Below are 267,199 nucleotides of genomic sequence, written 5' to 3'. Positions count from 1 at the left end.
CCGCCATGAGCTGTCAACATGAATCCCTTAGCCAGACTCTAGCAATAAGTCAGCTAACGAGCTTCAATGAGGCATGCCAAGTATTTCCGGTACACTCACTCACACACACACACGCAGTAAGAGAGCGAGAGAGGGTTAGAGAATGAGTGAGATGGAAAGATCAAATAGCTTGGCATTGAAGTTGGTGCTGCATTTTCGTGTCCCAAAATTTTTGCTATGTGTTGGCATGAAATTTACATTAGAATTTCCTTCTCTGCTTCTCTCCTGCTACAATTTCCATTCACAAACAAACAGGGCAGAAGAAGATGCCAGCAGCAGCTCTAAGGACATTTTGCATAATTTTGCGCAATTTTCAGAGCTGTAATTTCAACAACATTTCGCAGTCAAATTAAATTGCCTGCCAAACGATTCTGTTAATGTCTGCATTGCTATTTGCATTTGACGTTTGTTAGTTAATTTAATGTTTGTTTTTACTGCGAGATGCGAGATTCTCGTATATATATATATTTCAGTCTAACCCCTCCTCTGTATCAACTGCCTTTGCTAATTGGCATCGGGTTTCTCCGGTTAAGCCCACTCAATTAGTCCAAGTTTTCGGGCCAAAGAAGTTTCTGACGCTTGCGGCTTTTCCAGGGAAACCAAAACGCTTTTCCCCCCGGCCACAATCACTCGAACACACAATAGCACTGAAAGAAATTTTATAACTGAATTTGTTGATTTATCTTACAAATATATAAAATAAAATAAACTTGATAACTGGAAACGAAATTCTAACATAAATTCTGAAGGAGAGTTTAAATTAATGAAAGGTGTCTGAAAGTATGCAACAAAAATTATAAAAATATTCCTTCCTTTAATAATGTTATTCAAATCCAACATATTTCTGCATTATCTCAAATCTCAATTTGAATTACTAACTTTTCCCAGTGCACCCACATTCTGGCGTCTCTCTGTATCGTTGTGAAGCATTTGACATTTGCAATTTTGCGTCACGCTTGGCGGACAGGCAAAAAGGTTTCTGTGGCTTTTGTGGCTGTCACTTGGCGACCGATTCGATGGCATTTGGACACTGGACTTTGGCATTCATATTGAACAGCTTTCGGCTTTGATTGAACTTAAATGAAGCTTGATGCGGTTAATGGGGTTGAAATGCCATCGGGATGTATGCTGATATCAATTATGTAAAGTGCAGAGTCGAAGAAGTGAAGAAGTTAGAAATGGAAGGAGAGCTTCTTCTTGTAACTCCTCTTGAACCCCCCATCCTAATCTCCATATAAATCTTAAATTTCTTAGCAATAATACTTCATTTAAATTGCTCGGCACACACGCATCTCATTTGGTGTAGCAATTTTATGCCCTACAGTCGTCACATAAATCAAATGACAAACTCAATGATAATCACTTTGGCACAACGGCGCATTCAATTAACAAATGTTGCCTGGCAACAATAACAATAACCAGGCAAAATTTAATTAAATATTCCTTAAACAGCAAACAGCAGCAGCAGCAGCAGCAGCAGCGTGACGAGGAGTGAAGGGGCAGATATGCAGATTGAATTAAGTTTTATTCTTCACGCCCTTTTTCAGGGTGTCAAAGGGGGGCGCAATGGCAACGGGTGGGTTTTGGGTACTGTTTAGCACAAAATCGCAAACGTGTGTGTGTGTAAGCCCTCACACAACCATATACATATACACATAGGGATCGCACACATACGCAGACAGACCGACACTTTTGCGGGAGCCACGAAAAATTTAATTTTCTCACATTACTTGTGCATACTTGGAAAAGCCGGAGGCGAAAAACCGAAACCAAAAACCGAACAGAGAGCACCGACAAACCGAAACGAGCACCTACCCCCAAAACCCCATGCCCCTTGCCTGTTCATACCCACTTTCCAGCTCCCTTTTACCAACACCAGTAACACTTTAACGTATGCGTGATATTGAAACAATGTGAAAATTGCGCATACGCACAGTTGTGTTACTTCGCACGCATTGTTCTCGGGCTGGGCAATCCAAGTCCTTAAACCCGTAACCCTGGTTGGACTCCCCCTCCCAAAAAAAAAATACTTTATTTGATAAGCAAGTCATTTGCATATGGCAAGTTGACATCCTCGCTGCGGGGGAGGTCCTGGGACAAAGGATGCCAAGCTGTCAGGAGGGCGTGAAATTAGAAACTTTGGCTGAATTCAGCGTCGTGTCAAATATGCTACCTCATTGCGAAGCAAAAATAAAATGAATGAAATATTTGTACCTTTAAAACAAGGAAATTTCTAATTAAAAAGGTAACAAAAATATATTAAAGGGAACTTTTTCAGGATAAAAGAGGTGTTTTATTTTTAAGGTTTAATAACTTTAATATGACCAACTCTTTAACAGTATTTTTAGAGCACATTTATCAATATTTTATCGATTACGGCAGCTTTACATTCATCGCAAATTCCATTAATCTAGTTCTCTGCCAAAAACTATTGAAACGCAAACGCACGTTTTACGACCGTTCGATAAAACAAAGGCTCAATAAACTGATATCCTAAAAAAAACAATCCAAGCTTGACAAAACACTCGAGAAAAAACACATTCATATTTTTCCAAACAATTTCTCGAAAGATTCACTGTCAACACAGGGTCTAAACCCAACAAGGACGTACATCATCGGCCATTATATAGTTCCCAGTTAGCCAGGCCAAGCAGGCAGCTTAACCAGATATTTCCCAGCCTCCACTCCAATCCTGTACTCTCCATTTTTCACCCCCTTCACCTGAATCTCCAGCACTGGCGGTCGAGAATTTCTGGTAGAGGCGACAATATTTTTGCACAATTTCCATTTTATTATTGCACATAACCCAAAATGCCATTTATTTTTACAAGTGCTTGTTGAAGTTTTCTCCATTTCTCTACACTTGCCGGCAGTTATAGCAAGTGGGAAAGAGAAACAAAACGAGAGAGAGAGCAAGAGAGACGGGGCAAGGGCAAAGGGTAACAACAACAATTGCGATGCCAAACACAGAAATTTATGGTCATTTGGGGAATTTTACGCTTTTTCAGCTTTGGAGCGCCGCATTAAATGCTTACATGTTGATTTAACATCCTGAAGCATGCACAGTTCCCTGGGTTCTTGGGGAAGGCCCACCCCATATTTTCCGGCTCTTCCGCCTTTTCCGCTTTTCTGGGCAACTTAAAATGCTACTTTGCATGCACTCATCCTGGCCTCATTCCTCCATCTCCTTCTCCACCTCCACCATCCGCCATCTACATCCTTTAGCCTTCCGATTCCTTCTGCTTTGTTTTAGCGCGCTCAGACTTCGTTTTCGGCGCTGCAAATCTTTGTTTATTTGCAGCTAAAATGCAAGGATTTATTGTAATTTTATACACAAGAAGAGCCATGGTTCAAGCCAGCCCTCCGGCCAAGCTCAACAAATTGTTGGAAATTATGGCTCAAAAGCCAAGCGCTTTCATAAACATATGGTGGCTACGACCAGATTTGTTTAAACTTTTGCCCGTAAAGTAGGCAACTTATACGAAACAAGGAACCCAGAGACGAGGTTTTAAAGTTCCTCCGCTTGACTTCATTTATAAATGCTTAAATAAAGTGATATTTCAGGGTTCTTAATTAAAAAACTAAAGTTCGCTGAGAACAACTATAATTTGTAAGCCTCTCATTGTTTGGCAATCTTTAATTAACTTTTCATCTTATAATTATAAGATTTTGAATAAATAACCTAATATTAACTCCTTCCACTAACCATATTACATCCTTTAAGCCATTAAACGTAGTCGCATCATTGAACCATTTTCTATACGCTTTCCATTAAGGATTCTCTACAAAAACACTCTCAGCCGAAGGCTCCACTAAGTCCTTTGTTCTGCTATACGTTTGTTTCCCATTCCCGGCAATCCATCTTCATTGGAGGGCCACAAATCAAAGTTCTCACAGAAATGGTTTACACTGTATGGCTAACACGGCATGTTAGGGCAAAAAGAGTGGTATTGAGAATGGGCTAAGGATTGGGTAGAGGGAAATAGGGGGGCAGCGGAGATTTCAAGAGGAAATTGCGCTTTTACCACTCGCACTTTTACTTGGCTGCGTATTTGAATGTTGATTTTTTGAAAGGAATTTCTGCTCTCAAAAGAAATGCCAATGCAGCAGGCAAGTGCGAGTGTAAGTGGATGCACAGGAAAAATTAAGAGATCGTAAAAGTTTCAAAGCTTTTACGGTAACAAATAATGTAAAATAATAAATAATAAAGAGTAATCCTTTACAGTTTAACAAAAGGCTAGCATTTACACTAAAGATACAGATATTTAGTATTTTGTCATATAGCAATGTTGGTATTAATTAAATGCAGTAAATATAAAAAACTACTAATCATTTCAAGTATTTTTTGGTATTTGGTCACATTTTTATGTTTGGCCTACCAAGTCCCGCGGCTGCTACACGTTCGGTCCTGTAAGTTGAGACCAAACATAACCTCTTCTGCTGCTAGCTCAGTATCTTGACATCTTCGCCGATGACGGCTCCTTTCGGTACTCGAATTGCTGTCCATAAGTGCCTCGTCCTTACTGTGCAATGACTCTTGAAAAACGAGGTAATCCTCTGATCAACTCAGTTCTTAAGAATCGCTGCACATCGTTTTCGCTCGTTTTGTCAACTTTTCCCTGCAGCTTTCCTCGTCGCGCCTCTGAGATGGCCACTGACTTGGGACTTACCCAGGTCTGGCAACCCTGGTCCTGTCCAATTACCCAAAAACACATTCTTAGGCTTGTTGTGGCCAAGCATGTGGCGATCCTAGCGGCTCAATGGCACTGATAGTAGTTGTCTACTGGCAGGTAGCGATCGCCCTTCATGTCTTAAATGGTGTCCAAAAATGATTCCTGCTCTACGGTTCCTATTCGGCCACAAGGAAAACAGGTTGTTGAAGAATGGCGGCTGCCACTTCGCAACACTCGAAGTTTGGCCAGTTACTTACCATCTTATACAGGCGCCACGTTTCAGAACCCGTGTTGGGGCTGCTCTCGTCTATGTGGAGTGGTTTATTCTAAAGCAGACGTAGATTGGTCTAGCAGCTTTTCCCATGGTCACAGGACTTATATATCGGTTCTTGAGTAGGGTTTGCTAGTAGTCCTCGCCGGGGGGAACTACAGATCCATTTAAGCAGCAAGCCAGGAAAGCCTGTACAGCCATCGCCAAGGGACAGGCTCCGTTTTGGTCAACCGGAAACGAATTTCAAGAGTGTTTTCCGATAGACTTATCGAATATTACGTTTAGAAAAGAGTGTGGATCAAGTGGAATTCGTATATTTCAATTTCCGTATTATTACGCAGACGATTGTTAACAAGGGTCCTAGAATTTAGAATCTTAATAATTAAATTCTGTTAAGTTAATAATTCGTTGAATTAAAATTGTCAATATTATTTTAAGGTGTATATATATTTCATTTAAAGAAATAATTACATTTTACAATTAATTATAATCAGATATCGATATGAATTACGTTCTTGCATAACACGTTTTTTGACAAAAGTAAGGTACAATAAAAATACAAGAATAGCCAATATTATTATGTTCTGCTTCGTTATAAAATTTTCCATTAAATTTCGATTCCGATTTTAATGGGCAGATTAACAAAAGAGCATTGTTTTATTCCGATATATTGAAAACATTTTGTATATTTTTGTAAGTCTGTGGCTTTTGACTGAAATCATTGTCAACTATTCCTTCACTATTTATTATTTCTGTATATAAAACAAAATATTTACTTGATTTTGTACATTTATACCGGTATCAAAAGTTCATTTTCTGGTTAATAAGTTAAATTTGCATTAGGGACTAAAAAACAATTATTAAAAAATTTGGGACCAAACTGGAGAAAAATAAATTAACATAAATCATATTCCATAAGCCTTTACACTATTGGTAATTTCTAGGACTTTTTTATACTTATTCGGAATTTTCCAAGGTAGCATAAATTTCTCAGAGTGCACGCGCTGCTAGAGCCAAAGTGAGCGTGCATTGAGAACCGCATCTCTTCTCTGTGTGTGTGGGCCAAAGTTTGTTGTGTGTTTAGTTGCGCGTACTGCAGCCATTTTTTGTGGTTAAAAAGCGAACACACCCCGGAGAGAGAGACAAATACAAATGGAAAGCTGTATTGGGAGTGGGAGGAGGTGGTGGGTGGAAAATAGGAAAATGTTAAAATGGGGTTATGCGAAGGCAGGCGCGGGCCCATATGCATTTCGAGAGCCCGACGGCGGTCAAAGTAAAAAGCATCAGGCTTTCGCCTTGCTTTTGTATTTCATTTTGAATATTCACATGGTTGTGTGTGTGCGAGTTTTTGATATGTCAAAGTAAAACTTTGCCTCGCTCCTTCGGGCGCTAGACTGTAATCTCTGTCCGCTGTTTGCCATTTTCCATTTTCACGGCGCTCGCGTCCGTTTTTGGTTGCTCCAAGCCATATTGTTGTTGTGCGCCCAAAAAGTCATCCACCCAACTCGCCGCGCCCGTCGCCCACCTCCGCATGAATACATAAATATTTGCATACATTACTCGTATATTTGTCCCAAAAGTGCGCTCGTTTTTTTTATTTCCATTTTTTGGTTAACAAAAAATTAAAAGCGGGCAAAGGGGATCAGGAGCCGAGGTTGGCGGGAGGGCCAATCTCGTATATTTTTGATGAGTCCCATGTGGACGAGTAAGTCCGTGCGATATGCTTTGTTTTTTGTTTTTGTTAACCCCACTATTTAGTTTGGATTTTCGTTAACCCGTTTGTGAGGTAATTAAATCGACGTAGACTTACTTTTTTAATGTATTTTTAAGATATCTTTTAAATATTAAGACACATCAAACAAATAATGGTAAGAGCTGTGGTTAAGCTGTCTTGGAAAATTAAATTTCAAAGATAATCCCAGAAGTTTTTGGAAACGCTTTTAAGCTGAACTCATCTTCACACGAGATCTCCATTAATAATCCACAAAATTTCCACCTGCGAAAGTGAAGCTAAAAACTATCAAGATAATTTGCTAAATTGTGTGGCTGCCACAGGCACCTGAAAAACCCGAAAAGCCTGAAAAACTCATGCACGAACGAAACGAACTTCTAGTATTTTAGCAGAGCACTCGGTTATGGGAAAACTTTAAGCAAATTATGACGTTTATTAAAAAGCTTTAAAGCGGCTGCCAGAAACTCAAAGCTGTTCAAGGCACGTTTTAGCTAAAATTTTTTGAGACCATAGAAATGTGAAACTTTAATGGCAAACGCAGGCAGATAGACAAAAGTTTTTGGCCGGGCTAGAGAGGAACTTAAAGTAATTTGCACAGTAATTGGGTATTAACCTGGCACAGAAGGACGTTGAATAAATGGACGTAGTTTAAGGCACGTTCTGCAGCTCGGTTCGTTTAAGTGCCGACCACTCACATTGCTCATACGCCATGTGAGACGACGAGCTGCGGTCAGTTTGATGGATTTCCTTGCCCTTTGGGGGTTTTTCCAGGTTTCGCAGCCAGCCAGCCGCCAGTGAGACCCTTTTTATTCAAAACTTGGTTATCCATTTTCAGTTCAGTTTCAATTCCACCTCTGGCGGCAGTTTTTGCACCATTCTGGGGCCTTTATTTGATATTAAATATTAACAAAATGGCCTCAATGTACAGCACAATGTGCGGCATGGGCGCACTGTTAGGAGGGTTTTTGGATTTGGGAATGTGGGTATGAGAAGTGAGAAATACTCTGCACTATACTACAAATTTCGGTTACCAGTTTCATTCTGAACGTTCTCCCTGTTAATATTTCGTAAAAACAGACTTTATAAATGATGTTAACTATAGACCTTTATCCTTTTTTATTTTCCCCTACCTACGCCCCTGCCTTCGTGTATGTCTGTAAACTTTGCGCTTTATCCTTAAACACATACCCACGTTTGCTGCATGTGTTTCGTTTATAAATTTATATAGATGTTGGCTGCTGTTTGCTCGGCAAATTTTGCTATCCATTTTTCCCCTACCTTTGGTACTCACCACTCCCCCTCTTTAAGCTACCCGTTGATGTTGTTTATTTGCCCAACTGACGCATTGCTGTTGTTGGTCGAGTTGCTGTTGCAATTGCAGCACGCGATGTTGTGAATCTTCTGGCGGCTACTTTGCATGTGTGGTGGCAATTTCCAGGCACCTGTAAAAGGTTTCTCTCCCACTTTCCGCCGCGAGTTGTTTAACTTGATTTCGTTCGTGCGGGAGTGATAAAGGCTGAGGAAAACACATCTATGAATGTACCTAACGTCAGCGTAAATGGGCTTTCAAATACTGAATAATCTTTAAATTTAAAACCAAATTGCGTTGTTAGGTTTTAATGGAATTTTTAACTATACAAGAACTTGAAGAATTATATAAGAAAATTATTTTCAAATATTAATAATATTGACGTATAAATGCTTTCTGAGAATAGTTTCCAGTTTTAACAAAATTTTGGAATAAAATAAAAATTACTAAATTCTAACTTTGTCAGTTTTGGAAAAAAGGTTAATATTTGTATATACATTTTTTTCTGAAAGGTTTTTGATTGTTCTCTTGTTACGATTTGAAAACTCGAAGAAACAGCCATGAATTTTCTTTTAAAATCCAATTGATATATAATTGATTTAAATTATCATTTATTATATTTGTAAAAGTTAATAAGATATAATTGGTATTATTTTTGTACAGACTTATTTTTAGAACTGACCCATGGTAATTCGAAACAAAACTAAAAACATAATTGCAAAACTGTATGAACTCATTCTGCTTTGTTGTTAATTTTGTACTTCGGCTTTGTTCCGTGCATTTTTCCACTACATACATGGCAATCCTTTGACATGCCGTGGTAACTCTGGCATTTTGAACTCCACCAAAATTCCATCGCTAATATTCATACATACATACATATATATAGTCATATGTACATATATAGTCGGCTGTATTAAGCAGCTGTTGGCCCAGCACTGATAATCACTTTTTGCTTCGCTTTTTGTTTCGCCTCCCAACTCACTCATTCGCTGCCCCTCTCTCTTTCTGGCCCACGTTCGCCCTCCCTTTCGCACACATGGAAATTAAGTTAATGTTTGCTTATGAATAAGCAAATAAGCGTCTGCAGTTGGCTGGTTTTCCATGGCACGGGGCGAAATGGAGGAGCAGCCTGTCCGTGATGGACTCGCTGACGTTTACATTTTTGAAATGGCCAACACGTGTTCCTCCAGCCACTTTGCCGGGTCCACCCACTCAGCAGGCCATCCACCATCCAGCCACCACCCACTTTTCTCCTCCTATCCTTGAGGCCTTCCCCTTCCCCACGCTCATTTCAATTTGCTTGCATTTCAATGCAAAACTTTTTCCATTTTGGCCCAGGCTTTCATTTCTCCGAGTTCTCGCTCACGTTTCATACGATTGTGTGCAAAATACTTTGTGTTTTGCTTTCTCCTTTCCCCAATGAGTGTGTGTGTGTGTGTGTATAAGAGCGTATGTGTGTGTATCTGTGTGCCGGCATAATTAGCATTCTCCGTGCATTAATATTAATTAGTTAGTTATGCTGTGGCGCCTGGATCCGGATCAGTACCGGTTCCGTGGCTGGTCAAACGATGTTGGCTATATGTACATACGTGCATACATATGTACATACATATATTCGTATACATACATAAATGTATATGTATGTTTATAAGGGTAGAGCTCTATCTGAACAATTCTATAAAATGGGCGTGTTTAACTTCCATAGTTTTTTCCATTTACTAAAGTTAAAGAATAGTTTGCAATGATTTTCAGTCGAAAAAAAAGCTAAAGGCTTATTAATTAATACAAAGAGCTTTCAATATATCGGTTTAAAATAATTCTCTTTTATTAATCTGCCCATTAAAATCGAATGAGAGCTTTAATCAAAAAATTTATAATGATGCAGAACATGATATTATTGGCTATTCTTGTATTTTTATTGTACCTTACTTTTGTCAAAAAACGTGTTATGCAAGAACGTAATTCATTTGACATGAATCTGTGTATAATTTAAATATATAATAAATAATGTAAATAAAATATACCTTGTAAAAAAATATTTACAATTTTAATTCAACGAATAATTAACTTATCAGAATTAAATTATTAAGATTGTAAGTTCGGGGCCCTTGTTAATTATCGTCTGCGTAAGAATACGGAAATTGAAATATACGAATTCCACTTGATCAACACTCTTTTGTAAACGTAATATTCGATAAGTCTATCGGAATACACTCTTGAAATTCATTTCCATTTGACGTTTCACATACTGAACTTTTCTAAGTCTAAGCACAGGGCCAGCTTGGTCCGATCGATCAGAGGAGTTCAAAGTTAACTAAGCCGTTGAGCTACCCTTTTGGGAACCAAAACTGAGCCTGTACATTTTCCTTTGGCGATGGCTGTAGAGGCTTTCCTGGCTTGCTGGTTAGAAGAACCTGTAGTTCCCCCCGACGTCGACTACTCGCAAACCCTGCTCAAGAACTGAGCTATACGTCTTCTGACCACGTGGAAAAGCTGCTGGACCAATCTACGTCTGCTTTAGAATAAACCACTCTCAGTTCAGTTCTTTATCCTCCATCTTTCCATAGACGAGAGCAGCCCCATTTACACGGGTTCTGTAACTTTGGGCAAACTTCGAAAGTTGCGACGTGGCGAGTAAATACTAAAAGAGAACCTTTAAGAAAAGCTAAATTAAAAATATCTACATTTAAATGCAAAACGGCATTAAAAATGTTTTTTTCGATTATTGTGTGCACCCATGTAAGGTTTGAAAATAGTTAAAAGATTTTTTGGGATGATTAGCATTTGATAAGATTGGCAGGAGCTTATTAATTACATATAAAATAATGAATATAACGTATTATTACCAGGAAGCAAGCTTCACAGGGTAAAAATGTGACCAAGTATACAAAAAATACTATAAATTATTCGCAGTTTTTGTATATTTACTGCATATAATTGCCTTTTTTAATTAATACCAACATTTTTATTTGACAAAATACTAAATGTGAATTTCAATGAATTTAGTAAAATGTGTTTGTCAATCTTATTAAGGCTAAATTAGGTATTGCACACGTGTAAGGTTATAAAGAAATTTGAGATGATCAATAGTCAATAAAACTTTACCGGAACCTAATAAATTTATATATAAAATAATGATTATAACGGATTAATTTAATATTCTTTTTTTAATCTGGTTATTCACAGTTGAAGCGAGATTAAAGTAAAGTTGAAGTGACCAAGTATAGTAGTGCACTTTTTAATCTTTTGTTTAGAATGAATACAAAAATTTGTATATGTTTAAATACTAAACGACAACATCTCAATGAATTTCTAAATTCAAAATTAAAATGATATTTCTGAATCCAATTAAAGCTGTGAGGTACATAATCTTGCATTTTCATGACTCGTAACAAAAAGCCTAGTAAATTTAGTGTCCATGTGCATATCCTGTAGTCTAAAGATACCAAACAGTGCAGTCGGCAAAGTGCAGAAGGTCATTAGGCTCCCCTTTTCGGCCCGAAAAGTCTGGCAAGGCGAAACTTTGACTGGCCAGAAGACAAAACTTAAAGCAACCAAAGCCGCTTAGGCATGTCCATAGCTTCCGGTGCCTGGAAAAGTTCGGAGCTCTCGGTTCTTGTGCCCGAAAATCCTGTTGATGCCCGGGATACAATGGCAAACAAATAGAAATGTGAATGTAAATTTTATGGTTTCGCAAATAAAATCATTTGCTGCGACAATTTTCACAAATGAGAGGAAGGGAAAGCATTTAAATAAATAACAAGAAAAAGTATAAATAATAATGGCAAAGTGGCAAGCAAACAAAAAGGACGGAAGCGACAGGACAGAACAGGACAGGACAGTTGAGCAAACAGGACACACAAATAAATGGACAAACAAACCGAGCCAACAAGGTGCCATGCCAAATGGTCTCCGGCTCACGCTGCGTATGAGTGATATGCCTAGGGGGCGTAATGCTTTAGGCTTCGGCCTGGTTTTTGGGTTCGGTTTCGGTCCCGGATTCGTATTCAGCGCTGGGCATTGCTTTTAATTTATGCCATTGTCGGATGAATTGAATCCAGGCCAATCAAGTGCAATTTATATAGACATTTGCCCATGAAACGGCTTCACAGTTACAGTTTGCAGTTGTCGATTTATTATTTACCCGCATATAGTATGGATGGTTATAAGGATGAATGTTGGCAATCAGCGAGGGTTGCTTATAAAATGTATACAATTTATTGTTATGCTTTACCTTATACCTTTAACCCATAACTAATTGAGAAGCTCTCTTTTATAAATCACTTTTTGAGATAAACTTTTTCAAGTTAATTTCCATAATAAGAATGTTGCTTAATTGCTTTCTGTTCACATGTCAATTTGCCATGTTATTAAGTGGAAAACCAAAAAAAATACCCCATCGAGGGAGTAAGTATACTTCTTTCTTTCTTTCCTCCAACTCTTCGGTCTCAGATGTCCTTCCATCTGTCTGATTTTAATGCATTCCGACATGAAGCTGCCAAACAAATATGCAAATTCTGGCAAACATCTGCAATGCCTTTGAATGTTTTTGGAGCTCCTGCTGCCATAGCTGCTATGGATGCTGTCGATGAACATTCAATGGCAATGGCAGTGGCATATTGTACCGACAGACAGGCTAATGGCAACTTTGTCCGTTTTTGGCCCTGGCTTCTTCTAAAAGGTATTGAAACACTGAAAAAATATTCAAAATCCTGTTAGTTCTTTGTATGTATTTTATAATACTTAAAAATATTAAATTCTTTTTAACTGATTATGAAGATATTTAGAAGTATAAACATTTCGGTCTGTGATAAACTAGTTTTAGAGTAGTTTGAACATACCCTAAGTGTTATGGCCGTCATAACTTACATAAAAGATAAAAACTAAAGGTATGTTGATCTTATTTCTTCCGGTGTAGCCAGCACATATGCGAAGGCAAAAATCGAAGCACCAGACAGCAGCTAGAGCAACAATATCTAATCAAGTTGCCATGTTTGAATGGGCAGCGTGGCAGGAACGCTCCTCAGTTTTCCGAAGCTCGTTGTGTTTGCATTGACATTTGGTCGTCGTAGGCCATTGGCACGTTGCCTTTGCATTCAAATTAACAGTTATTTCTGGCACCCTTGTGCTCTCTTTTTCCCCCTCTTCCCCACCTGCCGTTTTCTCACTCACAAAGGAAAAAAAGAGGTACACCAGGTGATTTCTCCTTTGCTGCTGCTTTTGGCTCGAGCTAATCTCGGCACATTGCAATTTGGCGAGGAATGTTCAATGCTGATTGCACTTGCCCGGGATTTGTTGGGTAGAAAAAGGTAAAAAGAGAAGATAATGCCTTAAACAAGCATTAAATCGAAATTCTTGGCCAAACATCGATCCGGCAGCCACAAAAACAATATTCAAATAAATTTTCAAATTCCCTCTTCAAATATTCTTGCCATAAAAGCAGAGAATTTCATTTTTGTTATGGATTCAAGCTAAACAGAAAGAAAATGATGTCGATCAACTTTTTTTAATCAATAAATCAAGGCAAAGAAATTTTAATACTTCTTTGAAGTTTGCCCAAAAATGATTACCTTTTCTCTTAGGTAGAAGTATATATATTTTTGATCAAAGATATTAGGAAACATATTTTGTAGAACTTTTTTTCTGTGCAAGAAAAATCTCTTTCACCCACACAAGTAAAATAATACTCTAAGAAATCAGAGATAAGCTCAGGCTAACATAGATATCGAGTACTAAAATCAAACACAAACACTGAGGCTATGAGATGAAGGAATGATTTCAACAAAATTTTAATTAACAAACCAATTAGTTTTGTGTTATTTGCAAAAAAAAAAGTATATAGAAGAAAGGCGAACTCAACTCGTTGCCAAAGTTATAAAAACAAGACAGCAAAGGAAAACAATGGCAAACAAACAGCATTGACCCAAATCAACTTGAAAGAGGAGCATGTAACAAGCAAATACGTAACGAAGGCGTAGATACAGATACAGATTCAGATACGGATAGGGATATATATGGAAGGACTTTAGAGGTTGGTAGCCCTGGAAGATGGGGGAAGTTCAAGCTTAACCGCAGGCCACAAGCTTTGGATCCGTTTTCCACATTGCAGCAGTCTATACGGCAATTTAGATAAACTTGTTCTTGCCGTTTTTGTTGGCCATGTTGGTGCTATTTTTGTTGTTATTGCCATCCTGGCATTGACCAGGCCAAGAGCACCAGATGCTCACCGCAAAAAGGCAAAAGTCAAGCCCCGAATGCAGGTCCTTGTGAGTTCATAAAACGACAATCTACTCGCATGGCAAAATAAAATAAAAAAGAAAAAAAAACGCTGGGCAAATTTGAGCAGTAATCGACAGAGGCGGAAGGGGAGGAAGGATAGGTTTTGGCCAAAGGGGAGCTGAATTGCAGGTTAGACCACAGGACTTTGATTAGACCTTTGACCTGTGCTCGGGCTTTTGCTTCTGCTCCTGGCAAAAAACTGAAAGTGAAAAGGTTACCTCGTTGATTTTTCTCAGCAAACAAGCTATTGGGCCAAAAATGATTTCGGTTTAAAAACTAAATCGATTTTGCTGTCGTCTCTGATGTTGCTGAAACTGATTCAAATTAAAATGGGTTTCAAACTAACTAACTACCATTCCTTTTTTGTTAAATCAGTTGCTAAAGTTCCGCTTTTAAGCTGTTGTTTGCTAAAATTGTGATTTTTCGCGCGTTTTGCTTTTTAATTTTCGGCGTAAAGTGCCCGTTCTCGGTATTTACAAAAAATCCCTAAATTATTTAGTATTTAATATGTATATATATATATATATATGTAGTATTTAGTGTGGCAACTCCGCATTAATTTGTTTGGGCTTATTTACATACTTTAAAAGATTCTTAAAATTTACAAAAAAAATTATTGACGAACACCCAATATACAATATAAGCTAGGAGCCACTGTATATACATATCAACGTTTCCCCTATAACTAAGTATTCAAGAAACACATTTAATTAATAAAAAATGTCTTCCTTATCTGTTCCAAGTAACTAACATATTTGTGGAAATTACATCAAGGCCGAATGAAATTATGAAAAGCTGGCGAAACGGCCTCATCATCAGCTAATGAGTCTTACAGCGCAGCTTCATGGCCCAACGTTCGGCCTGAAATCACGATCCTGTTCCTTATTTAACCAACCTCAGACCGCCGCAGATTGCACGTGAAATTCGCAAATTATGCAATTAACCCATTTCCAGCGAGATGGCCACATAAAAGGCAACTGCAAAGGCAGCTTCCAAGGCAAATGAAGTGTGCTCGCGCGCGCGTGTGTGTGTGTGGCAGGAGTATTGCGCCCCGTTTTAACTTTAAATAGCCGCAGGCAGGCAAATCTTTTTCATAAATTCACACGGCCACCTTTTTTTGGCCAAGGCCCAGGAAAAGTCCCACGGCAGAAACAATGGAGGCGTTACAAGGTGGATGAAGATTGAGGCCGAGGAGAGGGAATCTCGGTTAAATTCAAACTGACGCTGCAATTAAGCATAATGTCCTTGCAGGGATAACGTTAAGTGGCGCGTGAAATTACATTAATCATTGAAGGGATTTTTACATGCAACGACCAAGGAGCCAACCGCAAAGGCTGTTGCACCTGAAGGTCCTCTTACGCCCATGCCTCCTTTTTCTTTTCTTTTTTTCTTTCTCCTTTCTGTTTGAGTGGGTGGGGGGATTGGGTGGCTGTGAGTCCTGGCCAAACAGAAGCTTATTTTGTGGGCATTTCTCTGGGCCCTTTTTTTCTGTGTTTGTTTTTGGCAAGCAGCGAAAGGAATGAGTTGGCAGCGGAAAAAAGGTAATTTTTAAGGACTACAAAGGTCGGAGGTGGTGTGTAAAGCTGACCAAAACGAATGTGTTCCGAATGTTACTTAAACTAATGAAATTACACATTTTTCTTGGCAACCAAGAGAAGAAAAAGGAGAGAAGTATTGGCAATTAGTCAATTGATTTGGTTTCAGTTTAAATAATATTAGTGCTGCTATAAAAAGTACTTAGAAACTTGGTTATTAAATTAAAACTCATATAAAATTTGTGGAAATTAAATTCCCTAAAAATTGCAGACAGCTTTAAATGTAACAAAAAACTTTCTAGCTCTGAGTTTCAGCAGACTTTTCCCCTTCTATTTCTGAATCCTTTGCTTTACATGCGGATATAGAGTTATTGATGTTTGCAATTTGGATTTCGTGCATTCAGAAACACATTTCCACAGTTGAGATTCCATTTGTAAACATTTTGGCAATCATTCATTCTTCAATTTCACAAATTGGCCCTCAAATGTGGGCAGAATATGGCAATTCCCTGGCATTTCCCATAGACGTATTGCACACACTAACTCCTCTCGCGGCATAATCAAATTTTCCAGGCAAGCAACAATTTCATTTTTGGGGCCACACCATCTCACGCCCTTCTATTTCATCGCGTTGGCTTTACTTCATATTTTTTGCGAGCCTTTTTCAGGCCACGAATCCGGGTAATAGAAAGCGGCTGGGGGGAAAGTGGCGAACTCCCCCTTTTTTTTTCACCCCAAACTCAGTTAGGAACGAAGCCCTTGAACTATGCAAATTTTCTGAAATGAAACTGCAGCGGAGGGGGTTAAAAAGAAAGGGGGGATCCGAACACAACGCATGATGCAAACTTTAATTGCCGCGAATTCTGCTGCGGGAATGGATTTTTTGGCGGCTGTAACTTGATAATTGATTGCTCAAAGTAAGCGAAGACTCGAGGGGCGGTCTAACCTCCCATCTCGCCCCCTGAAAAAAAGTCGAAAGGATTCCTAAAAGGAAGGGTCTTTGATCAAAGCAGCTCGTTCTGCCCGTCAAGCAGAATTCCATTTTGCACTTCGCCCCCAAAAGGAAAGGCAAACACATTTCAATTAGCGCTTCCCTTTCCCAATGAAACTGCAACCCCAAAAAACAAATGCAGAGGGCTTATATCCTTTTTTGGCCATCGGATTTGCTGGCATTTGCAGATTTAAAGCTGCGGAATGCAACATTTTTTGGATATTTCACAGGGGGATCAAGCCTGATATGTCGCATATCGCAAAATCTAAAAAAATGTTAAATAAATATTTATGTTTCAACTGAGCTATTTCATCCGAATTATTGTTGATGGCTCTGGCAGTCAACGTGTAAAAGTTTGTAAAATAAACTTTAAGCAAAGAGGTGAATAAATGGGAACCATTTTCATTTTTCAGTTTACAAATTATAAATTAAATCCTTTAATTCGGGAATTAGTTTAGATTGGTTAAAAAAAAAATTTGGAGAATGTTAGTAAGCTGAAACAATATATAAAAACTTTAATTTAGAATTATTAAAGTTTTCGTTAAGATATATATTTCTAAGTATAGAAAATAATTAAAGGCAATTGTATGGTATCCTTTTTATGGTGGAATTCGTGCAAGCACAAAAAGTAATTTTTTGAACTTCTCCCTGAAGTAAAATGAAATGCAATGCCGTCTACCACACTTTGATGTTCCATCCATAAACTGGATGGGCTTTTAAATGCAGTCAGCCTGTACTATTTTTAGCCCATTTCTGAGCCTTTGGAAGGCCTCTGGCATATATGTACTTATGCCCTTATAGGTACATATGTACTATATATATATATATGAACTTCATTTGTAGTTGCTGGTGACTTTGGCTTAGGAAAGAAAACATTTGCGTCTCGGCTTGATGATGACGTTGATGTCGTTGCTGTTGTTGTTGACAAAGCATAAAGTGCAGCATGTTATAGAAAGGACCACCTGGTCCTCACACACACACTAACAAACATAAAAAAGCATGGGCCAGGTGGAGAGAGTTTTTATTATGTCACACAAGTGCTTCCTATGACACACAACTTCCTGGTTAAGGTGCAGCACAAAAACACAGAGGAGAGTGCAGTAAAAGCAAAGCTGAAACAAGGACAGCTCCTTGTTTGTTTGCCAGGGTGAAAGTGCACATGGAGAAAAAGTATTGGTGTTCTAAATGTATGATTTATATATTTAAGAATACCTTTATCTTCGATCAGACTAAACCTGTGGCTAGACAGAGAATACATTTTTTAAGCTTAAATAAAAATTTAAATACTTTTGACATAATTTTTAAAATAATAATCCTTTAATCAATAGATATATACTCTTTTTCATCCAATCCTTTAAAGTTCTAGAAGTTTCTTTCAGTGCAGCTTGCTTGCCTGAGCAAATGCCAAGAAATAAAAGAGTCTATTATGAGTGTTACGCCTTCTGGGGCGGCAAAGTTTTTGGCTCCCTTCGCCTTTCGGGGGAACTACGAGCTGATATGAATTTTTCGGCTGATTCCTTGGTAAAGTTCTACCAAAAACTTTAAATTTCTTGCCAGCGAGTTATCAATTGCTGGGCACACACGCGAGCTCTTCAGGCTGACTCGAGTCGTTCCGCATGGCGTATACTTAATGCCCGACTCGAGCGACTACAAGAAGCTTTTCCACACTCACTTAACCCTTTCCCTTTCCCTTGGCCCCTCACCGTAATCCCCTCCAATCAGCGACCACACGAAATTCGAAACATTCTCAACTGCTACTTACATAATTGCCAACTCCCCGAAATCCTTTCGTCCTTCTTCTTCGACCTAAACTGTTGCCAAATTCCCGCCGAACTTCATCAAAATTCCAATTAGCGCTTACACTCAATTACAAGGCGCAAGGCAGCTGCCACGCCCACTCGAAAAAGAGGGCGGTAGCGCGAAGGAAGAGCAAATAGAAAATACAAAATACAAATACAAAACACAGAACCACAAAACACAGAACGCGAGTACATTAAAAACTTTTCCACGAAAATTGCCAAAGATTTTCGGGTGGAAAGAGTTTTGGCAAATAGAAATAGGAAATGGAAAGTTTTCATGGTTTGAGGGGGGGAGTTTTCGAGGTGGAAAAGCAAATGGGGAAAACCCTTTTGTTGCGCCTGGTTAAAGGCGTTTGGCAAAATTTTAAAGTCAAGCCAAATATAGCAAATGTCATTAAGTTTTTTGTGGGGTGGAAGGGGAAGGGAAGGAGTAGCTGCGAGTAAATATTGACGGCGAGCGAAAGGATGTGGCAAAGGACTTTTCAAGAGGAAAGCCAAAGCCGCCGCAGGATATTGAAATTCATGTGTAATTATGAGCACAAACCCAGCCACTCGCACAAGGACCCTTCCTTATCCTTTTGTAATTGCTGAGCCAGCCGCACAATGTGAAACAATTCTAGCAGCAAATGTGACTTACACACAACCCGCCCACAAAGCCTTTGCTTCATATATATATATATATACATACTCTATATAGATTCATCAGCCAATGGGGAAATTAAGCGAAACGGCAGCGCAGGCTGTAAGACATTCCCGCAACCTCTTCATGTGATTTCATCAACGTAATACGATAAATTTCATAATGAAACGATGCGTAATTGCCCCAAGCCTGGGTACATATATGTGGGCTTGGGTGTATGTAAGTTTCTTCATCTTTAACAAGCAATTTTGGGGCATTCGGAGATGTTTTGGGAAAGTTTAATTGGTTTTGAAGTTCGGGGTGAAAATATTAAATTAAAACAAAATATTGGGGAATTATTTATGTAAGCCTTAAACATGTTCATAAGACGGTATGGGTTATATATAAAAATATCTTACAAATATTGAGCTTTTACATGCTTTTAAACCGAAAATCAAAAAAAGTGACTTTGGTAAAAAATTCTTAGGCAAAAAGTGGAAGCTGGGTAAGAGTTGGTTAGAAATTTTTAAGTTTAACTAAAAATTTATAGAATTTAATATTTTATCATTCCTATCTTTATTTTTTATACAATATAATTCAATACTATTTTAAGGAAACATTCAACTTTATAAGGATTAATCTCTATTTTAAGCTCTTAGTTCAAAATCATCGCAAAAAACAGTCACTTGAAAACACATCTGTTCTCACCCATTTAAAAAGAATGGCGGTCCGATCTGAATGTATAAAGATTTATCATATTTTACTACATTTACCTTCCATAAAATCAATTCAATTTCGCATCATACCAGTTTTTTGACAGATTTTTTCCAATTCCTTGCACAAACTGGCAAAAAATGCAAATAAACCGATGAAAAATATATGAAACACCTTAAGCACATTGCATACATTTGCATGCCCGAAATGCGGAATGTATTTATAATATTTTTAAAAACTCGCCAGGTGAAAAAATGGCCGACGGGGCTTTTTTTGTTGGCGAAACAAAGCAGATATTTTTTGTGTGTTTGATTTTGCTTTTCCGAGTGTTACATTTTTTATGCGTACGCGTGAAATTTGTTTTCATTTCATTTACAATAAAAATATTATGTTGTGCCCATTTTGTTGGTGTTGCTCTGTAATTGTTTTATGTCAGCGCGGATGGAGAGACAAATTCAAATGCAATAAATTTTTATTAATTTCTTTGTGTTTCAAGTGTGTGTTTGGGTATGTGTTTGGGTGTGCGTGTGTGTGGTGAGTTTGTTTGCTCTGTGATTTTGAGCAATTTGTTAAAGCAAATATTGAAATAAATTTTGTATCCGTGTCAGCTTTGTGCAGCTCGCTCAATGTTTATTTGCTCTTGCGATTATGCAGCCTTTGATTTGATTTATTTATATGCACGAATGGCTTTGATTTATGGAAAATTTCTGTCACTCATATTTTCCCCTGGCGTGGATTATATGGCAAATAACGTTGTTAGTTCTCCCCTTATGGGTCTTTCAATTATCATAAGTTTTCATTTGTTTCAAAGAAACAATACAAATTTTATTTATAAATTCTTTATGATCCTCTTATCTAGATCTAAGTTGAGGCTATGCTTTTTGGCAGAATCTTATATATCATATTAATAAGGTTGCTTCTTTGGTTGGGGGATTTTCGCGAGCTTTACAAAAACACTCACAACTTTGCCATACAGTAATTTCCTGTCAAACTTTGTGCATTGTAATTGAGTGTAAAAGCAAAAGTTTGCCTACTGAGGGAGAGGGCAAGAGGGAGAAATGTAGGAAAACCATCCTGTCTTGGCTCTTGTATCTTAACTATGTTGCCAAAGCCAAAAGCCGCAATTGAGGAAGCTACTCAAAAAAAATATAAACAAAAATAAGGGAAAACTTCCATAAACTGTAGCCAACGCCACAATGGTTGCGGAAAATAAGGAGGGTGGGGTGGGAGGGAGGTAGACGTACACATATGCTGCGGCTTGAATTTATGAAGCTTTTGTTTTCTTGTTTACTTGCAGCCAGCACAAAAATAAACCAAATTATGGTTAGAGTTTTAACTTGTTTATTACGCGAAGGGAGCCCCCAACCACCTACGCCCTTTTCTTTTCTCTTTCACCGCCACTTGAAATAAGTTTTTTAATTTAATTTTCATGAAAATTCATGAATATTTCTTTCGCACGTATCAGAAATCTTTTATTAGTCCCAAAAGTTTTCTTTCGGCAACCAAGTCTGAGTTAAGCTCTTCAGTCAACACATCTGCGTAGAGTCTGTGGAAAATTTGCAATTAAAATGCAGGAAAAGATGTGAAAACTCCAAGTTTCCCAATGAGGCTGGATGTCTTAAGACCTTAATTGTCGGGTTGGTTTCCCTGCTACTTAAATACGAAATATTTATTGAGTAATTAATGACTGGAAATACGTAAAATTTGCTGAAATGATTGATGAGATTTGGAGATTAATTAGTAATTTATTTCTGGCATTTACGCAGTTCACGAAGTTTACGTAAGTAGACGTATTAAATATGTAGGCAGGAAATGCTTTAACTTACAGCTACGAAGGTTTCTAGTTATTTCTGATTTCAGTTTTTGTTTTTAGCAAAGCAAGAACAACTTGTTAGCATATTAAAGGTTTGCCTTTAAGCTAAGCCTTAAATTGCCACCAAATCTCCCCCAAAGCTAAAGTCAAACTGTACCCAACTGAAACCATTATCCTTTTGGCAGGCTATTTGGCTCGCAGGCCGATGGATGGCAAGCCAAATCAACATTAACATTGCTCATACGCCCCATTGTTCCGTCCGCAAATTAAACGCCTCGCTCTAATCGTCTGCGGCTGCCTTAGCTGTCTGCTTTCGCAGAGCGACAGAGAGAGCCGTATAAATATTAATAACCTTTCGGATGGCAAACTCGAGCCACTGCCTCCCCTGAGAGCTTGTCAAACACATCAAAGATGGCTGAAGGGTTTTGGTTTGGAATACGTTGGCTGCGGGGAGGGAATGTTAGCGCTGTACAATTGCTACAAATTGCATTCGCCTGGCTTTGCTTTGTCCGCGGAAAGTGGGATACATGTGGAGTGGGTCGCATTCTATGCCAAAACATCAGCCTAAACAACATTACAACATGCATCATCAACATAATCAGCAACAAGCGCGCCTACAACAACAACAACAACAGCAGCAGCGACAGAATGACGATGATGAGGGCGGTTGTTTGAGGCGGAGAAGGGCAGGGGATAAAACGGAGCTAAGCATCGCTACATGTCGTGTCATTCAACCGATATCGCTTGATCTGCGGGGCTATGGGAATGCAGAGGGGCGGGGTTACCTAGTTCGTGGATAAATTTTGACATGTGCGTGCCGTGCTCGACTTCATCATCTGCCTTAGTTCTTTGAGCTTCCTCTATTCAAGCACTGAAAGAAATTAGACTTAGTTTTAAAAAATATTCGTGGAAATTATATTTATTAAAATACGGCCTAAAAGCATGCTTCATTATAATTATAGACCAAAACATCTCGGTGAAAGGATATATCAAATGTTGATAGCATACTTTTAGGCATCATTCTCTAGTACCCTTTCTATCAGTAAGCACGTAATAAATACTTAAAAGAAAATAAATAACAACAATACTTTCTCATTTCATTCTTTTTTTTTCTCGGTGAAAGTTTACCACTCCCCCACTTGACTGTATTCTTTGTGTGTGTTTATCTGCGTATTAAATTGCAAGCTCGTGCCTTTCCTTGTATTTGTTCTTCGCATCCATTGTTGTTGTTTTTTGCTGTCTCCCTCTCAGCTTTCCACTTTCTATCTCCTCTTCTCCATTTCTCCACGTGGCTTCTCCCGGCTGCCTTTGTCATTTTCCTGCCGTTATTTTTATCTGCACGTGAGTCTTGCGAGTCCATTTCAGTTTACTTAGTTCTCGTTCTTCTCTCTTCTCCTCTGCCTTAAATTGTCTGCTATAAGTTTTATTATCTCAGCATGTCCCGATGTACAGAATGGAGGAGAGATAACACAAATAACCGTAAAAATAGTCTATCTATGCCAGGGCGATTGATGGCCACGTATAAAGTTGATTTATAAATGATATCAACTTGAAAACAGCGTCCATGTGCGTGAGAATTAGGTACAGTCCATCTTTATAAATCATTCTTATCGACGGCAATTAATCGGGCTTTAGCATTAAGATAAAAATGGAGGATTTATAGGTAAGAAAAGTTACAGATATGTATTGGATCTATCCAAAAATGTAGCTATCCAAGATTTAATAGAAGTTTAAATATAGTAGAGAGATGGTACTGATATGATAAGTCTTCGCAAACTGCCCAAAAGTATGCAGTAATTATGAATGATAATCAATTCACTTGAATTAAAAGTGTTTTTGCTTGGACTACATATAAATTACACGGAACTTTCAATACCATTATAATACCATTACCATTATTTAAGCAAAACACTTTTTATAAATACTTAAGTCTCACATTGAATTCTGGGAAACCTTTTTCCGGCTAAAGAGAATACTTCACTTTCTCAAAAAGACAACTCAATTGCGCCGCCTGGCAACATCTTCACCCAAGTGATCTGAGCCCAGTGTTTTGCTGGCTGAGTTCGTGTGTCAGGAATAGGGCCAACATCAGGATGTGGCCAGGACACACAGACACACACGCACGTACATACATCTAGAAGGAGCAAATGTCGCCTGCGACTGACTTGATTGTCTTCTGCCATTCGGACTTGAGGCCTAGAAATTTGTTGCTCCTCGAGTTGCCATTTTACTGGGGGAGTCGAGTTGAGCTCGACTCAACGTTCATGCCATGCATGACAATTTTCTGGGGGTTTTCCAGGGGGTTTCCCTCCCACATATACACACTCACACATAGATATGAACACACACCGACTTACTCGCTCGCACGTAAATTTCATGCAATTTGTTATGTTTTATGTGAGGGGCTGTGATGTTACGCCTGGGAATCTCAAAATGACAGACTTCAATTTATACAATTTATTTTATTAAGTCAAACGTTTGTCTGTCTCTGTCTCTGTCCCACATTTATCCGTCTCTCTTACTCCTTTTCCCCCGTCAGCTGGCCGTGTGTGCGTTTTATTAACAAATTGATGAAACAATTTCCGCAGCGTTTAATATACGAAGCCAATTTTATCTCTCTTTTTGTGCTTTATCCATCAACTTTTTGGATTTCCGTTCTGGAAAATCCACAACAAAAAAGTTGATGGGTAGGGAAAACATTTCGATTGTAAAATGAATGGACTTTAAGATTAAGAGATGATATTTAATATTATGGTTTTTGCAATTTAAAAATATGTTTCAGAAATAAATCATTTAAAGTTATAATAAAGAAATTAAATACATTTTGTAAAGTATTTTTTGTTCTACAATAATTATCATTTATTAAAAGTATTTAAGTGCTTTATTTATCCATCGAAAACTCTACTCATTCTCAGAAACCTATCTTTAATATTCATTTGAGTAAACAAAATTCCCCTGAAATAGTATACCCATCATCAGAGATAATTACAGAGCATACCAATAGGCATTACATGGCGCACATTTATAGGCACGTTAAATTTTCATTTTTAGTGCATACACATAAAAATCTACGAAATTGGCAAATTTCAATTGCTCCTGGCCGAAGGGGGTGGAGGGCCAAGACCGGTATGAAGGACCAAGAACCGAAACCATGGCCATGATGGCCACCTAAGCGCCCATATAAATCTCAATTTATGTTGGCTATTTAGAAATTTTGGGCACGCAGCAGCCATTCCGACTTAGGGCTCTACGGATAGCCGAGCCGGACTGTATGGCATTTCTATGCTTTAGGCCTCAAAATTATTGAATCTAATTAACTTAAATGAAATGAATGAAGAGGAGCCAGCGGAGCTAGTGGAGCCGGGACTCGTTTAATTTATGGACGTGTATATAAATTCATTTGAAGCTCTTTAATTGCTGCCAAATGGGAAAACGTTTTCATGCCTGACTAACTTCGGTATATACGAGTGTATATGGCTAGAGGTCTTCTGTATGTGTGTATGTAAGCCATTTTGGGTTGAAGGTCAACAGATTGATTGGAGGGATTAGGCTACGGCTACGATTTTGGCTCGAAGCAAGATGCGGTTTTTGCCTTTGCTTATTGAAAAATGTTCGTTACATTCTGGAAAAGCGGAGAAAACTCGGCAAGGGCAGGGCTTTTTTTTTTTTGCTTCTGAGGAGGGGAGGGCAGACAACGTGGCCAAAAGTTGCCTGAAATTGATGGGATAACAAAATTGTACTGATACCTTGTAATTAATCATGGCAAATGGGTCTGGCACGAACCAGAAAGGGGGGAGAGGAGAATGTTTTTAATATTTATAATGCGATTTAGGGCAGATTAGGGAATTGTGTGTTGGGCTGAAGGCAGGGAGTTAGCCAACAAAGGAGGGATTTGCACCCTTTACTCTAAGATTTCTGTAGATAGCGAGGAAAAGCGGCTTATAGCTTGTTTCCAAGGCTGTAAATATTTCAAGGGGAAAAGTTGAGAGATTGTTATTAAAAATCGATATGGAATTACCAGTTGATAAATGATTTTAAAGCTCTGAAGTTCAGTTAGAATAAATCTTCTTCTGATTCACCGAAATCCTTGTTTTAAACGTACTCCCCAGGGCACTTTTTTCTACCTTGAATTTCATTTTATTTCGAATTACATCCTGCATTAGCAACCAATTCTGATGAACTTGTCAAGAGGAAACTTCAAGTTCCGTCCTCACCTTTCACCCTCGTCCCAAGCTGAGCTGTAAAGTTTCCTGCTTTTGACTCTTCCCCGAAAAGATTGACGTTTGAGTTTCCTCTGCTCTTGACATATTCGATACAATGAATAAATTCGTGAAAACTCGCCCCAGGTACTGGTTTTTTGTGTGCTCATGCTGAAGAGAGGAAAACTTTTCCACAACCTTTTCCTTATTTAAATCAGCGCTGAAAAGTCCCACTGAACCCTTCATTTGCCCAGGAAGTAGAGTAAATAACCTTGGGGCAGTCTGTTGGCCTAGACCATGGCTATTTAACTAATGAAGGAAAACCCCAAGTCTGAATCTCAGATTTCTTTCGCAGTTGTCACCCACCAAAAAGCGTACAAAAAATCATGAAATGTCAAAAATTGTTGCCCCCGCCCCAAGGAGAAAAACAGGAGAAATTTCGCAAGAATCAGCATAAAAAGTGTAAAAGGTCGCCGCACAAATATGGCCCTCGGGTCTGGCCAAATAAAATCTATAAAAAAAAAAGGGAGAGGAACTTTTACGCATCGCAGCACAAAGTGACCCTGGCAAGGAAGTCCTTGCGCAAAAGGACACCCAAATAAAGCAGAGCGGAAGAGAAATCATGGAAAGAGGATCTGAAGAGCAGAGTAAGCCGATACACAGGCTTTGCCTGTAGAGATATTTTCAACCGAAAACTGCCCGAAAACTGAAATGCGAACGAGAAAACTTTTTAATGGATTTTCATGTTGATAAAATTATCACAAAACAGAGGAAAAGCAGGCTGGGGGGAGGTCTACTCAATGACCAGGGGGAGTTTAATACTCTACATTTACGAAACTATTGCCGATCATTTAATGATAAATAATGTTAAAAATTTATTGTGAAAATATTTGTTATTTAATGTAATGAAATCCAGAAGTAAAAGAAGATAAATTCATCATAAATTTTATATTATATTTAAGATTCTTTAAAATATTACAATGAAACCAAAAAATAGACTTCCGCATAATCTCTTCGATTTAGTTTGTTAGTTTATTTATTTCCAAGCTAAGCAACATTCTTTATACCCCTTTAGAGTAGAGTACATCGACATGAAGCTCTTGAAAAGTATTTTTGGCTATATTTTATTTTTGTTATCGCCCGAGTTCGAGTTTTGTTCTGGCTGTTATTTGGTTCTGACAGATTTGCCCCGGCTTGGGATGCGAATTCACCTCAAAGAGTTCCCTTCTACCTCCAGCAGGCCCCTAGACCCCCCCTAAAAATTCCCCTGCCAGCAGCCAACCCATCATTGGGCATTCAATCAGTCTGTCAGCGAGTCAGTGAATCATTCACAGGATGGTGGTGTGTTGGGTGGGAAATAACTGTGCTCTCTCTCTGTCTCTCTCTCTCTCCATTTGGGTGTGAAATTTGAGTAGGCAATTTTAATAATTTAAGTAAATGATCCATCACCGTTACAGTTAATCTATCAACGACAGTCGGAGCATCCGCAGGGGAGCCAAGAGTTTTTGCTTTTGCCTCAGCTTTCCTTTTTAACAAATTGTCTTGTTCAAAAGTTTTTTTCTTCAACCCACAAAAGAATGCAAAAATGAAAAAAAAAAGTAAGAAGAACATCGAATGAGATAAAAAGTGACGGGAAAAATGTTGAGAAATGCTTTTTGCTCTGATAAGAGAGAATTTGCTGGCTATTAGTATTTAAAGCATCAGGTCATTTATATTCATTTGACTGCAAAAATGTACTGGAATGGGTGGGAGGCATTGAGGAGCAAGTGTTGATGGATAATCTTAATATCCTTGGAGTGGACAAGCCAACAAAAAGGACCAAAGAACAGATAAATGCCTCAAAGGAAGATGTCTTGAAGTTTGCTGGTATAATGGACATCGTTTCTGGGCAATAAAAGTGGCTTATAAATGCTTGATTTAAATTGGATTGAAAAGTTAAAGTTGACAAACTGTTAGTTGGCAATTTAACATATTTAATCTATAGAAAAGCTCCTTAGAAGGTTGTTTTCCATAGTATTTCTCCTTTTAAGTAGTGATTAGATATACAAAAATATAAAAGAAATACACAAAGACTAAAATATTAAGATATATATACTACAATCTCAGCTAGAATACTAATACTTTCTGTAAACATCTCGTACTCTTCGAAAGGTCAAACGGTTATTATTCAAATTGGTTTCCAAGTAACTTTTGACCCTGATAAACTTCATGTATCCGTATTAATTTAATATGTCAATAGATTTCCCAACGCATTTCATCCCATCAAACCTGGGCAGTTATTTCCCTGAGAAGACCCACTTCAATTTTTGATGGCCAGCCGTAAGTTTGCGAACCATTTTTGAGTGCTGCTGTTTGGCAGTTCCTTTTCCTTTTCCAATTTTATGCAAATTTCTTCTTGTTGCCGTATTTTACGAGTTTTTCGGGTTCCTCGTTGTCGTCAAGTGGTAAATCACTTATTTGAATAAGTCAATTCCATTTCATTCCAGTCGTCCCTTTTTTCCAGGATCCGAGGGACCCACATTAAACATCAATCTTTATGAGAGGCGGTGGGAGTTTCGGAAAGCAGCCTCAGCTGCAAAATAGTGAAAGCCGCTTTAGGGAGGAAAATTCTATTAAAATATTTATGCAAATGCAACAAAAAAAATCTACAAGTGAAAAGCTCTCGATCTGCTTCCCGCACTCTTTCCCCTATTTTCCCATCCACTTTCCCGCTACTGCTGCGTATCTGCGTGAAAAATGTTGAACAAACGATTTTCATAATCGATTTTCATGTCTGCCACGGCAAGGCCTCAATGGCGGTTGACAAGGGAGCAGGGGGCGTGGCTGGGTGGAACGCTTGTCAACCTTTATCAAAAAAGGGACATACAAGAGTCCCGGGTTGGCGGCGGGAAAGCCCCCAACGCCAAGCCAATACGAACAACACACCCCCAAAAATCCAAGGAAAAGCAGAGACAAATGCGATGTGCGTCTGTTGACAATATATCAACATGTGGCCAAGGACAGGGACAATCAGGCAAGGAAAGCAACGGGGATATGCAAAAGACCAGCGACTTTCCAGCATTTTCCCAGCTTTCCTTTAAGCTGCACCCGGAACCTATATCGGAGGCAAACAGAAAAGGAGATTGAGTCCACTAGTATTTCCTACTTCGCAGGTCGCCCGAGCGCATCTAATCGATTCGCTTGAAGGATGAAAAGCGGTGAGGAAAAGCTAAACTCTAAACTACACGGAGGAAAAATAGAAGTTAAAAATCAAAAAATGCGTGAAACAAAGAGGTTTCTTTCAGAGCTTCTACTAACTATTGCAAATTCCAAGTAACTTTATAAACATTCACCTCCGTTTTTCTTCTTAGTGTAGCCTTACTACTAGATATTGTTTTCTACTCGTTGTTGCTTTTTCCTGCCCAACTTCAACTTCTCAATGGGCTTGTAACCCATTGAGTGGGTGTATCGCATGTGACAATAGTTGTGTGAACTTTACAGGACGAAGATTAAGGACCAAAGACCGAAGGATCCAAGAAGCATTGGTAGCACCATGGCAGGGATGAAGTCAAGTGAAGAGGAGGATGACGAAGAGGAGGAGAAGGAGGATGACTGTGAGCCGACTTAAGGCTTAACAAGTGAGTGAGTGCCACCAGTTGGACTTTGCCGTCTGGCACTTGGCGAGTGTTTAAATCATGGTCCTCAGTCGGCTTCCTTCTTGAACTGCAACTGCTGACGGGGCCAAAGGCCTCGGCTGAGTGATGGTTTGTTTTTGTTAGCAAAAGACCGTAAAAACTTTAAAAAGATCTTTCATCACCGTTTTCATCAGCCATCTGGGAATATGCGGTGCATGGTAAATGGACCTCGAGTTGTTTATTGGATGCTCTGCGGTGGTTTCGTTCTCAGCAATTAAATGATAAATATACATCAGAGTTAATTTATTGCGGGATAACCAACTGGCATACTTAAGAATGTGCTGTGTTAAAGGTTAAAATTTAAGAATATTTTTTGGTGAAATTCTAAGTTAGTTCATGGCAAGGTTATAAGGTTAAAAATTCAGGAGAGAAAAGGATACTTGGATACTTATAAATTTTTGTTTTTAAGCTAATAATATTTATATCAAAACTTTGTTTTTTAAAGGTTTTAAACACTGTAAAGTTAAGAAAGCGTAAAAGAATAAAGAACTTAGAGGCTCTTTAAAATCCTGTAGAAAATATATTTTAAGTTTGTAATTTAAACTTCTTAGAATCTTAGATTTCCCATTCAAATTAATATTTAAACTGTTTGTTCTTAACTTTTACCTTTAAATATCTTAAAAGAAAGCGTTTCAAGTTTCATTTTCCACATTTTACAAGCACTTCCTATCTCCTGGAACTTTTCCTGGCCGCCGTTAATTACCAAAAGCTGAATTTGAAGCTACAATTTTGCCGTTTATCTTTGACAGGCAACCTGCCACAGGAGAGTCAGGGAGGGGGACAGATGGTTTGGATAAATGAGGCGTCACAGTAGGAGGCATTTCTATAGAATGTGTATTACATAATGAAACGCTGATAAATTAAACAGATTTGTTAGACGCCATCTCGCCAGTCGGCTGTCGCCTTTGCCTTCGGCGATTTCCATCAGCCAGCCATACCCAGACCACCTAATCCTTCTTGATTTCAGCTTAAGGAACCCACAGGACAGGATGGGTATCCTTGTTAAGCTCGAGACCACATGCCGCGCGCGGGTGATGGCGATATTGGCTGGCGGTTTCAGTGGTTCCGGATGGGTGGTTCCGTGGGTTTGCCTGCAGCTAAGCTGATTGCGTTTCGTCAAAATTCTGATGTACGTTCGCGTGTATCGATTTGCACAAAAGCGACCCTTTGAAGCAATATATCCCTTGGCTGGGCTGGGGGGGCTGCCTCCCTCGTCCCTGCGGTTCCATCCAAACCCCCCCTAACATGCCTTAATCTAAACGAAAGCGTATGATATTTCATTTAATTAAATCCTTTTTGATGTTCCTGTGAGTGAGAGAGGCTTTTGCAAAAGGCTTTTCTCATATTAATTAAGTGCCGGATTCAATTAGAATCTCGGTTAGGGATATCCTTGAAGTGGTTGTCCCTTCGCTTGACTATAATTATGCCAAGCAGTCAACGAACCAAAAGCGGAAGTAGAAAAGTTTCCCCTTTGTGGCCAACTGTACCCAATAGGTTTACAGTATTCCGCTCACATTTGCCATTCATAATTTAACTAAGAAACGAAGGCAAGACAGAAAGTTAAGCAAATAAAAAACAATCAGAGACAATGCAGAATGATAAAAAATAAAATATAACAGAAAAATGTTGGTCACGTAACCTCGTTGTTTGCCAACTCCCACGAAAAACCCCAACAAGTTCGCTTCTCTGATTAAAAAGTTGAGCACAAGAATATTTTTGCATTATAGGCGAAAAGATCCTCGGCAAGGACCTGCACTCGCCTTTGGGGTAATTTATAAGCCAAGCCACACAAACACTCGACGCGAGAACTCAGCTCTCGACACGATTCTCTCCTCCCCCCTTCTCAACCCAGCCGTTCGCAGTTCTCAATTCTCCAAGTTCTCTCCACCACTGTTTCTCACAGAGTTCTCCTCAAAATTTTACGCGCCTTGACTGCTAAAGTGGGCGCCGAAGGGGGCGTGGCAGGACCTACTCTCTTGTTTTTTTGTTTTTTGGTCTTTGTCACAGTCAGGGACAACGTCGTCTGGGTCTTTTGCATGTGGGAGGGGGGAGGGCGATGTCAGTCCACCATGGAAGAATGCTAGAAATAAAGACCGTAAGGGGGTGGCATTGTTAACAGGCAGACTTGAATTACAAATTCAGCACAATGTCCTTTTGTCATTTATGCATTTCGCTGTATAAATTAAGCACAATGAATAGAAACGGCCGCAGGAGCTTTCAGTTTTTCCCCCCCAGTTTTTCTTCCTTTATATAAAAATAGAGGTAAACGGTGGTTGGAGATTAATAAGCCTAGTCCTGCGGTTTTGCATGCCCACATGGTAGTAACTTAAAATCTCTGGCTGAGATTTGCAAAAAGCACAACACATGCTATCTTAATGCTGGGATCAGGAGCACGACTTTAGGAGGTCCCACGAACCTAAAATGGGAGATGAAAGTTTAAGGGGGAAACCCATTGTTGGCTAATATGGGAGTTCATCAACAAGATTCACATCAACAGATTACATTTTGAATGTGGGTAAGTTTGTGCTTTATGTTAATGTTAGTTTTTTAGTTTAAATTTGAATTAAAAGAGATTATTCTGAAGGAACATGGCAATGGTACAAATATTGCGTTTTTAAGAGGGAGAAAGTGTCCTTAATCGCAATAAATAATACTTAAAGGACATCAAAAATTGATTAAGTAATTACATAACTACTAACTTGGGTAAAACGGATGAACTAACTTATTCTTTTTACCTCTTTTTCAGGCGGCAGTGGCAGCGGTGGAGGAGGTGGCGGCGGAGGAGGCGGCGGCGGAGGTGGTGGCAGTGGCAGTTCCTCGGACGTGTCCAGAGATCACTGCAACAAGACGGTGGACATTTTCGAGGACATCAGCTCCCCGGAGGTCAGCAATCAGAACGTGGGTCGTCCGCTGACCTGTTGGTACCGCTTCCGAACTCTGAAAGGAGCGCCCCGCGACTTTGTGCTGCGTCTGCGTTTCAAGAAGTTCAAAGTGGGTCAGCTGATGAATGCGACACATTGCGAGGGCGGCTATTTGCAGGTGGGTGTGGCCGTCACTGGGCCGAGTCTTGATTTATCTCCGCAGAATGTCGGCGGGAGCTAATTTATATCGCCAGGCTAAGCGATGACATATGCGACATACTAAATCGAGTTCTTGTGCTCGCACACCCATTGTTGCAGATTGTTGATGGCAATGCCAAGACGGATGTCTCGAATCGCCGGGAGCCGGGAATGTTTTGTGGAGAGGCGGAACAGCCGCAGACATTCATCAGCGAGACCAGCTATGTGAAGGTCCTCTTCCACACGGACAACTTTACGGATCAGGTGAGCCCCAGCACAGGCAGGACACTTTCTTTCTTTCGTCATCTCAGGCGGAGAGATCTCTCGGTGGGACTTTTCATTTTTGTGCCAGCCAGCCAGGAGAGAATTCCAATTACTGCCGGGGCAACAAAGACAGGCATCCTTGAAGTCCTGCCGTCTGTTGTCTTCTGTCGCCAGCGTCTTGCCACTTACACTAATAAACAAAGGTCCCCTTGTCCTGGTTCCATGCATATTTCTAGGGCTTTAGATATATATCTGCACGCGGAAAAATTAGATTTGAGTTCTGAGTGAGTTTTGGAAAATTTGAATTTAGAAAGGAGAAAGGAAACGTTTGAATAAATTACTAAAAAGGGATTCTAAAACTGAAAAGTTCATTTAAATCACCTAAAATAAGGTTAATAATATTCTTTAATAAAAAAAGCAATAAATTTGTATATTTTTAATAGACTTTATTTCCCTCAGTGTACGTATATAAATGTCTGTATATTTATATTTATCACATAATTTAAGGAAAATATTACAGCACACCAGTCTTGGCAGCCTGTCTTCGCCCTTTTCACTCCTGACAACCTCCCCCTCTGCTCCCTGCAAGCACGCTCCTCTATGAGCCGCCTTTCCGCATTTCCCATTTCCCAGTGCGACCCGTCCCATTTGCTCCCTGTTGGCTTGGCTGCTTCCATGTCCTGACCCGTGTTGCTCTATCTGCTCGGTTGCATCTATGCAACTCACTTTCGCACTTAGCGAGAGTTATACACACAGATACTCCTCCTGTGTGTGTTTGTGTGTGTGTGTGTCGGTGCTTTATTTTTTCTATTTTCCCTTATATTTATTTTTCCCCTTTTCTGTATTTTTGCATGCATTATTCAGGAGTGGGTCGAGCGTCTATGGCGTGGGTGGACTGCACTGTTGTCTGGCCTCCGTCTGTCGGCGTGTCCTGCGTCCTGTCTCCTGCATCCTTTTTGGCTGGCTGGCGCCGTCAGTCTCCTCCTGCTGATATATATATATATATATATACAGCAGATTATATATATAGACGCATATCTATGTGAATTTTCAGTTCACAACTTGAATTCTATTTAGCTTTGCCCCCGTTCGCTTTTCGTTGCTATTTTCCTCTGATTTTCCTGACTATTTTTCTTATTTTTTGTATTTTTGTTTTCCTTTTTTGTCAACTGCTTGGCTGCTGCGTTTTTGATGCGGTATTTGCATTTATAAAATGAAAGATAAGTTCTTTATGTCACATAAAGAATTTCAATATTTATAATGGAGATTTTTTGTCGTGAGGGCGGAAGGAAGACTCTTGAAATATGCATGCCCTGCAAATGGTAACAGATGGAGGGAAATTATCCCCAAAAGAAATAAGACAATAAAGCGTGTTATTAGACGGGCAAGTGGCAGAAAGAGTAATAACTTTTTTCTTGGTTAGCATTTCAGAGGGAAAATGTGTCAGGGAAATAGTTAGCTTACATCTAAGGGGGATAGGAGCTGTCACAATAAGTAAGCAAAGGGAACTTTAAGGCTAAAGGTCACTGAATACATTTTCCATTCTATTGTTTCTCCCTCCCAAGAATAATTGACCAAATTTTCTATGAACTCCAACTATCTTCGCCCAGAAGCATGGCTGTGTTTGCACTTGCCAATCGCCAAACCAATTTCAAACCTGACACATTCCATCGTAATGCTATAACCTTCAAAATCACATCCCATCGAATATCCATAACTCTATTCAAGCCTTCCTGTTCCATTCAATCCCAAAGTCAAATAGTTGCCCCCTCTTTTCGCAGTGCGTAGTCAATGCAGGCGATTGGCTTTATGGCCCGGCTTACAACAAGTTGCAGGGATGTGCAAACACAAACAACCGACTAAAGCCATGAATGAGTGCTCCAAGCTCCGAGCTCGGAGCTCCAGAGCTCCAGAGCTCCGGACTCCGTGACAGACAAACTGGGAGGGGTGGCAAAATGCGGGGTCTCCTCTGGCAGGACAGGACACCCTCCAGAGTGTGTCTTATGCACACCTTAATGGAGTCATAAATATTTATGAAAACTCTCCAAGCTCGCTGGAAGTTGCAAGTTGAAAGTTGGCGGATGCTGCGCTTTGTGTTTTTTCTTTCATATTTTCCTTCTTTTTGTTTTTCCGTTAAGCAGACGGGAACTTTTTGCCACTTATTCGGCGCGAGTGCGTCGGATTGGCGGGGGGATAGAGGGCGAGGGGCCAAAGGGGACTTTATTCAGTAATAAATAAAAATAAGCGACAGCTCTGGCAATGTAATAACACGATTTAATGAGGGACAAGACAGGATCGCCCAGCGGCGGCGGCAGAGGAAACGAAATAATTTCGCATTCGCATTAACATAAATTCCATGCGAAATAAATCAAAAATAATTTCACAAAAACGGGACGCCAAAGAGCAGGCGGCAACAAATCAGTTTGAAATTTTAATTTATTCGAGCGCAAATTTGTCAGGACATTAACGGTAGGACGACCGTGGAGGACATCATCGGCATAATCTCCGCCGCCATCATAATTATCGCCATCATCAAGCGAATCGGGATCAGCGGAGCTCCGCTTTTGGAAATATTCAATGCATTCTGAAACTGCACAGAGAGAAAATAAGACAAGAATAAATAAAATATTTTCATCTTAAATGTTGTAGAATAAAAAAGAAAGAAAAATCCAAAAAGTTTGCAGAACTTTCTTAAAGAATCCCAAAACTCGAAAGTTTCAGTCACAGAATGAACTTTTGTAATAAAATCCTAAGCATTTTTCTCTCAGTGTAAACTCCTCTATATGCGTATCGGTAGCTAGTAGGTATATATATATATACGTTCAGACAGAGGACTGCAGCTTTTGGGAGATATTTTTGGGGTGGCACGAGCGGATGGGTATCCACGTGAGCAGCATCTGGATAAATCGAAACGAGCCTGCGTCTGCCATTGTTCACATCGTTAAGTGGCGCTAACGTCATTGACGCCGGTAACGCATTTAATATTGACATGTGCATTACGCCCCTCCCCCCGCAGAATTTCCACCACACCCAGCCAAAATCCTTTTCCACTCCCCTGGCGCTATCCTCCTGAAAGATCCCCAATGGAAAATGGCCAACGAGGTTTATGTGGCCTTCAAGGCCGGTGGAGCGAGCGATTTGGTAACGGAATGGGTTTTGGGGGAACAAGGTGTATTGATAACCGTGACGTTGACTTTGTGGCAGGTGGAAATGGGGCGGGGCGTAAGGAAATCGCTTTTGCGGCTTGTCTGTCGATAATTTCGACTTCGATATCCGTAATTGAAATGAATGTATTTTTTGGGGGAGGAAGGGGAAAGGGGCGGCAGGCGCAGCATGAATTCGATTGGCAACTGAATCGAATCAAAGCTCACAAATTGGCAATAATCATTGCTTTTGTTTAGCTTATCAAATTGGTAAACGTTGCGGAACAAATCGTGTTTGCTAGTTTGAATAACTAGTGCTAAATGTGCTTTATTGAGCTAAATAGCCACTTATTAAAAATGTACGCCAATTTGTGAATACATTTTGGAAAATTGCTTGAATTGTACTAGTTTCAGTTTATATTTCTATTTAAAATGCATCAAATTCAACTTTAAATAGGCTTACTATCTTTAAAGTTGTTAAATTTGTTAAAGTTTTATTAATGAGAATATCTTCTTTCGATCTGTTTATCTTAAAGAAAGCTCTTACTTAAGCAATTCAAATTAAATAGTAAATATTTAACATATTACAGCTTCTTTAAAAACTTTTAGCAGCCGCGTTAAAGACAAGGCGTACATAATAAAGGAACTGCCTTCAATTATTTTTAACCATTATTATTCTGAAATATATTTTTCTCGGGCTTCTTGGTTCGTTACCCTTTTGTAACCCCTGGATTTTTTCTCCATTCTGCCTTCGTTTCTTTTGGCCATATCCAGCTGTGTGTGTGTGGGCGGTTGTGGTATGCCTGTGCTGTAGGGGGCGTGGCAGCTGCCTACGTCACTGCAGCACGTCATTAGCGCTGATGAGGCAACGGCAACCGTTGCAAGGGAACAACAGGCAAACAGGATGGCAGAGGCTCAGGGAAAACTCGGAGGGGACTTGTCGGTGGGCGTTGGTGGCAGGGCAAATGACATTGCACATTTCCATGTGGCAGGCCATGGAATGAAAACCGGGCGGAAAAGTGGGCGTGGGCGTGGTCGAGGGTGAAACACGCAATTGTCTGACGTCGGGCCAAGCTGGAGGGAAATTGACAAAATTCATCAGTGACAATGGGAGATGGGAGGAGAAGCTGCAGCAGGGCTGCTCCCCCCTCGCACACACAGACACACACTGCGTATACGTGATTTTCTGCCATTGTCCACTCATCCCGCACTTTTCTCTTATATCTACCAATTGCAGACCTACTTCACATTCGATTCACGCGCGGAACAGCAAACGGAAGTCTATCTGCGATATGGCCAACATCCGGAATTATATCCAAATCGTCGCGGCGAAGTTGTCCAAGGGTGAGTAAATGGCTTACCAAGTATCGGGGTAATCGAATGGGTTTCCAAAAGAGGCTCCCTTTTGGGGACTTCATTCTTTTTTTATATGCCCAACGTTAATTCAATTTTATTACCGAAAAATATTGAACTAGGAGAAGGGTGGTGGTTGCTGGGCGCAGATATTTTTGACAGGCCACTTCAGACGAGGTCCTTGTCTTCGAACCGAAGCTGGCACATTTCATAATCATACACGAGTCAGAAAACAGCAGAGAAAATCCGGCAACAGAAGGTCGCATTAAATTGAATTACTTGTGCTTTCTGCACTGCGGCAAACATCAAATTCGCGAGCGGGAAATCGAGGGGGATTTACGCCTGAAGGATGGCTGAAAAAGTCGGCAATTGAAACCGAAGAGAAGAATTCATTTCGTTGGGCATAGCCTCCTACCTACCACCACCCCTGAAACCCTGACAAAAGTAAAACTTTGCAGACATTAAATTTTATTTGATTCTCTTTTTTGGAGTTCTTTGATTTTTTGTTTTACTTTCTCTCTGCCAGTCTAACTTTTATCTTAATAAAATAAGTTGCAAGTTTTAAGCAAAGATTTGGCTGCAAGTAACGAGGCGGGGAGGACTATGCTAGATTTACTCAGATGATATTTGTGCATATGCATGCAGATGGTTGGAAACGAGAAAAGTCTGCGAATACAAACTTTCCAAGTAGGCATTTTCTCAAATAACTTGCCATTGCAGATGATACTTGAAAGGCCAGGCAAAACGAAGGCAATCCAACGCAGAAGCTGTTATTAATTTCTTTTTAAATTGTTGGATAAAAATGGTTTGAGCAGAAATCTTGAAATAAATAAAAATAGTTATTTGCAGACATGAACTTACTATAAAATGTGGCCATGTTGAAAAAGGAGGCAACAAGAAGTATGAATAATTTGAGAGCATGTAAAGCTATCAGTTTTCTGCACGAACTAAATCATCAAAATTGTAAGTTGGGGCAAGGAAAAGCTCATTGAAAATAATTTGAATGGAACTGAAGCAAAAAATCACTCAAAAATAAGCATTGAGAAATAAAATAAAATCATTTAATTGTTGGCCACAGCAAAATTACAGAACTTCATCATTCAAGGACTCTTACTGACTTAACTGGCAATGAGTGCTGGCTCTTTAAGAACCCATCAAAGGCGACCATGGGGGGGCAATCCTCCTTTGGGGCTAGAGGATTCCCCCTTCTTATCACCCACATGGCCAATATGATTTTTATGCTAATTTTGCGGTCACGCGCGCCTCGGCACCAAAGCCAAAACCCAAAAGCAATTGAGGAGCCAAACCAAAGCAAATTGCCAAAGACAAAGAGTAGAGAGATAGGGCCAAAAGGACGAGATTCAGCGAGAAAAGGGAATAAAAATGGTAATCATATTTACGCTAGCCTCGCCCTTCAATGATTTTCCGTTTGTTTTACTTAAACAAATTGAAAATTATACGCAGCCAAAATTTTACACAATCTTTTGTTGTAATTTAACAACAATTTTACAAGCTCGCAAAACAGAAACAAAAAAATGAACGCACATTTGTTGGAGGGAAAATGGTGAGCGGGGGGTGGAACAGGAATTTCCAAATCAGTGAACACAATTTTCTGGCTTCCTTGACGCAGTCGAAGGACTGGGCAAACGAACCCGAAAACTTCCATGGATCATTTAGGACGCCTTCTGGTGAAAGCATTTATTTGTCGGAGGGGAAGCTGAGTGATATAACCAATTTGAAACAAATTAAATTAAATATTGTCATGCCTCTAATTCAATGATTTTCTATATATATTATATATATGTATCTTTCAGATCTTATTGTGAGAGGGAGTATCGGGATTGCCGCCTGCAGACCTGCTACGTCCAATCGCCTGCATATCCTGGCCTATATCCTCGGGCCCTGAACTGCCGCTATAAGTTGCACACCCGCCAGCCGTACATTAAATTGTATCTGCAGAACGAACAGTTTGCCGTGGATGGTCAGAGGTGAGTTGGCTTCAATAACACATTTAATAATAATGGTTTTTTATGGCTCATAATTTGATTAACGATTATGTGTTTATGTTAATTTAATACAAGCAAAAACTATGAAAATTGGATTAGCATTAGAGAGAAAATTGCAACATCAGCGTTCTTCGCAAAAATTGGCACCAATTTGCTGGAAAACGTTGGCGACATGTCCTCAGCTTGCAATCTGTATCCCCCCGTATCTGTATGCGTCACTCTACCAACCAGAATCCGAATCCGAATCTGTATCTGTATCTGTGACTCTGGCCCGACGTCTCTGCTTCTGTCACTGTGTTTGTGCCTGGGAAAATTGGCTAAAGGATTACGCTTTGAGTGAGGTTGCCCTCGATTGTGGCGGAAAAACACGAAGGGGGCGAGAAAATGCTCGCAGTCATGGCTGTCTTCTATTATTAATGCCAAAATGATGAAATTGTCTGAGGAGAGAAGCGAATTTACCCACCTTTGAAGTCATCTTTTTCTCTGATTTCTTTAATATTCAAATTTTGAAGGTTTTTTAGCTTTTTGGAGATTTGCTTAGAACCGTTATATACAGAGGGAAAGACTTCAATGATTTTTCCAAGCTTCTCTCCATATTCTCCACCTTTTACCAAACTGAAACAGTTTTTCTTCTACTTTCTACTAGCAAGAATCACCCTTTGAAACCTTTCTTTTTTGTTAATTCCTTTAAGTTTCCGTTTAAAGAAACTTTTAACATCAAACAATATGTTTCGGTTCAGAAAGTCTCCCTTGGCCATTTAGGCAAACTCATTTGCCGGCCCACCTGGCCAACCTTTTTTGGGCTTAAATCAGAACTTTAATATTTCATTACCAAGCACCCATCTCCAGCCAAGTGGGCATAATTCCCCTTGGAATCGGGCAGCTCTACTTTGTCGCGACAAATACAATTTACATTTGCTTAACCGAAATGACCTTTCACAAAATATTTGCTTTATCATGAACTCGGGGTAATGAGAGGATGGGGTCAAAGCGCCTTACTGCTCCTTGGTCGACCTCCTGCCGTTGGGGATTTTATGGCTGGGTGGGAAAAACCTTCAGCTTTTAACACTTTGCACATTCCCAGCACAAATGGCCTGGCCGGCAGAAGTGGCCGAGTATCTTTAAGCTTGTTTGATGTGCAAATTCTGGAGTCAGCATATTTCCCCTGGACCTCATCCCTTTCCAGCTGCGATTCCTCAGCCCAGCACGTGCACATCAGGCAAAAGCAAGTTGGAATTAGATAAGCAACATTCAATTTATTTTTATAGATTCAATTTGAATATTTACCTTTTGAAAAGTCCGATGGCAGGGACACGAGAAGCTAAAAACGACAGACGCATGTCAAAGTTGCCAACTTTGAGTTGGGTTCTCGCAATGAGGGAAGGAGTAAAAACTCGAGCTTCAATCCCTCTAAAGTGTGTATTAATTTGCAAGTCTAAGTTACTTTCGGTCTGCAGGAAAGGATTAGACAAACAGACCTTTGCCAAGGAGCTAATCATGGTGGTGGAGAGCTTACCTTCTAAATACCTTTCCAGGGACTGGGAAGGCTGTTTACTTGGAAACGAAATCGAAATATTATCCCAAAATAGAAATTTCTTCAATAAACTTTTAATCATAAAAGAGATTTTTTTGGACGGTAAACAAGCAGAAAATATCTAGTTACAATTTCAATAATCAAATATTGGAGTTTTTGCCAATAAGACAACTCTCGCAACCTAAACAATCAACATAATCCGTCTAAGCCTTGTATAAATCTGCCATAAATCCAGTTCATAAAACCCGACCTGTTCGCCAGATCCATTCATGGGTTCGGAAGCGAACGAAGTTGATGCCAAGTCAGCAGAAAGTTCCTCTCGTGTTGCCGCTATTTTATAAATCACTTCAGTTTATTGCACAGCTCCTTTGGCTGTCAAAAAATACAACCCACAACAGCATTCCTAATTTCTTTTGGCTATACGAGTACGAGTACTCTCGGTATACCAAAAATATTTCTGCCATCACAGCAGAAAAATTCAGTCGGCAAAACTTCGACGGCCGGATGCCAAACAAATGCAAAAGTCATCGAGTAAAAAAGTTTTTTAATATGCCAAAATTATTACCAGTCAGTTGATGTTTTTTTTTTGTGCCTCGCTTTTCTTTTCTTTATTTTTATTCTCTTTTTTTTTTGATATGTGTGCTGTTTGTGGGTGGTGGAAAAAAGTTTTACCACCCAGACTAAACAGTCATTTGCCCTGTCCCCATCTTTGTAATCAACTTTCTGGCCAACAACGCATTTATTATCAATAAGTTGGATTAGCTCTTCGCAGACTCGAAGGAGAAAAACTTGCTGACAAAGTGATTAAATTGACTGAAACGAACCGACTAGCTAATAGAAATCTATCTATCTGCTGAGTATAGATGGATATAGATACAAAAGTTGGTCAAAAGTTTCTTTCCCAAAAAAACTTTCAGCGATTGGTCAAAAAAAAATCTAAAGGAAAAGGAAAGTCCAGGGAATGTCGAGAAAGCAAAAAGGCTCAATGGAACTGTCAATTAAATTGCTATTTTTGTTTCACTGGCCGAATCACATTCAACTGCCTGGCTTTTGGCTTTGACTCACTGACTCGGTCTCTATTTGATTAAAGTTCAGTTGGTAATTGCCAAAGTTAGCTTTCAATTAGAAAGTTCACTCGCATAGGTGAGAGAGGCATTTCATTTGCCTTTTGAACAGCCCACCAATCAGTCTGCTCCACCAGGGGCAAGTGAAATTGTGAATCCCCGTCAACGTGGCCATCATCAATGGGCACGGGCACAAAGGTCACTTTGTCTGACTCCCCTCCTGGTGGTTCAGGAGTGCCAGGAGTCAGGGTTATATGGAATCCGACCAGACGGCCAGCAAACCAGCAAAAAATTAAAAGCATCCTCGACCGTCTGACGCAAGAAATTAGAAAAGGCTTCAAAACAGACGCTTTGGATTTTCCGTTGCCTTTTTTCCATCTTTTTTTCTGTGAGAACTTTCTTCTTCTTTTTTTTTGCCCAGTTTCCTCGGGCTGGCAAAGTGCAAATGAATGTCATGACCATGGGCGGCGGGGCACTTAAGTTATGAAGCTCACAAATCATTTATTCAAGTCCATTCTAAAAGCATTTGTAGAAAAGAGAGAAGTCACCAGACTAATCCCTCAAAGTTCGTTAAGAAATATTTACATTTTAAGTTATAAACAAAGTTTTATAAATTACAAAAGAATTCAATTCAATTTTAGTTCAGACAATTAGGTAAGTGATTTATGTTTTGTCAAGTAACTGAAAAGGAATAGGTTTATCTTATTGATTATTTTTAAACCAGCTTTGAAGTTCTTTGACTTAATTAGTTCATCTTCTTTCCCAATCTCATCTTGAGACAACTTCAAATACTCAATCTGAAGACTTTTTGATTCAAAGTAATTTGATTTTTTATATTAAATAATGATTTTAAATACAACCTTATCCTTTGTTTAAAAGCCAACTCTGTGTTTGCATTTTCACATGAAAATCAGTTAACGCCAAAGGTTTTTTATCCCTCCTTTTGACCACGCCCCTGTTTCACCAGCATTTTTTCACGGATTTCCGCCAGGCACTAAAAGCATCAGCACTCAGTCAGTTATTCAATTGCCAGCCTTACTCTTTATTCCGTTTTGCCTTTTTTGCCTTTTATTTTCTTGGTTATTTGTGGAACGTGAGTTTTTTAATTGTTCAGTTTTTCACAATTTTTTATTGAATTGTCGGGGGGCGTTGGATAAATTAAATTTACCCTTTCAACGCTTTCATAAATGTAACAAAGAAGCCAGCAATCAAAGTGAGTGTTCTCCATTGCAGATGCGAGAATGTGATGACCTGCCCGATCAGGCCAATTGGATCTGGTAATGAGCACTGTCCTTATGACTGGCTAGCCGTCTACGATGGCCGCGATGAGCACTCCCCGCTGATTGGAAAGTTCTGCGGTCTGGGCAAGTTCCCATTCAGTATAATTGGTGAGTAACCGGACGAGAGGAGAGGAGCTCCAGCCATCTAAACAATTTGCATATCCGCCAGGTACATCACAATACATGTATGTGGAGTTTGTGACGTCGCCGGCGGGTCCGTTGCTCAATACGGGCTTCCATTTCAACGTTGGCAACTGGCCAGGACATGTGGAGACGGCCGGGATCAAGCACGGCGTCTGCGACTGGCTACTGAGCTCTGACTCTTTAAAGGACAGCAGCGCCAGCGAGGGCATCTTCCTCAGCATCGCCCACTGGTATCCGCCGAATACGTCCTGCAGTTACCACATCAAAGGACATGTCGGCGAAATTGTGCGCCTTTATTTCCCCAGGTAGGCATTAGGAATTCCATGCATTTCATTGAGCATTCCTCACGAATGTGTGTCATATTATCCATACTTGCCTATTTTTTTGTAAAGGAAGATTGATTTAAGAGTCCTTCAGCTGGAACTTGGTGGAAATTGCAGACGCCTATTGAGATGAGGAATGGGAATGTTTGCCAACATAGATTATGTCTATGAATGAAAATCGGTTGAAATAATTAAAGAAGCCTTTGAGGCTACCAAAAAAAATATTTATAAATATTAAAATCTACAAATCAACCAATTTTTAAGTAAAAAATTCTTAGATTTTAGGTCTCTAGATAATAGTCATAACAAAAATTTGCCGACAAAGTTTTACTTTTAATCAAAAATCAAATAAGTTTCAAGTTCCTTTTTAAATTATCATGTCTGGGAAAACATTTGGAAACTCTTAGCTCGTCTGAAGATCGGGGTCACCACTTGCCATTTTGCATTTGCAAGTTTTTCCATTAAAATTTCCATTTTTGAACCAGTTATCCCGACAAGGACTATCCAAGTTGATCCCACTCCACAGTCCGAAATCCTTTTGGCCAGCCTTTGCCTCTACAAGTGCAAAGTTTTGCGGCTATGTGGGCGGTTTTCCACTAGCTCCATCGGACTTCATACCATCTTTTTCCTGGGACAATCCCGGGGCTTTCCCTCATTGCGTTCCTATGCTGTAAGCGTATTTTAATGAAATTTTCCGCAAAGATTTATGTGACATTTTAATTTAACGTGTCGACTTGGAGTTGTTCTTTGTGCTCATACTCTCCCGTACATAAATCCAAATGTATATATATTTTTACTTTGTCGCCGTTTGTCGGCGTTGTTTGCTTCTGGAATTTTGCTGGGGAAGTGTCTGAACTTTTTGGCCAAGTGTCGCATTGATTGTGCATTTCATTTTGAGTATTTTCCACTGCATTTCCCACCATGCGCGCTGCGAAATATTTTATTGTGCTGCGGTTTTTGGCTTTGCCTGGCGCACCGAATGGTAAAGACTATGGCGAAGTTTTCCAGCTATCTCTCTGACACTTTTAGGGCACATCAATGGCAGTGGGGGAAAACAGGATAAGGATGGAAGTTCGTAAACTGAAAGTGTGAAATGAGAGGTCATATGGAAATCAGCATTTAAGGATTTAAGGTGGTCTGGTTATAGGGCCATTCTTCAATTCAGTTCCGTGTTGAAGTATTTTTGTTAAGAAATTAGTGTGTTCTCCTAGAAACTCTGACATATACTTTATCACGAAAGACTTCCTTTAAATATCGTAAAAATTTACTTGGGACTTACCATACTATCTATATTTTTTTACCGCATTCTCGTGTAACTTCTTCTACCAATCACACAATTTTATGCCCTACTCCTCTGTAATCTGAAGTCCTAGCATTTACACAAGTTCGCTTCGAGTAATCCAGCTGCAATTGCAATGATTCTGGAGCACCTCCTCCGCTTGAGGAACCCAAACAACCGCTTGATGTTGCAGCTCTGTAATTTATGCAGAAATTGTTACCGAACATTGCCAAGTTTTTGCTGGGAAAACGGCTAAAGAAAACTATGTGTACAGGGCAAACATCACAACAGCACATGGGCGAAGATGGAAAGATCGGGCGGAGGTTGGGGGTTTAAAATATCAAGCAAGTTTTTGCCAAAAGATAAATATTTATGTCCACCTACAGAGCCAAAGAGGAGTTCCAAGGGAGCTCCTAGTAACCATCGTAAACCCATTGTTGCTGGCTAACGCAGGGCACTGGGAGAAGTGGGTGGAAAAGTGGTTCGGTTAGGGTTGGAGGCTGCTGGAAAAGTTGTGCGCACGTTTACACCGATTGCCATTAAGAGTTCAGAAGTGGGCAACATGATTGCGTGATTACAGTGCACAAAATGCAACCGAATAGGGTAAGCAATCGAAAGAGAGAGCTTGATGCTAGGCGAAAGAGAGGTCTATACGCTCAGCGAAAGAGCTGGCCAAAGCTACGTGAGTTTTGTGCTTTTTTCGTCTCATTTTTTTGGGGGAAAAGTTCAAAGTAGACGAAAAATGCAATGGAAAACTGCGTTCGGCACACACCCGCAACATTTTTCCTGCTTTTCTCTGGCCAAGTTTTTCTCCTTGTGGTTGTTGTTATTGGCAATGTTGTTGTGGTTGTTTCGGCTTGTTGTTGCCGTTTGTTGTTTCTGCCAACTTCACTCAAGTTGCAGCCGACAACGCAGCAACAACAAAGGTAATAGGAAAGAAGGGTAACTATGAAGATCGAACTATAATATGCCCTTATAATATACGAGTATGGGATATGGAATACATATATAATACGTTAAGATAAAAGATTATAATTAGTTATATTAATAAAATGAAGAAGAATCTTAAAGATTTTGTTCAGCTTTTTCTGTGATTATAATGGAATCCAGAGGAAGTGTCCTTTGAGTGAAGTCAGAATCAAGAACGTCAAGGAAAAAGGACTCTACATCAACGAACTAATAAGTCTGTGATGAACTTTAGTTAATATTTCAGTTTCCGTACACCTTTCCCTTACTAAGGACACTCAACCCACTACTACCAATCAATAATAAGTACATACCCTTACTATGTTGCAACCTTGAAGCAAATTATAATATCCCCCTGTAAGGGTATAGCCATTAGAAAGGTTTTCTCCCAGTTCGCTTCGTAACTGTCAGTTTACATTTACCTCGGGCACCTTCCTCTATTTGGCCCTCTTCAAAAGCATTCCACCCAACTAAGTGTGTGGGTGCTGTTGTCCTGCTGCCTGTCGCAGGAGTCTCGAGTCTCCATGCCCAAGTCCCGAGTCCCTAGTCCCGAGTCCTGAGTCCTGAGTCCCGAGTCTAGACGCTGTCGACATTGTTTCCAACAAAGTTGCTCATTTAAGTAACATGTCATGGCTTTGCTTTTGCTTTCGGCTTCTGGTGGCTTCCTCGTTTTTTGTTTGCTCGGTCTTTGTCTACTAGGTACTACCACCTATCTACTGCGATTTTTTCCAAGTGAGCTGACCAGATGTTGAACTACACTCCTTGAGTATATTGCACTTAAGTTTCCTACTCAGTGGTGCGGGGATGGATAAGCAATGCATTTGCTTGTGCAGAGCACACACTTTTCCCAATAATGTTGTGAATGGTGGGTTGGTCGGTCGAAGGGGAGTTGCCCGTGTACTGGTTTTACTAGCTACTAACAACTCATCAGCGTCTGCTTTAGTGTGCCATTATCCGATAGATTGTGTTACTATTGTGTATTAATGTCGACTATCATTTGCGACTTCCTATTACATTACGTTGTAGTTTGGCGACTGCCTTAAGCAGGGATGCAGCTGTTCTTTGCTACGAAAGACATTTTTAATGATGCCCCTCCTTGTTTCTATTACCTCTATTGATTTCACTTATTTAAACTACTGTATTCAAGTTCCTCTGATTGTGGTATCTTTTATTACACACAACTGCCTAATAAAATCCACCACTCCACTATAGTTCTGACCCACACTTCGGCGATTTTCCTACAAAGCGAAAATAAAATCAATTGTAGCCTATCTGCTACATTTTTTACCAAACTATCACTGGGCCATTGGTTCCCAAAAAAAAAGAAAAAGAAAACGTAACAAAAATCCGCTTGAAATGCACAAGACATGTCGCATACTTGGGCTATTTATAAGCCTTATGGCCACATAAACTGACGCTCTGGGCTTTTGGCCACGGCACCAATCGACTCCCATATGCACATAACCAGGCTAACCAGTTGACAACAATCCCCCTCGACCCTTGCTCCACCGCCGCCACCCCCAAAATAAACCCGCCCACTGAGTCAGCATAACGGGGAAACTCGGACTGGGAGTTCCAAACTCGGGGTTACACTCGAAGAAAATGTGTTACGAAAAGTTACCCAAGTGATATTTTGGAATAAACTTACAAGCTTACTTTTTAGGTTTATCACAAACTTTGTTATCCATCACTTTACGATTTTCTCCCAGTGTATAAACTGGAATTGGGCTAGGCTGAAAACGGATTACGAGGACATGCCGCAGGGTGTCGGGGCTTACTTTTCGACGACGCGTACGTGAATAACGGTATGGGCACGTCGAAAAGCGCCCAGAAGGGGGAGGGGAATATATCCCCTACATAGTTGGGTAAAAAAAATAGTAACTCTGCTCCATTATGAATAGTAAGGGGCAAGACTCACGGGCATAAAAAACAAGAGCGAAACCAAATGAAATTTGTGCCACACTGCTGCCTGCCAGCGACGTAGATTAGGGGGCGTGGCAGACGCTACACGTTCGCCCCGCACCTTCTCTCCCTTTCAAACTGCTGATGATGGTGATTTTTCTCGACTTCCCTCTGCCCCGCAGCCTTGGTTCTACTTTTTTTCGCCCAACTTTGTGTGAGTTAATAAAATGTTGTATTATGTCATATTTTCGGATAGAGCCAAATGTAATTGCATAGAATGTATTCACCGCACTCTGAATGGTAGTTATATAAAAGGATATACGCAAACCCTAAACAGGACCCGAGTTATATAACTATTTTGCGGATTTTGTGGGATGAGTAACTGAGAACCATGATTGCCAGTTTTGGGGTCTCCGAAAGTGGTGTGTGCGGGGATTTTGGCTTTTCAGCATTGATTAATTTTTGTATCAGTACAGTTATTAAGCTAATATAGTAGTAAATATTTTTATTGATCAGCAGATTTAGCTGACAATAAAGCCATGATGTGTCTATCTATAAAGTTCTTGATCCACAATCTTTGACCTAATAAATAAATAATGCTTGCTACGCCCTTTATTTCCGCTGACCCAAGTTGAATTTCCCCCAAAAAGACTGCAGTCACATCAGCCAGCGTAACGTAATGCAGGAAAACTGCAGAAAATTGGCCTTCCACATCAACTCCTTTCAAATATCCTTGGCGCTCGCCCGTCGTTTTCGCCAGCGTGCCACAAATAGTTTTGGAATGCAATTTGATGGAGGCAGAAATGCAACTCACATCGCGACCCCAAAACCTAACGAGGCTACGTGTGTGCGATAGAGAGGGTTTCTCCGAGTTAAAGAGAAAGTGCGAGAGAGAGAGAGGGAGAGTGCCAGATTTACCTGTTGGCTGGCGGAATTTATATTAAATTGTAGGACGTAAGCACACGACCAAAATTGCGGCCTGGCAAAGAGCCAGCAGCCGAGTGAGGTGTTTACCAAACACGAGTTATGATTATGGTTGACACTGTAGAACAAAAAGATATATCGGCTTCCATTTTCTTTACAGATTTAGAAAGGGAATTACTAAGGCAATGCAAAAAGTTTACATTTAAATTCTTTATAAAAAGCTTCCAATTGTAATGAAAATTCTACTTTTACTTTCTACTTTCAGTTTCCGCATTAACCGTATCGAATCGCCGATTTTAAAGTACGAAGGAGACTGCGGGGAATCCCTGACGATCTACGATTCGGATCATGCCGATCCTGCTCGGATCATAAAGACCTTCTGCGACACCTTCTCCCGACCCATGGAGAAAGTGGACTTTGTCAGTACCAGTCCCTCGCTGTACGTTCAGTTCGACTCCAAGACAGGCAGCTACAGCGGCAGCTCACTGTACTACTGGGCACATTACGATTTCTTCAACAACACCAGGTTTGGGGATCCAGTACCGAACACCCTTTGCGATGAGGTGATGTATGCCTGGAAACATCCAGGAGGCCGTCTTCGATCGCCCTTGAACTCACTGATTTTCAAGCGAACCGGTGGAAGTGACGTCCGCTGTCAGTATAAATTTGTGACGGATCGAAGGCTGTACGCCAGAGCCATAATCGAAGTGAATTCGGTGTCCTTCAAGGAACTTCCCTATAACAGCAATGCCTGCACTCGGTGTCACGAGGAGCGGGTTGATAAGTTGGTGATTTGGGAGGAACGGGACAAATACCAGAATAACCTGGCCTGCTTTTGCGATAATATCCCTCGGGCGGTGAGAGTTATATCGTCAGCGGATCAGATGAACCTCGAGATGATTGTGCAGGGCCAGCATGCCATTACATCATATTTCAAGAACCCGAATCCCCTGTTCGAGGCAACCTATGAGTTTGCCCATGGTCCTTTGTGTGGACCCATTACCCTTGGACCCTCGCCGGATGGTGAGCTGGTATTCCCCTATAAGAAGGCTTTGGCTATGGTATCGGGACCCATGGCACCGCCAGAGCATCATTATCGTCGGGAGAAGTGCATTTGGGAACTAAAGGTGGCCGCCCAGCGGGATTTGTGGCTTAACTTGGAGAAAGCTCGCTTTGCGGATCGCAGCTGTGAAAGTGCCAAGATCGAAGTGTACTTGGCAGGACGTCTGGAGCCCAGATTTGTGGTCTGCCCGGAGAATATATCCTTGGCCAGAGATTTGCCTATACTGACCACAGCGGAGCTGGGAGCCACGGGTGCCGATCAGGAGCCTCTTCCCGTGCTCATCCAATATACGGGTGATGGCCAACCGGGACGTAATATCTTCCGGCTAGTTTGGACGGAACTCTTCCACCTGCCCCGCAATCCTGATGGCAGTTTGGCTGCCTCACTTCTCCAGGATGGCGGCTGTGATTTTCGATGTCCCGGGGACACTGAAGTCTGCATTCCCAAGCATTTAATCTGCAATGGCATAGCTAATTGTCCAAATGTGACGCATACTTCGACGTTGTCGCAACTCACCCGACATATCGAATGGAATCTGGAGCAACTGGGATTACTCCATCATGCTGGCGAATACCAGCAGTTGGTGCTGCACGATGAATCCCCGGAGATCTGCCTGAGACGCGATCTCAGCGAGCTGCCATATGGAAAGTTGGCTCTGATAACCCTGGGACTGTGTCTCATGTTCGGCCTGCTTTTCGCGATCTTAAGACGAATGTGCAGGAGTTCAGCGAAGCAGCAAGGAAGGCATCATTTGCAGGAGGATTACTAAGGAACACTAAGATTTTATAGTGATTTCTTTTTAAGCATTTTTAATATTTTTTAAAGTTATTTATAGCTTCAGTTTTGTTACGAAAACCATTTTTGGAGGATATATCCTTTGTAAATCTAAGAGAAAATATTAAAACATTTTACATTAGTAGGTTTATGGAAATATTGTTTAAAACTTCTACTCAACACAAAATATATTAAAACAATATTTTAGTTATTAATTATTATTAAAAATTCTTCAAAAATGTCATATAAGTTTGGATATTTCAAAATACTTTTTGGGTTTTCTCCAGTATATTTATTTTAATCTTTACAAATTGCAAACTGAATAGGATCCCCCCTTCTAACTATGTAAGTAGCTCTGCCCAGTCGAGTCTATAACTTTCGCTCTACGTGACATCTAATGAATATTAATTGAAAATAATTGTACGATAAAAAACTATAAAAGCCCTCGAACATATAAATGTTTAAAAAACACACTCACACCACAAAGAAAAGGAATTCAACTGCCCTGAATAAATTAATTAAAACATGAAAAAATTGTCACGTGATAATTGTTGAAATGAAAAAAGAAGATACGAAAAAGCGGAATACTTTAAAAGGCATAAAGAAACTAGATTTTAATTAAGGTAGACAGGTAAAATGACAAAACCAAAATGAAGCCAAAAACGAAAACAAAAATATTTAATTCAAAGTAATAAGAGTATTAAAATAAACAATTGTTGGTGGTTTTATTAGTTATTATATCGGTAAAACACAATATGAATACAGTGTACTATTGTTGGCAAATTGTCAACCGAAACCAGGCGTATATACATACATATATATACATACATGCTTATGTATATAATGTACGATATACAGTATATAGGGTATATTTTTTGCACATAGATTTACCTAGTCCATAATTGAATGAAGAACTTCCCCCATGAATTCCACAAATTGTGGCAGGAATTTTAGAAAGAGGAATATGAAACCCAAAAACCGATATTCCCCTGAGAGAAATTGTAAATTAAAACCTAAGAATGGTTCTAGTATTTAAGTCTATATAGAATTGGATTCGTAAGAACTAGAGCGGCATTGTGGGTTCAGAGAAAACCAAGCCCTGTTCCACTTGCACCCATACAAAAATTGTTGACAGTAAACTCCTCACTGAAACCTAGAAACTCCTTCGAATTCTGCACCTCAAAGGTACAGTTGACCCCGCAACCACAATAAGTATGTAAAAACCCCAAAAAGAAGATTTAAACAGGAAGGTAATACCCCGAAAGAAATGAATAAGAAAAACTTGGAAATTAGGACACATATTTTAGTGTACGTCAGAATTAAATGTAAAATAAAAGTACGAAAACGAATAAAATGAGAAATTGAAAAGCCGTTGAGTTTGATTTGCAGGGCTCTGAGCAAGTTGACAGTCCTGAAGAACAGCAAAAATGCAACTCTGGGTGAAGTTGTTTCTCTTTAAGAAGGAGACAAGGGGGAAGCAAGTGGGAGAAGCAAATGTCATCGAAAGGGAAAGATGAAGAGGCCTGTGGGAACGCGAAGAAAAAACCACCTTGTCGCCGACTTAAACGTCAGCTGACCCAAACCCAAAAGTCCCGCACCTCTCAAATCCTGTCAATGAAAATCGTCGTGTCGAGCTGAGCAGAACGTCTGGAACAGGGCAACGCGAGTGAAATTGTGTTAATCTCTAGTCCCAAAACCCAGTCGAAAGTTCTTCACTGCCTTTCTAAACGCTTCTTCGCTTGATTTGGATACCAGGTTTAAGATTCTCTATACGGAATGGAGAGATTCGGAGTGCCGCGTGGCAAGCGTCCCCGAGTGCAGGTTTCTTTGGACGATAAGGAACGAGCCATAGCCCGTATCCGTGGTGGTGAAACCAAGGCCGGAATATCGCGTGAATTGGGTGTTCCGGAGTCCACGGTACGCGGCTGGGTGAAACGAGCCGAGCAGAGAATAGCCCGCGAGGCAAATGTTCAGCCAGGTGAGTAGGGGATTTGGTGCTCCTGATACGTAAGCTAAACATACATCATCACCGAACAGGTACGGCCAACTTTCCCACCATTTTGACCATGACCTTGGCCAAACCGCAAGTCACCATCACCACGAAATCATCGGATTCGTCTGTCAATTCTAAATCATCATCCTCATCGCCTCCGCTGGCCGTAAAGCTGCCCCAAAAGCGCAATATTAATGGTCATGCTGTGCCTTGCCCACAGGATCCTATGCAGAATTCAGCACCTGTACCGGTTCCCACAAACGTGCCCATTCCTGTGCCTATTCCCATGCCCTTCCCAGTACCATCAATGGTTTCCACTGAAAGTCAGCAACAGATTATTGCTTGGCTGAATATTTTCAATGCCGGAATCCTGAACTTCACGCTGATTGCCACTGCTGCCGTGCTCCAGGCTCGCTCCCGTGGTTTGGCGGATCGCATACCGTTGTGGCAAATTATCACGGATTTCGTTGACGAAGCCGGGCGTAATGTGGCAGCCAATGGGGGTCAGTACGTGGAGCAGCCTGCACAGCAGTCGAATAGAGTGCGCACAAGCCCCAGACCGCGAAGGGTTCAAACGGCATTGCCGGTTCATCCTTATCGCGGTCATAAGAAGGCTCCACCTGTCCACATAACCGCTGAAGATGATGAGGATTGCATCGCAGACGCTGATATGGTACAATGATGACACCAGGGACAGGGAAATAATGTGATTTTACCTTTTGCAAAAAGGAAAACTAGATGGGGGTTATTAAATACATAATTAAAGATAAGAAGAAGTTTTTTGGAAGAGTACTGAGTGATACTAAACGGGTATAGTATTGGGAAACGGATTCATTTAGCATCCTGTACATAAACGTATGCCTTAAGGTAGGGAATTAAGACGGATATAACTCTGAACTCTGAATGTGTATTAACTTTAGTTTCAAAATTGAACAAACTTTAAACAGAAATCATTTTAAATTCTATATATTTTCTATTTGAGTAAAGAGGTCATATATAAGCATTCTTATACACAATCAGATTAATGGCTGTGTCAAAGGATTTTGCTTTCTAAATCCCTCAAGCGGTTTCGAACTCCAACCAAAGTCAACACCCACTGGAGCCGCATTACGGAGCGGTGGTTGACCAACCGAAAAGTTCACCTCAATAGCCTTATCGATATGCAAATAAAATGAAATGCCAGTCCCTGTCAATGGGATTATGTTGTTTAAAGCAAATAATTGCATTTTAATTAGCAGCGAAATAAGTGCGATAATTGGCCTCGAGCCGGAGAGAGTCTGGAATCGGAATCCAGCCTGGCCAGGGAACCTAGGGTGTGGGTGAACATCTGGGCCTGGATGTGGCAGCGTAGTGAATGAATCAGATGCGGCTGGCTTTATTAACCATATTATTATTTCATTTCGATGCGTGTCATGCAAATTTCTGCATTTCAGCCGCTTTTGCCTTTGTTGGTGCTGTCGGGTTCGCCTGCCTTTTGGCCGCGTCACGTAATTAAGCGGTTTTATTTGCGGCTTTGCCGCACATTAATTGGTCATGTTAAATGTAAAATTTCATTTTCGCAAAAAACACGAAACGTTTCCATAAATGAAATATATTTAATTTTTTCCTGTTCGTGTCGCCATATTTCAGCATTTATGAAAATGATTTTGTAGTGGATTATAGATGAACTCGACTGTGGCCTGTTAGTTGTGTTTTGTCAGTTTGGCTGTCCGGTCATGCGGCTTGTATTTCTGCATTTGAATCTCTCTTTTTTTTTATTATTTTTGCCATTATTGTGTATTTCATCCTTAAGCGGACCAATTAGTGTGTTATGACAAAGGATGCTTGTCCAGTTAGACAGGGAATTTATGCCATTTTTTTATTCAGCACTTTGCTCTGATTGCTCTTTATTGGATGCGTTGCAGCAGCTCGTTTTACGTCTTTTAATTATCGGAAAATGTTTAATAATGGTTTTAGGCATATATTTATATGTTATTCAATATACAACAAGGGTTAAAAATGTAAATTATTTGATTTGTGATTAGAGCTTTTGTCACCATTTATTAATAATTTTACTGCTTTAAGTTATTTAAATGAAAACAACAGAGTTTTCAAAATATTTGCACAATATTTAACCTTAAACTAATATCTTTTTTGACTAAAATTCAATCAAAAGCAAGTTGCATGTTTTCTAATTGCAATCCAATCATAGGGCGGCAGGCATTTCCATTCCCATTTCCATTTACCTTTCACCCAGCTCCATTAACTCGGACAACAACTTGGCAATACCAAATACCACCCACAAACATAACCGCAAGAAACGGGCCAAGCTAAGCCAGTGGAAATGGCCAAGAACAGGCCTCGCGATTATCCACACAGTTCATCGACGAGGGCGAGAGAGTGGCTTAAACATAAACTTTTTCCATTTTCCTGCCTGGCCATAAAAAATATGGATAAGGGACAGCCGAGACGACTTTCGCCTTGGCCTCGATGTTAGGCGAAGATTTGGGAGCTCGCCGCCTGTGCCTTTTCCGGATTTCTTTTGCGATTTTCCCAATCATTTTCGGCATTTTAATGCATGGCAGGGCGGAAAAGCCTACAAGGCAAAGTCGAAGGCTCTGTGGCCTCGTGGCTCCTGAAAACGTGTATCAAAGTTGATTATCGTGGAATATTTTTCAGCATGGATTGAGCCGGAGATTTGTGCTTGTGGCCTGACCTGATTTGCGGCCCCAAAATCCTAAGCCCTGGGATTTGCGCCTAGATTGGCCCGCTCCGGCACCTGCTGCTGTTTGTGTTTGTTATAAGTTTGATGATGAACTTGTTGAGAAAAAGTTTGGGCACTTTTCGGCTGCCAAAAAATGCAACTTTAATGGCCACGAAAACAATAAACGCCTAATGGAACACGGTTAAAGATGCGACTCCTGGCAAGGTGCTAGAAATTGAGTGTGTTGGAATGGAAGCGGAAACGGAAATCATATGGCACACGGCACACAGCTGCAGATGCCATAAAGGTGCTTGGCTTTTATGTCCAGCGTGGGAAAGCGTGGAAAAGTGTGGAGAAGCGAGGTGTGGAACTTTCGCCTCCGCCGCACACACACACACACACACAAAGAGAGACCCAAAATAAACGCATTAGGTTCTCGGAATTGGAATTGCGGTTGCAGCTGCCGGCAGAAGTCGAATGCCCAACAAGTCATAAATCAAACACGTTTAATTAAACTTTACGCACCGGGGTTTCCCCCTCCAACCCGCGTATCCTTCGAGCCTTTTGCCTTTCCTCCGACCCTCTTCTCTCCACAAAGATGTAGAAACTTTTCGACTCCGCCACTAAGTAAAAATGCAATTAGAATTGCCAGACCAAAAGGACTCGAATGGAAAGCACCGATCTGTGGAAATGGCCACGCCCCCACCCACGCCTACCTCTGAGTTCTGGTCACGTGGCGGTACGTGCATAACGGTTACTTGCACTGGCGGAATTGTAAACTAGCCCCAAGTACCCTTAAAGTTGAAGTGCATTCGAAGGTGCTGCTATCACCTAAATGGCTGCAATCGCAACCAGCTGCTGTTCGGTTTGTTTAGGGCCACAAAAAAATCACACAAAATTTGGCAATTCATTTTTAGTACCATTCGAAATTTGTGGGTTTGAATTTAAGGATTCTTAAATAGGTTTCCTTGAGTCACCAAATGGATACCTGTTCTCTTGGCCAAGTTAGTTGCATTGCCGCTTTTTAGTCTTTAATTTTTCTTCGCAGTGTTCATTTTATTTTCCAGATTTTTAGATTGACCTTATGGCGCCAGGGGCTCTGTTTTAACTACAAAAACTTCTCCAAACTTGCTGTTCTACTAAGTCTTAGTATACATTTTTAAGAGCAAGAACTTCCAAAGGTATTAGACAGAAATGTAATCCCATTCCAAGCAATTTTCTTTCAACACAATAAAGGTTGGCATTTAATTTTTCGAAATCGGCTTATATAATGAGCGCTCCCTTAACTTCCTCCAGTTCTGTGCTTTCATTTCATTTGGTATTTCCCAAAAGAAAGCCACAACTTGTTAGGAGCCGCACAAATGCACTGGCAGAAACTGTGAATTATGTGGTAAAATGTTTTCTCGCCACCTTCGCCTTGCAGTTATCACTCGGCACTCAGACCGCACCACCCACGAAATGGAACCACCCAGAGCCCAAACCGACCAAACCACCCACCGCCTGTCATTGCGAAGGAAATCACGCAATAAACTAGCGGCGAAAACAAAACTTTAACTACTTTTTCCGCTGGCCGCAGAAACTCAGTGGGAAAACTTTTTTGAAACAATACAATTTATATTTATGCGCAGAGGCGACGGCGATGACAAAGAGGGTTTGGGTTGGAAAATGCTCGGAAAAGTGGGTGACTGACCCAGAAAATGGGCGGCAAAAGAAAACGCTGGCCAGCATTTTGGCAAAGAGCAAGGATTCAGCGACGGCAGGAGAGTTTATTTTTAAGTGTTGAAAATAACTTGACCCACATTTGTGTGGTTCCCCTTCTGGACTTCTCTCTACCCCGTCTGCCTTTTTCCCCGGTGTTGATAACTGTTTTTCCGACCCGCCCGGACAAATCCCCCGCAAACTCCTCGAAAAACTTGTCCATGTCCATTCAGAGGGCTCAATGTTGAACGAAGCTTAGTCCGAAACTATTGCCAAAACTTTATAACAAATTAATTGCATTTTAAGGGCATGCAAAAACCAGGGATGCACGAAATATTCAAATTTTCATTCGGCTCACTGGACTGTGATGGAGTTTCCCAGATACAAATGGGGCTCCCGTCTGACCTCGACTAATTTTCGCTTTAGAGAGACTCAAATGACATCGTTAAAATGTAATTACAGTCAAACTTCCATGGGTTTAGCCAAAAATATAAAATGTTCTCTGAATAAAAATAGAAATTTTAAAAACAAATACTAAATATTTATGAATTATGAATATGTATTTATCCTTTCACTCTTTTTCTTTAATATTAACGAACCATTTGAAAATCTAGAAAATAAACTTAGACAAGTTTTAGTGTAAAACGGGGTATATTCGAAAAGTAACTTATCGAGCTTAGTTGCCACATTCTGGTCCATTTTCATAATTTTCATTGCTGTTTATTACTGTCAAAGGGTTAATTAAAACGACCCAACGGAGAAGGAAAACTGGATTGTTTGCCAAATAAACTTACCCAGTTTGCTAATTAGTTACGAAAAGAAATCGTGTTTGCTCTCGTTTTGTGGTTTCGGCCATGTCGCAATCACAGTCCCAAAGCCAAAGCACTGTTTGCAATCGATACACAAAACCTTGGCCAATTAACCCCATCCCGGGCCGTCTTGAACTAGTTTGGACCCAAAAACAATACAATCGGAGGATGAAGAAGTGGCAGAAGAATGATGAAGTAGGGAGCTCATAATGACCCGAAATCCTTTCAGCCCAAATGGAAATTCCCCAGTCGTGCGTATAATTGGAATTAATACAAAAAGCAGCTGAGGAATATCGAACCACAAGAGGGCGGCATCGAGCATTGAGAGTGGGTTAAGCAATCGGATAGTTTTGTGCCCCGCAGGCCAGATTTAATGGCCAAATCCTGCTCGGGGACCTGACTTCCTGAGAGCTTGATTAAATTTGATTTGTTAGCCGACAAAGAGGTTTCGCTACATGGGCTTAACTGCACTGGAAGAAAACATGTATAATATTTAAAATATACATATTTTGAAATTTTCAAGACTTTCTCTCTGGGTCAGCTATAATACAAATCAGTTTCTAACTAAAAATTAAGACAAAAATATTGCAATATAAGTTAAATGTTATTTTCAACAAACCTTAAACACAACAATTTGGTTTTCTAAATATTAAGTAAATATCTAAATCTGACCATTGCTGTCTCCTTTTTCTCTCAGTGCACACATGTGGTACATTCGTTGGGTGTTGATGGAACTTATTGAAATTATCTGGGCTGCGTAATTTGTTCGTGCCGTAGGGCGGCAAATATATTATGATTTTTGGCGATGTGAAGGAATCTAAGCATGCACATATTTATTTATGTACATATAATCGATGAGTCACCTTTGCTTACATTATTATTATAATTTCCTTCGAAGTCTGTCGCGCTTCTTCTTCCTCCTGCTTCATGTGAAACGCCAGCGGGCTTTTGTTGTTATCCCTCAACAGTTGAAAACACATTTGATTAATGGATTTTAATATTTAATAACTGTTATGGAATGTGGCGAGTAATTAAACACACTTAAGCTATATTTGTATAAATTTCCGTGCGTGATAACAAAACATTTCCGTTTACCGCCGAATTTTTTATTTATCATAAAGCGATCGAGTTTAATCGAATAGTATAGTATAGTCATCCTGCTCACACGATAAGGAGGTTAGTTTTGTTATTCCTGAGGTGGGTTTGGTGGATTGCACTTTTAAATTATTTCCAGAGGTTTAGGAACTATTGGACAATAAACTGTAAATAAACCCATTTTATTAAAAATAATAAATATCTGTTTAATGTGTAAAATATAAATACAATATATTTATAAAGAAGGAAAGTTATTTTAGCTATATATATTTTAAAAAAACATATTCTTAATATAAATATTGTGTTATATAAATATATTGTATTGTTAATACATATTTTTCTAGCTTGAAAGCGGTTTAGGATACCTTTAAATGTGCTTCATCAACCTTTTTCTTCATATCAAATTGTACTAGGACCAAAACTTGAACCAGAACATAGAAAAAATAAACCAAACTAGTTTGTTTATTGAAAACAAATAAACCGCAGACTTTATAAGTCAAACGATGGCAACGCAGATAATCGGAGAATAGCTCCAGCTGTAAAAAGTGATTAAAATTTTAGACATATTTTATTTAAAATATATACTACCTCCAATTGAAACTCTCTTTTGATCAGCTCCATATGGCTAAATCTCCGCAAGATGTTACCTAATTTGAGGCCACTCCTGCGAGTCACATTGTCCACAATATTCATTAGAAGACTTGCACTCCAATAATGTGTAATAATCACACATTGTCCCACAACTCTCGTGTATAACGAGGTTTCTATGGTTCGATTGCCAAATTGAACACCATGATATACCAGATTCACATTAGTTACAAACAATTTTAGCAATAGAAAAGCGATCGGAAAATCGAAGGTTTCAAAAACTTCGCGGAGGAGTAGCTGATTTTCCGCAAAATGGTGGAAAAGTATCCGAAGTTTATTCAGCGACTTTTTGGATTTGCTTTCAGTTAAAACCAACGAGTTGCGCTCTTCGTGATTTAGCAAGGAGCATAAATCCTTGAGAGCTATCAACGTTCGCTCACTCTGCAACTGGAGAACTAAAAAGATCACACATACTCCAGCCGTCATGACAATCACATATATATACTGACTGATATGGGACACAATCATTGTTCCTTTGATAATACCATAACCCGTATCGATTTCCATCAAAATTAAAGTTCCAAACAGAAGACTGAGATTGGTAACAACAAAAACCTGAGCAAGTACTATTTGAAATCTCTTTCGTAATTTCATATACTCTGTGGAATGACCCTTAACCTTTTTGCACTTCTGACAGTGATTTAAAAGTTGTTCTCCCAACCTTAGTAGCTTTCTTCTTTTAAACCACATCATATAGCCCCCGGAGGAAATAGCCATTATTCGGGTAATGTTGGTTAAATTAAAGGCCCACTGGAGAACCGAATTGCTTCTCATATAACTTTCTTCGTACATGTACTGGGGAAATGCGAAAGGCATGAGGATCAGGAGAACTCCGTGCAGACAAGCCGTATAGATGAGGTACCACCGTTGTGAGTGTCCAACAAGAAACTTTCCCTCTTCCAGGGGAGCCGGGACCAGGCCGCAGCCAACTCCATATATGTAGAAGAATTTCAGCAGCATGACGAGAAGACCACTGTTACCTGCAAAGGACGACTGTCAACTGAACGGCAATCGATGGAAGCTCCGTTATCCTGCCGAAAATCAGATGACCTGCCAACTCATCACCCTTCCATCAAAACCGCAAAGGACTTTCACCTAATTACTCTTTTTTCGAGTTCAGAACTTGGGCAGTTACCGGGCTGCCTTTACTACAACATGTTGCATTCGAAACTGTGTCGGGTGATGAGTTTAGTCTACTACCATTCAGTGTTTTTTGCCCTAATGGGGACCACTTTAAGGATACGCTCTTATAGAAAATCCATAAGATTGGAGAAGGCTTCAAGGTCTTACCTTATATATAACTTCTGTGTTGGAATCTTTCTGTTTTGGAATATATACTATATGGTTCCTCAGGCCTTGGTGGATGGCTATATAAAATACAACATAGTTCTACAGTGGAACTTCTTTGTGATGATTATTCTTAGAATACTGGCTGTTTTGGGCTGTTATGTTACCATATGGCTAAAGCGAAAGGAAATTATTCAGCTCTACAAAAACTCTCTGGCTTATTGGAAGATATTCCGGAAAATAATACAAGTTTTAGTAAATAAAGAAGATCTCGAGGAGTTACAAATAACTCTGGCCAGGATGATGTATCGACAAATAATAGTGCTCTATGTGGGTTTTATGTTCTCCTCAACAATACAATACAGACTGCTCAGTGTTATTAACAAACAAAGTTTACTGGCTTTAAGTGCACGACTCACCCACTTCCTGCACTTCATAGCAGTGAAAATTGGTTTCTACGGGATGCTCTTGTTGCTTAATCATCAGTTCTTGGTTATCCAACTGGCCTTAAACAATCTTCACCAGAAGAAGTCCGGAAAGAAATGGAAGACCTTGCGATCTATAGCCTCCATGCACTTGGAAACCCTTCAGCTGGCCAGGAGGATCTTTAGTTTATATGACATCATCAATACTACGGTGTTCATCAACATGTTCATGTCCACAATAAATATTCTTTATCACGCTGTCCAGTTCAGCAATAATACCATTAAATCAGATAGATGGGACATTTTATTTGGCAATGGATTGATTGTTTCTAACATCTGGGGAACCCTGATGCTGATGAATATGCTGGATAGGGTAGTGACCTCGTGCAACAACATTGGCCAAACACTCAGGCAGTTCAGTGATCTGCCAAATGTTAGCAAGAAACTCCAAAGAGAGGTTAGTCAAGGATTTAAAGCAAGATTAAAATATACCTAATATTTATCTTTCAGTTGGAAGTTTTTACTATACAGCTGAATCGCAATCATTTGGTCTACAAAATCTGTGGAATTGTGAAACTAGACAAGCCCGCTGGTCTCAGATATATAGCATCCATTCTGAGCAACGTCATTATCCTAATGCAATTTGATTTGAGGAAGCAACCACAGCCTAACATTCATCATCGGTATCAAGCTTAATTAAGCAGGAACCAAACAGAAGTATAAAAATATTGTTAATGTAAGATTTCTTTATATAGCTTTGGAATTTCAATTTTACCTATGCTTTCTAAATGTGATGTAGAATTGAGTTTAAAAATAAAGGTACTTTTACATAAAACTTGAGGTATGTAATGTAAGTTTTAGAAGTAGTTAACTTTATCTTACATTATGAGCTCCTGAAAGAAAGCTCCAGGACTTAACGTTATAGCAGCGGTCTACAAAGTATAATTTCGAATTGAAAGCTTTTCTGGTCCATGAGCTGTGTTTTCTAGCGGATAACTTTTATATTTCTATAATTATATTATAACTCCAAAACTTTTACTACTTTTATGGTATTTAAAACTTACATTTACATTGTACTTTACATTTTTATCATATCAGACCACTAAGGGTATTCGACTATTTAAATATTATATTTATAATTGTTGATATACTGCATTATAATTTTCTTAAAATAATGAAAAAATTTATGAAAATTTACATGCACCTTATTTCTCAACCATATATTTTATAAGCAATCTGACACAGAACCAAGACACTGGTTATTATGTTCCTGGACATTGCGTGAACGGATGAGTTGCTCAGATCAAATAATCCCACGATGTGGAGACGTCTTACCCGTTTTGGATTCAGTTGAAGTTTTCGGTTCAGATAATAAATGGAAAACTCCAACTAAAGTGAAGATTTATTTGATGTTTTAGTTATTAGGATATATATTAAGTATTTACCTGTCTTGAAAGAATCATTCCATGGCTATTTTCATATGTGCTTGCCAAAAAATTGACATCCGAAAATTTTACCACACGTTGCAAAAGATCCCACCATTTCCAGCGGTTTATCTCAAAGATGGAAAACTGCATTATAATCTCGATGTGATGAGTAAGAAATAGGAAAACACAAAATATTCCCTTCCACACATTGAAAGTCTGGTCGAATTCAATGAAAATCCATAGACGAAACAAGGTGGCTATGTTGAAGATGTAAGTGGTCAGCAGGTTGAAGAGTAACTGCCATTGGAAGATGTCCAAAATTTGCTTTAGGACCTGATCCAAATGGAGGCAGCGTTTCCAAAGTTTTCGCCACCCTGGCAGGATTTGCTTCAAGCCCATCTCTCGAGGAATACCATATCTTGGGGGCAAAGCTTCCAGGTCCTGAATCATTTCCTGAACTCTCTGAGAAAAGTTCACCAGCAGCCAATTCCCAGCAATCTGAATCATGTACACCGTTAAATCCACATAGCTCATTAAAAGAATCATGATCAAGGCATAAACAATGGAAGCCAAGTGATACGGAAGCATAGATCTCTTGAATTTAGAGTCTTGCTCACAACGAACAACCGAGTCTCGGGTGATGAGCTGCTGTGTGAGGAGCACAAATCTGGAGCTGGTCAGCAAAAGCTTGCACAGACACATTCTCCGGCAATCGTTTCCAAGTGCAAAGCGGTATTTTCGCAACATTCCCATCAGATCATTACCCAGCTCCTGCAATCTACGTCTCTGTATCCAAACACTGAACATTAGGAGCAGCATGGTGAGGAGTTTGGTCAGTGCCACCACATTATAGACTACTCCGAACATGCCCACGTTTGGGCACTTGTAGATGTTGCCCGTTAGCATTGTCAGGGCAAATGGCAGGAATCAAAATATACGCCACATTAAGGATGACGCAGTAGATCACCGTGGGAACATGGTAGAGGATAAAACGATGATTCCGGGAGTCATATTGTAGATTGCATAGTCCTATCAAGCGACTCACTTCGAAATAAATCCGCAGAAGGTATAGTTGAGCCATTTTGCTGGACCTTTAAACTGGAACTAAAACCTACAATGAGTGTATTTGACCAAGGGTCAAACTAAGGGGGCTCCTGGGACTTAGAGGAGTGAAAATTATGGTAGGTCATGCAACCAAAAACCTTTAGTTAAATATACTTAGTTGAAGGACATTACAAAACTAAATAAAGATTGTCGTTTTTAAAGAATGAAATGCTATTTAAAAGCCAAAGTATACAAAAGTAATATATTTCAATATCACCATGCAATATTGAAACAAATTTGTATTTTTGATAAACTATTAAAGAAAATATTAATAAGTTGTATATATATATTAATCAAAACTGAATTACTAATACGCATTAATGTTACAATGACGTGATAGACAATCTAAAATAAAACCAGAATAATAAATGCAATTAAAAGATTGTTTAAAGTTCAAAATCAAAATGGTAATTACTAAACGCTATAATTATCTGTAGCACCGAACAAATCAAAGCGCTTTTGAATTTGTTATCTAAAAATTATTCATTTATTTCGCTATCTTTCGTTTTGCAATTTCAAGTGGTTTTCTAGATGTTGGCTGGTGTGTTTGGTTTGTTCTTATCAAAATACCGCTTGGTTGCTTGGGGATCTATGCTTATCTTTATAGGTAGTCGGTAGTTCGTTAAAATGTAAGCTTATGCAATAACTACCGCAACGAAATGATGATGCTGAAGCGTATCTTATCGAACCGAATCGTTCTCCTATGCGTTAACTAGAAACTAATTATAAATTCAAGCATATTATATAAAATCACACAACAATCTCTAATGCAGTTTTGCACTCGCTCTGACTTCGTTGTAAATGGATACACACTATATGGAATATACACTCAGATAAGTTTGTATACATCTAGGTTACGGTGGGTCGATTTTTAGAAATTTAAAATTTTAAGTGATGGTAGGTAATCAATAATATCTTTCATTGGATGGATTGGTTTGAATTAGATACTTAAATTCTGCGTTTTGGAAAATCTATTAATTTAAAAACGGCAACCAATGTTTTCATTATTTGCATCTTCATTCTTTCAAAATTCTTTTTCACTTTTAAAGTACTTTTAAAAAATCAACCCACTTTAATCTAGGTATATGTATGGTTAAATGTTAGGATGAGTAACATTCCGTGTTTCATTTAGCACAATTGACATCTACAGTTAGTAATTAACCCGTTCATCTACGCCACAATGTGGCTGTTTTTGTTAAGATCGGTGAGCAGCTCGGCGTCAAGATCTTCGGCCTCCAGAAGATCGTTACAGGCATCACCGTTAAGTGAATGTGGAATGCTTGTTGATAGCACCATCCCTCGACCTCCACCGCTCCCCGTGCCAATTGAAATATCATCGGGCGGGGAATTCCGACGTCTCTCACGTTCCCTGACAATATGTGGCGCTTCATTGAACTCGTCCAACTCATCCATGCCTGCAAAGCAAATGAAAAATTTTGAAATATCAAATTTCCATAATAAATCAATCTTTCTGACCTGCATATTTGGTGCCCGCTAAGAGCAGATATTGGCCAGCTCTATGTGGCCACAGTAGACCCGTCATCACGCAATAGGCCATGCAGTCTGCTGAGTTGGTGATGCCCTGCAGCAACTTGTAGCGCCACATGGGGCTGACCTGCAGCGCCACAATGGCCACGATGGGCAGGTAAATAAACCACACCAAGCTGGAGGCGCCTAGATGAAGCAGAAAGTCAAGTTTCTTCGTGGAGTGCTCATACTTCATTGTGTTGCGCAGTTCGTAAAGGAACCACATCATAAAGGAGGTGCTGTAAGTAAACCATATTAGAGTGAAGCAGATTCTAAATAATATTAAAAGACCTACCGTAGTATTAGGACTATCCAGCCAGGCCAGGTCTGGTATTCGTCAATGTCGGACACCACATCGACTTCCGTCTATAATCAAGTGAAATATTGATTTAGTTTGAAACTCTAAAACATTTGTGTACTACTAACCCTATCCCAGATATAAAGGAACACATGAAATGCGCAATATGGCACCCAGATGGACATTAAGATGATCCACCCCATTCTGCTGATTTGCTGCCTGGTGACTGCCCATCCCTTGGCTAAGAGCAGCAGGATCAACATAAAGGTGGTACGGCTTAAAATGTCCAACACATCGCCCGCCGCCTGCAATCTTGGCTCGCCAACTCCATTGGCCGCGTAGTGAATCAGATGAGCGGTGATAAGAGCCAGACTAACAAATTCGCTTAGCAGACTCAGGGTAAACAATTTGGTCACTGGATGCTTCTGCCGCCGCACGGCATAAATTTGCATGGGTAGCAGAACGATATAGACGAGCAGGAATACTAGGTACATCTCCAGAAGGTTCTGCTGATCGTATGAGTACTGGTAAGTTAGTGGATGTGCGGCCGAGTTGTTTGGATGCAGGTTGACCAGGTGGATATCGTAGTGCAGGGTGTTGAAAAGATTGCTGCTCAATTTACTCAGCTTGGGCAGACTCTCGTGGGCGTGCCACTGGCAGGTGGTCTGGTTTTGATAGCAGGCCACCAAGGAGAGGTACCAAAATCTGTTTGGAGGAGAGTTTCAAATTATTAGTTATTATTTAACTTATATTCTTCAATCTATAAATAGTGGTCTTTACGATTACCTCATAAACCTTACGACTTACATAGGTCTAAACAAATAATTTTAAAACATTAAAACAGTAAAATTTTCTTACAACTTGTAATTATTTAAAGTCACGCGCGAGAGGATTTGTGTTTCTTTTGTTTCTTATTTAAGTACCTATCAAGAGGCAAGTGTTATCTGAGTTGTTGAGAAATAAATAAATTCAGTTAAGAGGAAACTCGTTAAAAGTAAACATAGATAACTTCAATATTGGGTCTTAATTTATCTGGTTTCCTGTGACAGTACGAAAATGAAAAGCAGAAAGGCTTCATAAATATGAAGTTATCAAATTTCAGCATAAAACAAAGGAAAAGTTTATTAAAGTATTCGAGATACAGGCGGTGAAATATGATTTAAACTTTTCTTTAGACAAATGAGTAAAGTATTAGCAATATACTTTTAAGACCTTTAATATCACTAGACTCACCTTGGCTCTGCTTCCAGTTCGATTACATAGGTGAACTGAGATCCCGGAACGACGTTCTCGGGTGCATCCTCATCACTGCACAGCTGATTAGCAGGACACGGAACGTGTCGCAAGAAGTCCCTTTTGGCACGGGGATTGCACTTAGAATCGTAGGCGATCCTTTGAAGGCGGGAGAACATCCCGGTGCAGGCGGCTTCCCGACTTCTCTGGCTGCGGTTGCCGTAGAACTCGAGGAAAGTGTTTCGGTCCAGGACGACGAGCGTCAATGGAACCGCATATTTATCTGGAGACGTGACATTTCCATATATGTATCCATAGCCATTTCGTCGTGTGGGATCCGCCTTATTGAAGCCGAATTTCACCAGGAACTGGAAGAAGTCCTCTGTCTGGAACTGTCCGCTGATGTGGGTGGCATTGCTCGTGGGCAGGGAAATCGTGATTACGATGCAGATCAATCCCAGAATGGCCATGCTGTGATTCCAAAACCACCTTTCACTTCTTATCAGTTGTCGTTGTTTGGATGCAGCTTCTACCTCAGCTCCGGAAATCCTGGACACCTGCTCCTCTATTTCGGTTGCCTCGTTGGCACGACCGACTTGCCAAGGTGGCGCCCCTTTGTGCATAGCTTGCAAGTTGGCTGGCAGCAAGGTCTATTTTTATTTTTGTTTTGCGGAAATTTCCACAATTTGCATCTCCAGGTATCGATTCACGATAGACAACGATAGGCTTAGTCTTTTAGTGTGACCGCTGAAAAATAATCAAGAGATACCGTCTGAATGTGGAAAATATACTTTTATTTTTAAAATCATTTAATAATGCATATGCATTAAAATAGTGCAGCTAAACCGATTTTCACAAATTCCAAGTTATGAAAATTTAAAAAATTGAACCTCTTTTGTTTATTTATTTTTTAAATTGGTTTGCAATAATTTTTTTTATTAAAACAATTTCTATGCTATTTATTTTCAGGACACCATCGCCTTATGTTTTATCTGTGCAAATATAAAAGTAGTAATCAAATATATGGGATTATACTGCTTTAAATATTGAATAAATCATAAGAATGCGTTCTGTTAATATCCGGCTAAAATAAATTTTAAAAAATACCAGAGCGCATTACCCTGTTATTGTCATATGAAAAAAATTCCTAACTACACACTTTATAAAGCAGCGGGCTAAAAGCCAAGACATCTACCCAACAAATGCACTAAAAGCTAAGATGCAAACCTACTATTTTAGTTGATGGCTGTTGGGAAATTTAAAAGTCAAGGAAATTTTTGAAACTTAATAACATTTATAAAACCTCTGGACATGCATAAAAATTAAAAATATAAAACTTTAAAAATATTTGGTGTGTCTTGAATAACAGCTAATGATAACAAAAGCATAAGTAATCTGAAATGGGAAAATGTATCTTTATAAAGGGAAGAACAAAGTCCTTAATAAATAAAAAACTAATTTGGGGCATTTTTTTAATTTTTGACATTTTTGGGAAAATCCACATTTAAGATAAACCCAGTTTTAAATTTTTATGAAATGATGAAGGGTGGATAAGAGAAAAATTCAGAATATTTATTTACCCAAGGCAAGGTAATTTATCAATTCCCAAGTGAAGTTTTCAACAAAGACGACCATATTTGGGATTAACGAACAATGAAACTCTTTAGCATTTGCCCAAATGGGCGTCTTATCTATTTTATTATTACAATTTTAAGCTCTCCCACTCCTGCTCTTTGCTCATGCCAATGTCAATTTTGAACAATAAATTTCAATAATTCCCAAATTTATGCGGTAAAGAGTGTTGCTACCCTTTCAGCCCACCGAAAAAAACTTCAAAGTGCAAAGTTGGGTAATACGTATTATGTATGTAGCTCCCAAATTCCGCACCCTAAACTGGATGAGCTTCCCTTTCGCTTCATCATTCAAAATGCAGCCGGCGGTGGAGAGGAAATTCTCGTGTGGATTGTGGTTTGCCACGCCCCTCTTCCTTCCAAAGGTGCAAAAAGCAAAAAGAAATCCACACACTTTGACAATTCCTTTGAGATTTGATTGCGGAAGGGAGAGCGGTTGAGAGTGTGCGAAAGGGAGAGTGTGGTTTTGCATAAAAAATATGAAGCCATTGAAATGTAGATTTTTCCATTGTGATGTTGGCAGATGAAAACTTTGATTCTTAGAGCAGATCAACCGAAGCTTACAGCAAGTAATATATATCCTCCCTTTTTCCTTCGATGACCCACTTTCTCGACCATTTTATCACTCATTTATTGATGACGCCGCAAAAACGATGGAATTGCAGAAGGAACAGAATAAATTCATGAGCTTTCTTAACTACACATAGTTTTTGGCATTTGTTGACAGTTACAGTTCACTCAGTTGTGCAAAAGTCAAGACAAATACAATAAATGGGATTTCCAGGGGGTTCTATCTATATATATACAGTAAGGATTCCCTAGCTTGACCATCAAAAATGTATATTTAAATAATACTTACTGCTTTTTTAAGGAAAGTAATTTCCTTGCGCCTAGTATATACTTTTTCTAATATGAAAACCAAGACAATACCATCATCCCATTCATATGTTCAATATATAGACAATTACCTATCCCTTCTCAAACAAGCTTCACTGTACATATTTTCAAACAAACAATGGCTGGAGCAAAATAACTTACTACAAATTATTCGGGCAAATATTAAGCACACATAACATGTGAACACGACGGAAAGTTCATTTCAATGTCTGCCGACGACCCCAATAATAAAATCCGACAAGGTTGGCAAAAATACAAAAGGAGCGCAATTTGTCGTCCCTGTCTGACAGGATCCCACCCTCTCTCTCTGGCACTTTCTAAACCCGTCTCGTTCTCTTCGATTGAAGAAGCAAACAGTTCATTGAAATGCCACCGACGAAACATGGACAATAAAGGTTCAATGATGATGAGGTGGAAAAATTGGGGAGTTTTGGTATGATTTTCGCCAACTTGCAGAAAGTACATTTTATTTTTGATTAGGCCGGCGCGACTGTTTATGTTTGGCCAATAAAAAGATGTTCGGAGCAGTTGGTGTGATTAGGCAGATACAAGTGTCCAAATTTCTTCAACAGAACGGTCAGGGAATTTAGGTGTAGTTGGGATTGATGAGGTGGATAATACTTCCAGTTTTTCGAAATTATTTTCGTACTCTTCTTTTTTTTTTGATATAACAATAAATAAATTTATTTATTAATCGTAAATCTTAATGGCTATAAACGTTGAGAACAACAATGAACAAATAACACAAATACATAGCAGGAAGGAATTAACAAATTTGTATAACTAGATAACGAGAGATCAATGCTAAATATTAATACTATTAATACTAATGCTAGATTACTGCTTTCGGACTCGAGAAATTTGGGGTCCTCTTGTCTATAGATCGGCTGGATGCCTTCGCTTTAGACGTCTTCTGGTAGTTGCATTAGCCAGCGAAGGAGCTAAGTGGTTGGTGTGGGCTGTGAGACGATCGTTGTACCGACTCGAGTGCCTGTTTATCTGTTCCCTAATAGAGGGAATGTGGAGGTCATCTTCTAGGGTTTTGTTTCTAACGTACCAAGGCGAATTCGCAATCATGGGCAACGCCCGGTTTTGAACCCTTTGTAGTCCGAAGCCAAGCCCCAAAGTTGGATGCAGTACATCATTCGGGATTTTATAGGATGGAATTAAGAATTTTCATTTTAATATGATTATGAAAAGAGTTCAAGAGTTAACCTCGCATGATGATATGAAAATTTTCACACCTATCTAGAAGGCTTTGCTTTTCAATTCTGCCAAGTTATTTGTGCTGAGAGCTAATTTCATGAGGTTTGTTTAATTTTAATTTTTTATTTTTAATGCCAAACGCAATTTGTAGATATGTCTTCGACCCGCGATAAACTGTACATGTGCACCGAGTGCTTTCAAAGATATCCCTGGAAGGATCTTTCGGAGAAGGAACATCGCTGTTTTCGCTGTCGTCTGGAAACGAAAATGTGCGCCATTTGTGATAGGAAATTCGAGCCTCGTCAGAAATCGCATGTCTACTGCAAACGCTGCGATTTCTACATGCTCACTCATGCAGCAGTTCAGCCTATTCCTGTCCAGGATCCTAATGTAGAGCCAGAGAGGGAAGAACCCTCTTTCATAGAACGCTGGAATGAGATCAAGGCGGCTGGGATTGTGGACGAGTTTTTTGGTGACTGAGATAATCGGGATATCTGCTGTGCCACTCAATTTTCATTGATGAGCTAGGTGCTCAAACTAAATCTGTTTTCAAATAGAGCATCAACATCTTCCCAACAAAAATAAATTTAAGACTTAAATAATGGAATTTCAAACCATTCCTTTAATATATAATTTTGCTTGGTCACCTTTTAATAAACTTAATGCGGCAACTTGGTAATTCCAAGCTTCTTAAATATGTATTAATATACACATATGTTGAGCAATAAAATACAGAATGAAATAAAATATATTTTATTGTAAGCGAATAAAGGATGTTCTTTAGTTAAGTTAATGCCCTTTTTGTGCTTAATTAGTTGCAAAACATGCGCCGCACGAATCGTGCCGTAAAGTAGTAGATAATTTCCGTGAAACTGAGGGCACTGCAGCCCAAGAAAAATCCGACAAGGCCGCCAATGTATACTATAAGTAAAGAGGAAAGTGAAATGCGAGAGGCCTAAGTGAGTAGTCGGAAAAACTGTGCAAGAGAAGACGGAAAACTCACCCAAAACATCGGCGAAGGAGAAGAGGACGTCCCGCCGGAGTTGCATCTTGGGATGTTCCAAAATACCCCATTGGAGATTAGCGCCCAGAAACCAGACACGCGAGCGCTAAAGAAAAGCCGGGAAATATAGAAAATGAGGAAAATATATACAGATAAGCAGATAAGAGAAGAAATGCGAACAACAACATAATCATCATCATCATCAACATCGTGAGCGTACTGGTAACAAGGCAAGTAAGCAAAAATTATTATTAAATGTAAAAACTTTCGCCGCACACAGCGCGAAAAAAAGTTAAACAAAACTTTTGGTTTGCCGCCCCTTTTTCGTACACCTCATCCCTAAAAATAATTGCATATTTCAAGGCGCCCAGTTCCTGCAACTTCTGCGCTTATTATTTTTTATAGCCCCGGACTACAATTTTGATGTTTGTTTAAGGCAAATGCCCCCAAATGTTTCGTTTTCTCCCTCCCTTAGCCCCTCTTGCCTCGGCGGATTTTCCTCAGTTTTCCGGGCATTTTTCCACTTGAAATGCGCGACGCAGCGGCGTCTGCAGTTGCCACTTAACGAGCACTAGATGGCGCTTCTGTTCGCCATAAACATTTTTACAGTTAAAGTTTACTTTATATTTTTTAATAGGGGATTTGCCATTTTTTCATTTATTTTTATTATTATGTGCGATGTACTTACGTAGGATTGCACAAAGAAGTTGGAGTCATCACAGTTGGCCAAACAATTGCAATTGATTTTGTATTTGTCCGATTTCAATGAAATTATCTCGCCTGTTTGAGATCGAATGGGATGGAATTTATTACAAAAAAAGTTAATACGAGGCATTACATGATATTTAAAGGGATTTTAGTATAAATTCTACAGAAAATGTATTTTTAAAAATGACGAGGATGATGGGCATTTCAGTCGATATTTGCATATATTATGAACTTTCCCTCACAACACAAGTTAGGAACCTTCAAAAATTTGTTAATATTGTCCCCTCATAATCTCCTCAAGCTTCTTCGTTCAAAATATTTATCCAGCTTATCAATGTCAACCTGTCCCGATAATCTTCTTTCCCTCGGCAAATTACTTCCACCTTTTCAATTACTCAACAGGTTGTCTATTCCAACCTTGACTTTCGACCATCCCCCGGAAAATTAAATTATGGTCACGTTCTGGGAAATTTCTGTCCATTTTTTCCAGCGACCGAAAAATTTTTAAATCGAATTTCCGGGGCAGGTTAAATATTTGCATGTTCCCGGGGAAGTGGAAATTACTCACGTTTAATTTTGACCAGGCAACCGATGCCCTCCAGCCCGCAAACAGGCAACCTTCGACCATTTCGTACTGGAAAACATAAAAGAAAGAGACGGATGGAGTGCATTGAAGCGAGACAGATAATCGTGCAAAAGTTGCCACTTAAACTACGAGTATTTAAACATTTTACGACCGAATTTGCGCCATAAAACTGGGCAGCTTTGATGCATCCCCATTCACATTCCCATACCCAAAGCGTCCGGCGCATAAAAGTTAACTTTAATGGAGGCCAATTAAGTGCAACTCTGTGTCCCAAAAATATGATTATACCCACAGAGGTTCCGGTAGAAGTGCGGAACGCATCCGCAGACCTGCAGAGCGAAAAACATTCTGCACTCGGAGAGGCAGAGGCCGAAACTATAGATGGGCACCGTCATCATTTCCTCGGCCTCGTAGTTGAAGCGACAGCTCCTTTGTTTGGTGCTGAAACTGCCGGAAAAGTTAAAAATACATTTTAATTTAATTAGTTGTTAAACTAAATAAAAACTAAACTAAAGTTGGTTTTTCATCTATAACACTGTTTTTACAGACTTGAAAGACTTGAATGGTAAAGACAGCCTTAGTACTAAATACACCTTTACAGATTAATAAATTTTAATCCTTCGACTCACGCTCTGGCCTCCTCATTAGTATAGATCTCCAGGGCAATCAGTTCCACTGTGGTATAGTCACTCTCCGGGAAGGTATACCTCTGCTTCGAGATGCTCGGCACATCCCCAGCACCATGAAAATAAACATCGTAGGCCGTCGAAAGGTTGATAATCTGCGCGTAGATCTCGCCATCCAGCGGATGAACTGTGACCCTGTCCCCGTGGTCCAACAGGCTCCAATCTCCGGAACGCCAATAGCTGCCAAGTGGCCAAGGAAAAGCCATCAAATCAGAACGATTTCCTGGCCAACAATTACTCACTCGAAGGAGTTGTAGCGAGCCACCAGCGAGTTGACTGAATGGCAAATCCCAAACTCCGTATGCGTCTCGTATATGAACATTTTGACGGCGGCGCCGCTGCTGATTTCCGGCTCGAAGGCCCATTTCAATTCGTAGAGGAGGTCCAAGTACTTGCTACTCGGAATCCCATACGATTTGTTCAGCGGCAGTGTCTCCAAGTTGTCGTAAGTGAGACTGGCAAGTTTCACAATAAAATCACGGAAATCCTCTTGATCCTCCTCGGACAAGAATTGGTCGGGATGGGCACTGTCAGTGTGTGGCAATAAAAAAGTACACTTTAATTTGATTTTTAAATAAGTTAAATAAAGTTTTTTAAGTAATACATTCTCTTTTTTATATTATTTTTAGCCTTTCAACTTCTTGAATAATTTCCTTAATTTTCTTTATATACATTTATCTATTTATTGCAAAAATTATCAAAATTTCATAGTGACTTAAAACCAATTTAAAGGTGTTAAACATCATAATTTAACCCCGAAAAATATAATAATATTATTCATGAAACACCTCTTTTACTTACAGTATATAGTCCTCCACTTTCAACTCATCGATCCGCTTATGCGGACACACTGTCAGTGATGGAAAGCTCGTGTTCCAGACCAGCTTATTCCGATCCATGGATATAACCATTGGCGAGGTCTGAAAGCGATGCCAGGTTCGCTTGCTCAACGAGATGATGCTGAATAAAGCCACGCAGATGAATGCAAACCAGAGCATGCTAAAAAATATGTGCGAAAAAATCTGAATGAAAATTCCCCAAAAATGTGGCGGAGTCGGAAAATGATATATAGATATATGGAATCGGGGGAATAATTCGCACTGCTGTTGAGTGTGCATTCTGCCGGAGGCCATAAAAATCTATTGCGTGTAAATTTTTTCTGTAAGCATTATGCGAAATATTCGCGACGAAAGAATTATGGCCAAGTCGAAGGAGGAGTCAATGAACGCATCAACGCTTTTGCAACCCTTTGGCTGGCTTTTCCTTCATTTTCTTTCGCCACCAGCAAACTGGCAAGAGTACAGACAGAGGACGCCAAAAATCCTTTGCAGAATTTGCCATTTCAGGCGAATGTCTTCTACAATGACATTTTGATGCCAGCAATGGCTCATAAAGCTTTCAACGCTTTCCCACACACACACACACACCAGCACTCGGCTACTTGGCTTTTAATTTTCCCCAAACATTTTCCAACTCTTTCTTATTTTTGTGTGAAGCTTTCTGCTCATGCGTTTTGGTCTTTTTATTTTATTTTTTGGAATTTTCTTCTCCGACATTTGAGTGTTGTACTTTGTCTAACACCACAGAATTCCTTTTGGACATCGCATATGACAGACTCATTGTCATTTCCATTGCCACAGCCATACCCATTTTCACATTTCCCACTGCCATTTTCCATCTCGTGCCAGTCTGGGCCTGCAATTTATGTATTTGCTTTGTTTCATCATCTCGCCACTCATATGCATAAAATTTGTGCGTGAATGAGGCTCAGTGATGCATGTTTGATGCCAAACATTTCTCGTTTGTAAATCGTGCTCAAGGGTTGGCTTTTTGTTTTCCCTTTTTGGGGATTGGTGGTTTCTTGAATTCCCACATAGTTCCTAGCTGAGGAATGCACTGGAAATGTGTGTGTGATATGGGATTAATAATGTAAAAATGCGGAAATCGAAATTCTTTAAATATTTAATATACAAAATCCTAGGGGAATGAGTTAGTTAAAGTTAAATATCTTATTGATTTCATTCAAAACTGAAGTATGATTATGACTTTTAATTACAATTTCTGAACGCTTTTCCACACTGCTTATGAAATGCAGAGTCGCCTCCAAAGGAATGGGCTTAACCAGTGACAGAGTTCAGGGCACTCGAAAGCCCGATGCCCTGCCATAGATTTCAGATTTCCCCCTCCTGGAAAACATCGTCCTAATCCTGTGCGTCCTGCGCCGCAGCGTGTTTTGCATTTGCATTTGCAGTTTTCGGTTGTGGATTATGCAATCGTGCACCTGTCGCTGCCACCCGAAAAAGGTTGGGTTGGGGGAAATGGTGGGGCAAAAGCCCTCATAGTTACCATATCAACGCTTGTGAAATTGAGGTTATCACATGTCAGCGACACAGACTCTTCCTCTCCGGTTTATGCATTTTCACTCCCTGCTTGTTTTGTATGCGAATGGGGTTCCCTTTCTAACCATTTTTTTTGTGGAAAATGCTTTAGTTTTTGAGGGCGAGGCAGGAAGAGCTTAAGTCGGGTTTTGTGATGGAGTTGTGCATAATCCAGAAATTTGTGCGTCACAAGCTGATTTTTTGCCATGGCAAAGCATATTTTGCCCTTCCAGTTTTCGGATCGCAGGGCGAAATAAATCTAAATTGTGCCAAGTGGAATTGGTCAAAGAAATAAATTTCCCCAGAAAAATGTTTGAAATAAACCCAACAAATCATTTCCATGAAAGCCTTCGGGGGAAGTGTATTAATTAAACCTAAGCTTTGCGTGACCCCCTTTCCTTCCTTTCATCTGGAATTCACCTTTGCTCCTTCCGGGCTTTACTTTCGGGCAACACCTGTCAGTTGGACTGTTTGCTTCTGGTGGAAAACTAACAATAATTGTAATTGAGCTTCATGATTTTGGGGGAGATTTCATAAGGTGCACTCTCAGAAAAAATAGTTAGCAGATGGCTAATGATTTAAGTCTAAATTATCTAAAAATTAGAGAACAGAAACAATGAGAAAGAGATTTCGATTCCTAACTTGCAATTTTAGTTTCTCTTTTTTGTATATAATTTTTGATATACAAATAAATATATTACGAAATAAATATATTACGATATCCTGGCTTAATTTTCCTGGCAGTGCCCGCTTGGCCCTGTCCTTGGCCTGGCTGTTATCCACTAATTAACCCTCAGTCGGCAGTCCTGACAGATTTCCTACCAACCACCGCATCCGCTTCCTTAACTTGTGCCCCTTTGGTGGAGTGTTGCCAATTTAAGCCTTGCCATGGCCAACGCGGAAAAGGGAAAGGTAGCAAAAGCGTCGGAGAATTTCCTCCTTTTTCCTCTCGGAATGTGTGTGTGTGTGTGTGTAATCCTGTTTGTCATGTCATGTCAGTTTTAAGGATTTATTGCACCGCACAAAAATACAAATTCCAGCAACAAAAATATTACTTCAGCCCACAAGATCTACCTTCCCCCATCGACCACACAAAACGGAAGATATGTAGAAAAATGTATTTCGCTTGGAGAAACTTTAAGTGCGGGAGTGGAGGAAGGGGCGGTCTCAGCAAGGACTCTTCCCCTTTGGAGCTGCTCCCTTATGGATCCCAATCGGAATCTCTGCACGTGTCCGCGGTCGCTGGATAGTCCTTTTAAAGTCCCCGACTTATAGTTTTGTATCGTTTTAGCTGGCACTTTATGGTTGCCGAGGGGCAACTATGGTAATCCTGTCTAAAAGTTTAACTTGCGGTTTTTGGTTGTAATGAGGTTTAGCTATAACTTCCCTTGTAATTTAATTGAGTGGAAATGTTAACTGGGCTTACACTGCCGCCTTTAAGGAGATCGAGCTTAAAAGGTATATCATATATCTCAGCTGCTGCTGATTTTCTTGCTTTTTTAAGACATTTCTTAATATTTTTACTATTATAAGAAAAGCAGTTTAAAGTTGGTATAACCCATAATCAACTCTTTAGCAAACATCCGAATTGGAAACGAGTAAACTCATCTTGATTGGTAGTTCTTTGCAAAGGTTGACGTGCGATCTTTTTCCAATTTTCATTTGGCCAGAACAAAACTTGTCTGCTGAGCTCTTAGTTACCATTGTCTGCCCTTCAAAAGCTGATATTTTCCCCATTTCAGTGTTTTCCACTTTGCATCCAAATCCATTGCCCAAATGCAGGCTTTGGAAGTGCCATTCAAATCACAACTCACCGTTCGACGAAATTCAGGCCTAGCTTGGCCAAATAAATGAATCCGTGTATGGAGGAGCCTTGCAGGAACTCGATTATGAAAGCCTGCACTTTGGCCAGGCAGGCACCGTGGCTGTCCCTCGGCTTTTCCCGATCTAGGTCCTGCTTCTCCTCCTCCTCATCGTCATCCTTTTGTGGTGGTTGCCATAGTGGCGGACGACGAAAGGAGCGAATGCTCCTGTTGGGTCCTTGCTGATTAATGGCCACGTTCCCATCATTAGCTTTCGCAATTGTTTTGCTGGCCGTGCTGCCATTTGGATTATGCTGATGTCTTTGCGCGGTGCCGGGAAAAATCAGTAGTCCAGGACCAGGACCTGGTCCCGACCTTCTGGACTTATCCTGCGGCGATTGCAGTGAAGCTGTCGACGAAGTCAACAGCGAGTCCTCGTTTTCATCCCAGCTGCTTCTCCGCGACGTCGATGTTGTAGTCCTTGCCGCTGCTGACGGCGCGCTGTCGTCAATTTTCGGTTGCATATCCTTGGGCGATGTTGCAAGACGAGATTTATGGTTGCAGTTTTAGGAAGTAAGTGGGCAAAGTCTGCGAAGAGGAGAAATTATGCATATATATTTATTTAAGAATACAAATTTAAAGATTTTTTAATACGCTCTTAAGAAGTCGCCAGCTTTACTAGGTAAGTTTTCCATTCTTGGCTTATAAAAGCCTGTAGTAAATCGCCTCCACTTGCCCACATGGTACCCCCAAAGTCCCACGTCAGGGACAACAACACCATAATCGGCTGACGACTGCACTTGCGGAATAAAACACAGCATTACAGCATTGAACATGTGGTGCCAAACACCCCCGTGCACTGATTACAGGACAAACTTCATAATTTGTCCGGCCCACGAGCATTGTAACATGGTTAAGCTCTGATTTTTTATCACCGCTGCCGGTTCATTAAAATATAAATACGTCGCTTTAAATATGTTTTTGCGGTGGCGGTAGGGCAGGACATGGCCAACAAGGACCATAATAAATCATCATCGGAGGTTTTAATGCGCTGTAAATTATGCCTGATGGTGGACGCAGCTCGGCGGGAGTAAATCCATTGGATGACACGAAATGCAATCAATGCGCGAGAGTGTCGCCGAGTTGAATGGGGATCGGATATATCCCTCGGCTGCATCCTCATCCTCATCATCGTCATCGTCATCATGGAGTTGTGGCTGGGCATTAACTTAGTTAAGGATTTTCATTCATGAGTGGCTGACGTTGAAGAGATTGCTATTAAATGGTAATTGGATGGTCCAGATATTAAGGAGATTTTCGCCACGATCAGAGCGGCTTTTGTTTCGATTATATTCGAACATTTTATATTTTAAGGTATTAAAGGAAACCCTTTTCGGTTAATGCTGCTTCTTGTGTAAAATATTTTATGTATTTCATCAGATATTCACGCTGGGACTTGACACCACAAGGTATATATGAATAGAATTCTTACTCGAATGAAAAAGGTTAAAATCTTATAAGGGGGAAACTATTGAAAACTTTCCTTGAATAGCATAAACCTTTTTGATTCCAGACCATATGTATGTATGTAAGCTGATCAGTAAAGAGTCACAGAATCGAACTGTCTACCAATAAGGTCCCCCTGGAGGTAATCAGCAAGATGAGCTGGAACATCAAAGGCTCCACCAGAGTGTCCAACTGCGTCCTTAAAACTGGATTAAAATTTCATTTAAATTTGCATTTAAATGAGCGTCGAACACTCAAAGTAAATGACCCCATTCAGGCCCAGTCCTTTCGGCACGCAACTGGAATCCACTCCACAAGTTCTGCCGGGGACAAAGGTCCAGACGCGAACTTGTGTTTTCCAGACCCAGACATGGGCGGAGTGCCCCTCTTTCAGCCCCATGCACATGGGCAACATTAAAAGGGATTCCTTTTTTGCATTTTTTAACATTTTATTGCGAGTGCGACTTCTACCAGCAGTTGATTACCTTTAGCAGTTGATATCGTTGGGTTTGGCAGAGGGTCGGCTTATTTATATGCACTGCAGCTTAAGCAGGCAGGTCTGCTACTGCCACTCTTAATGGATATTGTTTAAAAATGTAATATTTTGCAATTAAATAAAGGCGTTTGCCTGACCCTTGGCATCACCCGTGGCGACCTCGATTCGAGTCGATTGCCAAACATTGTTCATGGCTTTATTTCTCCTCTTTTTAAGAATGTTCATGTTCGTTGTACTTGCTGCCTTTTTCATGTTAATTAATATTGCAGAAACGCTTAAAGGACATTTTAATTGGCCTTCACTTTGTGGGCCATCCGAATTGTTATTGAGCAAAGAAGTGAATGACGGGATTGGCGGGGGGGAGGAAATTAAATCTGCAGGCTATGAAAATGCATTTAACTGGAGTTGAGATTCCAGTGCCCTATAGATTGTGAAGGAAATTGAAGGGTAAAGTAAAGAAGGGATCGTAAAATATGAGGAAATATCTCACTTTCTGAGGGTTTTAGAGTATAAAATCTGAAGGCGCCTTCTTTAACAGGTATATTTTATAAATATTCATTCAATCCCTAATGCAAGTAGTAACCGCACGTATTTCCTCGCAACCAATTCCGGTCAATTTATTCAGAAACAAATCGATTCCTTTTAGCCATGTCTTAACACAAGCTGGCTGAACCAACATTTGCCTCGAAACTATTGCTGTTCACTCGTTGAAATAACAAATTTTCCAATTTATTTCTTGATTTATTTTCACGCCAATTCCTTGGCTTCTGTGTCCGCCCTCAGCGACATGGCTTGACATTTGTTTATTTATTTGGCTTCATGTTTTGTCTTGTGCCATTCCTCTTCATTGTTTTCCGCAGCTTCTTCGCATTTCCCCCTTTTGCGTGAAATCACGAATGAATGAATGACTGCCCCGGCAAACGCCATGAATATTCATGGGCCATGCCACCAGACCCAACACGAATAACAACGGGAACAGGACCAAACCAAGCCGAGGCTACAACAGCGTTAGGGACGGGAACAAAAACAGGTCCAGGAGCAGGAGCAAGGACTACAACATATAGCTAACTCAGCTTGCATTTCCGCTGAATGCGGCAACAATTCGCAGTGCCATTTCGCTGTCCACGACCAGCAGTTTCTCAAAATACCCTTACCAATCGGCAGGACTTTTAAAGGATATGAACTCGATTGGGTATCATTGATTTGCAGAATTTGTTTATGATGATAATGGTGCTAAAGCCCTCATTGTTTATTTACTCTTAAAGACCTTGACAATATCCTTTGAGAAGCATCAGATAAAGATTTTTAACATCTTTGAATTGAGGCATTGAAAGCTAAACCCTTTCTTTAAAAACTCCATAAACTATGTTCTTAAGTTGAGTTCTAATATTAACTAAACTTTTTGATATCTTTTCACAAGTTGAGAAAATTTTAAGTTTCTCAAAATTTCACCAAGCATTTCGAGCTCATAAACTCTTGTAGAGCCTCTACAATTCGTTGTGATTTCTGAATTAATATCCTTACTCCTTTGTAGACGCTGCTATTTGGCTGCAATGTGTTTGTGTGCTCGCAGATGTTTCTTGGCAAGATGCTGCAAATTGTTTGGGTTTAGTTGTTGCTCTAGCTGCAGCCAGTGTTATTGTTATTTGCACTATTCGTGCAACAGTGGCTTCGAGTGGCTCGGTGGTGCTCGGTTGGTGGTTGATGGCTCTTGGCTGTTCGCTGTTGGTTGGTGGTGTCATGAGCAGCCAACATTTTGCGGCTGCATGTGCAACAGTTTCTTGCCCGCCCGCAAAAGTAGGCAAGGCTTTTTGCTTCCGCATCGAACAGCAGGAAATTTAATTAAATGCACTTTCTCACTGCCATTGCGAAAATGTTGTGGAGATTTTTTCGGACGTACCGCAGATTTACCTTTACCGTCACTGTTCACTGTTCCCTGGTCACTGCTCTCAGTTAACTGGTCACTGTTGGCCAACGAAGCGTTTTGGGTTAAATGCAATCAGTCGACCGCCTGCACTTGACTTTTGTTAAGGGCTCACACAGAGAGAAATCAGAATGTGTATTTAGTTTGACTAAATGGAATTGGAACTAGGATTAATAGCTGGACAGAACTTTCAGCTTGATCTACTTCATACATATGATAAAATTATGATTAATTAATATTATGAGGTGAAGCAAGGTAAGCAAGGTGGCAAAATCACTGTAACTTTACAAATATATAAAGAAAACTCCAAATTATATAATGTACTAATTAATAAATCATTTTTCCCTGTGCACTTCTCATGAGAAACTTGGCAGCTGCTAGGCGATTTAGGATTTGGTCACTCGTTCTCGGTTTGGTTACCCTTTGGACAATTTGGCATTTGTGGCTCAAAACACGTAACTCTGGTTCCGATTTCGATTCGGTTCTGCCGGCGATTGCTGATTGTGTTGTTCTCGCTCAGATTGTATTGATTTTCCCGGCACGCTAATTACTGGCACTGAGTGGAAGGAGGAGAAAAATCAGAAAAGCCACTAGTGGGTGGCAGTTCGTTGGGTAATTGTGGTCGGATAACATTTCAAGATGGAAATCAAAATGATTTTTTGGGAATATTTAAGCTAAACTACTCTGTTTTGTTGTTAAAACAAAAATATATTTTATTCTCAAAATAAAATGTATCTTATGATAATACTTCTTTCTAGTCAACTTAGAGAAACATTTGATGAACAAAACTTCTTCTGTCACTTTTAAGCACCCAAATAAATACAAATTTTATGTTATTTATGGCACTCCCATGAATCACCACCCAAGTTCTCGATTCGCCCAGCAATAATCCAATCAATTTGATAACGCTAAATTAATCATATCCCTGCAGTCGATGGAAGCTGCTCCCCCATATATAATTTTCAAACGAAAAGCACAGCCATCCACTCTATTCAGCGATGTTTCAACATTTGGTCTCGATAATGGGGCAAACACACAAAGTTGGACCATTGGGGTGGGGTGATCCCGCCCCTTTCGCCCTTCGTGGTTCTTTGATTTTGCATTTAAGTTGCCTTGCCATGGGATGAATCAAACGCAAAGCTTCTCCCTGCACTGCAGCTGTATAAATTTTACATTTGTTTCCTTTCAATTTAACAATGTGTACTTTTGGTATTGTTTTGCTTTTTAGCGTGCAAAAAGAAGTTCGAGTGGTTCGGGGATTTCCCTCGTTTGGCCGTTTCTCTTTTCGTTCGGTTTTTTCGCCTGATTTCGCAATATTTATGATTAGCAATTTATTATTCATCATTTTCGAGTGTGCAAACAGAGTCAAGAGGGGGAGTAGGACGGTGAGTGGGGCAGAGCAGAGCCATGATGGGCTGTAATAACTCTTGTGAAAAATATCGAAGGTTGGAGGCAGGCTTTGCCCCACCATTAACTTGCACTTAATTTGATTAACAAAAGCCGATGTTTACATGCCCCGAATGCGATGGAAATCTATCATAGCTCAACTCAATGAAAACTCGAAGGATTTCCCTGGGAGGTTTATATCAGTGGGCGAGCTGTGTCTGGGCATTATATCAGCGGGCTTAGGTTGCTTGATTTGTGTGCCTTTTGCTTGGGAATCTGCAGAAAAGGAACACTGAATTGATTTATATAAGAAGTTTTATGAATTAGATTTTCCCTTTTTTTAAGAAAAGTTAATATAATACATTAAACTTAAAAAAAAAAGTAAAAACTACGATATTTTGTGGAAATGATTGTTACTTTTTTGGCTTCTTCTAGTTCTTTACTTTCTCTCCTGAAAACCTTAGACCAAAAAACCGCCAAACTGTCAAATGCAAATATCTCCCAAGTAAGGAAATGAGTAATATTAAAAACGGACTAAAAGAATCTCGAAGAACGACAACTAAATGTCTCGAATGGGAGTGGAACAAATCGCAGCATATGTTGGCATTAGCTTCGAATTACGCACAAGTGCAACAGCGGGACAGCAGGATATGAGGACATTTAGACACCAGGACACCCAGGAAGGGAAAAGAAGTCCAGCCAGGGGCGGACTCTGGTAAGCAGAGGCAACATTTTATTGATGTTAATTTAATGCAGAAGAAATAAAAAAGGCAGTGGCGGCGGCGGCGGCGGCGGCCATGCAACGGAAATAAGAAATGAAACGGAGGCAACGGCGAAATAAAAGATTTGCATATAAACAGTTACTCACACACTTTCAAATGCAGAGAAGAAAAATGTGGGTTACTTATGAAAGATGTCAAGACTATTATGGATTTGGATTTCTGTTTAGGAAACTTTTTGTAAATATTCGTTGTTCTTATTATTAAATGTTATTTTCATGCTAGAAAGTATTTGAAAATCTTTAACTTATCACTATTCCTTACTAAACTAAATAATTGTAAATTTTATATAATATTTCATTTCGTATCAACATTTTTTCCCAGTGCACACATATTTATATATAAAGATATTTGCATAACAGACGTAGACCGGATCGGAGCCCAAAAACTGTCATTGCCAAGGTTTTTACATCCGCTTGCCGCAATCATCGTCCGTTGATGTTGCCGTTGCCGTTGCCGTTGCTGTTGTTGTTGTTGCTGCAGCCAAGGGGCGGACTCTTGAGCGTTAAAACGGAGAAATACTGAGGGGGCTGAGGGCTGGAACAATTCAATAATATTTATAGCGTCGTCTCATTCTCGAAATGTCCGCGGCAACATATGCAAGTGGGTATTGCTCTATTTTCAAGTGGGATTCCATTATAATATTGTTGTAAGTAGCGGAAAGAAAAGGGCCTGCAATATGGAGAGTGGAGTGGAGAAAAGGGATATATATATATAGAGACGGATATATATATGCAAATCGGAGGGCTCGGCCGCGTTGACACTTTGTGCCTCGAAATTTATTGGCATGTGCGAACAGACAGGGCCCGGAGTGTAAGGATACTTTCGCAGACACCACCCACCTCCCACTTAGCCACTTGATCCGAAATCGAAATCCACACATGGCCAAACATTTAAATGTAATTGCAAATATTTAAATTCAATGGCACCCGTGCCAAAATATTGGAGCTTTCAATTTATTACCATCTCCATCGCCCGATTGGCCCGAAACAAATGGGGGAAATGGCCGATTGATGGGCTCTCATGAGCGCTGTTTGGAATCCATTTAATAGCTCCTAAAAGGCGCTAATTATTTTACCACATAAATCAGGACAAATTTATTGGCAAGCGTTGGTAGGGAAAACCCAATCATTTCGAGTTGGCATTGCGAAAAATAAATTAAATCATTTACGGTCGTCTTCTATTAATATGTGTTAACGATATCTTTTACGAGTTAGATGAAAAATGTTTGCATGTTATCGCCCTTCTATTGAAAGACTTGGAAATGATATCGTTTTCTTTAATTGATCAATCGAATATAAATGTATAAATAATTAAGAAGTTATTGATTTCAAATACACGACCATTTTGTACTTTATTTGTTGTTTTATTTATAGTTTTATGTGGAAATCATACGAAATGGACTAATAGAGGATGGAAAGTTATGTAAACCCCTGCTTTAGTTTATTTCAAGGTATACATTACTTTGGCTTCACTATCTTTTTAATTATTGAAGTTTGAGATCATTTCTGTGGTGTTTATGCTGATTGAATTGCCTTAATCATTCACAAAAATCACGTTGAGTTAAGTTATTGAAGTTAAAGACTATGTAGATAAAGAAGAGAAATAAGTTATCGATGCTTACCATTTTTACATAGTAGGTTGTCAAAAAAGTCTTGCGGCATTTTCGCTAGTTGGCGCTGAAAGCGCTTAGTTCTTGTTTTATTCGTCGCATAAGATCATACTACCTTTTTGGAAAGCTCATTTCATGCGCTAACACGTATTTGTTTGATTGTCGTTCGTGAGTTATAGCGTCGCAATCATGGAGCAAAATAAAGAGAAATACGGCATATTTTACAGTACCACTACGATTAACGATGGTATCAACAACGATGGTATCAACGTTTTCGTTCTGGTGTTGAGGTGGTCGAAGATGCGCCACCCACCGAGTTTTTTGCCAATAGGGAAGCGAGCTTCTATGAGAGGGGCATTATGAAGTTGGCATCTCGTTGGGAATGCGTGATCGAACAAAACGGCGCATATCTGACTTGAATCGCATTATTGTAACCAATTTTATACCGCAAGACTTTTTTGACAACCTAATATTATTAACATTTCACTCAGAACTTTCATATAAACTGATTTCAGCAGTAAGCAATATCAGCTTATAATCGCAGGATCTTATCGATTCCAGCTAAAGAAAGTCCGAGATCCTGTCTGGCCGACAAACAAATAAAAATGGTCCTGCAATATTAATATTTATGCACAAATATTGAGGGGAGGTGGCCAGAGAGAGAGAGGGAGAGTAAAGGGCGTACAAGTTTGCTTTATCTAAGTGAAATGCTAAAAGATTGATGACTTCGGCTCTGGGGTTTCCCAGAGTGTGTGTCTGTGTGTGTGTGTTCATGCCACGCTTATAAGAATTTATGGCAATCGAGGCCAAGGGAAACGCTGCGTATACGCAATATTTATATTTATGTATTATGAATCAATGCGAAAGGGCCAGCCAAGGCAATAAGAACAGGAGTAGCAACGAAAAAAAAAATGAAACGAGTATAAAAGATGCGCACTAAAACAAAAGGATAACAATAACTTTTCGCAGCATGCGTGACGTGGTAAGCAGGGTAAAAGTAAGGAAAAATAAGGGAAAATCCAAGTTTCTGGCTGGGGAAAGTAAATGGTTTTGCAGCCTTGCACAGAAAGGTCCATTGGGGCGGATTATGAGTGAGATTCTCGTGACTCGCCCTCGCCAAAAAAAGAGCCAACGGAAAAGTAAGGAACAGCGCATAGAGCGAAGTCATAAAAATTGCATGAAAATGGGGCCAGGAAATTCGGCCTCCTCTTCCACTGACTCATATGTGTGCGGGGATTATCCGGCGGATGGGATATGCCGGGGTCCCTTATCCCTTATCCCTGGTCCTTGTCTTGTTTATTTGTTTGGCTTTTTCGCCAAAAATTATACTATTACAATCAAGTTTACGATTGCAATTCGCTGCCTCCGTTGAGTGCCAATGAATGCGATGATGGCGAAGTACGAACACGATCATTGCCATTGTGTTTATTCCTGATGATGATGATGATTGGTTGGGAATAAACATAAATTCAGCTCGGGAATGATTGCCTTCGGGGACGGAGATCTGACCGTTCCAGACGCCTCCTTTCCTTGGAGAGGAAATTGAAAGAGGAAGTCCTAGTTTCCCATAGATGGTTAGTTCTTTTACCCTTCTTTACAGGAAATAGGTTAACAGTTTTCGGATGAATATCCTTTTGAAAATTTAACCGAAAAAATAAAGATTTCTAAGTCATAGGCCGTGGAAAGTTCAGTAGATATATCAGTTTTATTGAGACACCTACTTTTTCTGAAAAGTAACGAAGGATAAGTCTGGTTGTTTTGCCTTCCAATTTAACGTGTTTGCCGTGCCTCCTTTTCCTCGATCTCATCCCTCGTCGGATTCTAATGTGCAAGTTGACTTTGTGCATTCGCGCGTTGCCTGCCACGCATTTACCCCCCTCGGCTGATGGCCCTTAACCCTCTGAGGCCCCCTTAACCGTTTGAGGGATGCGGCAACTACATGCAGCAACCAACCGCAGCAACAACAAGGACAACGGAGACGACAGGATATGGCAAGTGGGCAACTTTGGAGCAGGCGAGTTTAAATTGCCAGAGCTAAAAGGGTTGCCAACAACAACGCCGGGGAAAACGTAACTTTTTTCTGGTTTTCCCCAACGATTTTATATTTTTCTCTCTTTTTTTTCTGAAAACATCGACAAGCGGCTCTTTTGACTGCCATTACCTCCATTTGCCACCCATCGCAACTTGTTTTTTGTGGCACAAAACTTTGCACTTTGACATGCAGCCACGTGTGCCATGATGCTAGGAGTTAAAGGTGTCCCTATATGTGTGTGAGGGTGTGTTGGTATGTGTGAATGGATGTCTGAGTGTGGGTGACAGTGCGATTGTGTGCGTGTGAGGCAGTGAATTGAATGAGCTTTCAATGCTGCCTGACGCCAATTGGCTGACAAACGTGTCTAATAGTTCCCAATTGCAATCAATGATTTGTGATTGAAAAGGGAAAGTTGATTGATTCCATTTTTTGGAAGCATTTGATCTAAGAACCTCAAGGATACCATTTCTGGCTAAAGGCAAGATTGTTGGTGAGCAACTTTCTTATGTTTATATATTAATTACAGGTCAATAATATCCCTTAAGTCTTACATTATATAGAGTATGACATATCCCTTTTAGATCTCCTCATCTCTCCACACATATGATTTAACCTCTGCTTAACGCGTTTAGTTGTTGACTCATTGTCTTAATTTTCTCTGCGGAGTAATCAGCACGCAAAATACAGTCATTATAATCAACGACCTCTTGGTACAGTAAACACACCCGTATAACGAACCCAAGCGCACACGTGCGCACACTTGAAAAAATATATTTCTACTCGCATGAATATTTTAAAGCTCTCCGCTCGCATCACATTCAAATTATGATAATGATGACGAGAGGCGAGAGTGTATATTTTTTGCCCATGAGCAAGGGTGAGGGGCTTGCCAGAGTGGGTGTATGGAGCGCTAACGAGCGCAGGTACACTCAGGAGCTCAGGGACAGGTCTCCAGATCCCCGTTCGACTACCCCGCTCTCTGTCTTTCCAAACCCATTTCCACCCTATCACATTTACCCCAACCCCTCAGAAACGCTTTCGTTAATGCATTTCATTAATTTTTATACAATTCGAATGGGCATTGTATGGAAGAGGGTGTGTGCGTGGGTTTAATGAGCACTTTTGTCCGGAGGTTTTTCAATGCAGAAGATCGTTAGAAGTCACTTAATGCGGCAAGCCTCACGAAAAGTGAAGAATGCACTTCTGGCCAGGGGCCTGATAACTTTTTTAAGTCGAGGAAGAAATCAGTATGATGGTTTTCTCATTTTTCTTAAAATGTTAAAATTCGATTTAAGACGATTAAGGATTAGAAAAGAAATACGAAGAAGAAGTCAGAGCTGGTACAGACTTATTAAGCTTTCAAGATTTATATGTTCTATATTCTAGGGCAGGGGGGAGGCCTTGACACAAGGTCCATATTTCTGATTTCTCTTAAAATAATCATTCAACACTAATAAAGTATCTATACCAGTCTTTTTTTCCGAAGCAAGTGAAAATGGCTGAAAATGCGGAATCTTTGGGCCCGGTACAGGTGATAAGTTGGGACTCGGATTCTTTGACTACAACCATGGCCACAACCACCACTGATAGCAGCTCGTCTTCGGGTGGCATGGGTTTAGGGATCATACTTCTGATCGTGTTCATGGTGCTTCTGTGCTGCCTGTGCATTATCTGCTTGCCGCTTCTCTGCTTGTGCGGCTGCTGCGGATTGGCTTGCTCTGCGTGCTTCGCCTGTGGCGACGGATGTTGCGGCGAGGACGGCGAAGGTGGCTGCTGCGGTGATGATTGTTGCGGCGAAGATTGCTGTGGCGGGGAAGACGGCGGAGGCTGCGGGGACTGCGGGGGCGGTGACGATGATTAATCGATCCAAATTAATTCCCATAGATAGTACATGTACATCGTAGATCTTTTATCCAACTAACAATAAATTGTGAGTGCTTATGTAAGAAGATAAAAATCGGAGTTTGCTGTTATATAGTTTATCTCATGAGTGGGAAGGGTGAGAACATATATTTTTTGAATGGAAGAAACGATATTTGGTTTGCAAAATATCACTAAATATATTGAAGATTACAGAAAGCCAGGAATGGCAGCGCTCCTAAGGTAACTTTCACCATGGATGCTCTCTGAGCCCCAGCAAATTTAGAACTTTATCACTCTGTGATCATAAATCCTTTGACTTCAGTAGGCTGTGAGTGACCTCTTACAATTTCGAAAAAAACATCTTAAAGTGATGAATTTTATTTTCTAACAACGGACCAATCCAAATCCTTTAGCTGCTATGCAAAGAGCCGTTGGACGACATGAATTGAAACCTGCAGTAAGCTATGAAACTTTGGTTGAATGTGATTTTTCTCATCTACCATACTTTTCGTTTTAAAGGTCTCAATTTGCTATCTGAATCATCAAAACTTACAATTATGGATGAGCCGGGGCCGATAACGGACATAGACTTCGACGATGGTGAGGACTTATTGGATAACAGAACAAGTTTGCCTTTGACAACGACTGCTGAACCACCGGAGGTTAGCATGGGCCTGTGGGGACTGCTATTTATATTAGTCGTGATTGTAATCATAGTTGCATTATGTATAACATGCCTCGGTTTGCTTGTCCTCTTCGGTTGTATGAAGGAATTTCTATGTTTTCGCTGTCGAAGAGGCAGGGAAAGAGCGGCCTGACTAAGGCTGAAGATTCCCCCAGGTCCGCAACGTAACCCAAATTTGTGCTAATAAAGCATATATATTTTATATAAATCTCATATCTAAGTAATATATGTAGTATGTAATGAATAACTCATTTAATCAGCATTTTTGATTGGATTCAAAAATCTTTAAATTGACTTTGGAACTGCCACATGCCCTCTGAAGTAAATGCGAAATGGAATCTTAATCTTGTTTGATGGATTCATCGTGATTTTTTAGCTTCTGTGTCATTGTTCAGTCTCAGTCTGTCGAATCGGGGCTCATCAAGAGGCCCTTGACTTAACTAGTTGAACGGGAAATCGCAACGGGGAAATCCCAAATCGGTTAATTAATAAACATCTAATTTGTGACAGTAAAGGTAGTTTTATTTCCATAACAGTACAGATTTAAGGCAACATGTTAGAGACTCAGCAAATTTCTGGACAACGTCCAGCTTCTCTTTGCAAGGGTCTTTGGGCAGCAAATGGATTTCATTCTGATACTGAGAATCTTGGGCCGGAGTGCCAGTGTGACAAATGTAAACCGATTAGCCACAGCTGGGGACGATTATCAGAAGGCACAAAGAAAATACCCAGGGCCACACAGAAAATGCCCCTGGCCAGGAATTTGCACAGTTTCCTCTGTGGACTGAGTGCATAAATTCCGGGCATCTCCTGCAGCTGCAGGAAAGACACAAAACACTCGTCCAAGTCCAAGTCGTAAATGCACTCAGCACTTTGTCAGCTCTCAGACAGGAAATGCAGTTGCCATCTTTCTTTTATCCCTGAAAATCCCCGCTCACCTCCTTCGTCCACACCCATAACCATATCCATGGAGAAGTCGTGCTCCAACTGTCTACATTTTTCACTTGCCATCCATAAAAAGTATCAGTTTTAGTTTCAGTTTTAGTTCTCACATGGCACCGAGTCTCGTATGTCTTTTCTGCCTGTCTTTTGGGTCTGTTGTTTTGCTGTCTCAATTTCGCCAACGCTTCCATATTCAGTTCCATAATTTTTACCCAAGTTTATCATCCTTTTTGCGAGGCATGACAAAGTTTTCATTGCCGTCGACACGGGGGCTGGAAAAAAGTTTCCTCCAGCTGTGAAGTGCATTAAACAAAGCTCTCAAACATGATCTGAGTGATGTGGAGGGGAACGTGTTATGGAAAATTGCATTTATCAGAGGGAGGCTACTATGAGGGCACACGAATAATAGCTTCGATGTAGTTACTTCTCAAAAGGCGTTTGTATATCTTAAAGTTATCTACATACTTGCAGCTTTTCTTATTATTTTGTTCTTATTAGATCTACGCTACTACATCTTGTCAAACATTAAAAACAGCGAATATATATACTAAAATATATTTGATTAGGTTTACATTAACTTTTATGAATCTTAAAGTGTGTTCTTATAGACATTTCATTGACCTATACAGAAAATGAACCAACAATCAATCAGAATGAATCAATCAATCCCTACATTTGCTATCCGTTTTTCATTAAAAAGTATTCTGTATATTCTGTTTTACCCACAAAAATAGTTCGTTTGCAAAACTCAAGGTCATAATTGGTTATAATTATATGATAAATATTTTATTTTAGCGTACACACCTATTTATACGTTTTATAGCTCTTCTTATCACTAACTGGCATATCTTTCAGACCATCAAGTCGTTCACCTGGGCTCATTGCTTGCTAATCTCTGAATTTTCCCAGCCACTTGACGAACTCCCTCAGCTTCTCCAATCTCCGGGGTCCGCCACGCGTTAGGATTCTTCTCCACCTGCGTTCCACAGCAATACGATCCTCTCTGTCAATGGACTCCAGGTGCTTCTTCAGCTTTTTGTATATCAACTTTTGGAGTTGGGCAGTTCGGGTCTGAACAGTTCGCTTAAAGCGATCGAATCCATTGCGATGCAGACAGAGGGCTATCAACTGGGTCTCAAGACTGTTGGCCCTCATCGGATCCCCGGTGGTATCAGAATCGAGATATTCTTCAACTACGCCATAAAATGCACTTAGCTTCTGCTCTGTGTGATTTGCATTGACGGCTGTAAAGGCATCGAAACGATCTAAGTAGCCGAGGAGTATGGAGTTTTGGGAGTCCAAGACGATGAGATCTTCCACCACATAGTCCACCAGCTCAATTGCCTGTAGAACTAGCTGGCTGCTAATAGTTTTCAAGGCCTGCTCGGACTGCAGAAACAATCGATGGCGGCTTTGATCTCCATAGGCTTCGATCAAAGAGGGAGTAATCTGAAATATTATTAAAATTAATATTTATAAGTTAAAAATTTTCATTAAAATTTTCTACCAGATCTACATAGCGATGTAGCCCTGGTATTTATTTGTTTAATGCATAATGATACCTCTTTTATTGTGAACCCCATTAATGGCTTATGGGTAATACCTCGACTTATCAATTATAATGATTAAGACATTTTATGAATTTATTATGTGCACTCACCAATGCCAAGAGCAAGAAACCTAGGCAATTCTGACAGCTCATGGTGCTGTTGCTCGTTCGAAAGCCGTTCGTCTACTGCCAACACTCTACTCCATTTAAAGAACTCGGAAGCAATGCGTATGGTACTCGTAGATAGCCTTATCTCTTTCGAATTTCCATGTCGAATCGTCGTTTGACCAGTTGATATAAATTACGATTATATATACAAAGATGACAAGTGACGCGATTGAGTTGGTGACGTTTCTTCTAGGTGAAGAACCCGCAGATAAGTTATAGGTTTATTGGGTTTAAATTTATGAATGGACGCCGCCAGGGGGTAGACAGTAGTTATCTATTCTTAACAATGATTGTGATTCAGAAACGTGTCTGAAAAAGTTTAAGACCCTATTTTTTTATCTCTCACGGAGAGCAAATAACCCATCAAGAGCTGTGAGATATGTGCCCAAATCTAAATCGCTTAGCAACTGAAGATGTGCCAGTGAATGCGGCAGAAAAAAAGCCAAAAGCTCGACGGCAAAACTATTCATTGCGTATACGCAGCGTAGTCCGTAATAATAGTGAAATAAAAGTCCACTTAGTCAGCAGTCAGCAGTGGGATTGTTGGAGGGGGAGGCGGTAAGGGGGGAATGGGGCAGGAAGCGGATGGGATATGAGGAGGTCATTCATTGTGCTAGGGTTAGACCCTCAGGACAATCGCCAGTATCTATGTGTGCCGTTGTGATAAATGTCTGAACTGGGTCAGTGGCGTACGATGATGAAACTCGGCGGGCCACAAAAAAAAGGCAAATAAAACGGCGATTGCTCGTATCAGAGTTTCAAATGAAATCCTTTGTCCCTCATCCCTTTGGCCCACTATAAATGCCTCGCATTTGGAGTTTTCGAGTGGCCCCAACAAATCCCCAATGCGCACCGCAGCTACGAACTGCAATTTCAACTTTGATAAGCGAAGTTTAGTGGCAAAAAGACTAAAAAAAAATGAAAATTCATCATCACCCCGGCCATATGACAATGTTATTAGCGGAGTTTTTGCGATTTTCAGGGATTTGCCTAGTTTTTTATTCGACGTTTTTTCCTGCGGTTAGCGTTGCGATGGTAACTTTTGAGTGCCGCATCCAAATCCTGATGGATGTGAAAGCGTTGAACCAGGCTAAAGCTTAATTGGGTATCTGCATGCAAAGGGAGAAATCCCAGCAAAATGTTGAAAATTTCGTGGCCAAAAAATCAAGGCAACATCATCAAGCCAAAAGACTGCTAAACAATTACGCCCTTCGAGAGCTGAGAAATCCCTGCCCCGGTTTTTTTCTATATATTGCGAAACAATAACCGAGAAGTTTGCCTCAGCAGTGGAACCTCCCCCTTTGAGAACACAAGTGCTATAAATTGCCTCAACAACGCCTGCTGTTCCCCCAACCAGCCATTTCCCCCTTATCACCCGCCCCGTTGCATGCAAATTTCAATAACTTGTATTCGGTAACCCTTTCGAGCAACTGACACTGAATATCAAATATGAGTTGGAGCCAAAAATTATTTGCATACTTTCGGGGATGCTTTCCGCCACACCAAAAAACACGCAAAGCGAAACAAAAAAAAGGACTGCAAAAGAGTAGATTGTTTTTGGAGCGAGTTTTCGGAGTTCCAAATACCCTTGTTGTACGTAATTTTTAAAAATTTTAAATTAAAATTGTTTTTTTTTCTGTCAACTGGCAATTTCGCAGAATTTTGTTTCTGCCGTGGGGGTAACTAACTTCCATTTTAATAACTAAATAGGGTCAGGTTTATATTATTACTGAACTTCCAAACTTATTTAAACCACTAAAAATAGAAAATAATTGAAACATCGAGAGTAGCCTGAATCACATACTCTAAAACTTCATTTTTAAGTATTTAATTTTGTTTTATTAAATAAAAAGGGATTCTTTTCCTATATTTCTATAAAATGTGAGCTAAGGAAACTAAACGATAATATAAACAGAATATATTTATTAATAACTTTAGTTAAACAACACTTATTTCTACTTAATTCCAACATTTAAATGTATCATTAAATAAATAGAAAATATGTAGACGTAATTTATAAGAACGCTAGCTAGCTCTTAATATTTTTTAAAAAATAATTTAAAGTATATCCAAAACATGCCTTTTCATAGAGTATTCCAACCAGAAGAGGAAGCAGAACCCACAGGAACTACAAGCAGACTCGCACATGTGGCGCGCTTTTCGTTTTAGAGGGGGTTGAAAAATCTAACCAGAGGCAAAAAAAAGGAATACAGAAATACAAAAAAGAGGAATCGCTACAAGCCTTTGTAAGGGGGTGTAAACAGCAAAAGCAAACCCCTTTTTTTACAACGAAACGAGTTATTTATTGCATTTGCAAATTTTACACAACATTTTGCAGTTACCTCAGTGCCGTAAATTCCTCAGCTCCTTCCATTTTTCTCCCCAGAAGGTGAAGCCGAAGTTTATCGCGGTAAAAATTGATTCAGTTTATATATATATTCGAGTATATGTACATTTGCATGTGTATCGGGGTGGCAGACTCCACCTCTGGCTTTGTGTAATGCGAAGCTGCAAGTTCAATGAAGCCAAAAGGTGTTGGCTTCCCCATCCTTCAAGCTGCAAAATTGATGTGCAAATATTTTCATAAATTTGTATGCCAAAGTTTCAGGTGTCATGTTTGAAAATATCTCGGGGAAAACCCGAATTTTCCATAAAAAAGAGAAAAATGTTTCACAAGCTCCACACTCGCATTTCGTGAGTTCTGGAAATTTGATTTTTGCGGTGGCAATGAAAATTTGATTTTGTAAATTTTTTCCTGTTGCTGGTTGAGAAATTGCTGCGATAATTTTTGATAGAGCTGTAAATTTTTAGTGGGATCTGCGGGAAGATTTTTAAATTGCAAAAGTAATTTATGGAGTCGTATAAATATTTTTGAGTTATTTCTGATATTTGGATAAGTGGTAAAGGAATTGGTGTGGTAAGTGTTATATGATATCAAATCTGAAATGATAAATAATCTTTCTTTAAAATATTTCAATATTATTTTGGGTTTCCCTTTCTTTTTCCTTTGCAACTCTTACTTTCTGGACCCCTTTGAGAAGCAGTTTCCCCGAAAACCATAACTAATTCGCATGTCCTTCCGGTTGCCACTTATCTCTGCTGCTGGTGCTGCTGCTGTTGGGTGAAATATGGGGGATGTCAGGCCAAATAAAGGCGGCCAATAAAAAGTGTGGCCAAGATAAGCAAAGTGGCGCAGACAAAGCCCGCAAAACAAAAACCAGGAAAAAAGGCAACAGAAACCAGGTTGGAAAACTGAACAAAAGCTGGCTATGATTTAAGTTTCTCTTTTTCTTTTTTTTTTTTGTTTCTTTTCGCTGGCCAAATTGATCAAGATATATAGGTGTATTTTGCGGGTAACCTGGTTAAGTGCACAGTCCAACTGTCAAGATAAGTTCCTTGTTTTAGGTTTCTGCTGCTACACTTTAAGCCCCTTAATATGTGTGTCCAAGTTTTGTTTAACTTTATTCGGATTTCTTTGACCATGGCGGTTAGAATCTCCCCTTTTCCCTCTTCAGTTTTCCCTAAGATGAATGCGTTTGCTTATCTGGTGGTCACTTTAGCTCTGTCTCGGTTTCAATGTTGGGGATTCCCCTTTCCAGGAGCTGCTCTTCCCGGCTTTCGTTGCCTGTCAAACGGTGTTTTAGTGCCGGTTACGGGATACTCCTTGTCCGTACGATTATCTCCTGGAGAGACCTCGCCGACCCGAGTTATCCCCGTGTTGAAAGCGATATGTCTGCACGATGGGCTGTCCCTTGGCCTCAAGAATGGGATATCTTACGGCCTGACAGCATCTTAACTAATATAATGCCCAATTTTCTGTGGTTTATGGCTTACAACTGTCAATGCCTCGTCCGACCATCCATCTAAGCATTTCCTTCTTGAGCTTTTTACGGGATTTCTCTAGCCATTGAAAGGTCGTTATTTAAATTGATATAAATGATATGTCCTTGGGTCTTCCCTTTACTCTTTTTTGCTCAAGACCTTTGTTTGGTCAGTACTTTGACGTTCTGCGGGGCCGTAAGTGAATTTCAAATCGACATCAACGCTAAGTGACTTTGATTTATCATAGTGCATGAGTAAACGTATTTACACACACGTTTCTGTCTCGACCATTATTTGAGCAATTCTCCTTGTCCCCGAGTGCAAACAAAGTGTCCTTCTGTGGACACAGCTGTTGGACCCGCATTCTCAAAATGCACGCAAACAATTAGCTGAAGTGGGAGACCTGATTTTGGCCACACAATCTTTTCAATCACATTAAAGCCACCGTCGTCTTGGAAATATTTTATTGGGCAGTTTGCGCATCTTTTAACAAATTGCAGGACATTAAGTTTTTATGTGCGTTGTTTAAGTGTGTTTATCTGGCATCTTTGGCTATATCTCTGGATCCCCGGTTAATGGCAATGGTCTATATAACGAAATTTCATTTGGCTCGGGCAATTAAAATGCCACTGAAATCGTTATTCAGATGGCTAGCTGCATTTAATGGAACCCACTCAGCCTTCGATTTCCTGCACTTTATGACTTATGCGCAAGTTTTTCCGAAACACTTTCCAAGCTAATTAAACGAGAAAGATAAAGGGGGAGGGAAGCATATAATGTTGCCTTTTCCTCTTGCGTTCAGAAGAATAATGTCGAAATATTAATTACTTGCCATTATTCACACGCCTACACCCATGAGGAGGCTCCCGAGACGCAGACTCAGGTGTTTCCTTGATTCCCTGGAATTTCCACAGGGTGGTTCAGTGGGCGGTGGTGGGTGCTTGGTGGCTGCTGGTTGGTTATATTTCATGCCACAACAAATGCCCCACAATCATTCAAACACAGACACGGGGGATTTGTCGCCGTCTAAGCCGCGCGTTGAGTTGAACAACTCAATGAGTGGCAGGGACCCAGTTTAAATGAAAGTGAGCTCCAGGCATGTTAATTATTTAGAAAGCATTCAGATTTATTTGCTTAATTCTTATGTCTTTTTGTTCTCTTCTCTTTTGTTGTTGTTGTTTGCGCTTTTGTTGTTCTACATTTTTTATTTGTTCTTAAAAGTGAGTTGACAATTGTTTTTTTCACTACGGTTTTCATTGTTCTATTGTAGTTTTTGTACTTTAAATGTAAATGGAAGTAATTTATAAAATCAGGAAACTTTACGATTCTATTTAGTTAGTATTTATATTATATTTCATGTTAATTTACAGCATGGTTGCAAAATCTATATTTCTTACTTGAGTTTACTCATTTCATACTTTGCGACCTCTAAAGTGGACATTTCAGAACCTATTTATTATTATTATATATTTAAATTATATCAAGAAAATTATAAATTCCTATGTTTTTATCCTTTATGTCAACAAGTATCTCAACTTTAAAGCTGTTTGGATTAACATCTGTTGCGATAAGCATTGAACTGCTCCCGCGTCATCTGGCAACGCCGAACCAAGACAATCGATAGTTTTAATGTTAAATCTCTTTTAAGTTAATCGGTAACCACTCGCCTAAGTTCTCTTTTTAAACTGATACTCGAGGGAAACGGACAAAGAGTGAGGGGATCATCACATCTAATCACGAGTTGTAATTTTATTTTGTAACTCCTAGGAATTTAAATATTAAATTTCTCACAATAAATGCTTGGTAAAAATCATATATTTTTATTTTAAAAAATACCTTATTATTTTATACCCATAACAGTACTCTTCTTATAAGAAAAGATTTTAAACCCTTAATAATTTTGGTAATTTTAATAACTTTAATTACAGTCATATATCAAAGATTTCTCATCCAACTTCATTTTTAAAACAGAAAATAAACAGCAATATGTTTAAAAGCAGTGCAGATGCTTTTGGTTTTATGAACATGACAGAGATTTCTTTTTGCTAACCATCAAAAAGAAAATAAACTTCCTTTAACTTCATTCTCAGTACAGAAATATTCCTCGGATGCAGCTTAAATTGTATCCCTTCAACAGGACTTAGCAGCTTTAGTGGAGAGCAACAATTCAGCACAATTGACTGGGCAGTAAATATTTTACTTACTTTGGCTTACTGAGCCACATATATTCACCACCCCCTTACGAGTTTTTTTCTGTGTCCTGCTGTAGGCGTTTTGGGTTACTTACTTATGTGGGCGTGGGAGTGTTTGTCGAGCACTTGTTACGGCACTAGATTTATGCCGTTTCTTCTGCAGTTTCAGTTTCAGTTTCGGATTCGGATTCAGCTTCAGTTCACTGGGGCCACTCCCTTGGCCAGGATATACAAGTATTTTATTTGTTTTACATGGATTTCAGCCTTGCCTCGTTTGCTGCCCAGCAGATTTGTCGTATTTTATGCCAACTGATGGGGGGAAAAAATGCCCAACAAGCACAAAGGACGAGTTCATCTAGGTAAATCCTTAATTTATTGCTGCCTAGAAAACAAGTTTTCCTGCTTGCCACTTTGTTACCTTCATTTGCAGTTGATTAGAGTGAAAAGAGCGTTTTTAATTTCTTGTTTGTTTTTATTTTTACTTCATCATTTTCTTCAGTCTTCGTATAAGAAATAACATTTGTTGTTGTTGTTGTTGTTGTTGCTGTGGGTGTGTCTATCATTTAATTAAATATTTTTGCGTATATCATATTATTAGATTTAAACTTACGGTTGGCTGCCTGGCCATTTTCCATGTGCCATTTGCCATTGCCATTTAGCATTTCCCTTGCTATCTCTCTCTCTCTCTCTGTGCTCTCTGCTCCTTTTATACACAAACTGTTTTTATACCCGTTACTCGTAGAGTAAAAGGGTATACTAGATTCGTTGAAAAGTATGTAACAGATAGAAGGAAGCTTTTGCGACCCTATAAAGTATATATATTCTTGATCAGGATCAATAGCGAAGTCGATTGAGCCATGTCCGTCTGTCCGTCCGTCCGTCCGTCCGTCCGTCCGTCCGTATGAACGCTGAGATCTCAGGAACTATAGCAGATACAAAGCTGAGATTAAGCATGAAGATTCTTGAGGTCCCGGGACAGCGCAAGTTTATTACAGCATCCTACCACGCCCACTCTAACGCCCACAAATCGCAAAAAACTAAAATTGCTGAAATCTCAGGAACTATTGCAGATAGAAAGTTGAAATTCAGAAAGTATAATCTTTAGATGACAGCGCATCTTATAGTGCTACTACTATCCGGCCACACCCACCCATACGCCCACAAGGCTCAAAAGACGGTTTTCGGATTTTCTAGAAAAGCTGATATCTCGGTAACTATAAGAGATAGAAAGTTCGGATCAAGCACGTATGTTTCTATGATGCTCCCAATGGGAATTGTTTTTTTCCGATCACGCCACGCCCACTCTAACGCCCACAAAACCGGAAAAACCAAAAATGCAAAAATCTCAAAAACTATAAGAGCTACACAATTTTGCTTAGAAACACGTATTTAGGAGATGCCACTGCAACTTTCCACGAAGTTGCATCCGGCCACGCCCACTCTAACGCCCACAAACCGCGGAAAACTGTGGAGTCTATAATATTATTATGAATGCCTTCGTTTGACCTTGTGTAACTTATTTCTGTTAATATCTATCGATTTACAAAAGATTTTTCAAATCGGAACATTATTTCGCTATTTATAAAGAAATTAAGTTATAAGGCCTCACATGGGCAGTGACGTCACTATAAGCATACTCAACATACTTCCTCTGACAATAGGTGGCGCCTTGTGAATTTCCACTAGCAAAATTAATATTTTAAAATTGTGTAAAACAGTAACGGGTATCTTATAGTCGCGGCACTCGACTATAGCGTTTCCTCTTGTTTGTTTTATATTTTCAGAATTTAGTTTCTGTGTGTTTTTCTAAATGCATTTTCTGCATTGCCTGTCTGCCTTTTGATTTTGCTTATTTAGTATAAACGCATATACCTTTTTCTAGTTGGGAAATATTTTTTACACTCGCTTTTTGTGTGCTCGGTGTGGGTGTTTGTGGCTATGTTATGCAAATACCGTTAGTTTTGTCCGTTATTTGCCATGCTGTTGTCGCATTTAATTAAATTATTATTCGCAAATCAAACTCAACCGAAAAATAACAACAAACGAGCTTTGATTCAGAGTTATTGCTTTTTGGAAATCATTCTTTATTCTTAAATCAATAAACTATGCACTTGACTAATGTTTTTAAATGCATTCCATAAATTATTTACAGTACAGACGTACATCGAGGGATATTTACAAATTATATTTATCGTTTCTTCAACTTTGAGTTCGGGCTCACTAAGATACATTTAATATAGGCGTTATAATTTAGTTTCTTGTTAGTTTTCCGCTTAATGTTTTTGTATATTGTCATTCGAGATGTTTTTTAGCCAAGGTTAGGAAACTTGGAATACAGTTCAGCGGGCCAATGGCTGTGAAAAGGACCTCTTTGGCAGTTGGATTCATTCAGTTAGTTCTAGGCTGGACTGGACTGGACTATTTGGTCCCCTTTTAGGTTAATTGCCTGCCAAAGTCTGTCTATCTTTTTCGCCACATCAGCCCAAGTGCTGAACGCATTTCCAGTAATTTCGTGAACCAAATCAGGAAATAAACCATTAACTCCTTTAGCTTGCACTCTCCTTTATCGTTATATCTAATATATATTCATATATATATATATTTAAATTCACTTGTAAGTTACTTACTAAATGCTATCTAGATTATTCGAATGCTAAATGCCATTTTAACTATGAGTGGGAGAAAGAGAGTGAGTGAGTGAGACTTGAATGCAGCTTAGCTTAGTTTGGGGCCAGCAAAAGGTTTCTTTGAAATCGTATTCGTATCTTAGTTTAGCGGTTAGTTAGTATACATATCTAATATATCTGTTATCCGTAGTTCATTAAGAGTATTTGTATGCTTGCTATACACGTAGACATATCCCTTGTTTCATTTGACGCTTGTTAAACTTTGTTGGTATTATTCGAAAAAAAATACGTAATCCAACCTAAAAGAGTATGCTAGGCATTTTAGGGGGCAATTAAGATGGGTTTTTTCTCTTCAAAAGTAAGTTACTTTAGCTCGCAGTTTATACCACTACCCCATCGAAATTTCCCTCTAAGCTTGCCGTTTTTGAATCTCTTCCTTAACCTAACCTCTCACTTTCCCTGTTTTTGCTTGAGTTAACCCCTTGAATTATCCAACTCAGAACTGACCGCTGGCCTTGGCGCTCTGTACACAGCCCCGATAGTTGTTGTTATTGTTGTAGTGGTGGTGTGGGTGGTGGTGGTTCAGTCCGACCATTTCGATATCCGTATGGGATGCCCGTTCGCCCTTGCCACGTCCACGTCATACGTAGACCACGTGCGGTTTGGCCGAGGAGGGAGGAACGGGCGAGGGACCAGCCGAGGAGGTGGAGTGGTTCAAGGCCGCCGCCTGCTTCTGCTTGCTCATGGTATGGGCATCCGGATATTCGTAGTGATCGAACCGCTCGTACAGGTGTTCCGGTTCATCGTCCGCCTCCTTGACGGGCAGTTCCCAGGGCTTGAGGGCCCGGTATTCATTGGCAATCGTCTGGGCCGCCAGATATCGCTCCAGTTCGAGTTTATCCAGTTGGGGCAGAGTCGTCTGCTGGTACTCATGACCGCCGTTGCCCACGTGGGACTGCAGTGGCATGGCCTGGTGGTAATGATGATGGGCCTGCAGGGTTTGAGCATGATGCGGATAGTTCAGGGTCATGCCCAGGCCGTTGACATGATTGCCGCCGCCCAGGGTCATACTCATGCCCATGCCCATGCCTAAACTTCCTGGGTTGTGACCCTGCAGGATGCGATCATGAACATTGATGATGCTCTTGCTGGTCCTCAAGGGACCACGTTCGTGGAGCAGCTTCCTCCGTCGCTTGACGAACCTCAGATAGTAGAGCACGCTGACACCGATCATGGCCACCAGGAGACATGTGATGACCGCACAGACCACGGTCACGATGTGGGCAGGGCAGGTGATCTCGCCTTCGCTCATCGCCAGCAGTTGCCGTCTCGATCGCACCTTGTCCCGCCAGATGTCGCAGCCAATCTGCTGGCGATCCATTCGCAGGATACCCGAATTCCTGTTTGACGACGAGGTGGCCAGCTCGTAGGCACTGGGTTCGGTGGTATGCAGGGCATTTACTATGTGCTGCTCGGCTATATAGGCAGCCAAGGCGGCCACTCCATCATCTGTGGAGGCCACTGCGGTGGCATCATCTGCCAGCTCCTCGTCATCAGCTTCTTTGGCCAGAGCAGCCACTGCGCCTCCAGCTGCATGCTCCATTCCCGGATCTACTCCCTCGAAATTTCCGGTTACCAATCGCCAGAGCCACAGCAGGGAGCAGTTGCACTGGAGTGGGTTATCACCCAGATAGAGCTTCTGCAGCTGATCCACCGGGAACTGAGCCGAGTACAAGGTCTGCAGGCTGTTGCTCTGCATGTAGACCTCCAGGATGTTGGGATTACCCTGGAACAGGCGCATCGGTATGTCGCTCAGCTGGGGATTGTTGTTCAGGTGCAGCGTCTGCAGGTGGGTGTTGTCCACAAAGGCTCTGGAAAGATAAAGGAAAGGAATAAGTTACTTAATCTGTGAAAGTTTTTAATAATTCGAGGGAAAACAACATAAATTTTGAGACTCTGAAAGAACTTTAAACTTTAAAATTAATATCCATGATAGGGAAATCATAATGAATACCAGATTTCAGCATAATAAGCTTAACTTAAAGATTTAAAATAATTAAAACATTCGAGTTTTAAGAGAAAAGAAGAAATACGATGGGATTTTTCGAAAGTAAACTGCTTTAATTAGCCAACTGACTGACTATCTTCCTCCGTCATTCGTCCTGATTTTCCTTTTTATATTATTTTACCAGACTCCAGAAGAGTGTTCGTTTTAATTATGCACACTGCACTATGCATCAGCGTTCAACTTAAATGCCAGGCAATGAAATACATGAATAACATACATACGCTCAGCAGTTTCCCAGCATTTTCCGGCGACACACACACAATCGCACACACATGACAACGTCAGAGCTTCGACTTAAGCGACATGGATTTATTTAGCCTGCGTCTATTTCAACTTAATAAAAGGGGAGGTGGATGAATGGTTGGGGGGTATGTTGTAAAAAAGGGATGGAATTAAGGGAGCAAAAGGACGAAGAACGAAGTACGAGGCAGCAAGCTGACAAGGCTGCATGTTATTCGAGCTCCGTGGAGCGTTGTCGTAAATCCCTGCCAAGTTAAGTCAACGCGCTAAGTCGCTGACTTGGAGAAAAGGATGCAGGGCTGCAAGGATGCTGGGGGAGAATGTGTGTGAGTGCATTACCCGATACCTAAGACCCAAGACCCAGCACTAGATCCAGCCAGACAGTCTCAGATGTGGCTGCAGCTGAATGAAATAAGTGCAACGTGGCGTATGAGCAACATTCGGCGAGGAGCTCAAGGAGCCTCGACTGACTTGACTTACTCCGCTGACACAAAGCGAATTTGTCGCTTTTAAGCGTTCTGAAGCAGGCCACATTTCATTTCAATACTTCCAGCTTGCGTCTTGCATTTCATGTTAAATGAACGCATTTATTGCACAAGCTGCAGTTTGCCGTTGCAGTTGCAATTCCCAAGGATCCAAAAGGACCCGCAGAGCGCATTGATTTGATAAGTGGCCGCATTTTGTGAAATCCTTCGAGGCCATAAGCTTGCTGCGAACTCATTCGACTGCGACTGGTCGTGATGAATTCGAATTGCAGTGGCAATGAGAACGAAAATTGTTTGTCAGCTTCAAAGGGTGGAATTCATTAGGTTGACTTATGTCCTAGGGGTTTTCAAATTTCAAAAGGACTCTCAGAAACTATGGCGCGTGGCTCTCTCCTACTATTTATCGATCAATAAATCAGTATATAAAAGATGCGATGAGAGATCCTGACAGTTAGACTTTGAGAAAATAGTTATTAATGCTAAGTTCGGGTTTTCAGTGTTATTGGACAGATTTTTGTTTTCATTTCATAGTCCTAAGAACACACCTCTCTACCCTTAAATCTTTAAAATCTATAGACTTTCCCAGCCAGACACACTCATCATGAGCATACAATTTCCAACACAACACATCCCTATTTACCTGAACTCCACTACTATCTTTCCAGCTCATGCACATTCAATTTCATGGCAAGTTTAACATTTAACTTAACTACGATAAGCGAAAGAAAAAACTTTGGAAAAACCTCAATTGCAGGCGATCAGCCTCAAAAAAAATGGGTCTTTGCATTACCAAAACAAACTCTGTCTGCATACGACATAAGCCGAAAATTTACCCAAAACAATTTAGCGGGTAGCGCACAAGCCGCACGAGCAAAAAATAAATTCAATTATTTGTGCAAATATTATGCAAATATCGGGGAAGGGAAAAGCCCACATGAGAACGTGACACTTCTAAGGAACTTTTTGGGGCTAGAGACTCCACAGGTTGATGATTTACCTCATCGACCTGTTGTTTGGCCTTAAAACTGCAACTGCCTAAAAAACCAAGTGACAGGGCAAACAAAATGCGAAAAGGAGGCAATGGGAGGGTGGTCTTTAGTCGTCAGATCCACCTTTTTGCTGTTTGGCTTTGGTTTTTGGCCTGTTTCCCGCGATTCAAACTTCATTTTGCATGTTTCATGTTTTCGACTGTCTACCCCGCTCCACCCAAAAGTTTGGGTTTTCTTTTTTCTCGACTATTTTGTCTGCGTTTGCCAACGTCAAACGTGCGGAAACGGAAATGGCTGCCATGGGTGAGAGTGTGTGTGTGTGAGGCATAAATGTTTGCCTTGTTCCGAACCTTCTTTTTCCCTTTTATGCAAATTGTCTGAGTGTGAGTGTGTGAGTGGGTGAGTGGGTGAGTGTGTTTGTGCGAATCTGAATTGGAATTGCTCGAAATCCGATTGAAATGTTTGCTGTCCATGTTCGCTGGGTTCAGTCACGACTCCGCAGGACTTTACTGAGCGTCAGAGTTCAGTCACATCGTCAACTCGTTGGCAGAATGTATGTTGTTCGGCTGTCTGGACAGTCAATCAGGCAGTCTGTCAAACAGTTTGTCAGTCGCTTTTTGATATAGTTTTGAATGGCAGTCAATCCCTTCGTTCGCCCAACAGCCGCAAATCCTCCGTTTTCTCCCTCTCATTCTTCCCTATTCATTTGATTGACGTTTTAACTACATCAAAATATGAAAGGATAGGCACTCCATAAGCTGACGATCCCCACTCCTGGGATCATTGAGCCCTCTCACTGTTGGCCCACCTTTCGAATGACTTTTTGCCGTCCCTTAACCGATAATCAAGTCACATGCACGCAATCTCAAAAGCTTGGAGACACATTATCAAATGATATGGCCGCGCAATTTGTTAATGACATTTTAAACGTTTTTAAATTACGTATACGCCCCATAAGGTCCTTTAATTTTCCACCCATTCGATGGTCAAGTGGGCGTTTGTAACAAGGTTCGGCTGTGCAGAAATATTCACCACTTCTACCCCTTTCGTCATTGCAGTTTAACATAATTATAGTTTATTTACAAACAATAGAGCTGGAAAATATGTTGCTGGATATAGCATATAGCTATATGTTGGTCAACAAGTTCAAAGAAAAGACTTAAGTTTTGATAAGCAAAGATAGTAAATCGATGTAAGAAAGAAACTTACGTTTCTCTTTCTTTTTTAAAAATCAAATTATGAGTTTCATTTATGAAGTTGGCAATATTTATAATTAGAAAAAGTATAATTGATTTTTCATTTTGCATATGCATTTTCATTTTACATTTCACTAAGCCTTTAAGCTCATCCCTCTGCTAATGAGGGCAATTTGTCAGTGTTTTTTTCCGCCTTATGATTCTGTTACCTAATTATGTCACGGCGTAAACACGAAAGCATGGAAATAGCGTGGAGAGCTAATTAAGCTCGTACATCACTTGCCAGCATTTATGGCTGTGTTTTTATTGCCGGCGACATTTGCAATTTTTCCCATTGAAAGACAAGAGGCCAACGAGTGAGTGCTTAGAGTGGTCATTAAATGGGGCTCTCAATACGATTATTAACCGTAGAGTCAATGACTGCCATTTCCAGGAATTTGCTTCCATTTATTTTTTACACTGGCCTTGTGATTAAACGAAACGTTGATAAGAAAAATATGTCAGCTTAATGAGCCAACAAAAGAGGGAGAATTTTAACAAACGAGAACAGAGTAAATATAAACAAAAAGCCGAGTCAAAATGTTGAGACCTCTGCTCAGTTTTTCCTCCTTTTTTTTGCTGCTCAACAAAGTATGCAATGCATTCTTTCCGAGAGAGGGACAAAATGCAAACAACAAAACGCCGAGGAAAAGGCGAAATGAAGGCAGGAAGATATTACGGAAACAGGAAAACATAAACATGTTGCGACCCCCAGCCATATTTCTCCATAAATTATGAGCTGGGAAATATTTCAAGGCGGCAACTCAAGCCGTGAGTAGCTATTATGCGTATTTACCAGCGGGGGAGCAGAACGAAGCCAGTCTAAACCTGTCTATTTATGCATATGCATGTTCCCATTCCCCCTTAACTCTCCGCTGCACTTGAATTCGCCATTCGCCGCGCCAAAAACGGCGAGAGTTGAATTTAAATAAAGCTAAACTTTTGCATAATGAGGCACCATTCGCCAGAGGTGAGACTGATGAGGAGGCAAAAGGTGAAGTGAATCGCCGGCCAGGGTAACCAACTTAATTAGCAGTGTTTTTAAGTGATTCTGTTTAAATGGAAAACAAGAAAAGTGGCAATTACCAAGAAATTGGACTGAAAACATTATGAGATGGAGAAAAGTAGCTGATGAAGAAGATAATTGGACCTACTCATGAAAATATTTAATTTATATTCTTTCCAGTTACTAAACAAACACGTTAGTTGTGAAAGAAATGTTAAGAATTTTTCACTATTCACTATAAAAACTCGAACTAAAATCTGGCTTAAAGTGTGTCCCACGTTCTGAATCCACAGACCAAAGACTTTATACCTAACCCATTGCAGCCAGCACAGTCCATTACACTTGAATTTAATTCCCAATTGTCACATTCAACGCCGGCATCCATCCTCATCAGAATGAGAGAAGCAGTTAGCCTGGCCCCCTGATATTTTGTGGAGCAGCAACCCCAAAGCTGCCACAAAACAAATGTCACACATATCCCACCCGGTCTCCGCCCTCTCCGCATAAATTTTAAAACAATTAGTTTCAATTTTGAAGTCCACAACCAAATAAACCGGGCAACACCTACCTTTCGTCCTTTTTCCCGAATGACTTTCGGCTATTAAGTCATGTTCACTTTCGCATTCCCTTTGATATGTGCTACCTCTCTGTAAAATCCTGATGCTCCTGTTTCCCAGGGTTGTTTGTTTGGCGAAGGGGGTGAAAGTGGGTGGACAACGTGCTGCTGCCTAATGAATTTTGCAAGACTCGTGCGGATTGTTTGGGTGTTAGGATTCCATAATGAGCAGCAATCTGAGGGCTCCGGGAAAAGGGAAAGCGAAAAGGGAAGCACACACGGTCTTTTTGCCGAAATGTATCCTGTCGCCCCATAAACTCGACTATCAACGTGTCGCCATCGCTATACGTTCCTTTTACACACCTCCGCCCCCACCAACTTATCCACATTTCAGATTTCCATTAACGCATTTGCATAAATATTTACATGTATGCCTTTCTATCTCTTTCTTTGGCGGCTCCCCTTTGTATCTCGCTTAACTTTAAAATGTTTCGCTATTTTCTTAAGGGAAAATATGTTGACTTCTTAGTAACGTGGCAAGGTAGCAATTTTTCTGGCAAATCCTTTAAAATCTAAATTTGTGTCATTCTTCAAAGCAAACTGGTAGTACTGGTTTAGGGTAATAACTTTATTTATAGAGAGGAAAAACTAAGTCGAAATATAATGTATTATTTTATTTATAGCATACTTTTGGGCACTGAAGATATTTTAGTTGTGGGATTGGAAAACAAAAATCCTAAACAAATGGGGTCATATTGAATTGTCATTGATTCGGAGATTTCTAGGAGTTGTAAAATCGCTGTGTTAAATATTATTAATGCTGCATTTAAACTCAGGTTCTACAGAATTAGCACAAGGAGCAAAGATTTAGGGAATTTTAGTCAGTCAGTCAAGGCGCACACGAATTTAGTTTGTAATTCAGACAGACACACTATAAACGTAGTATATATATATATATATGTACTCACATGTAAACGTGTTTGTGCAGATTGAGCAACAATTTCAACAGTCTGCCAACAATGTCGAGGGAAAAGTTTACACAAGACTGAGACAGAGACCAAACAAAAGCCGAACAAAAAGCAAAAGCAATTACAAAGGCCAATAGAGGGTGGGGGTGGAAAATGAGGGTGCACAGCGGATAAGCTTCGGCCAAAGTTGGGCCAAGAAAATCAAACGAAAATTCCAAATTAAACTCATTTAAATGGCATACGATGCTGTCTGCTTTCCCTTTCCTTCAGAGCAACCTCCGTCCCCAGAAGTCGCCTCTCCACTCATCGCTTGTCATGTAAGTCATGTTAATGTCATTGTAAAGCGGCATGTCGCTCAGGGGGCGTGGCATGTGGCTGATGTTACTGGCGCAGATATATCTGCATTTAGCTACCTCTTCTACTACTGCCGGTGGTTGATTGACATGGCCAACTCAAAGGGAGGCAGACGTCGAGACTCGTTCATTGATTTGATATGAAAATTGCCTGGAATTATTGAATTAACATATGCTCGAGTTGAGCGCAAGCATTTACCCATAACCATGACACATCCCCTCCCCATTCCACCGCCCATTTCGTTAAGGGGCGCTTGTGTGGTGGCATCTTATTACCAAAAGCGTATTAGCCATGATTGATTGCATTGAGCAATAATGATTTGTCTGCCTCTCGGCTCTGCAGCTGAGTACATGCTTTCCCATTTACCAAAATAGACAAACCATTTTTTTGATAAGATTTTTTTTGCAATCTTACAAGTTCGTTAAAGTTTACCTTCAAATCGTTCACAGGATTATATAAAAATGGTTATTATAAGTATAGGTCACATTTTTGTATTATTTTTGGGTTGAATATATTTATCTTTTATTATCTTTTTAAAAAGCAAAGAAAAAAGAAGCGAAGAACTGTCCTTAGCCATTTCGAAAAATGTTTCTGTGCGTTTTCTTTCTATAATCTAAATCCAAAAAAGTTAAAAAAACGGTAATTATAGAAAAAATTTAAAAATAAGCCTAAAAATCGGCTTACAAAAAATATAACAAAATAAAAAACGGAAAATCTATAAAGAAAATATAAAAAACCCCCACTTATTGGCTTCAAAAATTAACACGGTCATCTCCACATTCTCGGAAACCAATGTTTCATCAAAAATCTTCAGAAACGTACTCAAACAGCATAGTGCACACAGCTCTGTCGTAGTTTGGTGCTGTAGTCAGCTCAAGGAATGGCAAGTTTGGTTTTTGTACAAGGAATAATGAATGCTGATATGTATTACTCCAGTGCTAAATTGGGTCTAGAAAACGAGAAGTTCATTTTCCAATAACACATTAAACCAAATCAAATGGCTTCGAGAGTCAACATGCGGCTGTTATACTCGTATAACTCAAAACAAATCCAAACGAATTAACCCCATCAAAAATTTGTGTGTCCTTAATCTTAAGCTCAAATTCTGGAAGGACACGATTTCTAGAAAAAATAATCTGAAAAATGTATTACATGAGGAATCGTCGAACATTTCTGAAGAAACGTCCCGAATTTAGTGGAATCGATGCCTTGGAAGTTATTTTTTATATTTAATGTCAATGTGAGACTTCTTTGTTTTCTTGTTTTCCCTTGAAAAAAGCAGAAATACTTTGAATGTTAAGAAAGTGTTTAAATCAAAACAAAAGCTCAAGTACGCCATTTTTTACTCTGTCTTTAGGAACGAATACTCTTTTAACTAACTTAATATTTATATCTTTATATCTATATCTATATATATATATTATTATCTGTGACCTCACAAGCATGATCACAATATAATCACTTCTGTAAGTCTAACTGCACAAAGGGCTGCTGTGCGGACGTCAGAAGAAGCGGTCTCCACGAAGTCCATAAATAAGACGAATTTCCTATATAAATCGAATACCTAGGAATAACCAATTCTCACAAAGCTCCGAACATGCTGACGTATTACTTTATTTTGCCCCTACAAACTTTATTAAAAATAATTTATTATAAAATCAATTAACTTTAATCACAATTCCGTATTATCGTTACACTGGTTTGGTTTTACATCTCTCTTTGTCTCTTCACTCTCTTCATTTTCTTTTTTCTCTATTCTCGTGAACTGATATCTTAAGAGGAAATGGACGTATTCTTTATATATACATAAGTATATGTATTACATTACAGATTACATTAACTCGAGTTCTCTTGTTCTCAATTCTTCTCAATCGAAGTCGGTTTAGTTATACAGACCATATTCGAGGATGAGGATGTACGGCTCCGTTATTTTAGTTCTTATAGCTTTGGTGCTCTGCCATAGAGGAGATTCCCAGCTTTTGGAAGATAACTGTTTTGAGCCAAAGAGTTTAGACTTTAGAATAACTGGCGGTCAAATGGCAATTGTGAATGCTCCGTTTATGGTAGGCCTGTACAATGATACCGAACTTCAATGCGGCGGCACACTAATTACCAAAAGTGAGGGAATAAGGTAAACGAGTTGAGAATAAAAATTAACACTTGTTTCGTTTTCAGAATACGTTCTATCAGCTGCTCACTGTAACCGTAATTATACTATGTAAGTACAGTCCTGACGTTGTCCAGATCAAATTTAGATTGATTTTTGAACTTTCTTAGAACCGTCCGTTTGGGATCGAATTACCGATTTTGCTCGCGGGTGATTTGTCCATACGTGGAGTATCGTAACGCCGAGTTTATACCACATCCAAAGTTTAATTCTGTACATTCAGCTTACAATGATATTGCTCTGCTAAAACTGGATAAGGAAGTGACTTTCAATGGTATGTCTATCAATGCATGCAACTGCTGAAAATTATTCAGATTTCAAAATAATACTTCGTTCTTTTCACAGCCAATATCCAGCCAATTTGCATCGTCTTAGATGAGGAGGTGAAATCAGATGGGGTCAACAAATTTTTGGCTTACGGCTGGGGTAATACAAAGCAGCAAAATTCAACCAGTTATCTGAAATTCGTCGATCTGGAGCGACTGCCTGCAGAGGATTGCTATGGTACCGTCATAGGCCAAATTTGCGCAGGCAGCCCACATGGCGACACTTGCGGGGGCGACTCTGGTGGTCCTCTGGTGTCAAATTTCAAATACAGAGGAAGGATATTGTTGGTTCAGTTTGGGATAATAAGCTTTGGTAGTCAAGATTGCGATGGCAATGGTATCTATACGGATGTAAATGAGAACAAAATATGGATAGCTAATACCGTGCTGGAGTCTGAGCCGCGTCTTCTGACTGAGCAATGCGGCAGTGACTGGGGAAGTAACGTTCTAGTTCGCCTTTGGGAGATGGCACTATTTCAGACTAATTTTTCTGGTGCCCTAATCACAAACCGTAAGTTGTATACTATTTTTCACGCAGCTAAAACACTAACTAATATTTTCTTCAACTGACAAGAATTTGTACTGACCGTGGCCAGTGCTATTCCCGCAAAAGTTACCGAAATGTAAGTAGTTCTTATGCATGGAGAAAAAGATTTTATGTACTGACGAAATTTGCAAGCAGAAAAGTGGAATCTATTTACTTGAATGTCTATGATGTAGAATGGTTCAGAAAGCATCCCGGTTTCACAGATTCACCATCAATAAGGAACAATATTGCTGTGATAAAGCTGGCTCGAAAGATGGAACCTTCTTGTAAGGAAGAAACATTAGTAAAGACCACTGTGCATCGTTCCTAATACCATCTCTCCCTTCCAGATCTTCATAAGCCAATCTGTTTGGGTATCAAGCTAAGTCCTCCGACGACATGGAGCGCATATCTCTATAGTCGCAATGCAGATTTCCTGGGCAGTCGGAATGTAGTTTTAAAAGGATCAATGACTGCTCCGTAGGAGACTATCAATTCTGCATCGAGATGCCCAACCAATCAAAATATGCACCCTATGAGAAACCTGGTGCTGTCATTGGCACCAATCAAGTGTTCAAGGGCGCTGAAAAATATCTAATTGCTGGCCTAATCAGTCACATTCAGGATGGTGTAATCGTCGTTACAAGCATTCAAGACCACCTCGATTGGATTTTAAATCAGATCCACTCCTAAATCAACTGAAATTCTTAAAATGAAATTCAACTTGCTTCTTCGCAGAAGCTTATCTCTTCACTAGGCAGTCGAATATATATATGTTTTTATAGATGTTGAAAACATAAGAAATATAAAGATAACCTGAGGGTTCACACTTGCTTTATTGTCTAGTTGTTCACCACCAAAAGTTGCTGTCAAGAGTTTTGTGATCTCCTCTATAAATCAATAACCTAAGAATATCAAATTCACACATTACTCAAAACATGCGGACATATTTTTTTTTTATAATTAATTATAATCAATTAAGTTTATTCAGTTTCCAATGTTATGGTTACACAGGTTTGGTTTTATTTTCTCTCTTGTTCTCTGGCCTCTCTTCATTTTCTTCTCTCTCTATCCTCGCGAACCGATAACTTGAGAGCACATGAGATTGTTCTTTATATATGTATGAAAGATAATTGAATGTTATCTTCTTTTATTTAATAATAGTTATAATAGATATGGTTATGGCTTGACAACTAATTTGGCGCGATTTTAAAACAGATTCACGACTTGACCTCTTCTACTTCTTAGTGCTGGACATTCTCAACGGGCTCTTCGTTACACGACTCTATACGATATTAGTAGGGCTGCCAACTGATGCCCAAACGTCGCCTCACCTACATATACATATACATTTTATGTAGCTTGTGCCTGAGCGCGATTACTTTAACTTCTGTTCTCTTCTTCTCTCGTCTTTTAAATCGAATCCATCAAAGCCGGCGACTTAGTCTTTCTGAACTTATTCGAGGAAGAGGATGTGTCGCTTGGTTTCTTTAGTTCTTATCGTTTTGGCTTTCTGCCATAGAGGAGATTCCCAGCTTTTGGAAGATGACTGTTTCGAGCCATCGAGTTTAGACTTTAGAATAACTGGCGGTCAAAGGGCAATTGTGAATGCTCCGTTTATGGTAGGCCTGTACAATGGTACCGAACTTCAATGCGGCGGAACACTAATTAACAAGAGTGAGGAGAATTTTATCAAAGATGGATATTACTATTAACACTAATTTCATTTTAGAATACGTTCTAACAGCAGCTCACTGCATCCGTGATTATATTATGTAAGTATTTCTCTGGCGTTGTCTAGATCAAATTTAGATTGATTTTTGAACTGCCATAGAACCGTTCGTTTGGGATCGAATTACCGATTTTGCTCGCCAGTGATTTGCCCGTACGTGCAGCATCGTAATGTCGAATCTATACTACATCCCAGTTTTAATTCTAAAGATTCAGCCTACTCTGATATTGCTCTGCTAAAACTGGATAAGGAAGTGACTTTCAATGGTATACCTATCAAGCCATTAATGTTCTGAAAATGTTCCTGATTTCAAAATTAAACTTTGTTTCTTTCACAGCCAATATAAAGCCAATTTGCATCGTCTTAGATGAGGACGTAAACTCAGATGGGGTCAACAAATTTTTGGCTTACGGCTGGGGCAATACAAAGCAGCAAAATTCAACTAGTTATCTGAAATTCGTCGATCTGGAGCGACTGCCTGCAGAGGATTGCTATGGAACCCGCATAGGTCAAATTTGCGCAGGCAGCCCACTTGGCGACACTTGCTGGGGCGACTCTGGTGGTCCTCTGGTGTCGAATTTCAAATACAGAGGAAGACAATTGTTGGTTCAGTTTGGGATAATAAGCTTTGGTAATGAAGACTGCGATGGCAATGGTATCTATACGGATGTAAATGAGAACAAAATATGGATAGCTAATACCGTGCTGGAGTCTGAGCCGCGTCTTCTGACTGAGCAATGCGGCAGTGACTGGGGAAGTAACGTTCTAGTTCGCCTTTGGGAGATGGCACTATTTCAGACTAATTTTTCTGGAGCCCTAATTACAAACCGTAAGTTGTATACTATACTACTATACTATTTAAAACACTAACTAATATTTTCTTCAACTGACAAGAATTTGTACTGACCGTGGCCAGTGCTATTCCCGCAAAAGTTACCGAAATGTAAGTAGTTCTTATGCATGGACAAAATGATTTTATGTACTGACGAAATTTGCAAGCAGAAAAGTGGAATCTATTTCCTTGAAAGTCTATGATGTAGAATGGTTCAGAAAGCATCCCGGTTTCACAGATTCACCATCAATAAGGAACAATATTGCTGTGATAAAGCTGGCTCGAAAGATGGAACCTTCTTGTAAGGAAGAAACATTAGTAAAGACCACTGTGCATCGTTCCTAATACCATCTCTTCCTTCCAGATCTTTATAAGCCAATCTGTTTGGGTATTAACCTTAGTGCTTCAAAGTTAAGGAGCGTTTACTTGTATAGTCCCAATTCTGAATTTCTGGGCTATCAAAATATCATTTTAAAGAGGATCAATGATTGCTTCTCTAGAACCAATAAGCGCGTGGAACGTAATCAGTTATGTATCGAGACGCCCGATAAATCAAAATATGCAGCCCTATGAGAAACCTGGTGCTGTCATTGGCACCAATCTAGTGTTCAAGGGCGCTGAAAAATATCTAATTGCTGGCCTAATCAGTCACATTCAGGATGGTGTAATCGTCGTTACAAGCATTCAAGACAACCTCGATTGGATTTTAAATCAGTTACACTTCTAAATCAACTGAAATACTAAAATAAAATTGAACTTGCCCAGAAGCTTATCTCTTCACAAGGCAGACGAAATATGTTTACAGTTTTACGAAGGAGATTAATGTTGAAAGCTAATGACGTAACGTACTACATCTGACGGTTCACGGTTGCCATATTTATACCCGTTACTCGTAGAGAAAAAGGGTATATAATATTCGGTGAAAAGTATGTAACAGGTAGAAGAAAGCTTTTCCGAAAAGTATATATATTCTTGATCAGTATCAAAGCAAAGTCGATTAAGCAATGTCCGTCTGTCCGGAAGAACGGTGAGATCGCAGGAACTTCGAGAGATACAATGTTGGGATTGAGCAGGCAAATTCTTGAGGTCCCTAAGCAACGCCACACCCACTCTTACGCCCCTCAAGTACAAAAGACGGTTTTCGTTTTTTGTAGAAAAGCTGCTGCAGCTCGACGCGAGTTTTCATCTGGCCACGCCCACAAACCGCGGAAAACTTTGGCGTTCATAATATTATAATGAATGTCTTTGTTTAAACTTGTATAACATTTTTTTTGTCAATACCTATCGATTTACCAAAGATTTTTCAAAAATCTGAACTTTATTAGCTATTTTTGACGAAATGTAGGTTGTAAGGTCTCACATGGATAGTGACGTCACCATCAGTTAGTAAACATGCTTTTTTGACAAAAGGTGGCGCTTTGTCCATTCCCAGTAGCAAAATGGATTTTTTAAAATTTTGTAAACGGGTAACAGTAACGGGTATGGGTATCTTATAGACGGGGCACTCGACTATAGCGTTTCTTTTCGTTTTTAATGGAACGATTTTTGGTTTAGGTGTTCATTACTTAAAGTTAAGAACTAACTAAAGATAATAATCTTGCTTAGAACTGACTTTCAGCTTCAAATAATATGTGTTAAGTTTACTGCTTGACCCAGTGTGCTGAAAACTGGAAGCTGGAAGCTGGGAGCGATCAGCTGATCGCTCTCCCATCACGCACGTCGCTGGTCTAACGCGGGACGCCCATTACGCATTTTTATATACTTATGAATATTACATTACATCAAATATCAACCCGATCTCATATTCAAATTGAAGTTTTGATTGCTTTGCCTGGAAATCCCTCCTACAATGACCCTTTGCTAATCTGTATACAAGGGGACACAACTTTACAATGTGAGTTCTTAGATGCTAACTCTCAAAGGTTCTTAAACTTTTCGACAGGTTTACAGCTTCTAACGTTGGTGTCTTGTTTATTGTTAGCTTGTCCTAAAACGAAAATGGTTTCGTTTTCATCTGACCCACTTCCCTTGTACTTGGGATCACCGAGTTGGGTTTTTCGAAAAAGTTTCGGCCAAGAACTTACCTTGAATCGATGCGCTGCAAATAGTCCAGCCGGCTCAAATGCAATTCGCGTAAATGGAACAAGTTGAGGAAGGCGACGGCGGGCAGCTGGGAAAACCGATTGCCACCCAGGTTCAAATAGGTGAGGTTCGAAAGTTTCGAGAGCTGCTGTGTAGGCACCATCTGCAATAAAAAAGCAAACAAGTAGCATTTTATTTAGAGAGCATTCAAAACAAAAATGAAAAGTTTAGCCCAGCTCGATCCAATCAAATATTAATGCTAGCCACTCAACTTTAAAAACGTTTTGCGGTCGCTCGAAAGAGCTGTCCTTCAGGCCAAAAAACTTAACAGAAATTGAACACTAAACAGTAAAAGGGAAATCAATAGAAAAGCGCTGCTTAAGCGACTGCAGCGGAAACGGAAACGCGCGTCATGTACTTCCCCTTTTCCGTGTTTTTAGGTTCGTTTTCGTCCATCACTCGCTGCCCAGCAAATTCGTCGGTGTTTTTTCCCTTTTTAGGGGGCAATAAAATCAATCTTGCAACGAATTTGTTACAACTACTGAGACAGCTTCGAGGAGAGTGTGGCATGCATAAAAGAAGAGGTTTCCTTCAGTTTTTTTTTTGTTTTGCGGAAGCGGAGGGCCAAAAGCTTTTGGCTGTAATTTTGGCTGCCACTTGTGTTCACCTTCTTCTACGTCCTTTGTACATCGTTCGTCTCCCTTGCTTTCTCCTCCTTTCTCCGCTTTCCCTGTTTTCCCCGAATTTTCTCTCCCTTAGCGTGTCGGAAGCTACGTGCCAGGCGTCCGGACACGAACACACTCCGCGATAACGTAATGAACTTCTGGATAGGGGGGAAAAACTCCGGGAAAGCGGGAAAAGCCAAGAAAAATGGGAAAAGGGCAGACAGAAAGGTAGAGAGAGAGAGAGAGTCAAGTGTGTGGCAAATGAATTCAAATGCTGGCCAAAAGCTCATAAGGCAGCGAAAATGGTTGAAAATTAAAAGGCATTACGCATACGAAATGTAGGCCATGCCGGGCAATTGTTTAAACAAATGGCAACACTTTTTTAGTCCCCATTATTTATACTGCAACCCCCTCATAGTTATTCTTTTTAGTTTTTGCTTTCTCTGTGTGGGTGTTTTCATGTTGGGACTGCACTCAAAGGAAAACCGTCGACTGCTGGACTAATTAAAAGGCTTTTCCTCGCCAGTTCCCTTTCTACCAGCAGTTCCAGGACGCAGAGCAGCGCGGAAAAGGCGTTAGTGTAAATTGTAGAAAGAGAAAGGGCTGGGTGAAGGCCCAGAGAAGAAAGTGAAATTATATTGACTTTGATTTTTTCAATTCAATTTCCTATTTCCTCTTACTTGAGAGTGGAAAACTATAAGAAGAAATATTGGAAATGTGAAAATGAAAGCTAATTGCCAAGCAATTGCAAAGGAAATAAGTAAATAAATCGCTGGACAAGGAAGAACTTTTCTGAATATTCCATTTTTTTTTACAGCCCACACCTGTGAAAGTTCTCAGACGGAAAAACATAAAATTTTCCAGCAAAACGGTTCTGCAGTTGTGCAACCGTACGCAAAATTTATGCAACAAAATACAAACAGAACTGAATGGAAAAAGCAAAGATAAATAAATTCGGATATATGTATGCTGGGCAACAAAAATAAATGCGAAATATGGTTTTATTGAAACTTTATGCGAATTTGTTCTCGAATATTTTTGCAATTATTCTGTTTAGCCTGCGAGCCGAGTGCCATGATGTTTGTGAATATTTATGCACTTAATGCAAAATCACAACCCACAACAGACACTCACTCTCTCTCTATGGCCTCTCTATTCATCAACAAATATTTTTGTTGAATTATGAAAATGTAAAACTGTCCATAAGTTATTTCAACCTGCGTTATTGAAAAAAAAAAAATGCATTTATTTGTGCGAAAACCTGAATGGGCCAAGCAAATGGAATTGCATTTTGGGAAACACAGAAAATATGCCATATTTTAGTCAATTTTGCAAAATATTTACTTTTACAATTAATTTAGTTTTTTCACTTTATGAATAGGAAATTGAGCGAAATAATTGCTAGAAATATTTTAGCTCTGAAGTTCAAGCAAATAAAATGTGTTTTGAATATAAAAATACTTTAAATATGTCTAAGCTTTCAAAGCCTTCAGCTATTGCCGCGCCCTGAATTTAATAACCACAAATATCCCAACATGATATAATCCTACACCTAATACTAATACCTATATAAACCTTTATTGCCTTGTTAGTAGAAACTCACTCCGTTTATGCTGGCAACTCAACGCACTTCATAAATCATATTCAACCTTTGCATTTTACATGGCACATGAGTTCTTCCCAGACTCCAGACGTTATGCCATTGCACTAGTGCCCTCCGACCCTTCTTCTGTATTTTCTTCGGTAAACTATGCAGATGCAGACAACAATTTCATGCACTAGCCGCATGCCAAAATGGGGCAGAATGTCTGACGGTGGATATATCCTCAGTGCATAATAAAACAACAATCTGTCCAATAGGAAAAAGAATGCCATTTGAAAATACCGGAAGACAGGTTTGCAGCAGGAGGTTAAGTCGGAAGAAAGGGAACAAGGGGGGTTAAGGGGAAAATTTGAGTGGGGGTGGGTGGTTAGGTAGACAGACCGACCGACCATATTTCAACTACAAAATGCCAAAAGGTATTTTAAGTAGTTTCGAACTGATTCCGAGCGCCATAAATTCCTCCGCACCGTCAGTTGCCGTTGACTACGCGCGGTTGCTGCTGCACCTGCTTAGAAAGTCCTTTTTAGCCATCAGACAGGACAACTACACACACAAACACACGCACACTTTATCCCCTCCTAACGACCAAAAGTATATATGCAAGGCACATGGATCCAAAAGGAGGCGATCTGGACTCCAAGGCATTGCATCCATCGGTTTGCATAAACAGGTTACTGCCGTTGCAGCTGCAGAGAAACAAAAGTCTTTCCTTGAAAAAGAAAATCAATATGAAAAATATTATAAATTTTAATTCATTCTTACTGTAATCTATCACCTCTCATAAATGATTAACTCATCAGAATGTCTTATCTTTTGCTGACATAGCTATTTTTTTTCTCTGTGTACAGACAGCCTGTCTGTGATTACATAAAAACGCATTTCTGGAGACTGTGCTTCATTCCCATTTCCATTTTCTGAGTGTGGGATACCGACCAGGACATGCAATTTCACCTTTGAGCAGGGGATTTGCACAACTCAACTGAAAGTTGTGCTCCTCCGTCAGACTGGCATACCATCTGCGTGCCCCAATGATTTGGTTTGGTCAAGTTAAAGACGTGGCTATGGGCATGAAATAAGCCACAGGATGGTTGACTTTTGATTGCCAACATAGGAGATCGTAAGTAAAATGTTTTTATTTATAGTTTTGGAGGTAAAACTTTCAGTAAAGCTTGATTTTAGTTCTTTTACTTAAACATTTTTGAGGAATCCTTTTAAATTTTGGCCTTAAAGTAATAAATTCAACCTACGATTAGCAATTTAGATGTCTCACTATTCGACTTGGCTTTCTTTAAACACATCGCATTATCGTAACTTTAGACTTTAAGCCATCTTTCCCTTTCAGCTTAAAACAGTACTCCTTTGCAATTTAAACTCTTGAAAAGTCTCGAAGACTACATCCATTTTTCTTCCTTCTTCGATTTCACATCTTAGCTTCAGCTTTATCTCGACCTCGCTCAATTTAAGTTCACAATTTTTGCACAATTGTCTGGTCGTAAAGTTCTAAGCAGCTTTAAGCTGGCTCAGTTGCTGGGGCAACCAGTGTATGTATATCTACGGAGGAGAAGGAGGCAGGATGGTGGTAGCATTTAACAAAACCCGGAGAAACGCTAGCCAAATGGCCAAGGGGCCTAAGCAAAGAGTGTGTGCAACAGCACCCACTGCGGCGAAGGAGGCAGCAAAAATCAGGCAACACGGACATGTTTGCATGCATAAATAGCAGAAAGGACATGGCCGGCAGGGAAAGGACTCCTCGAATGCCGAGTGCGTGTATCCTTGGTATCCATCCTAGCCATGGGTGTGTGCAAACGGACAGCAACAACGAGTTATGGTTATTAATTTTGCGTATGCAAAATGCAGCTAAACTCCAGGAAGGACGAACTTAGATGGGGTCGTTCGTTGGAGAGGGGAGTGTGGGAAATCCGCTTTGGCAAAGTGTTGCTCACAGGATTTAGTCCTGGCAAAGTGTCTAAATTTATGAGACCAGCAATACTAGTTCTCTGCGGCCATGGTGGCAAAATGTTAGTGCAAGTTCACACATAGTTTTCGTTTAGAAAAGTGATTTTTTCGAGGATTTATTTGAAAACGTATTTTTAATAATGGCAGTAAAGTTCACACTCACCGTGAGATTGTTATCGGAGAGATCGAGATGTTTTAAGGAGATAAGTCCCTCGAAGGCACTCAGATCCAGCTCGCTCATCACATTGCCCTGCAAGCTGAGGGCCAAGAGCTCCTTTAAGCCCTCGAAGCTGTCATTTCGGACAAACTCGACCAGATTCAAGGACATATCCAGGCTCTTGAGGGCATGTAGATGCCATAGATTACTGGCTGGAACGTCGAGCAATCGATTATTCCGGAACACGAGAACCTCCAGGGTGTTCATGCCCTTGAAGGAGTTATCCTCCAAGCTGACAATATTGTTATTCGTTAGATCGAGCTCCACCAGGGAGGCCAGATCACTGAGAGCGGTGGGATGCACTGTCTCAATGCGATTGAAACTGAGATCCAGGAGCAGCAGATTGGTCAGACCTTTGAAGGCATGTTTGTGCAGGGAACTGACCAGATTTCGGCTTAAGTTCAAAGTTCTCAGCTCAGATTGGTACTCAAAGTTCTTGGAGCCCAGGGTTTCAATGATATTCTGTGAGAGATCCAGGATCTCCAGCTTCATGTAGAAGGGCAGCGAGAACTCCAAGTTACGTATCCTATTCACCGTGAGGTTGATGTATTTCGTTTCCGGATTTAGTTGGATAGGCACATCCTCCAGAGCGGCGTCCACGCACAATGCTCGACTGTTGGCCTCGCCACCCGAGCACTGGCATTTCGAGGGGCAGAAGGCGGAGGATTCCAGAGGCAGGATCACAAGAATCAGTAGGTGGAGGAGCAGCACAGGGATGGCTCCACTTAGCCATGGCCTACTCCTTGTCGTTGTGGTTACTCTTGTGTGGTTAGCCATTTTGTGTAGTCTGCTTTTGGGCGCTCGATAATTATTTGCTGACCAGTTTGTGGTGCGAAAATGTTACCACGATTCGTTGACCGACATCTTGGCAACAGAAGGAGGGGTTCTGGAAGGGAAAGAAGGGAAAGAACAGGAAAATTGGTTAAGCTTTTTAAACAGATTAAATCCCAGCTCCCTAGAGCTGAAAAAATTTACTTAAATAAATAATGACATCTGGTGAAAACTCAACCGTTTGATTGCGGAAATTAATTAAGTTATTTATGTCCATTAATTAAGTAAATAAATCATAAATACAGCAATGCAGTATCTATGAAAGAAAAGGGTTTTCATTGGCAGATTCTGGTTCTTTAATAAAAACAAAGTGCTGGTGGAAAAATCAAATCAACATAAAATTTACAAAGGATACCTCCTTTATTGCTAACTTTTGGAATATTTTTACTGGGCTGAAATTACCACAAAATTCTTCCCCCATTTGGAGGAACAAAAACTTAGTTGCAGAGCCAATTAGAGTTTATTTTAATGAAGATACTTTTTGCGTTTTGAAATGCGATATTTAAAAGGACTCAACGCCTGCTCTATTCTTTTCGCACCTTTTTTTCGGGAGGTACTCTCTATTCTTTGATATATTTTTCTATTTTTTTTTTTGAAAATTCCCGAAAAACTTTTGCGGCAGAAGAGTCGCTCTCTGTACGACATTGCAAGATTTATGTGCATAAGTTGGTAGCTAATATTTCATAAAAGTCGAGACGCAGACAGAGAAATAAAGTGAGAGAGTTAGGTCTCCTGGCGTTAACTTTTTTGTGCTGACAACTTTGCATTCGAAACTTGCTGACTTACCAGACAGGACCAGGGGGGCGAGGCGTTAGGTTAGGCCCAGTCGGCTGCATTTTATGGTCTATAAGTTTTGCATAATGCAGTCGGACCGTCTAATAGTTATGGCCATGATGAGCCACAGCCCACAGAAGCAAAAATAAGTAAGAAGGCGTTTGCAATAGAATTCTAAATGCATATTCATGAAAATTGACTTAAATTGTAATGGAGTTCTGCCGACGAAAAGATACAGCTGAAGTGAAACTAAGCAAAAATGTGGTACTAAGGTCCCTTTTGGCCTTAAATCTTAAGTTTCTATATTTAAGAGAAAAATCTGATTACTTCAAAGGGGATATTAATATTAAGGCTTACTTAAGGCAACCCACATAGTCGAGATTCCTCTTACACCGACTACTAATCGCATATCATCGACCTAAATTACATATTTGCCCAGCGGCAACACTCAATTAAGTAATTAACAAATTATTATATGGAAAGAGGCTAGTGAGCTATTCAATTCCACTTCTGAGTGTCTTTCAGGCTGTGATTTGCATACAAAGGCACAGACACAGAGAAGTAACTGAGTAAGCCCACCCTGCAACCCACAGACACACACACACGCACAGAAATACACTGTGAACAATGGCCTTAACTAGCTGTAAAACAAATAATAAAGAGCAAAACGCAAACTTTTGAGGTTTCATAATGTCAACAAAAGTTAAAAGCTCACTGTGAATCCAACCCCGCACTCTCCTTACCACAGCCATCCTTTCATTCATTCAGTTTGTGGTTCTGGTTCATATTTTACGCTTCAATAAAATTGGCGAAAAAGCCCCAACCTCCGCGGTGGAAAAAGTGAAAATTGTGAAAAATTCACTCCCGTGTGAATTATTAAGTTTCACATGGCAGTTGCTCTTGTTCTTTTCTTCCTTTTAGCAAAAAATACATCTGTGTGTGAGTTTGGGTGTGTGTGTGTGTGTGTGGTAGTGGGAGTGTGTTTGTGTTTGTTTGCAAAAAGCACACAAAGTTTTTAATAAACTTTCGCACGCCAAGCGAACTCAACTTTGAACCCCCTGTGACCCCTCCTTTTGCCCGTCCCGAAAAATATAAAAAAGAACTGTTTGAGCCAGGGGCGGAGGCCTATAAGTGGAAGAGGGGCAAGGGGGTAGGTTCCACACACACAAACAGGCATGATTTCATTGTGGCAAATATTTTGAAAGCAAACTTTGGGGGCTGGCAAGGAGGGGCAGGCAGGCAGCTGATTGCTGGAAATGGTTTTGGGGCCTGTCAAAGGCCAACAAGTCGAAAGTTGCGGCCTCCACTTTGGATGCTCGCTTTTCAATGCAACCCAAAGAGATCGAAGCGGGCTGCCTTTAATGGGTTAATTAAATGAGGGCTAACTAACTCTGCCGGGGAACAAAGAACAAAGAACAGTGCAAGCGAAAAGGAAAAGGAGGTAAGACTTGCTTCATTTTTAAGAGAAAATTTAAGTCGAAGCACAAGATGAAAAATCTGCAAGGATTCTATAGATAGATTTCTCTCAAAAAGATTATGTTGTATCTTATAAAGAAAAAACTTTATAAAAAACATTTTTAATCACATTTTTATCCTGAAAAGGATTTTCCTTTCAAGGCTTACAGCTTTAAGCCAGCCATAATCAGAGACTTGCCTCCGTCGGCTATCTCATCTCATTTGGGCTTGCCTCGCACCTGGATTTTCCTTGCTATTTTCCATTTCCACCACATTCATTCAGTTTATGACTGCAGCTAAACCAAAAATCCAATCAACAAAGTTGTATGTGCTCCCCAAGACAGTTTGCCACCTCCCACCTCCACCCGGTGAATGCCGCCTCTGCCTCTTCAGTTTTATAAGCTTCATTTAATTATATTGACATTGTTGGAGTCTGGTTCTACTTTTTTTCTGCCTCATTTTTGGTTCAGGTGAGCAAGCTTGTTTCCTGGGAAAACTCTCAGGCAGTGACACCCGAATCGAGGGTGTCGTATCCTTATCCCACGTTCCTCATTTCAACTTAAATGCCATAAAAATGAGAAAATAATGTCAAGGCGGGCAGCAGGAGGAGCCAGGAGCCACAGAAAAAGAAGAACTGGAGGAGGATCCACGGCCAGAGCGAGCAACAAATGCTGATAATAGAAATAGCGAGAGTTCCCCAAGTAGAGGAAAAAAGGAAGGACTCGGTGCGCCACGCATAAAGTTTGCACATAAATTTTCCACGAAAAGAACCGCTGAGCATGCCATTGACTTTAAAGGCCACAAATGGCAATCGAGGGGTCGCGGGGGATTCTGGGGTGGATTTGAGGTGAGGTCAGGGTTCAGCAGCAGCAAGCCGAACAAGTAGGGAAATATAGCAGAAAAGCTGGGAAGCTGCAGAGCTGGGAAACTGGGTAGCCAGTCGAGCAATCAAAGGTGAAAAACTTTTGTGAACTATGCGAAGAGCACACAAAGTCAATATTAATATTCACTTAGTCGTGGGGCAAAAGGGCGTCGAGGGGGCGGGGCACTCTGACTGACAATGGCCAGGGAAAAGGCAAATGCCAAGCAAATTGAAAATGCGACGAAAAACGTGAGCTGCCGTCTTAGCAATCCTCGCCCCCCCCCTACACAGGAAGAAAATGTTGGATTAAAGATTGAAGATTACAAACTCATGGTTTTTGCTTACTGAATTTAAAAATGAAAATATAATATTTAAATATATTTCAAAATAAATATATTTAATGTATTAAAAATTATTTTTAGTTCTAGTTTTACTTGAGCTAAGGAAATTCTTAATTTTAAATTCCTCTTCGGTTTGAAAATTTTTTTGGAAATTAATTTTGATTTTGATTTAAAATAAACTTCAACTTTGACTACTTGTTTCTCCCCGTGTAGCAACGTGCCCGAGTGCGTTTATTTTTATCAAGATTAGCATTTGCTCCTCTTCACGGGACCGGGCTCCTCCTGGTCTCCTCCCCTTCAGCCGTCCCCAAAGACTTATTGGATAGGCAAACACTCGGCGATGGCAAAACAAAGAAATGAATTCCCAGATTTTGCACGCACAAATTGTCTCCGGGGACTGGGTGTTCATGAGTCTTGCCGGCATTCGCCATCAAAGATGAATTGCTGTTGTCACCACAGTGCAGTGCTCAAATCTCACGGCCCCTCGATTTCCCCTCCTCTGCCAACAGTTTTCCAACGCTTTCCTTTGCTTTCCCGTCAGCATTTTCACTGCACGCATAATTAATGCAATTGTTGGTCGCTTGGCAGGCAAATAAGAGTTTTGTCGTGTTTAGTTTTTTCGGTCAAAGTGAGTGGTCGGAGTTTGTTCAATTAGTGGCTGCCAAAAAACCGACAGAAATATATGCAAAATGTGTCCTGGCAAAATGGTGTTTTCGGGCAGGAAAAGCTTGAAGTTCTTGAAGAAAACTTAGCTAGAAAACAATTTCTGAGAATCTTTAATAAAAATATACTAAATTCCCCAGACAAGCTTTAGCACTTTAACTTAAACAAAACTCCATCAAGCCAAAAAAAGTCAACTAAGACAAAGGCTTAAAAAAATAGAAAATAAATCAACTAAAACTGCAAATGCTGGCCTGGGAAAATGAAAAACTTTGCACACATGTGCCATGCCTCTCCGCTGACCAAGAATTTTAATTTAATTTAACCTTTTTTTTCAACACTTTGCTTGATTTTGCAACAAGAAGTGGGAAACGAAATGGCTTAATAACCAAGAGACCCGAGGCAGTACCCAAACAAGCGGGCTCACACACATAACATTATTTCATCCGGAGGAGCAGGAGAAAAAAGCTCCCTCCGTAGTCCCCTATTTGCCCCTATTTTCCCCCTTTTTCACTGAATTTGCAGACGCCGTGGCAGACGCCAGACGAGACGCCATGCGGCAAAATAAAAACCAAAATACAACAAAACGGCCACCCAAAAAAAGAAAAACACTCGAGTGAGGTATTTAAAAATATATATATATATCTGTCGGTGTATATATATCATTTCGTTGAGTGTTTCGCCAAGTGGCCGGAGAAGTAAGAGAAATAATGCGACAATTGCATTAAGTCTACAAACGTTGAATGCTGGCAAAGAAATAGAAAAAATAAAATAAAAACTGGGAAAAAAGGAGAAGAGGGTCTGTGGCAAATGAAATATTTTATCTTTATATGCAGCTACGCTTTTTTCGGGCGCTGCGGTGCACTAAATGTTTAAAATGGTTTAGAGATCCTTAACTCGTTTTTATTGTGCCGTGTTATGGCCCGGATAAAGTTGAGTTAGGAGCTAAGGAGTGGGGCAAAAAGCAGAAGCAAGTTTATGCTCCAGAGTGTGTGGCCATCCGCTTAATCTTCAGATGATATAGCAGCGGTTGCACCACTCAAGACCAAAGATCTTTATGGCTGCAGCTATAGGAGGAAAAAATCAAGCAGGCTCTAAGGAAATGGGGTGCTATTGTCAGCCAAAGCTTTCATAATTACAAACTGAAGTAAGAAATCTAAACTAAAAGGCTGAGAAAAGCATGCAATATGTGCTGCCTTTTCAATTATGTTTTTTTGGTAAAAGAAAATTTAACTCTGAACTGAAGAAACAGTTTATTACTTTAAGAAGTACAGAAATATTCCCCCTTATACCCAAAAACCTTTAAATATTTAACCTTTCCGCCCATTCATCGGTAGTTTCCATACGCCTCGTTGGACATTCTAAAAATCGATATTTTTTGACAGCTTTGGAAACATATATATTATATATATATACATGTATAGGAAACGAGTACAACGCACTTTGCGTTTTGGCTGCTGCCCCAAACTCGCCGGAAAAAAGAACAGGAAATAAATGAGGCAGTTGGAATAAAAAAGGGGCAAAAAAGTACTTTAGGCCACTGGCACAATAATTTGGCACGCAAACCTTTTTTCCCTCTTGGTGGGGTGGGGGACATGGAGGTGCCACACATACATACACACATAAATAAAAAATGAAGTGAAATACATTTTGGGGAGCCGCCGGAGACCCGAACCAGTGGCGCACATTAAAAAATTGCCAAAGTCAACTCGGAACGGGACTTTAGGGATATAACACACACCGAAAAAGTGGATATATCTAGATTTGGGGCAGGTCCTTCTCTCCCCTAATGCGGTCATAGTTGGCTTTGCGGATGAACATATAACAATTAGAGTCCCGTTTCGGGCAGTTTCTTTGTTTTGTTGGATTGCCCACTTGGGGGTTGGTTTTTTTCTGGTTGGCACAGCAATGGGCACGAATGGGTTAAGGGCCAGCCATATGACTTTCCATGTTCAGTTAAATATTTGAGTAGATTTCATATTTAATTCACTTCAAGGGAGTCCCTATTTTATGTGCTTCACATTCGCTTTTTTTTTATATTTCTCTCGAAGCGAGGGACTATGCAAATGAGCTGCAAAATTTGGGTCAAAGTTCAGGGAGAGGGTGTGTCCTGGGCGAGTATTTATGGAGGGCCATATGTGCGCCTCGGTAGTGAAGTTGCTCTCTCCAGATAATGTGCGGGTCAGGTCGAGCACATTCGGAGGAAAAAGGGAAAATAACTAGTGGAAAATGTCGAGTTTAATGTTGCATAAAATTAAATTTCTAATGGATAGCCTTTAGTCTGAACCTAATTTCATAAGCAGTGATTTGGCTTTCCCAACGTATTACTTGCTCAACAGTTGTCATTAAGTTCTTGTCACAAATGTACAAATTTCTCATTTATCAAAAGGGTTAAGTGAGTTGGGGGTGTTGGGGGTGTCAACCGCCCTCCCACGCAAAATATGTTGTAAAAATTTCACAGTCAACAAACATAAATTAATTTAACAAATGAACAGAACTTAACAAACACCGAAATACGACAAAAGAGAATCCCAGGAATTTAACCTGAGCACATAAATTTTCTTCACCCCCCAAAAGAAATTTGAAGGCAAAGAAAACAAATGTTCATTAATATGCCAGACACATCTAGGGCAGCCTGGCAGGGGGTGGGGAACGAAAAGAAAATGTGGAAAACAAAGGGAGAAGGAATTTTAGAAAAATTTATTAATTGGCAGCTAAACGAGAGGAAAGAATTAACATGCTCATAATTTTATTAGGCAAAAGTAACACAAGGCTTGGGAAACACACTTCTGTGGCAATACTTTTTGTCAAAAATACACAGAACTTTTTGATAAAAAACAAAGAACGAATTCATTAAGGAAATCACATAAAAAACAAACGGAAAACATTTTGCATTTTCACGAATGCCATTTAAATCCATAAATTACACCAAAGACCCCCGAAAAATTCAAACTGACACCGCTTAAAGCCAGCTGTTGGCGTACAATTTCGCTTAAGTGTTCCTCACTTTCCGAGGCATCAGACATCTGGCCACGCCCCCTCTCTGGAACAGAATGGGCGTAGGGAAGGGAGTGAACGATCTGAATTCATTGCCTTTTAATTGCAGCTGGCAGCCAGAATCGAGAGACTTTTCGAATGTCTGCTCATCGATTTCGGGGGGACTTTCCCAACCGCTTTTCCTCGCATTTCCGCCATTCCCGCTGTTACACATATAAACTCAATTGTTAATTGAATGCTGGCCAAGTTGAGAAATGGGGTTGACTCTCTGGCAACCTGTTGATGCAGCTTGAGTGATTTATGGCCAGGAAATGGAACACCAGAAAGAATGTTAATTTAAGCACAAAATTCAGTTTATAAAGTCAACTTCCCAGCTAACCTTTCCCTAAAACATGCAAATCGATTTAAGGCCACCTTCTGGCCCCACCAATATAGCGGAGTATTTTCATCACAGCCTTTCCTTTTTCCTTATTTTCGGTAAAAATATAAATCAAAAGCAAAATCAATGAAAATCAATGAACTGACTCTCCTGCAGACCCCCGAAAATGTTCAAGCAATTTATTTATAACAGGCCGAGTGTAGCCACAAAGAGGCTCCCTTGAAATGGCCAGAAGGGAAAGTCGGGAAAGCCAAACGCACATGTGTGCGTGAGGAGAGGTGCCTATAATTGAATTATTTTTACGCATAAAATTTATTTATTCATGATGCCTCGTATGTGATTCCCTCGACTGCCACAGAATGCCAAAGGAAGCACGTAAATTCAATTTAAATTTATTTAGTCAAAGCGACCAGTAACCAGTAACATTGCCAGGGCAACGGGCATATATATTTTATGGAGTAATATTTACCGAATGCGGACTTAACTTTCCTTTAGGAAAGGTTTTGACTCACACAAATCGGCTTATTTCTGCCAAGTTTTGAGTTGTTAGAAAACAGAGTCTATCATTCGGAGACTTGTTGCTTTTCGTGGCCCTTTTGACATTGAGGAACGCACTTTCTCCTCGCGTTACTTTTTCCTCTTCATGTCCTGACTTTGACATGGATTTAATTAAATTTTTGTCAAAACTTTTCCCAAAGAACTAGAATGAGAGAAAAAGCAGGGCAGTGGCAACAAACTGTTGACTGGAGTTTTTCCCTTAAAGCGTTTTTCGGCTTGGACTTTTACTTTTGCTTTTACTTGGGTCCCTTAGCCATTTCCCTATTTACCTTACTGCCACCACCACATCCTCCCTCGCCTTGCATTTTTTGCGGAAATGAAGAGAGCTTTTGGCAAATTCCAGAGCTCCGTTCTGGCATTTCCGTGTTGCATTAAAGACTCCCCTTCCAGCGAGTTTCTGGTCAGGAAATGTGATGGAAAGTTCTTTAAATCTGCTCCCAGGCAATGGCAAAACTTCAACAGGTGCTAGGGCCACAAAATTGGTTTTATATGGCATTTCCGCAGTGCATGGGGGAGTGGGTAATTGGAACTCACCTGGCTGTAGATGAAGTGTCCTCCAGTGGGAGTCTGTCTGGCTGATGGTTGCCTGATGGCAATTATAACATCGTTCTGAAAGGGAAACACGAGAAAATCTAGGTCAGATAATGTGGCAAAAGTTGTGGGGCATGTGAAAAACTCAGACTTGTCTGAGGCAAAAAATGGTAAAGAGTTGCATGAAAGTCCCTGCCTTCTAAGGTAAAGTTATGCCTGATAAACGATAACTTTATCGATTGCCCACTCAGTCGTGGCTTTTCAAGCCCGCATCTCTTTGCCCGTTAAGTAACCAATTTTGCTGGCAACTTTCTTTCGGCCTGTCAGCAAAGTTTTCATCACTGTCAGCAGGGCTAACAACTTAACTTAAGTCAGATCGGACATGAAGTTGCTGTTGCACATGCAACACGCTGTTGCACATCAACGAGAATGCGGGAGTACGAAGAGTCTTAAAATTGCACGCATGCATGGTTTTTCAGGGCGGAAGAACCAACTTTTAAGTTAAAATTTAGTTTAATAACTAAGAAATCTTACAAAAATTCTACACTTACTTCTATAACTACTTAAACGCTCTAGAGCATTGCTAAACATTGCTAATTTCTTTTTTGAAACTTCTTATGTCCTTAAAGTATACTTTAAAGTACTTTCTCCATCCCTGGTTTCCCCTTTCAGAACAAACTTTGGCCGAAGTAAAGCGCCTTGGGAGAACAACCACAGCAAAGAGGACACAATCAGGACACGAACTAATCGCCACATCAAAATGTCAGGTGGCATGTTATAGATTTCCTTGTGTTGCCGTACACTTGCAACACTTTTTGCACTAAGCAGCAAGCAACATGACGTACTACGTATGACCTCTTGTCAAGTTGGGGGAAAAAACTTGGCTTGCTCGGCTGTCAGTTGGGTTTCCGTTTTGGAAAATGTTAGGGACAAGACTGACTGTTTGCCAATGGGTCTCGATGGGCCAACCGAGGGCCATGCAACATTAATGAGAAGCATATTCTCGCTTTGCTGCCAAATCAAAGTTACGGCGGGCGACGTTGCGTATACTTGATCTTGTTACACGCCCAGCTAAATGTCAATTTATTTGCCACACTCCAAAACACTAAGCCGACAACCACGGCCACATCCGCATCTTCCCCCTCTTCTCCGCACAGCCACCCATCTCTTTCACTGTCTGATGAGATGTAATCGATGAGCTCTGTGGCCCTTGACTGACTTACCAACGACTGACAGACGATGTCGGCCGAATTCTCTTGGCAATTTGATTAAAGCTCATCGGGGGCAATCGAATTATGATGGAATTTTATGCGCCTGAGCGAAACTTTTTAATGATTTTAATCATCATTTATTCTAATTACATAAGTCCTTGTAATGAGCGGCAATTGAAAGTGCAACCACTTAGGAGATGTTGGCTGATACTTAAGGGGTAACTTGGTTAAATAATTCCAGAAACAAAAATACCCCAAGCTATGAATTTTAATGAAAATGTAACAGCCGGAGATCATTTTAATATAGGAAGTCACATTCCTGGCTTATCTTGAGTATTTTCTTTTCAGCAGCTCAATGTTTTTTAGTTTTGATTTAAGTGTCAGGGTCCCCTGCTAAGAGCTGGGTCATGGCCAACATTATTTTGATAAGCATGATTTCCTACAAAATCAGTTTTTATTGCTCTGCTTTGTGAATGACTCACTACCAACGCTGATAAGAAAACGTCAGTTCAAGCTTTTTATTAACCACAAAGTCATTTTTTAACCTTGCCCTTTTATTTCCTGTATTCATGATCTCTTCCCATATTACTTCCACTTTCATTTGTTACGAAAAAGAAATCCCCATTGTCTGCAGTTCAGGTGCATTTTACACCCTGTTTATGGGAAGAAGTCTGAAAGGCCAGCAAGAAATCCCCGTAAATTGAAAACGAAAGTTGAAATGCAAACACAAATGGTGAAAAAGGCTAGAAATATTATTTTTTGTATGTAACCTTCTATTTTGCCAAGCAAACCGCAGACGATGGAGCTGCTCCTTCTGCCGAATCCCATTTCTTTTCCTATTTTTCCTGCTGGTCACAGCTGACGGTGAGGGCCCAAAGTCAATAATGCCGATAGACGGCAAATAAAAATTCCCTTTTTTATATTCCGGAGGGCACAGAGAGGGGGAGAGAGGAGTAAGAGCACGTTTTTCGATTTCATTGCTTTGTTGTTATTGTTTCGGGCCAGACAAAAGGCGTCTGGGGTTACGAAATGAATGCCAAAAGCAGCCACGCAGCAGAAATTTTGATCCAAGGGCCGCCAGCCATCCTTTTAACTATTAATAAAATACCAATGATGGCTAGGATCCCGTGTTAAAATCCCTTTTCACCATTTGCCAGTTGCCAATTCACTCCTTTTGGCCCCTTTTACTCACCCAAAAGCTTTTTCGCCAATTTCTCGCCTTGCTTTGACTTTGACTTTGGCATTGGCATTGCGGCTTTGTTTTCATTTCAATGCCAGACACCGTATCCCTGTTGGCTATAGTTACACTTCCATTCCGTGTGGCAGTTGAAAAGTTGAAGTCATAGAAGAGAAATAGAACCGGAAACGGAAAACGCTGGACAACTAACAAGCACCGCGAACAATTGTCAAATCTCCTTCCACCGAAAAGTCAAAGTCGTCGGCAGACAGAATGGATTCCCCAGCTCTTTGATTGTTTGATGTCTCGTCTGCATTGTCTTTTTTCGGCCATTCTTTTACAGCGACCAATTGGCAATTATTTTAGACAAATAATTGCTTAAGCCAGAAATTGTTTGGGGAACGTGGATCAACTCCCAAAGCCAGTTAACTTTCTGTCTCTAAGTTTCGGTCAGCTCCCATTTTCCCAGACTTATTTGAGGCAGAAAGGAAATATATATTTCCAATTAGTTTATAGATAGAAGTGATATGTATATATGAGACGAGTCAAAAAGCAACAACACTCAATAAATCAAATATTTTCCTGTGTAATATGAGAAACTCGTTGATGTATTTGGTTACCCCGGTAAGTAAGTGTTTCTTATGACAGAAGCCGCTCAACTTAATTCAAAGTTCAGTTCAATGTGGCAGCTAACTGGTTCGGGTTGGAGGTCTGGTCGCTGGTTCAGAGACCGGGATCCCCTCGGTCATATGAGACACTTGAGAAAGAATCCCCTGCTGCTGGTCTTTCAACATGGGAAACTTAACACTCGGCGTGGGTGGAATGTACTTGCCGGGCAAGCAGGAGGAGGAGGAGGTGGAGCAACTCTAAGTACACAGAGCTCGTATTTTCAGCTTCATTTGTGGGTCATTTGCTGTGATTTCGTTTGGCCAAAGCTGATGCTAAGCGGATTTTAAATGCCCCTCAAGTGGCTGGCTGGTTTGTTGTATATGAGTTATGAATGGCTAATTGCCCCGATGAAAGCTGGGCATTAGGTGGAGAAATGGGTACTAAATGGAAGGAAATGCAATGAGCAATGCTGGAATTACGACTAAGTAGTTTAATCAGATAAGAAGGTCTTTAAATAGCTTTTAATCCTGAATAGTGTGAGTTAGAAATGGGTACTAAACCTCATTCAATTTTTAAAGAATCAATTCTAACTCCTTTAACTGCGGTACCTTTTTGGCTACCATTAAAGCTTCAAAGTTTTTGTCCAGGAATATTCAATCTGTGGGCGGGGAATTCGGGATGCTGACAGTTGATTGAACACTTTTTGAAATGACAAAAACGCCCCACGGGTGACATTTCTCAAAACACTTTACTGCGTCTGCAGCGGGTTCGCTTTTCCACCTTTTCGCCAGCTTCCCCGCCTCCGAGGCGTTTTCCCTCCGGTTGGTTAGGTGTTGCAACCTTGATTTACGAGTCAGCTTGGGGAGGTGGTGGTTGGGATGCGATTGGGACTGGGACTGGGAGTAGGACTGGGACTGGGAGTTGGAGGTTAACATTTGCATAGCGCTGGACCAAAGGAAAGGAGCCAGCGGCCAATCATTAAAACGTCGGCATGATGAGTTCTCCCTGTCTCCAGCTCCCTGCTACGTCTGCTCCGTCAGTTTCCTGAGGCACCTCTCGCGGTTTTAAATTACCATTTTAATGCTGCCCAGTGCCGTTGATTGATGTGGTATGATGCTGATGCGGATACTGTTTTCAGGGGCAGCAGTCAAAATGTAAATGCTTCCTCGCGAAGTAAAGCGTTTTTCCTCCTAACAAGCTTTTGGCATTTTGTCTACCGTTTTCGCTTTAAAGCCATAAAATAGGAAGAAGATTTTTTTAATGCTGACCATAAATGTGAAGCTCCCAAAGACATATATAATATGTATATATATAAATATTCCTACAGAAAGACAGGCTAACCTATTAACAGATACTTTGGGACACTTCATTGGTCCCTGCTGCTGCTGCTGCTGTTGCTGCTATTCAGATGGTTTGAGTTATGAGATTTCCTCACACCCCCTTTTAACTTAGACACCCGCCCACACAAGAGTTCCCTCTCTCCTTGAGAGTTTCTTTCCGCTGATTGAGCACAAGTGCCTTGCTGACTGACAGACTGACACTTTGGGCTTTTAAATGCCTCCGAAACTCACTTATTTTCGGATTGGCTTTTAAGCAGCTCCCGAAAGATGCATTTCCCCACCTTGACTTCGATTTCCCCATCCATGGGTTTGTTAATGAGCTGTTGGCAGGAAAAAATTGTAGTTCTAGATGTGGTCTGGTTATTATTTATTACAATTACTCGCTAAACATGAATCATATTGTTGTAATGTACTAAGAAATACGATACATTAATCCCGCATTAATCAATAATTAGGAATCTTTGAAGGGGTTATTTATAAGCACAAGCAATCTTTTCCATTTCGCTTTCAGTATATACCCAGTATTGAGATTTCTTAAAAGATGACGTATAGAGAAATATTTCATTGATAACAGCAAATTTGTAAAAATTCTACAAATCACCCAGCTAAGAAGGGATGCTGAAATTAGATTGCAGCTCAGACAACTCACGCCCTTAGGCAGCCGACAAACATGCATAAAACTTGTCTCCTCTCATTTTACCCAGAAAAAAAACAGGGAAAAATGTAAGAAAATAATTTTAATGGCGCCAAATATTTGTGAGTAAGCCGGAGGTGGCAAGTTGACACTAAAAGTGAAGTTTGGCCAAATGCATTTCCTGCTGGAACAGGAGACTCACACTTGCTCACACACTCCCCACTTCCGCTTCGACTTCATGTCATGTTTACTGCGTAGGTGTGAAGTGTATTTTTGCCGCTTCTGGCAAAATTACCCCATTACTTCCCCCACATGCTTAAAGAAAATCAGCCCCACTTCACTCCGTGAAGAGGTCTAAGGATGCTGTCTTTTCATATTTCTCTTGGCGTTGACAGGATTGCTCATAAATGCAATTTTATATATCATATCAAACTGCGTTAAAACCAAATGTGGGGCTACTAAAAGTGCTACTAGTTGGGGTTATTGACTTTGACGCGCCGAATGCTGCCGCTTTTAATGTTCGTTCTGGGAAAACCGAGCATTCAAATATTTCGATAGATAAGAGCATTTATAAACACAATGCATATACTGGGTAATCAAATTTTAGTATTTCCGTTTCATATACAGACTAAGTAAAACAGTAAAAAGCAACATAAGAAGAAGAATTCTGAAGAAGCAGAAAGGCATAATCATTTTTAGATTATTTATATAATATATAGAACTACTATACATAACGTATATATACGTGCCCGCTCTGCTAAAAACTGAGTTCGAGAATAATTGTTCGCGCGGACGGTTCAGCTTCGGACTCAAGACTAGCTCTGATCGGAAAAGAATCCAAGATGACGTGGCTCTGTCTCGGGGCAGTTCTGTTTCAATGCATTTTTATAATAAATGCAAACGGGTGAGTTGAAAGAAATCTTATTTTGTTCTTTGCGGTATAAATTAAATATTTTATTTATTTATATTTTCTGTAATTTTTTACTAATTTATAATTTCAATTTTATTTTGCAGTATTTTTTCGGTTGTCGGACCCAGCACTATACATCCCTATTCCTACTATAGTGCTGCTGTTACCGTGTACGAGGCAAATGGACCAAGTCGGATTAGGGTCAGCCTGAATGGACCCTCGTTTAGCAGGTTCGAGGAGGTCTATCTTCAGCCCATGTCCACGAAGAAGCTTTCTTTCGATGTCCCGAAACTGAGAAGCGGTGATTACCAGCTCACGGTTGAGGGTCTTGAGGGGATTGCATATAAGAAATCCTCCAAACTCTTATTCCACGAGGATAAACCCTCCATCTACATCCAGACGGACAAGGCCACCTACAAGCCAGAAGATCTCCTGCAATTCAGAGTCCTCTTCCTAAACAGGTTCACCCGACCTGCCAGGATCGACAATCCCATTCTGATTGAGATTCACGACGGAGATAAGAACCGGATCAAACAGTGGACGCACGTTCAGCCAATCAAAGGAATTTTCTCCGCAGAGCTCCCTCTGTCCGAACGGCCAGTTCTGGGAAACTGGACGATCACAGTTTCCGTTCAGGGGGAAAGCCCGGTCAAGGAGACCAAGATCATCAAGGTGGACAAGTACGTGTTGCCGAAGTTCAAGGTGTGGATCGACACAAAAAAGGATGTGGTAGCCACCAATGGGCAGATAACGGCAACAATTTTGGCTAAGTATACATTCGGCAAGCCGGTCAAGGGCAAGGCTACCGTCTCGATTAATGGCGGTCGGATAGAGAAGACAGTAGATATCGATGGCAAGGTCAGTGTGGAACTCCCTTACAAGGCCGACGACCAATCCCCTCTGAATATAGTGGCCTCCGTCACCGAGGAGCTAACTGATCTCAAGCACAGTGGCTCGGCCTATGTGACCCTTCACCAAAATCCCTACATTCTGGTGGCCGTCAATTGGCCACAGAGCTACAGGGCGGGAGTGTACCTGGACTTTCCCGTTGTAGTGACAAATGTGGACGGATCACCGGTCAACAACTTACAAAAGAGTGTTAACTTCGAGTTCATCTGCGGAGGGATAAGTCAAAAAGAGGAGAGTCCCCTGGCGAACAGTGGAGCCATTGGCAGAATGATGTTCGCCGACAATAATTGCGGAAAATGCCAGGTGAAAGCCACATTCGAAGGAGCAGGCAGCTTAAGTCATACAATATTGAGAGTTGAAAAGACCCTTAGCATCGAGATCAGTAGTAAAAAGTGAGTATTATTGTCATAATGCAATCCTGGTAATCATAATTATTCCATACAGACACAAGCTGGGCCAGAATGTTGACGTAAAGGTAGTATCCAAAGCCAATCTTTCGTACTTCACAATCACGGTTGTAGCCCGCGGAAACATCATCTTAAATGAACACGTTCAAATGTCTCAGGGAGTGCAAACCAAAAGTATGAAGTTCAGGTCCACCTTCGAAATGGTGCCCGAGGCCACTATTTTTGTATACCACGCTGCGAATGACATAATGTTTTTCGACCAGCAAACTATCGAATTCGAGAAGGACTTCGGCAACTCGGTAAGCCCAAACTAAAATTCGGTCCGAGTTTGTTTATAAAGGTTTTGATTTCATTTCAGATCCAAATCACTCTTCCGGAAGAAGCGGAGCCCGGAGACGTGGTTAACCTATCGGTAAGGACCGATCCTAATTCCTTCGTAGGTCTCTTGGCAGTCGACCAGAAGGTTCTGCTCCTCAGGTCGGGCAATGACCTCAACAGGGATGACATATTCAACGATCTGAGCAAGCACTTATCAAACGATCTGGTGACCCTAACTAATGCCAATATAAGTTACGGAAGAATCTGGGGTGAGTTGAAGTAGATTGCATGCAAGTTAATCAATCTTACTAAAATATTTTACTTCCAGATACCAATAGTGACGACGTCAATAGTTGTGGTCTTGCCTATCGTTCTCGCAGTAAAGACGAAACTATGAAATTGGGTAAGATAATTCTCGCTTCTTTTGAAAGATCCATAATATTATTTTCTAATTATTATGCCCAGGTAAAAAATTGGATAGCTTTAAGTCTTTTACCTCAGATGACCATTCGCACTCTGCTCAGCAAATTCGACAGGAGTTCCCAGAAACCTGGCTTTTTACGAACATCACCGAGTAAGTTCTTCGTGGTTTTTAAAGAGTTAAACCAAAGTTTTATTTCAATGATATTTCCTGTAGCGTCAGCCATGGAAGCGTTATGTTGAGAAGGAAGATTCCCGATACGATTACCTCTTGGGTAATCACTGGGTTTTCCCTTAACCCAACTTCCGGCTTTGCCATGACCAAGTACCCGTCAGGAATAACTGTCTTCCGGCCGTTCTTCATTTCCACCAATCTGCCGTACTCGGTGAAACGAGATGAAATCATAGCCATACCTGTGACGGTGTTCAACTACATGAAGCATCCTGTCCAGGCTCTGGTATCAATGGATAACTCGGACCAGGAGTACGACTTTTCCGAGGTCATCAATGACAAGGAGGCGAACGATTTGCAGCACCTCCAAGTCCGCTCAAAGAGAGTTTGGATACCCGCCGAAAACGGAAGGACTCTTTCATTCATGATTCGTCCGAAGAAACTTGGACTGATCACCCTGAAAATCACCGCCAACTGTCGGTTTGCCCAGGACACCATTCACGAAAGGCTAAGAGTGGAGGCCGAGGGTGTGACCAAGTACATAAACAAAGCGATTCTGTTGAAAGTGAATAATAGGAATCGTCGATCTGTGAATATGGGTGAACCGGAAAGGGAGATTTTTGTTAATCATCCATCAGGGACTGTGCCGGGCTCTGATCAGACTGTGATCTCAATGGGTGAGGGAATCCATGCACCCATGCTGAGTAACCTGGGCGATTTGATTAAATTGCCCTCCGGCTGCGGCGAGCAGACTATGATCAACTTCGTGCCCGACGTCATGGTGCTTCTTTACCTGAAAGCGACCGGCCAAAGCTTCCCCGATATCGAGAACCGGGCCAAGGAATATTTGGCAGCAGGTTACCAGAACGAGCTGAATTACAAACACCCGGACGGCGCTTTTAGTATGTTTAGGCCTAGTAGTACTTATAGTATGAAAAGTACATGGCTTACCGCCTATGTGATCCGCTACTTCCACATGGCTAAGCCATTCACTTATATTGATGATCAGGTACTGAGTGATGGACTGAATTACCTCGCATCTAAACAGCAACCAAACGGGGATTTCAAAGTGAATGGCGTATATCAAAGTCACCTTGGAGATCCTTTGGCTTTCACCTCCTACGTACTGATTACCTTCTTGGAGAACACGGTAAGTCTATACCAAGTGGCGATAATTGGTACATCTGTTGACTCGAAGTTTTTCGATTTCATTTTAGGAATATTCGCCACAGTATCAGAATGTTATTAATAGGGGAATTCGATATGTGGCCAACCAGGTGGATAGCTCAAATAGTATCTATTCTCTGGCCATCTCCGCTCTTGCACTGGCCATGGCCAAAGACCCCAAGGCCACAGAAGTTTTGAAACGACTGGATGCCGCAGCCAGGCATAAGGACGACCTCAAGTGGTGGTCCAATGTACCTGACTCGGTCAGTTACGCGGACGTCGAGACAACCTCTTATGTCCTGCTTGCCATGCTGGAGAACGGATTATTGGAGAATCCCTTGAAAATTGTCCAGTGGTTGGATAGCCAACGTAACAGTAACGGGGGCTTTGGCTCCACTCAGGATACTATCCTCGGTCTACAAGCCCTTACCAAGTTCGCAGAGAATACCCCAGTAGAGAGCGGGCAGGTAGATGTTGCGTTTGGGACAGAGAAGAATGGGCAGAGAGAGCACATTAGCCTAAACCCCAACAATGACGGCCTTATGAAGACATATGAGCTTCCGAAAAACGCAAAGAAAGTTTATGTCTCGGCCAAAGGCACGGGCTTCGTACACGCCCAGCTTACGTTCCGCCACAACGTCGTAACCCAGGAGGAAAAGCCTAGCTTTAAAGTGATCGCTACGGTAAAGGACTCCCCCGCAAACCGTCTGGATCTGGAAGTGTGCGCCGAATACACTCCCGTCAAGGCAGCCGACCAAGGAAAGCCCTCCAATATGGCACTCATGGAGATCCAATTGCCCTCCGGCTTTGTTCCCGATGAAGAAGATCTTGACAAGATTCGATCGTTTAATGGAGTAAACCTCGTGGAGACCAAGAACGAAAACACTCTGATTATTGTCTACTTTTCGAGCCTGACCCCCAATGATCCCAAGTGCTTGACCGTGACTGCCACCCGTGCCCATGCCGTGGCCATGCTAAAGCCATCCTTCGTCAGGGTCTATGACTACTATTCGAAGGGCGTCGACGCCACTCAGTTCTACCAGGCGAACTCCTCCCTCTGCGATATCTGTCAAGACGACGACTGCCAAGACAATTGTTGAGCAGAAATCAAACTTTTGAAACAAAACGAAAACAAATCACTGAACGAGGCTTTTGTTCAATAATTTGTTTCGAATTTTAAGGTAATATTTCTTGTGTAGTTCTATCTCACAAATCTATCTTTCTCAGTATGTAATCTGATCTTTCTAATGTAAAATGTAATCTAATCAAATAATAATAAGAAAATCTATCAATTTTGGATAAAAAGACTTTCATTTTGATAAAGAATATTCTCAGAAAATGCGATAAAATAAGATCCTTACTTTTATGATCATAAGTTATCAGAAGATTTAAAAGTAGAAACTAGTTTTCCTATGCAGATTTCTTACGATTTTTAAAGTTCCTTAAGATTCGATGCAAAGCTTTAACCTTTCGCCAGCTCCGAATGCTAATGACCCACATAAGTCATTAGCTTGGCCCCGATAAACGTTAAATAAACGTCGGAAAAAAGTTACGGGAATTTCCGCATCAAAGCGAGAAGAAAATTCCGAGGAGCGAAAAAAAGAAGGGAATGGAAGGGCAGGAGGATGGAATGGTTAGCAGCATCGTAAACTTTTCACAGGACATCATCATCATCATCATCATCGTCGGCGGCAGACACATACCTCCACCCACTCCCTAGATTCTAGCGGGTGGAAAGCCTGTCAGTTGCTCATCAAATTTCGTGCCGCCTGCAGGAAATTAAATAATTTTGTGTAATGAAAAAAGAGCAAGGAGAAAAAAACCGAGCGGCGGCATTAATGTTAATGCATTTTTTTCCTCACCACACAGAGCCAAAAACAAAAGCAAACACTTAAAATGATTGTTGTGGGCGGTGGTGTGTGTGTGCCACGCCCCCATCTGCAATACGCACATAAAACAAAAAAATGATAGCATAAATTCGGAGTTTGTTGGCTGAATTTCATTGCAAATGTGCGCACATTTTCCAATTGAAATGCCAAACACGAAAAGCGAAAATTTTCCATCTACACATTTGCCGTTGTTACCGTTGTTGTTACCTGATGGGCGATGTATGTAAGTCTGTGTGTGTATGTGTACACACAAAGGTGGCAACTGCAGAAGCTGAATTTTCTGCCTCTGTCGCGAATTTGATTTATGCGCCACCATTTTCCACTTGCTGGATATTATTGTTATTGCCAATAGGCAGAGACACCCAAATAAACAATGGGAACCTCCTTAAACAGTCGGGATTTGTTGGCACTAAGCACCGGATTATGTTAGTATAAACTATGGGCTTTAGTTAGCTTTAAGTGCGAGAAAAATATGAATCTTATCTGTGTATATACTAAATATCTCTTTGAAAAGTCAGTCAAGATCCTTTTCCCCACATTTGCTAAGCAAGTAAGTTTGTTCTTAATTTTCCAGCCACTGCAACCTTTTCCATTAGAAATTCGCAGCTCGAATTAAATTTGACAGCCGACGCACCCAAACCATTTAACGCTTTTCCAGCATGCCGCTCCCAGACTTCTTCCCCCTTATTTTTCCAGGGGGGAAAACCAACAAGCGCTGACCATTCGAAGGGCAAAAACACGCAAAGAAGGAAACGGACACACACCTAAATTATGGCCCCAAATGATTTGAAAACAGCAGCTGTAATTTGTTTGCCAACACACAGACACGCACTCAAACCCGCACGCAAAATCCACAACCCCCAGAAAATGCCCTCACTTTGGAAAATCCTCCAGCCCCAGACCCACACACAGAATTTCTCTCTGTGACTCCACTGAAAAAAGGCGCAACATATGCGAACATTTTTCCATGCACTCCGAGACCTTGGGGACTGCATTATGACGGTGGGCGATGGTTTTTGGGGGTGGTGCGGCGACAATTAGACAAAAGCTGGCACACACGCAGACATAGCTTCAATTTCATGACATTGTCAGGCTTCAGAGCGGGACAAAGAGCTGGAGCGGGTGCGACTGCTTTTTATTATTATTTTGAAATTAAAATTCCCCACTCGAACGAAATGTCCTCTGGTGGGAGCACTGCACATGTGCATTTGGAGCTCTGAAAACTCATCCTTCGTTTTGAAGGACATTCCTCGCCTCCTTTATGACGGAGTCCAGAAGGTGGGGCCAAAAAGTTGCACGTACACCCCATTTTTTAATTGATTAAATATGAAACAAGCAAAACAAAGAACGACAAGGATGCAGATTTCCCTTGGAGTGGGAAAACAACAAGGGAAATGAGAAGCTGGTGATATGAATATTAAAGATAAAGGCGCAAAATTGAAGAATAATAAAAGTTGATATACAGAAAACCTTCACAGAAAACCTTTACTTTAAGCTTTTTAACAGAATGCAAAATAAACAAAAAGATTCTTCATCCCTTTTTTAGTAAAATTGACAAGAACATAAACATGAATATACAAAAATATGTAGCCGAACCAGATTCATGTTGAAAAATGCCACAGATTTCGGTTACAGTGGAAAAATGTTTACGTAAAATATCAAAGTTTATTCAGCTGGAGTTGTAGAAGTGATTGAAGCGGGAACTAACTCCACTGACTAACTGACTCACATCGCTCACTCAATCACCAACCCTTTAACCCCTCTCACTCCATTGAAATCTCCTCCCCAACCTCAACTTCCGGGTGGAGTGACAAATTTGCACTTAGCTTCGGCTTTGGCTCTGCACTTGTTGAGAATCGTGAGCTGCATTTATCTGCTATTGAGTTTCAACCAAAAAAGAGGGCCATAAAAATATATATATATGTATATGCGAATTTATAGCCAAGATTGGCTTTCGTTCGTTTTTCTCTTCACTTGATTTGTGGGTTTAAAAAGTTTGCGTCTCGCTAGTTTACACGAAAGTGAATCGCATTAGTTAGGGTTGAGTGATTTGGAAATTGTGGTAACGCCAAATGGTGCTAATTTCCCTTGCAACTTTACTTTCGTGGGTGGGCCTGTGTCTGCGGCTTAAAGTTTTCGCCCGACTTTGCTCACTTTAATTGAACTTAATTAAGTTTCCCTTGTAAGCTGCAGCCAGGAACTGGAAAACTTCAGTTAAAAGTAAGGAAATCAAATACATTTCCATGAAGGGTTTATTCTTGGAAATAAACGATTATTATTTTATATACTTTTTCTATTAAAGTAAATTAATTACATAATTAGGGCTTACAAAAGGTTGATTTCCAGTTTGACTTGACTTGCATAACCACTTCTCCCTGTTAAGTGTCCCACATTCAAAATCAATAACTCTATTGTTGACTTCCTGCGATTAGTTTTCAACCTTTCAACAAGCGTCTGTAGGACAGCAATTTCATCTACTCTGAAATGTACATAATTCGCTGACAAAATAGCTAAATTGAAGCCCGCAAGTCCTGTAAACTTTGTTAAAAAGAAAAATAACCAGGAGAAGGAAAAACTTAGAAGAAACTATCCAAATACCCTTTAAAGAAAATCCAAAAACTCTAACTAAATCGAGGCATTTTCTAGATCTAGAGGGTATGGGGAAAATCTGTCATGTTTGACTGCGGAAAGCCTCAACGAATTGACTGCCACAGTTCACATCATGAAATATTTAAGGCATCCAACTCCTTGAAACAGGAACTGGGAGCCATCGCCCAATCGTGTGTAAAGTGACAACTTTATTCCCGGGCTTTTGGACCAAGGAAAAAAAGCCAACGAAAATGTCAGCCAAGTCCGAAACTATTTTCGTGTTGTCCATTCGAATATTTAAAGCGTTTGCGGCTTTCACCAGCCCAAATAAAGAAAAAACAACAAGGGCCCCTGACCATAGATATTCCGGGTTTATTGGTTAGTTGTGCTGGTTTTATTGCCAACAGTGTGTCCTGTTTATTCAAACAAGCCTAAAGTTTGGGACTGGCTGGATGCCTGGATGCGGTTGCCATTAAATCCTCAAAAATACCTCAATATATATATATATATATATATATGGAAAACAAGGACCTACCTCCGGTCCGGTCCTGCTGTCAATGCGCCTCATAAATTGTGTATAACATTCTGACCAGTTAATGGATTTAAATTTTCATGTGTGTTTTGCTGAGGCGGCAAACTAACACACAAATTGTGTCCATCAGAGGTTTTTGCGGCCAGGCCATCGCATTTTTGGCCCCAAACGAATTTCATTCAGTTAGTGTGTGTCTTTTGGGTTTTTTAACCAAAATTTCACTGAATTTCTTCTTGGCCTAGTTTTCGATGAAGGGGAGAATTCCTTTTGTCTCGACACAAATCTAATAGAAATTTACAAGTGAAAACCGCAGGAAAGGCATTTTGCTACCAAATTGTTTTCATTTTACAGCCCCAAGAAGATGTGGCTTTAAAGAATTCACTTTAAAGTGGTTACAGTGAGAACAATAAGCATTGGCTGGCATTTGACATTTTTATTTTCCTGGAGGGACTAGCTAAGTGCAGTCAGAATTAGCAACCCAAATGGTGGTGACTCGAAAAGGTCATCTCTTGATCTAAATGCCAGCAATCAAAAACTAATCAATATGACTGAATAAACTTACTAGATCTGTCCGATACACTCGCTCGGCTGGCGATTTGAATAAATTCAGCCGCAAATAAATCGAGATGCAAGGTAAACCGAAGGCCCCCTCAAATTCAAAAGCCCATAGTTCAAAACATTTTGTGGGTAAATGCAAATTTATGGCCAGAAGTTGAGGATGGCGATGGTGGTGGTGGTGGTGGTGCAAAAATACAAAAATACAAAAATCCAAAGAAAAAGAAGTATTTGCGTATTCGAATCGGAGTCCGAATCGAACTCTCTCTCTGTGCTGCATGTAGTAAAATATGCTAAAAGTAAATCCAAGTTGAATTAATGGACAGCAATCTTTGGATAAATCTTATGCATTTTCAAATGCACACAAGGGGCATTTGCATAACCGCAGAGCAAGCCAGTAAACCAGAAGGAACTCGACTCCGGCCACAATTTATGCAAATTCAATTGCAACAACTTTAGCAGTCGCCACTTTTTCAGGTCCCCTCTTCCCCCTCCTTTTATCATTCTTTTTTTTCCTACTTCTTGGCCATATATATATATATATAGGAGTATGTGTGATGGTCAGGCCAATCGATGGGCTGTAATCCTGATCCCCAAAGATAGCTTTGTCCGCAATGATAGCAGGAATTTGTGGCAGGTTTTTGTTTGATTTTCACCCATTAAATTTAATGAATGAATACACACATTTCTTGTGTGATTTTTCCTTAACAAGAAAAAGAAAAAGAATAAAGCCCGACAGCTTACACTGATTACAGTTCAATGCCAGTTACCCAAGAGTTTAATCCACTTCCAACTCACGACTTGAGTTTCATTGAATTCTCAACTCGCTGCAGACATCACAAATCAACACCTACACAAGCTGAATGGAAATCTCTGGAGGAGTGGCGGACTGTGGAGCGGTGGCATTATGTCTCCATATGCGAAGTCTGGGGATAATAATCACAACTAATGCGACAACTGCCTCAGTTACTTAACTTTGATGTTGCTGTTGCTTTTCCCTGTGCGTGTACTATATATATATATATAATGCCACTACTGAGGATAGGATTTTCCAAGGAATGTAGAACAAACTGAATTCGCCTTAGGCTAATGAATGAAAGTAACTTTTCCGGACAAAAATTTGCCAATGCAGAGGAGGGAATAGGGAAATGTTAAGCAAATAAGTAGAAAAGCTGGGAAGTTTCGGGAGTGTGTTAGCAAATCTTAAAGGGCTTTAATGTATCTTTCATTAAATAGTAGATTCTGCAAAATTCTTAAATAAATCTCAAAATAATTTAAGAGAGTTTACTCTGATAATCATAAAACAGACCCATAACCTGTTCTATATACTTTTCCCTACAAATTATTTAAGAAAACAAGAGAACTTAAAGATGCTCCGAAAACTTAAGCATGTTCGCTCCTTTCGCTTTTCACTTGCCAAACTTCCCCTCGAACGCATCTGCTTCACTTTCGTTGACATTTTGAAGGCGCCTCATCGACGTCAACTCCATTGACGCTCCTCCAGCTGCTGCGGCTCTTACCCAGTGCCTCTGCCCGGGCTCGTTCTGGGCCAAATAGTTGGCAAAGAACCCAGCAGACAACGTCTTCCTGCCTGGCAATCTTACACATGATTGGCTCCTTGTGGGAGTGGAAAAAGCGAAGGGAACTTGAACTTCTTCCGCAACATGATTATTTCTTGTTTATTGTTATTTTACGCTACTTTGAGACTCCCAGCCAATCCGCTTCGAAAAGTGCAGACAAGCTCAGAGGAAATAGTTTTTAAACCTATTTTCCCTCAACTCCACTTCTTAAACGTCATCAGTTGATGTTTTGCCTTATCGGCAAGGCAACTCCTTGGGTGGTGGCTTGGCTTTAAAGTTGCTTTCTGTGTTGGTGCTTTTTCGGCTACTGTTTTTACCTTATCTCTCGAGAGTCACAGACACGTTTAATTTTCCCTCCGACATCATAAATCGATTAACCGACGTTGCTCTGGATCATTAACAGCGAGCTGGCTAAAGTTTCAGACATCGGAACGCGACCCATTAGACCCTTTTCAATGTCAGGGCAGCCAAAGGCGCTAATTTGGCTACAACAGCTCTCAGCCAGTTAGACAAAGGGTAGGGCAACAGAAAACGAAATCGTTTTTCCACTGAGAAGAAAAGTTTTCTTACTTATAGAGATTTTAAGTAAAGAAACTTGGACTCAAGACGAAATATTTCTGAAGTAAACGAGATGGTAAGCTTACAGGTTTTTGTTAGTGTGGTTAAGATTATAAGAATCTTATTTAAAATTGATACCAAAGAAGTAAAGAATGTTTAAAAACAAACAAATACCATTTACCATTTTACATTAAAAACAAAAAATAAACTGCATTTCTTCAAGTGTATCCACTGCAATGGACAGCAGCCGGAGTAACAAACATTTTGACGCAGATGAAGGCAACGGATGCCCCCAACTCCGTAAACATTTCACTAAAAGACATAGTCAGATAGCCAAAAGAGCAGAGCAGCAGCTGTCATATCTGACATTCGGGGCTAATGCATTTGAATATCCACTCAGCCAAGTCAGTTGCTCCATTCAGCCTCAAGTGATCTGAGTAATAAATGGTTAAAGTTTTGGTTTTTGGCACAAAAGGCGTTGCTTTGTGGCTGATTTGGTTTCCAGTTTTCCAGTTTTCCGCCGCCGTTGATTTTGGGTTGGAAAAAGTCTCGCCTCGGGCGGTTAGTTCAATTTTCCCCGAGTTGTCTTGGCCAATGGTGGTGGAAAGCATTAATCTGTACATCATTAAGACCACTTCGGAAAAGGAGTTTGACTCGAGACATTTGATAGAGGCGTGTGAAGATACGTTTTCGTGTGGGTTTCCCTGACTTTTGGTTAATCACTGACTAATGGAATTTTTGTCAGAAGAGATAGGTGAGCGACAGGATGAGAGTGAGATATAGTAAATAGATTTAAAATTACACTCCAACATATCATAAATGTTCAATATATAAGCCTGGTATTCCTCTGGTAAACACATCTAATATACATATACATCCCCATTTGACACTCCACTTCGGTTTCATTCCAAGCGTCTGCATCCACTTATCTGATTTATGGCCAAGTCGAATCCAAATTGGATTGCTCACATCATAACATGTCACAACACTCAAAGGCCCCTGCCACACCCACGCACGCACGGAGTGAGTGAGTGGAAAATGCCAACTCGTAACATAATTCATGCAAATTACATTAAAACCCATTCAAAGCTCACCTGGCTATCAGGGCATTCGTAATGCAGATAATTTTCGGAAAAACATACCTGAAACGAGAGAAAGATAACAAGAAAATGAGTTATGGGCTTCGAAATCATATTAGTTGTGGTGCAGGAAACTAAGGCTAATTAACATAATTTAAATACCATTAGTTCATATTGATTTTATGCTGGGATGCTGGGTTGTTAAAGGGAGAGGCACAAGGGGCGTATGGGTAATGCAGCTGAGCTTCAAAAGCAGCGCAGCGTGAAATTTTCAACAGGCAAAAATAAAATGAAATTGGAACTCATAGATCCCCAAATACATGTGGGTGGACGGACCCCCGACTGCGAATTATTTGGACACAGACGATACGATAAACTTCACACGCCGCATGTTACAATCTCATTTGCATCACAAAAGTTGGCCAAAACATGGAAGGGAAGGCCAGCAGCACTCCCTCGAAAAAGGGCGTGTTAATTATCCACTAACGTTGACTGCTTCAAAGACCAATCTTTGACACATTACATACTTCATAATGTATATATCATTTTGTGCCCTCCCCGCTTGGCCTAAAAAATGAATGATGTGAGCTGCAAACTGTGCCTAATTGATTTATTCTCTCTGGGTTAATGGTACCCTCAAGTTGCATAAGGTTTTCGTGGGTTGTGAAACCGAAAGTAAATCGTAGGTCGGAGTAAGAGTTTTGTGTTTGTTTTCTATCTTTAAGATTTTAATTCTGAAATTAAGCTCAAAGGCAGTAGAAAATCCTTAAGCTTCTTAACTTTTTACGCCAATATAAACGGCAAGTTAAAATCCAAGTTAAAGTTTTCAAATGCTATGCCCCTTACAAAATCCATTCAGGCCATTCCAATAATGACTTTATCCGGCATCTTACACCTCTCACACCCTCCGACAAAAGCAGACTTGGGGTCAAGTTTATGAGTTGCTTTTAAATTTTACAACTTAAATAGAAGCATTTAGCCCTCGCAGTGACCAGCGTGTGTCCATTGGCATCTTCGGATTCCTTGGTTTCTTCGGTTCCAGAGCACCGAGCAGATAATGACCCTCCACTGCCATGGCGGTGATATAATCAGAGACACACGCCGGGAAACACTGACTGAAACAACAGCGACGAATGCCTCGGAGCGAGTTAACTTTTTCTCATTACACGTTGATGGGTTTCGCTTGATGGCGATGGAGATGGAGATGGCCAGGAACTCGACTCGACTCCTTCCCCATTTTCAGTCGTAATCTACGCTTATTTTCATTGCCAATTTTAGTTGCGCCCCGAGCTAAGCTCGCACATTTCCGTTTACTTTTGTCTTCGACCCTCATTTCCCTGGTCCCTGGTCCCTGGTCCCTGGTCCCTGGACCATTCTCCTCTGTATTTTTCCCACTGATGACACCAAATTCACACTTACTAAATGTATCCTCGGGATATGTTTCCCTGCTTATCCCCCATCCCCTTTCAAGTGGTAGCTCTCTGATTACAAGGCCTCACCTTGCCACGCATCTTGTTAATCGCAATCTTGGAAAACTTTCCTGAACCAGAACCGCAGGAGGAATTCAGTCAGCCAAGTCACATCCCACACATCCCTGTTGCAACTATCTTAATCTCTGGTTGGTCGCTTTTTGATGTTCTCCTTACTCTCAGCTTATTAGCAATTTTCCAAGCAATTAATTTTTATTTAAAGCAAATTATAAAAAGTTCCAGAGGAAGCCCGAGGAACTTTAGGTTTACGATAAGTGAACTGGAAGTTAGTCGAGTCTGGCTAAGTACAGAGATATTTTGTAATAAATGAAAACTTTTTAATAGAGTGCGTCCTTAAGTTATTTTATTGAAAAGAATGAATTAAAAACTCGATTAACTTGATTAATAAACTAAAAAGTATCTTTAAATGCTTATATTTAAGGCAATTTCAACCCTATTGGCCATTCTCCATCAGATAACCATTTTATGTGGCATGCACTTCCATGGGTTCGACATCTTTCCGTTTGCATCCTTCATCATTTACCGATTACCGAATCGATAGCTATATAAATTCCCCCTAAATAACCATTAAAGCCAAACCAACTCATCGAAGTCATTGCCATGAACAGCTTTTCCACAAATGAGGGTTACCCCGCCCCGAACGCAATTTCCGCAAAGGCTTCTCCCCGATTTCCCCTATTATTTCCCGCAAAAGCACTCCACAGGCCACATCGTTCACTCGGCTTGACCTCATGCATTGCATTCTGCAATTTTCGCTATGCCAAATGTGGCACTTTAAGTGGACAACAAGCAAACTACGAATTGCGGCGGCAACGGGCGATGTTGCAGCTAGCTACACGAGCAACATCAACAGCAGCAACGGCAACGGCAACGGCAACACCAACTTGCAACTGAAACAATTGCAATTGGCAAGAGGTTCAACGCACAGCTGCATTGCGACCGAAAACCGAAAAACTGAAAACTGAAAACCAAAAACGAAACAAAAGAAACACATTAGAAAGAGCCCGGGAGCAAAGAGCCACAAACCGTCAGCGGGTTCATGGCCAATGGCAAATATACAAAAACAAAAAAAGCAGTCAACGAGGAAAAACAATTTTGCACGCCGAATGAACGAAAATTGCAGCTAGGCAGCGGCAATGCAGACAAGTAACGCAACCGAAGGAAACCGACTCGAAAAATCTATTATTGAAATCTATAAAGAACCAGCAGGGACCAGCAGCAGCAGCAGCACCGGAATATAGGAGGCGGATCAGCAGGAGCAGTACTACACTGAGGGAAAAGTATATAAGCTAAGAAAGTTGCAAAGTTGTCACTTTTAATCAAAAGATTACCAAACATTCCCTAACAAATATGTATTTTTATATACTTTTTCCTAATATTAAATCCTTGTTATTCCTTTTCTGAATCAATTTTATTAAATTTGTAATTCAGTAAGTTGGGATATGATTTATTATAATAAAAGTAATGCCTCTTTTACATTTATTTTTAGACTAACTGATCAAAAATGTTTGAATTTAAAACCACATTTTTGGACAGTGCACAAGGGAGTTGGGGCAGGAACCATTGACCATTGACCATCGCAGCTAGATTCGGTGGAAGGAAGGTTTGTTTAAGAGTTTTATATACATTTTTAATATGGCCAACGGAGGGCAGTACCCCTGAACTGGTCGCTCTGCCCCTTCTTCTGCCATGGCTAACTAACTTGGCCCATAAGGGGTCGAAACCGGCAGATTGCGAAGCGATAACAGCAACAACAACAACTATTAAGTAGCAAATGCTGTTTTTTTGGGGGTGGTGGTGGAGGAGGTGGCCGAGGTGAAGTTCTGGGCGTTGTCAGTTGACTGATGCATTGAGAGCTGAATGGAAACCGAGAAGCACGCGCGTGGAAAATAGATTGAAATGCAAGTGGAGAGGGAAGGGGAGTGCAGGGCGAATCAGTGGAGTTGGGTAGCAAATCTTTCAACTTGAAAATCTGATAAAGGCGGCAAAAGTTCCATTGAAGCGGCATAAAAAGCAAATGTAGAAACACACACAAAGGAAAGGAGTTGCGGAAAAGCGGAAAAGTGCAGGGCAAAGAAAAGCGACCAGAAACCCTCAAAAAGAACTCAAGACATCTTCAAGCCAATCCATCCGCATGTTGAAGTCTTTGGGCCAAAGGGAAAGAGTAAGCAAGACTCGCAGGCAACAGAGAGGGAAATTGATGATGTGGATGAATGAACATTGGCCAAAGTGATTAAGATTACGTTAGAATGATAACGCAGCCAAAAAGGTCAGAGCTCTCAAATAAATATATATATTTATAGACACAATAAAGTGAAGAAAACTGTCAGAAAAGAAGGGAATATGCAAAGAAATTGCATTTAAGAAAAGAGTGAAAACGCAGGGGATATGGCTCAGTGACTGGAGCAATCTTCAAAATGGAGATAAACTTAAATGGAGAATGAAAAACCCTCCCTGCTCAAAGAACTCCATTAATTTGATTTGCTTAACTCGGTTTACTACTTTACTTACGAAAGTCAAGCACCTTTAAGTTCACGGATATTAACCAAATGAGCTTGGCTTAAAGCCAAGACGACCCCATATATCGCTTTACAAAAGACCCACACAATCTGATTTCGAAATCTCACATCACCCATTGCCTTGCCAAGAAAAGAAAAGCGAGAAAACCTTGGCCATCATCAATTCTGCATAAAAATCCAAGTGAATGAATTGAATGGCTGACTGACTGACTGACACAAACGTCGGACTCTGCCTTCCTTCTGCGGATTTTATGCACTTTTAGTTAACATAAACCCTGCACATATACATATATATATATTTAACGCTTGACTGAACCAACTGACACCTAACAAGAGAACCCCTCTCTGGCCCAGAAGCCATTGTATCGGATACTGACAGGCAATCAACACAAATCGATCAAATCAACAGGCAGCAGAAGGCTTCAACTCGCTTCTTGAGTCTTTTGTGGCCACAGCCAATTTAGGAAGCGGGTTCAAGATCCCCATCCCCATCCCCATTGCCTGAGTGACAAACAGACAGCCGGGGGGAGAGATCCCAGACCAGGGAACACCAGTTGTCCATGGACATTTTATACTGGCCTGGCAGAACCCCAGAGTCTCAGATCAAATAAATCAGCGTAAATTGCATGTGAAATTAATGCAAAACCGGCGATCGGCAGCCCTATAAAGTGCATTTAATGAACGGAAAGTCGTATCGAGTGGCTTTTAAATCAAGTCTGCTCTGGCCCCAAGCTCGAATCATTCAACGATGGTGTGTTCTCGAATTAATGCCGATACCCCAAAAAAGAAATTACCATTTTAATTTGCATTTTTGGAGAGAGAAAGGGTGTTGTAATCATAAAGTTTAAGAACTTTGTTGGAACTTTAAACATAACTTTAAAAAATATTTAACTTTTAAAGATGCAAAGCTGAAAGAAAGCATTTCACACCGTTTAACTTGCAACATTGGAAAAAGTAGATATTGAAATTTCGCTGAAACAAAACCAAAGGCATTCCGTAGCCTGTGTGTCTTTTTTGCTTCCTGAGAAATTCCTCAATTTGCGCAGCCCAAAAATAATTATTTCATTTTTCCCTCTTTTTTTGGGGTAAATTGGAATTTTTATTTTATTTGCTTCGCCCGTGGCGCTGATGAATGTTGCGTGCAACATGTTGCAGCAGGCTGTCTTGCCGTCCGCTCTTAATTTATTGTTTGCCTGGTAGCCAGCGAAAAATGTTAATAAACATGTTTATTATGCGTTCAGTGACAAAAAAGCGCAGACAGACAAAAACAATAATAATAATAACGTTGGCGAGAACCAGCAGAAAGATTCCTTTTTTTTCCCAAAAAATTCCCTTTTCCATAATTTAATATGAATTTTTTTGTGTCTTCCCTGTGCGATGTCCTTTTTGGTTGGCATTGGCAAAAAAGTAAAGAATATTCGCGAGTTTTAAACGCTTGTGCGTTTATTCCATTGGAATTTTGATGAAATTTATATGCGTACGTGCTCAAAATTAGCCAGACCAGATCAATCCTTTGCGGAACCCCCATTCACCTCACTACGTGCGTTGCGAATGCGCCTGCTTAAATTAGACTTTAAATTGGCTAAAAATGCGGCGTAGCAAAAATGTGAATTGTGTGTGCCTGCAACTCGGGAGATGAGCAAAGGAGCTGGAGCTGGAGCTGGAGATGGAGATGGAGATGGAGTTGCAGATGGAGCTGAGGAGATGACCATCTTTGGGGTAACCCAACCACACTCCTCTGGCTTCATATCTCCGGATCGATCGTTCAATGGCTCATTGACTTTTGGTATGCGCCAAAGTTTTTCTTTTGAGCCTCACGTATCTACGACGTTTCTTGGATTCTTGGCCACCGATTCGGTTTTGGTTTCAGTTTTCCTTCTTTTTGTTTTATTATTCTTCAGCCTTGGTCTTGGATTTTGGACTTTGCAGCTCCTTGGCGGCTGTCACGGCATTTAGCGCACAGTTGCCGGGGCTAGAAACTGATTTATGTGGTTATGCGCGGCTCGTTGGCCGATTCTGTCTTCTGTCTTCTGTCTTCTGTCTTCCCATAGAATACTCATAAAGTCGGAGATTTCGATGCGTGAGCGCGGCTTTTGGTCGGCCGTTAGCAAAATTTGTAAATACTTTTGGTCATTGCAGCAGGATAATGAATCCAGCTAAAGCAGAAGCAGCCCCACAAAAATTGACTTGCAATTGACTTTATAATGGAGATGCAATTGTGAGAGAGTGCGCCTATAAGGTAGCTGAAATAATTGAAATTTAAAGAAGTAAACCCTATGATAGTGCTGAAGTAAATGAAGTTTCGTGAGTGCTGACTAATAAGAAGAAAGATCAAAAACTTTATATAACATATCTTTTCAAAATAAAATTATTTTACTGACCACGAATTTCGTAAAGCATTTATTTCATTAATTTTAAGCTACGGTTACTATTAACAAGATTTTCTTCAACTTCTGAGATCAAAAAAGTTACCTTTACTGGAAAATGAACATAAGTTTAGTATAACTTTAACATGTTGAAGCCATTTCAACTTTTCCCCACCCACAGGGAATTGACAGCCAGACTATGCCCGTCCCTATCCTCTTTCCACACTCAAACACACACTGTCCTTGTCTCTTAGTTTTTAATTTATGAGTGGAAATTTATTTAAATTAGGAACTCATTAGTTGTCGTTGTCGGCGCTGTCTGTGCAGGCTCCTAGTCGCCGTCTACCTTTGTTTGTGGGGCCTGTAAGGAGGAGGATTTTCCAGAGCAAAAGTTAGGTGGCACAAGAAGTGGAGTGCTACTGTTTCGTGTTTATTTCTGTTTGCTGAGTGTGGCACGTTGGCCTCTCGGACTTTATTACATTGTAAAGTTCTGTTCGTTCTGGCAAATTGAGTGAGCGGCTGCGGACTGCAATTGAGTCATGTCCTGGCATAAATTCCAGAGGCTCGCCAGGGGAGCGGCCCATTTATAAGGATCTTGGCACTCCAAGGACTTTAAAAGACCCAATCAAACATGTCATAAATAAAATTATGTAAGGAAAAACCTAAACAAACACTTCACGAAGGTTGGGCGAGAACCCTTGACAAGCCAAATGGAAATGGAAAGTGAAAAATCCTTCGGGAAAGAATATAGAATGTTGCATGATAAATTAGCCAGAGCAGCGGGGTCGAAGTTAAAGTGCCCGAAATACTAATTTTCAATTCAAATGCAAACAAAATAATGGAAAACAAGTGAAAAAGGCACAACAGAATGGCAAACAAAACCCAAAACAAAGCAGCAAACGGGATGAAAAAAGGAAGTGGAGAAGAAGGGCCAAAAGTTTTACAAACCGCAAAATTGTAGCGGTTAGAAAAGAATTTCCCCACAACCCAAGGAAATAAAACAGGAAAAAACTGAAAGAATTTGTTGTTTTTCGGTGGGTGGCCATGGCACCCTCCCTGTGTCAAGGATACTCATGTTGTCGTTGTTGTTGTTGTGGTTAGCCTGTTTGACTTGAGTGTTTGCGATGGTCATAAAAAATTAAGCGCCATTTCAATTGTGTGCTCCCATTCTGGTCGTTGTACAACATCAAAATTTAACATAAATATTTGTTGGCTTTGGCTTTAGTTTTCCCCTTTTTTCAGGGGTTTTTCTTTGGGGCTGCTCTGTTGGTCAAAAATGTGTTTTGGGGCAAATGAAGCAATTTGTAGGCCACCTTTTTACCTCGGTGGTGGTAGGTGGCGGTTTGAAATGGATGCAGCGATAAGGGAAAGTTGTTGTGGGGAAACACTCATTACGGCTTGTTGCAGGAAGGAATTCTGTTTAGAAATAAGAAATATTGATTTTCCCTCAAATGGTCTTTAAAACGAGAGAAAATTAAGTCTATCTTTCATTGATTCAACTATTCAGTGGTTAGAAATCGGAATGGTATTAGGTTTAGAGTTGGTTGTGATGAAAACTAACTTTATTCTAACTTTATTAATACCGTAATGTGAGGAATAATACCTAACATCTCCATAGTTCTTTAGTTAATTCCCTTTATAAAGAGAAGAAAACATCTCATCTACTTCGAATCCTTAACAATCTCATTTGAAATCCCGCTACCCAACTTTAATTAAACGTGATTAGTTGATTGCTATTTTGCGACTCTTGATGTTTTTAAAGAGTCTCCACCGACGATTTGCTCAGACATCGACTATATCCACATTTAGCCCCTCGACGAATAAGAAGGCGTGTCTTGTGGTGTTGCCTATTTTGCATTTCAAATGCGCCGTCTCCATGTCGTTTGTCTCGTCGACATCGTTGTGTAGCAATACCAAGCTCCCGTGTTTGTGTCGTCAAATTGTGCGACATCTTTTCAAATTGTTTAGCTATTTTCGGTGCCCGAGCTGTGGAGACATTTGTGCGGTTTTCCCAGTTGTCGCCCGAGACGCCGCCACAAATTGCGAAAGCGGCACGTGACCGACATGGCAGCCTCCTTTGAGGAGGAACACAGCACAGCAAGGGAAACTGGCATGGGGTTTGAAGGAAGGTATTGCCAGAGAAAATCTGTCTGCCTGTGTCGACGTTTCTCCCTATATCTTAGCCTACTTATTAAGCCTCATTTATTATAATATATGGTAATAATAATTTTATTAGATAAATTACCTGCAGGCGCAGAGCGTCGTCTTTTGTGGCATTTGCCAAATGTTCTTCATACGCTGTAACAGCTGCTGCGGTTTTATGGCCGAATCGGTGGTCTATAAAACATATCCATATGGCTAAAGACGGAGTGTGTTTATCTTATGGTAAAGATACAGAGAGTAAGGGGAGTGGTTTTCACAAATTTGTATTCAAGAGGTGATTATTAGGGAAAGTATCTTTAACTTTCTTGAAAACATTAAAGAGCCTTAACCGACCTCGCATCAGCCTCACGAACTCTCTTTGAACTAATTGAAAGACCGAAGGCAGACTACCCATTCATTTCACAGCAACTTGAACTCATTCTTTAGCTCAAATCATCTATCACCCAATTTGGAGTTACAGGCCCCCGTTTTTTTTATTCCCCACAGGCAGAAAATTAGGCAAACAATGGCCCGGAGAAGTCGAAATGGGAGTCAAAAAGAAGCGAGCACCAAAATTGGTAAGGAAAAAAAATAGAGTAGGAGCCAAAGTTAAATGCTAAAACACAATTATACCAGACTGCCAGAGCCTGGGTCACATTTGTGTGAGGAGTCTATGTATGTAGGTAGGATTAACTTCAAAGGCCTCCTTTGACGGCTGGAAATGCGCTCAAGCAGGAAACTAAGCCAACAAGAAGTGGAAAAAGCCGAAAGGCAGTTGGAAAAGTCTATATGTACAGGCCCAACCTACCAGCTCACCAAAGTAGGCGAATTAAGGCAGCCAGGCAGAAGTAATATATATATATATTTATATATATGCACATGGAGGATCTGTGGCAAAGGACATACTTGCATAATGAGAAGTAAAACCTTGTCAGGAGGTGGCAACAATCGCTTACTCCGCCTCCCTTTCTTTTTGCGATAATTCTGGCTAGATTAATTTTGGGTCAATATAGCAGACTGGCCTTAAAAGAAAATCAATAAATTATTACCTCTGGTTTATTACAAGATAGAAAGCTTGCATTAATCCCTGAGAGCTCATAAATAAAACGAAAGGCATCTCGGTGAATAGATAGTTCATGCTTTTATCAAGATATTTTCTTCTGATAAAAACCAATCATTTATTCTGCTTTCATGTACTAAGGGTTAGGAAAATATTGCAGAGATAGTCATAATTTATTAAAGTTCATTACTTACTTACTTCAATATTAAAATTTCCAAGCTAAACTATTTCAACTTTAATCAACAACTTATTAAAGTTGCACCTCAAAATGAAGTTCCTCTGTTATCGGTTTTCTAAATGATAAATCATTCGCTGCTTAAATCACTTTTAATCTGATTTAAACTAATCCTCTAATTAACTATTGGCTTTTCTTCATTAAACCATCATTCAATCAATGCAGCCCACAGGAAAACCCAGTAAAAGAGTGAGTTAAAGTTGATTTCAGATGGCAGATTCTGATGCCAGTGGAAAAATCAAAGGATAGAGGAACTCACAGGCAGACACCCACAGAGGACGATTTGCCATCGCTGATTAGGGGATTTGTTAATGCTCTTTTAATACACAAACCCCTTTCTGCCCCGCCCCTCTCCGCCTACTGTGCAGGCATTATCGGCAAATCAGTAAATCAGCTAAAAAAAAAAAAAAAAGAAGGAAAACCTACTGTCTAAAGCTTAACCCCTTGCTGGGCGGTTTGGTTAAACGAGAGCCCCGACGACAATACAATTAATTATAAAAATTCGCTACAATTTATTTGCGTTGTCGTTTTTATTTATGAACGCGGCCACGGGAGAAGGAGTCGCCTTTATCCGCAGCACTTTAGCCTAATTACATATGTTCGATTGTTTCCATTGTTCACGCACCTTCCGCTCCCGATCGCAATCTGTGAGTCAGAGGGTCCAAAAGAGAGAGGCGGTGTGGAGAGAGAGAGGAGGAGAGAGAGGGGCAAAGCCATATAGACTGAGGGAGCCCTAAACTATACATCGGGAGAAATAGGATTGATAATAAGATTATTAGAAATCTTCTTAGGGTAGTATCAATTTAGTATTAATAGCATATAAAGTATTTACATTTTAATACTAAAAAGTATACTAAAAAGTATACATTTATTATTGGTATTTTAACAATGGAATTTTGCACTAAAGTTTAATACTTAAAAGTATACTAAGAAGTATACCAAATATGAAGATGTATTAATAGTATTTTAATATTGAATTCTTATACTACAGTTTAATACTAAAAAAAGTATTCCAATTTATTATAGCTTCCTTATTTATTCCCATGAAATTTGCACTATTTCTCATAAAATGAATACTCATTTTTCTCTCTGTGTACCGTACCAGACCATTTCGAACTGGATCCCCAGACGATCGAATTTGGCATTGTTGGTCGTGCTCCACACCGAGTACCATTGTTGTTTTGGGTGTGTTCCTGTTTCGGTGTTTCAGTTTTCTTCGGTTTTTTCTGTTTTTTCTGTTTTTCCTTTTTTTGGGTTCACTTCGGTTTCTTTTGTCGCTCGTTGGCGTCGGCGTGTGTTTAAATTATATGCTTTTAAAAAACGTTTAAGGATTAATTGGATTATATCGTTTTTTTGTGTTGGGTTGTTGGGCTGCCTACTCTCGCTTGGTTTTGTTCTCTTTCCCGCATCTTTAATGCATTTTGAATGTAGTTTAGAGGGTTTTTGGGATATTTAAGATGAGACTAATGGTGCTACATGTTCCAACTTGGGGATCAAAGATAAGCGAGATTAAGAGATCAATTTAGATCAAAAGGGTTTCGTTATTCGGGTTTTACATAGTTTATAGGGCGGGAGAGATGGAGATTGTGATAACATGAAAATGATTAAGAGGAGTTGTTTCTAAAAACTGTAAAAGTTCAAAGTTTAAAGGTTAATTAAGAAGAGATTTCATATTTATTGTAAAAATCATTCCTTAGTTTAATTAATCAAATAAAATAGTTGGAACAACCCTTTTATCATTATTAGATTCTATAATCTTGAAGCAATGTATAAGCTACCAAACTTGGTCTTTAAAACCTCAATTTAATACCGATTTCTAAACATTTCGAAACCAACAGCCGAACATGTTATTTATGATGCCATTTGAACGACTGTTGATACCGATCTCGGTTAGAGTTTATAACTGTTGGGGAACCGCAGAGTCGAGAACTGTAAAAATCAATTACAAACCCAAACAGACACTTACCATAAATAATAAGCCATGGAAAACCCAAAAAGAAAAGGCCAATCCAGCCTTATATTTCTTATGATTTCCCCCCACACCCGCCATTCAACTCTCCTCTCAACTGCGATAGAAATCTTTACGAGGCAGCAACAAAACTATTTTGTGGTGGCCGGGACACAATCAAACAAAGTAGCCGGAGGAATAGTGAAGGGTTTGTGGAAGGGAGGGGAGGAGTTTCATGGACCATTCAAGAGGAACCCGCACAATTTTGATTGCATTTTGATCGACGGCAAACAACAAAAACAGGGCTAACGATGCGTTTGTGTCTGGTTTTTGTGGCTTATGAAATCGTAAGAAAAGAAAACGCTCAGCAAACCAAATCAAGACCAACCGAAACCATATCCGAAAACCAAAACCAAAGCCGAAGCTGAAAAGCGTAACCAAAGCTCAACAAAGATGGAATTCATAAAACCGAAACCGAATCGAGGGGAATCTGTGAGGGGCTATAGGCCTAATCAGATAAAACGGGCTTTGCATAAGCCAAAGAAAAAACATATTTTTTACAGTGGGTCCCAGGAAATATTTAAAATAAGTTATTAAGTCTTCCAAGATTATTTTTCTATGATGAATATTATTAATAAAGTAGAAGTTTAAAATGAAACTAAGCCACCTTTGAGTAACTTTTTGTCAAGTATTTCTTATTCTATTAACAATTTATTCTTATCTAGACGAAACCTTCAGATTCTTACTTATTTTACGTTAAATAATACATTTTTAATATTTCAACTTTTCCCACTGTATACTTTGGTCAAATCGATCCATTGAACAGCTTTTACCATTTGGCAAGGCTTTATCTGTCTACCTGCTGGCCAAAATAAAAACCAAGACCCCTGAGCCCCGAGCCCGGCCTAACCAAATGATTTGTGCGCATATTTCATCGTCGTCTCTCAATCTTTCCCTCTGCAGCAGCTAAATTTAATGCATTTCTATGGAAAAAGTCCAAGTCTGAGATGGACAAACTAAGCCAGGCCGGCGATTCGTTTCATTTCATTTTGAATTTGCTACGCATCGCTTTTCCTCGGATTCGGACTCCGGACTCTCTTCAATTTCTGATTTGAATTTGCATTTATATTAAGTTTGAGGTGAAAGGGGAAGGCGTGGTCATAGTTGGGCCCCCAAATTGATTGATTCGATTATGGGTATCGGGAACTAAATTTAGGTTTCGGTTTAACTGTGAACCAAGATTATAGAGTTAACTATGGGAAAATTTATGGGGAGAATTTTTAAATGGAAAATTAGAATAATCTATGATAATTATATAATTTAAAAGTATGACTAATATTAGGGGAAAAGAGAGAGTATTTCAGAATTTTAAAATATGTTTTAGGTACTCTAAGCGTAGCTTAAAGAACTCCCACTATCAGTGGAATATTCCCATAGCCAAATCCCCAACAGAGGACCTATCAGAGATGAAGGCTCCGCTCAAATTTTAAAGACTTTTCGCCACGGCTCATCATCATTAATGCACAATATTTATTTCCATATAGCCCGCAAAAGACAGAGTCATACATATGATTTCTTTGATTATCATTTCGGGAAATCTACCCGGGCTGCGAGAGTACGTGCCATAATTTTTCATGCCTCGTGAGCGCGATGATCCTCATCAGACGTCAGACGGCTTGAAATTGCCATTGTAATCGACACATCTCGAAAGAGGGAAGTGAGATGGTTGGCTGAGTGAGCCATGCGGATGAAGGAAGAATGAAGTCCCGGCTCAAAGTCATAAACTGCGACTCTGAAAAACTCATCCTCAATAGCTGCCCACGGGTATCTCTGGGTATATATATTTATATGATTCTGTGTGCGCCTTATCAAAGTTTAATAATCTGACATTTTGAGTTTAAATGAGTCGTCGTCGGCTGGGAGAGTGCGCTCGCCTTTTCAATAGCCTGGCACTTAATATGCCGCTTAGTGCTGTTGATCTGACTTCGGTTTGACACATTTGTGGGCCGATTCAGTGACAGGCGGCAGATCGATGGAAAGGCGATTTATGGATCCAGTGTGGGGCCAGAATACACATGAACTGAAGCAGGAAACCATAACGTCTTCAACTTCGTTTGAACTCTGACCCATTTCAAAGGACTTTCGGGGCATGGGAAAGCCAGTAATCCGACTTCCTTTAGGCATTCATTTACTTGTTCCCCCAGCAATTTTCCATTGCTCGCAGCTGACAAGTCGCTCGCTCCCTAAACTTGGAAAATATGCAAATGAATTCATATTATTATACACCAGGGCCTACCTACCTACCTCAAAAAGCAAAAAAGCCAAAGGAAAAAACAACGAACGCTCAAAATAATCAAAACGAAACCTATAATTTGTTTTAACAAGTGAAACGCCCCGAGTTTCATAATTTACCCTCGGCACATATTGAAATAAATCGAGCGACAAGCGCCACACGAAAAGCCGGCGACTTCATATCGTAAGTCGGCACAAATCAAGGGTGAGTTGGGGAAATTTGCATTTATGTTTCGGATTTTTCGGTCTTCGGGTCTTTGAAGTGTTTCCGTTTAACCAGAAATCAGACAAAAGCAGCATCTGGAGACAGAATCTGGCCAAGATTGACCCAGAAAGTCGGTCATATTTATCAGGTCTAGACTTGCAGGGTATCCGAGTATCACAAAAAGCGTGTCCTGCTTGAATTGAAAAAGAGCCAGTGGGCGTGGCACTTCTTCGGGGGTGTGTCAACCGAGTGTAATTAGTGTTTCAATGCTAGAATTTTTTGTTTCATTTGGGCGGAGTTGTTGAAGGTAAATAAATGGTAGCATTCAAAGAAATAAGAACGAGTAAGGTCCGCGATACATTTTTAATTCGAAAGGTGGACACACAAAAGCATTTTCGGGCTCAAAGGAATGTTAAGGTAAAAGCGATTTAGCTTCTAGGTAAATTAATTTCAATCTACAAAACGCATTCTTAATTTTTACAAGAAATTAAGAGAATGGAAGTTAACAAGCTGCTAAAAACTTTAAGATTGAAAACTGAAAAATAACTTTCAGATAAATCGCACCATTTTACAGCATGCTGAGTTAGCTATGAAAAATATTTGAAAATTCCGAGAACAAACTTCCGTTCCACTGAACATCCATCTGTTAAAAAAATCACTAAAATAAAGCAAATGCAATGGTACTTTTTGCAGCACAATCGAACCCCTCCACTAATACTTTACAACCAGCCCCGGCCATTCAGGATAACATCCTGAATTCGTGTGCCAAGTTATCAAATGGCAACCATAAAACTTCAAAAGCTTCTCTCGGCTCAACGTGAATTGGGCCGTCCGAAACATGCAAATTTGTGCGATGTATCGAATAAAGGGCCTCAGCTGGTGGATGGTCTTTCATGACCCCTGAGCCCCAACCATTCAGTGTTTTCCTATTTTACCATTCTCCCTGTTTTTCCATTGCCACATTTTTTAATTCTGTTGTGCGGAAAAGCGCCAGCACACGGCCAAGAGCGAGGACAATGGAAAGGCGAAACCGCACCTAAACACATTTGGCAATTAAGCCAAAGCCTGGCATCGGGAAATGGGGAAATGGGAACAGGAACACTCGAGGGGCAAGCCAGAGGATGCAAGAGACCAGAAACAGGAGTAGAAACCGAAACAGGAGCAGGATGCCAGGACATTGAACAGGCTGCCGTCTACTGGTTGCCAACCGCACGACAGGGCTCAGACACATGAGCTGGATCGCTTGATATATGGCAGAGCTAAATGCTGGGGAACTGAGACCGAAACCGAAGCTGTTAGGGCCACTGAGAGAAATGAAAGGCTTTAAAAATATTAATTAATTTGGTATGCATTGTAAAGTAAAAAATGTTAAACGGCTATTTATAGAACAAACCATTTTTCTTGAAGATTTTACTTTAAAGTTTCGTATTTGAATTTTTCTCAGTTTAAATACCAGCTGAGAGCTGTTTAGAAAACTTGAAATGGGCGGCAGATAAAAATGTAGCGCTGAAAACGCGCAGGGGGACAACATCAGGACCACCCCCGAACCTTGCCCACTGCAACCCACAACCACCCACTAATAACAGCCCCTTCCATTCGCTCCCTGCCTCCTTGTTCGAACATGTTTAATGGCGTTATTTATGCGGGCTGGGAAAGGAAATTAGTGGGTGGGTGTTGGGACCGTGTAATTTGTAAGAAACGAGAGGGAGAGTAAAGGGAATTATATGCCACTTGAACCTGAAAATTATTTACTCATGGATACAGAACAGAAAAAAAAGAAGGAAACTCCCAGGGAAGGGGCAGCATTGGAATGGTGATCCTAAAAATGGCAACTATTTAATACGCGCCCAAAAGCAGCCAGCTCTATACTTCTAATTCTGCCTCTGCTTTTTCTCCAAAGTGTGAGAAGTTTTTTCATTACATTGTCTGCCGAAGTTCAGATTGCGAGGAAAAGGGACTGAGTTTCAGGGGGAGTGGGGTGTTTTGGAGCATGTCCAGGACTCAAGTGGCGCCCTTGCGTGCCATTTAAATGAAGCTGTTTCGCTTGTTGCTGTTGTGCTTTTCCCCCCATTTTCCTCTATTTCCCGAAATGGGGAGCCCCGCAGTTCTTTTTCTATTTTCGTTGTCTGTGCTGTCTGGTATTTAATTTAAAATTGTTTTTTATATCCGTCTGCATGCGCTGCAAAACTTTGGCGTTCATAGTTTCCATGGCAATTGGGCAGGGGTCCACTTCTTTCGAGGGTTCCTTTTTTTTCTGTGTTTAAATTAAAACTGGATATGTGTACGGGTATGCATATGAGCGGAAATGCGCAAATTTAATTGATTTGTCATGTCTTTCCTTGGTTAGTTGGTTAACCAACAGAAAGTTAATAGGCTTAAATGAGCAGCGGAAGGATATGGGCTGAGATATATAGTAATTTGTATTTAAGTTTATCAAATGATTTGGCATATTCCGTAGATTTTCAAGAAGTCCCCCTCTTAAAGGTTACCCCATAGACCAACTAAAAGCCAAAATAAACAAACCACAGAACAAAGGCAAATAAAGGTAAAAAGAAATATGGAAAACTAGCAGAAGCAGGTGATGAATTAGCAGGTGAGCTACGTGATAAACGCGACAATTTCGTGCCATAAACAAATTAATCGACGATTGCACAAAAAACGAACATTCCGCATGACAAAAAAAGAAGAGAGAACATAAGGCATTAGATAGAGATAGCAGACACACAAACGGGGTGACAGAGAAAAAGAAAAGCACATCAAAATGGCCATAATAAATGATTAAATAAGCGTAATTATCACCTTTCCACTGAAGGATCCTCCACGGAACTTCCACCAACACATTTGCAACATTAAAACAAATTTTATTACTTTAATTACTTGATTTACATTTCGCCAAATGGCTGACACGAAACGCCAAAGCGACGGAAGTCAACATAAGGACACTCACACAACATTGCCCGGCGAAATAACAAAGGCGCCGGAAAAGGAAACAGAAATTACTCCATTTTTTTTTTTTTTCTGGCGGGGGCTGCAGCAGGGGGTTAATGTTAATGAGTGTGTGTGCCTGGGTGTATGTATGAGTGTAGCCGTAGCGATTTGTGGCTGATGAGCAGCGACATGCAAAGCCACTAAAATGGAGTGGACAGAGTGTAACGGTACATTAACGTAGTCATAATTTAATTAAGCCACACGTAAACGAAGTAACCAAGCTTTTGTTTAGCCGCTGCTAATGACTTCTGGCCGAAAAGAATGAAAGCCCTAATATGCCCACGGAGAGTTGCTTTCGGAAAAATCTGAGAGATCATAACGTGTTAAGGTAAAGAAAGTTGGGATAATATACGCTGGGGGATCAAGAAAGTAACAAGCTAAGTTGAAAGGCTTTCTTAATGGGTATGAAATCCATAAAAAAATCATAAAAAATCGTAAATGTTTTTATCTTTTATATAGATTTTCCAGAAAATCACACAAACTTCTTGTAAAACTTCAACCCAAACTTCATTTTTTCTTTAAAATTTTCAGGGTTAATCTTTTCCAACCCTTTCTTAAGGTCGAGTGCTTTTCAATTTTCTATAATTTTCAATTAGCCTAAGCCAATTAGTTTGTATAAATATTTAAGCTTTTGGCAGCTCAATTAAGGTTCCGATTTTTACCCAGAATATCAAAGGAAAAGCGGAAATGATTTAAGTCAAAGTCGGCAATCCTTTTTCCCTAGCAAAACCCAACGAAATTCAAACACCTCTGGAAAGCAAGAAAATGTATAGAAGAGAAGGCCAACTGGAAATTAGTTCCACACGCATGTACTAAACGCGTTTTAAATGCGCTTTTAAAGACCATTAACCATTAACCAAGCCATCTCGATGCGATGTTGATGAGCCAAAAACAGGTGGCGGTAAATTTTCATCCTCAGCCAAATTAGTTTTTGCCGGACGGCTTTCGGTCTTTGATGTTTTATTGATGATTGAAGTAATTAGTGAATAGCGAAAGAAGCTGGGAACCATGCAAAATGTTTATATAATCATTAGTTGGGATTTGATTTGAATTTGATAGTCTGCAAATTAGCCGGAACAAAAAATAGCATAACGTATCAAATTTAATATGATATTTTGAACGGCAATTAAGAAATTAGATAAAGTGAGAATATTTCATTAAAATTTAACCAAGCACTTCATGTTTTTGCCAAAAACAATTTAAATTAAATGATTTTAATTACGTTTTAATGACAGCAATTATCAGTTCCGTCCGACAATGAAATGTCAACACTTCCAAATGATTTCAAATTACTGACAGCCATATTGATGCTCCATTTCCTTTGACGCCATTAGAGCATTTATAGAGTTTTAATTTTTCCGGTTAAATATTAAGTAAGTTGATGGCAACACAAAATAGTTAAATACCTAACTAAATGGTTGGAGAGATCAATGCAATCACCGAAATTACTCGCATTGTTTTTGCCCGAATTCCGGGCCAGATACTTGACAAAGAATATTAATCTATCGTGAATATTTCAGTGGCCTAAATTCTGCGTCAAAAAGCGAATAATCAAACACATTTCATATTGAATGTGGATAATTTGCCATTAAAATGATTATCGAACTTTGAATTCGATAAAATCCACCTCCCTTCCCGCTAACCATAAATAATTTATGAAAATTCCTAACCATTTCCCCCGCACAGACTAAGCCAGGTCTTTTTGTTTATTGCGCTCATTTGGCATTGTTTGAATGCATAAATATTTTGGCCACATTCAACATTCGTTGCCCATCCCCAGTGTTCTTGATTTCCCCGCTGTTTGGCAACAATTTTCAATTAACAATTATTCAGGCAGTGGCTGACTTTTGCGAGGGGTTGTAGGGTGAGCCTCGAGACTGATTTTGACATCAGCCAAATTGAAATGTAATTGTTTTTGCCAGGTCCTCGATTGTCTGTCGAAGCGGGGCCCTTGACCCCCCCCCCCAAGCCCTCTGTGCTACCCAATACCCTTCGGACGCCTCTGGCCTCATGCTGTTAATGATGCAGCCACAAAATGCCGTTTGCATATGTTGCCACTCCCATGGGAGATAGATGTGGAAACTGAGGGAAAATAGGAGAATAGGAAAGGCGGGGGCGCCAACGCAGACATCAAAGGCGCATTTTAAATCCCAAACATATTTGAAAATTGCATGGCAATGAATTGGAAATTGAATAGCATTTCCATACACGGAATGCATCCGATATTGATTGCAGGGCAAATAGGCTTTTTATTTTTCTCCCCATTTTGTTTGTTTTGCTTTTTCGCGGAAAAGCACATCATTGGAATCGGGATTTCTATAGGTTTTACTTACGTATGATTTATGTATGGCTATGCCCTGCATAAAGTTCAGAAATGCTCACCTGAAATGGAACAAATTTAGAAATTAGGTTAGTAACTCTGTTTGAAATATTAGTTAGTATATAAGTTTAGGAATGGAAATAGAATGCTAACATCTAACAGATAAATCAAGGTATAATTTTAAAATGCTAACCCAACCCCTTTTTCACACCTTTTGAAAACCTTTTCGAGCAGCTGTAAGCTTCATGGCTGGACTTTCATTTATTCCAGAGACCTTCTCCGCCCAAAACTGCCCACATATGCTGTCATAAATCAACTCGATGTATATCGCCACATAAGTGACCACACTTGATTCAACAAAAAAAATGAACACACACCCCTGTGACCTGCTTGGGCTTTCCATATGGGCCATATGTTCCAGCCACACCTCCCGAAGGGTCAAAGGGCACCCTTAGCAGGGTCAGACAAAAATGCATTTAATTATCGCACCTAATTTCAATTAAAGCCGAGAAATACGTGGGCAATTTGTAATAATTTCTCGGTTTGGAAGACCCCAGAACGAAAGTCAACGAAAAATGTGGCAAATAAGTCAACAAGATGGGTAGAATGTCGGCCTAATGCTTCCAGGTGAGTGCACATTATTCATTACCCAAAACACACCCCTCAAATAGACGAGGTTATCCATATGTGGGAGTACTGTAATATCCCTCATAAAGAGAGGGAAACCCCCCCGGACGCACTTTCTCCATCTCTTTGCCCTTTTTAAGTATTATTAATTGTCTTACATGTTTGTGCTCCGCCGCAGGATATGTTCCGCAGAGAAAATAACTTTCTATTTTTGATAAAAATTTAATTTAAATTCAAATTCATTGTTTGCTGGCAGAAAACATTCAAATGGATTTACACAAAACTGTGTACTGCTCTTTTTAAAGCCTTGTTTTTATATTAATTTCTTGCACCTTCTATTTTTACCTTTCCTTTGTCCCATATCTCTGACACCGCCCAAAAAATATGACAGAATATGCCCCAGGTCAAGGAAAACTTGAACTTTCCAATCGAAAAACCAAACGACAAAGTCGTGTCCGAAGTGGAAAATCCCCAAGGGCAAAGCAACGGAGCAAATGGCTTGGAATTGCAGAAAAAGCCAGGCCAAGCCAAAAAATAACACAAAGCCAAGGAAAACTGAAGGAAAGGTTCGTCTCGAAGCAAACTGAAGCCGAGAGCAATGTGACTGCGATTTACTGGTCCAATTAGCCTGCGAAGGATGTTGGCTTGATGCTTCGATTTTGTGTATTTTTTTATTTCTGCCCCATAGCCTGGGGTATTTTTTTAGTGTTAGCGACCATAATTTGCTAAATTTATGCATGCAACCAATGTCGGTCAAGATTACTGGAAATCTTCGCAACGATTGCCGCCGTTGCAGTCCATAAGTTAGAGTTTTTATTTCGCATCCAGATCCATCCAGGGGTTCTCTCAACGCCCGTTGAGAATGCTACCATAAATTTGAGCATCCAATGGTCACAATTAACTATCGCTGGCACGATCCGTGGCCCCCATCTGGTGTTGTGACATCTCCTAAGTGGACACAACTTTGTGCGGCAACGAATTTATGGTAACTTGTTTAAACCGGCTCAATCGAATATCATCGAGTCGGTGCGTTTTAGCCGATAATATATGCCATGCGCTTTCCAATTATGTGCCGATGCATTCTCATTTAGATTGCGATGCCCTTTTCTCCGGCTAATGTCTTCATTTTGAATATGAAAGAAGGTTCAGGCGAAGCTGGGGGTCTGGAAAGGGGTTCAAATGTAGAAGAAATGGCTTTAATTTTGAATAAGAAAGCCAACATTTTGTATTAAATTCTTGAGAATGATTTATTAATCTTTGATATCCTTTAGAAATCGGTTCTTTTTTCAAAAGAGTTTTAATAATCAAACCTAATCTAACATCTTTTAATAAACTAATTGATAGGCTCTTGAAATAACAGTTCTTAAGCCTTTAAACCAAACATTTGCATAACAATTTAACCTCTTTCTGCACTCCAACTCCACCGATGACTATGTTTTAAGCCACTCAAAAGGATCCGAGATCCGAGTTACATCAGTTGACTAAATTAATCCCTGTGACACCTGGAACAACTGGCATGTCCATCTTCCGTCAGACTTAATTAGTTATGCAAAACAGTTGTTGGTCCTACTGAGTACGAGTGTCACCGGCTGCCTTCATGATTTGTCACACGCAATAAATTATGCAATTTCGGATGCCAAAAAATGAAGATAAAGATAAAGTCGTTGCGTGCCATTGCTCAATCATCATCATCGTCATCATCATCCGCAAACATTCACAGTCGAGCAGCATCCTCAAGAAGTGGGGACGGGAGATGGAGGATGGGTTGGGAGTTGGGAAATGGGAATGGGATGATGATGGGAACTTTTATGCTCACTTTTGCATGGTAAATGCCCACTGACATGTCTCTTGCTCCGTATAAATAAGTAAGCAACTATAGTACGGCATACAAAAGTTGACTTTTTATGTTGATTATAATGCTGATGAACCTGGAATTATCACATGTTGTTTGATGGACTGCAAACACGCACAATGCTATAGTATTTACACATACTATATATATTTATAAGACGACTAAAGCCAACTCAAGTCAAGCATGGAGGCTGCCTCTATCTCTCCCGTCTCTTTCGGCGAGTTGATAATCTGCCTGACACTTTGATGAAATGCTCTCTTCTCTTTATTTATGCTGGCATTGATAAATCGTCACAAGTGACAAACAACAGAAGTTCTGACCCCTCGGCGGCCCAAGCAGCAGCCCCCCACCGCTAGATGTCGCCCACCATTGGAGCTGCCCTATCAACGTGGGCCTCTTTTGACTTTCCGCTCTTGTTCAACTTGCTCTACATACTCGGACATTGATTAATTTCATAGTTAATTTGTCAGCATTAATCAGTATTAACTTAAATGGACATCAACACGTCCCTGGGCTTAGAAGATGCTCTCTCCCGCCTTTCTTTTTCCTCAATTGTTTTGTTCTATTTTTTTTTTTGTTATATTAATTAGTTTTTACTTCTAGCCAAGATCAAGTTCTTTTCTTAGGCTTATTGGGGACATGGGGCATGTTCAACTCAATTAATTGCCACAGATTTGTGTAGATAAACGAGTGATTAGCCGGGGTTAAGGTAGAGGAAGAAAAAGTCTTTTTTAAGCTTAATACCTCTCAATTAGTTCAAACCGTAAGCTAAAAGCTAAAGGAAAAACCAAAGAAATTTAAACATTTAAAAAAGTGAAGTACGTTTAAAGGAACAATTATTTTAAGTTTGTACGTATATTTTAACACATAATTTTTCAGATTTTACTCCTAGATTATCTTAAATTGTGGTAAAAAAACACTTCTCTAATTAATTTAAATATAAACGAAAAAGTAATCCAACCAGTAAATTTTGTTCCCAAAGTACAGTCGCTACAAAGGCCCAAAAAAAAATTACTCCCGACCACTTGGCAACCCTATAGACTCTGCCAAACAGAGTTGCTCCATTTCCCCCGCTTGCGTGCGTGTGTGCGTGACTCTTTGCCTATGCAAAAAATGCTTACCAGAGCCTAACTTACACACCCAAACAAACAAACACACTCACACACACACACAGTCTGAGGAAAGTCGCCGAGCGGTTAAAGCACGTTTATGGGTTAAACAGAGCAGAGCAAACATTAGCGACGGCGGCAGAGTTTCCAACTTCCCCCGACCACCACTTCCTACTTGCCGCCATTTCCCGCTTTTCCGACCTCTTCCCAACTTTCCTCACCTTTTTCCCACCTGAAAGGGCGCCTGCACTTAGGCGTTTGTAATAGCCACAAACACATGCGGCGAACTAATGCAACGCGGCGAATTCAAGTGCCGAATGTACATAGCGGTAAACATGCTAAGCGGTTTTTCTGCCTGTCTTTCAAAGAGTTTCGTCTAGAAGGAAAATCGTGGAAAAGCGACTGCAGGCGGTAGAAGGGCAGCAAAGTCAACGGTAAAAGTGTTTGCCCAAAGCCCTGGTTAACAAAAAAAAGAACCGAAGCAAACGAAGACGAAGTGCGAAAAGGCGAAGACAAGGCGTCCAGGATAAAAATGCAAACACTTCGAATACACTGAAAGATACGAAGTGTCACTACATTTGATAGAAAGAATTTAAAGTGGTAATAGTACGTTATCCACAAAAAACATTAATAATTTTAAAGTTTTCCTGCCATACAAGCTAAGTTTATATTTTTATAAACCTTTTTAGCAGTCGCTGTTTTTTATTTATGATTATTTCTCAGCGTGTATCGTTTTCGGCCCCTTTCTGGGATCTGAAAACTGGAGGCTAGTCATCCTGTGTGCCCAATTGCGGTTAACAAAAACTGTCCCAACTCACTGCCTCTCTGGGAACTGGCCCAAACGCCCAACCTTCTGCGAGGCAGCTTCTCCTTGCGCCCATGTCGTCCTGTCCAATTGACGGCTACTTGACATTTGGCGCTGCTCCCTCAGCTTTTGTTTCCCTTTGCTGTTTGCACAGCCCACACTCAAACGAAAGAGAGGGGTGGAGGCTAAATGAAAGAGACGGGGGAGGCGGTTTTGGCCAAATGGAGTAGAGTAAACACTTCCTTTGGAAAGTCTATGCCCTCCGCACACCCCGCCTTCCACCGCCTGCAAAAATATTATTTTAGCGTGTGAAAAGTGTAAAGTGCTATAATGTTTGGAAAATATATAACAGTTTCCCCCCATAGTCGAAAGCATGCACAGAGACATATATACAGTATGGTATAGTACACCGACTTGGACGTTCAACGACCGCACCCCGCCTACCATTCTAGCCCCCTGAACCAACCCCCCATTTGCCACCCACCGACATGTCGAGTCGACTTGACTTCTTAGCGAGTGAGTGGAAATGCGAAAAAGTGTGAGTGAAAATGTTATTCCTCATTTTGTTTGATTTAAGCTGATCAAGTGTTGCACTTGCTTTTATGGCCAGCTACTACATTTTCTTCTTCTTTTCGGTTTCTATTGTTTACACTCCAGTTGGCTAAGTGCAAACAGCCGAAGTGGGAGCCTTACTTTGATGGTATCAACTGGAGAAGAAAAGGAAATGTATTGAGGAGTTTAGGAAAGGTCTGAAAGGCTTTCTTTTTATTCATAATAACCATACCATTAATGTTAGTAAATGTTAACATATCAGATCAGAATATTATCCAGAGAGAGAGACTTACTAACTAATCCCTTTTGTAAACACGTACTTAATCTCATTAATCATAAAAAGAAATTGATTTTCCTCACCCAATGCCAACTAACGCGTTTTCCCTGCAGCGTGTGAACATTTTTAGGAGTCAGTGTGGGATTTTACGATCAATTTCCGTTGCTGAACAAGCCTATAAAAGAGAAACTGTTTTTGAAGTGGGGGTGTGGGGATCGGAAACAGGAGATTCGTGTATAAAGCGGCAGTCAGACGAAACCACTAAATATGGAACATTAAAAACCATAAATATTAAAACATAAAAATAGCCATAAAACGAACTAAAGAACACCCAACAACTGTAGCAACCGCATAACGAAAAAAAGAATATTAAAATTACAATGAAAATCCGTTTAGAGGGGAAATTAATTTCCATCAGGCAGCGGGGGAAAACAGCTGGAAATCAATGAGAGCTAAACAAAGCAGCTTCCAAAAACGAACAAGAAAATGCCACCCAACGTCACACACATACACACACGCTCGCACGCACAAACAATTAGTCGGAAAATTTGATAGGGGGAAGGGGTGAAAAGGTGTTGTTGGCGGGGGAAAATCAATTTCCAATGGTCTATCGAAAATGCATTTCCATTTACAAGGAGTTTTTCACTCCCCTGTCCGCAGCAGTGTATTAAAATCAATGAATAAATAAACAAAAACCAGCAACTATCTCCCACTCTCTTCTCGGTTTTTCTTCTTTTTTTGTCGGGCGGGATCTTTTGTCTCTCCACATATAGTGAAAAGCGGGTGTGGGAGGGGGATCCTCTGCCTCCGGAGTTGATTTATATTTGTTTTGGACCGCATTGTGTGAACGGCGACAGCTATAAAAGCTTTGGCGGCACACGTCTCGCCGTCCGTATTTTTGTCCGACTTTCGGACCATATCTTTCGTTGAACTTTCGACCTTTTGTCTGTGCCTCTGTGGGATTCCGAAATTTTAATTTTAACAAAAGGAGGTCTCCTGCAAGAGAATCTGTTTACTGGTTTTTGTTTTGAAGTCCCTACCATTATTAAGAACTATACATAACCTTTGAAAACCTTTTAGCCACCCAACGAACCACTTTTCCTTGAAAACTTTCATTACCAAAGCGTCAACTATTTGATTGCTTAATTAGCAAACATTTTTGGGGTCGCCATAAATAGGGACAATTGAAAATGTCAACAGTTGTCCCTTTCGGTTTGTGCATAATTACAAGCGCAGCAGCAAATGTTAATGCCCGGGGTCATTCGAGTGGGTTTCCCAATAAGCAGGAACAGATCGTGTACGTATATATGAGTTTATATATGAGGGCTCTAGGAAGCCTCTCTCCCCCTTTGCCTGTACTTCATGTTTGTCACTCTATAAATGTGTTAATTAGTCACAGCCCGCAAAAACTGCATCCATCGCACCCTGGCAAATGTCAAAAATCGAAATTATGAAATGACATTTTCCCTTCGGTCCAATGTTAATTAAGTTTCCGATTGTATACAGATGTATTTAATGTTTTCCAAGTGACGTGTGGGGGAGAAAATTGCAAGGGAAATTCAATATTTATGCCCAAATTTTTTACTCAATAAATATTTAATTGATTCGAATTTTTGTCATATGAGATTATTCAAAGGCTGTGATTGATGGTTTGTTATGAAGGCTGTTGTAGAAAATTGTATTTCCTATGGGAAAAGTTAATGGGTTTAATGGAAGTTAATGCTGAGGGAAAAGTAATTAAATGTTAAATTAATTTTGAAAATATTGTAAATTGAAAAAAATTATTTTAGAAAACTCAAATTTGAAATATTTCTTAAACCATTTAACATCTCATTTTTACCATTTATTTTTCAAAATTCATTATTTCAAAGTTGATAAATTTTCCAAAAAGAAGAGCAAACCAACAAACGATTAATCATATAAACAAATGCTTGCTCCTATTTTTACACTAAACTTTTCAGCCCCTCTTAGCATCTGAAAAACTTTAAAAGGCCGAACAAACAAATAATTAATAACGAAAGTTAAGAGGGCAAAAATCAAAAAACTTTCGGCTGTCACGCCCATTTAAGTATAAACAATTTCGAAATTCTAGCCGCCCAATGCGCCCGCCTTTTGCAAAGAGCACTTGTCGTTGAAAACATTTGTAAAAATTCCCATGGGACTTGAAAAAATGAAGAAGCGACGGATATAGCAAAGATAAATAGAAGGAGATGGCTATAGATATAGAATGGCAGGAAGATGAGGAGTGGTCAGCAGGGGGCATCCCTCATCTTCGTACTCAAACATGCATAAACAAATAAAAACCCATTAAGCAAAGCCAACAACAACTACCGCATTGATGTGTGCAGTGATTAACCGGAGTGAGAAAGAGGGGCTATAGACGGGGAGAGGCAGAAAGAGAGGGGGGTACAAGAAAGTAGCGGTAAGCAATTAACAGCTACAGCGACAAACGAAAGGAGTAAGGGAGAGCGAGAGCTACTGCTAATGCACTGAAAGTTAAAAGTTGCTTTTAATCAATGAATATTTAATATTATCTTAAAAAGAAGAAAATAAAATTATTATTCAACTTATTTTATTTAGTAAGGAAAATATCCATATTTTCAATATACTTTATAAGAGAAGTAATTAAAACTTAAATCTGCTAAATACAATAAGAATTTTTCAACAATATCATCCGCAGAGATAAGAGCAGTCCAAGACAGAGAAGACAAGAGAGTGTGCGAGGGAGAAAGACATGTTAAGTCTGGGGGAGCAGTGCATTAGATAAGCAAAAAAGCTGGAAACCACCAAAATACATATGAGGAAGAAAGGGTCCAGCTGTGTTTACCGTATGAAACAGAAGCCGCTCATCCAAAAATAGTAATCCCCCTCCCTCCCTAAATGCAAAGTGCAGAGATTATAATTCGTGTGAAATATTTTAATATTTACTTGCACAACACAAGAAGAGGTGATGTATTAAAGGAAAATGCATTTTCAGTAAGAGATGTGATATGGAAATGCTCTCTTTTTGATAGTTTAGAAAATGAAGTCAAGGAGATTAAGATAAGTTCTGATTGAAAAACAAAAAAAATCTAGAAAAAATGTAAATGAAAAAAAAAATCAATAATTTTATCTCCGTTGCTTCCTTTAACTTTGGTACTACTTCTGAGAAAAATAATTAAAAATATCTTAAAACATTGAAAGAGAACCGAAATAAATTTAAATTTCCGGATGACGTTTGTTTGTATTTAGCCAGAAAAAAGAAAAACCATCTAAGGGTCTGTGTCAAGGCGCTGTGCAAAAGTATTTCTCATCAAAGAACGAATCTTCGTATGTGGGCAGGTATGGTCTTGTCAACTTGATGGATCAGGGATGAAGTTCAAAAAGAAAGAGTGGGTCTAGGACTAAGTGCTTGGGGCTGCTGCAGCGCCCTTTTGCGGAATCCGTTACTAATCACACGACTTACATTTGTAGCCCGCTTCCGACTGAACCCGCCACACCGCCTCCTCCACCCGGAAAACCATTTCAATTTCCATTCCTCGGTTCAGGGTTGATGCATTCGCAGAATCTCAGCCTGTCACATGCTCGTAAAATCAACAAAATGCAGGCGACTGTTGTGACGCTTGCCATGACAACAGGCAGCAACATACAGCAACAACACTCCGAGTTGCAGTTAGCAAAATGTTTAATGAGTGACAGAGAGACGGACATGCACTGAGAGAAATATTTCTTGCATGGGATTATATCAGAAATATTATGCATTTTTATGGTTATTTTCTTCACCTCAATAACTTTTTATCTTAAAGGTCTTACTAATAAAAATATTTTATATTTGTGGAAACTTAGCTGTATTTTGTCATTCTGTATAAATTAAATATTTCAAAAATATTTATTACTTTTCATCAGTAAATATATTCTAAGACATGAACTCAAGATTATTTAATATTATGTTTTATTAATAAACAAATTTATTTAAAGTGCATTTGGAGAAAAGTACGAATCATAGAAAATTTGCATCTGCGGTAGGTTTTAGCTTAAGAATTGGCTAGGGCAAAGCCAGCGGGGGCTGGGGGTTTTATCCACCCCAGAGGGGTTGAAAGTGCGGGACATTGGTAAAAAGGGGGGTTGGGCCACCCACTCGAAAATGCGTCGCTCGCTTTCTGCATTCTATGTCAGCTGTCAAAGCCCAAAAACTGAAGTTGCCTTTGTGTTTTTTTTTTTTTTTTGCTGTTTTCTGTTTATATATGTATGCATGGACATGGCCGGAGGGGTGATGGCCAAAAAGGGGGATGGGAGGTGGCTGGATGATGCTGCCGTCGGGCAAAGTGTCCATTATGTTGATTTGAAAAATAAAAGCAACGGATGCGATTGCTCACACAAAGATGAAGGGCGGCGGACTGACAATGCTGGGCGGGGGACTTTCCAAAGGGGATTTATAAGGCGGGTGGGGAAGGGGGAGTGGCCGTTTAGCAGTAGCTGGTGCTTCAAATTTAGTTGATTGAATGACAGTTATGTGGCTTTGTGATGGTTGTTGTTCAGCTGAGATTAGTCTCAGGGAAATGCAATGCAAAGAAAGTAGCCTTTATGATAAGCTTCAAAATGACCCAAAAACTTAGACACTAAAAGTTCTTCCACTTCGACTTACATATCAAAAAATACAAAAAAAAAAAACGAAAACAACTAAGCAATTAAAAAAATACTTCCAGATATATAATTCCCAATCAAAATTCCAAATTGCCATCATTATGATTAAGAAAATCTTAGGCAAAGCTTCAGAGCACAGAAATCGGCATCACAAGTTCAATGAGAAAACTAATTTGGATCATATAATTGCGAAACTAAAACAGAGTGGGGAAATGGGAACTGTAGCTCAGATTTCTATCCGGGATATCGAATGGGTGTGCCTCCGAGCACGGGAGGTACTCCTGAGCCAGCCAACTTTGCTGGAACTCTCGGCTCCGATCAATTTACTCGGCGACATTCACGGACAATATTCGAATCTCTTGAGATACTTTGAGGCGAATGGTTATCCGCCGGACTCAAGGTACTTAATGCTAGGCGATTATGTGGACAGAGGCAAGAAGTCCATTGAAACGTTGACCCTTCTATTGGCCCTCAAGGCGAGGTTTCCAAAGGATTTCTATTTACTGAGGGGCAATCACGAGTGCTCCACCTTGAACTATGTCTACGGATTCTACGACGAGTGCAAGCGGCGATTTACGGTTAAATTGTGGCGGACTTTCGTCGACTGCTACAACTGTATGCCTCTGGCGGCAATCGTCGAGAACAACATCTTCTGTTGCCACGGCGGCTTGAGTCCTCATCTTTTTAACATGCAACAAATACGGAGAATCCAGAGACCCATTGAAATCCCGGAATCTGGCTTGGTGTGCGACATCCTGTGGTCCGATCCCGATGTGCGGATTATGGGTTGGGGTGCGAACGATCGCGGCGTTAGTCATACTTTCGGTGCGGATGTGGTCAGCGCCTTCCTGCATCGCTTCAAGTTTAACCTGATTTGTCGGGGTCACCAGGTCGTCGAGGACGGCTATGAGTTCTTTGCCAAACGCCAGCTGATCACGATATTCTCAGCTCCCAATTACTGCGGGAAGTTTGATAATGCCGGGGCCATGTTGTGCATCGACGAGAATCTTCTCTGCACTTTTAGAGTTCAAAGGCCATGGTGAAGGTCGGGAAAGTGAGAAAATAGTTGCTAAGGAGATTAATGTTTTTAAGGTGTTGTTGGTTTTAACATATTGACATTGTGACTGTTATTAAATATTTTCCGATTTGTCTTTTAATTTGATAACCTTTTTCTTTTTACCATTATCTCATATTAAGTTTAGTGTACCAATTAGCATTACATAATTAACTGCCACAATTACAATACAATTAATCGAAAAATGCATTAAAAAAATTCCCATCTCATCAACCATTATTTTCTAGAACAAAAACCATTGCGATTTCTTTCTTGCTTTGCGTAGTGTCGTGTAAAAAGTAATATATATTAATTTGATAAATGATAATCATTAATTTCCATCTAGTAAAGTCAGAAAGGCAATTAAATTATGGCAAAGTTGGCAAAGAATTTTCATACCCACAATTCCCCAGACCCGGGCCGCCCCTTTTCTAGCGCCCATCTCAAATGTTAATGACTGCCCTCAACAAAAGTGAAAAGCAGCTAAAATAATTACTAAAATGCATTACGACACGCACACTCACACACCGGCGGGAAATGCAAATTGGCGGGGAAAATAATACAAAAAAAAAAAGAGAGGAGAGAAATTAAATGACACTGCAATTTGCAAAGGGAATAAATTAATGGCAATCCATTTTGGAAAATTGGAATGATGCACAGTGGCCATTAATGCAAATTTATAGGGCACTGGATGGGGCGGGGTCTCTGTGACATATAGATAAAGTCAAGAACCTTGAACTATATAGGAGCGAGTAATTTTAATTCATAAAGGAAATTAAAAACTATAAATTTTGTGAATTTAATTTACCAGATTACCTTTTACCCCTTCTGTCCGACTAAAATTGAAACTTCCAAAAATCAAAGTTTGTGGAAAAGTTGATTTTGCAACAAACATGGCAACAAGGGGATTCACTTTCATGCATTTGGCCATCCTCCTTGGCATGCTGTTGACTAATGACAACACAAGCATATCAGTGTCGCAACAGCCAAGGAAAACAAAACAAACAACCGAGCAAATAAGCGAGTAAGATGTGTGTGGGGTTGAAGGGACCCCCAGCAGCATTAACCCCACAGTGCAGCATGTCCGAGGAAAAGATGGAGATGCAGAGATATGGATGGCAAGACAGGGACAGGCGTAAGCTCAAATATCCACAGAACTAATCTGAGGAAAAGGGCCAGAACTAGATAGATAGAAAGAGATGGCAGGAAGCTGCAAGGATTTACATATTAAGCCATTTTTAATTTACGACTTGCCAAAAAGCTAGCCAGTCGAAGCAGGACCAAGACGAAGGACTCAGGACTTTCTCTCCCGGAAAACTCTCTCCCATTCACCCCACCGCCTCCGCTGCCTGACTAAACAGCAGATAACAAAGAATGGAGAAAGGCAGGGAACACAGATGGATGATAAAGCAGCCAAAGGGATAACGACGACCATGTATCCTTACGCAAAAGCCACATAACGGCAATGGAAAGACACCCAACCACCCAATGATCTCTCTCCCCTTTTCACCACCACCAACACCACAGCCTTGGACCCAAAGGTTTCCCTTAGAAGGCGAAGAAGAAGCGAGTCAGCTACAATGACAGTAATAAAATAAAAGTAAATCCATGCTTCGGTTTTTTTCTCAGCTCCTTTCTCTGCCGGCTGGCATCTGTCAAAGTTTGACATTGACGTACAAGTCTCGGAAGTAGAGAATCGAGAACTGAGAAACGAGACGCAGCTTGTTTAGAGATTTAGAGATGTTTTCCATGTCGAAACGGGAGTAGCCTTTTGGAAAAACTGGAAACTGGGGGGGGGGTAAAGTGAAAGTTAAGCTTGAGCTGCAGGAACATTTTGAAGGTGTTTTTTAAAGGTGTTTTATGGGAATTTTAATCTAATATCACAGAAGAAGTACTGACAGGTATTATAGTTAATTTTTTCAGCTTATAAGTTTTTCCGATACTAGAACTCTCATGCTGGCTCCTCTTTTACCACCCCAAAATAGAATACAGAACTATAATCTGCATTTCCTTGGGGTCTCTTTTTCCAAGAAAAATAAACCCAACAGGAAATGGCAATGATAAACCTTATGAGGTTTAGTTCCCTATGGGCTGTTTCATTTTTATAGAGCCCCAGCCTATCGCTGGGAACATCTTGAAGAGCTTTCCTTACTTTTCAGCAACTTTTCCAGTTTACTGGTGGCGACAACAGGTGCAGATGAAAACCCAAGTGAGGGGGCCGAAAAAGGGCTATGCATGGACCATAGAATAACCATCAATCACGTGGGGCTTGGGCTTCGAAAGCCAAAGCCAACTCAACCATATGCCAAAGGTAGTTACAGTAGACCGCCTGGAAAAGTCACCCTCTCAAACCGCAAGTTTTCCCCTTTAATCCCCATCCTATTTTGGTGTGGCGTCAAATGTGACGCTTGCAAAAAAAAAAAAAGAATAAGAAAGAAAAGAAAATTTTGTCTCCGCCCCTGAAAATCCCCAAATAAAACCTCCTCTAACAAGCGGAAGGAAATGTTGGGCTGCCTGATGCCGAAGATGACGATGATGATGACAATGTTCCTGGTTTCGGTTCTTTAAAGTTTTTGGGGATCCCAGAGTTGGAAAGCCCAGTGAAAAGTCAATGTCTGTGCTGCGGTTTTGTCACTCAAAACATACAAAAACCGCTTTGTTTGCCGGGTGAAAGTGAAGACTGAGGCGAAAGGAAAAGGAAATCCCTCACCATCCGGCGTATTCGCCTCCTTCTATTGTATCTCTGGGTGTGAAAAGATTTTCACTTGATTTGACTTTGCTCAACGAACGGCTTTCCCTTTCTTTTTTTTCCAGTTTTTCGCTTGTTTGGTTGATTATAAACTTTTTTCTTCTTACTCGAATCATTTTAGTCGCTTGTTATCCTTCGGAAAGTTCACTCACCTGCAAGGAAAATAAAAACAGAGATAAGGTTAGATGGGCCGAGAAAAGAGTTATGTTTGCTAATTAAAAGATTACAAAGACCAAAACCCTTTTCAAAATTGAAAACTGCAAACTAGCCTGGCATTTAATTAACACACCAAAAAAATCAACCGCAATCGACCCTCCCAAAACAACAGAAAAAAGGCCAAAAAAGGTCAGCAAACAAGTAACAACTCTATTAAAAATATGGCCAGGCGAATGATTTATAACATTTCTGGCTCGGTGAGACGGCAAAAAATAAAACGTGGAAATTATAATGGTAGGACATGGCATTAGCCTGGTCACCTTGCTGGCCGCTTATTTGGGGGGGAAATTTAAAAGAAATAAAAAATAAACATTTTTTGACAGGAAAAGGAAAAGCGGGTGCCTTTGGCATGCCGTGAAAAATGATGACTTTGGCAATTGGTTTTGGGACTGAAGGGAAAGGGATACTACAGGAAAAACACAGCCAGATGATGATGAGTTGTCTAATATTGATAGAACATCTGACGGGCTTAGTAGTAAATAATGCAGGTAGAGGCTACTTTATTGGTTACTTCAATTAATATCATGCTTTTCAATACAACAAATATGAAGAAATAAAAACGACTTGAAGAGAAGCCAATTTAAAGTTCAGCGAACCAACATTTAATCAAGTTCACCACTTCAAATTACCAGCAATTAATTCACCCGAACAACCTAATTCGATTATCAAAACATAGGAAAATTAAACTCAAGATACTTTCACTCAGTGCTCAGGCTCAGAGCACAGCTGCCAGCTTAACCCACCGAAAAAAAGCATGATTAATCAGCAAAAAAAAGATGTGGAAAACCACAAAAAAAGAAGTTGTAACGAGTGAAAGAACAAACAAAGTTGCAGTTATGGCTCAATAAGCCAACAAAGGCGAACCTCCAGTCGATGATAAAGCATTTTCCCCCTCCCCCACCGCTTCCTTCAGTTTCAACGAAAAGCCGCAGACAACAACAATGGACTTGCATGATGAGCCAAGGAAAATAATGACTAACCACAATGAAAATTGAAAAACATTTATTAGAAGAGCACACAGTGCAAGGGCAGAAATAAGACCACTTTTTTGGGGTTCTCTTTGAGAAGGAAAAATTGTATTCCTTAAAAAGTTGATCTTTAAATTTTTAAAAAATATTTTTATTATTTGTTTTAATTAATAACTTAATCATCAGGACAGACAGAAACTTCATTCCTTAACTATTTATTTTCATGAGTTGCTAATACTAATAATGTTAAAAATATTAAAAACATTTTTAAACTAATTATTTTTCCAGTGCAGCGTGTGTAATAACAAGGAGATGAGGTGCAGGGACACATGTTCATGGAAATGAAAAGTCTGCGAAGCCAGCCTGTGGGTTAAGGCGCTGCTGGAGAGGGGTTAAGGGCTACTGTGAGCCTTATTTATGAGGGTTAATAATCGAACGCGATTGCCTCGACAAGATAAACTCCCCGGGAATATTTTAGCTCTTATCGTGAGTCGGCAGAAATCATTTTTCTTCCTCCCGCTCTATCTCATTTTTTCCAAACTGCCGTTGCAAATGCGGGCATGCAACGCTCCCTCCCTCTTCTTTTCCTCTGACAGATTTTTTCCTTACGCAAAATGATTGAAATCATCTATTGATTATTAAAATATTCACAAAAACCCATCTATTTTGTGTATTTCCGTTGGAGCGTGGGTGTCAAATTAATAAATTATAGGAAGATAATCAATCATTGAATGCGCTTTTGTGTGGCTTGAATAAAGGGAAGATCACCCACGATGTTTTTGGCTTAAAAAGGCAGAAGATTTATGTGCGAAAAAGCTGAAAGATACAGGTTGAAAGAAGAGGTTGAAGGTGGAGCAATGAAATGATAATGGTTTCTCAAAAACGAGTATTTAAGGAGTGTTTCTTTGATAATTTGTACCAAGAAACTAAACGAATTTAAAGTAGTTTTAAGTTCAACTTTAAGTTAACTTGTAGATTACATTCTCTTTTATTATTTTCTGTTCTAAACATTTTAAGTAAAATGCTTTCACCATATTAAACTCTAAGCTTCCCACAAAAATCAATAGAAAACACTCACTTTTTTCAGCAAATTTAGATAGCCCCCAGGAAAAAGCTTAAAGAAAAGTCGGAACTAAGGAAAAGCTGTAAAACCAACGGCAGCTGGTCAATTACAAAAGAATTACCCGCCGCAAGAGTTTCGCATTGGCATTTTCCCCGGCTTTTGTCAATTGCAATAAAAATAATCAACATGCATCGCCCGGTCCAAGTTGCATTTGGCCTTTTGGCGCTGACTTTGCTCGGCTGGAAACTTTCAGCGGGATTCGGTTTGGGTTTGGGTTTGGGGGGGATACGAAGTTGAAGTTAAATTTACGACCCGCATGGGCAACACGTTCAACAAACCGAGAACTGCAACTGCAACTGCATTTCGTTGCCATTAACATAATAATGCTGCGGCCGGAGCCCGTTTATTTGCATTGCACAATTTGAAGCCAAAGTAAATAATCAACTCGCACTAATCTGCAGCCAAACTGCATTTAGCAAAAATGTTTTCTCCGCCGTCTGAGATGTCTGTCTCGAAGTCTGAAATGTCTGAGCCATTTGGTCAGTTCATTTTGCGGTCGAGGCAACTGGCTAAGATATAAAACCGAAAGAAAGGCGAATGGAGAGAATGGGTTTTTGTTTGCAGACCCGGCTTTATCATAATTTAACGCAGTTTTCTATTTGGTTTCGGTTTTGATTTGGTTTTGGTTTGGAGTCGGAGTCCAGTAGCTAAGCCCTATAAGATCCTGACACTCAACTTGGACGTGAGGCGGATGCAAATTGTGTAATCGTTGTGGGCAGAGATGGATGGTTTGGGAATGGCCAGTTTCTGATTACTCAGAAATTGTATCTTTCTGTGGACGGGGGAGGGGGAGTCCATAAAAACGCAGTTAACTTTGATGGAAGGTTTTAAGTTTTCCTCGATTTGATATACGAGGAATAGATCATTCCGATGGTTATTGGAAAAGGATGTGTTTGTGAATGGTTCTGCAGAAGAGGTTCTTGGTAATGAGTGTTTAGAAAGGAGAGAATGGCTGATAAATGAGATAGGAAATTGGTAGAATAGTTGGTAATATTAGGTAATGGGTGGGTAGGTAGTAGAATACTAAGCATGCATTCTATCTTACGAGTTTAAGATATATAGTTAGCAAGGGGAGAAAATCCCTAAAATCCATTCCTTACATTACGTTTGTTATTATCACAATTCAAATCTTCTTAATTTTCCTTTTCAAACCAACTCTTAATCTTCCTCATCTGAAGCATAATCCTCTCTATAACCAAAAATTATATGAATTTTGGAAATCGATATGAAACGACATTAATTGTCCCCACGCACAGCCGCGTTTAAAAGGGAAAACCTAATGCGACAAAATCTCTAGAAAATCTCAGCCATAACTCAATCACTCAAAAGAGATCTGTACGAGTTCCATGGAAAATGTCAGCAACCTTGCCAGCCCAGCACTTTATTATTTATCAGCTATTTGGGATCTGTAACCCAATACAATGGCCCAAACTCCAACTCAATTATGCAAATTAGCAAGACTCCAAACAAATTTGTTTGCCTGTCGTCATCTTTTCCATGTCCCTTGTTTAATGATTTCATATTGGTCAGCTCTGGCCATAACTTTGAGTGTCTTTATGCCTAAATATATTCGTATATATATATAGATGGACCACATGTCATGCGATGCTTTATCTACAAGATATAAATTAGTCAGACGACAGGTGTAGGCATCTGTGAGATTGTTGGGCAAGAGGGAAAGGAAAACTTCAGAGCATTTCCCAGCACGAGTAGGATTGCCTTTTGAAATTTGTTTAGTTTTTAATGCCCACTGACACTGGGCAGACAGAATGACATCGAAGACCCGATGAAGATGACGATACTGTGTGTTTTCCTGATAAGTCACGTCTCTCGTGTCATCGCATATTTGTCACACAGACTTTTTGCCTAATTGGAGTGGGCAGATAGCTAGATGTTCCTGCTATGCGGTGCACATTAGTTTGGCCAATTAAATTCGACTCCGAACTTATTTAAAACTATTATCTGGGTACGGAAACTCAAAGCAAACCGCACCGAACATGCCCATAATCAGTTCAAACAAATCAACTTTCCCGAAACGAGAGCCAAACGAAACCGCCGAAACCACCGTTTGCAACCACCGAAATCCAACCACTTGGCTAGCAAAATGTGCACCACAAATGCAGCTGAAAGGCGAGGGGGAAATCGTGGAAATCGAGGGGCAAGGCAAGTGTGTAATGTGGTGGAATTATTCACATCACAAACGGATTTCGCGTTCAAATAGTTTTCTGGGCTGGGTGCGGCCTGATCTAATGGCCATTGGCTAAGCAGATAGTTGTGGGTGGAAAAACTGAATTCGGTAATTATTTACAAAGAGAATTAAGGTTTCTCAAGAGATTAACTTAATTTTTAAATTAATTAAATTATTCACATCACAAACGGATTTCGCGTTCAAATAGTTTTTTGGGCTGGGTGAGGACTGATCTAATGGCCATTGGCTAAGCAGATAGTTGTGGGTGGAAAAATTAAATTCGGTAATTATTTACAAAGAGAATTAAGGTTTCTCAAGAGATTAACTTAATTTTTAAAGAAAAGAGGGGCCATGAACTGTGTAACCAAACTTCAGTATTCTACATTTTTCTACTAAAGAAGTAAAATTAGAAGAGAGCCATCGGCCACAGAGCCAGCTAATACGCTTTTGGAATATCTTAAATTTTTGATAAAACGCAGCTGCTTAGCCGCATTTTCCGGGAATAAACCCCATAAGACCCAACACCTTTGACACTTTTCCCGCAGCTCAACAGCGCGACACTTCTAAGACCCAAAACGGAAGTGCAGCGCAGCGAGTGAAGTACTTACTTAGGTCGACTTAACTCCATTTACTAATGCAGTTCACATCTCATTCACACTTTCTTTCTGTTGGGGCAGAGGTGGGTTAAGTTGTGTCAGCTGGCTGCGATCCGACACACTTACCCAAACATTGCACAAGACAGGCTAAATATACAAAGAAGAAGATATAGACAAGGGATCGGAGAGGGGGAGGGAGAGGAAAGATCGCTAATGCGTAATGTGTGACAGTTGCTGTCATCCGGGATGAAAGAGAGAGAGGATAGCTAGGTGGGTCTCCCCTCTCTTACCTCTTAGCCCCTGTCTGTCAATGTAGAAACGTGTAGGTGCTCGGTTTTTCCTTGGCTAATCTTTAGTGGAAATCTGTTTTCATTTTGTTGAAAATATTAAAAAGCAATTTCCATTCCTTCGTGTTTTTTAATTAACCCAACTCAGTCTCTCCTCCAGTTTGTCCAACTTCTTCTTCAAGTGCCCACTTGAGGTAAATTCTTTGCTTTTCCTCAGCAAGAGAGATGTTTTCCTCTTTCTTTTTTTTGGTGCGTAAATATTTGTTAAGAATGTTTTTTACAAAATTTCCCGTCAACTTGACACACACACAGACAGACACTCGTAATACACATTCAGATTCACTAATTATTCTCCAAGCACTTGAACTACATTGTCACCCCCCACATCTAGTGTTTCGAAGAACAATGTTTCTATTCTGACTTAAGGCTTTCGAGTGACAGCTTTGGGCTAAGGTGAGAACAGGACCTTGCCTTAGTTGCATTTTGATGTAGCAAAAATAGGCATTAAAAGTTAAAAAAACAGCATTAAAATGTAAATATCAAACAAATTTAAGAGAAAAACATGTTGTTTTTATGTTTAGTTTAATCATCTAAGATTTGCTTTAAACAAAAATCGAACTTTTTTAAGCATTTTATAAGAAATATGTATAAATTAACATGAAATAAAGTATTACTTATTAAGGTATTACCTAAAGTATTACCTATATAAATTTAAAACAAAATCATAAATATAAGAAGTAAGCCTAGTCCTAGACTTGAGCTTTACTAACATTGATATTAACTTACTATTGGCTTAAAGTCAATTCCAATATGTTTCTTACTTCTTCTAATAATCTTCAAATTTTATCTTTTGTAGAACTTTACTCTTTCTTTCAATGCTAAAAATGACTTAATTTGAGTATTAAAACAATAATTAGGTCATTTTAAGTATTTTGTAACATTGCAAGTTGAAAAAATGAGTTAAAAATAATTAATTGCCTAATAAAAGTATTTTAAACCCGAATAAGACTGCAAATGACTAACTTATAATGCCACTATATAATCTCTTTATGAAGATAACGAAACAGAGGCCAACTATTTAAACACTAATTAATAAATAACATATAAAAATAATCACAATTTAATGATAATTTTATATATATTATAAGCTGATGATCCTCTACAATCAGGTAAATATAAATAGCTCTTCTTCCCTCTACAAATAAATTTATATAACAAAATTATATATTTATTTCACTGATAACAAAAAGCAAGGGAATCTTTCCAACTGAATATGCAATCAGAATTCCAGAAACTAACAGTCCTAGTTTACTATTCTTAGCCTTAGATATTTTCTTGCGATAAAAGAAAAGGCTTTTCCCCACCTCAAACTTAAACCAAATATTTTGTCTGCATCCATCATTATTCTCCAACTGCCGCCTTTTGTTTAAACAAATGCCTTGTGGCAACCACTTGAAACTGTTTCAATAATGTTCGATTTGAGATGCACTTTAAATAGAGGCACGTAGCGAGAGGCAAACAAAACGGGCAACTAGGAATTACTGTTAACAACTGCAGCAACAATATTTGTACATGCGTTGCATTTTCACGCCGCATAATTAGGCAGTCGGAAAAGCCTTAACAACTGCCGCCAAACTTCAATTGAAATGCAAGGCAGCCAGCGACTGCAACACCCACATCACTTTAATTAGATGCCAACCGCAGTTAACAAAAAGACAAAAGGAAAAACCTTTCTGCATTTATGCTAATCAATGGCCAAGGGTTGGGTTCTTTCGAAAAGATGGCATCCGAAAACCGAAAGAACTGAAAAGTCAAACCTGCCTGGCATGTGGAATACTCTTTGCTGACCCACTTCAAATTGACCATAAAGTTGAGGAAGTAAACGGCAGGGAGGAGCAGGAAAACTACTGGAAAAACTATTGACACTTTCAATGGTTTTAATGGGAATTTGCATATAATTTTGAACATGCCATTAATTTTATTTTTTCGTGAGCTTAATAATGGATTTTTTTTTCGTTCGGGGAAATAGTTATTTATTCAGGCGCCTAATCAAAAGGAGGGGCTTTTAGAATGATAGAAAAGTATTATGTTTAGTCTGGCAGTACGAAAAGGACTTAAATTTAATGTTAACTCTCTTAACTCTCCCTTAAATTCTTACAATTTAAGGACTTACTTTTCTTTACAACTCCTTTCAGATTATATATTTAACTTAACAGCCATGAAATGAATCCCCTTAAATTAAAGATTTTCATCAACTAACTCACCTTATTTGTAAAATGAAACACTTTCAGTTAAGATAGTTCCTACTTCTTAGCTGCGATGTCAATTAATTTCTTTCAGGCTCAATTAATCCTTTCAAATTGATTGCTTAATCTGCACTTTGCAATCGTCTTTGTTTTCTAATTACAATAATACGTAACTTTGTGATTTTAATTGAAAATTCCTCAACTTTGCACGCTTGACAAGGCGTAAAAATTAAGGGGGTGCCCCTTAGCTTTGACTTCCCCTTCACTTATTGAATTCTAACGCACTTTGGTCACACTTTCAGCGACAGCTTTTAATATAATTCCGGGAATTTCTGAGGCGGCGGGGGTTTTCGAAAGTCCCTGTCAACTGTTATCAATCAAGGCAATTACACGCGCACAAAAACCAAAGGACCAATAGAATCTGTTTACTTGGTTTTCCAATTTTTATTTTTGTACTTCTGTAACTTTGTTTTATTTTGTTGTTTGCACTTTTAATTGTGTTTTATGGCCACGAAAGAAACTTTTTCAACATCCGTTTTCGCAGCGAGAACGCGCACTTCCAATTGGCCAAACGAACTTTACGTAAATTCGTATCTCGAAGATAAAGATACTCTGTTATCCCGTGGAAACAGCCGCGAGAACCGACCTCGTCGAACAAATTTGTGAAACTAACCACCCGCTTTTAGCTCGCCATCCAGCGAACTGCTTCTCTTCAAACTCTAAGGAAAAACTCTGCTGTTAACAGAGGCGGAACTTAACATCTAGCGGTTAAGAGTTTGTTTCTTATGTGAAGTTTACACGTGCGAGAGCGGGTAATACTGCCATTCGTATGGGCTTAACATTTGCGAGCGCAGCCAAAATCGGTTAACAGGGCAGTAACATTTCTTGCTCTCTGGCTTTCGGTTGAATTCGGTTTTATAGAGCGATTTCAAGTAAAGTTGCATGCGAGAAATGATTGCTGGGAGAGATTTATACTGAGAGAACAATAACAAAAAGCCGGTGCATGGGAATTTATTCTTTCTAATAGGAATGTATTGCCATCTAATTGTATAATGGCAAAATTTATGATTTTCCTAAGTTTCTATTTATTTATTAATTCGAAAATTTTTTTCTATTTTTTTTAAGATATCTTGTTAATATTTTTATTTTTACCATTTTATAATTTAACAGTTAAAAATACCATAAAAGAAATACCTAAAAAAATTAACAAATTAATACATTTCATAAACTTAAAAATAAAAAAGGTTTTGCATTTTGAATTAAAAATCCTTCATTAAATTCTCATTTAAAACTCGTAGACCTGCTATAAAAATCCTTAAATTTTGTTATGCTGCCGTTTATAGCAACTCTCTCTGGCTCTCTCCTGCTCTCACTCTGTTAATTTCCCTTGCTCTCTTTAGCTGCTTTGTTGTTGTCTTGTTATTGCCTTTGCCATGAACAGCTGTTTTTTGTTTATTTCAATAAATTCTCTCGCATTGTCTGATAAGCACGTGGATTTTTTCCCCCGTTTCAATACAAGAGAATTTATAAGGCGGCCACAGGTAGCGGTCAAATTAACAGAGAATGTCCCTGATAACAGAACTGTCAACAGCGGTCATTTTTGAGTTTTTGATAAGGGAAAATATTTATTTAATAAATATTATAGTAGTTGCTGCAACTTTTAAAATAAAATATTTTTACCAAAACTACCACAAATATATATTATTATTTCCCTCATTAACATATCCTAGTTAGCCAGTAAAGTCCACTAATTAAGTGACATCCAATTAGCTAAATAAACACTGGCTGCCACGCCCCGTTGGCCGAATGAAATGGCTCGCGGAATCGCTGAAATCATCCACGCAATCAATTAAAAATGTTTAAAAATCTGCAGAATTAATAAGCAGGCGCCACAACACACATGTTTAGAAAATATTAGATATTCCTCGCGAATCAGAACGAGGTATATATATATATATATGTATGTATGTATATGTAGGGGGAAAAGTATCTGCCATCCTCCCCATATTTGCAAAATCAGCAAATGTGTCAACCGAGAAGGGTGGCCAAAAAAAGGAAAAAAAAGAAACAAAGTGCACGGGAATTCTGCTTGATGTAGAATGAAACGCATTAATTTGGCTCGTTATGATTATTGCCACGCCATGCCACGCCCCCTACCAAGACGCCTCCTTGTACGAAGCTGGAAAAGATGAAGTTACAGAGAGAAAAATAAGACTATAAGAACTAGGCTAGCAATTTTAGAACATTTTCATTGATGTTTTAGCATTGGTTAGCTTGTTTTACGCCAAGTAATTTTTATATATCCGTTCAAATATATTCTTATCCCTTATGACATAAGATATATTATATATTTAAAGTATATAAAAACACAATAAATCCACAAAGGCATCCTTTAGTTTTCTAGGTGTACATTTCAAGTAGACCATATGGAAATGCCTTGAGTAATATGTTTGTCTGACTCTGCACAGACCAAACTCTGACCCTCATTCAGCACCACATGCCCCTCTCTCTCTCTCGTAAGCCCCCTCCGTGAGCCCCTGGCCATCGTCTTTTTCGAAAAGGGGGGGAACCACCGCCAAAGGCGCACGTTAAGCGAATCGTGCACACGCCCCATGACGATGATTAATTACCTTTTTGGCTGCTCCGTTCGGTGTTGTCTCGAATGTATCTTTGTATCTTGTAGCTTGTATCTTGTGCACATTTCACTTATGCACGCCTCATGCTCCACCAAGGGGGGGATGGGGTATTCCTCTCGAGGGGAGTAACTCCTCTTTTGGGGGTTCGTTTGTCGCTGATGAAGTTGTATTATTTATCGCAAAATGATTTTTCGCACTTTCTGCATGTCTTCAGTTGTCTTTCCTCTTCTCTCGTCTTCTTTGTTAAGAAAGGTGTGGAAGAAGAAGGAAAAGATATAACTAGGCAAGCGGATGCTATAACTTGAGTGGGGCTTAAAATATTACTTAGGGAAGTTGGTCTTTTCTAGCTATGACTTGTAATTTATTTTTAGTTTTTATTAACAATATTTCAAAATCAAGAATCTTGTATTTGGTTCATCTTTATCTCTTTTTTAAGGTTTAAATTAGTTTACATAAAAAAATATATTAAAATTTTCTTATTAACGAAATTTTAAGATTTGACACCAAATTATTAAACATTTTTATAAGTTGCTGCCTTAATTTCATATTTTAAGCCGCATTCAAGGAATATTTTTCACTTTAGTTTGCTTCCCAGCTGTTACTTGCACCTGTGTTGGGTTTTAAGTTCAAAAATAATGTTAATAATTCCTTGAAAAATTCAAATTTTCTTTTGTTATATCAAAGTTTATAATATAATATAAAGAGTCATAATCATATTCTGCTGTTCCATTTAATTCTCTTTCACAGTGACCCCTAAAACTTAACGAACCATGCCCTAACCACACATAAACTCCAATTCTAATGTTCTAAAACAGATCTACTTTAGATACTCCACTTATAACCATAACTTCATGGAATAATTTTGCCTTTAAATATAGACGACCTGAAAGTGGCACTTCGACTAGACCAACTCATAACTCTAGATTGCATTATCTTGGGATCTCCAAATTTAAGGGACACATGTGCTGCGTCCTTCACTGTCAGCACTCCCGCCGACTCCTTTCGTGGCAAAGTGAGGGCATATCAGGTTGCCCTGCTAGAGAAGGACTGCAAATCGATTGAGGAACCCTCGAGGAGTGAATGGTATCTGGGGGATGGGGCTTGGAGAGTATTTCACAGAAATTCGAAACCGCGCAAAGTCAATGAACCAAAACAAACGAAAACAAAAGGGGCCACCACCGAGCTCTGGCAAAAGAAAATAAATACAATAGGAAAAGGCAACAAAAAAGTACAAAATGCACAACAATTTGACATCTGTTTCAACAAATTCGTGGAGCGAAAATAAAAAGGAGTAAAAAAGGGAGTAAGGATGAAAAGGATGTCACGTAGATTGACTTGTACAGCAGACAAAGGCAGCCCGAAACTTCAGCTCCTTCAAGTTGAAAACTCCTTCGCAAAAATAAAAAGCAAAACGAAATTCCCCCGAGTTCGTGTGACAAATGTCAAGGGTTAATGAGATCCCTTTTCTCCAGTACTCTTCGGAAATGGAGTTGTGTTAATTATCATCAACGAACGGGAGTTTAAACGCTTCATTAGACAAAACACTGCAACTGCAAAGAGGCAGAGAAACCAAATGGAAATTCTGATACAGAGGGGTGAAAGCGATACCCAAAAGCAGGGGAAACAGTTGAGTTTAAACATATTTAGTGAAAAATTTGTGGACAACACAAAAATATCAAATTACCGAAAACCGGGAGTTGCCTTCTAGTCTTAACGGGAATGGATTTTTTTAGAGCGTTTGAGGGTCAGCGTAAGGGAGAAAAATAGGCCTTCAATTAGTCACATTTTACATGGGTGAGAGATTGCAGATAAAGTTGGGAGATACATTTTAGTTGAACTGATTTGGTTCTGGGAAAGGGTAGTAAATCTGACTACAGATGTAAGATAATTTTTAAGAATTTAATTTATGACTTTAAATACTTAAAAATTGATTTTCAAACAACAAACGTATCTGAAAAATGTGATATTTTTTGCCCTTCTTAAATCTCATTTTGATGAATAAATTAGTTCAGTTTTTCCCCTTGGCGCTTCCCAGAAATCCTTTCCTTAATGAACTTAATCGTGAACTCTTTCCAAATATATAATTATAGTATTTCTCAAGAAACAGATCGGCCAGCAGATCATTAATATGCATTGTGTTTTTGAAAAATGATTTTTTTGCATGCCATATCTGCCAATGTGATGTTTTAGCCGCTAATTGTCAAAGCCCACAACACTTTTGCCCTTAATATGCAGTTCCTAAAATTATGGAAAATATTCATTTATTTTAATTAGCTTAGGCTTGGGGAGAAGTCTTCAATATGACCCCAAAGACTGCCTTTTGGCATGTGAAATGATTGATGGATTGAAACTCCATTGTCTTCCCATGAGTCATTCGAACAAGAGAAGCTTATAGAGCGAACCACTTGCTGCAGTGACTCACTTCAGAATAGGAATATATAATATAATCGAAATGGGGATCGGAATCGTAAAAATGCAATTGACAAGGAAAAGCAGAAGGGAAGGGGGCCGAAAACAGCTGGAAAACTCGAGGGTTGAAGGTCATGCTCAGCCGTCTTTCCAGTTTTATTGCTTGGAAAACAAAAACCTAAAAGGGAAAACCGCTAGAGTAGCGCCCCATAAACCATAAAAATGCATAATCTACGACCACTTGACACGCATTAAACGAAAAGCAAAACAAACTTATGCCGGCGGCATCTTAGCATTTATTTCCCATTTTTAGTGAAATATTTTTTAGCCGCTGGTTACTCTTCGGTTATCATTTCCCCAGATAAGGAGTAAAAATCGAAAAACCCCAAAAATCATAAAAATCGATACTGATGATGTAGATTTTTATGAATTCATACAGGGCTTCCGTCACACGACTAACTCAAATCATAAAAAACTACAACAAAGAAAACTTTTTCGTTCCGCCAAAAGTCACAGCAACAAAAAATAGGAAGCGATGAAAAGCAGAGGTGGAGGGAGTAGAGAGTTTCATTGTCAAAATCACGTGCGTGCTGGGCTACTACTTTTTTCAGTCCAACTGGACTTGTAAATTTATTCGTCACATACAGCCGTCGTTCTTGTTATGCAGCTTTCCATGGGCTGCCCTATGTTTTTCCAAGGGAAATTACAACTTTGCCATCAATTTCGCCGTCCGGAAAACCAGAACTAGCGTAATAAAAGAACAATCAAATTGGCGGAAATATTCGCAAAAGTAATTGAGTAATGAAAAACATTAATTTAAGCAGCCGTAAACTAAATGTAATATAAAAATAATAAAGACTAAGAAACAGAAAGTTATGGCAAGTGAATAAATTAGACTTTATTTCCTAATTCTTTGGCTATTTTGAAGGCTGATGAACCTAATATCTTGCTAATAAATCACTTATCAAATAATAGTTGAAAGAGAAGGGTATTTCAACTTCCATATACCCAAAAGCCTTTCCTTTAGTTTTTTAAATTTACTTCTGACGACACGTGAAATTATTGTATAAAAACCTTTGGTATTCTGAATTTCTTGACGCCTCTGCCGAAAATAATTGGAAAAACATAAAGAAAAAGACTCCAAAAAACAACATACATCAGTCAGAATAATTTCGGGGTATGCGCAATGGGTGCTACCCGTGATTAAAGGATGTTTATTAAATATTCATATAAATGCCAGTTTAAAGCTATCCCCGTCAGGTTACAGACCAGTTGAGTGTCAATGTCGGCGGTCTTTTTGTTGGCCCGCCATCGGTCTGCATTATTATTGACATAGCCCATGAATCCCCAATTGAAAGGCTTCCCTTACTTACACGTTTTTGAACTTTGCCGCCTCTATAAGGGTGGGTAAAAAAGGGGGTTGTGTTTTCGGGGGGCATAAATAACAATAGATTTATTGCAAACAATACATGAAATGCATTCAAATAGACTGAAATGGTCTCTGTTTGGTATCGGTTTTTTCAGCTCTTTAGCTTTAAGTAAAGTTAAAGTTTTGATAGCTTTGTCAGAATTTTGTTTCATTTCCTCTAAAACCTAACCATTGCTACTTTGTTTTAGGTTGATAAGGAGTTTCACCATAAAATCCCTGATAGCAACTGGAAAGGCAACTCTAAATAAAAATCCCCAACACGGAAAAACTTATCAACACTCAAGCTGAAAGGAAAGCCACCCTAGATTTGTCAAAGCAGGTCAACCCTAATTGGATCTCCCTCAGTCGGTTGTCAGTCTAAATATTTTTCCTGCTTTCTCGTTTTCCCAAAATTCCAAGCCACGGTCTAATACAAAGTCATAGAAATTTGTGTACAGAAAGGAATAATGTCCAGGCATCGGAACAACCTGCGCCGCGAACATATAGAAAGTGAAAGCGAGGAGGAAGCAGCTGACGAGCCGGAGAAATTCGCTGCAACAAGTCCGGAAAATGAGAACATACATTTGGAGTCGCCGGAAAATCTGGACTTTCTTGATTTCCTGGATACCCCGGAACCCCTTGGATGAAGTTAATCCGCTGGATGAGAGCGAAGAAAGTCCAGAACGGGAGGAGAAGCCTTACCATGTGGCAGCTAACTCCAGTTCTTACATCGATCAGGAGGTCTTGGAAAATCATCGAAGGATTTACCGTCAGTTGGGAATTCATATCCCGGTGATGCAGCCCAATCATCCGATGTTGACCTTTCGCTTCGTCCTGAAACTTTTCCTGGCCGCCGATAGTTGCACTATGGATTTCCTGCAATGGTCGTCGACTGGTAATGAACTGATTCTGGAATATGTGGGATTGCAGCAGTACTTGTCCAGCGCCGATTCCATTTTCCATTGCCGCAGCACTTTGCAATTTACGGAGCTGCTTTTGGCCCATGGATTCCAACGAGTTTGGCCGCGGAAAAAGAAGACTGCCATTCCAGATACTCTTGAGCCCGTGCTCCTGACCTATCGAAATCCGAAATTCCGTGAAGGTGATGTGATAAACCTGCATTCGCTGAATTTGGAATGTGAGCTAATCAGAGAAAACCCGTCGAAGAAGCAGCCACGATTTCCATCTCTGCACGTCCCGAACTCTAAACATTTCGCCAGGATGACCCGGCGAGGAGATCTCTGCTCTACTTCGTATTCATGTCGCTCTCCTCTCCAGATAGCCCGATGCCAGTTTCAGACCATTCTCGGATACCAAGCCGATTTGGGAGTCCTGAAGGAACGCCATGCTGTGTTCAACAGACACTCCCTGACGCATTCAAATATGAAGAGAGGACGCAATGCAACCAGTAATCCTATAGCCGATGTAAATCCCACCAAAGTGTCCTTGGCGAAGTTCGTTAAGCCCCACGAATCGGTCATTAACATTGGAATTGGTCAAGCACCCGACTATGCCGGTTACTATGGCAAGGTGGAACTTTCCAAAGTCAATGATTTCTTCTCGGAATATCTGCCGAGATACGGCAGCAAGATCACCGGCTATAAGGATATAGTAATGGATGCCACCAACAAGTCCATTGGCTTCCAACAGAATCTGCCCATCGGAATAAATTATTCGGATGATGAAGACGATGGCTTAGTACCAATTTCTTCCGGTTTGGATATGGATTTCTTGCCATCCACCTCAGCGGAGGCAAAACAGAAATCTTCTAGCCACAAGTTGCCTGTGGATGATTCGGACTTGGAGCAGGCCATGCAGGAACTGTGTGGCGGTTTGAATCCTATTGAGGATGATGAAGACCCACAGCCCAGCACTAGCACTAGTAGTAATAGGACAAAAGCAAAACCCAAGCCAAAACCCAAAGCCAAGCCTGTCAAACGTCAGGCCAAACGGCAAAGTTCCAGTTCTAGCGAAAACGAAGATTCCAAGAAAATCGAAAAGAAAAAACCCAAGCAAAGACAACCAAAGAAAATGAAAAGGGAGCCAGAAGAAAGCTGTTCTTATAAAGTGGAAACTGATGAGGATCTCGAGGAGCAGGAAATCGAAGATGCTAACGATAATAAGGAAAGGATGATAAGGGATCGGCGATACGATGACGAGTCCAATGATGACGAGGAGGAGGATGAACTGGACGAGGACGATGAGGATTATATCGACAAAAACGTACAGTACAGGTCAGCACCGGAGCCTCCCAAGACGCGACGTTATGATCTTCGCAACCCCAAGCGACATCCGATTTGAAGTTTATAATAATTTATGATTTTTTTTATCTAACTAGGAACCAAAAATATTTAGTTAAATCAATTTTAAGCTAAATCTAACGGAAGATTGCCCGGCTGAGTGGAAAGCTCGAGGCGTATTTTCCTTAAAACCATTAAACGTTATTTAATTCCTCTAAAAAGAACTTTTTTGACGGAATTTAAGTTAAAAATCTTTACTACACAAGAACAAACTTCAACTTTTTTCTTTATATTTATTTTATTTCCAAGTCTTTCTAGACTTTTTATGACCAAAAATATTTACTTAAACTTGCTTAAACCTTTTCAACTCAAAAGTCTTTCTTGGTGCCACATTTATCATCTCCTTCTGACCATTCACCTCGGCCATATCTTTTGTTTATTCAACTTGAGTGCCATTCTTTTAACCATCATTCGGCATATCTAAACCTTCCATTATAATAACTTTTGTTGGTCTCTTTTGAAGGCAATAAGCTTGGACATATGGGCAATTAAATCGCTTATCGACCTTTGATCTCTCACGCCCTCAGTGCCCCATTACCGAGGCCAATCAAAAGTGTAATATCATCTGAAAATATCTTACCAATTCGAACTGAGAAGAGCCCAGCCACCAGCCAGCACCCACACAGACAGAAAACACAGAGAATAAAGGAAAAAAGCCAGAAAAGCCAGACAGGGGCACAATCAGTCGGATGTTTACAAGTTTTATGAGCCACCAAATAACAAGATGAACAACAGGCAACCGAAAACGAAACCAAAACCAAAACCAAAAGCGAAACTTAAACGATACTTGATTTCGTTTCGAGGGATTTGGGATTGGGTTTGGGGTTTGGGGTCTGGGGTTTCGTTTTTGCCATTGGGACACTCGGACCGCATTTGCAAAAGAGGCGCAAAAATAAGCGCTTTTTATATAACTCAGCGTGAGCCGAGACACGATTTTTATCGTCTTTAATTTGCTTTTTATTTGATATCATATTTCAAGACAGGCGGACGGACGGACGGCAGAGGCAGAACAAATCTCAGAGGCTCACTCCCAAGAACTTTCAAGCGATGAAAACAAAAGCCGGTATCCTCTTAGTTGCCTTCTCAACCTTCTCCTCCACTCCCCCCAAAAAGGCCAAAAGAAAACAGATTTTTCGGTTGGCAAAAATAAAGAGGGAACCTTGAGTCAAGACGTCATAATGTCATAAAAATGTCACATACTTTTAATAACTTTATGACAGCTACAAAATCATAAACAAAATGCTCTGACAGCACAGCACACGAAATGTGAGAGGAAGCCGAGAGGGATTCTGCGGTTGGTTTCATTTGGGAGTCGTCATAATGAGATGTGTCATGTTTTGCCTTCTGAGAAATGTTTCTTGTTCTCCATTCCGGTGGCTTTTGCCATGATTGCCCATCGAGGATCCCAGTTGGTTATTGGGTAGGAGAATAAGTCCGATGACCAAACAGCCTGCCTGCCTGACTGGCTGCCTGGCTGCCCCCCAAGAGTCTCAATTATAAACATGACAGCCTGATTATTAAATTTGATGTTTAAATGATGATCTGTGGAAGAGGGATATTCGATATTAGGGGGACTGTTTAGCATGTGTTTTTTTTCTGTTAGGATGTCTATTAAGTCGGTTCTGAGGGGATAGAAAAATTACTTTTTGGGAGAAACTTGTTGACTTTGCAGAACAACATTGACATTGAATGTTGAAGAAAACTTTAGGAAGGTAAAATTATATCACTTTTTAAATAATATAATACAATTTTAAATACTCTTAAATTCCTTTTATTAGATAGTTTATAAGCTTCTTAAGTAAGCACTTTATTTATAGAAATGGTTCTGATTTTATACTTCTCTCCGATTTCTTGTACTTAAATAATCCTTAAAAATCTTAAGAAAATATTTTAAAATATTTCATAATTTAAGGGTTAATGGTAGGAAAGAAAATGGTCAAAATGTATATAATAAGCTATACAAAATCAAGTTTCCTTCTGAACACTTTGACTATTCCTTGGATTATTATTTCTTTCTCTGCCCACACCCATTTAGTATAAGCCAAACATAAACTTAAAACAATCCTTACAAAATCTAAAAAATATATTTTTAAAATATATATATTTAAGATAAGAAATATCTTTACAAATTTAAGTTTTCCAATGTATATTCCGCCTGCATTATTGTTCCACAATTTTTCCAATTTTAGTTCCCTTTCTTTCTTCTCACGCAGTCATTTCAAATAGGTAAATTTTAAGCTTAATCAAAATGGTGCTTAAACAAATCTTCAAAAAATATTCTAAAATATATAAACTTAAGAGGAATAATAATCTTGTAATTCTTTTTTTTTTTGACTAGAGCACGTTCTAGTTATTTTTCTTTCCTCTCACGAACCCAGTTAAGAAAAGCCAAATTTATTATATTCTTAAAAAATCTTCAAAAAATGATCTAAAAATTATAGACTTAAGAGAAACAATTATTAGCTTTACAAAATGAAGTTTTCTAATGCATATTCTCGGTAGAACTCTGATTTCTTTGCTTTATTATTCGATTTGTAGTTCCCTTTCCATCTTCTCACGCACCCAGTTAGTATAAGCCATACTCACACGCAGGAAAGCACACCTTCTTTTTGGACCAAAGACCGCAAGCTCAGCCTTAGTTTCGACACATAAATTCGCTTTGCGACAAAGCGCGCAAGTATTAAATTATGGAACCAGGAATAAAGTCGGGACTTTTGCTGCATTATAATGAAGCCGAAGAGTGGGAAAGGGGAGGAGGGGGGACAGGGGAAAGCCCTCCGAATACAGAGTTATTAAATGCCAAGTTATTTGTCGTTTAGCTGGAAATCCATGCAGGTCGGCAGTACTTTAACTTCTGAGACACACACAAACTTTTTTTCTTTCTTTTTTGGTTTTTTGAGACTGCTTTATGGGTTTTGAGTAGGAAATCTTTACGAGTTTCTGGCGGAGAGACAAATTTATTGGCGAGGCATTAATGTTTTCTTTACTGTTCGTATTTCTCTCGTCTTTGTTATTTTTCCCGTTTTTTCGTCCGACTTTAATATGGAGTCGTAAAGTTTTTTAATGATCCAAAGCGATGGTAAAACTATTTACATATGTATCTTTATGCTTTATGGGGGCCAAAACGAGGAGATCTTTCCTAAAGGTTTGGCAATTTGTCTTCTGATGGGAAAATGCCAAAGGAAAATGAGGTGTTGAGTGTGGGCTATGCGGCGCTGTGAGGAAGGAGGAATCATAAATAGATAGGAATTTAACAGGTTTTATGGTTTAAAAAACGCGATTTCCCAAAATATTACCATTACTAATTGGCTAAAATGGACATCAAAAGATATTTCAGCAATGGAGTCTAAAACTTAATGAAAGGTGAAGTCATTTTTTTCATTTAAATTCAAAAATTTTTCTCCTCTCCTTGAAAAAACAAACTTACCTCTCGATTAGCAACAAATCGAAACTCAATTTACCAGTTCCCTCGAGTAAATAATTTGTTGTACATTTGTTAAGAACTTTGCGGTTATCTATATGCCTTTCCATAGCCAACTTTATAAATAAGCCATAAACGGACTCCAAAACTAGCCACGAAATGCTGTGAAACTTGCTCCTGTGAGTTTGGCGTGTCCTTGGGCTTCCTTTCTTTCACCCTCCTTTTTGCCCCCTCAGCAGAGGTAGAGAGTTATTTTATGATTGCACAAATGCAAAATGCAAAATGCATAACAATCACAATTGCACGAAAATATTTCGCCAGCAAATTGGGATTTATATGTATGAGATATGGCCTCATTCCATCTGCTTGGCAAACTTTCCTCCAAAGAGCTAAAAGGGACCGAAGTAGCTTACCTTCGAGTGTTGTAACCCAGTTTCGAATTGCTTTTTTATTTGCCAATGGCCGCAGTTAAGGATGTGGTTATGGATATGGATGTGCTCCCCGGGGGATGAGTAAACCGATTCCCAAGTAGTTTATGCAACATTTCCTAAAATCTACCCAAAAAGTTGGTGCAAACTTTTGATCGATGTGCTGCATGGATGCAATTATGGGTGCAGTTTGGGAAATATTACTTAAAAGTGGATATATTTGTTTCCTTTTTAAATAGGTATTTTAACAATATAAAACTCAGTGTGTTCATAAACATTTTTAGAGATATAAAATCTGCTAAAAGCTTTGCCATTGAACTTAAAATCTCTAGTTAATAATCTCGACTTTTTAGCCAACATTTTCTTTGTTTTAATATAATTTTTTTAAAGTAAGGTATTTCAATAATCCTCTTCCGGATAGGGAATGCAATGACATGCTCCTGGAGTATTAGATCCCAGCCAGCGAAGGTACTGATTGACCCTGGTATAAACTCCCGGCGATTGGGGTCTGGCACATCCCACGCCCCAAGACACAATCCCAGCCAGTTGATATTGTCCTGGCTGTTCATCGAAGGTGGTCTGAAGTGGGCCACCACTATCACCAGTACAGGCATCCTTCCCTCCCTCGGAGACAGAGCCAGCACACATCATATTATCCGTGATTTGACCCGGCTTATAGGTTGTGGAGTTCCGACAATCGGTTTGGCTTAACACCACAACATCCACTTCCTGATTTTCATAAGTTTTAGTAAGTAATAATTATCAATTCAAAATCTTAACTTACCCTCAAAACATCAGAGCCAAATCCACCTTCTCTCTGAGCCCCCCAGCCAGTGACTATACCCAATTCCTGATCAAAGCTATAGGATTGCACGGGCAGGCAAATGGGTCTTAGGCGATGGTTCTCCATATCAACGGGTTGATCGAGACGCAGAATAGCTATGTCATTGTCAAAACTTCGGGGATTATATAGTTCATGCACCTTTACCCTGGAGACATATCTCTGGATTACTATATCCTGATTGGTATTACTGCGATTGTGTTCGAGAAATCGCAGGGAAATTATTTCCGGAGGAACACCCTCCACACAATGTGCTGCTGTTAGGACGTATAGATCATTGATCAGTGATCCGGAGCAATAGAATCTATCATAGATCAGAATCACAGCCATCCAGGGGTATTGATGAACGCGGGTCTCCTGGCCCCCAAAGATTTTATACAGGGTATTAATCAGGCCACAGCGACATGAAACGCAGTCCCTTTCTATGGGATAGCTTGCCAATGTGGGTCTTGGAGTTGTAGTTGTGGTTGTTGTGGTTCTCCTAGTTGTAGTTGAAGTTGAAGTTGAAGTTGTAGTCGAAGTAGAATCTAATTCGGTAGTAACTGTCGTCGTGGTTGGTAAAAATATAGATCCCAGCCACTCAAAGAGATTTTCCTGACCCGTATGAAGTTGGTTTTCGGGTAAACTGAGACATAAACCACAAAATAAACCGATCAAAAGCAATTGAAGCTTCATCTTTCTTGGACTTTTCACAACTAAGCTGGGCACTGTGATGGATCATCCATTTAAAGTGGAAAATCAGCCTGCTAATCACGTTTTATTCTATCGCCCAACTGGCATCGTCTGGCTGGGGCAACTTTTCATTTTGGCAACACATTTTCCAGGCTGTCGCACAAATGAATTCATGAAATGTTTGCCAGCAAAGTGTAAATGCCTCGCAGGTTAACTAACAATCAGGGTTTGTACTGACAGGAGCAAAGGGGCCATATTTGCCAGGGGTTTTACAGGGGGACTCAACCAGAAGATTGCACTTTTCATTAATGCTAAATTAAAGCGATTTAATAGGCTCGGAATTTAAATTAAACATGTATAAATTGGAATTTCATAGAAGCCAAAGTAGATGGGAATTTCGTAATGAAATAATGCCAGGAAATGTATTCACAGTTTTGTGGGATAGTTTCATATTAGTTGGCATGATTTAAGCAACTTACCCCAACTTTACTTTTACTGGACTTTTCTCTACTCGTCGAACTCCCTAATTGACAACTTTAATAATTTCCCTGAAAACTTTTCCAACTATTTATCCAACATTATGCAAATCAGCCGCCCAATCAAGGCTTGACACTCCACACATTGTTGGCCTGTCCCGTAAGTTTCCATTTCCCTCCGATTTTCCCGCCACTTGTCATTTGCGTCTGTGTAAGCTGGCACAATAATCTGTAATAGGCTTAGGCATGAAATATTGACGCTTAGTGACCGCTTAGTGGATGCCAAATGACTAAGTAACATCATCTCGGTGGAAAAACTCCACTCCACCGAACACCCAAACTCCAAGTGTAATTAGAAGAGCTCTGAAAATTAGTGAAAGCATTTTCATAACAATTTTCCGAAATGTGAATGTGAACGTATATATGTATGTTTGTGGAAAACTAAGCCGCTTATGGGACTGTGAGCAAAGCTTTTCGACTTTGACTAATTGAATTTGGGGTACGAGTATATCCATTGAGGCGTATCTTTAACCCCAGCACACGACGACTTCAATTCCGATGGACACGCCCACATGGGGCAGTTGGTTTTTCATGCTTCAACGCCTAAATGGTAGCATTTTCCCCTGCCCAGTTACATTTTATAGACTCTAGACTACCGAACTTGATGAGCTCAATTGGAGAGTTTCAAGGGGCAGCAGGCGGAGGAACAGCAGCAGCAGCAGCAGCAGCACCTCTGTAAATTGTCCAATTATAAAAATGCGTAGGCCAGGTAGCCGCCAGTTGGAGAAACCAGAAGCCAACTCGGCTCTACAGGGAAACTCTAGACTCATCCACATGTTTCTGTCACTTTTGATGGTCGCTCCTCTCGCTTAATTGATATTTATGGAAATGGGATTCTGCCGGAAAGTGGAGCACATGTGGGGAGATTTACAAGCCACAACATTGAACTTCACTGCGGAGACAGCTCATTAGAGAGTGGGAGACACTCAGCTGCATTTCTCAGCTGGGCAAAAACAATGCTGGAAAAGCCTGAAAAGTAATCCACTGACCCACAACTGCAGGCAAAGAAAAACGCAGAAGGAAAACAGCAGGAGGGCAGCTTTTGTCCAAGAAATATATGGCTTAATTGTGGCAAAGTAATAAACATGTCCAGAGTGGGTAAAAAGTTTTGCTTGCCAAGAACTTTCGACCGTTGTTTGTGGTCGCAAGCCGCAAAAGAAAACCAATTAAAATGGCAGAGAGGCAGAAGTCAGAAATTAGACGAAAAACTAATGGCCAAGCTGAGGGGGGGAGTTCGAGGAGGGGAAAAGAGATAAACCAACTGGAAACTTTTGAATAATGGAAAATAAACTACATTTTTCTTGTTTCTGATTTTTCAAATAGTTTAATCAACGATTTTCATTTCGTATTTCAGAGATATTTTTTAGTTAGCTTATATTTCCAATCAAATAAATACTTTCATATTTATGTTTTCTCAACAAATTTTTATTAAACGTGTAATAGCAATATAGTTGACTATAAATATTTATAACCAGATAAAAACAAAATGAAATTGTATCAATTCCAATTAAAGTCAACTCTGAAATACTTTAGTTGGCTAAAATAAAGTAAAGTAAACTCAGTACTCGAATTTAATTGGCAAATGCTAGACTCCCTTTCACCATTCAAATATTTGATTGCAAAATATGTATTTGATTACTGGGAATTTATGTTTATCTCGATGAGAACCGAATGTTTCGCATTGCGTAGGCTGATCAGCGTGAACATGATTTAATGGCCGAAAAGGAAAAACTGCGAAAAATATTTATGCACACACATTGGCAATATCTTGAGCTGTGGCAACTACTTAGTTGTCGAACATGAGCTCTTTGGCCGCTATCGTGACAGGATCGGGCTTTAAAATACAGCTTACAAAACAGCAGGCAAAGCAGCCAAAACATTCCGACGACTTTTAATTAAAAGCAACATTTTCACAGGCCGCCGAACAAGCTTATTAACAGTTACCCGACCCAAACTAAGTAAAAAATAAGTAAGAAAAAAAACAACAACAAACATAAGGAAAACAACGTCTGTCAATTGATAAACAAGTCAACTGTCACTTAGGCCCAACATTGATAGCGACTCTCGGCGAAGCGGCCAACGTTAATCAGGCAAAGTGTCCGGCTTTGAATCCGTATCCCCCTTCTCAGTCTCCCTCTTCTCTCTGTCTCTTGTTCCAGTCGAAAGAGTCCTGCTCGAGGACCGGATCCAAAGAGCCCCAACTCCTTCCGAAAAACTCCACTTGTTGCTGCCGGCTGATGGCGATAAGCAGCGACACATGTCACAAGATTTTTCTGCCTTTTCTGCCCAGTCGCTTTTCGTTTCGCTTTTTTTTTCCATCTTATTTTTTATTTTAATCAAAAGTGGAAATTAAACGCGGCTAATGAAGATTTTAATTGCGTGCAACGGCGAAATGGAGTTGCATGTGGGTTTCGTGGCTGTCTGGCCAGCATAACCACAATATCTATAAAAGTGTATATATGCATAAGTACACATGTATAGGGAGTGCATGCAACACATAAACTTGCAACTTAGGATTTACATGATCAGCGTTTGTGGCAGCACGCAATCAATGTGCGAAAGAGAGAGATCCTCCTAATCAACTTCTGTTAAGCCGCTTATGACAGTTCGTAAAGGACAGTGGGCCTAAGGTGGAGGAAAGCTGGTAAAAAAAAGGTGATGCAGTGGGAGTTTGGTTGCCAATTTCGGTAATAGAAGTGCCTGTAGATATTGAGTCAGTCCTAAGACTTGGAATTTGCAATTAGGTATTAATAATCGTACTGGGGATACCCTCTAAGTTTCTCATTTCAATAATTTTCCAAAGTTGCTAAGGGTTTTTTCCAAATATTTCGTTTCTTTACCATTGGATGTTCTAAAAAATCACTCAAATTCTAGAAAAGGTTTATTTACTTCTCATATTTTTAATAATTTATAATCAACGACACATTTATTCCTCATCAAATGACTATTTCGTGAGTTCCGTTCAAAGCTACTTTTGTATGCACATAAATTGAAATCAAATTATAAAAAAAGGAGCTCTTCAAATATTGTGAAACATGAAAGATATAAATATCTTAAAGGTCACGAATTTATTCACCTTTAAGTGACTTTCCCACTCCCTAACACTAACATTCTATATCCACTTAACCCTATATAACCCCTGTCCATTCCATTGATACACATGATATCAACCAGTTAAAGAGCAATTGATTGCTCGGAAAACATACACATCAAAATCCTTTGTCATGCAGCCAATTTACATAGAGCATAGAGGGGTTTGCCCCCAACCTTCAGACAATTTCCGCTCCTCCCCCATTCCAGAAAAACGAAGAGAAAATGTGAAAAATGTCACGCTTCATTTGCTTTAAACGTTCAAACGGACACCTGGCCAACACCCTGAACACCCAAAGGAGACAGAAAGAAATGGCAGATGAAAGGCCCGAGCTTGTTATGGTAAAAAAAGAGAAGTCAGCACGACACACAAATTCCATGAGAGACGTGGAAACAAATCGAATTGGACAGATCGATTAGGCATACAAATGTGCAATTAGAAGTGGAAAGTTCACCTTGTCGAGATGGATATGAGTGGTTCGATATATATCGGTTATATATATATCCGCTATATAGCTACCTAGCTACCCTTTGCCCAATTAGGCGTTACAAATTGTTAGATAGATGACAGAAAATAGGAACAGGAAGCGGAAGCAAACAAACGAACAACTAACGAGCCATGTAAAAGAGATGACAGCCAGGTTATTTCCATCGCTTTTGCCTCGTTTCAACTTTGCTCTCAATTAATGGAATTAAATTTTGTTAGTAATTGTTTTTTTCCTTTTTGTAATTTACGCGCCATTTGGTTAACCAATGTCTGACCGAATGCCACAAATTTCAATAATTACCGACAGTTTTTAATTATCCAACGGAACGAGAAATTTCGGGTAGTTTGAGGGCGTTTTATTGCCCAAAATTGTTTGAACGGCATTTAATTATTATTTATGATTGTTTAGCGCATTTTTACTGAAATTGATTTATGCGGTTTTCTCGTGTCTCTGGTCAAGTTTATTAATTTGTTAAAGCCAGCAGCGATTTGACACAAACTTCCCTTCCCGCTGAAACCACCCACTTTCGGAGTACATGTGGGCCCATGTCATGCCGCCTGCCCATTACAATTACATATTAATTAATAACAATTTTCTTTCGGGGGCGGGCGTTGAAGCTTGTAAGGCCATAATTAACAAATATTCGATTTCAGTTGGGGAAATGGAACTTTGGCAAGTTATGGAGTGGAAGGAGTGTTGAGGAAAATCCATCATCTATTCGGTTATGCTAATAAAATCTTAATAAATCGATGCACAGCCGATCCCATTAAAGTATCTGCTCCTCTTAATTTGGGTTCATTTAACTGGCCAGCCCCAAATACAGCAAGCATTTCCTGCTTTCGCCGTTGATTTTCAGCTTTCCCTACTCCGCTCCACCTCGTTGTCTTAACCCACTGATGGCAGTGCAAATAGCCAGACAGCAGAGCAAACTCAATGAGCAACGCCTGCGTGAAAAATGCAAATCAATTCAATTAAAAAGAACAAGAGCAACGTGCAACGTGCAACAACGAGCAATGCAACAACAATAGCCAGGACGCATAGCCGCAAGGTAAAAAATGCATACGATCTCCCATACTATATGCTCTCCTCCAGCTGAAGAAAAGCCCCGACAATCGTTGTAAAAAGAGAAGAAAACAAAAGTAAAAGAAAAAGAAAAAGAAAACGAAACAAAACACGCTCCATAAAGATCCCGGACAACAACAACAGCAACAGCAACAGCAACTACAACACATGCCACAAAAGTGTTGCAGTTACAAGAATTTTAATCAAGCGTTTAACACTAAACGCGCCACAAGTCGCAGAAGGCAAAAGACGAAGGCGACTTTTGCGGCTGCGCAGACGCATAAACAATTTTCAAATTGTTGTAGTTGTTGTTATGGTTGTTATTGTTGTTGTTGTTGTTGTTGTTCTGTCTGCCTGGCAGCCTTTTATTGGCATTGTGTTGTTGCCGCGCCGCCGCCTGTTGTTGCTGTTGTGAATAAATTAACTTGCCGCTTGTCTAGGCCCGGCAGCAACATCAACTTCTCGGGGCACGGTAAGAAATGTATTTGTTTTTTAAGTTTCTGTATAAGTTTTTATATTTTAAAAAATATTTAAGATATTATTGCCAAACAAAGAATTTAATAGAATATATTTTATTTTAATAAAAAATTAACTAAAAATAATATTTCTTAAGTTTTTGACCTACAGAGTTAGTAAGTTTCCAGTAAAAGCAAAACCATAAATAAATATTTTTTTGTGTGTTTTAGTTTTTCGGTTTTATCTTTGGCTTCTCTCAACCTTATTCCTCTCCTTTCGTTTTGGACAAATTTAAATTTGCATGACAGACGCACATTGATCATATTGGCCGGTTAAAGGGAGCAGCACGAGGGGGTTAAACATGCCACAACGAGCTCCAACTGTGCCAAAAGGAGTCTTTCAATTTCATTCGATTCAATGCTGTTTCTTTTCCTTTTTCAATTAACCAAACATGCGGAGCACTCAAAATGTCATTTGGTTTTGTCAAATGTTTCTTATGTGCCTCCGTCCGAATGTCTCTGCGTCTGTCTGTCGGGTTTTCCATGTCTGGGGAAACAGAGAAAAATTTAGGCCAGCAGCATGCGTGAAACTCCCATAAAAAATCATTCAATAAATCACAACAAATTAACATAAATCTTGTTCTGTCGTCGGCGCTTTTCAGCTAGGGGATTTCAGTGTTCCGAGGGGCGGGGCAACTCGATTGGAGTTCCCTCCTTATTTGCCTACCCTACCCTACAACCCCAGCCAAAAGCTCTTGCTGTGCTCTCTACTCCTGATGTTGATGATGATGTCGATCGTAAATCGTGAAAATTTTGACAAATGCCCAAAAGCTTCCACGCACTCAAATGGGCAATAAAAAATTAAAAAGTAAATATATTGAAGTGCGGCTGCCGCTGCTGCATCTTTAACAGCAGCAAAAACATAACGCAGAAAAGCGAGAGGAGATATTTAGGCATTTCTTATCGAATGGGAAATTACTCTTATTAAGATAAATCAGAGATAAAAGTAACTTTATTAAACACTATAAGCTGCAGATATAAAATAAAGGATATTTCCAGATGTAATATTTCTTAAGAGTTCTCAAAAAAATCAATTCAAAACGGCAATGAAAACTTTAAGAAACAAAAACCATGCTAAAGAAGTTTTAAAAACATTAAAGTCAGATTGTGAAGAAATCGGAAAGCAGTTTTAAGCAAAATCTGTTAGAACTTTAGTGACTTTTAAGCAGTCTCAAAACTCTAGTAAGCTGTCCTACTTTTCCTTAGAATTTATCCACTTTAACTTAACTACGTGGTACTCATCTTAAAGGGTATTCAAATAATGTATAATACCATCTAAAATCTAACCAAACAGATGCACAAATACTGTTTGGTATCGCCGCACATACACGGGCACTCTGCATAGATGGCACAAATGGCACACAAAATGTATCTTTTAAAACGCAAAATGAGAGCCATAAATGCGAGGCAGACAACAATGTGCAGGAGATCGGGGCAGGAATATGTAGATATATAAGAGGGAGGCCCCCAAAGGGAGACAACGGCGCACATGTCTGCAAAGTGTTAATGTGAATTTATGATGCATTACGCGCCATCGCCACTCGAGAGCCTCATATTCTCAACTCATTCTCCAAGTCATATACCTAACTGTCGTCTGGCTGCACTTTCGGCCAAGATAGATAGCTTCTTTTGCTTTTGCTTGGCTGTTCAATTCTTTTTCTAGTGGCATAATGAAAAACAGATTTCGGGAAAGTTTTTACGATTCTTGGTAGATTTTTTTTGGTAGTTTTTATGATGGAAATTTGGAGTGAAGTTTTATTATTGTAATAAACAGAAGAGTGCTGGAAGATCAAAGCATTAACTTTGGGTATTTTGCTTATAATTAAGATCATGAAAAATGTTCTGAGAGGTTGTAAGTGAGAGAGCTGATTTAAGGAAATATTTAAAATGGTTATTAAGGTTTTTGAAGCATTTTTATATTTTCAAATTCATCTCATTAACCCCTTGCTCTTTCTTACAAACCAATTTCCGAAAAATTCTTCACAGCTGACAACTTATTGAATTATCCCGCCCCTTGACTAATCGAAACCAGAAATGGTTAACCCCAAAATCTCCCCTGAAAATCCTCACACCTGAAGTCCATAACAAAGTTAATTAAAGGCCCGGCAAATGCCTCTAATAAACTTTCAATTAAGACAAATACCCAAAAATACACCACAATGTATCTGGGAAGGGGTGTTGGCTGTCAGATATGGTACTAAAAATAGGAGGCGTCTAGATGTGCGTGTGTACGCAACGCCCATTAAAATGCATTATTGAGGGGTGCGGCAGGTCGGTCATTTTTTGATGTCTCGCCGAAGACAATTTGCTCCAGTTCACAATAGTGGGCGGAAAGAATGGGAAAGGGATCGGAAAATGGGCGGACGGGCGTTGACAGCTGCGCCTGGTGGCCACAGAGCTATATACACGAGAATCGTATAATTTATGCAGTTCCGCAAGTTTAGACAACCATTTCACCCAGAATCGAAGAAAAGCAGGAGGAGATCCATGGTTGGGCAGGAGGAGTAGCAGGGGAACTCACTGCAATGAGCATGACAAATTTTTTGTTTTGGGCCGCTTGCTCCTTTTGAAGTTCCCTTTCGCGAAACTCAAACCAAGTCACCTTTGCAGATGGATCTCCACTGTATAGCTACATATATATATATAGCCTTCCTGGGTGCTTAAGTTAACCCACTCCATGGTCTCTTCTTGTTGGCGGCAGCTCGTAAATAAAATCGTAAATTGCCATTTTGTTTTATTGTCGTCCAGCCCGGTCGACAGACAGTTTTTATTTTTATTGAGCTCGTTTTGTTGCCACAAAGGAGGAGAAGTAGGCGGCGGAGGAGGTGGATCCACTGGCTCCTCTGGGTTTTCAATGCCCAAACGGACTGCCTTGTGGGATGCAAAAGTTATCGTGGTTGCCACGACATGTCGTTAATGAGCCATAAAGGTGTGCAGCAGGCCCACCGCAAGGTATTGAAATCGAAAAAGCGAGGTGGTACGTAACTCTTCGACCGGCTGGATGAGGTGGGAATTGGAAATTGGGCTCTGAAAGTGTTTCTCGATTCCCTCCTCTTGGGGGTTTATGATCGGTAAAGCTCTTTATTTTGATCTGGCTATTCGGGAATGATTTATAGATGGGAGGCAGCGATAGCTAGCTAGAAACATTTCACTTCGATTGTTAGGGCAATGATTGGTGTGAGTCGTTTTGAGAAATAATTTGATTTTAAAAGAAGTTTAGCATTAGTTTTGTTCTAAGAAAAATCCATTTTCATATTATTAAACAAATCTCTTTTGAAATTCCTAATCACTTCCCCCAAAAAAAACTCGTTTCCCAGGAATCCATCACCGCACCCTCAACCATTTGCTGATGTGTTAAAGCAAATTCTTGTTATTCCAGTTGGGATCTATGATATATGAAGTCCCGGCCTGGAGATGGTTTATAGAGAATTACAAATTGCACGCACAGACAGCTTCGACAAAGGCTGGAAGAAAAAGAGGGAAATAGTGCTTCACTTAATGATTAATGTAAGTCGCGTACAAGAATCGGAGAGATGATGACGACGATGGCACTGTGACGGAGCTTTTCTTTCCTGGAATCGAAGTACAAAAGCCATTGGCAATGTCATTGAGTGACTGACGGAGTGACGGAGTGACGGAATGACTGCCCGACTCACTGGCTGACTGAGTCGGTGACTGACTGACAGTAAATAATCTATCAATAATTGAGAATGCCTCTTTGCCTGGCATTGGCATTGGGGCATCATCGCCAGCTGAAAAGGGGAGCGGCTCGTGCTATCGGATCCCCAAATGGAACCCTTGGACCACACTTGGTGACGTTAAAGGATTCCGATTCCCATTCCGATTCCGCTCCTTCTCCACCTCCGATTATTCTCTTTATGGAGCCAATGTCGTCGATAGGCTGCCCTCTAGGCATGCGCCCCTGGTCCCCGATTTCCTGGCATATCTCCTGGTCCAAACTCCTCAGAACGCATCGCTTTCATGGCTGACTGAGTTTGCGCTCGATTCGATTATTTATGTCATTTGCTTTGACATTTATCATTCCACGATTTCACGATTTTTTGCTCCACTCCTTATCTGTCTATAAAAACACTTAAAACAAAACACTAATTCCCAGGTCATAGGGAAATTTTAATATAAATTAAGAAAGGAAACTAATATGAGACAATATTTAGTCCTCTTCATAATACCTATATCTTGTCATATTTTAATTTTCGTGCACTTTTCTAACTTTAATCTGGCAAATTCAGCTCGGATCACCAATTGAATAATCAAAATAATCTACATTTTCTTGTACAGAAATTTACTATTTTCATTTCTTAAAACCAAAACTTTTACTTTCAGTGTTCCCTGATTTTTTCCTTCTATTGTCAAGGCCAGAAGATGATGACGACGCTGTCCGATAGCCACTCACCCATCCCCTCTTTTGGCTATTTATGGGCGCGCTACTTAACATAAATTTTATTGGTCTTGCTGTTTGCTCATTTGGGGGCAAGTCCATAGGACCTCAGGAGGAACTGGGAACTCGGACCCACTATCTGTGGCTTACTCACCGGGACAACCAGGATGGATGCTCTCATCGCAGTCGAGCTCCTGCTGTCTATGAATTGATGAGGATTCATTTATTGTATGATTAGTTTTGCTTTTATGGAGTGTGTGCGCTCCTCTTTATTTCCCTTTTTTTTTGCTCCGATTTAATGGAACTCAGTCGCCAGTCGCATTAGCTGGCAATATATATATACTGCTATATATATAGAACCTGAACACTTAAATGAAATTATTATTCATCGTTGCATTCCCTGCTGTACCTTCCCGTTTACGTGTAGTTAATTGAAAATTATTCAAAAGCCAGGTAAATTTAAGCCACAGGCCATGGAAGATGGGAACAGGTTAACTTGGTTAACTCGAGTCCATGACTCATGAGGAACTCAAAATAAGGTCAGAGGTGCGGGAGGCACAGATGTCAATCACTCAGAATGCAGGATTGCAGTGATTTACCAGGAAATTATTGATGAATGAGCCTTTTTGCTGAGTACTGACTGGGTTGGTAGGTTGGGACTCATCATGATGATGATGATGCCCCAAAACAAAACTAATGACTTCGATATCCCATCCCTTGAGCCTGCCACTAAGCAATTTCCGAAAGTTGCCAAGTCAGTCAGAGTAGTAGAGAGGGAAGGGAGAGAGAAAGAGAGGCAACAATTAAGTTGCCCCACTGTCAAATGCAAATGTTACTGCCCCATCAGGCGGTCGGATTTTGGATCGGGATTGAGGTTGAGGACTGAGCTCGGGCCATCCATATGCGAAAACCTGCCGAGTCACAAATCGATGCGTAATTAATTGGCTTGAGCAAGTTTCGCATGCCGCATGCAATTAAAAATTCATATTCAAGTTCAATGTCTGGAAACTTAGACAACCGCTCTCTAAGTTGCTTTCAACAGAACGCCGCATGTGGCGAGGATAGCAAATGGCGGGGTTGGTGGCAAGGAGTTCGGGGATGGAGAGGGGTTACGGTACAAATTTTTGCCCATTCAGCAGGATACACTAAGGGAAATGGGTAACACTCTTAAACTTGATTAATAATTGATAATAATAAACAGATTAAGTAATTCAAAAATTAAAAAAGTCTTTTTAATATTGTAAACTTAGCTTAAAGTTGTCTAGCACGAAATATAGTAATTTAGAACTTAGTAATTTCGGATGTTATACCAATTTGTTCTTAAATTTCTTCCAGTGCATACATGAGTATGCATCCTTTTGCTCTCTGGACTTGTTTTGACCATTCCCATCCGAGTGGCTGGCCTGCCTTACATAGTTGCTGTGTGTGGGCTCCTCAAGGAGGCGGTTGTCGGCCGAGGGGGGTTAGGCAAGGCATCTTGGAAATATATGGTCCGTTGATTACCGCTTGCTGTGATTTTTGATTATGCAGTTTCCGTTTCGTTTTTACTGGTTTTTCGTCGTTCACCCATTCATTCGTTCTTCAGTTTTCTTTTTTCTTAAACCATTTTGCATATGTAATTTTGTGGTCAGCGCATTTCAAGGACTGTTAAATGCAGCATTTTTGCAGTGCATAATTAGTTCGATACGCATACTCGTAAAAGAAGTCGGAATGTTGGCATAACCATTTCATTGCAATCGAAAAACCAGTCAAGCACTGCTCGAGAGCCAACTTTATTGGCCTTTGAAATATAATTACTAAATAAAACCAACAAGCTTAAGCGGCTTAGGTCTTAATCCGAAAACTAACAACTTCATTTCATGTTCTACATTAGCTTAAAGCAAAGCTAATGAGTTAATCTGTAAAAAAAATATAAGTTGTTTTTAAATGTGTAAGGAATCTACAGCTTAAAAGGCCTATTCAAGTTTAATCAATTCGAAACCCATTCAACATATGTCTGGAATAAATAAAGATTAACTTTATTATCTAACAATATCTGCAGACCATTCTCTTTCTTCAATAATCCACCATGACTAAACAAAAAGGGTTTTTAAAAGAAAAAAACTGGAACCTTGTTAGGCGATTAACCCGAAATAATGAAGTCAATTAACCAAAGTAGACAACTCAATAGGAACCGGCATACCATATTGTTCAGAAAAAGATATATCGAAATAAATAAATTACAAGAAAGAAACTCTTTTTGAAGAGCAACAGGTTTGCCCAAACTCCAGCAAATGACATCATTTGGCATCAGTGTCAACTTCATTGTTTTCCCCCTTTCCATTTTTCCCCCTTTTAAAGAAGAAAACCCCAACAGAGTCCCATCAATTATGCGGCTCATAGAATTGGTCGAAAAAGGTAGCCGCATAAAATGAGCACTCGTATTTGATAGATTTTGATGTATTGCCTGCAATTTGTTAGGCCCGGCAAAATGCTCTCTCGGATACGGGAAATTACCAACACGCTGTGAGCGGATCATACAAATTAATTAAATACCGGCAGAGATCGATTCAAACACACAGAGAAAATACAAAAAATAACTTTAGGGAGTCCATGTCAAAGATCACAACCAAACACGATTCGGTTATTTGGGCTCCAACTGCTGTTTGTCTTTCATTTTACACGGTTCGCCAGGCGGAAAGTAAATACAAAAGAGCTAAGGTTGGTGTGTAATAAATAGTTTGGCCCGTGGACCGCATGTGGTTTGCCTTTAACCTTTTGTTAGCTGTTTTATTTCTGTGAGTGGGTGTGTTTTTTGAGTTATTTGACCCACCGGTCGCCGCATTTGCATATAAAAGCTTTGGTAGTAATAATGTAACTGTCTTTAGAGCTTAATGCGTTGGAAAACTTATCGAAGGTTGCGCAATACTAATTTGTCAATGTAGTTTAAGTTGCAATTCTTTAGATGGCTATTCAGTTACCTCTAATAATTCTTGATCTTAATGTTAACTTTTTTAAGACTCAAGGAATTAGACAATCTATTCTGCCTTAAGCTTAAAATTAAAATGAGAAACCTTTTTCACCTTTAACTTGATCGTTGATTCTGTAGTAGTCTTTATTATAATTTTGTAGTATTCTTTATTTTAATTCTTTGCTTTTTCGCTTTTTCACATGCGTTCTCTTCTTAGTCCATCTCCAAAGTTGGTATATCAAGGATGGTATCTTATCGATAACTTATTCAATCATAATCATATGGTAACTCTTAATAGGTACTACCCACCCGTTACATCTGGTAACTCTTAATACTACCAGCCTGCTACAATTCAAATGTATAGAAACCATGCTATCAAAACTAAAATAAATATCACAAAACGTAATTTCCTGGAGTAAGTATCTCTTTCACGTTTTCATAGATTGATTCTAGTTTTATTAACTTAAATAAAAAGATTACCATTTTAAAACTTTTTGTAACCTTCAATAAAAGAACTTTGTGATTAACTACGCCATTTCTACATTTCCTATCTCTACCATGTCAAATCAAATTAATTGTAGAAAAAACAAAAGAAAAACTTATTTAATTTTTTCATAGTTGCCTAAGCGACCTAATTTGATAAGCGAGAAAACAATGATTTCCATAATTTTGTCATATGGAGCGTGGCCGTCGATTGTTCTATTTTTAGAGCCCGTTTCTCTTCGGACTCTGAAGAGAGTAAGGGTAGAGAGAAAGGGGTTGAAATTCAAGCCACTTTCAAGGGGCGTCGGTGGTGTAATGGTCAGCATAGTTGCCTTCCAAGCAGTTGATCCGGGTTCGATTCCCGGCCGACGCACAAGTAAATTTTTTTTTCCCCTTCTTTAATTTTTAGTTTAGTTTTTTATTTAAAAACCAACTTTTTTGACCTCTTAAAGCATTGGCTCAGTGAAACTAGTATTTTGCCTTTCATATTTGTTTCTAATAATTACTAAAAATCAGTTTAATTTATAAACCGGTTTTAGTATTCAGCTTTACCTCCATATTTGTTCTACTAAATTACGGAAACTAATTAATAAACACGCCCGATTTCATATATTAAAACATTAAAAGCTAATTTATTGATTTGCAAGTCCTATTAACTTCAACACCTGTTCGAAATTAAAACAACTTTATTCATTGAGTAACTTTAGCCACCGTTCAATTGTCCGAAATCAAATATTTGCATTGGAAATTGAATTATGCTGACATTGCCTTGGCCCTCAACATGTAAATATTTAAGCTTGTAATTTGGTGTTCGCATTTAAGATGAACATCTTTTGGCCAGGTCCAAGGTCAATGAACGTGTTGGCCTGAGCCAGGGGTATTAAAATACTTCATCTTACGGTAATTAGTATGCCGTTTGCGTTTGCCAAAGCGTTTTGTTTGCACTAAATTCTCAATAACAGATTTTCAGAGTACCAAATAAAAAGACACTCAAGGAGAAAAATAATGATTCTTTAGGTGTGTAAAACGTATATGAAACTTAATATTTTCTAGGGTAAAAATTATTTTGTTTTGCATTGTTACTATACCTAAAATGGTAATGGAATATTCATGACTTATAAAAGATATCATAATCTTAATTTTGGAGTACTAAAAATGGGTTAACATAATAACTTTTTATACTTTTTGTCTTATTAGAAGAAATGAGAAACTTTTTTAAGATATAAACATATTTTTTTAAACATATTTCCTTTTGACTACTAAGATTTCTTCTTGGCCGTAAGCCTCCTTTTTATCCTCTTCCTTGGCAACTCATTTGCTATTCATTTCGCTGCTGTCCTGTTCTTGACTTATGCGTATTACTGCAAATATCAATTAATGCTGAATACGTGCGTGAAATATTCAAACCAACTTTTGCCCTGGACACGCACTGACCTTGGATTATAATCAAGCCCCATGCGGAGTAGTGTGGCAGATAAGGACTTGCAGACGGCTAACATAATTGATTTGCAGCTCGATTTATGTATGGGTCTGCTAGAGGAGGGGAAAGGGTCAAAGTCACGCACATAATCGGAAATTTCAAGTTGCCCTCGGTTAGCCCTCAAAATATTGTTCAAGTTGCTGGTTTGCCAGAGATGTTGCTGCTGCGTTGTGTCGTTGTGGCTGCTGCCATTCTTGCAACATACGAATATGCAAAGCGTGCCTCAGTGCATTTGTGAGCACTTGAGGCATCATTACGTAAATAGCAAGTTGCCGCAATAGCTTGCAACACCCTCCAATCCTAAATCTGGGTTAACCGAAGCCGAAACTATTTAATTTGATTTGGGTTAGGTCAACTGAAGAACTCGAAATAGGGGATTATGGTATCATGGATTACCAACTAAGGATTTTAAGGCACTTTTTACAAGCTTATGTTAAGTAAATTTATATATTTCTACTTAAAAAGGAATTAAAAGTATAAATTTAAAGGCAAATCTGAGGAACATCCTTTCTTCCTCTAACAAAAAGTCACTTAAAACATATTAAAACTTAAACCTCATTTAATAACTGTTCAACTTTCTTAAATTATTATTTAAGCACTTTTAATGTTCGAAAAATAAAATAATATTTTTATTCAGCGGAGTATGAACCCTTTTCCCTACCCACTTAAAGACAATATTTGTTTTGGTTTTCCCTCAGCTGCGCTTTACGTTTTTGGCATTTCAATGAGTGCCACGCCCACTTTTCATTTGGCCCCCTTTGAGCTCGCTTTGTTCCCGTTTTTGTTTATTCGGCATTCGCATATTTATAGCATTTACAGTCTGCCTCTCTGTATTATGATGACCGGTCAGCTGTTGGTGTTTTGCTTTTGTTGCCCACTGTGCCCGATGTGCCCGATGTGCCTCTGTATTCTGTTTGTGTTTGCTCTGCGGCATCTTCACAGCCGAGTGATTGCGGGCCAATATTTGTTTTTGTCCACCGCTGTGCCACCGGCAACTAAGGGTTAAACGGGGTCAGGCGGTAGGTGCTGCGGCACCGCCAAATAATGGCTGGAAAAATAGGACATTTGAAATTGTAATTGTAATGCCACATACGCTTAAATGAGTTCGTGGAAAAAAGGGTTTGCAAAAAAAATAATACATTGAATGCTGTAGGGAAGCTATTTACTATTTTAAAGTAAAATAAACTTAAATAAATTAGGCATTTTTTCCAAAGTAAATTACCTTTGTATACCTCATTTTCTATCTAATCTTAATTATAGAAAATCGAAAAGCAAAAGCACCTCGTCTAAAGTTACTTCTTCTCGATACTATCTTCTCCACTAACCAGCAATCACCAGATCCAATCTCCGACCGACCCCACACACACGCTCGAACACTCACTCCCCCAGATCAATCGCTGTCATCTCATTCTATTTCCACATCCATTTAGCATCTGCTTCAATCTGCCGCTCAATCGCCGGCCAGAACTCTCCGCATTAATGTCTCTGTTAAATTGCCAGCTAAAAGCCAACGAGCTGTGGAGTTTAATTAAAAAAGAGCCTAGGCTCCCGCCTTCCCATAGACAGACACACACGTATGTACGAGTACATATACATAGGCGCATATCAATTACGCAGGCGATTAAGCCAAACAAACTGCCAACTGATTGGCGATGCATGCCAATGCCAAAACCAAAGACCTGAAAGGAGCCAACCAAGATGAGACTCTTCGGGGAACACTGGGAGAAAACTGAAACTTTCATCACTAAAATCAAGACAAAATCATAAGAGTTACTGAGTCCATATTATAAATTTTATTTTCATTTATTTTTAGACCTTTTGACTATTTAATATACTAATTTAATTACATATTATTATTTATATTATAAATATTTTTCACAGTGCACTTCCTAACTTACACTTCGTGTCGTCGATAGAAAAATGGCTAAAACCCAAGTGACGGGGTCTAGACCGCGTTACGCACACGAATTGTCAACTGGTTAAAGGAAACTGGTTAAGAAAATTGCAGCCTTGATTGCATGTGACCATCGGCAACACGCACGCACATACAACAGACTCGTATATGTACACCCATCGAAAGACGTCCACGGAGACGGAGTTTTAGGCCAAGTATAGGCCTGCAACGGGGCCTTAATTTGGCTTAAATGGCCGACCAAATTGCATGGCTACCTCAACACTATGCAAATGCATTTTCCTTTCTCTCTCGCTCTCTCTCTCTCTCTTTACTTGCGTGTAATAATTTTCCAATTTCATGCAATTTAATTTCCGTTGTCATGCGGCGAACGGAGAATTCTTCGTTATTCAGGCCTGAAAATTCACAGCGTCGCTAAATTGTTGCAAGTTTTTCGGCTGGTCATGGTGCAAGTTAATTGCATTCTGTTGTTAATATCTAATTCTATAGTATAACCGTTAGTCGATGTAGCCGTTATGGCGACGAGTGGGATAAGGTATTTAGTTCTGGTTAAATAGGAAAAAGTTGTATGGTTTCAGTCAAAGATTTTAAACGAAATCCTGTCTGAAGCTCAATAGCTTTCAGTTCTAGGATAGTTTTTGTAAAATATTTTACCTAAAAATGTTAAGATTTTCCCTTACTTTAACCAATTAAAAGTCTAGAATAAGTCTAGCTGGAATATCTTTGGTGACAAAAAAGCAAACAATGCCGAAAAACAAGGCCCAAGACATTGTTGCAAATGGCTTATACACAAACAAGAAAAGAAAAGAGACTCCATTGGGGCAAGAACATCCCATTGAATTCCACACATCCACGTTCACCCACCCATAAAGTGGACAATTCATGGCTCCGTGGCGGCGGCAACAACTTCGTTCTCACCTTGATCCCAATCAACCTCTGGTGACACCAGCAACCTCCTTGCAACTCCTCCGATCCGAACATGGTATCCACATAGCGCTGAGTTCCTTGTCGCTTATTTTTATTTGGCCGTCTTGCCGCCGTCTTGGCCAACTAATTAGCTTGGCTAGAGGAACAAGGCGGCGATCCTCTTCAGCAGCTGCAAAATGTTATGCGAAACGAACGACAAATTTGCAGAAAATTGCCCATGTGGTGCACACATTCTAATTCTATTAGCCAAAAGCACCGCAAGGCAATTATGAAGTCCAAGAAGTGGTTGTTCTTGCCCGGTTGCAAGTTGCTCATAGCCTGATGCCTTTAATTTCCGCACGCACAGCTTGAAAAAAATATATGAATTTTAGAGGTGGCGAGGAATATGGACGATCCCATGGACACTGGCTAGTGGCCACTGGGGCAAGCCACTGTCCGCTTTTGTAATTTACTACCCGAAAGTCCCCTATGGGTTCCCACAAATTTCCCAGTGCAACTTTTGGCTTATGCGCGTATAAATAAATGGGAAATAAATATAAACTTTGCTTGGAGGAGTAAACTGAAAAATACCTATTACTTGCACAGTTTTTAAAAATATTTAACCTTACTTCAGACCCCTAAAAGTATGCCAACTTATCAACAAATATTAATCAAACAAATACGAGGTAATAAATTAAATACTTCAGTTTTGTAACCCTGCAACCTAAATACCTTTCACTAACTTTAACCACAGTAACTATGAAGTTACAAAGCAAAAATTTGCATGCTTTTATATATTATTCTTTCGCCTTGCTTATTTATAAAAAAATTGTTTGGAATCTCAACTAGCAAAATTTGTGTGTGAGGGTAAAATTAATATAAATACATATTTTGGGAAATATTTAATTAAAATTGTTTATTAAGGCCAGCAACAGTGGAAGTTTTATGCACATATTAATTTGGCCCTGCAATAACAAAAACGAGCATTTTAATTTTAGTTCTCAACTTTGTCATCACTTTTTTATTTAACTTTGTTTAATAAAATGAATGGCATAAACAGTTGATAAAACTATTTACATATCCATCATCTCAATCACATAGTCATGGAGTGGCACATCACATTGTTTGATAATTAATTGAGAGTGGAAAGGATTTTAAGGGGAATTACTATACTCTTTCAAGGTGGGAATTAAAAAATATACATAATTAAATAGATAATAATAAAAAAATTATTGTTTGGTTTTGTATTGTTTCTTGACATAAAAAAAACCTTAATAACCAAACGGAATCTGTTTCAATCTTAAGTCAGCTAAACAGGAACTAAGAAAACATAAGAAAACACTTTAAATTAATCTTATTTGAATATATTGAATGTAAGAACTTAATAAGTATATTTTTAGTGTCATTTCTTAAAGACGCAACCACTAATTAAGAAAGTAATTACTCATAAGTAAACTCTTCTAGGAAAAACTCAAAAACCCTTTGAAAGAGCATCAAGTATACCATTAGTAGGAAACTTTGCAAGCCAAATGTCTGGCGATGACGAGCTCAAGTCAGAGGGCATAGGCCAAGCACAGCCTTCGCTGATTATGGCGGAAAAGATGAGCCATGAAAAGGGGTGGGCGGCTGAACGGGGAGGTGAATAACGCTCCGTACTATCTGAAATGCAGATGATTATGATATTTGCCAACTGGCAGAAACTTTTTTAATAAGTTTGTCAAAAGCAAAGTCTGGCAGGCGGAGTATTTTTTTTTTGCACAGAAAACTCATGGTTTTCCGCCTGTTCGTTTGGCATTTGGAGCCGTTGAGCAAGTTTGTCCACAGGCGGTCGGTCGGCTGTCTCTGTCGTACAGAAAACCCATTGACCTTTGACACCTACACACGCAACACCTACATGGAGGTTGAAGAGGTTTCCACACAGTTTCCACACTCTAGCCGTTGCTGGCCAAACAAATTTAACCAATTACTCTCAAAGCAAATAAGCAATCATCATAAATATCATTTTATTTATCTTACAGCAGCCCATAAATTTTTAAGATTTTTGCAATTTATAATATAATAAAATTGAATGGCAAGGGGGGTGATTAAATGCAAATACAAGCTTGCTATTCGAAAGACTAATTAAATATTATTGTTATGGCGAAGTTTAGATTACTAATCAAGATTATTGTCTTTTATTAGGTGTTCTATTTTTAGATTTTGAGTTGAATTCTTACAGTAAAGCTGGGTTGCAGATAGTATAATTTTCTCTATCTCTCTCTCTCCTGCATTTTTTGTTCTCTCTTTCTCTTTTTGAACCTTATCCCACTTTGTTTTAGTTCGGTTATTTTCTCACTCCATTCAAGGGGCGTCGGTGGTGTAATGGTCAGCATAGTTGCCTTCCAAGCAGTTGATCCGGGTTCGATTCCCGGCCGACGCACAAGTAAATTTTTTTTTAATATTAGGCAATAAGTTTTTGAGTTATGTAATCTATAATATATCTATATCTAGCTATCTATAATATAGTACATACACTATATAGAGGAAACTATTCTATTTGATTTCTTTGACTGTTAACAAAGCTTTTCCAAGTTTTGCACGTCTTAACAAAGCTTTTCCAAGTTTTGCACGTCTTGCTTAAAATTTTTGCTCTATAATTTCACATCTTTGGTTTTTCATTTATATTAAGCAATTTAATTATTTAACAAATTTTAGTCAAATTTGTATTATTTTATCTATTATTACGTCAATTTATTTACTAATTTTTGTTTTACCCAATTAACGAACTTAGAATTTTAAATCCATTCATTTTCCACTCCCATGCCTTTTTTCATAATTTCCCCAAATAAATTTATGGAAATTGCTCAAATCATCGGGAGCCAAAGAAGCATAACTTTTTGGTCTTCATTTCCGCTGCGATTTGACGTTTTGCATTTGAAATGTGATAGAGCGGCCAAATCAAAAGTTGGCCGAAACACAAATTATCCATTAGACGGGACATCAGCGCTGTCATAATGGGCAGTTTTGGGCTATTATCAATTCAAGCCGATTAAACGTTTATCGATTGACAAAACATAGCTGGTGGTCCCTCCGCTGCCACTCCCTCTTTATAGTATACTCGTATATTCCCGTTCTCTATCCCAATCGCGATCCCCAGCGCAGCTGTCAATGCTGTCAACATAATTAACGGCAAATGTCTGCGTCCGACTGGCAGCCAAAGTCTCAGGGCCATGACAAGAAGTTATGCGACGGATTGTGGATTGTGAGGACGATGATGATTATTTCGACGATGATGGTCGGTGGCCCATCGCTCCCGTTGTAATTTCCCCGCATAATTACACGAAATATGTAAATGAACGAAGGCGTCGCCGGCGCTTGACTTTGACTTTGGCTTCCTTCTTGGAACACACACAGTTCTGCAGTGGAAGAAAAGAAGATATAGAATGATTTTTTCCATATATGAAATTTCCTTGTTGATATAAATGAAAGAACATATTTTTAAAATGATTTTAGGGTGATACATAAGCTTGGCTTCATATTAAATCTTTCTAAATCTTTAAGATTTTAATAATAATTATTTTCTGTGTAGAAGTTACGTTCCATGGCCTTTGTTGTTTGATTATTTATATGAAAGATGATTACGCGCAATTAATGCATCAATGCAATGTTGGCTATATTGAATTTATCGAATACTAATGATCCGCACACACACTTCAGATAATTGCGGGCCATAAATTGCAAAGTCAGGGATGCGATAGATGCCGAAAGGAGCTAAGATTCAATGACTCCGGCTGGAGGGCAGCAAACTACTCGTTCGGATGATGGTGGCTCTAGTCTAGTCGATGTCATTGGCTGCAGACATTCTCCAGACAGACATCCAGGGCCTGTGGCCATATCTCATTGTCATAACGGACAGTGCTGACAGTAAATAATCCATCAATAATTGCATCCTCCAGTTGGCCGGGATCGGGTCTGCTGGCTCTTGGCTCTCCGAGGTTCGAGTTTTTCCAGTTGGCCGCTGAATGGCCCTCGGCGGTTTCCACTCTTGGCCATGGCCAATGCTTTATGTCAATTGTGCTGACATTAATCATGGCAGTTTTGATTGCTCGATGTCGCGTTCTGCTTAAAATTGCCCACCCAAGGGTTTGACAACTAGAAAAATCTCCTACTAACTCTCTTTGGGTGTCCGCTGATACTGGTTTCCTTGATGGGGGATCTCATCTTGATTAAGAGTAGTCGTCTATTCGTGGTCATTTGATTAGACAGGCTGTGTGGAATGTTGCCTTTATTAATCCAGTTTGGTAACCGGTAGACGCTTTGCAATTTAGATAAAGTTTTTATGATTTTAGTTTAAGAAAACAGAGTAGCCAATAAGTTTCTTTAAGTAATCACCTGAGTATTAAGTATAAATGTTAATATTTTATTAGTACTCTTAAAGAAAAGCGTTTTACTAACCCCCAGTTTTCCAACTGGACGGAGATATCTCCGACAAGACAACCGCTGAAGTAGTTCGCTTATATTTGTTTATGTTAAATATTGGAGTGCATGTGGAAGCCACTAAGAGAGAAGAGTTGAGCGCCACTTGAAGCCATTTTCAGGTCAACTAATGGTGGCATTTTGGCAAGAGCAAAGGTAACAGGTGAATGGGTAAATGGAAAGTGGAATGGGGTAGCAGGTACGGAGGACCAAGCAGCACATGCATCAGTGGCAACAACAGCAATAATGCGAAGAACTTTTTACTGGAGAAGTGGATTTTCTTTTCGTTTTCTTTTTCCGCCATTTTGCGGCATTTTACGTTTCTTTGGCTCGGTTTGCCTCAGCTTCTGCCTTTGCGTTTTCCCTCAGCTTCAGCCTTTTTCCTCCTTCTGGCTGTTTTGTTTGTTTGCTTTTTGCTTTGGCAAGTTATTTACGTTTTGCTACACACACACATAGCAAACTTAACCCATGCCACCCCACCGCCAAACCGCTCGACACAAAGTGGTGCTTTTGGCTGCGTCCAGGCGCAAAAGTGTTTGTAGCCGCCAGCAAGCTTATTTAGCCGCTCAAGAGCCTCTGCAGACGGTTGGGTTCTTTGGGTGGGGTTTTTCGAGGGCTTTGGTGGGGGGCAAGGTGGGGAATCTGGGTCAGGGTTCAGACTCAAAGACTGTACCTGACATAGAAAACTTGGGCTGGAGGTTTAAGTGAAGACGGCGAAGGAAGTGAAAGGATGTGGCGCTGTCAATCTGCTAATTTTTGAAAGTAGTTTGCGGTTAGTAAAACCAAATCAAAGGTTTGCCAAGCAAATGAATTGGGGGAATAAACTTGGTTACTTAATGTTAAGAATTTTGTTTTATTTTTAGGGAGGAAGACAGACAGACAGACCACATAATTTCTTTTACGCTTAAAAGGGGTATTATACATAAAAAATATTTATTAATAAGAAAATAAAAAGAATAGGGAAAGGTAGCAGAAAATCAAAGGCAGTTTCTTTTATGTATTTTACTCTACTTATCCTAGGAAAGCACAGGCCTTACTCGTTATTAATACTTATATAAATATATAGAAACTATTTAGAACTACTATTATATTTTGTATTTAGAATAAGCACTATTATGTAAGTACTTTTATGTCACTTTAGAAGGTGCCTAATGATATGCAACAAAAATGGTTGCCTAAAATTAACCTAAAATCTGAAAATAAATTGTTGTATACTGTTAGACATCCTTATTAGTGATTTGAATACCCATTAATACCCATTAATACCCATTATACGATCTAAATATTCAAAATTTAAGCTTGTTAAGGATATATTTTCAGTGTATTACCCATAATTGTTTAAGCATCTTCTAACACTCACGCCAATCCTCAATTCCCAGTCGCATTAATAGACGGTCTAGCGATTGCCACAATTCGCAAATGCCAAAACGCAATTCGAACGCCGAACAATATTCAGTGACAACCGAACTACAACACCAGCAATCAAATCAGCCAATCAACTGTCGATTACTTAAGCCATTTTCAATCAACACGGCCAAAACCAAACCCAAACTGGCGAAAACACACACACACATGACAGCCTATAGAGACAGATAGAAACACAAATACTGATGCGCCAGCCATCGAATTACAAATCTCAAACGCACAATAAACGCAATTACACGAGTGTGCGAGTGAGAAGAGCTAAGGAGTGAGTGAGATGGAGAGCAAGCGGACCGCAGGCCAAAATGACGTGGGCCAAAAGGAAATCGAAAGCCGGGCGCCAAGGATTTATGCAATTTTCGGCTCTAACAACTAACCATTGGCTGGGCTCCATCAATCAATCAGCAGTCAATACATATGGCCAACATGATTGAAGTGAATTGTGAGAAAAACAGCATTTTTGATAAGTGGAAAGGGGGTGGTGGTACCGTACAATAGCAGTGGGAGCAATATTTTCGTAGGCCCATTTCCAATCAACAGTAAATTATTTAGGCCAAAAACTAAACAGAATCTTTGACAGTGGCTGTCATGAATATATATTATAAATATATAATAAATATCTTTGATATTATTCAAGGTTAGTTTTAAAATCTTTTATTAAATATTCAGTATTGTTATAAAATTATTAATAATTTTTTCAAATTTTTTAAGGAAGGGTAAAATAAAACTTTATGCCTTTTTTAAATGGCGTTTGAATTTGTTAAAACCCGCAAAATTGCGCCAACTTTTTACATTTTCCTACTCAATTTTGATTAATATTTTATACAATTTTAATTTCTTCTTAAATTCAAACAATTTAATTTAAATGTGAAGAAATCAAATCTCTCCCCAAATCAGAAAATCAACGCTGAAATATTTTTCCAGCTTTTCCCCATTTGCACTGAGAATGAGAGGCAATGTCGACAACCTCAACCAATTATTGGCAGTTGTTTTCCCCCATTTTCACAGACAATTGAAACAAAAGTTTTGTTTTCATCAGATATTTACGAACACACCACCACAAGTACACACACACACACACACACACACACAATCTGGAAAACAAACAAACACCCATAAATGTATATAGACAAAGTTCGATGCATAACAAATATTGTATCTTATGAGTTTGTCTGGCAGATATTTTGCTTGTTGACAATGCATGAATAGGATAAATACTTGCAAATTGTTTGTAGTAAATAAATCAAAATGTATCTCAGCTATCAGCCTGCTACGTATCTGGGGAGGTGTAAAGTCCTTGTTTTGCTAATTCATAGATTTTACGGCTTGCTCTTGGTAAATATTCTTTGCATTTTGTTGTCATTTGTGGTTTTTTGTATTTTGCAATTAGTTTGAATATGGACTAACTTGGATTTATTAAATATTTATTAAAAGCTGGTCAATTTTCCATATTTTTCTAAAAACAATAAATTTATTTTTGCAAGTACTTTAATTCAAGTAAAACAAAAATTATAGCGACTATAAGATACCCGTTACTGCTTTATATAATTTTAAAATATTAATTTTTTAGTGTAAATTCACATAGCGCCACCTATTTCTCAGAAAATGCCTATTGAGCAACTGATGGCGACATCACAGCCCATGTTAGGCCTAATAGCAGTGACATCTCTTAAATACGTATTCTTCTTTATAAATAGTATAGAAAGTTAAAGTCTACACTTTAAAGTCTGTTTTCCTTATAACTTTGTATACTCATTTGTCACTTAAAAGCTTTTAAATTAAGTCAAGTGTTTGAATGTTCAGCTCGCTGTCTCTTGCAATCCAATTAACAACATTAATCACTATTAAGAAAGACTGTTATGACTCAAGTCAATTACCCAAACACATTTTAAAACTAACACTTGCCGATGGTCGAAACTATTTCAGTCATGAATAAGTTCTGCTCGGAGTATGTTGGTGCGGAGTTTTTGCCTTCAACTGCTGATTCTCCTGCAACTATTTGAGTCACCCTGCCGCACTCAAGGAAAGTCCCTCAAATACTTCCGGAACTTCAAAACTACAAAGGGAAAGTTCAGAATATTTGGAACCAAGAAGACAAACATACAACCACTGTTGATCAGTACATGGAACTATACGGATGCCAATCTGCAGGCATGGAGTGTTTTGCGACAAGGACCTCGCCGGACTCGTCAGGCAGTGATTCAGGGATGCCTGGCCTGTCAAAATCCCCGATGCGGTGGCCATTTCGGAGGAGGATCAGCTCCAGATTCGGAGGGAAAGTTAACCCTGGAGGCTGCCATAATGGATGGCGATGGTTTACGATACGGTGCAGTTGCCGGAATAGAGGGAGTTCGGAATGCTATTCTCGTTGCAGATGCAGTTTTACGATATACGAAACATACTCTCCTAGTGGGTAAGAGTGCAACGAGATTCGGCCGATCCATGGGCTACAAAGAGGATTACTCGAATGTGCACGCAGAGAAATTTCTGGAACAGTGGAAATCGAATGAATGTCAACCGAATTTCTGGCGGGATGTTCACCCATCGCCAACGGAGAACTGTGGTCCCTATTTACCCTTACCCCAGCATATGCATCAGCAGCCGATGCATCCGGAATACCCCATCGTCCAGGGTCAACATGATCAGCTGGCCCTACTAGCCCTGGATGAGGAGGGCAAATTCCACGTGGCCAGCCAATCGACTGGTGCTCAATTTCGAATTCCCGGCAGAGTAGGTGATTCGGCAGTGCCAGGCGCTGGGATTTACGCGGATAATGAAGTTGGTGGCGCCGTGGCCAGTGGTGATGGCGATGTCCTCATGCGACACCTTCCTGCCTTCCTGGCCGTCGAGGCACTAAGAACGGGTAAGAGCCCGCACCAGGCCGCCGAGTGGGTGGTGCAACGGCTGCTAAAACACAATACGGAATTCAATGGAGCCGTGGTGGTGGTCAATCGACGTGGCGTCTATGCCGCCGCCTGTGCAGGACTCGATGAGTTCCACTTCGTTGTAAGCGGAGGTAAAGGATATCTCAGCATGGCGCGAGTGGAGAGGATCAAGTGTCTGGAGCGAGAGGTTGAAGTTGTGGATGGTGGACCCAGGGGGTTATTTCGCATCATTCCCGATAAGCAAGTGGTGCCTAAGGCAGGTGGTAAAAGAAACGGGGATAAGAGTTAGAGGGGCGTTTTTAAACTAAGATTTTATATTAAAAAATGTTCAAAAAGTTGCTTAAAATACGATTATCTATAAGATCATTTTATATACACCTATTGTCCCCAAAAACTTCTTATTTTTCTTGAAATAATCCGCAAGACGGAAGAATATTGAGCCACTCTCATTTTCCTTTGTGTCACTCGCCTTTTCCTATTACCAAGGCTAAAAACTTTTCTCTCGCCCCCAAAGTAAGCTCCCAATTTTGGTGTAACGATTTCAGTTTTCACGCTTTTCTACATTTTTATTTTCCTTCACGCATTTTTATCCCCAATTCATCTGCTTTGCATATTTCTTTGTTATGTTTGTATTATTTTCCTTTCCTTTTCCATTTCGGGGTTTTCCCGCCCTCCTCCTTTTCCGTAGATTGTGTAACGTAATCCCCTCGTGTTGGTTGTAAGGGAAAATCTGTTGTAAATGTATGCAAATAAGTACAGCTGTGCTTTAATTTGCCAGGCCAACGAGAAGTTTGACCTCGGCCTTAAAGAGGTTTCCTACTTTACTTTACTAACGTTAAGAAATCAGTATTAGTATGTTTAAAAGCTAGATTTAGTTTTTAGTTTAACTACTTTAAAGCATAAATAAATGTTGAACTAAGGAAGTCAAAGTCAAATGACACCATTCAATTAACAACCACGAATGTCTTACTGGCTCGTATCTTTTGCACACTTCGATTAAGAGCCAGTGTGTCATAAAAATTGATTGCCATAACTCACAACGATCCAGAGCTGATAAGTTATAGATAAGTGGAGGGAAAATAAATTCCCAAAATGACCGGCGATGGGCAATTTAAAGACCTTTCAGAGTCTTAAAAACTCAAAAAATGTTCGATAAGAAAACGACGAAAAATAATAATAATACAAATCAAAACGAATGCTAATAAATAATGGTTAATTAAAAGAAAATCCTAATGAGTCACTGCAAAAAAAGAGAACCCAAAAACATAAGTTTACATTTTAGCCATTTGTCAGCCAAAGGCCAGATAAGATTCTTCAATGGCCAAGCAAATAAATCGTGATATAAGTCCGGCGAGGAATACTCTACACTAATCTATGGGGAACATCTTGAAGTTGCTTAGCACAACAAGTACTGCATTGTAATTTCGTTATCAGTCTGTTGACTGATTAATGTGAATTTTCTCAAGTGTCGCAAAACAATTGTGGGTTTTTTTCCGATTTTCATCAAATTAGTTGCAGCTTAGTTTTAGTTTGGTTCGGTTGCCCAAAGGTGTTGGAGGCTCTAAGAAAATGCTGAAATCGGGTTGCTTTTTTATTTTGCTGGCTACTTTGCTGGCTGTTCAAGGGATTTCTGGGGAAATTTCCCCTGAAGTGCAAAATTCAGCTGATCTGCCCAAATGCTATAGCTGTGAGGGCATAAACTGCTTGAGAACAACCCTACAGAATGCCACTGTTAGCTGTTCTGATAAACTGGATGTCTGCGTCACCATTTATGAGGATTGTAAGTCCAAAGTTGATCAATAAAATGTAACTTTATTAAGCATAATTCCCTTCTAGTTGCTGTCAGTGAGAGGGGCTGTTATGAGCAGATTTCTTTGGCTGGTCAGGCCAAGTGTGCGGCCAAGGACGATCAATGTCAAAAGTGCAGTGGCCAATTGTGCAATAATCAAGGACGCAGGGACTTTAAGTGCATTCAATGCATTGGTTCTGAAGTAAATTACGAATATTTTCAAATAACAACTTTAAACATTATCAATTTCCTTCTCTGCTGCAGTCTGATGCCTGTAACAAGGGTGCCACCTCCTCACTAACCGCCTCCCAATGTGGCCTTCCCACCTCGGCCAACTCCTACTGCTATGTCAAGGTCGTTGGTAATCAGAAGGATAACCTACAAAGAGGTTGTGCTCTCTCAGTGAAAGAGCAAAAATCCTGTCTAGAAGACTCGGAATGCTCCCTCTGTCTGCCAGACAACTCCAGTGATTCCGTGGCCTGCAATAATTTCGATTTGGAATTGGGATCCAAATCAGGAGCTGATCAAAGGCTTTTAAGTCTAGGAATGGCTTTCCTTGCCTTCCTCCTCCTGAAATTACTAAATTAAACTTTAAAATAAATAAACAAAAATAAAAAATGAACACCTGCTTGAGAAATGTTTTGTTTTTAGCTTATCGGCTTTTTGGTTTGTGTTTATTTTTTGTTCGGTCCGTCAATTAACTAGCATGTGATTATTGGAATAAAACCACAGTTCAATCACAGGGGGAATTCTTTGGCCGACATTTTAGAGGGCACTTAAATAAGGCTGCAAAATACAGTGGCGGGGAGAAATATAGAGACACTTTACTTTATACTCGTATTTAACACTGATTTAAGCACTACCAATAAATGTTAATAGTAATAGTAACTAAGCTTTGGTTATCCTTGTTTAAAAAAAGTTATAAAATCCAACAAAGTTATCAAAGTTTTATTTCGGATATTATGTTAATGTGGATCAGGGCTTGGCATATTTGCAGAATATTTCACATATCACAACATAGATACAAATTTTCACACATTTGCAAAGTTATATTGAAGTATAAAAACACTATTAAAAGTATTTCAAACAAGAAAAAACGCTATAGTCGACTATAAGATACCCGTTACTGTTTTACACAATTTTAAAATATTCATTTTGCTAGTGGAAATTAGCAAAGCGACACCTATTGTCAGAGAAAGCATGTAACTGATAGTGACGTCACAAACCATGTAAGGCCTTATAACCTAAATTTCTTCATAAATAGCGAAATATTGTTCCGCTTCCTTCTGCCTGTTACAATCTTTTCAACGAATCTAATATACCCTTTTACACACTGAGTAACGGGTATAAAAAATGTAACTCAGAGCTTTTCCAACCACTCACCTTATGGGCTTTAAACTGTTTTTCTTCTGTTATTAAACTATTTTCATTATCTCAAATTCCCAGTAAGCTTAAGCCATGGAGCGGATGAGTAACTCGTATTATCTTTCGCAGTACATATTCGACTGCCCTCAGCTGTCGGCTCTCCATAGAACACTGTCAAGTGTTTGGCCATTTCCATGGACAAACGCACACACACAAACACACACACTGACAGCAACCGCTGTCGAGGACACTCCAGTGGAGCATTTGAAGTGGCTGGTGGTATAAAAGCCGATCGCATTGGCCAATTGCCCGACAGTCGAAGCAAAAAAATGAAGGCCCAAACAATTGCCAAGGTGTTGAGTGCTGTGGTGCTGATGGTTTCGGTGGGTCATGTGGCCGGCAACACGGTAATCAGTTGCCACAGTTGCGAAGGAGCCAACTGCCAAAGGGTGCAGTCGACCAAAACGCAGTCATGTGTGGATTCCTTGGACTATTGTGTTACTATCTATGATGAAGGTGGGCTAAAATGTAGATTTGAATGATATATGATGATATCTATGACTAACAATATTCCAGCTAAGGTCTTGTTCAAGGGTTGTTCCCTGGAAATTCCCTATGAGCTGCGTTCGAAATGCCAGGATAACCGCTCTTGCTACAAGTGCAACACCAAGGAGTGCAATAATGTGGGATCAGCCCAATACGCCTGCATTCAGTGCGATTCGAGCAAGGTAAGTTGAGAGTTTCCATTTCATAAACCATATTTAATCCTTTCATTTTTAATCCCCCAAAAGGACACCAATTGCGCTTCGAATGCCGCTGCCTTGGAAGCATCTCGTTGCAGTGCTCCCACTGCTCCAAACTCTTATTGCTATGTGAAATCCACGGGTGGATCCATTACGAGGGGATGCGCCACCACCGAAACCGATCAGCAGAGCTGTCTTAATGATGCCAACTGCCTGCTGTGCTCACCTGGAGATATCAGGAACTGCAATGCCGCCGACATCGCTGAGAGCTCTAGTGCTGGGAATCGCTTCATTCGTTTCCTTAAATAACTGTAGTAATTGTATATGGGTGGAAAATAAAGATGTTTAATAACTTATAAATAAATAAACAAACTGTATGAATCTAAAAATTAAAAAGAACTTGTGAGTTAATTTCACATAGTCTCCTCTTTTGATATTTAATGTGACTTTAAATCTTCATAAGTAAATATATAATAATATAAAACCACAAGATGAACGTGTTATAATATTTTTAAAAGCTCACTGGACCTTTAATTAAGGCTTGCTATGTAATTTGTGAAACAGGTGTACCTAGTCTTTTATCATATCATTAGAATTTAGTGACTCAGTGATTGCAAAAAGAAAGTTCATAGAAACAACATTAGGTAAAAGTAAATAGTATATAAAATAAAGCAGATAACCTTCTGACAATATTTAAATACACATTTTAAAGAACAAACAGGTTCGATTATTAATACATTAAATCTAAAAAGAATAAGTCTCGCATTAAAGTCCTTCTGTGAATCACCCACATGTTATTGATAACACCGAAGTTGATCAATAACAACAACCTTCAGTAAGACTCTCTCGAAATTATCTAAAATACCTTTCAACTAATTCATTGTCTAATCTAGGTAGATAACCGGTTAATAACAAAAATTCCATTAACGATGTAAACTTGTTTGTTTACATTTGACTAAGGAACCACTTTGAAAGCTACCCCACAAGAACTCAGGCCACTTGAGCGCAACTGGCCTTAGGGAACCCCGCAAAAACAACAGGATTGTTTATGCAATTTCTGAAGAGATGAAAGACAATCAGTTAACAATCACACTCTTCACCCAATTATCTATAAAGAAATATCAGAAATATCGTCTTGAGTGACCAGAATTTATATAAAGCGGTGGTTAGCTATTGACAGCTTTTCAATGCTAAATGTTCCTTCCACAATGTCAAACTTAAGATTTTCTCAACTCCTGCTAGCAGTGCTTCTTGCGAGTAGCTACGCCTTGGCATCGGAAAAGTGTATATATTGTCGAGGTATTAACTGCCAAAGGAGTAGTTATGAGGCGGATGAGCAGTGTTCAGATAAATTAGATGCCTGCGTGAGTGTTTTTCAGGGTGGAATCATTCAGGCCCAAGGATGCCTGGAAAGTCTAGAAGATGATTGGAGAGAAAAGTGCAAGGAAAATGGACGAGGAAAAGGAATTGATTGCGAGATTTGTGTGACCGAAAAGTGCAATAATGTGGGCTCCAAAAGAGCCAGCTGTCTTCAATGTAACAATACAGAGGTAGGCATTAGCAAAATAAAAGTTTCCAAAAGTTTCCAACATTTAAAATGATTTTTCCTTTTGCACAGGATTCACAGTGTGCTGAATCTGCTGGACTCCTGAAAGCTGTACAATGTCCTATTGCCAGATCTGGCAGAAGTTTTTGCTATGCCAGTTTGACAGGAGATAGTTTGGAAAGAGGATGTTCTCTGACACTTTCAGATCAAATCGATTGCCTGGCCAATCCGGATTGTCATTTGTGTGATCCCTTGGAGCAACCTCATTGCAATGATCAACTTGTAAAAACAGATGATAGCCCAACGACTGAAGATCCAACAGAATCAACAAGTTCAGAATCTACACCTGATTCAACGATAGCAACAGAACCAACATCGACTCCTACCACAAGTTCATCCACAAGTTCTTCTACCAGTTCTTCTACCAGTTCTTCTTCAAGTCCCTCAACAGATTCTTCTAGCAGTACATCAACAACTTCGCCAGATACCACCGCATCCCCCACAGAACCTTCAACCACAGAAGAGATTCCATCTACGACGGACAAACCTAATATGGCTATGGGTTTACACGTTTCCATATTCCTGATCTTTGCTCAATTGGCACTTTGTATTTACCTTTAGGTTTGATTCCCACGACCTTCTCCAAGCTCTCTATCTATGCACGACTGTTATTAAAGTAATTTTTATGATATGACCATAAATTATTGGTCTCGATTAATCGCAATCTTTTGGGTTTTATGCTTCCACCAAAATTCAGTGCGTTATGTCAGCGATTAAAAACTGATAAGCCACGATTATATGACGAAAATCCAGCAATCCTATTTATATAATCGTCATATTTAATAGGAATGATTGGGCAATCGTGGGGTCAATCAAGGTTTAAGAGGAAAGTGATTTATTTGTATTCTATTTTTAGTTTTCCCTCATTTTTTATTGTGAAATTGGAAAGGTTCAGTCTGAATATTCTAGTTTCCTAAATTTATTTTAAAGCAATAAAGCAGTTGGATACTTTTTAAAGTATTTCCTTGATGATTCAAATTAAGTATTTATTTATTTATATCAAATCATTTACAGCTGATTTCATGACATTGTTTAATAGATTGTTCAAAGTCCAAAGAGAAGCCATAAAAGTAAGCAATATACATTAAAAGATTAAGTTCTTAAGAAAAGCATTTACCTCTATCTGGGGTTTTTCAACCAACAATGTGATTTACAGCCCCGATTTATGAAAGCGCCACCTGGATGATAGATTTTACTATCGATTAACTGAGTTTCAATAACTGGGCTATCGATTTTGTAAGCTTAAAGCCATTTCTCCTTGTTAGTTATTACAGTGCAGTGGTGATAAGAAACTGCGCCCAAATGAATGCAATCGGGAAAAATAGGTTTTTAGCAAAACGAATCGCGTTGTTGGCCTCCATTTAACCGCATTTTATGACTGAAGTCCTATAATCAGCCAACATATATTTTGAGTGTCCATCGTTGGAGAACCTTATCGCGGTGGTGTAAACGTGTTCACGACTCCATTTTCGCCTGATTATGGTCGGCTTATCTGGATAGTTTTTGTTGTTCTTTTATGTTAATTCCCCTCAAACGGTTATAAATAACGAAGCTTTATCGGCCATATAGCTATGGCAACAGCGCCTACAATATAATCGCTTTTGGCCCCTAATATAGAGCAATAATCAAACAGCACCGATAGAGGACTCATTGGCTCGATCGATCGATTGCTGTGGCTTGTCGCCGCATGAAAATCTATAAAAGGCCTTACTTCAGCTAGCTAAAAATTAGTTGCCGGAATCCATTTTTGTGGCTAATACGGAAATACGCGACAGTCGCCACCCTGAAGTGGCCCTCAGAAACGATCATGAAATCAACGGCAGCAGGAGTAGCCTTGCTACTTCTAGTTTTAAATCACTCAAGTGGTAGGTGTTTGTGGAGATCCAGGATAAAGGATAATGAAAAGTGAAGTGAAAGTAAACAAGACAGTGAAAGTGCCAGAAATTACAAAAGCAAATGCGTAAAAATTATGAAAATTTAATGAAACTTTCCAAGTTATATAAATAAAAATGAACTGAAGAATCAAACCTAAAATAAAGATTGTTTTTACTTAACAAGCTGTAAAGGAACTATCTAGGATTATAGTGACATTGAAAAGTGAAAATAAAACTTTAAAATAGAACTTTATTTATTACGTAACGAAAATCTTTAAATCTACTAAATCTAAATCCACCAATATGTACTACAACCCTAAAAATAAAATCATTTTTTTAAATGTACTTTGGAAAATCAAATGAACAATAAAAAACAATGAACATAAAGTGTTAAAAACGAAGATTAACCTATCTAATCTACTGAAAGTATCTGATTGTGTATTTCCCCCGTCAGACAATGAATTAAAGAACTCTATGTCCGACAATCGCGCCGACATTCATGACTCATGTTATTATATGGTCTATTGGACTATATTACCCTTTGGTCTAAATCACCCTTTGGTCTATATTACCACCCTATCTATTATCAATAAAAATAATCAATGATGAGACATAAGCGTGTAACTTGTATTGATCATAAAGAACCAGTCTGGTCAAAGTGTACATTTCTTAATCATTTGTACCTCTTTTTGTGAGTTAATCAAGTTGCCAAACTCCAGAAATCTCAATCGAAATTCTTGAGTAGCTAGGAAATCCACCATTCTTGATTTATATGGATTTGGTTAAGGAAAAGATTAGACTTTGTGACTGAAAGCCACACGTTTTGATAACCAATATCTATTTTTAGCTATGAGGTAATGAACCTAATAATTTGAGAGAAATGTATTATTTCTAGCATGAACTTTTGATTTGTCCTGTTTCTCCTCAAAACATACTAGATTTCACGAATAAGAAGAACAAGAATAACCCAAACAACCCCTTATAAAAAGAAAGAATAAAATTTCAAGGATAACCTTCTCGAATATTCCAACTTTCCCTTATTTTCCTTTTCATTATACAAGCACACCCTTCCTTATAGATTAAGTCCAACGATCGGCATTGAATTGGCCTCTTTTATGGATCACAAAGCAATTATTAATTTATTAGCTGATTATGGGCAAAGAGATCGCGTCGATGTGGTAACGGCAGCTGTCGGACATCGGTAGCCATAAATAACGTGAAATTCGATTACCCAGCGGCCCATAAAGGCCGCTCACTTTAATACGTAACAAGCCGCCTTCTGTCAGTAACAATAAATTTATTAACGTATTTTCCGCAGAAGTTTTTGATTACTTTCAAGATTTAAGTTTGCTTGGACTTAAAAGTTGTATGCGGAAGATGATAGTCAGGAATTAGTTCGTATTTCTAAGAAAGAAGATATCAAGTTAGGTCTTTGGTTTTATACAATTTGTAATTCGAAATACAAATTCCTTGCAGATGCCTATATCCACAATTGGCATTCGGGTCCCATCAACTGTTATGAGTGCTCCACCCTCGATGAGTGCTCGGCAGGATCAGGAGCCCTCCGCAAATGTCTGAACAACGATGGTCAGAGCTGCGTGGCTATATTCAACAGCAATGGCGATGTCACCCAAAGAGGTTGCAGCGATAATTTAGAATCAGTTTGCTCGGAAAGTGGGGATAATTGCTACGAGTGTCGATCGCACGGCTGTAATTCCCTGAAAACCAATGAGAACTTGCTCGAGTGCGTTGTCTGCGATGCCCAGAGCGATGATAATTGTGTTTTTGATACCGAACTTGTGACTGAGAAGAGGAAATGTAACGAACAGTGTGTGACTGCACTGTATCCTACGAACAGTGAAGTGGGTGCTCCCTTAGAATTGGTTCGCAGCTGTTTGGATGATCTGGATCTGGATGATCGGGAGGCTTGCACTGAAGGAACTCTGGAAAATTGCGTTGCCTGTAGCTCAGCCAGTTGTAATATTGTGGACTTGGGTGTTCGAGGAAGTTGTTATTCCTGCCAAGGAGATTGCAGCAGTCCGCAGTCGACAACCTGCAGAGCAGTTCCTTCAGGAGACAATGCCGAGAGCTGCTTCATCGAATTCGATGAGTCAGGAAAGATCTACGAAATGGGTTGCCTAAGTCAGTACAACGTAAGCGACGTCACCCTGATGGAAACCAACAAGCAATTGTGGTACTGCTCCGGTGATAACTGCAATGTGGAATCTGCTCTGGCCAAGCCACAGAAATGCACTTTGTGCAGTTCCCGTACGGATGATGACTGTGCTGTGGCTCCGGGAGATGTTGCCACGGAAACTGATTGCGAAAGTCTCGTGAATACCGATTGCTATTCAAGGATCCTCGATAATGGACACACAGAGAGGGGTTGCCTGACCAGTTTGGAGGGTGACGATTACCTGGATTGCCTTAAGGACAGTAATACCACAAAGTGTCTCAGGTGCACCGGAGAGAAGTGCAACCAGGAGGTGGGTTTAATATCTGACATTATTGGAACATTAGTTAACCATATTTATATAACAGCTCCAGCCCAGCGATCGTTTAAGCTGCCAGATCTGCGATTCCAGTGTGGATGCCACCTGCGAGACTGCTCCCTCTGCTTCTGCATTATGTCTGCTGCACACCGCCAACCAGCAGTGTATAACGTCCATAGATCTCTCGGGAAATACCCAACGTGGATGCACTGCATCAGTGGAATGTGACTCCACTAATCCCAAAAGGTGTCAGGTCTGTTCTGGAACCGATTGTAACAGCGAAAATCTAAAGAGGCTAGAGGATGGTCAGCCAGGATTGTGGGGTCAGGACTTGCCCCTGACCTGCCAGACTTGTACAGATGCCACAAGTTGTGCCGCCGCCGAAATATCGAATATTGCCTGCTCCAGTGAATCGGAATACTGTGTGACGGTGTTCAGTGCTGAGGGCGCAGTGACTGCCAAGGGTTGTAGTCAGGTGGTGGAGCAATCCTGGGCCACCTACTGTGATGCCAATGGTGGAAATTGTCACAATTGCAACTCCAATGAGTGCAACAATGCCACATCCCTGAACTCTTACACTGAATGCATCTACTGTGATTATGAAAACGAAGATTGTGCCACAAATGCTGCAAATGTTAAGACCCGTCGTCTTTGCAATGGCCAATGTATGACTGCCTCTCGCCGCAGATCCACTGAGAACTTCATCTACGACACAGTTCGAGGATGTTTGGATGACAAGGAGCCGGAGGATCAGGCCACCTGCGTTGCTGGCACCGACAGTGCTTGCATAGCTTGCTCTGGAGCCAACTGCAATGTGGAAAACATTTCCGAAATCACACAGTCCTGCTATAAGTGCTCCGGAGCCGATTGTGATGAACCGGTGGCCAGTCAATGCAGCCAATACAGTCCCGATGATCGTTGCTATATCCTGTTTAACTATGATGCTGATATCACGGCCATGGGTTGCAAGTCCGATCTGGATGAGGAGTTTGTCGATGATTACTTCCATTCTCTACTCTTCTGCGAGGCCAACAACTGCAACTTCTTCGATATTCTGCCAACACCCACGCAGTGCTACGCCTGCGATTCTTCCGAAGATCCCAACTGTGCTACGGATCCCTCAAAGATCACTCTAATAGGAAACTGTGGAGTGCTACCCTACACCAGCTGTCAGACCCGCGTCAGAAGTAAGTTTAAATTGTAGTTTCTTAAAGATCCAGTTAATTGAATGACCGCAAATTCTCCTTTTCCTTTCCCCAGATGGCATCACCCAGCGTAGTTGCTTGAGCAGCCTGGAACGAGAGGACTTGGAGGAGTGCCTCGCCGGTACCGGATCCTGCCAGGTTTGCGAGGGCGATCGCTGCAACGTTGAAATATATCCCGCTGATCGTCGTCGTTGTCATCGATGCAACTCCCTGACCGATCCCACCTGCTCCTCGGCTCCCGATGCATCAGAGGTGTGCCCATACTATTCGGAAACCGAAGGCTGCAGTGCCAAGTTGGTGGATGGTGAGACCTACCGTGGTTGCCAGCGGGAATTCACCTGCGATGATTCGGACAAACAGCACTGTCGCATGTGCTCCCAGACCAACTGCAATGTGGCTGATCTGTCCAACTCCTACATTGGATATCCGGGCAAGTGGTCCACGGCGCCAGTCAACTGCTATCACTGCAATGGCACTGAATGCCAGGGAACGAGCTCGGGCACTCTTCGCAAGTGCACTGGAAACGATGAGCAAAACTGTGCCACAGTTTTCGATGCCTCTGGTGCCGTGACTTTCCGAGGTTGCTCGGATGCTCTCTATGATGATGAGGAGACTCTCCAATACTGCGATGAAAACTCCGGCAATTGCAAGTTCTGCAAGTCAACGGGCTGCAACAATGCCAAGGAACTGAGCAGCTATGTGGATTGTCTGTTTTGTGATGGCAGCGATGAGGCGGAATGCGTCCGTAAGGTGGGAGATATAACAAGGACTCTGTCATGCCAGAGCAGCTGCTTCACTGGTCTCTATCCCCGCAATCGGTCCGAGGCCAATCCTGTCTACGATCTAGCTCGTGGTTGTTTGGACGATCTTGAGTACGATGATCGTGAGGCATGCGCTGCCGGAACTTTGGAAAACTGCGTTTCCTGCTCGAGTGCCTCGTGCAACGTTGCTGATGTGCCCGAGGATCGTCTTAGCTGTAATGTCTGCCAGGACTCTGATTGTGAAACGACTGTAAGCCAACTTTGCTTGGGTCATCGGGCCGAAGATCAGTGCTATATCCAAGTGGCTGATCTCAGTATTAAGGCCATGGGCTGTGTCACAGATCTGCAGGATACATTCCTGTACACCAATCGCAGGGATCTATATCTCTGCTCCGGCGACGATTGTAACACCAAGGATAAGCTGAAATTGGATGGTGTTACCTGCAATGTCTGTAATTCCACTTACGATGACGGCTGTGTCTCTGGTACTACAGCTTCGGCTACTGTCTGCCAACACTACATCAATCCTGAGTGCTACAGCTATCTGAACGAGGGTAAATATATATCAACATGTTATATCTTCAAGATATACTGATCTCTAATCGTTTCTAGATGGCGTTTTGCTGCGTGGCTGCCTCTTGAACACTGAGGATGACGTCTTCGATGAATGTTCCAGCTCAGGCAGCACCAACTGCACCATTTGCAGCACAAATAATTGCAACAATGAGGTGTACCCCTCGGACTGGCTGACCTGTCTGCGTTGCGATTCTGCCGACGATTCCGATTGTGCCCTGAATCCCTCCAGCTATTCCAGCTATTGTCGTATCTACTCCGAGGACGATGTCTGCGTCACTTCTCTGACCAATGGTCGCACTCGTCGTGGCTGCCAATCTGAACTGAATTGCGATGAGTCCCAGGCTGGAAGTTGCAGACTTTGCTCCGGACCCAACTGCAATGATGTGGATCTGCAATCGGGCTACGTTGGTGAGCCGGGCAAGTGGACGGATCTCCCCTTGAGCTGTCATGTTTGCGGAGATGCAACCAGCTGTGCCTCCGTTGGCACGGAAACCACCAAGTGTGAGGGTAACAACAAGCAGACCTGCGCAACGGTGTTCAATGCGGCGGGACAAGTGGTGGCCAGAGGATGCAGTGATGCTGTCCAGGCTGCCAATACCGATTACTGCGATTTGAATAAGGATAGCTGTCTGCAGTGCAAGTCAGATGGTTGCAACAACGCCGTGTCCTTGGATGCCTATGTCGATTGCTACTTCTGTGATGCCGAAGATGATGCGAACTGTGCCTGGGAGAAGCCTGATAGCACCAGGAAGTGCCAGGGTCAGTGCATGACAGGATTGTATCCTCGCAGCTCATCTTGGGACTCCGCTCTGCTGCCCACTCGCGGTTGCTTGGACGATCTGAATGAAGCGGAACGTACTTCCTGCGCCGCAGGAACTCATGCGAATTGCACAGCCTGCACTGGATCCCTGTGCAACGGAGATGATGTCATCGCCAATCCTCAAGAGTGTTATGTCTGTAAGGATCCTTACTGCGAGGACCCCGGTACTGCCAAATGTGTGGCCTACAGGGAGAACGATCAATGCTATTTGGCTTATGATGAGTCCAACGTGGTGGCCCTGGGATGTGCCAGTGACTTCGAGACCCAGGTGATCAATGAGCTGGTGGCCCAGCAGCGGTTCCTTCTCTGTTCGGGACAAAAATGTAACTCCTATAGCATCACACCCGATCCCAATTCTTGTCTGCATTGCTCATCAACGGACGATCCTCGATGTGCCACCAATCCGAATCAGTTGACTTCGACCGACATCTGCGCCCAGTTGCCCTACACCCAGTGTGTGACCCAGATTGATGCTCAGGGCAATACCATTCGGGGATGCCTGTCCAGCTTGGATGGAGGAGATTTCTACGAGTGTCTGACTGGCGATGGGGAACTCTGCGACACTTGCACCGGTGAACGTTGCAATGGCTTGTCCGTATTCCCTGCCGATCGTAGGAAGTGCTATCAGTGTGACTCGTCCAGTGACCCCAACTGCGCTGCCTCACCAGCCACCAGTCTTACCAGCACGGTTTGCCCCATTTACTCCCAGTTCGAGTCCTGTGTGACCACCCTAGTGGATGGCATTACCCACAGAGGATGCAATTCCTCACTCACCTGCTCGGATCCCTCAGATTCTCGAACTTGCCGCGTTTGCAATTCCGCTGATGGTTGTAACACCGTTAACCTTGAAAGGGCCAGCGAGGACGGCGAGCCTGGAGCCTGGCAAGATACTCCAATTGGGTGTCTGACTTGCTCTGGCACCGACTGCGCTTCCGGTGGAGGCACCCTAGAGACGTGTACGGGATATGATAACTGTGTGACCGTCTTCGGCGAGACTGGATCTGTTACCCAAAGAGGTTGCTCGGAGCCAGTCTTCGAGGCTTCCACGTACTGTGAGGAGAATCCTTCCTCCTGTCCACGCTGCAACTCCAATGGCTGCAACACTGCAGACTCCCAGGATAACTATGTTGAGTGCATTGTTTGCGATTCTAGTCAGGACTCGAACTGTGTTAGCAATCCCACGAGTATCACTAAGACACGCCAGTGCCATGAACGTTGTATCTCGGCTTTCCTGCCCCTGTTCAACGAAACCGAGGATCCCAGCTATGCGCTGATCCGTAGTTGCTATGATGACCTGGAAAAGGAGGATCGCGATGCATGCACAGCCGGTAGCAAGAGATTCTGTGCCACTTGCCAGGGTGCCAAGTGTAATTCCGAGGACTTGGTGGCCAGTCGCCATAGCTGCTTGGTCTGCCAGGGTGATGAGTGCCAGAAGCCCGAGGCTAGCAGCTGCTCCAACTACAGGGAGAACGATGAGTGCTACATTCAGTTCGATGAGGAGAGTTCGATAACTTCGCTGGGCTGCCTAAGTGAGCTGAGTCACGAGGATATCTATCTGCTGAAGCGTTCCAAGAGATTGCTGACCTGCAGCAATAACGATTGCAACACCATTGAATCCGTGCCAGAAACCGAAAGCTGCACCCTGTGCAGCTCCCGCACCGAGGCCAACTGCGCGATTAGCCCTTCAAGTGTGACATCTGCCACCAATTGTGTCCTGAGCGGCTTCCCCGAGTGTTACTCTCGTGTCCTTTCCGATGGCAGCACAGAGAGAGGTTGCCTCTCCAGCTTGGAGGACGACGAATTCCTCTCGTGCTACAATGGCACCTCGTCCACGTGCAGCTCCTGCCAGGGAAGTGCTTGCAACAAGCAGTTGTACCCCAGCAATCGCCGATCCTGCCATGTTTGCAACTCCGAGTCGGACGCCAACTGTGAATCCAACCCCAATAGCCTTACCGTTTGCTATCTGTACGAAGCAGATGATCAATGTGTGACCAATCTGAGGAACGGAGTGACCTACAGGAGCTGCTCCTCCTCGCTTAGCTGCGAGGCGAATGCCAAGTCCTGTGTCTACTGCGAGGGTGATGGTTGCAATCAGGTCGACTTGGCCGCCAAGTCCGATGACAACATTGGTAAATGGCAGGATCTTCCTTTGGAGTGTCTTACCTGCGAAGGAACTGGATGCCAGGAGGAAGACATTCCAGCAGTCAAGTGCCAGAACAACAATGAGCAGGACTGTTTGACCGTTTTCGGAGCAGATGGAACTGTCACCAGACGTGGCTGCCAGGATGAGGTCGAATCAGATGCCACCATTTCAACGTACTGCGGCTCCAATGCAGGAAGCTGTCCTTCTTGCAAGTCCAACAGCTGCAACAATGCCACCGCACTTAGCCAGTACACCACTTGCATTTACTGCGACTCCTACAAAGATTCCTCCTGCCTGTGGGATCCCACAAGCACCAGCCACAGGACTCGTCAGTGCCAGGGACAATGTATGACTGCTCTCTATGGCAGCTCTGAGTCTGGACTGGATCTTATCCGAACTTGCTTGGACGACAAGGAGGAGGCCGATCAACTGACCTGTGCCAGTGGCAGTGATTCTACCTGCACCGCCTGCAGCGGTGACTCCTGCAATGTCCACAGTGTCCCTGAGGATCGTCTGAGTTGCTACACCTGCGAGGGCGACGAGTGCGAGGATCCGCAGCCCCAGACTTGCGCTGTCTACAAGCCCGAGGACAGCTGCTTCCTGTGGGTGGACGAAGATAACGATCTCAAGCAACTTGGCTGCCTCAGCTCCTTCCGCAATCAGGATCTGGAGTCCATTATCAAGACCAAACGCATTGCTGTCTGCAATGGCACCAACTGCAATGTTCCCCAACTGCAGTCCTCCGTGCAATGTGCTGTCTGCGATTCGCGAGATGATCCAACCTGCGCCACTGATGCCCATGCCATTGGAAACTTCGAAACCTGCAGTCAGTTGCCGCACACAGGATGCTACACCAAATTGGAGAGTGGTAAGTTTAGATAAATACACAGTTTCCTTAAGTAAATAATTAAATATTGGTAATCCCTCTTCCTTAGATGGTTCCACCAACCGTGGTTGCCTCTACAACCTTGGCCAGTCTGAATTTGCCGCCTGTCTTTTGGAAACCGATGCCAACTGCACGGTGTGTTCCGTTGATGGATGCAACCGCGAGGTAAGTAAACCGAAAAACCCCTTTTTAAGATCTTTCAAATCTATAAAAAATCTTTCCTGTATCCAAGGTCTTCCCCGCTGACCGTCAAGTGTGCTATTCCTGCACCTCGGCCGATGATAACAGCTGTGAATCAGATCCCAGATATACCCTCGCCTGTCCATGGGTCAGCGAGACAGAGACCTGTAAGACCTGGCTTTCCGGAAATGTTACAACACGTGGATGCAGCAGCAGCGTTGAATGCGACTCCACTGATTACCTCAATTGCCGCACCTGCTCCGGCAGTGAGTGCAATGCCATCGATCTGGCCAATCGGGTTGATGATGGTCAGCATGGAGTGTACCAGGACTTGCCACTGAAGTGTCACACCTGCGTGGGAGAACATTGTCTGAATTCGCTGGGACCTGCTGTGGCATGTTCCCTAAACATCGCACAGGACTGTAAGACTGTCTTTGCGGCTGATGGTGTTACGGTGAAGAGGAGAGGTTGCTCGGATGATGTGGATGACTACGAGGATCGCTATTGCCGACAGAACCCCGCTCTCTGTTTCACCTGCAAGTCGAATGAGTGTAACGATGCCTGGTCCACGGAGGAGTACGTAAGCTGTACCTTCTGCAACTCGGCAAACAGATCGTCCTGTGTCACCGATCCCACGGAATCGGACTTGGCCAAGCGCAGTTGCAAGGGCCAGTGTCTGGTGGCTCTTAATGGTGTGGACCTGATCCGATCCTGTGTGGACGATAAGGAGCTGTACGATCGCTCGGACTGCAGCACAGACGAGAGCGGTACTAACTGTGCCACCTGCTCCGGAGCCGACTGTAACACCTTCTCGTATCCCGCCGATCGTCTTAGTTGCCACACCTGCACGGACGCGACTTGTTCGAGCAGCCAATCTGAAGCCTGTGTGGCCTACAAATCGGATGACTACTGTTTCGCCAAATATGCATCTGCTGGCGGCGTGGAGCTGATGGGTTGTGCCAGTAGCCAGAATAGCTCCAGTTTGGAGGAATGGCAGGAGGGCAATCAGCTGTACTCCTGCCAGGGCAGTGAGTGCAACGAACTAAGCCGTCTGCCAGGAGAGGGAGAGTGCTTGGCCTGTGATTCCAGCAGGTCATTGGAGTGCGCCCAAGATCCCACGGCTATAACTGCAACCGTCACCTGTCACGCCCCCAACTCCGATTGTATCACTCGCCTGGAGGATGGTCATACCATCCGTGGATGCAAGAGTGCCTTGAGCACCACCGATGGCAACAACTGTGTGGCTAATGGCACCTGTTCCGCGTGTTCCGGAGCCAAGTGCAATGCCGAGATCTTCCCCAACAACCGACGACGCTGCCACATTTGCAACTCCAATGCAGATGCCAATTGCGCCAGCCAACCGAATAGCTTGGCTGTGTGCCCCATTTATGTGGCAAATGATGGATGTGTTACCTCCTACAACGATGGCCTTCTGCGCCGAGGATGTGCCAGCGAGCTGGAGTGCGAGATCGACAACGAAGATCACTGCAACAAGTGCTCCACGGATGGTTGCAACACTGTTGAACTTAAGGGTTCGGCTGCGGCACTATCTGGACTTGGCTTTGGTCTCACCATCTTCGTCGCCTGGCTGATCACCTCCACTCAGCGATTGTAGGTTATAGACATATATGAAAAAGGTGCTCCAGTTCCATTTCCTCCATCTAGTTAAGTAGATTTATATAGAGTACGCTTATGTAATTAGATTGCTGTGCTGAGGCCGATGAGGTCCGTGTTGGACCAATCGCACGATCTACCAAGGATTTGTAAATAAAACCAAACGACAATTTCGAACAATTTAAGTGGGTTTTGTTTTTGGGATTTGGGAAAAGTTTGCCTAAGAAGATAAACATTAAATAGCTGTGAACCTTAAAGATATGTTTTATAAAACTAATCATATAAATGAGATGCTTATTAAATTCATGTAAAAATCTCAAAGAAAAAGATTCGAGTGCTGCTTTCTTCCACAACCTTTATTCTTTTCCTAAAATTAAAGTTCGTTTTCTCTCAGCTTTTTCTTGGTTATTTTTTTAATAAAATATCCATTTATTTTAAAATTTAAAACAAATATTCTTTAAATAATGTTTACTTTAAGGAGTATTTAACTTTACAAGACTTTCATAGTGCCTTTCATACTAAACATTCATTGTCTCAATCCCTGTCCACATTTGGTTGGTCTGTTTTGGAAGCCTTAACGCCTGTCTAGCTTCGAACTGCTTCAGTTTCTACACCTTTTCCGCCAGAAGATATATGCCAGACAGAATTTCCCCCACTTTTCCCGACCCACTATTTCCACGTCAATTTTTCGCTCGAATAAAGTTGAAAAGTGAAATTGCCTCGCCTCTCGAGAAACCGAAAAACAATGGCAGGGCGAAAAAGTTGCCAAGAAATTGCGAGACGCAGCCATTGGAAATAAAATGCAAATGCAGAAGGCGATGCGTTGTGTGAGCGTTGCTTTAGTGGAGTTTAAAGCAAATTGAAATTTGCTTGGCATAACAATGGAAACCAGAACTTAATCCAGAGACTCCTGCTGAGAAATAGAGTTTTGTCGCTGAAATTGCCATCAAGATTTCGTATCCCAATGAAAAAGACAACTTTCTGTGGCGGAAAAACTTGCCACAAGTCCATTTGATTTGCTTTTAATTGCCGGCTTTTTCGGTCCTCCGCTCCGACCAGCGATAAGCAATTGCGTTTTAGATTTATAGCGAGCAATTAAGTGGTTGACAACGATTTAATGGCAAATTACACAATAACCGCAAGACATGTAGGCGGTCAATGGAAAGATTCGAAACGAGTCGAGAAAATGGAGAGGGGTCTGTGAGTAATGCGAAATAAATGAACTTATTGATGGCTCAGTTGGTCATCGTAAAAGCTGGTCTTTGTTTTTATATTTAAAGAGATTTAAAGAGTTTTCGAATTGCTTAAAGCTGTAACTGGGTTTTAATCTGCCCATTCGATCATTTATCTTAACGAAATTTAGAAAAAACACGCTAAAGGCCTTTCCTTGAATTGATTTTTGCACAAACGTTGATTTTCCTTGAATGAATATACAATAAAACCTTTGAATAAAATATTAACTGAATAACTTTAAATATTATTAAACTAAATTATCTTATAGAATTTTGAAATTATTTTGAAAATTAAAATGAACTCCTCCTTCGCTTCCAAGTTCTTCAATTTCCCATCACATTTTACATTTATATACCCAAGATCGTGACTTTCGTTTAAGTTATCACGGCTTCCAGGACCAAAAGTCATTGATGAATTTATTGATTACACGTATTCATCGATCACTTTGTAGAGTCGACAACCTGTTGTTTTTTATTTTGGCTATCGCCTTGCAGCTGTCACAACAAACTGCCCGTTAAACCAAACTGCAAGTTGACCAATTTATTTCGCCGCGTTTATCACGTCGCCTAACTCGGCTTTCCGCCCCGCCCCCGCTCTATTACCATCCTTTTGGTTGGCTGACAGCGACAGCCGCTTTTAAAATCTATTAGTTTGCCAACTGGCGGACAACAAGGAAAATGCCAATAACCACAGCGAACGAAGCCTGTTTTCGGCGCCAGAGCAAACAAAATTTAATAAACCGCTCGCCGGCTTCCAGTTCTCTGTGAGTTATGTGCCACAAAATAAATTATTTTCGGTTTTGTCATTTGATTAAAATGTTTGAGCGCCAGGCCAATGAGAAATTAATTGCAGCCCTGAATCGTGTTGGGTGGGATATGTACATATGCCATGGAAAATGGGGAGAAATAGGAGTCTTAAATTAAATAATCAGCAATGTTTTAATTTTATTTTCTTATTTTTAAAGCTCATATTAAACCATAATCAGATATATATATATTCCAAGATAGGATTCCAAGAAAAATGAATTATGATCTGCTGACTTTGAACATTATCTCCCCCTTTTGATACCCAAAGGGAATTCAATTAATTTCCGCAACAACTCGTTTCTGCCCCAACTGTCACTTCAATTTACTCCAGGAGATTGCAGCATATGTGGCAGGAATGGAGGACAAGACACATAAAAGTAGACAGTGCAACAGTTCGGGAGTTCCACTGCTTCGTTCATCATCTCCAGCGTTTCTGGATGTCTGAGGTGCGTACGTGTCTCTGGCATTTTATTAGGTTTCGCTGGACTCGCATCGTGTCCGAAGGAAATTAAAATATTTCAAGCGGCAAATTCAATTTAATTTTAGCAGAAAGTAAGGAAAATATTACATGGAAATAAAGTGAATAAGGAAAGAAAATAAAGTAATGATTTTTTAAAAAAAAACTGGAAAAAGAGGGAAATGGAAAATATTATAAGGATTTAGTAATTAGTCTTCATTTAATAAAATATGCATTTGAAATAACATTTTGTAAAACTATTTTACGATATTCAAGTTGATTATATATATATTTATTTATTTAATATAGAATTTTTTCAGCATCTAATGAAAGTATCTTAGGAGGAAAAGTATATGTAACTATAAATTTAAGGAGAGAAAATGACGTTAGAATTTTTTAAAGAAATATTGGAAAAACAATAATACGAGTATAATAATTTAATAAATGTATATCCTATAATTAAACCTAATTTCTACTATTTATTAAATTTAACTCAGCAACTGGAAATAGCTTAGAAAGAAAGGTTAAAATTGGGTAATGATTTAAACTATTTGAATGGCAAAAGAACAAAATTTATAAAATTTTTAAAAAATATTTATACAACAGCTTTCTACTACATTTCTTTTAATAGATCAAAAATATATTTAAAGCCATAAGAAGTAAATAAACTACATTTTTTAAACGTTTTTTAATAGTAAAAAATATTTAATAAATTACGTCGATTTGAAATTATAATATTTATTCCTTTCGATATATTTTTAAACATATTATAAACTATACAATTTTCTATAAAGAGCTCTTCTGAAACCTTTTGAAGACAAATTAAATAATAAACCTCCCTCTAAAGCAAAAACGAACATCTGTTATTTAAACCAAATCCAGACAATTGAATTCGTTCTGCCACAATTCACAAATAGAGATAGACACTCGCATGCGAGATTATTTTTTTATGGAGCCGCGGCATTATTTAAATTGAATTTTTACAAAAATTAAGTTGATTGTGCTACACAGAAAGAGAGAGAGATATAGAGAAACAGAGTGCAAATTTATATTCTATGTTGGTCTCTGGGCTTATGCGATATTTATTTATGGCCGCCAACTTGTTTGTTGTCCCTACGCCCTATTTCCTTCCCTCCCTCCATCACTTCATTTTCCCCGGGATCCCTAACAGCATTGGGCGGCTTATATTTTATTTATTTTCCTACGGAAACAATTGAACAATTGATTCGCGTGCATACGAATTTGTTACAGGGATTTAAATTGAATGATTTATGGTTACGTGGATTCGTTACAGTTTTTCCTACAATTTTTTCAAAAGGAATGCATTTAAAAATGTAATATTTCTATAAGAATTTATTTAAAAAGTTTGTTTATATATTCTTATATATATTTGCTTGTATCTTTTTCGGTCTATTAACTTTTTGAACTCAAACAAATCACGCATTCGCAGTGCTGCCCAACAAATGCCACCAATTTACATTGCACTTGGCAAACGTTTAACAATTTTTGGCGCATCGCGTCTAGTTGGCACCATTTGGTCAGCACAAAAGACCAGAAATGCTGAATAAAAACGAGGAAGACAGTTCCTATTTAAGAAAACGAGGCCTCAGATACCCTGTAATAACAAAAATATCAATTTTCTTTCTCAGTTGAATATTGCCAAAAGTAATGCAGCCTTCTAAAAAGTTTTAGTGCAAACAATTTTCTAAAGAAATATTAGTTATCATTATTAGTTTCTTCATTAAATACTAGTAAAATATGTTTGAATATTGCAAAATGTATTATGAGGAAATAAATTTAAAACCAGGAACCCAATATTCCCTCTGCTACCCCGTTAAAAAATCTAGAAAAATGTTTAAAATATATACAAATAAATTAAGCAATCACATGCAATAAAAACGGACCGAACGCAATGCGGAGTGGAATTTGGTGTGGCGCCGACCAGGGTTGCCAGGCGCCACAGTGACGAGGCCAACAACCCTGGCGCATCATCGTTTTCCATTAAATCCGTTTCCTTTGGCTCCTTTTTTTTGGCGAGAGTTAGATAAATGTAAATAGGAAATGGAATGCATGACTTGCGCTAAAGAAAATGTCCACATTTTTTGCAACTCCATTTCATTTTTTTTCAATCTAGTGACCCGGTCAAAGGTTCAGATATATAAGTAACGAAAAAAAAGGATATTTCGGAAGGAAGAGGTGTGAAAAATTGTGTTAGTTGGACAGGCGACCCAGGGGAGTCTTTATTTTGTTGTTGATTTTCGAATGGCTTTAAGGGTAAGCCCTATTGTCACGTAAACTGTTCCAGCTTGAGTAAATGTAAGTATTTAGCCTTTCTCTCCTTCTCTCTCTCTCTCTATCTCTCTCTAATAAATGATATTCCACCTGAGCCGAAGGACATGTAATGCATTTGGATTGCCGCTTAATTAACCAGCACGTACTCCTGACCCCCAACTGGTGTCAGCTGCTACAAATATTTGGCATGCGGCGCCAACTCTGCATTCCACTTAATTAGCATTTTCTAAATGCAAATGGCTGTTTATGCACGGAGAAAAAATAGAGTGCTGTATGTAGATTAAGTTATTAAGTTACTGAAATCGTTACATTTTTTACTTAATTAACAATTATTAATTATTATTATTATATCATTATTATTATTAATATTATCTTGTTGATTACTTATTGCTAGTTACTACTTACAGCTTACTTACTACCTAATATTTCTTACTTCTTAGTTTTTAGTTTCTACTTCTTATATACTAGTTATTAGTTACTAGTTATTTGGTATTAGTTACTGGTAACTAGCTACTAGTTACTTTTCACTAATTATTTGTTTTTAGTTTCAAGTTCCTTGTTTTTTGTTTTTTTTGTTTTTAGTTTCTAGTTTCTAGTTTCTAGTTTCTAGTTTTTAGTATCTAGTTTCTAGTTTCTAGTTTCTAGTTTCTAGTTTCTAGTTTCTAGTTTCTAGTTTCTAGTTTCTAGTTTCTTCTTACTAGTTAATAGTTATTAAGTTCTAGTTACCAGATATTAGTTACTAGTTACCACCTTCTAGTTACTAACTACAAGCTTCTAGTATCCAGTTTCCAGTTTCAAGTCTCTAGTTTCTAATTTCAAAGTTATATTTATTTACTTTATGGTTACTAGAACTCAAGTTATATAAATAAATAAAATAAATAATAGTCGTAAAAGATTTAAAGTTATCTAATTAAAGAATTTCCCTTTTCTCTAAGCGCACTTATTATTTAATGAAATGCAAAACACGCGCCACTCTCAGTTTAGTTCAACCGTTTAGTTCCTAATTTATGTTGGCAAATGATAAAGTAAATGGCTAACGATTACACGAGGTCACATGTTTGGATTCCATTGGAACGATAATGGCCAAGTGGGGGACTCCAAAGGACTTCAACTATCCACTAACTATGTACATTTTTTTTTTGGTTAAGGCGACGATTTATTGAACCTGCCGACTTATCAACGACAACAGAACAGAGCCAAATGGAGCAACCCTCTGACTAAGTTGGTCAAGGCAACCACCCTCCCAAAAAAAAAAGCAAAGAGATCCTGCAGGAAGTTAAGCGTAAACGATGCTGACACTGACACACATACAGATACCAGGGGGCGGAAGGATGAGTCCTGGAAGGAGTTCTGTTGACTGGTGCCAATTTTCTGTTGATTACAACACTCTTCTGTCTTTGACCCCGCACCTTGGAGCAATCCCAATCTCCCTTTTCAATAGGTTGACAAGGGTCAAGTGAAAGTTTTAAGGGAAAACTAAAGCTAAACTGTTTTCCACCCTCATTCCCGGCTCATCCTCCGTCCACCCTGCTCTTCGTTTTTGTTTATTTTTTAGTTTAATTTTTTTAGCTGTCGGAAAGAGGGAATAGGAAGGTGTAAATACAGCAGCAAGGAAATTGCTCCAAGTGGGTTAGACAAGCAAAACTGATTTAGTTAAACCAAAGCCGGATAGGAAGGTGTGAGTCACCAGCTAAAGGAAATTTAACTGCCTGCCATTGACATTTTGTGGTATTAAATACGGATAAAGCTAAGATTAGTAGGGTTTAGTTTTGAAAAGGAAAACAATAATCATAAAGTAAGTTAAGTAATTCCACCTTTAATCGTTGCACATAGCATAAACTCTGGTTCAATAGCAGCATGAACTTTACTGAGAGATATATCATATCTTGCCAAAATTGTTCCACAAAACCCAAAAGCTCTGCGCACTAAATCTTCCACACACACACACACAAGAGTGAGTGGGGCAAGTCTGTGGCTACGGAGACAGACTACTGCCCCCATCAGGTTTTTGGCATCGCTGCCAAAATCATACATCAATTTGGGGACATTCGTCAGTGCCAGGCCACAAATGTGACATGGACCAGAGGCAGAGGTTTGTGTCTGCCACGCGGAATATTTCACCACATCCAAAAACCCAGATGGGCAGAAAGGGAGAAGGGTAAGTGTATAGAGGCATATAGAGGTACATAGCTGCAACATTGTCAAAACAATTAATCATTGATGAAGAAAATGCGCATGGAACCAGCAAATGGCCGGTTGACTGGCCTTATTTGTACCGAAATGTCAGATCCCAGACACCGGAATGCCATGGAGTCTCGGCCTGGCATCGTGAATTATGCAGTGAACACGACCACAAATTAGACAAATTTTCGCATGATTATTTCAATTAGTTGTTGGACAGCTAAATGAATTTCAATAAGTCGAACGCCTTCAGGGAAATCTAAGCCGAATGATCCGAATAACATAGTTGGTCGAAGAGAAATGCATTTTCGACCAACTCAAGCGGTCCAGCTTGAAATTGATAATTGATAATTAGCCAGTCTTCTAAATCATAATTTCTAACTCAAAGGTTTTTCCATGACTAATTCATATGAAGTAGACATTGTTAGATCTATCATAGATTAATGTCAATATAGAAAACTTGAAATCATGAATATTTATTTGATTAACGTTCACCTTCGTATTATTGCGGAAATTCTTATTTTCTACAATATTTTCTTTTTTGGTTGGCGACTCATTGGTCCTACTGCTTCGACTGATTCGTTGGATAACACGGAAGATTGACTTTTTTATTGTGGTTAACCCATTAATTGTTCGTTATATTGTTGATGAAGAATCGCTTCAATTAACCTGCGGTCGTATCCGATGAATTATTTAAAGCCGTATGAAGTTGCAAATTATTTTGGTCATAATTCATGACCACAAAACTGTGTCACACATCTGTCAATGGAAATGGTTCATTTTCCTTTACTGGTACGTAAAATAAATACATTTTTTTATTAGATTATTTTTATCTTATTAAAGTTTTATTTATTAATATTTTTATCGTTGGTTATTATATTTATTAAACTTAAATTAAGAGTATTTATTTATATCGTTTCAGCTTCGACTTCTTGCTCCCTTGCGGCTATTTAATAAACTGCAGCCATAATTAATTGCGGTTTGCAATTCGTTTTTTTTTTTTTTGCTTTAAATATGTACATAAAGAAACTTCAAAAAAGTTAGTTATACGAATAAAATGTACCCTTCTGCCTTTATTGTCATCTTCATTTATCAATCTTATTTTGAAAGCTGATTAGAATATTAAACTAAAACCAGTTATGGTTCCCATTGTTGACCTGTATTTATAGATTATTTGGACATTTTGGTTCTTTATATTATTCGATTTTTTTACGTCATTTAAATATGTCAACAAACAAGATTTTATGCCCCAGATTTATTATCTTTTCTTTACTGATTTCTTGTAATAACGGGTCAGTTTTGATGACTTGTTTACGACTCCATTCCAATAGAATTAATGAGTCGTTATGGCGGCATTAAATATGGAATCGATTGAAACGAGGGCAAGTTCCCGAGTTCCAAGTCAAAAAAATGTGAATCACCTGTCGCCAGCATACAAATTGAATTTTGAATGGGAAACGGTGGTCATCGGAGAGTTACAAGGGCACTGAAAAATTCACATTTAATGTTCCCAAGCCCATTTCCATTCTCAAGTGCTTGGGTCTTCTCAAGATTTTTATGTTTGTTCATGATGGTCAAACAAGCCCTTAAAGTGCTTAAACATGTAACGCCTTTTGGTTCCCATCTTTGGTCGAATTGAAGTCATCAAATAGACGTGGCTAATTGGTTTTATTATGAGCAGGTGTAGGCTTTCAAGTTAAGTTTATTTAATATGTTAATATTAGTTTATATTAGATTGGCTAATCACCCAAAATTACTATTAGTAACTTGGAGCATATAGCCAAATATAATATTATATATACTTATTATGAGAAAAAGGTTATTTTAATGCTCAACACCTAAGCTCTGAGGGCTTATTTGTTTTTGTAAATCCTCGCTTCATATGGACATGTGCTCCACTCGCCCATAAGCTTTGAGAGCTCTCTGCGCGATTCCACTAACAATTTTTCGTGTTCCTCTTTCCGCCTCATTCCGTCGCCAACTGCAATACAATTTGTTTTTGTTTTTTCCTGTTTCATCCTCGAACTCATGCACTGGAATTCTTTCTTTGTAATTTCTGTTTTCATTTTGGAGATAATTCCGAGGTGGACCACCGACTTAAGGGTTGAAATGAGTGATAAATTGTTAAGCAAAAACAAAATGTTTTTCTTTCTCTCAGTGTGCAGCTGCAAACCAACACAAAACGAGCCTCTAAATATGTGTACGCTTTCTTGTATTTGTGTTAATAAATGCTTCGCCGAAAGTCGAATTTGAGCACTATAATATCGGTTAATAAAAATATAATCAATTTATTATTATTCTAAAAATCAGTAAACAAGCAATATTTAGTTAGGATATTATTAATTATAATAATGATCAGAAATGAATTAAATAGTTTTAACATAATGATTAAATGCTTAGTAAATATATAAAAACTTGGGACATTTCGACAAATAAGTTTATTTATTCCAAGAAAATATCTTAATATAGATTTTATAATATTATATATTATACTAAGCTTATTTATTAGAGCATGAAGTTAACTTAATATTAATTATTTATTATTAAAAAGTCTTACATTTAATATTAAAATATAACTTTAATGATTCTTAACAAAATATAAATATTGTGTATTGTAAGTTTAGTCAATTACTAAGCAACTTAAAAAAACTTTCCACATTCCTTATATTTTATTTATTATTAACAAGACTTTACATCAGTTATTAATATTTTACAATATCTATCCCTAAAAGTGCAATTCGAAACGACATACCTTTAATAATATCAAATTGCTCAGTTTATGAATAACATTTTTTAATTTATTAAAATTTGTTTGGAAAAAGTGCTACTTATAGCTGGGGCATTAGCTTATGTGACCTGTCTGGGATCGCATTACCCTGTAATTAATCCATTATAGAGCCTTGCGTGAGTAGGATCCATTGCATGCCACTCGAGAGTCGCATGCAAATTATTGCAAGTATGTTGAGCATGCCCAAAAAATCATTACACATTTTTAAGCTGTTTTTTGTGCATTTTTTTTTCGCTGTATATAGCTTTTTCAACAAGTACAAGTCATAATCGTCGTTTGTGCAAAAAAACAGAAAAAAAAACATTCAATCGCGTGCTAAGGTTGCAAACTGCAACTTGAGACTCTGGCTGTTGCATGCCGCTCAAAAGTTTTTCTTTGCGTGAGTTTTGATGCGATTCCGCTGATTTCCCAGCCAAGGTGTGGAAACTCTTGATCAGATATTCGTGTCTACTTTTGTGGCCTTTCTCTCTCCTGGCCCCGGCACCTTTACCAATTCATAGCTGCTTAGTTTCATTTTCCTTTCTCGCGAATCCTTTGGGTTAACCGGAAAATGAGAGGTAGCTCTGTCTGAATGGCCCGCAATGAAAAGCGAGTGTGGCGCGCAAATGGAATAACTAATTAAATTTTCAACTGCAAATGAACAGGATAGCCAGGAGTATTCCAGGAGGATAGTTAAGCTCCCAGCTTCTCCTAGGTGGCTTCCCAGTCGGTTTTGGCTAACTACCGACCGGCTTAATTAACTTGGCAGATAAAATTTTATGGCAGCCTGGGCTACGTTCATAGCAAAACAATCTATTCGCTGTAATAGCCATTCATGGCCTGAATGGTTGAGTGGCTGAATGGTCGTCGTTGTCCTAATGGTTGTCTATGCAAATATGTTGCAATATCTGCTTCTATGTACCCCCAAAAAAGAACTCCCAGCAATTTTATTATTGCTTCAGGTTCTCAAAAACTTCTCCCACTTCTTTTTCATTTTTTTTTCTGTTTTTTAAATTTTTTGCAACACCTTGCAACACCACGCCGCGCTCGTAAATCAAAAGTGAAATTTTTTACACGCACCCAACTGTCTGTGAAAAATTTTCCATTTACATTCTCGCTCAATGTTTTTGGACCAAAAGCTCGGGTGGTCAGGTCATGTCGGCCAGCCAGCGAATGCCCAACAATTTTGTAATTGTTTTTTTGCGGTTGAAACACGGGAGTTGTAGATCCTTAAAGCTATGAAAATAAAGAGATTCCTCTCTATATTTAAAGCTTACTTTTTGGTACGAAAATCGCCTGGGGAAGAAAAATATCAAAGTCTAATCCGCGGTGAAGAACTATTTATTGTGTAGTGTGTCCAGTGCCTATATCTTTTACTGATTCTCAACGTAATAACACCTAAATCTGCAACGCCAACATTGTATGGAATCCGAGAAGCAAAATGTATTCCAAGTAAAGGGTATCCAAGTCAGGGGTATCCAAGTCAGGGGTATCCAAGTCAGGGGTATCCAAGTCAGGGGTATCCAAGTAGAGGGAGTCTAGGAACGGGGTACCTCAGTGTAGGGAATGGTTGTGCCTGTAGGGGTATCCAAGCTGAGGGTATCCAAATTGGGGGTATCCAAGCTGTGGGTATCCAAATCGGTGGTATCCAAGATTAAGTGCCCAATTTATGGGTAATCCAAGTATCCAAGTTTCCAAAGCATCCAAGTTAGTGGAATCCGAGTTGCTCATAACCAAAAATATTCTTTTAAACATTGTAATCTGACAAAGGGAGGCCCAAGCCAAAAATTGTGATGGGCCTCTACCTTTATAACTCACTCAAGGAATCGTGGCAATCTTCGGCCAAACAGATTCCTTGAGGATAAAACTACGTCCTCCTCTCAATTCTCTGGCGGTTCCTCTGGCAGTTAGTGCAACCGCAATTCCCGCAACATCCGTGGGAGCAACAACAGCTCTGACCATTTCCATCCGGACAAGTGCATTTGATCCTCCCTGCAGCACTGCCATCAGAGGACAATGCTTTGGGTGCCCCCTTGGCACCCCTTAATGAATCACTTGTCTCGTTCGGATACATGGTTAAAAGTGATCTGTTATTTATAAATTAAGCTTAAAATTTGTATTCGAAATTAATATTTTCACTCACGTATCCGATTAACTGAACTTTACACAGACAATTTTGTAGAATCCAAAAAAAAACTTAAAACAAAAATTTGGAAAAACACAAAACTAGCCCATTTGGGTCTGGCTATCTGGAAGAGTGAGGGATGACTGAGGATTTTGTAGTTCACAAGTTCAAAGGTCGTTTGACAGATGTTCAAATTGGGAACAAGGCCTACTTAAAATCACAAAACTGGAACTTCATATAATAATTAATATTAATTTTCACTTTTACCATTCCCTTTGTATGGTTTATTGTCTCGCCCTTAAAACAGCAAAAACATGGGACTGGCAATCTGGTTTCATAATCGATTTATATATATATACTATATATATTTCCCTCAATTTATCACTTGTCACCCCTCCCTGGGATAGTTTTTGCCATGTACCTGCCGGCCACAGTAATTGGCCGAGCATGAGCTTGGGCTTGTTTAATGAGCGCTTAGTAGTTGGCAACATCTAATGTGCATATTACAATGCCAATTAACATATTTTGCCATCGTGTTCAACAGAGCCAATCTGCCAGAGTCAGGTCTTCATGTGGCAGTAGGAGGAGATGGCCAGTTCCGTGGCAATCAGTCGCAGAGTCACTCTGTTGGTGGTCACGTTTAACAGGGAGAGAGAGGCAGTAGTGGGCCTTGCATAATTGCGTCGCCAAGTGCAGGTCCCTTCCTCCAAGGATCGTAAATAACCCCACTCCCATTTAACATATAGATGCGCTCACATGCCTTTTTTTCCCTCTCGTATTTTTCATTCGGTTTTGTCTAGCCGGGCATTATGCAAATGGCACTTTGTTTTAACTGCGTGCACTGCGGTTGGCCCATGGATCTGGCTCTCTGCCTTTGATGACGGCTGATGGCCCACCAGTGATGCTAACGATCTATTAAAAATAAAACTGAAAAATCAACATAAAAAACACGTGAGGAATTCAATTAAAATCCGTTGCTAAAATGAAATATTTTAACTTTGTTTTTGTTTCAATGGAGGAGTGCTAATTTATTTGGTATTTTATTGGTGCATTAGAGTTCTAATTTTAATAGGTGGGTTAGATTAACTAATAGTATCTTTCTTGAAAACTGAAATACGAAATTATTCATGTTAGAATTTTTAAAGATTTTTTTAAGATATAATATTATACTTTTCTTTCATGATTAGATGTTTTAGGTTTTCTCCTTTTAAAAATTTAGTTTATCTTCAAAGAAAATCTTGTGATTTCAACAAGATATATGAAGGAGAACTACCAAATCTAAAATATTTGTATTCCAAAACAAAGTAAAACAACATCTCTAGTGCCCAGAGTCCGGCGGGCTGACATTAGTTCGTCATCATCATCATCATCATGTGCACTTGGAGCCCCCCATCCAAACCCAACCCTGCAACTCCATGTAACTCCACTCAAACTGCAACTGCCTTCAACATTACGCGGACAATTAATATGCCAAGTGTTATGTGTGCGCATACTAACCTCTTTTCAGGGCAGTCCCTTGAGCATCCATCAATTGCCGGTCATCCGAATGGCGCAGGCGCAACGGCGCCGCCTCCGCAACAACCTTACAAGTTGCTTGTAATGATCCCGTGGGATGTGGCTACTTCAGACCATGACCAATATGACTCACGACTGGAATGGACACGTGCGGATGCCACAAGTCGACTGCAAGTCGTTAATCTCCGCTTCACGGAAAGTCCAGTCCTGACAGATTCATGTCTTTGGGGAGGTCATTTTCGCTTTTATGACAATTTTTGCTGTTTTGGTTTCTCTTGGTTTTCTCTGTTTAGCTAAAAGTGTGACTGTGACTAAAATGTAGACTATAATTTTCTTAAAATACTTTTTTCATTAAGGCATTTGTTACAGGAGATGGAAAAATGTTTAAAAAAACAAATAAAAGCTTTAACAAGATAACTTACTGAAAGGTAAAGAAAGACAAAAGTCCAAACATTTTTGAAATAAAATCCTAACATACACAAAATGTGTTCGTTTTAAAAGAACTTAAATATCTTTCATTACATTTACATTTACTTTCTTTAATATCAAACTATATATTATCAGCTAACCAATTCTCATACCAACATCTGTGACTAGCTCAACATGTATGTTAACAGTCTTAAAATATTATTAAACCCTTCCATTTACCCAACATCTGTAATACAAACTAAGCAACACCCTGTATTAGTTCCCCCATTGGTGGGGGGGCCCATGACTCGACCAGATTGGCAAAGCCAACCACGTAAACGGTGTAAATGTAAACAGTGCCACAAATTTATTGTTGTCGCCGGCATTGTAGCTGCTTTCATTGTCAGCTGTTATAGCTGTCGACACACTAACGAAACCAGCCGTCCCACAAAATCGCCGAAAAGTAGCCCCAATAATATAAATCAAAAGAAAGTAAAATTACGATGCGTCGTCGACGAGCGATCAATTCGATGGGAAAGAAGCAAAAAAATTCATTTCAATAAGTATTGAAGCGAGAAAAAAACTTTCGCTACTTCAGTGGCAAAAAAAAACTGTATAGATATGTATATATAGATATATAGAGGCAACGAAGACTCTACTTTTGTGGATGAGTGGCTCTGATTTTGTTTTGTTTTGCTTGGCAGCGAAGCGAGTGAAGTATCATGGTCAAGCGGTGGATAGTGTGGATGCCCTGAGGCGCCCACGCATGCGCAGAATACGAAAATGCAAATTAAAGGGGAGTGCGAGGGTGCACTGAAAGAAAATTATATTAGAGTTTCTAATGTACTTACGATGAGCTTCGATTTAAAGGTGATAAATTATTAACACCTACGTAATTTGACCAAAAATGGTAGGAAAATTATTTCTTTTTATGACTCAGTAATACGACATCCAATATTTCATTTTTTATTAATTATGTGTATTGCCAATTTTGTAATTTGCATTAGAAAAATATGAAGATTGAAGTTATCTTACACTATTTTACACTATCTTTGGCGCCAACAAAAACCCGCGATTATCGGGACTAAAAATATCGCAAACTATCATTTCTTACTGTGTGGATTGGATTGGCGAAGTGGACGTGCCACCGGCCAGAACCACTTTTTTTTTTTTGGGTGAAATGCCGCTTTCAAATGCTGACCAAGCGGCTGGCCGATCAGTTCGCCGAGAGCCACGCGAGTCGGTGGTGTCGCTGTGGAGAAAGCCGGAAAAAGTCTAGAGAAATGAATCGAGGAGCCTGGTTGTGTATGCTGATCTGCCTGGCCATAAGCTGCTGTCTAAGTCAGGCTGCAGTGCAGGATCAAGCAGCAGCAGCAGTCCAGGGTCAATCAGCAGCAGCTGCAGCCCAAGATCAAGCACCAAATCCCCTGCTGAAACAATCCCAGAACACCTTCATCCAATGGGTTCTGTCACTTTTGCCACAACGACCCGGAAACTCGGATTCGGAAAATGCCACTCTGGCCACTTTGAGTAGTAGTTCCATGATGCCGGAGGTGGCATCTACCACCTCAACTACCACCCCAGCGCCATCTTCCAGTACCACCACAACCAGAAGGGCCACCACACCGGCACCACCCACACTGAATCCGCCGAGGAATTGCAGTGACTGTGTCTGTGGAATAGCCAACATCCAGAAGAGGATCGTTGGTGGTCAGGAAACGGAGGTTCATCAGTATCCCTGGGTGGCCATGTTGCTATATGGTGGAAGGTTCTACTGTGCCGCCTCCTTGCTCAACGATCAATTCCTTTTGACGGCCTCGCATTGTGTCTCCGGTTTCCGGAAGGAGAGAATCTCGGTCAGATTGCTCGAACATGACCGCAAGATGTCGCACATGCAAAAGATTGACCGCAAGGTGGCCGAGGTGATCACTCACCCCAAGTACAATGCCAGGAACTATGACAACGATATTGCTATCATCAAATTGGATGAGCCAGTGGAGTTCAATGAGGTACTGCATCCTGTCTGTATGCCAACGCCGGGCAGGAGTTTCAAGGGTGAAAATGGTATAGTTACGGGTTGGGGAGCACTCAAAGTTGGTGGACCCACTTCGGATACTCTTCAGGTAAGCTCATTTGATGGGTCAAACTATAAAACTTAAGAGCCGTAAACATTTAGGAATTTCTCCAAAAATCGATAAAGGTTCCGATCTTAATCAGTACCTTCTCGCAATATTATTTCTCTTCCAGGAGGTTCAAGTACCCATCTTATCCCAAGATGAGTGCCGGAAGAGTCGTTATGGAAATAAGATCACGGATAACATGTTGTGCGGAGGATACGATGAGGGTGGCAAGGACTCGTGCCAGGGTGACAGCGGAGGTCCTTTGCATATCGTGGCAAGTGGAACGCGAGAGCATCAAATAGCCGGTGTGGTTTCTTGGGGCGAGGGCTGTGCCAAGGCCGGTTATCCTGGTGTCTATGCCAGAGTGAATCGCTATGGAACCTGGATCAAGAACCTCACCAAACAGGCTTGCCTCTGCCAGCAGGAGACCAAGAAGATCAAGTAGCGACCAACTATCTGTATCTTTTAATAGTTAAATACTCTTGCTTGGGTGGTAAGGAATCATGGAGGAGAGTAAGTGCAAGTTTTAGGATGCTAAATTGATATTATATCAGGATTTTATATCTCCCATTACAATGTGATACTTCTCAAGGTGTTGGTATAAGAAAACACAATTTAATTTGGCATTTTGAAATATAAATTTGCTCTTATATCTCCTCAGTTTAGTGTCAAGCAATAGTACCGATTGAAAGACAAGTTTTCATTACAAAAAGCTTGTTATTTTCCGAATCACTAATCCAATATCCCAAGAAACAAACTATTTTCGCAGAAAATAAATTTGCAATTTCTAGGGATATATGTTTCAAGATATTTATATAATATCAGATAAACCCTGCAAGAGTATAACCAACTTCGGCCTAGTCGAAGATCCTATTCTCAAGCTGTTTTATATTTATTGATTAAAAGAAAAGTTTCCACAAAGTGCGCTAACCTTTCTCGGCAGCCGGTTTCCTCGAGGGGATTCTGGTCTAGCCAGTTCTTTGGTCTTAGCTGGGAGTTCTGGTTCTCAACGGTCTTCTTGCTGGATGTGGCCAGGATGCATTTGGTTAGTTGCCAATTGCCACTTGGCCAGGTTAGTTCACCATGTGTAATTTTCATCTTCTGCTGATTGCTGCCATAGCACTGGGTGATTTGGCCTTAGCCACACCCTCTTTGCGTTCCGCCTCTGAGCCCGAGAAGATCTTGGAAAATCTAGCTCAACTAAGGCAGAGTAGTTTCCTAGATTGGATTCAATCGATCCTGGGCCCCGAGGTTCCTGCCGAGTGGAGTTCTCCGGCCAAAAGGGAGTGTGGCGATTGCAGCTGCGGTAATATCAATACCCGTCATCGCATCGTCGGTGGCCAGGAGACGGAGGTCCATGAATACCCCTGGATGATAATGCTCATGTGGTTCGGTAGCTTCTACTGTGGTGCCACCTTGGTCAACGATCAATACGCCTTGACCGCCGCTCATTGCGTCAATGGTTTCTATCATCGCTTGATCACCGTTCGCTTGCTGGAGCACAATCGTCAGGATAGCAATGTGAAGATTGTGGATCGCCGCGTGGCCAGAGTGCTCATCCATCCCAAATACAGTACCAGAAACTTCGATAGTGACATTGCTTTGATTCGTTTCAATGAACCGGTACGTCTTGGTGTGGATATGCACCCAGTTTGCATGCCCACTCCCAGCGAGAGTTATGCTGGCCAAACAGCGGTGGTCACCGGTTGGGGAGCCTTGAGTGAGGGAGGCCCAGTTTCAGATACCCTCCAAGAAGTGGAAGTGCCCATTCTCAGCCAGGAAGAGTGTCGAAATAGCAACTACGGCGAGGACAAGATCACCGACAACATGATCTGTGCTGGATATGTGGAGCAGGGTGGCAAGGACTCCTGCCAGGGTGACAGTGGTGGACCCATGCATGTTTTGGGTTCTGGAGAGGCCTATCAGCTGGCTGGCATCGTGTCCTGGGGTGAAGGTTGCGCCAAACCCAATGCTCCGGGTGTTTATACTAGAGTGAGTAACTTCAACGATTGGATTGCGGAGAACACCAAGGATGCCTGCTCCTGTGCTCAGCCGGAGGCTCCTGCTGAACCAGCTTCTACTCCGAACACCACCGAGCAGGGTGAACAGGAGAACACCACTGCCGCTGAATCAGATCCCGAGGTTGAGGAGGCCAACAAATTGGTTTAAGTTGGTTGATTTCGTCGTCCAATTCATTGCTAATAAAGGCTATTTGGCCATTACAAAACTTTAACTTATGTTTTCTTGATTTAAAATTAATAAGCTGTGGGAAAATCGTTTACTCTGCTCTCCTCAAAATAAAATTCCAAATTATATGAAAATTATAAAAAAATTCTATCCCTATAGGAGGTAATACTTAGACCATTCCTAAAAATGGTTATCGTATTTGAAAGGTGTAATTAGGATAAATCAGTTGCTTGTTTTTAGAAAAAATTATTTAAATTTAACCTGTTAAGGCTTGACATTTAAAGAAAATTTTATAACTAAAAAGTGTAAGTTATTAAGACTTATTTAAAAGTCCATAAAAAATCTTGATCTATACGAGTAAAAAGCCACTTATTTTCTACATTTCTTATAAATTTGCTTACCCATATTTTGATCAGTCTTATAAGAAGTGTAAGCAAAGCCATTCCTACCCAAATGCGGAAGTTAAAAGAGAATAAAGGCCAACCAAAGTCTAAGTTTCCTTTCCTCACAGCTCTCTTCTCTTTTGGTATAGGGTAATAATTGATCTGGCCTCAGCGATCCCCCACTTACATGCCGATTTCTCTGAGGTGTTTTACTGCATATCGCCAGTTTATTGTTCCAGTTTTTGTTTTG

At 40.0% G+C, this 267,199-nt stretch overlaps 23 protein-coding genes and 2 non-coding genes across 26 annotated transcripts; 18 read left to right on the top strand and 7 right to left on the bottom strand.

Annotated features, from left to right (window-relative positions):
• Positions 1 to 32,448: 32,448 nt before the first annotated feature.
• Positions 32,449 to 52,096, top strand: LOC108113070. The gene is made up of 7 exons (XM_017223510.2): positions 32,449 to 32,689; positions 32,830 to 32,973; positions 37,354 to 37,460; positions 39,284 to 39,457; positions 43,307 to 43,461; positions 43,523 to 43,802; positions 49,157 to 52,096. The coding sequence occupies exons 1-7, from the start codon at positions 32,654 to 32,656 to the stop codon at positions 50,721 to 50,723; spliced, it is 2,463 nt and encodes an 820-aa protein (XP_017078999.1). The 5' UTR covers positions 32,449 to 32,653; the 3' UTR covers positions 50,724 to 52,096.
• A 393-nt stretch (positions 52,097 to 52,489) lies between these two features.
• Positions 52,490 to 53,453, top strand: LOC108112468. Its single transcript, XM_017222320.1, has 2 exons — positions 52,490 to 52,706; positions 52,766 to 53,453. Exons 1-2 carry the CDS (start codon positions 52,505 to 52,507, stop codon positions 53,401 to 53,403), a joined length of 840 nt encoding a protein of 279 aa, XP_017077809.1. The 5' UTR covers positions 52,490 to 52,504; the 3' UTR covers positions 53,404 to 53,453.
• A 5,909-nt stretch (positions 53,454 to 59,362) lies between these two features.
• LOC108112161 (putative gustatory receptor 58a) lies at positions 59,363 to 60,614 on the bottom strand. Its single transcript, XM_017221910.1, has 2 exons — positions 59,595 to 60,614; positions 59,363 to 59,542 (listed from the first exon to the last, which is right to left on the bottom strand). The coding sequence occupies exons 1-2, from the start codon at positions 60,612 to 60,614 to the stop codon at positions 59,363 to 59,365; spliced, it is 1,200 nt and encodes a 399-aa protein (XP_017077399.1).
• Positions 60,615 to 60,809: 195 nt separating this feature from the next.
• LOC108112160 (putative gustatory receptor 58b) lies at positions 60,810 to 62,062 on the top strand. Its single transcript, XM_017221909.1, has 2 exons — positions 60,810 to 61,823; positions 61,877 to 62,062. Exons 1-2 carry the CDS (start codon positions 60,810 to 60,812, stop codon positions 62,060 to 62,062), a joined length of 1,200 nt encoding a protein of 399 aa, XP_017077398.1.
• A 516-nt stretch (positions 62,063 to 62,578) lies between these two features.
• Positions 62,579 to 64,919, bottom strand: LOC108113227 (putative gustatory receptor 58c). Its single transcript, XM_017223764.2, is given in 3 exon segments — positions 62,579 to 62,755; positions 62,812 to 63,717; positions 63,719 to 64,919. Coding segments are annotated over 3 exon segments (1,239 nt in total). The 5' UTR covers positions 63,875 to 64,919.
• An 11-nt stretch (positions 64,920 to 64,930) lies between these two features.
• LOC108113226 lies at positions 64,931 to 67,674 on the bottom strand. Its single transcript, XM_017223763.2, has 5 exons — positions 66,956 to 67,674; positions 65,851 to 66,427; positions 65,720 to 65,790; positions 65,374 to 65,663; positions 64,931 to 65,312 (listed from the first exon to the last, which is right to left on the bottom strand). The coding sequence occupies exons 1-5, from the start codon at positions 67,576 to 67,578 to the stop codon at positions 65,068 to 65,070; spliced, it is 1,806 nt and encodes a 601-aa protein (XP_017079252.2). The 5' UTR covers positions 67,579 to 67,674; the 3' UTR covers positions 64,931 to 65,067.
• A 3,168-nt stretch (positions 67,675 to 70,842) lies between these two features.
• On the top strand, positions 70,843 to 71,288 carry LOC108112465. Its single transcript, XM_017222318.1, has one exon. It carries the CDS (start codon positions 70,843 to 70,845, stop codon positions 71,167 to 71,169), a length of 327 nt encoding a protein of 108 aa, XP_017077807.1. The 3' UTR covers positions 71,170 to 71,288.
• Positions 71,289 to 71,500: 212 nt separating this feature from the next.
• LOC108112159 (sodium channel protein Nach) lies at positions 71,501 to 78,376 on the bottom strand. 2 transcript variants are annotated; one of them, XM_017221908.1, is made up of 9 exons: positions 77,865 to 78,376; positions 74,474 to 74,671; positions 73,915 to 74,199; positions 73,616 to 73,852; positions 73,279 to 73,433; positions 72,969 to 73,034; positions 72,381 to 72,472; positions 71,693 to 71,798; positions 71,501 to 71,610 (listed from the first exon to the last, which is right to left on the bottom strand). In XM_017221908.1, the coding sequence occupies exons 1-9, from the start codon at positions 78,374 to 78,376 to the stop codon at positions 71,501 to 71,503; spliced, it is 1,761 nt and encodes a 586-aa protein (XP_017077397.1). The 2 variants fall into 2 exon arrangements, with proteins under 2 accessions (XP_017077397.1, XP_041675689.1); XM_041819755.1 differs by having other exon boundaries at positions 73,249 to 73,427.
• A 13,458-nt stretch (positions 78,377 to 91,834) lies between these two features.
• On the bottom strand, positions 91,835 to 92,818 carry LOC108112399. Its single transcript, XM_017222241.1, has 2 exons — positions 92,738 to 92,818; positions 91,835 to 92,526 (listed from the first exon to the last, which is right to left on the bottom strand). The coding sequence occupies exons 1-2, from the start codon at positions 92,777 to 92,779 to the stop codon at positions 91,966 to 91,968; spliced, it is 603 nt and encodes a 200-aa protein (XP_017077730.1). The 5' UTR covers positions 92,780 to 92,818; the 3' UTR covers positions 91,835 to 91,965.
• An 8,053-nt stretch (positions 92,819 to 100,871) lies between these two features.
• Positions 100,872 to 189,786, bottom strand: LOC108112703 (leucine-rich repeats and immunoglobulin-like domains protein 1). The gene is made up of 5 exons (XM_017222924.2): positions 189,742 to 189,786; positions 130,834 to 130,908; positions 121,389 to 122,328; positions 117,004 to 117,164; positions 100,872 to 103,306 (listed from the first exon to the last, which is right to left on the bottom strand). The coding sequence occupies exons 3-5, from the start codon at positions 122,217 to 122,219 to the stop codon at positions 102,076 to 102,078; spliced, it is 2,223 nt and encodes a 740-aa protein (XP_017078413.1). The 5' UTR covers positions 122,220 to 122,328; positions 130,834 to 130,908; positions 189,742 to 189,786; the 3' UTR covers positions 100,872 to 102,075.
• LOC108112705 (trypsin-7-like) lies at positions 111,075 to 113,188 on the top strand. Its single transcript, XM_017222926.2, has 7 exons — positions 111,075 to 111,454; positions 111,512 to 111,554; positions 111,614 to 111,777; positions 111,849 to 112,340; positions 112,404 to 112,452; positions 112,512 to 112,642; positions 112,706 to 113,188. Exons 1-7 carry the CDS (start codon positions 111,244 to 111,246, stop codon positions 112,837 to 112,839), a joined length of 1,224 nt encoding a protein of 407 aa, XP_017078415.2. The 5' UTR covers positions 111,075 to 111,243; the 3' UTR covers positions 112,840 to 113,188.
• Positions 113,292 to 115,682, top strand: LOC108112704 (trypsin epsilon-like). The gene is made up of 7 exons (XM_017222925.2): positions 113,292 to 114,032; positions 114,088 to 114,130; positions 114,190 to 114,353; positions 114,425 to 114,916; positions 114,982 to 115,030; positions 115,090 to 115,220; positions 115,284 to 115,682. Exons 1-7 carry the CDS (start codon positions 113,828 to 113,830, stop codon positions 115,490 to 115,492), a joined length of 1,293 nt encoding a protein of 430 aa, XP_017078414.2. The 5' UTR covers positions 113,292 to 113,827; the 3' UTR covers positions 115,493 to 115,682.
• On the top strand, positions 136,589 to 141,392 carry LOC108112702 (C3 and PZP-like alpha-2-macroglobulin domain-containing protein 8). The gene is made up of 8 exons (XM_017222923.2): positions 136,589 to 136,705; positions 136,816 to 138,012; positions 138,065 to 138,326; positions 138,386 to 138,614; positions 138,674 to 138,748; positions 138,811 to 138,919; positions 138,983 to 140,087; positions 140,155 to 141,392. Exons 1-8 carry the CDS (start codon positions 136,644 to 136,646, stop codon positions 141,202 to 141,204), a joined length of 4,089 nt encoding a protein of 1,362 aa, XP_017078412.2. The 5' UTR covers positions 136,589 to 136,643; the 3' UTR covers positions 141,205 to 141,392.
• LOC108112706 (serine/threonine-protein phosphatase alpha-2 isoform) lies at positions 178,124 to 179,453 on the top strand. Its single transcript, XM_017222927.2, has one exon. The coding sequence runs from the start codon at positions 178,398 to 178,400 to the stop codon at positions 179,337 to 179,339; it is 942 nt and encodes a 313-aa protein (XP_017078416.1). The 5' UTR covers positions 178,124 to 178,397; the 3' UTR covers positions 179,340 to 179,453.
• Positions 189,787 to 196,746: 6,960 nt separating the features above from the next.
• Positions 196,747 to 198,631, top strand: LOC108112158. The gene has a single exon (XM_017221905.2). It carries the CDS (start codon positions 196,747 to 196,749, stop codon positions 198,475 to 198,477), a length of 1,731 nt encoding a protein of 576 aa, XP_017077394.2. The 3' UTR covers positions 198,478 to 198,631.
• Positions 198,632 to 202,724: 4,093 nt separating this feature from the next.
• Positions 202,725 to 203,841, bottom strand: LOC108112395 (mite allergen Der p 3). Its single transcript, XM_017222237.2, has 2 exons — positions 203,110 to 203,841; positions 202,725 to 203,054 (listed from the first exon to the last, which is right to left on the bottom strand). Exons 1-2 carry the CDS (start codon positions 203,839 to 203,841, stop codon positions 202,725 to 202,727), a joined length of 1,062 nt encoding a protein of 353 aa, XP_017077726.2.
• Positions 203,842 to 217,662: 13,821 nt separating this feature from the next.
• Trnag-ucc lies at positions 217,663 to 217,734 on the top strand. The gene has a single exon. It is a non-coding gene; the product is annotated as a tRNA-Gly (tRNA).
• A 6,272-nt stretch (positions 217,735 to 224,006) lies between these two features.
• Positions 224,007 to 224,078, top strand: Trnag-ucc. The gene has a single exon. It is a non-coding gene; the product is annotated as a tRNA-Gly (tRNA).
• Positions 224,079 to 229,486: 5,408 nt separating this feature from the next.
• LOC108112157 (L-asparaginase-like protein GD25160) lies at positions 229,487 to 230,710 on the top strand. Its single transcript, XM_017221904.2, has one exon. The coding sequence runs from the start codon at positions 229,487 to 229,489 to the stop codon at positions 230,708 to 230,710; it is 1,224 nt and encodes a 407-aa protein (XP_017077393.2).
• Positions 230,711 to 231,952: 1,242 nt separating this feature from the next.
• Positions 231,953 to 232,832, top strand: LOC108112356. The gene is made up of 3 exons (XM_017222184.2): positions 231,953 to 232,201; positions 232,258 to 232,412; positions 232,475 to 232,832. Exons 1-3 carry the CDS (start codon positions 231,991 to 231,993, stop codon positions 232,796 to 232,798), a joined length of 690 nt encoding a protein of 229 aa, XP_017077673.2. The 5' UTR covers positions 231,953 to 231,990; the 3' UTR covers positions 232,799 to 232,832.
• A 1,072-nt stretch (positions 232,833 to 233,904) lies between these two features.
• LOC108112343 lies at positions 233,905 to 234,804 on the top strand. Its single transcript, XM_017222171.2, has 3 exons — positions 233,905 to 234,091; positions 234,152 to 234,303; positions 234,367 to 234,804. Exons 1-3 carry the CDS (start codon positions 233,905 to 233,907, stop codon positions 234,625 to 234,627), a joined length of 600 nt encoding a protein of 199 aa, XP_017077660.1. The 3' UTR covers positions 234,628 to 234,804.
• A 722-nt stretch (positions 234,805 to 235,526) lies between these two features.
• Positions 235,527 to 236,572, top strand: LOC108112447 (putative protein TPRXL). The gene is made up of 2 exons (XM_017222294.2): positions 235,527 to 235,868; positions 235,937 to 236,572. Exons 1-2 carry the CDS (start codon positions 235,527 to 235,529, stop codon positions 236,483 to 236,485), a joined length of 891 nt encoding a protein of 296 aa, XP_017077783.2. The 3' UTR covers positions 236,486 to 236,572.
• A 1,095-nt stretch (positions 236,573 to 237,667) lies between these two features.
• On the top strand, positions 237,668 to 248,655 carry LOC108113062. The gene is made up of 7 exons (XM_017223498.2): positions 237,668 to 237,789; positions 239,275 to 240,284; positions 240,340 to 241,477; positions 241,551 to 242,810; positions 242,869 to 246,663; positions 246,731 to 246,846; positions 246,914 to 248,655. Exons 1-7 carry the CDS (start codon positions 237,732 to 237,734, stop codon positions 248,474 to 248,476), a joined length of 8,940 nt encoding a protein of 2,979 aa, XP_017078987.2. The 5' UTR covers positions 237,668 to 237,731; the 3' UTR covers positions 248,477 to 248,655.
• A 14,820-nt stretch (positions 248,656 to 263,475) lies between these two features.
• On the top strand, positions 263,476 to 265,282 carry LOC108112177 (trypsin-1). Its single transcript, XM_017221985.2, has 2 exons — positions 263,476 to 264,382; positions 264,507 to 265,282. The coding sequence occupies exons 1-2, from the start codon at positions 263,543 to 263,545 to the stop codon at positions 264,822 to 264,824; spliced, it is 1,158 nt and encodes a 385-aa protein (XP_017077474.1). The 5' UTR covers positions 263,476 to 263,542; the 3' UTR covers positions 264,825 to 265,282.
• Positions 265,283 to 265,318: 36 nt separating this feature from the next.
• On the top strand, positions 265,319 to 266,548 carry LOC108112178 (trypsin-1). The gene has a single exon (XM_017221986.2). It carries the CDS (start codon positions 265,463 to 265,465, stop codon positions 266,546 to 266,548), a length of 1,086 nt encoding a protein of 361 aa, XP_017077475.2. The 5' UTR covers positions 265,319 to 265,462.
• Positions 266,549 to 267,199: the final 651 nt, after the last annotated feature.

Source organism: Drosophila eugracilis, unplaced genomic scaffold (genome assembly GCF_018153835.1).
Source record: "Drosophila eugracilis isolate 14026-0451.02 unplaced genomic scaffold, ASM1815383v1 contig_90, whole genome shotgun sequence".
Lineage (NCBI taxonomy): Eukaryota > Metazoa > Arthropoda > Insecta > Diptera > Drosophilidae > Drosophila > Drosophila eugracilis.
The sequence above is the reverse complement of the archived record's forward strand: the minus strand, read 5'-3'. Positions and strand labels throughout refer to the sequence as shown.

Excerpts from the sequence above, each read along its gene's own strand:
- LOC108113070 (XM_017223510.2), top strand. The coding sequence starts at position 32,654 with ATGAATGCGACACATTGCGAGGGCGGCTATTTGCAG. Across the intron at positions 32,690-32,829 it reads GCGAGGGCGGCTATTTGCAG|ATTGTTGATGGCAATGCCAA; the intron begins GTGGGTGTGGCC and ends CCATTGTTGCAG. Across the intron at positions 32,974-37,353 it reads CGGACAACTTTACGGATCAG|ACCTACTTCACATTCGATTC; the intron begins GTGAGCCCCAGC and ends TACCAATTGCAG.
- LOC108112468 (XM_017222320.1), top strand. The coding sequence starts at position 52,505 with ATGGAGAGATTCGGAGTGCCGCGTGGCAAGCGTCCCCGAGTGCAGGTT. Across the intron at positions 52,707-52,765 it reads CGAGGCAAATGTTCAGCCAG|GTACGGCCAACTTTCCCACC; the intron begins GTGAGTAGGGGA and ends ATCACCGAACAG.
- LOC108112161 (XM_017221910.1), bottom strand. The coding sequence starts at position 60,614 with ATGCTGCTGAAATTCTTCTACATATATGGAGTTGGCTGCGGCCTGGTC. Across the intron at positions 59,543-59,594 it reads AAAGAGAGTTTCAATTGGAG|CTGGAGCTATTCTCCGATTA; the intron begins GTAGTATATATT and ends CACTTTTTACAG.
- LOC108112160 (XM_017221909.1), top strand. The coding sequence starts at position 60,810 with ATGTTGCATTCGAAACTGTGTCGGGTGATGAGTTTAGTCTACTACCAT. Across the intron at positions 61,824-61,876 it reads GCAAGAAACTCCAAAGAGAG|TTGGAAGTTTTTACTATACA; the intron begins GTTAGTCAAGGA and ends TTTATCTTTCAG.
- LOC108113226 (XM_017223763.2), bottom strand. The coding sequence starts at position 67,578 with ATGCACAAAGGGGCGCCACCTTGGCAAGTCGGTCGTGCCAACGAGGCA. Across the intron at positions 65,664-65,719 it reads TGGATAGTCCTAATACTACG|CACCTCCTTTATGATGTGGT; the intron begins GTAGGTCTTTTA and ends GTTTACTTACAG. Across the intron at positions 65,313-65,373 it reads AGCGGGCACCAAATATGCAG|GCATGGATGAGTTGGACGAG; the intron begins GTCAGAAAGATT and ends TTTGCTTTGCAG.
- LOC108112465 (XM_017222318.1), top strand. The coding sequence starts at position 70,843 with ATGTCTTCGACCCGCGATAAACTGTACATGTGCACCGAGTGCTTTCAA.
- LOC108112159 (XM_041819755.1), bottom strand. The coding sequence starts at position 78,376 with ATGCAACCGAAAATTGACGACAGCGCGCCGTCAGCAGCGGCAAGGACT. Across the intron at positions 73,853-73,914 it reads GCTCGCTACAACTCCTTCGA|CTATTGGCGTTCCGGAGATT; the intron begins GTGAGTAATTGT and ends GCCACTTGGCAG. Across the intron at positions 73,428-73,615 it reads ACTAATGAGGAGGCCAGAGC|CACCAAACAAAGGAGCTGTC; the intron begins GTGAGTCGAAGG and ends CGGCAGTTTCAG.
- LOC108112399 (XM_017222241.1), bottom strand. The coding sequence starts at position 92,779 with ATGAGCTGTCAGAATTGCCTAGGTTTCTTGCTCTTGGCATTG. Across the intron at positions 92,527-92,737 it reads GTTTCTTGCTCTTGGCATTG|ATTACTCCCTCTTTGATCGA; the intron begins GTGAGTGCACAT and ends ATAATATTTCAG.
- LOC108112705 (XM_017222926.2), top strand. The coding sequence starts at position 111,244 with ATGAGGATGTACGGCTCCGTTATTTTAGTTCTTATAGCTTTGGTGCTC. Across the intron at positions 111,455-111,511 it reads CGGCACACTAATTACCAAAA|AATACGTTCTATCAGCTGCT; the intron begins GTGAGGGAATAA and ends TTTCGTTTTCAG. Across the intron at positions 112,643-112,705 it reads TCGAAAGATGGAACCTTCTT|ATCTTCATAAGCCAATCTGT; the intron begins GTAAGGAAGAAA and ends TCTCCCTTCCAG.
- LOC108112704 (XM_017222925.2), top strand. The coding sequence starts at position 113,828 with ATGTGTCGCTTGGTTTCTTTAGTTCTTATCGTTTTGGCTTTCTGCCAT. Across the intron at positions 114,917-114,981 it reads TGGAGCCCTAATTACAAACC|AATTTGTACTGACCGTGGCC; the intron begins GTAAGTTGTATA and ends TCAACTGACAAG. Across the intron at positions 115,221-115,283 it reads TCGAAAGATGGAACCTTCTT|ATCTTTATAAGCCAATCTGT; the intron begins GTAAGGAAGAAA and ends TCTTCCTTCCAG.
- LOC108112703 (XM_017222924.2), bottom strand. The coding sequence starts at position 122,219 with ATGGCTAACCACACAAGAGTAACCACAACGACAAGGAGTAGGCCATGG. Across the intron at positions 117,165-121,388 it reads TCTCCGATAACAATCTCACG|ATGGTGCCTACACAGCAGCT; the intron begins GTGAGTGTGAAC and ends TTTTTATTGCAG. Across the intron at positions 103,307-117,003 it reads TTGCAGCGCATCGATTCAAG|AGCCTTTGTGGACAACACCC; the intron begins GTAAGTTCTTGG and ends TTATCTTTCCAG.
- LOC108112702 (XM_017222923.2), top strand. The coding sequence starts at position 136,644 with ATGACGTGGCTCTGTCTCGGGGCAGTTCTGTTTCAATGCATTTTTATA. Across the intron at positions 138,013-138,064 it reads ATCGAGATCAGTAGTAAAAA|ACACAAGCTGGGCCAGAATG; the intron begins GTGAGTATTATT and ends TATTCCATACAG. Across the intron at positions 138,749-138,810 it reads AGACGAAACTATGAAATTGG|GTAAAAAATTGGATAGCTTT; the intron begins GTAAGATAATTC and ends TATTATGCCCAG.
- LOC108112706 (XM_017222927.2), top strand. The coding sequence starts at position 178,398 with ATGATTAAGAAAATCTTAGGCAAAGCTTCAGAGCACAGAAATCGGCAT.
- LOC108112158 (XM_017221905.2), top strand. The coding sequence starts at position 196,747 with ATGAGAACATACATTTGGAGTCGCCGGAAAATCTGGACTTTCTTGATT.
- LOC108112395 (XM_017222237.2), bottom strand. The coding sequence starts at position 203,841 with ATGAAGCTTCAATTGCTTTTGATCGGTTTATTTTGTGGTTTATGTCTC. Across the intron at positions 203,055-203,109 it reads TTGGCTCTGATGTTTTGAGG|GAAGTGGATGTTGTGGTGTT; the intron begins GTAAGTTAAGAT and ends TATGAAAATCAG.
- LOC108112157 (XM_017221904.2), top strand. The coding sequence starts at position 229,487 with ATGTTGGTGCGGAGTTTTTGCCTTCAACTGCTGATTCTCCTGCAACTA.
- LOC108112356 (XM_017222184.2), top strand. The coding sequence starts at position 231,991 with ATGCTGAAATCGGGTTGCTTTTTTATTTTGCTGGCTACTTTGCTGGCT. Across the intron at positions 232,202-232,257 it reads CGTCACCATTTATGAGGATT|TTGCTGTCAGTGAGAGGGGC; the intron begins GTAAGTCCAAAG and ends ATTCCCTTCTAG. Across the intron at positions 232,413-232,474 it reads TTCAATGCATTGGTTCTGAA|TCTGATGCCTGTAACAAGGG; the intron begins GTAAATTACGAA and ends TCTCTGCTGCAG.
- LOC108112343 (XM_017222171.2), top strand. The coding sequence starts at position 233,905 with ATGAAGGCCCAAACAATTGCCAAGGTGTTGAGTGCTGTGGTGCTGATG. Across the intron at positions 234,092-234,151 it reads TGTTACTATCTATGATGAAG|CTAAGGTCTTGTTCAAGGGT; the intron begins GTGGGCTAAAAT and ends ACAATATTCCAG. Across the intron at positions 234,304-234,366 it reads TTCAGTGCGATTCGAGCAAG|GACACCAATTGCGCTTCGAA; the intron begins GTAAGTTGAGAG and ends ATCCCCCAAAAG.
- LOC108112447 (XM_017222294.2), top strand. The coding sequence starts at position 235,527 with ATGTCAAACTTAAGATTTTCTCAACTCCTGCTAGCAGTGCTTCTTGCG. Across the intron at positions 235,869-235,936 it reads TTCAATGTAACAATACAGAG|GATTCACAGTGTGCTGAATC; the intron begins GTAGGCATTAGC and ends CCTTTTGCACAG.
- LOC108113062 (XM_017223498.2), top strand. The coding sequence starts at position 237,732 with ATGAAATCAACGGCAGCAGGAGTAGCCTTGCTACTTCTAGTTTTAAAT. Across the intron at positions 237,790-239,274 it reads AGTTTTAAATCACTCAAGTG|ATGCCTATATCCACAATTGG; the intron begins GTAGGTGTTTGT and ends AATTCCTTGCAG. Across the intron at positions 241,478-241,550 it reads CTGTCAGACCCGCGTCAGAA|ATGGCATCACCCAGCGTAGT; the intron begins GTAAGTTTAAAT and ends TCCTTTCCCCAG.
- LOC108112177 (XM_017221985.2), top strand. The coding sequence starts at position 263,543 with ATGAATCGAGGAGCCTGGTTGTGTATGCTGATCTGCCTGGCCATAAGC. Across the intron at positions 264,383-264,506 it reads CCACTTCGGATACTCTTCAG|GAGGTTCAAGTACCCATCTT; the intron begins GTAAGCTCATTT and ends TTTCTCTTCCAG.
- LOC108112178 (XM_017221986.2), top strand. The coding sequence starts at position 265,463 with ATGTGTAATTTTCATCTTCTGCTGATTGCTGCCATAGCACTGGGTGAT.